Source organism: Macrotis lagotis, chromosome 8 (assembly GCF_037893015.1).
Source record: "Macrotis lagotis isolate mMagLag1 chromosome 8, bilby.v1.9.chrom.fasta, whole genome shotgun sequence".
NCBI lineage: Eukaryota > Metazoa > Chordata > Mammalia > Peramelemorphia > Peramelidae > Macrotis > Macrotis lagotis.
This window is the reverse complement of record NC_133665.1, coordinates 53,352,695-53,606,007: the sequence shown is the minus strand read 5'-3', so window position 1 is coordinate 53,606,007 and position 253,313 is coordinate 53,352,695. Positions and strand designations below refer to the sequence as shown.

At 42.1% G+C, this 253,313-nt stretch overlaps 9 protein-coding genes and 1 pseudogene across 21 annotated transcripts; 5 read left to right on the top strand and 5 right to left on the bottom strand.

The window, feature by feature from the left end:
* The first annotated feature begins 44,584 nt into the window (after positions 1-44,584).
* Positions 44,585-71,472, top strand: FBXL16 (F-box and leucine rich repeat protein 16). Its single transcript, XM_074197084.1, has 6 exons — positions 44,585-44,926; positions 62,248-62,948; positions 64,490-64,998; positions 65,731-65,815; positions 67,324-67,387; positions 67,810-71,472. Exons 2-6 carry the CDS (start codon positions 62,262-62,264, stop codon positions 67,956-67,958), a joined length of 1,494 nt encoding a protein of 497 aa, XP_074053185.1. The 5' UTR covers positions 44,585-44,926; positions 62,248-62,261; the 3' UTR covers positions 67,959-71,472.
* Positions 71,473-78,702: 7,230 nt separating this feature from the next.
* WDR24 (WD repeat domain 24) lies at positions 78,703-92,035 on the top strand. Its single transcript, XM_074197082.1, has 9 exons — positions 78,703-79,414; positions 83,245-83,422; positions 84,298-84,970; positions 89,339-89,454; positions 89,568-89,689; positions 89,854-89,958; positions 90,064-90,401; positions 91,344-91,528; positions 91,631-92,035. The coding sequence occupies exons 1-9, from the start codon at positions 78,778-78,780 to the stop codon at positions 91,797-91,799; spliced, it is 2,523 nt and encodes an 840-aa protein (XP_074053183.1). The 5' UTR covers positions 78,703-78,777; the 3' UTR covers positions 91,800-92,035.
* A 340-nt stretch (positions 92,036-92,375) lies between these two features.
* JMJD8 (jumonji domain containing 8) lies at positions 92,376-94,144 on the top strand. Of its 3 annotated transcripts, none has more exons than XM_074197079.1 (9): positions 92,376-92,507; positions 92,710-92,799; positions 92,880-92,928; positions 93,027-93,123; positions 93,236-93,304; positions 93,406-93,525; positions 93,591-93,658; positions 93,772-93,884; positions 93,957-94,144. In XM_074197079.1, exons 1-9 carry the CDS (start codon positions 92,389-92,391, stop codon positions 93,994-93,996), a joined length of 765 nt encoding a protein of 254 aa, XP_074053180.1. In that variant the 5' UTR covers positions 92,376-92,388; the 3' UTR covers positions 93,997-94,144. The 3 variants fall into 3 exon arrangements, with proteins under 3 accessions (XP_074053180.1, XP_074053179.1, XP_074053181.1); XM_074197078.1 differs by having other exon boundaries at positions 93,750-93,884; XM_074197080.1 differs by lacking the exon at positions 93,406-93,525 and having other exon boundaries at positions 93,750-93,884.
* Positions 93,495-100,361, bottom strand: STUB1 (STIP1 homology and U-box containing protein 1). The gene is made up of 7 exons (XM_074197077.1): positions 99,954-100,361; positions 97,100-97,298; positions 96,811-96,976; positions 95,738-95,828; positions 95,362-95,418; positions 95,066-95,182; positions 93,495-94,957 (listed from the first exon to the last, which is right to left on the bottom strand). Exons 1-7 carry the CDS (start codon positions 100,131-100,133, stop codon positions 94,832-94,834), a joined length of 936 nt encoding a protein of 311 aa, XP_074053178.1. The 5' UTR covers positions 100,134-100,361; the 3' UTR covers positions 93,495-94,831.
* A 211-nt stretch (positions 100,362-100,572) lies between these two features.
* Positions 100,573-103,242, top strand: LOC141495582 (uncharacterized). Its single transcript, XM_074197081.1, has 5 exons — positions 100,573-100,787; positions 100,910-101,003; positions 101,785-101,944; positions 102,418-102,570; positions 102,796-103,242. The coding sequence occupies exons 1-5, from the start codon at positions 100,660-100,662 to the stop codon at positions 102,969-102,971; spliced, it is 711 nt and encodes a 236-aa protein (XP_074053182.1). The 5' UTR covers positions 100,573-100,659; the 3' UTR covers positions 102,972-103,242.
* A 529-nt stretch (positions 103,243-103,771) lies between these two features.
* On the bottom strand, positions 103,772-108,272 carry RHBDL1 (rhomboid like 1). The gene is made up of 8 exons (XM_074197076.1): positions 108,173-108,272; positions 107,438-107,599; positions 106,363-106,587; positions 106,121-106,269; positions 105,483-105,595; positions 105,267-105,367; positions 105,062-105,122; positions 103,772-104,790 (listed from the first exon to the last, which is right to left on the bottom strand). The coding sequence occupies exons 1-8, from the start codon at positions 108,209-108,211 to the stop codon at positions 104,519-104,521; spliced, it is 1,122 nt and encodes a 373-aa protein (XP_074053177.1). The 5' UTR covers positions 108,212-108,272; the 3' UTR covers positions 103,772-104,518.
* Positions 108,273-112,964: 4,692 nt separating this feature from the next.
* RHOT2 (ras homolog family member T2) lies at positions 112,965-129,237 on the bottom strand. 5 transcript variants are annotated; one of them, XM_074197072.1, is made up of 20 exons: positions 129,188-129,237; positions 129,080-129,151; positions 128,939-128,997; positions 126,883-126,964; positions 126,666-126,709; positions 125,911-125,964; positions 124,238-124,290; positions 123,992-124,100; positions 122,867-122,968; positions 121,700-121,798; positions 121,299-121,407; positions 120,617-120,737; positions 119,404-119,488; positions 119,077-119,222; positions 118,870-118,970; positions 118,645-118,775; positions 118,352-118,432; positions 117,571-117,693; positions 117,095-117,297; positions 112,965-115,740 (listed from the first exon to the last, which is right to left on the bottom strand). In XM_074197072.1, exons 2-20 carry the CDS (start codon positions 129,114-129,116, stop codon positions 115,623-115,625), a joined length of 1,857 nt encoding a protein of 618 aa, XP_074053173.1. In that variant the 5' UTR covers positions 129,117-129,151; positions 129,188-129,237; the 3' UTR covers positions 112,965-115,622. The 5 variants fall into 5 exon arrangements, with proteins under 5 accessions (XP_074053173.1, XP_074053172.1, XP_074053174.1 ...); XM_074197071.1 differs by lacking the exon at positions 129,188-129,237 and having other exon boundaries at positions 129,080-129,155; XM_074197073.1 differs by lacking the exon at positions 129,188-129,237 and having other exon boundaries at positions 128,939-128,992; positions 129,080-129,098.
* Positions 129,238-129,535: 298 nt separating this feature from the next.
* On the bottom strand, positions 129,536-184,649 carry WDR90 (WD repeat domain 90). 7 transcript variants are annotated; one of them, XR_012470811.1, is made up of 44 exons: positions 184,594-184,649; positions 182,264-182,355; positions 181,893-182,069; positions 181,509-181,632; positions 180,455-180,625; positions 176,372-176,486; positions 175,659-175,723; positions 175,113-175,213; positions 174,179-174,403; positions 173,116-173,178; positions 172,478-172,546; positions 171,212-171,322; positions 170,868-171,013; positions 170,675-170,732; positions 170,206-170,324; positions 169,443-169,604; positions 168,979-169,109; positions 167,947-168,063; positions 167,124-167,359; positions 166,613-166,752; positions 165,505-165,635; positions 164,852-164,982; positions 164,241-164,402; positions 158,558-158,686; positions 157,691-157,836; positions 157,518-157,558; positions 156,727-156,858; positions 156,223-156,336; positions 155,346-155,443; positions 153,920-154,022; positions 152,081-152,202; positions 148,853-149,012; positions 148,234-148,424; positions 147,881-148,049; positions 146,641-146,752; positions 143,797-143,968; positions 143,068-143,190; positions 142,383-142,560; positions 133,655-133,785; positions 132,989-133,132; positions 132,781-132,900; positions 132,309-132,393; positions 129,797-130,804; positions 129,539-129,680 (listed from the first exon to the last, which is right to left on the bottom strand). XR_012470811.1 is itself a non-coding variant. In XM_074197063.1 (43 exons), exons 1-43 carry the CDS (start codon positions 184,601-184,603, stop codon positions 130,590-130,592), a joined length of 5,541 nt encoding a protein of 1,846 aa, XP_074053164.1. In that variant the 5' UTR covers positions 184,604-184,649; the 3' UTR covers positions 129,537-130,589. The 7 variants fall into 7 exon arrangements, 6 of the variants coding, with proteins under 6 accessions (XP_074053168.1, XP_074053164.1, XP_074053166.1 ...); XM_074197063.1 differs by having other exon boundaries at positions 129,537-130,804; XM_074197065.1 differs by lacking the exon at positions 184,594-184,649 and adding an exon at positions 184,200-184,421 and having other exon boundaries at positions 129,537-130,804.
* A 5,144-nt stretch (positions 184,650-189,793) lies between these two features.
* Positions 189,794-212,578, bottom strand: MCRIP2 (MAPK regulated corepressor interacting protein 2). Its single transcript, XM_074197062.1, has 5 exons — positions 212,373-212,578; positions 212,102-212,201; positions 192,034-192,161; positions 191,308-191,409; positions 189,794-190,204 (listed from the first exon to the last, which is right to left on the bottom strand). Exons 1-5 carry the CDS (start codon positions 212,422-212,424, stop codon positions 190,134-190,136), a joined length of 453 nt encoding a protein of 150 aa, XP_074053163.1. The 5' UTR covers positions 212,425-212,578; the 3' UTR covers positions 189,794-190,133.
* A 14,815-nt stretch (positions 212,579-227,393) lies between these two features.
* On the top strand, positions 227,394-227,883 carry LOC141494807 (midkine-like; annotated as a pseudogene).
* The last annotated feature ends 25,430 nt before the right edge of the window (positions 227,884-253,313 follow it).

Genomic DNA, 253,313 nt, shown 5'->3' with positions numbered 1-253,313 from the left:
ATCCCTTAGCACACTTGGCACCGGGGTCAGCCAGCTAGGATCATCTTCGGAACTGACCCACAGAGAAAAGTAATTGGAATTTTTGTTTCTTTTGCAGACTGAAGGGTGTGATGGAACTGAGGAACTGAGTTGAGTAAAGGAGCAAAGCTTTCTGGTGCCGGGCCACTTCCCACCCCTACCAATTTAATAACTCGAAGATTGCCCACACGTTGGAAGTTCCAAATGCTGTCTAGTTTGGAACTGATTCTTGATTGAATTAAAGCACTGGGTAGGGGGGCTTTAACCATTGGAGGGGCCTTAGAACAGTAGTTTAACCTGGGTCTTAATAATCACCATATCTTTCTACCTATATCTGTCTCACTGCTTTATCTATCCTCTCTATTGGAGTAAGAAAAGGGGAACTGTTTGTTGGTTTTATCTGACCAAATAGTATTTTGTTCTGAGTGAACAACCGAACATGGAAAAACCACCTGACAGAAAAACCTGTTCCATTAAGCTTACTCCAGATCTCTCCCAGTTCAAATCCAACAATCCTGCTTTTACTCCATTCTGTCACACAGACTTTCTGGTTTCAAATAGTCCTGATGTTTCAGCCAGGATGCGTTTTCCCAATTCATTTTTATTCAATTGGATCAGCAGAAGTTTGGAAAGTTGGAAAGAAACTATGATTCTGTGGTCATTTCTTCTCCTTTTTCTGCCTCAGTTTCCCCTTCTGAGAGACATCAAACACTCTACTCTGAGACACTATGACCTGAAAAGAAATATTGTACACTTTGAGGTCTTGTAAGGAGGGGGACTTGTATCATAAAAACTGACTTTTGAGAAACAGTTTACATGAAGATCATGGTATATGTAAAGGATATCAACACTAAACTTTCAGAATGCTGAGAAATGAAAGAAAAACAATCATATCTTCAGAGGACTATGGCTCTGGTCTCATCAGAGAGGTGGTAAATTATAGGTGCAACAGAAGGTGTGCATTTTCAGATCTGGTGTATTGCTTTTGTTTCAAAGGCAAATTCTTTGGATATGTATTTGGGGCTAGGAGAGTCATTGGAAAGTGACCATGAAGAACATCAATAAAACTTGGGGGGGGAAAAAGACTAGGCAAAGGAGGTGAGAATAGAAAAGGAAAACTCCCATGCTCCTTAATTCACCCTCCCAGACAAGTCTACCTCTTTTCTGGAGAAAACGGGAGTATACCCTATACCAAAATAAGGTCTAAATGGATACAGAATTTAGAAATAAAGGGATATGCCAATTAAGAGAAAAAGTAATAGTCTATGTGTCAGAACTATGAAATGGGGCATTTATGACCAAAGAAGAGATAGAGAACATTATAAAATTACAAAATGAATTTCACCTAATTTAATTTAAATTAAAAGGTTTTACACAAAAAACCCAATGCAACCAAGATTAGAAGGAATGCAGAAAAGCTGAAAAACATTTTCATAGCTAGTATTTCTGATGAAGGACTCATAGAGAACAGAGTCAAATTTATAAGAATACAAGTTATTCTCCAATTGATAAATGGTCAAAGGATATGAATAGGTAGTTTTCAGATGAAGAAATTAAAATTATCTATAGTCATATGAAAAATGTTCCAAATCACTATTGATTAGAGAAATGCAAATTAAGATAACTCTGAGGTACCACTTCACTTCTATCAGATTGACTAAAGTGACAGAAAAGGAAAATGATCAATGTTGGAAAAAATATGGAAAAGCTGGAACACTAATGCCCTGTTAGTGGAGTTGTGAACTGATCCAACCATTTTAGAGAACATCAGAACTCTGCCAAAAGGGCAATAAAACTGTACATTTCCTTTGATCCAGAAATTCCATACTAGGTCTATATAACAAAGAGATCATAAAAAAGGGGGAAAAGATCCACATGTACAAAAATATAGCAGTTCTTTTGTAGTGACTAAGAATTGAAAATTGAGGGAATGCCCATCAACTAGGGAATGGCTAAACAAGCTATGGTATATAAATGTGATGAAGAGCTATTATTCTGTAAGAAATCATGAGAGGCAGTCTTTAGAAAAACCCAAAAGACTTGCATGAACTAATGCTGAGTGAAATAAGAAGAACCTGGAGACAGTGGCAACATTGTGAAATGATCAACTATAATGGAAAAGATCCTCTCAGCAATTCAGTGATCAAGAACAATACTGAAAGAGCTGTTTTTGAAAATGCCATCCACATCCAGTGAAAAAACAGGGGCAGCTAGGTGGCATAGTGGATAAAGCACCAGCCTTGGAGTCAGGAGTACCTGGGTTCAAATCTGGTCTCAGACACTAAATAATTGCCTAGCTGTGTGGCCTTGGGCAAGCCACTTAACCCCATTTGCCTTGCAAAAAAAAAAAAAAAACTAAAAAAAAGAAAAAAGAAAAAACAATGGCATATGTATGCATAGCAAAGCATACTATACTTGCTTTTGGAGTCAAAAAATAAGTAAAATTAAATAAATTTTAAAAAAAAGAAAGAAAACTGCAGTACAGAGATGTAGAGAGGGAAGCATTTGAAAGGCCAGTCAGGGAGATCCTAAGACCTTGTCATACTATAAGGAAAACTAGAGGGAATACAGGTGGAAAGGGTCATCAAACTTGCTCTCTACATTCCTGAAGCAGCTTAGAGAATGCAGGGCCCTCCAAACTTCTTTATTTCTGTGGAAGGTCCCACCATCCTTCTGGTCATTCAACTTAGAGTCTTTCTTGATTTGCCCTTCTTACTCCTCACTCATATGCAATTAATTCCTCAGATCCCATCTCTCTATAGCATCTTGTATACATTCTCACTTACTACTCACATCTTTCCCCCTAGCTCAGGCCATCTTAACCTCTCACTTAAGAAGACTCCTTCTGGCTGATTGAAAAATCAGCCAGTCTACAAATATTTAAGAGCCCTCAGGGTCGGCTAGGTAGTGTAGTAGGGGCGGCTAGGTGGTGTAGTGGATAAAGCACCAGCCCTGGAGTCAGGAGTACCTGGGTTCAAATCTGGTCTCAGACACTTAATAATTACCTAGCTGTATGGCCTTGGGCAAGCCACTTAACCCCATTTGCCTTGCAAAACCCTTAAAAAAAATATTTAAGAGCCCTCCTATCTGTCAGGCTCTATGCTGAGTGCTGGTGGATACAAAGAAAAGCAAAAGATAGCCCCTGCCTTCAAGGAGTCCAGAGTCTAATAGAAAAGAAAAAAGGGTAAGTGTCCAGGTACATAGAAGACTTGTATACAGTACATCCAGGTAATCTGAAATGCCTTTGCAGCCATGGAACCAGAGGAAACCTCTGGCAGAAGGTGGGATTTGAAGGAAATCAGGGAAGTAAAATAGCTGAGGTGAGAGGGCTCTTGTTCTCCTGCTTCCGATTTATCCTACAAAAAAAAAAGAATCCATTTTTTAGTTGGGGAAGAGGAGAGAGCAAATCTAATCTTTCATCATCAGTGTAGGGAACTCTTAGCGGAAATTCCCTCTCCTAATGTAGACTCAGACTCATCAAATGGGAGAAGGTGAAGTGATTGATGAAGACAGGATCATGAAAATGAACCTTGAACTTTCCGACTCCAAGTTTTTCTTTTTCTCCATTATGTCAAGTTGCCAATTCAATTCAACTATTTACTAAGTGCCTAAGCGAGGCACTAGGTTTGGAATAGAAAATCAAAAAATAAAATAGTTCCTGACTTCAAGAAGCTTTCATTCTACTGGGTGGGGGAGAGAAGACAACTCATAGAAAAATAATTTGTGTGTTTAGGTGCAAATGTCTAAATATGTGCATATATACACATTCATTGGTTTAGAGAACTCTAGATTAGGAAATTCTTCCATTGCAGATCAACAACTCATCATTATTGAAAATTTCCAAGATCCCTGAGCCAAGAGAGTCTGAGGTAGAGATGTAGAGATTTAAATTGTAGAATGACTTCAAGACCAGTCTGCTATTCACTACATCACAATGCTTTTATGAAAGATAATTTTTCTCATATTTAACTTCTTACTTGATGTCAAATATCTGTGTATATTGTTGTCAACTTGATGAAGTCCATAATATATATGCAGAACACTCTAGAATAGAATTATGATAGTCTTCAATTTTATTGGATTTAACTGTTTGTATGGTTAAAACTAAGAACAAAACTGCATTTACTAAATTGATATTCCTAAACAGACCTGACCATATCACTCTACTACTTTGAATCTGTCAGTTAGTTCTTCATCATCCAAGATAAAGTTAAAAAATCTTTAATCTAGTATCAAAAGGGAAGAGAATAAGCATTTATTTTCCCCATTATACTTTTACAAATATTACTTCATTTGATCTTCACAACAACTTGTGAGGGAGGTGATTCTATTACCCCTCATATTACTGTTGAGGAAACTAAAGCTGAGAATGGTAAGTGATTTATCCAAGATTATTTGGACTCATAAGCTTTCAAGGCTAGGCTTGAACTCAAGTTGACTCCAGGTCTGATGTTCTACCCATTGCACTACCTGGCTGCCTCTTCAAATTCTCTACACTATGACTCTCATTTAACTTATTTCATCATAGGCACTGTTTTTTTTTCCAGCCTAACAGGTTTGATAGGATATGACAGCTACCAAATCTTCATTCCATGTCTTTGTACATGTAGCCCGCAATTTCTGAAACACAATGCCTCCTCACCTCCATCTCATCTGATTTTGTTTTTTTTAAGTACAATTCATCTATCCTAGCCTAAAGATCTTTCCTTTGTTTATTCTTTTGAATAGCTTTTACTGTATTTTCATGGAAGCATATATGACCAAAATTTCAGTTGTTAAGCACCTACTTAACAGCAAGTTTTGTGTTAAGAATTGGGGTACAAGGAAAGGCAAAAAACAGTACTTCTCAAGGAGTTCATTATCAAATAGGGGAGATGACATGCAAATGAATGTCCAAACAAGATATGTACAGAATAAATTGGAGATAACCCCAGAGGGGAGGCACTAACACTAAGAAAGATTGGGAAAGACTTCATTTAGAAGTTGGAATCTGAGCTGAAATCTGAAGCCAAGCTGAGGCAGAGTTGAAGAGAATTAGATGTGTCTTGGAGAAACAGCAAGGAGACCAGTGTCACTGGAAGCTAGATTCTGTAGAGAAGGTGGTAAGGCACAAAAAGACAGGAAAAGGTGGGAAGAGGCTAAGTTTAAAAAAGGTGAAAGGGAACTGCTGGAGTTTATTGAATAGGAGATTGACATAGTGACATGGACCAGAACTGTAAGATTTTTTTGAGAATTGACTGAAGGAGATCCACCAGCAATTATTCAGGAGTGAGGCATTGAGGGCCTGTACCAGGTTAGCAGCAGGGTTAGAGAAGGGGAGCAACAGAGAGATGTTAGAAGTCAACAGGATTTAGTAACTGATGGGACAGAAGCGAAGCATTTCTTTGTTTACTATTGACCAGATGGAAAGGAGAATTGACAAAGAGTTTTCAGAAGTTAAAAGTATTTTCTCTCTGGGACTACTGTTTGTTCTATCTAATAAATAAAAAATCCTAAACTTAAACTGTCTATCTTTGTTTTATTTGGATGAGGCATTTCACCTTTTGTTCCAAACTTACTCTGAAATGTAAATTAGAAGTCTCTTGGGTCAAAGGGTGTCCTGATGAGTAGCAGGAGTTATTCTGACCTTCTGAACCTCTTTCCAAGCAGGAAGGTTTGTGTATCTATTCATTCTCTCTGACAGAGAATTTTGGCTAAACTGCAAAGAAGCAATCTCTTCTTTCCACATTTTGTATTCACATGTTGCACTCCTGGCTCTGGCCCTATAATATAAGCTCATTAAGGGCAGGGACTGGTTCATTTTTGTTTTTGAATTTCCAGCACACAGCAGGTATAAAATGAATATTTAGACACTGAATTAAGATCCAACTCAAAAACTTCCTCCTCCATGAGGTCTTTCTTTATCTTTTCCCTAGCTGGAAGTGATCTTTCTCTTCTTATCCTTTGTATTTCTGCACTTATCACACTGTACTATGATCTATTTTATATAATTTATATATATGTAAATTATATATATATATATATATGTATATATATATATATATATATATATTGCTAAATCCACCTTATCTCCCTTTTGGACTATAAACTCCCTGGGGGCAAAAACCATATCTCATTCATCTTTGGTATGCCCCATTTTTTTTTTTAGGTTTTTGCAAGGCAAATGGGGTTAAGTGGCTTGCCCAAGGCCACACAGCTAGGTAATTATTAAGTGTTGAGATTGGATTTGAACCCAGGTCCTCCTGACTCCAAGATCAGTGCTTTATCCACTGCGCCACCTAGCTGCCCCTTGTATGTCCCATTTTTTAACACAAGTCAATAAATGTTTGTGGCGAGGCAGGCAGGTGGTGCAGTGACCCTGGAGTCAGGAGGACCTGAGTTCAAATCTGACCTCAGATAATTAATAATTACCTAGCTATGGGACCTTGGGCAAGTTACTTAACCCCATTGCCTTGCAAAATAAATAAATAAAAAAACAAACAAACAAACAAATAAATAAATAAGTGTTTGTTGTAAGGACAAGGGAAGGCCTGAACACAGTAAACGCTTTTCTCTTAGGTTAGATATTAGTTCCTAGATGAGAAAGTCTCAATTTGCTCCCTAGAATCTAAGGAAATATGAGACTGAGGAAACTTCTGGCAGCTAATCAACCTAGGAACAGCTAGGAATAGTACTTTGGTCTCCATCATTTCCACATCTATTCTCTTAGATGAATGTGACTTGTGTACCAATGTTGAGTTCTTAGGACCCTTTCCTAAGGGAAAATCTGCCAAAGGGACAGAGTGTAGAGGAATTAGAACTTAAAGATTCTCCTCCAGAGTTTGAGGTGACTGAGCCTGGAAGGAGAGGGTCCTTCCTCTGGATTCCAATCCATCTCCATGCCTGTCCAATCCTCTGTCCTGGCCTGGAATATTTACAGGGGACTAGTTAACAGGTCAAACTACTAATGTAGCATGTGGTTTATAAGGAAGAAGCAATAAAGTCAGAGATCTGTCTACCAAACAGATTTGTATACAGTGGGATCTTAGAAGCTGGGCTAGGAACCAGGACACCTGGAAGGATTCTTCCATAACTGATGTCTTGAAAGTCAGTTTTCTCTTATTGGGAAGGTGAGTCAAGTTACATACATGGGTAGGGGTGGTACAAAGTTGTATTGAATGAATGAATGAAAAAGTATCTATTAAGAACCTGAGATATAAATACAGCAGTGAGGCAGTCCCTACCCAAAAGAAGATAACTTTCTAACAGCACAGATGGGGAATGAAGGCCATTTTGGTTTGAGGTATATTTGGACTGGTGAGTAGAGCCATAGTGTAGTCAACTCTCACACCCTTTCCAGAAGCTCTGGTAATATTGATTTACTGTTCCCAGGGTTAGGGAATGGAAAGTGAGATACATATTTTTGGCAACTAGGGTAGAGTGGGAGGATTCAAACAATTCAGACCTAGGGAGGAGTTCCAAAGATGAATGGATTAACTCTCCACCCCTTGGAGGTCAGGTCCAGGTAGGGAAAAGGGGTCAGTCAGCAGCAAGAGAAGATGTGTTAAATAGAATGGAGTGGCAATTACACCATCCTTGCTACTCATCCCTAAGTGGTGAACTTTGATGCCTTTCAACGTAGTAAAGGTGAGAACTAACCTTAGGTTAGAACAATTGTCTCTCCTATCCTGAGGTGAGGTGATAATAGTAATATGATAATAGACTTATAATACGCTATACATATATTATCTCAATTTGACCTTACAATAATCAGAGAGAAATTTGTGCTGTTATTTGTGCTGTTATTATTCCCATTTTTTTTTCAGTTAAGAGACTTGGTTCTGAGGCAGAGATGGAGCTCAGGTCTTGACTCCAAGTTCAGCCTTCTACTCACTTCTCCACTTGTATTAGAAGGAAAAGGGGACTGAAAGCAGGGGGGGGTCTGTAATATTTGGAAATTATGGTAGGGAACTTAGTGAATGCAGAAAGAAAGGAATGGGAATTGAAACAGAAAAGAAAATTCCAACCACTTAGGCTGCCTAAAGGTCTGATAAAGTATTTGGGATTCAAGGCCACTTTCCTAGGGTAATCTCAGTGTTTCCAATACCACTAACCAAGGCCCAGGTCCTGACTCCCTTTATACACCCACTATCTCTTGAGGGACAGATTGAGGGGGACAAATTTTTCCTATTTCTCTTAATATTTCCTCTTCACCAGTATTGATGTCCTGGTAAAAGTGTGTCACACTAGGTCATAGGTCTTATTGATCCTTGGTCCACATGCAAGGATTCCCTTTCCTGTGTTTGGAGTGTTGAGTCATCTAAGGGACTTTTTCCTCCCATCTCAGAACTTTCTAGAGCATTACACCCTAATTTGAGACTCTGAGCTTCCTGAATCTTATATTCTCCACACATAATTCCATTTCTGCCATTGCCATTATCTCCTGATGTTGGTCCTGGCATCTATTTCCTACTTTTCATTCTCACATACTATTAACTATAGAAACTCCTTTTCTAGGGTTCCCAGTTAAAGGAAAAGAGAATATACAAATTCAGGGGAAAAAAAAAACACCCAGGGAAAGCAATTGAATATGAATGAAAGAATTTTTCCCAGTTCCAAACAGAGTGGCACTTTTGTTTTGTTCAGTCATGTCTGAGACTACAATTCTTATTTGGTTGTTGTTTTTTTTTGGGGGGCAGAGATAAATGGAGTACTTTGCTATTTCTTTCTCCAAATCATAAGGAAACTGAGGCAAATGGGACTAACAGGTGACTTGTCTAGGGTCACACAACTAATCTGAAGCTAGATTTGAATTCAAGAAGATGAGACTTCCTGACTTCAAGGCCAGGAATTCTATCCCCTGTACCACCTAGCTACCTTACCATCTATCCTACCTCTACATAAAGTCCTCAAGCTTTACTTGTCCATCTTGATTTACTCCAGACAGGGACTGCCATCTTCCAATGCTGCAGCAATTTTGGTTTTCTGATGTTTGCAGTATAGAATTCTCATCCATAACAACCTCAAACTGCTTTGGGATTTCCCCAACACTGGGGTGAGGGTTCACATTTGTCCTTTCTACAACCTCAGGTTCTCTCCGCCCCATTCTCTTTGAGCTAAATTAGGCTTCTCTGGGGTTAATAGAGGGCCTGACAGATTTCTTTCATATGTAGAAGCCAGGCCCAAGATTTAAGAGCCAGATGGATTTTTCTGCCTTGAAAGGAAAGAAAAACAAAAGGGAAAAAAGATCCAGTTGCCAGAAGATATTGATTCCCCACCTCATATTGACACCCACACATTTCCTTGGATGAATCCTGGTGATGAGAAGGTAACTCTGGGTCTTCTGAGACTATAACAGTGGACCCCTGGCAAATAATCCTACCAAGCTGAAAAGACTTAGAGTAGGGACCCAAAATAGGCCAGCCCAGTTAAGAGTAACCAGAAGGTTGGTACTCTTGGCCAGACCAGACTCAAACTGATCTGGTCTTTAGTTTAGGGATCAGAATGAAAAGAGACACTATTAGTCTACCATTTAATAGAAAGAAGTTGACTTAGCAATAAATAGCCTGGAAAGAACATTAGCAAAGATAGAGTGTTGATTCATATGGTCATAGCTCTCCTCATCTCCATATGGAGATGTGCTTAGGCAGGTGATTCATAAAAAATTAATCTAACCCTTTATTCTTCTGATGATGACACTGAGGGCCAAGGAGAATAAGTGGTTCAACCAGGCAGTAAATAGCAGAGGTGGCATTTGTTGCCAAGCCCTCCAGTTCCTTATTAAGGAATTTTCCTTTGTATCCCATTGACTCCCAAAACAACAGGAAGGACAGATGGCGATACCCATGCACAATGAGTACTGTCTTGACCACACCTTGGAGCGCTGCCCCTGTGACGTATGTATTGGAGAGTGCCTGAAGTCAGGTGCTAAACGCCTCCCCAGGTGCCACCCTAGTCCAACCCACTGTGGAAATGCATTTAAGTGAAGGGTCTAGAAAGAGAAGTCTCTTCTCCCTTCTTCCTCCCCCCCCCCCACCATTTGCAGGATGGTCACTTTCTCTCTCAACTCTGACCTGGGCAGTTGAAGAACGATGATCTTTATTCATTTATGACTGTCTTTTCCTTTCACTCTTTCCCTCAGGCAGCTCACCTAAAACTATGTTATTCACCCTGTCCTCAAATTGTCTCTTCAGATAAAAAGGTTTTATTTAATCCGTGAACTTTGCAGGCTTATGAAATAAATTCTGAACTACTTTAACTCCTGGGTTAGTAGTGAATTCTTTCACGTTCACAAGAGTTCTCAATCTTATTTGGTGATACCAGCAACAGTAGCTCCAGGATCAAATATAAAATCCTGGGTCTTCCCTACCTCACCAGTCTTTTTTACACCTAGTCCACTCACTCCTCCTTCTAACAAGTTGTTGCCTTTCTCCTCTTTGTACTTTCCCACAGTTCTTCTTTATGCTTGGGGAGTTAGATTCCTTCACTTCATTCTTTCCCTGGCTCCCTTCAAGGCTCAGCTCAACTCAACTTTCACTTTTTTTTTGCAGGAGGCCTTTTTTCCTGTTCCCCTAGCGCCTAGTGCTTTACCCTCTGACTTTACATTCCATCTCCTCCAGGTAGAGCTTGCTGGTACCTAGCTATTTACAAATTGTCTTTCCCAAACCATTGTAAGCTCCTGGGGGGTGGGGTAAAGACTGTTTATTTGCCTTTATATTCTTAGCATTTAGCCCAGGGCCTGGCTTGACCAATCATTCAATAAAAAGGAAAGAAAATGCTTAGACTAGTATAGTTGTGAAGGCCAAGGTGTGGCCTTTTCAAGTTATGATGGTTAATAAACCACAAAATATATAGAGGGAAGAACAATACATCTTTCCATAATTTAGGAGTATAATTATATGCCCAATTCTAAGGGGATCTGGTACCCAGAGTTGATCTGGAATTGCATTACTGTACTTACGGAAATGCAAATTAAAACATCTCTGAGGTACTACCTCACACCTCTCAGACTAGCCAATATGACCAGAAAGGACAATGATCATTGTTGGAAGGGATGTGGGAAATCTGGGACATTATTACATTGTTGGTAGAGCTGTGAACAGCCTACCTTTCTGGAGAGCAATTTGGAACTACACCCAAAGGGCAATAAAAATGTGCTTACCCTTTGATCCAGCAATACCAATACTGGGTCTATACCTTGAAGAGATGATGAAAAAGGGTAAAAATATCACTTGTACAAAAATATTCATAGCAGCTCTGTTTGTGGTGGCAAAGAATTGGAAATCAAGTAAATATCCTTCGATTGGGGAATGGCTTAGCAAACTGTGGTATATGTATGTCATGGAACACTATTGTTCTATTAGAAACCAGGAGGGACGGGAATTCAGGGAAGCCTGGAGGGATTTGCATGAACTGATGCTGAGCGAGATGAGCAGAACCAGAAAAACACTGTACACCCTAACAGCAACATGGGGGTGATGATCAACCTTGATGGACTTGCTCATTCCACCAGTGCAACAATCAGGCACAATTTTGGGGGTATCTGTGATGGAGAATACCATCTGTGTCCAAAGAGAGAATTGTGGAGTTTAAACAAAGGCCAAACACTATTGCCTTCAATTTAGAAAAATAACAAAACCGTTATCTTATTATGTAATTTTTGCTATCTCTTATGCTTTATTTTTCTTCCTTAAGGATATTTTCTCTTGCATTACATTCAACTGAGATCAGTGTATACCATGGAAACAATGTACAGACTAATAGGCTGGGTGCATCTAGGTGGCACAATGGATAGAGCACGGGCCCTGGAGTCAGGAATACCTGAGTTCAAATCTGGCCTCAGACACTTAATAATTACCTAGCTGTGTGGCCTTGGGCAAGCCACTTAACCCCATTTGCCTTGCCAAAAAAGAAAAAAAAAAAGAAAAAAACACAAAACAAACCTAAAAAAAAGACTAATAGACTGCCTTCTGTGGGGGGGTGGGGGGAGGGAAGCAAGTTTGGGTGGGGGAGAATTGTAACATTCTAAATAAATAAATAAATTTAATTTTTTAAAAAAGAATTGCATTAGTGTCTTTCCTTCGGGAGAGAATATCTCAACCCAAAGAGTACCTGAAGTGCCCAGGATTATAGATATCTTGGTAGGCCAGGAAAGACTCTGAAATCACATCACAAAACTTGTCATTTATTCAGCTTAGGGAAGACCAATTCTAGATAAGAGACAAACATGACTGTCATTTTTATTTTGCTTTTTTATTAAATTTTATTTTTTTCAATTGACAAATTATTTCTTTCCTCTTCCTTTCCCCTTTCCCCACCTCCACCATGGAAAAAAAAAAAGAGAAAAAAATCATAACAAATATGCAGTCAAGCAAAATATATTCCCACATTAGTTGTGCGCACAAATGTGTCTCATTCTGTGTATTTAATCCATCACCTCTGTCAGGAGATGGATAGCACTCTCCCTACTTGTCATTTTAGATTGTTCAACCTTCTGTTTAGTTTCACCTTCAAGTAATGAGCAGTTCTCTGCTCTACCCCCCCATCATTCTCAGAGCAGAGCCCATCCTTGCCATCTCCACCTCTAACTCAATCGGGAGTACCGTGGGAAGGCCCTTGCTCCAGCCTAATCTAACTTCATTCTCTATCCTCTATCCTCCCCCTTCTCTATCCTCATCACATCCCCGACCTTGGGAATGGGCTCAGTTGGCTCCATTGTGGTCACACATTACTGGGGAATGAGGTCAGAATGGGCAACAGGGGAGCCAAGGCCCAGGATGCTGGCAGTTGGCCACACTGCAATCTGATCCATCTTCTCCACCTCCTCATCCTGGCCCCCAACCTCAAAGATGGGGGAAGTGCTCTCTGAGCTATGGCCCAAAGCTCCAAGCATGGTAAAGCAGTAAAACAGACCACAAGTAATACTTCTCCAGGCCCAGAAACCTTCAGCAGGAGAAGGAGGAGAGTGTTAGAGTTTTTCAAAGATCCTCAGACAGTCTTTAAAGGTAAAATAGCCTGGGACATTGGGTCATCCTCTGGCTTAATCATATGATCATAGATTTAGGACTATGAAACACCTTAAAAATGATTTCATGCAACCCTCAGTTGGTTCAGACATCTCTCTCGTAAGTAAGAGATCTTGTGTTCAAATAGGAAACCAAATTTCAAACAGTTCAGAAAAATAATCCCTTACCTTGAGACTCTGAAAGAAAGGAAAGCTCTTGGGTGGCTAGGTGGCATAGTGGATAAAGCACCGGCCCTGGAGTCAGGAGTACCTGGGTTCAAATCTGGTCTCAGATACTTAATAATTACCTAGCTCTGTGGCCTTGGGCAAGCCACTTAACCCCATTTGCCCTGCAAAAACCTAAAAACAAAACAAAAGAAAGGAAAACTCTAAATAAGAAAATTTCATTATACAATTGTGAATAGACTGAATGAGGAAGAAAAAAGGAAAGTGGGAGATAGAATCTAATGGGATTTTCTCTGATGAATTCTGACTTAAAGAGGACCTATACAGATGGCAGTCAAAGGATAAAGGATGTACCTTTGGATTCCTAGGCACTAACTTCTCTTAGAACTGGTTGCAGGCAATCACTAGAAATATTGGCACCTGGGGCAAATACAGTTTGAAGTGGGTGATGGTCAGATACTGTCATTCTGAAAGAAGGTACAATCCATTCCCCAGAAAGTTCAGTCTGAAAGTACAGTCAGTGATCCCTATCTGCCAACAAACTCTTGGGATGAGACAGTGTGAAGGAAAAGAAAGGAGGCAGGTCCCAGGAGAGTTGCACCATAGTGATGGAATCCTAAGAACTAGTAGCCTGAAGCCAGACGAGGAAACAGGGACAAACAAGAAAGACAGTGCCACATAAAATAAGACCCTAAGATGATTGCGAGGTATGGATGGATGACTACTTCAGAGGGAGCATGCCCCCTCCCAGATCCTTAGCACCCTGGAACAAGTCCTTATTGCCCCACCCTGATTATAGTTCTGGCTTTGGCTCTTAGATTTGCAGCTTTATTACCACTTAAATCTGGACTCAATCCTTGATTAATTATTCCCCCTTTTCCCATAGCTGTCTATTCTCTTGACTTCTATTTTGAATACCAATTTCCCCCCTTTCCCTTTTGCCTCATATCTCCACATGTTCTTGGCATAGAAAAATGTTCTCTAGAATTTAATAGATAAAGAAAATAGAATATGATGATTCAAAAGTAATACAAAAGGGTAGGGTGATTACAAATATGTGTATATATAAAATGGATCTACCCAGAACCAGACTGAGTGGGACTTAAGTTCTCCAGGCCTTACTAAGCTCATGACCCTCTTCAGCTAGCAAGTTAGGCTCTTCGGCCCAGAAGACCCACCCCCCCCACCCCCCACCCCACCCCCGCCCATCAGTTTCCAACTTCATCCACCTTCTCTCTGTGAGTTGGATTTCTCCTTCTACAATCCCAAAATTAGTATTGATCATTTAGCCAATCAGAAACAAAGGCATCTAGGTGGCTTGGTAGATATAGTGTTGGGGTAGGAATCAGGGAGACTTGAGTTGAAATCCAGGCTCAGACACTTCCTAACCTGGTAATTAATTTTGCCTCGATTTTCTTAATTGTAAAGTTGTTATGATATCACCTATTTCTGTAGGGTGGTGAGAATTAAATGAGATAATGAAATGATATTTGTAAAAGTACTTAAGCCCAATGTGTCACACATAATAGACCTTGTATAAATGCAAATTTCCTTCCTCCTTTCCTTGCCAGCTTTCATATTAGGAAAGTTGGGCTGTAAATAGAATGCCGGTTTTGGGATCAGGAACAGAATTTCAAATCCAGACTGAGAAACTTCCTAGCAGTGAGACCTTGGGCAAGTCACTTGACCTCTGTTTACATTAGGAGAAGGAAATGGCAAGCCACCCCACTATCTTTGCTAAGAAAACACCATGGAAAGAGGTCCACGTGGTCAGGAAGTGTTGATTGAACAACACCTAAGATATTTTTTCCCAGTTCTCCAATGAAGGATTGAGAAAGAAACAAAAGTGGCCACTTCATTAAGCTAATAAGACAGTCACCTCCAAAAGTCACAAAAGGCTTTACAGGGACGTTCCTGGGAATGGGCAGTTAGGTGTCATAACAGACAGAATTCCCAGCCTGGAGTCAGGAAGTCAACTTCCTGAGTTTGACTCTGGGCTCAGATATTTCTTAGATGTGTGACTAATCACATCATTATATTTAACAGGGTATGACCTTGGGCAAGTCACTTAACCTTGTTTGTCTCAGTTTCTTCATCTGTAACATGGAGAAGAAAATAGCAGACCACTCCAGTAGCTTTGCCAAGAAAGTTCCAAAAAGGGTCACAAAGAGTAGTCTCAGAACTGAAATGACTGAGCAATAACACTAAGAGTGAATACTTAGGATGGGAAAGGTTTTGCCCTTATTCAAAACTGTGAACAAAATTCTACTTATAGTTGGAGATTACTTAAAAGGGGAAGTGGGGCAGCTAGGTGGATAGAGCAACATCCCTGGAGTCAGGAGGACCTAAGTTCAAATCTGGCCTCAGACACCTAATAAATACCTAGCTGTGTGACCTTGGACAAGTCACTTAACCCCATTGCCTAAAAAAATTTAAAAAAAAAGAAAGGAAAGCAAAAATCATAGTTTTCTTTCCCCTTTTTTACAGGCTTTCTATCTTGATCAAGGAAATTTTATAATATTAGCATTTCAGGAAAGAATATATATAGTATACCAGCACTTCAGCATAGCAGCGTGACAGTCTGTTAATATATACTATGCACAAATTGGAAAAGTCTGTTGATTCCTAGAATGAGATTAACTTGGAGTAATTTTTCTAGTGCAGTACTGGCTCAGTTTTCTAATATTCTGCTCAATGTAGAACATGAATGACATTCATTTATGATGACCCAAAACTAAGAGGGACTTATTACTTCATTAAATAACAATACAATGGAGTGATTGGTTGAATGTAAGGGACTGTTGTGTGTGAGTGAGTACTAAGTAAACTTTTAACACCTGTTGTCTGCAAGCACTAAGCACCTAAGCATTGTTTGACTTGTAATTAGAGTATGCCTCAGGATTGGGAGTGGAAAAGGGTATTTAAACGCTTGCTGGGGCTTGAATAAATGAACTTTCCATCTTTGTCTCCAGCCTCTTCAAGGTTCATTTGAGTAAAGGATAAACTAGCCAGCAGGACCATAACAGTTGAAAAAGGTAAAACTAAGAGAAACTGTATTTTCTGACTGATAAAAGAATTTGACCTTTGTCACACTGCCAGTAAGTGCTTCAGTCAGAATTTGAATCCAGATCTCACTCCAAGTATTCTTTTCATTTTATCTCTTGGCCCATCAAATTATGGCAGGAGCTTGTCCCTAGGAACTCTTCCCCCCTTCTTCCAACACCATGAAATGTTCTGGAATTTGTCCCACAGACTGGTCTTGCTCATACAGAAGGCTTAGTGGCATCTAGTAAGTAGGCTCATAATTGATGTTTATTGGCATGTTCACTGGATTTTCCTAGCCCTTGGGGGCTAAAATTCCATCCCTTCCTACCAAGTTCATTTCCAGAAGTCAAGAAGCATTCATTAACCATTCACTGTGGGTTAGGCACTGCAAAGAACTGGAAATACAAGATGAAAGAAAGGTACCCCTATCCACCTGGAACTTAAAGATAACACATAATAAAAGGGGGCTGAAAAATAGGAGAGACTGGGAATAGATGCAAGTAAGGAAGGGAGGGGGCATGATAGAGAAAGTCAGGACAAAAGAATGAAATTGAATTTGGTCTTCTGAAAAAGAGATGTTCTGGAAGGAATAATTCAATGAGAGAATCTGCAGGTGTGGAGGAAGTGGGCTTCCAAGAGAGAAGAGGTTTCTATGAGAGAGAGACTAGGCTCAGGAGTACAGCTGGAGAGGAATTATTTTAAAAAAAATTCAATCAAGCATTTGCTATTAGTTAGTGGGTCACTTGGAAAGTACCTGGTAAACCAATTCCCACCGACATTCCAGTGACTATTACTTTCACTCAGATATTTGCATTTTAGCATTAAACACAGAAAGAAAGAAAAAAGCCCTGTATTGGGGGAGTGGGAAGCAGGACAGAGTAGAGGTGAGGTTTAGATCAGAGGTTCATTGCCTTCATTGAGAATACAGAGAGTTGGAAAGCATACATAAATAACTATGAGGAAGATGGTTATTATGTTTGGGGTTTTGGGGGGGGGGTTTAGGTTTTTGCAAGGCAAATGGGGTTAAGTGGCTTGCCCAAGGCCATATAGCTGGTAATCATTAAGTGTCCGAGGCAGGATTTGAACTCAGGTCCTCCTGACTCCGGGGTCCGTGTTCTATCCACTGCACCGAGTAGCCACCCCGAAGATAGTTATTATGAACCAGGAAAGGATCAAGGAAGACTATATGAAGGGAGTGGCATTCGAGTTGGCTTCAAGGGATGAAAGGCCTGAAATAATGAATTAAGAATTGACCAGAGATGCAAAAAGAGTTGCAAATTCTCTCTCCAACACTTCCTAGTAATGTGACCCCAATCAAATCACTTTTTGAGCTCTAGGCAATGCTATAAACTGCAGAGGGGATATTGATCCTCTGCAAATTCCCAATGTCAATTCAATATCTAGGCACTGTTCCCAGGGAGAGCAAAGGGGGATAAGATGGGATTCAGGTTTAAGGGCTATTGTAAACCTAGGCAGAAAGGGACTGCTCTCTAAAAAGGGGTTTTGTCAGTGTTTTAGGAAGAGTAGACTGGAACAAGCTTTTATTGACCTTTTATAACATGGCTTACAACTGAACTTTCCTGGGAGGGGAGAGAGAGGGGGAGTGGGTCTGATAATAGAGAGTTTTGAATAATCAATAAATATTAGGCACCAGGGATTCAAAAGAGGCAAAAGCCACCTCCTGGCCTAAAGGAGCTTACCATCTAAAGGAGATGTGGTTAGCATTCTGAATAAGGAAAAATTAACATGAGAAAGATGAATTGGTGGGGAAGACTTGGGGAGAGGGCGGAGGGGTGGGAAGAGGCGACAATCAAAAGGATAGAATCTCAAACACTTGTGACAATCTTTAGGGGAATAGTTTGGAATTATAGGGAACCCTGTTGGGCTACGTCTGACCTACCTGGATACTATCAAAGAATTTGAGGGTGGGGGGAGTGGGATGGAGGGAGATACTGGCCAGAAATATGAGGAAGGGGTGAATCTGAAAGAAGTCAGCATCACTTATGAGCTCTAGGCGCCCTCTAGTGGCCTATGAAAAGAGCACATTGACCCAGGACTGCTTTCTCACCTAGAATAAAAGATGGGCTATGGAACAGTATGAGAAGGTTCCCCCCAGCCCCGACCTCGGCTGTTTTAAACAGATAACTCCAAACTTTCCTTTCTGGAGAGGTAATCCGGAAACAAGAAGGATCTCTTGCAATCCACAGTGTCTCAGCCCTAAGATGGAGTTTGATGGCTGTAAGGACTGTTAGAAGTACACTTCTCACTGACACACCACCACACACACACACACACACACACACAGTCCCAGGACTTGATGAAACTGCCCATGCTGACTAACCTTCCCTTCAGGGATCCAAAGTCCTGTTAGAATCAGTGAAACAGGCATAGAATCACAGGATTTCAGAAGGAACCTCAAGATTCTTCTAGTTTGGGGGGGGGGTCTTTTTATGTGTCTTTGGGCAGTCTAGTGGAGCCTATGCAGCCCTCTCTTCTCAGAATGTTTTTAAATGCCTAAATTAAGAATAGGTACCTAGGCTGTCTAAGGAAGTGGGTGGATAAAACCAATCCAGACTGGAAAAACAGAGCAGATTAAAGTTTCTGTACATGATCAGTATTATGATTGGACTGGGAATGCCCACTGTACTTCCAGTTTTGATTAGGAAGATTCTGTCTCAAAAATAAAAGAAAAAGAAAGGAGAAAGACTTAGTTTAAGATCTCACTCTTTTGTGTTCTGGATCCTGTTGGCAATTCTGGAGAAGACTACAACTCATTCTCAGAACAATGTTTTTAAATGCATAAGATGAAATACATATGCTCACAAAAGATGCTAATTAAAGTGAAATAAAGATGCAGACTTTTTTCTATACCCAAGGTCAGGGAGCTTTCAAGTCTATCCCTGCCTTGGAGGAGAGGTGTCTGAGAGTTCCTGGGTTAAGAACTCCTGACCTAGTCCTCCACTGTTGACCTTCCAAGAAAGCTTGTTATTCTTGGAGATGTGGATAGATTTTTAAATGTGTTCAATCTAGAAGGACCTTAGGGATCACATAATACAATCTCTTAATTTTAAATATGAGACTAAATTATCAAGAGGAGTCAGAGTCAAACAAGTCATAGGTAGCAGAAGAATGTTTTGAGGGGCGGCTAGGTGGCGCAGTGGATAGAGCACTGGCCCTGGAGTCAGGAGTACCTGAGTTCAAATCCGGTCTCAGACACTTAATAATTACCTAGCTGTGTGGCCTTGGGCAAGCCACTTAACCCCATTTGCCTTGCAAAAAAAAAAAAAACAACTTAAAAAAAAAGAATGATTTGAAAATGTCTTCTGACTTCAAATTCATAGTTCTCTGCTACACAGAAAAATCATGATTTTATCTGGGAACAAGAAGAGGGAATGGTTTCCTTGAATCTGAAAAGGGAAGGAAAGAGGTGTTGTGTTCAGGTGTGGATGGTTGTATCACCACGAGGGAGATAAATACAATTAGGGGAGAGAGGTGGCTTTGTTCTTGGCTGTAGCAGGTGGGACCAAGGAACTTTGACACTAGTGAACCAGGGTGCCTGAGGGGACTGAACCCCACCTCTACCCCAGGAATGGAGGCACTAGTAAGCAGAATCATGGTTTGCAAAGGAGGCAAAGTGACGTATGACACTTGCAGTATAAAGCACAGAGCAAGTCATAGCTAGAAAGAAACTAACCCTCTCATTTTAAAAAGTGAGGAAACTGAGGCCCAGGAAAGTAAAGTCCCATGTCAAAGAGTCAAAGTGGTCAGACTTGGAAAAAGGATCTTACTGAAAGGTAAGTAATCTAGGGCAAGAGATCAGAGACTCTCAAAAATAGAAGTTGACCTCCCTAATTCTCAAGTAGTCCAACCCCCATGGTTATTCCTTGATCCACAAATCCCTAGTACTAGAGGGGTATATTCTCTCAAGTTCCAGTAATTCTACCATAAATAGGCATGAAAATAGGTTTAATTTCTTTTCTTCTGCTTCAAAGTGTCTTTATAGCCCCTCCCCTATTTTATCCAGGTACACACACTTGTCCACCTTTGATCTCCTATAGGCATTTGGAATATCTTTTTTTTTTGCAAGGTAGTGGGGTTAAGTGACTTGCCCAAGATCACACAGCTAGGTAAGTATTGTGTCTAAGATTAGATTTGAACTCAGGTCCTCCTACTTCAGGGCCAGGTGCTCCCTTCACTGCACCACCTAGCTGCCCCTGCTATCGATAATTTTAAGGTCATATTGATTATCTCCTCCCACCCTTTCTTTGTACAAAGGAGACTGGGAGGGGGGAAGAGTTTGAAGAGACTAATAATACCTCACACTGAGGTAACACTTTCATACTCATTAGCACATTTGATCTTCATAGCACCTATTCCAGATAAGCAAGGTCAGGATGGAAAGGCTGCATGAAAAATTTTGGATTGGGGTCAGGAACACTTGGTTTCAAATCCCATCTCAGATACTTACTAGCTGGGTGAGCCTGGGTAGATAACATAAGTCTATGAGTCTCAGTGGCTCAGGGGAGAACAGACTAGATAGATCCTCAAGGTTTCTTCTGACTTTCAGATATATGATCCTTCCTCATAATCTCTGTTTTAGCTTAAGTGGACTAATAACTCTCTTCCATGGATATCTTTAGCCACCTTGTTTTGCTCATCCTATCCCTGGTAACTGGAATTTCTTCCTCCTGATTCAGTTCTACCCATTCATTAAAGTTCAGCTCAAGATCCTATGAATGTCATCTCTATTTGATGAGGAGGAAATTGAGGCCAAGGAAGGGGAGAAAACTTGCCCAGAGTTTATTAGTTGGCAAAGCAGGAATTGGAATCTCAGTCTTGAGGTTTCCTAGGCCAATATTCTATTCAACTAACTGATCTGCTTCTTTTATCAATAGCCCAAATACTAGGACATCCTGAAAGACCTTAAGAGTCACGAGTATTAGGAGACATGGGGAGGGAATTGAGGCTGGAGAATTCAGAATGAAGGTTCTATAAGCCCCATCCCCAACCCCCCCCCCCTTTCAGAACCTGTCCCTCCCGGCAGTATCTACATGTACAGGTTCTGTCCTCCTTCTTCTCCTCCTTCCCTTCCTCCTCCTCCTCCTCCTCATCTTGGTCAGGCCAGCAAGTGTGGTAGGTTTTTTCAGAAAGCGCTAATTATTTGGAGCTCAAAATAAACGGAGACGTCAGTGCTGCTGTTGCTGAGTTTACTGCTTTTCTCTCTGGCCCAGAGGGACCACAGGCTCCCCTTGGGTGAGATGGGTGGAGAGGGGGAAGGGTAGGAGCAACAAATGGAGCCTCTTCTTGTTTCTCAACTACTGGATATCCCAGAGAGGTGAGGGGGAGCCCATTCAAAGAGACAGGTTAGGGAAGTCCCTGGGGAGGGACAAGAGCATCAATATGTTCCCTTTCCCCATCCTCAACCCTCAACACACACACCTAGACAATCAAGTCTCATTATAGCCAGACATATCCCAGGAGAACTGAGGTGTTGATCCTAGGGCCCAGTGCCAGCAGTATGTACAATTTTAAGACATATATATACTGCATTTTTCCTCACAACAGTCCTGTGAACTATTATGCAAAATATTATTATCCCCACTTTCCATTTGAGGAAACTGAGGCTGAAGGAGATTGAACATCCAGTAAAGGGCAGAATCCAGATCCAAATCCTTCCTCCTAATTCTCTTAACAACTGAACAGCATAGTCACTGAGGCTGACCCCTTCTCTTCTCAGTACATATAATTCTCCTTGCTCTCATCTTTTCCCAAGACCTCTCTTTTCCTCCTTTCTTCGCCCACCCCTCTCTCCCAATCCCAGATAATCAGTGTCTATGCTGAGTATATCCCTCCCTAAAGGCAGGTTAGGTCCAGACACTGAAAGCAACCTAGTCAAGAGGTGCTACTAAGTGGCCACTCTAGCACTCAGTTGCACATAATAACAATAATTATAGTCTATTTGACTGCAATTGTACAGGTGATTCCTATCCATCATCTTACCTGAGGCTCACTGCAGGTAAGATCCCATTACTAGTAATTGCTTTAGGAAGAGGTCTGAGGCCCATCCCAGAATAAATTCTATCTCATTTCCTCCTTTCTGGAATTTGTCTCCTCTCCCATCTAACTTCTGGGATGGTGCCCCATTCACTACCCATCCAAAGGGCTTCTTGGGAAGGTGGTTAAAGTGGCTAAACTGAATGGAAAACTGGAGAATAAAGCAGGCCTTGCTTGCTTTCCTTCATGCTCAAAAAGGACCAAAATGATACCATTATGTCAAGGTCAAGTTACTCAAGAGACCCATGCAAGCTCTACCATAGGTTGGGCACAAATTGTCTATATGAATATTTAGAATAAAGATGTCTCTAAATTTGTACTTTTCTTTTGAATCAGTGCAGTTCTGCTTTATTCATAAAACACAGCACCTTCTTTGCAGGCCTATTGGTGAATTGGTTGAGGTCCAAGGACATGAAGGCTTATGACATACCTGGAGGTTTAAGGGACACTATGAGGGTCTTGTCCATTATCCCATTCCCCTCCCCTTCATGTTAGTACCAACCTTTCCCCCTTATACCGCACTATATTTTGCACATTTTTAACACACATCTTAGCCAACATTTCAAATTATAATTATCTATATTTATGTCTTTTCCTCTATGATAAGCTCTATTAAGGCAGAGACAATGTCTTAACAGAATTTTGCCTTACCTCCAGTACCTATTACAGGACTCTGAACAAAATGGGCACTTAAGTGTTTATTGAGTGAATGGATGGATGATTCTCCTATCATAGGATTCTGAATCCCTAGGCTGCAGTGTAAGGGGGCCAGGTTAGCTATTAGGACATAATAGCCTGAGATGTGTGTTTCTCAGACACTAAAGAAGGCTCTTGGGAGAGGTTGGGGCGTCTCCTTCTTCAGGACTCTTCAAAAGCAGACAATAAACTCCCTTGCCTGAGAAAGCTCAGGCTTGCTGAAAGGCAGGGGGATAGAGAAGATGACCTCTTGATGACTCTTTTCCAGGCTGAGCACTTTGGTTCTATAAATAAATGATCAGCTTCTGCTCCACATTTGTCACATCTGCTCTAGACGCTAACAGAAAACCCTCCCCTGCCCCAGCAAAATGTAGGACCAGAACAGTGGACATCCCACCCAGCAGTACCAACAGGAATTTCACATGTTGACAGTACTTAATGCACAAATGTACAAAACAAGACTAAAGGCTGTCATGGGTACCAATTGACTAGAGGTCAACATAATGAGGAGCAGAATGAAGAACTTACCTCTTCAGAGAGCTGTATCCTCATCCAAATAGGGGCAATGGGGAATATTTAGCATAAATGCATACTTTTTTATGGTTCAAATCCACTTTTAAAACTTTATTATTTTATTTTTTCAGTTACATGCAAAGGTAGTTTTCAACATTCATCCATTTACAAGTTGATGAGTTCCATAAGAAAATCTAGTAAAAGCTGTACATGTACAATGGTGTTTAACATATTTCCACATTAGTGATATTATGAAAGAGGATTTAGAAGAGGGGGAAAAATGATAAAGAAAGAAAAGCCATAAAAGAAGTTCTAGAATTCACTTCATTTTTTTAAAAAAATTATTTTTAACATTCACTTTTTGTATTGTGAGTTATGAATTCTTCCCTCCCTCCAGTCCCAATCCCACCCATTGAGAAGGCAACCAATATAATATCAATTATACCTGTGAAGTCATGCAAAACATTTCCATTTTAACCATGTTGTACTAAAATAGCAAGAAAAATAAAGAAAATGAAAAAAATTTGATCTGTTCTCAGAGTTCATTATTTTTCTATCTGGAGGAAACTATTTTTTCATCATCATCCACTTTCTAGGGCAGGCAGGTCTTTATTTTGTGGTAGAAAGCTCACAGGGTAAAGAGAAATAAAACTTGCATTTCAGTCTCAGCTTCAACTATAACTAGCTTTATGATCTTGGGCAAATAACCTTTCTGGGCCTGTGTGTTTTACAAGATAAAAGGATATGACTTAGATAAGTGGTGTTTAACTCTAATAGAACAGAACCACTAAAGCATATACAAAAAGATCCTGACAGTTGCATAGAAACTTAAAATCTACAAATTAACGTTATCTGTGTTCTTTTGCATTTTTACTTATTTTGTTAAATTTTATTTCCCATTTACAAATTAATCTGGTTTGGGTCACACCCAATAGGGATGGGGGTGCAATGTGACTGCAATGGTTGAAATGTTAACTTGCATGACCTTTGAGGAGCTTTCCAGCACTAACAATCCATGACTTCCAAGTATTAGAGCAGGATACCAACACACAGTGAGAAAGATTTTCAAATATCATGGGGAAGCAGGGAGCAGGGACAAAATGTCACTCATATTTTATGATTTCAGGTTTACAAAGTTCCTCTTCCCCCAGCAACCTTGTGAGGCAGGAAAGTGAGGTGCTTTTAGATCCATTTTATAGAGGAGGCAAAGAGAGGAAGTAATTGGCCCATTTTTCCTCTAAGCTGCAAGTAGCAGAAAGAAGATCTGACCTCATTACACCACTGGTCTGCCTAATCTAACACAAAGTCCATGAGCTAGACTGGCTCTGCCTTTGACTGTCTCAGACTGACCAGAAAATGTATGGAAAACAAAGGAACTTCCTAGGGCCTGGTGAACTGATATTCTCTCCCACCCAAGATTTTTCTTCTCTCCTCCTTCAGCCTCTTTCTCTACTACCTGCCCCCTCCCTCCCCACCTCCAGTGGTGAGTGTCACCCTCCTCTATCCTTCTCGTTCTTCTCTACTACCTGCCTTTCTGGGAAGGGACAGATCAAGATGAGATTTTTGATGATTCTTAAATACAATTTAAATATCCAACAATATTTATAAAGCATAGAGGGTTTCCAGCTAAACAAATTATTTCCTTTGCTTGAAGCAAGAAAATGTGGTACCCTTATGCCTATTTTCTCAATTTCAAGGGAGCCCTGATGCTTTGATCTGGTTCTACATTTCTATCTTGAGACAAAAGCAAGAATTTGATCTTGTCTTGATTATAGAGAACAATCAATGCAGAAGAACATGGGACATAGAATCATAAGAACTGCAGCTTTAATTCCATCCCTACCAAATACTACCAAATACCTAGGACAATTCCCTTACCCTTTGAGCCTCGTTTCTTCATCTGCAGAATGGGAATTATAATGATAATGCTTACACTTTCCTTTTCACCAAGTTGTTGTGAGTGGATCACTTTGAAACTGGAAGGTCTTAGAAAAATATTATTATTATTATTATTATTATTTCTATCTTGCTAGGAAAGTCCTTTTGCTGATATAAAGCATTATAAAAATGTCATGCAGCAGAAAGAGCACTGAATTTGAAGTCAGGATCTTTGATTCTAGTCTAATTCTACAGACTAACTTGCTATGCATTCTTAGGGAAGTTACTTAGCCTCTCTGAGCCTCAGTTTTCTCCTCTATAAAATGAGGTTGAAATAGATCCCTAATGCCTCTTATAGTTTTAAATCTTGCATTATTCTGTATGTCTCAAAGAAAATACTCCCAGAATATGTCCTCAGCAACTCTGAGGGGACAAAAGGAGTGTCGATATGGACCATACCAGATCTTGTAATAACTATGTTATATTTTTTATTTTTTTAGGTTTTTGCAATGCAGTGGGGTTAAGTGGCTTGCCCAAGGCCACACAGCTAGGTAATTATTAATGTCTGAGGCCAGATTTGAACTCAAGTACTCCTGACTCCAGGGACAGTGCTCTATCCACTGCATCGCCTAGCCACCCCTATATTTTTATAGTGCTTTACAGGTTTGTAAAAGGCTTTCCTTACAATAACCTATAACCTGTATAATATAGTTATCATTGTCTTTATACTGTGTTGAAGAGTCTGTGACTTACCCATATTGCTAGTAAAACATCAGAGACAGGATTCAAACTCAAGTCTCCTACTTTTTGATGTCTGGGACAATGGTCATTCCATGACACCAGGATGACTCTCTTGCAACTAGTTCACTTTATTTAAGACAGATTTTTGGGGGGGGGAGGGAGAGAGTATTAGTATCCCAAGGGATAGGGAAGATCAGCAGAAAATAACAGCCTAAATCTTGGCATTTAAATAGTTGAATAGTATCCCTTGGTTCTATCCACAGCCTCAATGCCAAGTTGCTCCATGACTCATTGCAGTGAAATGAGGAGAATGAGCAGTGAGCAAGGTGGGAGAGAAGGAGAAGTCTCTCCCAGAACCATCCTGCCACCATAAAACTCCCAAGATTCCAGCATTTTCCCAAGGGCACTGACTGACCCCACCTTGCTAGTGCGTCATATAACCTATTTGCTTTGTGAGTTATCTCAAGGACTCATACATCTGCCATAGAATGTCTTAGATTTTACAATATCCAAAACATGACCTTGCACAGTAAATGAGCTCAATTATAATTTTTTGCTGAATTGAATTAAATTGTACACTTCTTTCAGAGGATGGACCATATGTGTTTTCATTCACTCTGGATGGTGCCCAGCTGTGCTAGTAAGGTCTGAGATTTCAAGGAACAGAGACAAAACTTCACACTAGCTATGGGTTTGATTGCAAGTATACAAACAGATTTTGTGAATATATTCACTCATGCAAGAAGAGCATAAGAAGACACAAGCATCTTGATTCATTCCAATCTACTGGTTCCTTTTCTTTCTCTGACTTGGGGGTATAAAACTGCACAAGAACTGCTCTCAGGAAGCTTGGGGAAAGATACTTGGGGTGGTGTGATATAGGAGGAAGAATATTGAATATAGAGCCCCAGGATTTAGGAAGGTCTGTGTGTGTGTCAAATTTACCAATTTATCACCTGTGGGACAAATGACTTAATCTCTCTGAGCCTTAATTTCCTCACTTGAAAAAAATGAAAGGATTTGGCTAGATGCCCTCTAACATCACTTTCAGTTCTAAATCTGGGATCCTGTGATCCAGACTTTAGCCAGACTTCTGGATGGCTCACAGATGTCAGGGACTGTGAGATTTTTATCCTGAGATTGCCAAAGGAAGTCAGAGACTTCTGGGGATATGTCATCCAGAGTGAGCAAAAATCCAGGTAGTTTTGAACATACTCAACATGAGCATATAATAATAATAATAATAATAATAATAATAATAATAATAATAATAATAATAATAATAATTCATAGCTAGCATTTCTGGAGCAATTAGCATATGCTAGGTACATTGTGCTAAGGGTTTTATAATAATTATTTCAGTTGATCCTTACAGCAACCCTAGAAGGTACATGCTGTTATTATTCTCATTTTACAGATGAGGAAACTGAGGCAAACAGAAGTGAAGGGTTACACAACTAGTAAACATCTGAGGCTAGATTTGAAGTCAGATCTTCCAGGCCCAGCTCTCTCTAGCTAGTCACTCCACATGGGTCAAATGAAGCTACACTCAGGTGTGGGAAGAATTCCTTTAAGTCAAGGGCTGCCTTCATGGATATGAATTAGTGACTTTAGCTGTCTCCTCCTACATGATCCAAGTCCCTTTCCTGGTGATTAAGCATGGCTTCACTAGCACAGCACCACTTAAAGGTATTTCATAAATATTCTCCTGATAACACATGGAGCAGTGAAAAGAACTCTGGTAGAGGCAGTTAGATGACAAAAGGGATAGAGAACTGGAGCTGTAGTCAGGGAGACCAGAGTTTGAATCCTGTCTCAGTCACTTACTAGTTGTGTTTACCTGAGTAAGATACTTCATCTTGATCTGCCTCAGTTTCTTCATTTGTAAAACCAAGATAAGAAATAACAAACCTCCCTACCAGGTTGTTGAAAGGATCAAATGATATCATATTTGCTCAGTAGGAAGAAGGAAACGGTTATCAAGTGCTTATATGTACAAGGAAAATGGTCAATATAAATGTTGCCTTATAAATATTCCTATCACCATTCTATGAGCCAAAGAACCCAAATTTCATTCTATTTTACTGTGGGACTTTTCACCAGGGACATCAGCTAGAACTCAGTATAAGTGCCAGAAAGAGACCTGATAGATCATCTAGTCAGTGCCCAACAAAAGTGATGAAGACCAAGTCTTCTGATTAAGTACATACAGTATGTGTCTCATTGTATTTGGCCCATCAAAGAGCCTGTGCTGAGTAAGCAAAGACCTGTCAAGCTCCTGTGGATGGGGCCATACTAGAGGGGGCAGTGGAAAGGCACCAAGACTGGAAGTCAGATTATCTGGGTTTTAATCCTCACTCTATCATACACTAACTAATGGGCAATATTGGGCAAGTTGCTTCATTGTCTGGCCCTCAATTTCCTCTGTAAAATAAAAAATTTGCACTAGGTGATCTCTAAGGGCCTTTCTGGCTCTAAAATATTGTGTTAACAAAAATGACGATAAAAATCACAAAATTCTGGAATCTTGAGGGGCCACAAGAACATTTCATATTTTATTTTAATGCACATTGGAAATTTCATCTTTTATTCAGTTTTCTGATCTGAATTCTCCCTTCCCACAATCCCCTTTCCAGACTCATTGAGAAGAAAAACAAAACCAATTGCAAAGATGTATAGTCAAGCAAAACAACTTCCCAAATTAGCCATATATGTTTTAAAAAAGCAAAAAATATACTTCAAATTATACTCTGAATCTATTAGCTTTCTACTTGGAGTAGGGATAGCATGTTTCATCATGAAAAAGGGTTGTATGTTGTGGTGATCATCAAGCCAGTCTTTCCAAGTTGTCTTTACAATATTGTTGCTATTATGTAACTCATTTTGTATCTTTACAATATTGTTGTTACTGTATAAACTGTTCTGGTGTTGCTCACCTCATTTTGTGTCAGTTCATACAAGTCTTCCACACTGGAATTTTCAAAGCCTTTCTACATGCTTCATTTCATTAGATTTTCTTATAATAGGCCCATGAGGTAATTGGGGTGGCACTATTAGCTGTGTTACTCTGTGTAAGACACTTCATCTTGATTTGCCTCAGTTTCTTCATTTGTGAAACAGAGATAAGAAATAACAAACTTCCCTCCCAGGTTTTTTTTCCCCCCATTGTTGTGTGACCTTGTGCAAATCACCTTATCTTTTTACTCTGCAGTTTCCTCATTTATAAAATTAGGGTTTGGATTTGATATTCTCTAAGAACCTTTCCAGGTCTAAAACTATAACTCTGAGTCTTTTCTTTCCTTTATACCAAGCAACCTCATCAACTCACTGCTTTTTATCATGACACAATTAGGTCATCTTGATCTGATGGAACTCTTTTCTTTTCTTTCTTTAATTTATTTATTTTGAATTTTACAATTTTTCCCCTAAACTCACTTCCCTCCCCCACCCCCCACAGAAGGCAATCTGTTAGTCTTTACATTGTTTCCATGGTATATATTGATCTAAATTGAATGTGATGAGAGAGAAGTCATATCCTCAAGGAAAAAAATAAAGCATAAGAGCAAAATTACATAAGATAACGGGTTGTTTTTAAAATTAAAGGTAATAATCTTTAGTCTTTGTCCAAACTCCACAATTCTTTCTCTGGATACAGATGGTATTCTCCATCAAAGATACTCCCAAATTGTGCTTGATTGTTGCACTGATGGAATGAACAAGTCCATCAAGGTTGATCATCACCCCCATGTTGCTGTTAGGGTGTACAGTGTTTTTCTGGTTCTGCTCATCTCACTCAGCATCGGTTCTTACAAATCCTTCCAGGCTTCCCTGAATTCTCATCCCTCCTGGTTTCTAATAGAACAATAATGTGGAACTCTCTTCTGACCAGGGAGTGAGAAAAAAAAAGTAAGAAAACTGTTCTGGGAACCTCCAGGTTAACCCTAGAGTAGGCTCAGAGGTTGAAAGATGAAGCTGTCCCAAAGTCTATTTTCTAGAAGAAGCTCCTAATGGCCTCTCTTTCCCTGAAGTAATATTACAGAAAAAAGCATGGTAATACCACTCCCCAGTGTTTTTGTGTCTCCCATCTCCAAAGAATTCCAAGTTCTGTACTTCAGTCATTATATTTATTTTCACCTAACCTTCCAACTGGAGAAATTGAGAAATCAAGAAATTGGAGACCTCAGGCTGTGAGGTCTCCTGATTCCCATCCAGTTAACACTGTTGACAAGACCACACTACCTTCTAAAAGGAGTCCCAGAAGCAATTAATGAAGGAGGGACTTCCAAAGTTTTAAACTTTCTTACCAAGACTTCACAATAGCTGACCAGGTTGCCAGAGACTTGGAAACAATGCTAAAGATCAAAAAGAAGAGGGGGTGGGGGTGGGAAAGCTTACCTGTAACATGAGTGGTTGAAATTTCTAGATAGAGTTCTCCATCAGGAAGCACCTTTTCTTCTGAAGTCCTCCTATATAGTATAGGGTGAGGGCAAGAGCCAGTGGTCCAAGACCTAGTTTTGAGACCTGGAAACAGTCTCTAGGTGCTGAAGTAAGGGTCTAGTTAAAAGGTCAAACAGACTTGATTCTGCAGAGGATACAAAAAATAGGTCTTTTTAACTTGAAAATCTGACCTCACCCTATAGCACCCACAAGATTTCTCTTCCTTAATAGCAGAGACCTTATCTTGTTGGGGAGAGAAGTAAGGAGGAAAATCAGAATCTCTTGGGACAAAAAGAATCAAGAAAATCTTGATCTTCTCTCTTTGAATGAGTGAGAAGTAGAAAAAGTAAGATAGGGCAGCTCAAACTATCAGTTGGGGAGAAAGGCTATTTCACCTGGGGAGAAAAACACAGGTTTTTCTTTTATCCTAATCCTTGATGCCTAAACAATGAATAATGATGAAGCGCTCAGATGTGGGCCTGGCATTGCACTTAGAATACCCCCAAACCAGTGAAGCATGGATAACCAAGCTCTCCAAGCAAATGGGTCTCTGTTCTGAAAAACTCATGCCAGCCTTGGATGGACCTAGCCACTGAGTGGGGGAAGGGAAAAGAAAGTGAGCAGAAGGAAAAGAAAAGCCTGTGCTGACTCAGCAAATGAGCTCAAGGCTACATTGAGTGACTTGGTTACTCAGTATTTCCTCAGCTGTCCCTCAAGTCTCTTAATTTCTGTTTCCTATTCCTTTCATACCCAATTAAATCCCCTCTCCCCACTCCTCCCTGTTCTGAGTTATCAGTGCAGGAGGCCCATGGGGGAGCAGTCTGGATGAGGCTGATGGGCTCGTCAGATCTGTACCACCAGGACACTCATCCAAGATGTTTCTGTCTCCTGAAATGTTTTCCCCCTTTGATGAGAAATCCAGTCTCCACTCCCCTCCCCAAAGAGCATCTTCTCCAGTAGCCAAAAATGCAGCTGCCTATTGATCTGCAGCTGAGCTAAAAATAACTCCCAGATCTTCAGCCAGAGCCCAGAAAAATATCCCATTGCTAGGAGACCGCTGTTACCGGGAGACAGACATTGCTAGGCGACACAGGTTGCTGTGGTGACAGCTGGGGCCTGAGTCATCTGCCGTGTAGTCTGCCTTTGACAAGGGGGTTAACCAAAACCCCCTCAGCTTCAGGTTGAGCATAGAGGCCTAGGCTTCCAGGGTCAAACTAGAGGCTAGAGAGGATCTTGTCTTTTAAATACAAATGGAGACTTGGAGATGGGGGTGGGGGTGGGAGAGGGGATGAGGCATGAAGAGGAAGAAGAGTTCCCCGAGGCACTGAGGCCTAGAAGGCCCCCAGCTGTTAGCTCCTGGTTCTGCCAAAAGAGAACTTATGATATCTCCCACCCAGGCCAAGGGGAATGATCAAGGACAGTTACAAGACCTTTGACTGGAAAGAACACTGGATTTGGAATCTGAGGATCTGGATTTAAATCCAGTTAGCTGACCACTAAGTCTGTCTGAAGGATCCTTTAACAAGTCCCTTAATCGGTCATAAGACTCCCCTTCTTAGAAACCCTTCTCTGAACCCTTCCCCAAAGTAACACTTATGATCTATAAATAGAAAAGTGGAAGTTTTTATTTTTGATAGTTTCTTCTCTATGTGATTCTAAGAGAAACAATTAGATATACCAAGAACACTGAGTGTATAATTCATGTATCTTTAGTCAAGTCTTTTGTCTTTTCTGCCCTTCAGGCCCCTCATCTGTAAAATGAAGTTGAACTAGATTTTTAAGATATTTTCCAATTCTAAATAGTATGATCCCAAGTTGAAGGAGATGGTCTGTTTTTCTAAGGACTTCAGGGTCTTACCCTGAGTCTAATCTCCTGGCTTGGATATCCAGGCACCCCTTCCTTGGTGTTCTACAGTTTCTTCCAGGTCAGAAAATGCAGAAATTATCTGAAGGATGAAAATAGATATAGACTGAGGACTGAGACTGGGCTGTGTGTGCAAATATCAAAAGATCCGAAGTATCTATGAGCTCAGAAAAAAGTCAGTGGTTGAGAGAAATAGAGAGAGGAAGGGAGGGAAGGAGGGAGGGAGGAGGTATTGATTTTAAGGAATCTGTCCACTTCTTAAATATCTATTGGGATGGTCATTCCCTGGTCAAAATGCTATAATGTGGCAATGTCCACCGATGTCATATTTTACATTCCTGAGTTCAAAGATCACTTGTAGATCGAGACCACTTTCATGAAATTAAAAGTAAATGATAGGGACAACTAGGTTGCACAGTGGATAGAGCACTGGCCCTGGAGTCAGGAGTACCTGAGTTCAAATCCGGCCTCAGACACTTAATAATTACCTAGCTGTGTGGCCTTGGGCAAGCCACTTAACCCCCATTGCCTTGCAAAAACTAAAAAAAAAAGTCAATGATAAAGTTTTTTTCCAGTAGCTATATATGGCTGTGAGAGTTGGACTATTAAGAAAAGTAAGTACCACAGAATCGACACTTTTGAATTTGGTGCCAGGGAAGACTTTTGAGAGTCTCTTGGACAGCATGAAGGTCAAATCAGTCAATCCTTAAAGAAATTAATTCACTGGCTGAAGCTGAAATGCTTTGGCCAATAATGAGAAGACAGGACTCTTTGGAAAAGGCCCTGGTATTGAGAAAGATTGAAGGCAAAAGGAAAGGGATGGCAGAGGAGATGGATACATAGTCATGGAAACAACAAACAAGAACCTGGATAGCCTTTGAAAGTGGAGGCTAGAAGGGCCTGTCGTAGTGAGCAGTCCATAGGGTTACCACTGATTGACTAAACAAAAACTACCCTATATTCCTGAATTCGCTGTCCTGGATATGGATGTAACCTTCTCAAGCCTCTGGCTGTCCCACTCCCCATTCTCCCTGATAAGTATTTTTCTGACCTGTATTAGGTATAGAACAATCAGGTTGATTTCTAAGATGAGAAACACAGATATTTATTTTCTTGCCAAGCCTTTCTCCCCTCACCCACCCCAGCCTGGTATGTATTGGATTCAGCAGTCTGACCAGAGTCCCACCACTTCCTTAGTACTACTGTCAGACATCTGAGGGCCTTTGGATAGAAACAAAGAAACTGCACCCTCAGGGAGAAAGTAGGTTGTCCATAATAGTAGTAGTATCTTACTTCTGTGTTAAGCTCTGCTGTCATCATTTATGAGGAATGTCATCATTTCCCCAAGCTAGAAGTTCAAGTTGGGTCCTGAGAAATGAATGAGCAGGGAAAGCCTCCCTACTCAGGATATGGAAAACTAGAGGAAGTGAGTTACCTTGTCAAGAAGACTCCTACTGACTGTCTGAGGACACTCTTGGATAGTGGTCCTTTGGATGGGTACAAGTTCTTCTGTCTTCTGTCTCCTCTAGCCCCATCCTTCTTTCACAGAGTTTCACAGACCTTCTTCTCAAGCAGAGGAAAAATGCTTTTCTTGTCCTTTTAGTTTCTTCTCCAAGAGAAAAAAAATAAGACTCTTATACCAAGTCCCAAGAGCATCTCAGGATCAATGCAGTATTTAAATTCTGTGATCTTATGACTTCTCACTTTTCCTATCTCTACCTCTTTAAGAACTCTTTCAAAAAGTCATTTTCCTTTCCTTTCAGTGCAATTACATAGACAGTGATTAAGCATTTACTATTATTAATACAGCTTCTGAGGACACTGACATTAGAACTTAAGCACTCAGTAAGAAACAATGGTTTCATACCTTGAATTCATACACTCAGACTAGACACAATACTTGGAACACAGCAAGTACCTAATAAATGCTTATTGAATGATTGAGGTTAGTACAAAGAAACAACTCCTCTCCAGGTCTATGCAATCTATGTAACATAAATATAGGACAAATACTTGAAACCAACTTTATGCTTTATATCTGACAATAATAATGTCTAGAATTTATAGAGTATTTTAAGGATTATAAAGTGCTTTACAAATATCTCATTTTATAATCATAACCATGGGGAAATGAGTACTATTATTCCCATATAGAGATAAAGAAACTGAGGCCCAGAGAGGATAAATGATTTGACCAGGGTCAAATAAATATAGTAAACATTAGTAAAATATATATAAAATATAAAATATAAAATAAATATAGTAAATATCTGAAGACAGATTTGACCTCAGAATTTCAAGACTCCAAGTCCAATACTCTATTCACTATACTCCCTACCTGCCCCTATAAAAAAATAAAAAATGATGCAAAAACATCAGCAACTGTAGATTTAAGTTAAATCATTTTTTTTCCTGCTCTTTTTTGATTCTGTACTACCCTGCAAGTCCCTTAAACCTCTCTGGGCCTCAATTACTCTATCTATAAAGTGAAGAAGTTGGAATAGAAAGATAATCTCCCAGTTCCTTTTCAGTTCTAAATATATTGACTTATGAATAGAGAGCCTTTCACCTTCCTCCTATCTTGCATTCCTCTCGCTTTTTTACTTGTCATACTAACCTCCCTTAGAATGTAAACTCTCCTTAAAGGAGCAAGGAAAATGTTGCCTTTAAGATTTATGACTAGGGGGCAGCTAGGGGGTGCAGTGGATAGAGCACTGGCCCTGGAGTCAGGAGTACCTGAGTTCAAATTCGACCTCAGACACTTAATAACTACCTAGCTGTGTGGCCTTGGGGAAGCCACTTAACCCCATTGCCTTGCAAAAAAAAAAACCCTAAAAAAAAGATTTATGAATAGGAAAAGAGTACTTAAGGAAACAAGTGATAGAGAATTAAAGAAGATAAAATGGACAATTTTGATTATATAAAATTTTAAATTCTAATGCTGTTAAAATTAGAAAGGAAATGGACAATTGGAAAAGATTTTTGCAGATTTAATAGAGATCTCATCCTATACACAAATATATTTTACATATATTTTATATGGAATAGTGTATGGTAATGGATTCAAATTATAAGATTTAGAGTCATTCACCAACAGATAAATAGTAAGGACTATAAATAGGCAATTTTCAAAGGGAGAAATCTAAGCTACTAATAATTATATTTTAAAAATATTTAAATCATTAATAATTTGAGAAATGAACATTAAAGAAACTCTGAAGTTCTCCTGCTTACCCACCAGATTGACAAAAAAGCCAAAGAGGAAAATGACAAATGTTGAACAGACTTTGGGAAAATAGGCACATTAATGCATTGTTGAAGGAGTTGTGAATTGGTCTAGTCACTCTGGAAAGTAATTTGAACTATGGCAAAAAAAAAAAAATATTCAGTTGTGTATACTATTTGACCAGCCTATATCATGACTAGATTCAAGTTGTTTAGTCATTTCCAACTCTTTGTGACCCAATTTGGGGTTTTCTTGGCAAATGTACTGCAGGGTTTTCCCATTTTCTTTTTCAGCTCATTTTATATATAAGGAAACAGGCAAGCAAGGTTAGATGATTTGCCCAAGGTCACAAATTTTTTAATTATCTGAATCTAGATTCCAATTCAGGAAGATGGTTTTTCTCATTCTCAGTTCAGCATTCTATCCACTGTACCACCTAGCTGCCCAAACCCTAAGGAAATAAAAAGAGAAAACAGACTTCTAGATACAAAAATATTTATGGTAACTCTTCATAGAAGACAAATAATGAATACTAAGGGAATAACTTCTTGCAGGAGAATGACTAAACAAGTATGATTGGTTTGAGTTTTTGGTAAATATTTTATTTTTCCTAATTACATGTAAAGATAGTTTTCAATTTTCATATTTTATAAGATTTTGAGTACTAGATTTTTCTCCATTTTTTTCCTTTCCCTCCTCTAAGATTACAAACAGTCTCATATAGGTTATACATAGCATTTGATTGTAATGGAATGTTATTGTGCCATAGGAAATTATAAATGGACAATTCAGAGCAAACTGGAAAGATCTCTGTGAACAGATTCAGAGTGAAGAGAGCAGAAGTAGGGAAAAAAATATACAATGGCAACATTATAAAGAAAAAGCTTTGAAAGACTTTAGACCCTTGATCAATTCAGTGATGATCTGAGTCTAGAGGACTGAAGGTGAAACAGGGGCCCCATCTGCCATAAAGTTGATAGATTTTAAATATTGAATGAGATATTTTCGGACATGATGAATGTGGGAATTTGTTTTGCTGGACAAAACATTTAGTATCAGGATTTTCTCTCTCTCTTTTTTTTTTTAGGTTTTTAATGAGGATTTTCTTTCTCTTTTTTTTTTTTAGGTTTTTTTGCAAGGCAAATGGGGTTAAATGGCTTGCCCAAGGCCACACAGCTAGGTAATTATTAAGTGTCTGAAACCAAATTTGAACCCAGGTACTCCTGACTCCAGGGCCAGTGCTTTATCCACTAGACCACCTAGCCGCCCCTCTCTCTTTTTTTTTTTTTAAAGAATTGTTGAGGAGGGCAGTGAAAGGAAAAGATAATAAATCCTTATTTTATATATATTATATAAATATAATTTAAAAATTTAAGATCACTGAGGGCAGGGGACAGATCAGAGGAGGTAAGAATTTGGTACTAAAATTTTTTAATTTAAAGATTTACATGTAACTCAAAAATGTTGAATGAAAATATTAAAATATATTTTTTAAAAACACAAAAGATTCTTGAGGGCGGTAACTGTAATTTTTTAATCCTTTCTTTGATTCTCAGTATTTAGCAAAGTAAGTGCTTAATATATACTTGTTGGCTTCAGTTATTTTTTTTCAGTTTTGTTTCCTCACTTGTTGCAGGATCAGCCTATATCATGACTAAATTCAAGTTGTTTGTGACCTAATTTGGGGGTTTTCAAATTTCATTGATGTGGGTTCTACTTACACTGATAATCACATACTTTACTTTTTAGTCATTTTTTTTGCAAGGCAATGGGGTTAAGAGACTTGCCCAAGGTCACAGAGCTAGATAATTATCAAGTATCTGAGTTTGGATTTAAACTCAGGTCCTCCCGTCTCCAGGGCCAGTGCTCTATCCACTGTACCACCTAGCTGACCCAATTACTTGCTTTATTGAAGGTCTTCATGGGTTGTAGTAGTTAAAAATATTCATCTTCTGGTGATAATGCATTTAGTTAAGTAGTCCTTGGACCACAGATAAAGTGGTCTAAACTCAAAATATACCAGCCTATACTCAAGACCATCACAGGTCAGTTTTTGTGTTTATTCAGATATTTACATCTCTTCATTTGGGGGTTTTTTGTGGCAAAGATAATGGTGGTGAAGATGAAGAAACTGAGGCAAAGGATTAAGAGACTTGCCCTGCAAGTATCTGAGGCCATTTTTTTAACTGAAGAAGAGTTTTCCCAATTCCAGGTCAATCACTCTACATAGCATCATTCTTAACAGTCTAATAAGACCTTCCAAGCCCTAGACTCCTTAACAGAGCCATCAAGAAGTCAGAATCTCCTTCACACCATAACATTAATAGAACATTACTGTGTCACATATCCTGGAAGGTCTCTCCACCAACACTCCCAGTTCCACTTGTGTACAACCTGACATTCAAACCCCATTCAAATGTCAGACCCCTCTAGGAAACCTACCCTAATTCCCCCAGCTAAAGATGAGTTCTCTCTCATTTGACTCTGAGCATTCTATCTTTTCCTAAAATACTTATTTACTAATTTGCATTGTATTTATTTCTGTGTATATCTTATTTCCCCCTACTGGATTGCAAAGTTCCTTAAGGTCAAGGCATTATGCCTTATTCATCTTTGGCTCTCTCCTTAAGTGCTGAGCTCAAAGCTTTATGTAGAAAATAATTTATGCTTAATGAATGTTTTTGAATTGGATATAAATGCATCATATATATATATATAAATTCTGTGTTTATTTAATCATCTTTTAAAAATTTAAATATTTATTTTCCAACTACATGCAACGGTAGTTTTCCACAATCATATTTTTGGCAAGGTTTTGAGTTCTACATTTTTCTCCCTCCCCCTTCCCCTTGACAGAAAGCAATCTCATATAGATTTTACATGTATAACCATGATAAACATAGATCCATATTAATCATGTTGTGAAAGAAGATTCAAATCCAAAGAGAAGAAAAGAACATTAGAGAGAAAGAAAATGAGAATAAATGACTTTTTTTTAGGGTTTTTTTTTTGCAAGGCAATGGGGTTAAGTGGCTTGCCCAAGGTCACACAGCTAGGTAATTATTATTGTGTCTGAGGTTGGATTTGAACTCAGGTTCTTCTGACTCCAAGGCCAATGCTTTATACACTGTGCCACCTAGCCACTCCCATAAGACAACTTTTAAAAATTGAAGATGGTAAACTTTGGTCTGGACTTAAACTCCACAATTCCTTCTCTGGATGTCTTTTAGAATTGTCTTTGATTATTGTACTGCTGAAATGAACAAGTCTATCAATAGTTGATTATAACCCAATATTTCTGTTAGTGTATATAATATTCTTCTGGATCTGCTCACGTCATTTAGCATCAGTGCATGCAAATTTTTCCAGGCTATTTTGAAGTCCCATCCTTTAAGATTTCTTATAGAGCAATAGTGTTCTATCACATTCACACGCCACAAGTATGCAACCATTCCCTAATTGATGGGCAACCCCTCAATTTCCAATTCTTTGCCATTACAAAAAGAGTGGCTCTATTTTTGTACATGTGGATTTTTTACTCTTTTTTGTGCTCTCTTTGTATTGTTGTATTGTTGTATCAAAGGGTTTATGCCCTTTGGGCATAATTCCAAATTGCTCTCCAGAAAGGATGGATCACCAACAATGCAGTAATGTCCCAGCTTTCCCACATCCTCTCCAACATTGATCATTTTCCTTTTTAGTCATATTGACCAATCTGATGGGTGTGAGGTGATACATCAGTTGTTTTAATTTATATTTCTCTAATCAATAATGATTTAGAGCATTTTTTCATAGGACTAGAGACAGTTTTAATTTCTTCATCTGTGAATTTCGTTTTCATATCCTTTGACTATTTATCAACTTGGGTATTTATCATCTTTAAGCCTTATTTTCAGTGTCTTAAGAATTCTGATCAATGTAATGATTAGCCAGAGGACTGATAAAGAATGCTATTTACCTGCTGCTAGAATAGAAGTGATAGATTCTTTATGCAAAATGAAGCAGGAACTTTTTGACATGACCAAGATGGAAATTTGTTTTGTGTAACTATGAATATTTTTTACAAGAGTTTTGTTTTTCTTTTCCCCTTCTCAGTGGAGAGGGTAGAGTAAGAGGAAAAGAAAACAGACAATTAAAAAATAAGATTTAATTGTAAAAAAAAAATTACCTTCAGGTACAAAAGAAGAAATTATATAACATTGATCACTATTTTGTTATTCTCTATAGATTCACACCTAATGGCAATTTACCAACAATCAAAGAAGAGACAACAAATGATAAAAAAAAATCTGTAGTTTTGGCTCATCTTTGGACAATAATCAGTTGTCCTACTATAGACCATTGATATTTTTTGGTCACTTCCAATTCTAAGAAAATAATTATAAGGTTATAACTGACATTTATTTATATATAGAATGTTTTAAAGTTTGCAAAGCTCTCATGAGTGTTATTTAATTTAAGCTTCTGAGGTAAGAATTATCTCCTTTTCACAGATGAGGAAACATGTTTAGTAAGGGGAAGAATTTCCTCATGGTTACTTGTAAATATAGAAGTCAGGATTTGCATCCAGATCCTCCTAATCCCAAATCTGGCATCCAATCCAATATATCACACTGCCTTCCAGTGTTATGATCCATGTACCTTAGAATTATAAAACTGGAAAGGATTTCCTGAGGGAGATCTTATAATCTATCCCCCCAACCCCCCTTCAATTAAACTACTCCAGACAGATAAGCACTTAGCTTGGACTAAAAGATCTCTGAAACTCCCTCTGGTAATTCATTGAAATTTCTTCCTTATGTTTAATCTAAATCCTTTCTGGTACAATTTAAGCCTATTTCCTCTCCTTCTGTACTCAGAAGAATGCAGTCACGACTGTGATTTTTATTATTTCTGTTATATCTAAAGAGGTTTTATTTACCTCCATCTCAAGATAGATTTTACTCCTTGAGAAGGCACCCCCTTCCCCTGAAGCACACAGTGAAAGATGAATTTCCTGCTACAGCCAATGCACTAAGAGTCTGACTCTACCATGCACACACACACCCCACCACTGGCTCCATAGCCCAGGAGAGCCATACCTCTCAAGGCCACTCTCGGTTGTTTTTAATGCTGGCTGGTTCAATTTCTATTAAGAACATCTCATGGGACACAGTCTTCTGTTTCCTCACTTCTGATTCCCTTCTTCTATACTCATTCCTCTTCCTGTTGCCCTTGTGACCTATGCTTGTTTTTCCCTTTCTGCTCTTCCTTTTTTCCTCCATTATTTGTGGCCTAAAACAACAGATCTTAGCCTTTGTCAGGCATGGTTTTCCAAAGCTTTTTTTTTTTTTTTTGCAAGGCAAATGGGCTAAAGTGGCTTGCCCAAGGCCACACAGCTAGGTAATTATTAAGTGTCTGAGGTCATATTTGAACTCAGGTCCTCCTGACTCCAGGGCCAGTGCTCTATCCACTACACCACCTAGCTGCCCCCAAAGCTTTCTTAATCTGGAAACGGGCATTTACCCAGTACCTTGAAGGAAAGTCAACTCAGGACCAGGAGCAAGGGGTATCTGCTTCTGAAGAGAGCCCAACAAGTGATTCTGCCAGCTCTGAATCCTGATGCATTCCAATATTACCAACAAAACATCCTTCAGGATAAGCCTACAATAGCTCCTCCTACCTCTCAACTCTGCAACCAGAGGGCAAATCTGCCCAGAGTTACAGATCTTGGTTCTGAGATCTCTGAAGAGCCAAGGATACGGATTTTGGAAAGATAAAGAATACCTCTTCTTGAAAAGAGAACATGGGCAACACCCATTCCCAGGTCTAAACAGAGGCTAGGGCTAAGGAGAAGGAACCTATCAATCTCTGGAATAAGGGCCTACATAAGCCAACTCTTCCCCCACAGTTGACTTGAAGGGGGCAATGGAGGAATCAAGATGATTAATTCAAGGCAAATCATCAGGCTCACATGATAGGTTTACAATATAGTAGATCTCAGACATCAAGTCTAAGTCCTTTATTTTACAGATGAGAAAACTGAGGCCTAAGAAGTAAAGGCCACTTGTTCAAGGTTTTTAACAAAACCAAGAAATGACTGAGTCAAAATAGTATACTCTTTTTTAAAAAAAAATTTATAAGGCAATGGAATTAAGTGACTTTTCCAAGGTCACACAGCTAGGCAATTTTTCAGTGTCTGAGGTAGAATTTAAACTCAGGTCCTCCTGACTCCAGAACCAGTGCTCTATCCACTGTGCCACCTAGCTGCCCCAGAAATAGTATACTCTTTATTTTCATACTATGCCCTGCCTCCAACCCATAATATACCTTTATTTAGGATACAACTTTTCTGGCAAGAAGACCCTGGGGCTTTTCACAGACATTCCGACCCCTGTCTCCTCATAGACTATTGTGATACAGGGTTCTTTTGACCTCAAAACTCCTACTTCAGCCTGACATCTCACTGGATGGTATTAAAAGAAAAACAAGGGCTCTTTTTGCATCCCAAGGCCTAAAGAGAAAGCTGCCAGAAATCAAATGCAGCTCTACCAGACCTTGGTCTCAGAGCTCATTCTATCCCTACAGTCACTACTTCTAATCATATATACCATTCTCCCCACCATCCTTCCCCGGAACTAGGGCTCTAATGAGTGTCATTCAATTAAATTCAAAAAGCACCTATTAAGTTCCTACTATTAGTCCACTGTTACATATCAGGGATCCAAAGACAAAACTAAAAAAGTCCCTGACCTCAAGTAGCTTATATTCTACAGAGAGAAAACATCAAGTCTACAGATATGCAAATTCATAATAAAACCCCTTAATTTCAAGAGAGCAGGCTGCATTACATTGCGATGACTTTTGAAGTGGGCCTTCAGGAAAGCTGTGGATTCCAAGAGGCAGGATAAGTAGAGTTTTTCTTGTTGAGGAGGGTCACATAGCCTAGGAACAGAAGTGGCAAGGTGGGAGATGGTGTCCAGTGTGGGGAACATCAAATAGGCCAGTTGGGCTAGAAAGCAGAGTGCCTGAGAAGTAAGAGGAAATCAGTCTGGAAAAATAAACCGGAGTCAGATGGCGAAGCGCCTTAAAAATGCCCAACGTCAGTTTTTGTTTTAGCCTAGAGGCCATGGGGAGCCATGGAAACTTCTAGAGAGACCAGCTTAGACTATGGCTTTAGGAATAAACATTTGGCCGCTGTGTGGAGGATGGGCTGTGAGGAGAGAGTCTGCAGGAGGGGTAACCCTCAACCAGCTGGCAGACCCTGAGCCAAGTCAGCCCTCCCAGCCCATCCTCGAGGCTCCTAAGCTCCCAGGTGAGGGGGTGGACTGGCTGAGGTTATTTACGGACCCTCTCCAGCTCTAAGACCCAGACGGGGGTCGCGTCGCCCCCTCCAGCTCAAGCGCCTTTGACTAGGGGGCAGAAGGAGCGTTCGGGAGGAGTTGGGGAGCGGGGGCTGGGGCTGGGGGGCTGGGAGGGGCCTTCGTTAGGAGGCTACACGAGCGGAGGAGCGTGCGCGGGGGCAGCAGCGCAGGGAGAGCGAAGAGGCTGGGGGGCTGGGGGCTGGGGGAGGGGGCCGTGGGCTGGTCACGCACGTGCCCACGGGCTGCGCGAGGTCCGGGGCCGAGCGAGAAGAAGGCAAGCTTGCTATTTCGAGCTCGCAGTCCCAGTCCTCCCCCGCCTCCAGTCCCCCCACGGAGCGCACCATCCTGGAGACGGACCTGACCAGCCTGCTAAACTCGAGGGGGCGGGGTCTGGGCGGGGCCTGCGTGGGGCTGGGGGTGGGGAAGAGCAGGGGGTTGGGGGGCGCAGCCGCGGTTGCGGTGACCCCGGAGCCCGCCCCACTCTGTCCCCTCCTCTCCTCCCTCCCCTCGGAGCTCTGGGGGACTTGGGGCCCTGGTGGCACCTGGGGGGCTCCCTTCCTTCTGTCCGGGACCGGAGTTCAGGGCCTGGCTTCCTCTCCCCCCCTTTCCCAGACTGGACTCCAGTGAGCGGGGAGGCCGCGGGTCCCCCCAAATCCACAAAACAAATCCAGGGAGGATGCAGACCCTCCTCATTCTGGGGCCCACCCCAGTCCCGATGGACCCAGGGAAGGGGGGGCTGTCGGAATCCAGGAGAGGTGCCACCCCCCCGCCCCAAATAGTGAAGCCTTTCCCCCTCCAAACCCTGGGGCTCCCGGCTCAGCGGTCAACCCCAATTCTTCAGGGGCAAGCCCCACCCCTTTCCAACAGCAACACCCACATCCTACGGGGGGCCCGGCCCCTCCTCTCCTGCTAAGTGCATGTGTGTTTGTTATTGTTATGGCCTGTAGACGTGTCCCCTCGGGTGCTGAGTTTCCTGCAATCGCTACATACATACATACATGAGCATCTGTATGTGTTATATGGAATCTAGATCTGCAAGTAAGTCCGGCCGTCTCACGTCTGCTCAGTCCGACTTGTTAGAGTGTGAACACGCAAGTGTCAATACATTCCACGCCGGCCTGTGTGCTGCGCCCACGCGCAAGAACATGCACGCGTGAACCCACTCACATGTTTACAAACATACATATGTGTTCATGCGTCTGTCTACACAAGCGCGGCCGCCTCCCCCCCGACTTCTGGCCCTCGGAGGCCGAGAAGTTTCAGCACCCCATTGTCCGTCCCGGGTCGAGGCCGCTCCTGCGGGGACTCCGGCTGGGGGACCCGAGCCGGCTCGGGTGGCCTCATGCATTATTGATGATAATGGCTGTGTCTCTTTAACTGGGATTGGTTCACGACACCGTGTGTGCGTGTGTGAGTGTATGTATGTGTGTGTGTGCGTGCGAGGGAGCGAGTGTGTGTGTGAGTGTGTGTATGTGTGTGTGAGTGAGTGTGTGTGTGTGAGTGTGTGTGGTGGGGGGGGGGGGGGGGATAGAGACAGCTTGCATCTCTCATCCTGTGCTCTCCGGATCCCGGTTTGCTGTTTGCTGGGGAGGAGAGGGAGGAAACACATCTCGCTCCCTGCAAAACGGCTTTATTTATTTTTGGGACGAACCTCCAGCCTTTCCCCCAGGGTGGGGAGAGCTGGAAACAGCAAATTCGGATCCGAGCCGGGAAGCTCAGCTGCTGCCTCAGAAGCCAGGGAGGAGGGGGGTCGGCCTTCCTCGGGCTGGGACCGACCCCGGGACTGCCGGGGACGAGGGGGGCCCCCCGCCTGGCTCCAGCCCTCGCTCCTCTCCTCCTCCCCCCCCCCCATATTTTTCTCCTCCTCGCTTTCATGCTCATCCCCACATGAAGGGAGGACTCCCTGCGGACAGCATGGCATGAGCCCGGAGCCGGCGCCTGAGGTAAGTGAGGGCTGCTCTCGCCGGAGCCGCGGCCGCACAAAGCCCCCAGCGCGGGGTTGCTTTGCTGTCTAGAGGAGGCATCCCACCCAGTGGGGCCTAGGGCGGCCACAATGAGGAGGGGGGGAGGCGGCACGGGGGGGGGGGTACCGGGGCAGCAGCGAGATGGGCTTATGTAATGGCAAACACCCCTTCCTCGCCCCACTCGTCTCCAGTCTGCCCATGCAGACGGGCTCAGGCGATGAGACCCGGCAGGTTATCCCTCCCTTCCCGGCCCCGCTTTAAGGACTTGCTGCTCTTTGGCCCCTCGTTCCGCATAAAGGGGGGGGACCGGCAACCTAGTTAAGGCTTGTTTATTTCTTGACGTCTCACTCCTCCCTGCCCCCCCCCCCCCAAACCATCTCGAATCTTGATTTAGATTCCTCTCTTCTCTAATCTCTGGGGACTCACTTCCAGGAGCACTGTGGGGACTAGGAGCCCAGGAAATGGAGTTGCCAGCCAAGCCCACTGTAGCCAATTGATGGGAAATGGAGTGGGCCAGGATGGAGGTGCAGAATTTCAAAGGCCCGGCTCTTCCCTTTCCCACCATCCATACAGTGGGTGAAGACACTCCAGACTGCATTTCTCTACCCCATTCCTCCCCTTCCCTCCTGCCCCCCCCCCCCCACCGTCAATCTAGTTTTCAGAGGATACTAATATGATAGCTGGTGGATACAATTAAACTCAGAAATGGTGAAAAAGTGGATTTCATGTTTTAGGGCAATTGATTCCCTCAGAAAATTGGAGCTGCTGGTTTGGGGCATGGGTAGGGAACAATTTTCTAATTCATTAAAAAACAACAACAGAGTATGGAGTTTGAAAGGGAGGATCAATTGGGGTGATAGGCAATGAAGGTTGTATTAGAAAATGATGAGGCGGTGAGAGATTTAGGGAAAACTGAGTTTGACATCTCTGAGGCCTGCTCAGAGGGGCCTAAGGCCTGGTCTGTGCTTAACTGGAGGACAGAGATCAGGAAACTGGAGAGAGCTTTCATGGCTCTCTAAGAAACCTGTGCTGTGGACTCTTCAGGTTTGAGGACTGACTGACAAGACAGCCCTCACTAGAGTTCCCACCCCTTGTCCCACTTGCTGCCTCCTTATCTTCCCCTACCCCATTTCTTGCATGCCCCTTTGCCAGTTCTGTTCCCTGCCAGAAAGGGAAGATGGAGGCTTGCTTCTGCTGTGACAGCCTATAAGTCTCATCACAAACAACTCTAGCAGGGGAAAAAGCTTGCTCCTTCCCTAGCTTCTCTTTGGCTCCTCTCCCTTCCCTTTCTTTCCTGGGTCCTTCTAGATAATCTTTGCCCTCCATACTCCTATTGCCCCATATAAGTGAGTAGGGCAGCTAAGGCCACTCACTTTCTTCCATCCTAAGTATAAATCACCCCAAGTTTCCTGATTATACGGCCCTGTCATCTGGTCTTGCTCTTTCCCATAACCCGCCTGATGATGTGAGGTTGCCATAGATGCTCTCTGAGAGTACATACAACTCCAGCCATAGGTTCATTAAAAGAAGGTCAGCAGGACACTGAAAGGGGGGTTGTGTGATACATGACTAGGTTCAGAGGAAAGGTGAGAACCACACAAAAGTTCTGGATGCAAGACCAGAGTTCTGGGAGTAATAGAAAGGAAGAAAAAAAAAAGAATTGAGAAAGGGCAAAGAAAATGGGTATTCTCTTCCTAAAGACTGGGTGTTTGCACTTTCCTGGGGTAAATGGTTGCCCAGGCAATACCAGCCTTGCATGAGGAAGAAGAAAGGAAGGACTTGAAAAAAACAGAAATCAATTCTTGCATTTTTTTTGCAGGATTTTGCCCCTTGGTACCAAGAGCAGTTTGATCCAGGCCTCACACTGGACCTTCTTCTATTGCTCTCCTTGTCTTAGCTTCCTAGGATGTCTGTAACTTGAAAGAAAATGTGTTTCCTTAACAGCTGCCTAGCCCTCCCTAGGCACTATACCCCAGTTGAATTCTTTCCCAAACCCAACTAGGAAGATAGGAAACAAGCATTTTATTTAGCATCTAACTTGTGCTAGGTACTATGTTAAGCACATTTGATCCTCACAGTAACCCTGGGAGATAGGTGCCCTTATTATCCCCATTTTACAGTGGAGGAAACTGGAGTAGATTAAGTGACTGGTGCAGGATCACACAACTAATAAATATCTGAAGTTGAATTTTAATTCAGGACTCCCTCACTCCTTGCTGGTTCAGCACTGTCTACCCACTGATCCACTTAGCTAATTCTGCCTACTGAGCTACCTGCCTTCTCCAGGAATCCTTTGATAGACAGCATGATGTAGTGGATGAAGGGCTAGATTAAGAGACGGGGAGACCTGGATTCAAATCACACTTTTGACGTTTACAGGCTGTATGACTATGAACAAATGATCTCATCTCTCTGAACCTCAGTTTCTTCATCTGTAAAATGATGGGGTTGGATTAGATAACTTGTAGGTCCCTTCCAACCTCATATCTATGATTCTGTTTCCTTGCTTCCTCCTGCATCCCTTCAATAACAATACTTTCCTCTTTAGATCACACTTGTTTTGCACCTCCCTCATGCACCTATGATGTAGTATGACATATTATAGCTATCAGGTATGGTACAAATCCCCCTTGGCAGCTCCATAACAATAGGATCATATTTTTTAACTACCATAAATTTAGAACAATACTAGGCCCACAGTAGGTATTCAATAATTTTTAATTAAATTGAGCTGGAGTGGATTTCATCATAGATTTAGTTCCAATAAGCACTGGAACCCATTCCCCTACTTCAGCAGGTGCCCACTGCCCTTGGCTTAGGAAGAGGAATTTTCATGCCAAGATTCACATGTCAAAATGCCATAGTTAACTTGATCTCTGCCCAAATCTCTCCTATACTTAAGTCATCCATTCCATTCTTATTCCTCATAGAGAAACAAAGGGGTTGTGAAAAAATATTAACCTCAGGATCTACTGATCAATCCATCAACTAGCATTTATTAAATAGCTGCTATATGTCTGGCACTGTTAGGTGCTGAGGATGAAAATGCAAAAGCAAGTCAGTCCCTACCCTCCACAAGCTTGCAGTGTGCTAGGGGATGTGCTATAAGAAAAGAAGAATTTTATAAGAGTTGAGCAGAGTTTTGAGGAGACCAGTGGGCTAAAGCCTTGGAAGTCCAGATTGATTAGGATTTGTAGGTTCAGTACAATCCTCAGAAAAGGGAGGAGGGGACTGGGAGGGGGAATTCATCATCAGTCAAGAGAAAAAAGGCCAACAATTACTCAGGACAGCCCTAATCTATTCCATCCAAAAAATCTCTGTGTTAGAGTAGTGAATGGTCTATCTTCAGAGAGGGAGGAGCAATGGGCAGTGTTGGATGAGAGTTAAGCTTTAAGGGACCTTTAAAAGAGAGAAGCTTTCAGAATAGAAGACAATTGGAAGATAACTTTCTGAAAGAGAACTAAAGAACTCTTGTTTTCCTTTTCTTACTACCTTCTAGGGATTCTTAGGTCAGGGAAGTTTGTTTCTGTGGCCTTCATTCTGGTTGAATTGTCTTTGGCAGCAGCCAAGGCCCCTCTCTTCTGTCTTTCTTCCATGCCATTGCATGAGAAGCTATCAGAGGAATCCAGATATTCAGATTTCCCATTAGTGTGTAGGTAACAACCCTGGAAACTACCTAGGGCTGAAATACCCTGCTGAGTTAACAGAGAAACCAGTCCCCCACCTCACCCTCTCCCCACTTCCAAGACCAGACCCTGATCTTGGTTTCTTCCCACTTTCCAAATAGGCATATGTAGCAAGTCCTTCTCCTTACTGAAATGTATGATTTATTCTTTGTTATGGAGTTTTAATATAGGGTCTCAATCAATACTCAAGACATTATGGTAGAGCTTACTCTTTCCCAAGAGTCCTGGCATGCAGGTGGGGAGTCTATAGCCCCTTGAGAACACTTCTGAGCTGGGGGCGGGAAGAGAGCTCTGCTGTTATGACATCTGTAAAATGGAAGGAATTTTAATGTGCTTTAGTCATGGATTTTCAGTGAAAGTTTCTCAGCTGAGGAGGAAGTTGCCCCCACAATTTTTCTCTCAGCATCCTGGGTGCCCCTTTTTTTCATCCCCTGCCATCTTATTCCCACCATGTGGGAGTTGAAGATTGATGCAAGCTCCCCTAGTCACCCACACCCTCTCAACCCTACCCTATGAGGCAAGGTTCTGCCCAAGCTGCAGGGCCCTGTGGAGAGAGAAAAGATTTGTTGAAAGTAACCTCATCAAAGAAACTTTGGAGGAGAGCTGTAAATGAGAGTGGGCTGATAAAGAAGTCAGAAAAGAGAAGTTTGTCCCATCTTTATCAGCATTCCTCTGAAGGTATGCAAAGTACTTTACATATTTGGTCTAATTCAGGCAAATCTTTCTCAGAGACTGGAGAAAAGATGAAGTCAGAAAGGAGGAGAGAAAGGAATAAAGAGAAGTGGAAGGATTAGTAAGGTTTGGGAAGAAGTTGCAGAGGGAAGAGGGTTGAAGAAAAAGCCTATAGGTATTTGGAGAAAGATAACCTTCTGTCCAGAGCTCAGTAACCTCTCAGTGTGTGGGACAAAAGAAGGAAATCCCAAGGAAGTGAGCAGAGAGGCTGTGAAAGTAGTCAGAGCCCAGAGAAACCATTAATTTATAGAATGGTAATCCAGTACACATGGGAAAAGAATAGGACAAGAGAGGGTGGGAAGAAGTAGATGTTATGTCCTACCTGAATATTTTCTGTGTCCCAACAGAGAGAATTTAAATGATGTGAATGCCAAAGGAAAGACAATGGTCAGAATTTAGCATCTTCCTCTTAGGGGATTGTCTGTCTGAGAGAAAGGGTCTGGGTTCCAGGCTCCGCAGACTTCAGAGAAATAGTTAAGGCTCAACTCTTACTTTTCTCTCTGTGGGTCTTACTTGGGACTCCTCCGTGAGATCAGCCCTCACAACTCTTGTTGCAAGCATGTAGGTAGTTGGTGGTCAAGCCCCATCTTGAAAAAGGGGAATGGGGAAGTTAGTATTACATTTCCCAAGGGGGGAATCTCTTAGCAGGCAAAAAGGGCAAGTAACAATGGATGGTAGCATACTGGCAATTTCCAGCCCCAGGACTAAAGAACTCTTGGACCACTGATCGAAGAACTTTGACTATAATTTCTTACCTAAACATACTCTTAACAACTCACTTAGTCATCAACCTTCACATTGGTATACCAGCATCTCATTAGTATCCGTCATAATCTCTGACCATTGTACTATCACTCTAATGTCTAACATCTTTTTTCATTATGGGATCACCCCCTAAAGAAGCTCAAATAGTAGAGTGATCACTTAGTATGCATCTTCTAGTGGCTTTTTAGGTAAGTAGTTGATATAGTGGATAGGGCACTGAATTTGAAATCAGGAAGACCTGAATTCAAATCTTCTCTTAGCCACTTACTATCCGTATGACCCTGGACAAGTCACTTAACTTCTATTTGTTTCACTGTCACATTTATCTCCCAGGATTGTTGTGAGGATCTCACCATAATAATTGTGAAGCTCTTAACAGAGAGCCAGGTAGAGTAAATGCTATATAATTGTTAGCTATTATTATTTTTTTTATTAAAGTGCTTTGCACACTTTAAAGCACTATGTAAATGATAGCTCTCCTTCTTATCTTTATCTTTCTCATAGTTATACTATGACATTTGCAATGTCTTTATTGTCCTGGTGCCATCTCACTAACATGTGTAACATCCTTCTAACAGCTACTGCCTCCCTTACCTGAACTTGTTGTTCCTCAATTAGCTACCGCTTTCCCAGGCTCCTTCCACTGCCCCAGATTAGTTCAGTCATAGGGAAAGATTCCCCAACATGGGGACTTTCTTGTTGCATAAGACACCTTTCTGTATTTCCCTTTAGAGCCCTCTTCATTCTACCCAAAGACCCACAAATTCCCAGTTCATCAATGTTCCCTTTGTCAATGGGGAGATCAACAAGAATATGTAGGATGGTTCTGAGATTCGCAGAATTTAAAGAGTTGGGAGCAGCTTCAGGAGTATAATAAACGTCATTTACTGAGCTATCTCTTGGGCATTTGAGTGAAAAAAATTCATTGTTTCTCCAGGAAAGATCTTAAGAGCTAAATCTCTTCTCCCAACACACTTTATCCTAAATCACAATCAAAAGATAACATCTACCAAGGCAGAGGTGAGCATGACTCCATAAAAGAATCCATGAGTCAATTGGGAAATAAGATTTTTAGATATAGATATATTATATATGTGTACACATATACATACATGGACACAAACATACATCCATAGAATAAGGTCTGGGGAACTCAGCTCTTATTTTATTTCAGGAGCTCATATAGAGAACAGAAACTTTTTGAAGTTTGTACATTATTCCCCTCAATGCCTAATCCTGGGATATAGAGGAAACATAAGTTGCAATACTCCTACCCTCATGATTTGTAGGAGAAGTAGCAACAGAAAGTTAAGTGTATGTCCTTATATTTTGTAACCTATCCCTGTACCACTCTTAGACTCTTCCCTACAGTGTACAAAAAATTATCATTTACACATTGCCACCTGGGAAATAGAGGCAGAGCAGACTGAACAATGGAGAAAGAAACTGCCCAGGGTTTGACTGTCTTGAAAAATTTCTCTCTCATGATATAAGCTCCAGAGTTGAGACTTCTGTCCACATGCTGTGGATCTCAGCCCAATATGCTTAAGAGGCACAGAATGCTAAGAGCTATGATTTGCTTCCCCTGGTACTTTGACAGTACTTCTGTTCATGTCATGCTGTTTGAACATTGAATTTAGAATCAAGTGATTTGAGTTTGAGCCCTAGCTTGGCTACTTACTAGTTGTGTGACTTTTAACAAGTCAATTTTCTTTCAGCTTGAATTTCTTCACCTGTCAAATGGTGATCTTGCAGAACCTGTCTCTCAGAGTTTTGGTAAGGAAAAAAAAATTAGTAAGCTTTAACAGCATTACATAAATGGAAAGGGGGGGGATTTTTTTGAGGAGGAACTGACACTTTGGGTTTCCTCTCAGTTTATAATCTTTCCTAGAGATACATTGGATAGAGAGCTGGAGTTGAGATAGGAAGACTAGAGTACAAATCCTATCTCAGATACTTTTTAGTTATGTGACCCTGGCACTTTTTAAATCTTTCTGAGGTTCACTTTTCTCATCAGTAAAATGGGTATAATAAGAGTACCACCAATCTCACAGGATTGTTGTGAGGATTAAATAATTAATTTAAATGGGTTTTGTAAACCTTAAAACCCTCCACAAATTATCCTTCTGCCTTTGATTACAGGAGTCAAGAAAAATAAGCTGGGGGTGGAGGGGAGATATTAGAATGTGATAGCAATATCTTCCTTACAAAATCTAGTTAGTCCCTTATGGCAGCACCTACTTCAGTGCCAGAAATAGTTAGAAGCTTATTCATTCATTCATTCTTTATTAAGATGATCATAATCTTGATGACGGCCCATTATAACACCCAGCTGACTCTTCTTGGGGTCAAACCATGCTTACTAAGACACTGACTTACTGTGTGACCTTGGACAAGGCACTTTCCCTCTTCTAGACCTCTGAATAATAAGGAAGTGGACTCCACAGACCACCTCTGTCATCTTAGAAAGATTCTATTCTAAGCCTTCAAGCAGCAACTCTATTTTCCCTGTGCACCTAGACATTTATTTCAGCACTTTTCTTCCTAAAAGTTCATTTTATTCTAATAAATGGGAAGGGGGAAGGGATTGAAAGGTAGCAAATAGGCCAACTTAGATACAGAAGAAACAATCACTTATCTAGAATCTGACAGTAGAGCAGTTGCATAACCAGTATGTATCAAATACCTATGTGTAGGGGGATAACCTCTACAAATAGATACATAGGTACGAACACATTCCATACTATCACCACTCACTGTATTACCCTCCAGAATTGTTCTGTAGTCTTAGGGACTGTCCCTTTCTGCTTCCCATTGTCTGATGTAGTTGTTGAGAATCCATGGGCCCATGCCATTTAAAGAGCTGGTAGCATGTGGCGTAGCCAGACCCAGGCTGGCAGAATAAAATCAAGATGGGAAAACAGCACGGGGGAACTCAATAGTGAGGACAGGAGGACTCTCCACTATCATAGGCTCGGGAAGGAGGTTTAACACCCAGAGCAGGGGGTTAGAATGTCTCCTGGAAGAGGCAGCAAATGTGGGGGCAGCTTGAACCCCAGGACTCTGGCAAGAGGTTGCTCGGTATTCTTCCACAGTCAGTCTTAGCCAATGTCCTTCTCTGAGTTTTGGAATATTTGTCGTTGTTGTTTTCCCACAAAATGAAGCCATTTGTCTGACTAGATCAGTGAAGAGTGTGTATAGTGTGTGTGTGTGTGTGTGTGTGTGTGTGTATGTACAAATGTATGTTCATATGACATTTTGTGCTGTGTTTTAGACATAGGAGAGGTATGTACAAAAACATATATACATATGTAGAACTACATACATGATGAAGCAAAGAAAAAAAAAGACTGGCCTTTGACAAGTAATGTCAGCTGTCTGAGACTGAATTTTCTCATATATAAATCAGAGTCATTGGGCAATCTCTAGGGTCATCTCTAGCTTTAAAAAAGCTTATATTTATCAAGAGACTTCTGCACCGCAACTCATTCTAGTGTCATTTGTCCCCTCAGGAAACAGAAACAAAGAAATGAAGTGATTTACCGATGGTCACCCAGATAATAAATGAGACAATCAGAATCTGAACTGTTATCTCTGATTCCAAGTTCAGTACTCCTGTCACACCTCTGGAACTATGAGTATAAAAGTCCTTCTTATCCTCATTATTCAGAGTATTTAAAATTTTTGAAATCTTTAAGCTTCCAGGATTATTTCCATTTTGGTTCTTTTTTGGGGATCTTACTATTTACCCTTCCCAAGTTCTACTTGAACTGCTTTACCTCTGCTCCTAGAGTACCTAACCTGCTGAGATTGAATTTCAAATTGTTTTGGTCCTGCGGCTCCTGCAGCCCCCTCTCTGGGATGCTCTCCAAGGTGCTGGCCCTAGGCCCCGCGGCCTCCATGCACCACAATCCCTGTGTTGCTGTCCATGGTGCTATAAGCAATAAGACTTTTCAAGCTTTCTCTCAGTCATAGTGAACAGGCGTGGCAGTAGACATTTGGGAACCTAGAGAAATCCAGGAGTGGAGGAAAATAAAACTAGATTGGGAACACATATCAAGATCTGTGAATGTTAAAGACTAAGGGAAATATTTCCAGTAAGGAGGACCATTATAAAGGTTTGAAAAGGGTGATAAAAGATTAATAGAGCACACTGTTGAAGAGAAGAGTCAGAGATTCTGGTAAATCCACATGCTCATCAACACACAAGTCCTTCTAATATTTAGAAAGTATTTCTGTAAGATTGTTGTCCTGAAATTGTAATATGTCTGGATATTTGACTAATATCAATACTGAGTTCATAGGATCATAAATTTACTACTATGAAGTCTTTTAGAGGAAATCTAGTCTAAATTTCTCACTTCAAAGATGAGAAAGCTAAGACCCAAACAGGTTGTCATTTTTCCAAGATCACATAGTTAGTAAATAGCAGATCTGATATTTGAACTTGGGGTTGTCTCTAAATCTAGCATGGTTTTTACTGTACCATTTTATTTATCTGCACTTTTTTTGGAAAAGATAAAACAATATTTGAATATTCCAAGGAAAAAAATCTGAATCTAAAATTTTCAGCTTGACATGCCTGCAGTTATATATGGTTCAAAACAATGCAGAAAGAATCAGTTTGACCTCTGAGAGATAACCCTGGGGCATCATTTCATTTATTTCCCTGATCATAATTTTAAAATAATCCTAATAATATTTGCAAATATTATTATCCCCATTTGGAATTTTATGGGATAATGAGACTCAGAGGTTAAATAACATTCTCATGGCCACACAAGCATTAGGACCAGGATTTGAAGCCTGACACTAAATCTTGTGCTCTTTTTAACCATGCCATGCTTTTGAAAACTTAAATCCTGACTGCACATATTCTATCTACTGACTCTATGTTTACTACTATCTTTAACTGTTAAATGAGCATATAAAAATATTTAAAAGTAATTCATAGAATCATAGCATATTAGATTTGAAAGGGAATTTAGAGGTAATTTAATCCACCTCCCTCATTTTATAAATGAAGGAACTGAAATCATCTAGCTAAGTGGCAAAGCTTTTGAGCCCCAGTCCTTGGTTTAGTTGTTTTATCTAGTATGTTGTTATTAGGCATCATTAAATAATATGTCAATATGTCAAAATTTAGTAATTTGGTTCTGGTGTGGGAACTACATAGATTCAGATTGAAATCCATTTATAATGTATAGTCTTGGTTTCCTGAAGCTCAAGGAACTTAAGTGGGCTATGGTGACATGGTACCTATGGCCAAGGCACTATTTTAACCCAGATTTTACCAACTTTAAGTCCAGCATTCCATTTACTATACCATGATATCTTTCTCAAATAATAGTGGTAATATTAACAAGTCACATATCTGTATCACTTTATAGTTTACTAAATGTTTTCCTCACAACCCTGGGTCCATATTAATCAATCACCAAGCATTTATTAAGTGCCTACTATATACTGGGCAAAGTGCTTCACGCTGGGCTACAAGGACAAAAGCGAAATACTCCCTGCCCTTAATTTTATATATAATATATATGATATATACAAATACATATATGCATGGATATACATGGATATGGATAATTATATATGAATATATCAGTATGGGATGCAATATATGCATGCATGCATGAATACATGCAAAATGTTTAAACTTTTTTGACAATACTAGCAGCTGGGGTGATCAGGAAATATTTCTTGTAAAGTGGCAATTAACCTGAATATTGAAGGATGCTTGGGATTCTAAGAGGCAGAAGTGAAGAGAGAATGTTCCAGGCATGTGAGACAGCTAGCACAAAGACATGGAGATGGGACATAAAGTGCCATGTGAAGAAGAGTAAAAAAAGCTAGTTTGACTGTCTGAAACCATAGAATACATGAATGGGCTTAATGTTTAAAATATATTTTGAGCCCTGTTTGTGAAGGATTTTAAATGACAAAAAATTAATTTATGTTTGATTATAGAGGTAATATATAGTCACTGGAGTTTGAAAAAGGGTTTGCTATACTCAGATCCTAACTTTGAGAAAATCATTCTGTTAGCTAAGTGGAGGATGGATTGGGAGTTAAGGAAATACACGAAGAGTGGAGATCACTTAGCGTATGTTGCATTTGTCTAGGAGAGAGGTCATGAGGACCTGAATGAATGTAGTAGGAGAGAAGCATATAGATGCTAGAGATATTGTGGAGGTGTAAAGGTAGAAATAACAAGGGTTAGCCACTGATTGGGTATATGGGAATGAAGAAATATGAGGAGTTGAGGAATACAATGAGTTTTAAAAGCTGGGTGACTATTTTTGCTTTAACAGAAATGAGGATGTTCAGAAGATGATTGGTTTGGAGGGAAAGATAATGACTTTGTTATAAATATTTTCAGCTTGACATGTCTGCAGTTATATATATGGTTCAAAATGTCCAGGAATTGGATTGTTGTGTGGAAACTTCCTTCACATATTTGGCAACATGGGATAAATGAAAATGAGGAGTTGAGAATGACACTGAATTTTTTTGAAACTGGGTGACCAGAAAGATGGTAACATATTTGACAGAAATTTGACAGAAATATTCTGACAGAAATACAGAAGTTCAGAAGAGGGATGGGTTTTGGGGAAAACATAATGAGTTCTGTTGTGGACATGTTAAGTTTGAGGAAACCTTCTGAATATACAGTTCAAAATGTCCATTAGGCAGTTGATGATGTAGGAACAGGGCTCAGAAGAGAACTAGGACTAAATATCTCCATAGAGGTTATCTGATGAAGTCACTGATTGAGATTGTATAGAGCTAGAAAAGGAGGCCGGGCTAGAACAGAACTTTGGAGTATACCAATAGTTAGGGCATAAGAATGAGGATGATCAGTCAAAGAAACTAGGAAGGAGTGATCAGATGAAAAGAGAGATGCTCAAGAGAGTTTTAATATATATAAAAACTCAGAGAGAAGAGAAGATTCAGGAGAATAGGGTGGTCAATAGTGTTAAATTCTGAAAAGATTCATAGTACAAGTATTATTCTTCTACAATTTTACAGAGGAGAAAACTGAGACTCAGAAAGAAGTAGTTTATCCTAAATGGCAAAGTTAATGAGTATCAGAGTCAAGACTAGAATCCAAATCTGACTCCTAGGCTTAAACTTTTAAAATTTATTTTATTTTATTTTTTCCAATTACATATAAAGATAATTTCAAAATTCATTTTTTGGTGAGATTTTGAGTTCCACATTTTTCTGTCTTTCTCTCTTCCCTCTCCCTCCCCATGACAGTGAGTATAGATTATACATGTATAATCATGTTTAATGTATTTCCATATTATGGAAATAATTCCATAGTCATGTTGTGAAAAAAGAATCATAATAAAAGGGGGAAAACAAGAAAAACCATAGAATACATTTTAAAAAGTGAAAATAATATGCTTTGGTCTGCATTAAGACTTTGAGATGTAAGGAAAGAGGGGAGAAAGAGGGAGATGGCTATGGAATTCCTGTAAAGAGTCTTCCTAATTCTGGAGTGTAAAACTGGCATTTTTAGCAAGAGCCTCACATTCCTAGATTTGGCATGACTTCTAGTTACCTTCAAGTTATTAAAAAAAAGAATTGGTATGGCAAATGGTGAGTAGCCATAGAAGAAGAGAAAATCCAGGCTTTAAATTTTTAATTCTGTGTGTCCTCTAGCATTAGCATCTTTCCTGTTTATAGTCTTCTATTCCTGCTATCTATGACCTCCTTCTTGCTTCCGAAATGGTTTATAAAGATTTATAAAGTGCTTTTAGATCCTCAAATCTCAGCTGCTGTCTGTTGTCACAAGACCTTGCCAAAAAAGATGACACTGTGTTCCCAGCTAATTATTTCTGAGGAGAGGGATTCAGGGAAACCTTGTAGCAATTTAGTGATTATAACCAGCATATGGATATCTTTTTAATCCTTTGTTCTGTACATCCTTTCACTCCCATGTCTTAAGAACTAATAGAATGTTAAAGGAGGAAGGGATCTGAAAGGTCATTTAGTCCAAACTCTTCATTTGCCAATGAAGAGAGAGAGAGAGAGAGAGAGAGGTCCACACTGAGGAGATGACTGGGTTAAGACTACAGTCAATAAGTGACAAAATAGAGCCTTGAACTCAACTTGTTAGATTCTACGGTTTCTTCTACTTAGTATTTCTTGCTATTGGGGGCAGTAAGGGAAACTAGAAAATGCCAGCCTTCTTCCCCCAGAGAAGTGAGGAACTTACAACTTAGGGAAATTCTCCTTACCCACACATTAAAAAAACTATTAGAGAATAATAGCAATTTTCAATCAAGTGTCAAACAGGATCATATGGATTGAAGTCATAGGAGAGAGGGACCAGTATTGAACTGGATTTTTAGGCTCCTGAAAGAGCCTCTGACCCAAAAATAAACAGAAATTCTATGCCTATGTCTCTGCAGATGGGTTTGAAATCATTCCAAGCTATAGGTGTAACTGGCTATTTAAGGAGCCCAGGGAAAAGTTTCTTATTCTCAAGAAAGTCAGCAGGAGACCAGGATCTTGGTTACTAAGGCCATTCTCATCACCAGCTCTTTATTTCCCATTGAAAGGCCTAACTCTGCAAAGATGGCACAAAAGGTTGCTGGGAAAATGATTATGTGGCCCCAAAAGGGGTATTGGGCTTCTGGTCAAGGTTAAGCAATAGGAGTGAGTCACTGGCAGATTAGAGCTCTCCATCCCTAGGCAAATACTTCTCAGTTAGAGAATTCAAAGGCCAGAATGAGAGGCGGGAGCCAGGAGAGTCCTTCTCTTCAGAGTAGGAGTCAGAGAGGAATTTGCTATGGGACCACAGCAGGAATGGCAGTAATCATGCCAGCTAATTATCCAGCCCTTTTCATCCTCAGTTCACCAAGTGCCTAATCCCCACTACCCCCTCTGAGTTCAATAGCCAGGGAGGATTTATAGAGGAAGAAACAGAAGCATAGAAGAGCTAAATAAGTTACAAACTGGGCTTCAGCATGCCTAGTTTGGGAAGGAACAGAAAAAAAAGGTTTTAAACTCTGTCCTCCAACCCTACCAATTCCAATTCCGGCTCTTTGGACTGAAACTTTGCCCATCATCCTTTTTTTTTTTTTTAGGTTTTTGCAAGGCAATGGGGTTAAGTGGCTTGCCCAAGGCCACACGACTAGGTAATTATTAAGTGTCTGAGACTGGATTTGAACCCAGGTACTCCTGACTCCAGGGCTGGTGCTTTATGCACTGCTCCACCTAGCTGCCCCTTTGCCCATCATCTTAACTAAGGTCCATGTAAGAAAGAGAAAGATTATTTTTGATCAGTTCCTCTCTTGATTTACTCCTTTTATCTTCTTTTGGACTCTAGGTTATGTAACTACCAAATGGGAAGAATAACCTCCACTGCTCTCCAAGAAATTGTGAGAGTGAAGAGAGTGTTTCATTTCAGTCAGTCTATATTTATTTATATTCAGGACCAAGTGCTAAGTGATATGAAAGGCTACCAGTTCTCTTAGAATCTAGTCTAGCTGGGAAGATAAACAGAACATGCCTAGTAAGCCCCTAATAAAAGTTCGTTGAATTGAATAACACATAATACAATGTAGAATGTAATGCATATCCTAAAAGAGATAGAAAAAAATGCTATGAGAATTAAGAAGACAGAGAGATTACTCCCTCTTGGAAGGATCAGAAAAGACTTCTGGGAGAAGAAAATGTTTTGGCTTGGCCTTGAAATATTGGTAGAATTTGGGCAAACAGATTTTGATTGTCCTTAGGGCACTCCATGTGGAGGTAATAGTGCAAGTAAAAGCTTGGAGATAGGAAACTATGGAATGTGTTTAGAGAACAAAGAGGAGTCTATTTAAGATAGCTTTGTGCTAGGGAGCAGCACATAAGGAAAAGGAGGGTGGGGCTAGGTCATGGAAGGCTTTGGAGGCTAATGAGTTTGGCTTTCATTTAATGGGCAAAAGGGAACCACTGAAGAGTGATGTCTATAAAGGCAGGGAAGCAACTTAGTAGCAAAACCTCTAATAAATGTAATAAAGTTACTTTTGGATTATATTTAGAATGGTCAGAATTATTCTTAATCCATGGTACTCACAGCTTCTACACTGTGACTAGCCTTCGGAGAGGGAGAGAGAAGGGGTGATGCTTTCTGAGACAATGAGAAGATGTAAAGGACTCTGGTAACTGCTCAGGAGAGGATTCTCTTCCTGTTGTGGATGCTGTCTCACATCTCTGCTTGAGTCAGAAACCAGGGACTGCTAAGAAAGCTCAGATTGGCTTTTGTGCCCAAGAGCTTGAGGATGAAGTTGAGGGTGGGGGCGAAATCAGCTGTGGCAAAAGGAGGAGGTGGATCCCCAAGTCTGGCTCCAGTTTGACTCATCCTCTGTCATCACCCCCACCCCTAGGCAGGGAAATGGAGGCCCAGATCGAGGAGGGGTTTCCACCAATATTGCTTAGTCTTTTTGACCATACTGAGACAGCTTCCAGGTGGTCCTCCAGGGCTTAACAGATTTCTTAGCATATCAGTCTACTCTCCAGGGGCTTTTGTCACTACCCCTCCTTGGAAAAGTGCAGGAAAGAAACACTCCTTCTTGGCCTGCAGCCCTCTCCTAGTCTGACTTCTTCTCATCACGTTATCTCGGAGTAGGATTTGGTTACTGTTGTTTCTTGAAGCTTGACTAGGTACTGGGGTAGGATGGGTTGTTATCCCTGGGATTGGTTTTAGGGAACAGGAAAGGGGAACTTTGCTCCAGAAAGTAGTCACAGAATGCCCATGCCCATGGCTTGACATTCTTACTAGGCCAGGTTAGGACATTCAGCTGGGTCTGGGTTGAGATGGTATCCTGGGTGGGGGAAGTCTTTGATTCCTGGAAACCAGCTCTGATATAGGGCTGAGCTAGGCTGGAGGAGCCATGTGATAAGAAATCAATGGCAACAAAGGGAATCTGGAGCTCTAGTCACCCATCTCCTAGTCATCGAATTTTAGAGCAGGGGCCTGGACTTGCCACAGGATTCTTGTCTTCCAATCTTAAGCTCATATTTAGAATTTGAGAGAGACTTCTGGCAGAGGTAAAAGTGACTGGGGTGAGGGAAGCGGTGGGGAGGAAAGGGAATAGACTAAGGGACAGATGGGAAGAAACCTCTCTCAGTTTTCCTGTATCCAATTTCAGTCTCCAGGGACCAGGAGTCTGTCCATACCACACCAGGTGGGATAGCCCACCTGTCACCAGGACTAAGTGGGGGTTGGAGTACCTTGCGGAGGAGGAGGAGGCATAGGACTAAAGCAAGGTTCCTCTTGGAGGGGGGAGGGGAGCAGCATATGTAAATCATCTCTCTTGGCAGGATGGACTTTCTCACTTTGAAATGAAATCCTCTCATATCCCAGGATCAGCTCAGGTTCTTGTATACCCTCCTTCTGGGTCTCACCCTTGCCACCCACCTCCCCCACACCAAGGAAAGCTCAGGTGGGGTGAGGAATACAGGTCATTTGAAACATCTATTGGTCATCTTCATAGCAATTACAGGACTGATCTTGGTTGAACTGGGACAGGGATTTCTCTGGAATATTTTATGGTGGGATATCCCCCCCCCCACAACTGTGTCCCCCTACAGTATGTACATGCAATTCATTAATTTAGTCTGAGCGGTCCTAACTGGGGTTTGGTTGACCCCAAGGGATCTTTTCCCTCCATCATTTCTTATTCATTTCTGGAAGAGTTCACTGCTTTAGGGAGAACTGCAAAGGATCGCTTTTTCTACTGTTCTAGTTCCACCATTCAGAATCCATTAGCCACAGGACCCCAAGCATTTTCTGTCTCCTTGAGGATAAGTCTTCACTTGGGTGCCTTCCAGAGACTTGGAAATTTTAAATCAGTCTTCTGCAGATAACTACACCTTTTCTCTAGGCTCTATAACCTTTGTATTTTTCTCTTTCCTTCAAATGGAGTGAGAAGAGAGGATCCCAATCTGTTAAACAGTTCAAGATGCTGATGTTAGGTCCAGGTTTCCTCAGAGCTCTTAGATTCAACAGATGTTGAGTATCCCAACTGTCTCTAACCTACACCAAGATTCCCCTCCTTTTCCCTCCTTCACTAGACCCCTGCCTCTTCCAATTTCCTGTTCTATCTACAGAGTGAGTGTGGAAGATGTCGAACCAGAGCGACGGCAACACCAAGCCCCCATGCTTGCCCCGGAATGGCCTGGTAAAACTTGCCAGTCAGCCCAACGGCCTCAGCTCTGCCAGCATCACCAAAGGGACTCCAGCTGTGAAGAACCGACTCTGCCAGCTGCCCCCTGTGCCTGCCCTCACCAGCCCAGCCTTCCCAGTGCCCACCGAACGATCCCTGCCCAGCCTGGCGTCCCCCCTCTCCTTAGCTGCCTTGGCAGGCGGGCCATGCCCCTCCTCCGAGCCCCTTGCAGCTGGACTGTCCTCTGCTGAGAACCCTGGCCAGGCTCCTGCATCCCCCACAGAGAGGCAGCCCCTGGCTGTGGATGAGAAGATCCTCAATGGCCTCTTCTGCTACTTCTCAGCTTGTGAGAAGTGTGTGCTGGCTCAGGTGTGCAAAGCCTGGCGGAGGGTGCTCTACCAGCCCAAGTTCTGGGTAGGCCTCACTCCAGTCCTGCATGCCAAGGAGCTATACAATGTGCTTCCTGGTGGGGAGAAAGAATTTGTGAACTTGCAGGGTTTTGCCACTCGTGGCTTTGACGGCTTCTGCCTTGTCGGTGTCTCGGACCTGGACATTTGTGAATTCATTGACAACTACTCCCTGTCAAAGAAAGGTGTCAAGTCCATGAGCCTCAAGCGTTCTACTATCACCGATGCTGGACTAGAGGTAGGAGCTATAGGTTTATGGGTAAAGCAGGCTTCATGCCAAGCCTGCTGCTAGGCAGGGTAGAGTTCTCTGAGAGGCAGAGGAGAGGATAGGACAGGAGAAAGGACTGAGAATCAGGCATCACAAGGAGAAGCCTGGAGAAGGGTAGAGAAAGGAACTGAATGCTCCCCACACACAGCCAGTAGTAAAAATGGGCATAACTATAGAATTTTGGACATGAAGAATCACTACTGATGGATGAATTTAGGAAAGAAGTAGGTAGTGGGAAAGAAGAGCATTGGGATATAGTAGAATGATCTAGCTAGGAGGTGCTGGACTCTGGACTAGAGAAATTTATAGAATCAGAGAATTTAGAGTTTTAAGTGACCTTTAGGATCATATAGTCCAAATCCTTCATTTTTAATTGGATTTATGATTTCATAAACATACAATACTAACTAAAGGGAGTTTTCAGTGAGGGAATGTCAGTTACTATTTTGAAATTTCTCCTTTTAGAGACTTGCAGGGAGAATGAGAAGTTAGATGACTTGAACAGGGTCACATAACTGGTATGTGTCAGAGTAGGGACTGGGTATCTCTGATTCCAGGGCTGATTTTCCATCTATGCCATCCTGTCTAAATGTAGCCCTAGCTGTGTGGCCTTGGGCAAGCCACTTAACCCCATTTGCTTTGTAAAAACCTAAATAAAAAGTTAAGTAGTCACATCAGCAGATGATAGCCATTTATTCACTCGTTCTTTTTTTTTTTTTTTAGCAAGGCAGATGGGGTTAAGTGGCTTGCCCAAGGCCACACAGCTAGGTAATTATTAAGTGTCTGAGACTGGACTTGAACCCAGATACTCCTGACTCCAAGGCCGGTGCTTTATCCACTACGCCACCTAGCCGCCCCTTCACTCATTCTAACTAACAATAGTCTTCATGGAGCACCTAGTAAATGCTTAGTTCAGTAGTGGGGTGAGGCATGGCTAGTCAAAATTGTTGATCCAAAGAAGTATAAAACATGGTCTCTGTCCTTGGAGAAGGGAGATAAATCATATGCACATGGAAAGTTGAACATTGGTGCCATATACTATTGGTTAAGGGTCCTCAGTAAATACTTCAAAGAGGTGTCCAGAAAGAGAAATTACTGTCACCTGAAGTGATATTTGAAAGAAAGAGGAGGTAAAACTCAAGCTGGGATTTGAAGAAGGGGAAGGGAAGCGAGAGCTAAAGAGGGCTTTTCACATAGGAGTGTATGACTGAGCAAAGGATTAGAGCAAAAAATCAAGGAGTTTCCAGGGATAATGACAAGAACCTGACTAAAGCAGAGGGTACCTATACAAATTCGATTTGGAGACCCTAGCCATTTTTCTCCAAGTCCTACAATGGCATAGGGATCTAATCTAAAGATCAAGATGACTGAAGTCATCAGGCTATGGTTCTGTTGGCGCTAAGTCCTTTGAAGAGAGGTAGCAAAGGGGTTTGGGGATCCCAAATGAACCTGACATAGGGAGGCAGAACTGAGTTCCCTAACATTATGCTTCCTGCCATGCCCCTTCACAGGTAATGCTAGAGCAGATGCAAGGAGTAGTTCGCCTGGAACTGTCTGGTTGCAACGACTTCACAGAGGCAGGATTGTGGTCCAGCCTCAACGCCCGAATCACATCATTGAGCGTCAGCGACTGCATCAATGTGGCTGACGATGCCATTGCCGCAATTTCCCAGTTGCTGCCCAACCTGGCTGAGCTGAGCCTGCAAGCGTACCACGTCACGGACACAGCCCTGGCCTACTTCACGGCCAAGCAGGGCTATACCACCCACACCCTGCGGCTACACTCCTGCTGGGAGATCACCAACCATGGCGTGGTCAATATGGTGCACAGCCTGCCCAACCTGACTTCCCTCAGTCTCTCTGGTTGTTCCAAAGTCACGGATGACGGGGTGGAGCTTGTGGCAGAGAACTTACGAAAGCTTCGAAGTCTTGACCTATCCTGGTGCCCCCGGATTACTGACATGGCCCTGGAGTATATTGCTTGTGATCTACACAAACTTGAGGAGCTGGTGCTGGATAGGTATGCTCAGGTGGGGCAGGTGGGAGCCAAAAGAAAAGGCAAGAATAGTACAGGTGAATGAGCACAACCTTCGGCCCCAAACTCCAGTGCCTCTGTTATTCTGAGATGAACATTCCGATCTCTGGTACTTAGGGTCATTCCAGCCCAGGTTGTTGGTAATAAGATCCTGAAATCCCCTGACAGTCTTTGAAAGGAAAGCTGAGCAGAGGATGGGGTAAATCAGGAATCTCTGTAGTGAATAAAAAGATGTGGAAGTAATTTCTTTTTCAATTTATATTTCCAAATCCTTTTAAGTTACAAAGTGCATTTCTACCAGTAGCCCCTGTGAGGTAGGCAGTACAAACATAATCACCATTTTACAGATGAGGAAACTGAGGCTAAAAGAGGGTAAGTGATTCATGTAGGTACACTAGCTAATGAATGAAAGAGCCAAGAACTGAGTCTTCTGACTCCTAGATATTCTCTATCACATTGGGAAGGATAACAAACCTCCCTGAAAGTCCTCTGTTAATATAGGCAAGAAGCTGTATCCAAAGCTTTCCTTGTCAGAACGCTGCCTCCTAGGAAAAAGAAAAGTTGACATTTCCATGGGGCTCATCAAAACTTGAGAAATAAATAGTTCAAGTAATAGGATCCCCATTTAACAGCTGGGACTGAAGGTAGGTTGGAGAGAGAAGAGCCATCTATGTTAAACTTGAACCCAGGCAGATCCCCTTTGGTCTGATCCCACAGGTGTGTTCGAATCACAGATACTGGGCTCAGCTACCTGTCCACCATGTCTTCACTCCGAAGCCTCTACCTTCGATGGTGCTGTCAGGTAGGGATCCCCTTTCTATCATGCTACCTCACAGAAAGTTATGGAGCAAGAGAAGCTTGGATAGGGCCACTTGGACTTCCTTTATTACCTTCAAACTTGTCTCCCCAGAGTCAAGGGTCTTTCAAAGAAGCCTCATAAGAATCATTGGGGTAGTCTCCCTGGATCAAAATCTTTCCCTGGATTTTCTTGTAGTCCCTTATTCCCTCCCCACCCATTTACCCAATCTACGTTATTGCTAAAATAAATTTTTCACCTGGGGTCCTCAGACCTCAAGAATTCCATGGCTAAATTTCATAAACTTGGATAAGGGAAAAATGGATTCATTTCAACAGAATTTATCTCCTTTGTAATCCCGAGTTATTTATTTTATGCACTTAAAAACATTATTTTCAGAGAGTTCATAGGTTTCAGGTGTCTGGCAAAGAGGTCCAGGACACAGAAAGAGATTAAGAAGTCCTGCTTTGGAAGGTTTCTCCTCCACCTCCCTAATCTCTTCACCAAATACATAGAATTACAGAATTGGGAGGTACCTCAGTGATTACTGAGTTCAGCCTGTATCTGAACAAGAATTTTTGCTATCACCTTCCCAGAAAGTAGTCCTTCAACCCTCTTCTTAAAGACCTCCCATGATGGAGAACTCACTACTTATTGAGGCTGTCCACTGACATTTTTGAAGAGTTCTAATTGTTACTCTGGTTATTTCTGATATCATATTGTGGTCAGCTTCCCAATGTCTCCCACCCATTGCTTCTAGCTCTGCCCTCTGGTAGGATAGGTTGCAAGTGGAAAAAGCCCACACGTACTTTCACACATATAGCCTTTGATGTACTTGAAAACAACTGGCATGTCCTGACTGAGACTAGGTTAACTCTGCCCCTTTTCTTCAACCAATGCTCATGTGGCATGGTCTCCAGACCCCTTGCCATTTCCTGGATGTGTTTCCATTTGTAAGCATCCTTCTTCACTGGATACAACACTGCCAATGAGGTCTGACCAGGCAGAATACAAAGGAATATCACCTCCCTTGCTCCAGACATTTCATCTAAATTGATGGAGTTAAATTCTCATTTGTTTTTTGGTTTCCAGGTCATATTGTTTACTCACTGAGCTTGGAATTCACTAATAATTCCTTCCAGGTTTATTTTATATAAATTATTGTTCAGTCTCATCTATCCTACAATATTTATATAATTGAACTTTTAATTTTTAAAATCAATTTGATTGAGATTTTTCATTTTTATATCACCCAAATTTTCTCTTATATCTCCCCATTTCTCCCCCTCAAAGGTCCATCCCTAATAACAAAGGAAATAAAAGAGGAAGAAGAGAAAATATTCAACAAAACTGAGCAACACCTTGAAAGGCAGTTTGTTTTAACCCAAGTATAGAACTTTACAGAAGGAGGTAGTAGGGAGGGGTTATCAGTGGCTGAGTTCTCCTCTTTTTCTAAACACAGGGAGGGAAGGGGAATATGAGAAGGTATTAACCAAGGTCTATTAACTGCACAGGTACAAGACTTTGGGCTGAAACACCTCCTGGCCATGAGGAGTTTGCGCCTCCTCTCTCTTGCAGGTGAGATCCTTCCCCTACACTTTTTACCCTATCTCTCTGCCCCCTGACTACACTCCCTGGTGTGTGGGCATCCTCTAGAGAAGAGGGGCAGGGCTGGAGCTCTGCAGGAGCAGCTTAGTGGGAATGGAGAATAAGTGGCATGCCCCCATCTCCCACCAAAATGAAAAAGTCAGTTCGTCCCTACTTCCCCAGAGATGGGTCTGAGCCTCTCTCTCTTCCTCTAATCCAGAATCTGAGATGTCCCAAGGGACTCATCAAACCTTGGGCTGTACCCCTGCCCCACAGGGGTCAGGCCTAAAGACCTCCCAAGCAGTAGTCTTGAACCCTTCGATTTCCCCAGGCTCTGGGTTAGGGTGGGGGAACTAACTGAAGAGGGTTCTTGTTGCCCCATGCCTCTCATCTGCCCCTCCTCGTGCTTCCAGGCTGTCCCCTGCTGACCACCACGGGGCTCTCTGGCCTGGTGCAGTTGCAGGAACTGGAAGAGCTGGAACTGACCAACTGCCCTGGAGCCACCCCCGAGCTCTTCAAGTATTTCTCCCAGCACCTACCCCGATGCCTGGTCATAGAGTAGAGGCCAGGCTGGGTTTGGCCCATCCACCTTGGGACTTGACCCCTCTTGCCCCACTCAGCTTCCTCTTTTCTCCATTCAGTTTCATTGTCCCACAGGGACCTGGGTCATACTCCACACAGGACCTATGAGTCCTAGGGACCCAGCCTAGCTCTTCCCCTACTCCACCATTGCTCTGCCCTCACCATCCTCTGCGTCAATTTGCCAACAAACTCAAGCCAGGAATAGCTAAGGGAGGAAAGGGGGAGGGCAAGTGGTTTTACTGGCTCAAGCCAGTAGCTGGGGGAAGGAGTGATAGGAGATGGTATAGACATTGATCCTTCCTTTTGACTAGGCTAAGGAGGATGGGCAGCCATAGGAGCTGGGACTCTGCTTCCCACATTCACACATTGCTACTCAGATGCTCAGGAGCAATTTGATCATCCCTACTGCCTTCCTACCCCTAATGCTCTCAGTTACTGCTGTCCCTACAAAACTGGGGTAGGCCAGAGGCAGCTTGGGGATACTATCTTATATGGTAGTACAGCATCTCTCTTTGGTGGTCCTAGAGAAGCATAGGATCACAATTTTAGAGCAGGAAGGAGAAAGTTCCTGCTTTTGAATCCACACACATGGTTGAATGCATACACAAACATATACAGACACACAATACACATGTACAATCTAGGCTCAGACTGATCAGTTTTCTCTAAACCCAAATTCGACAGCAGCCTTGAGGCTCATCCACAGGGCCGCTTTCAACTGTTTGCCCACTTTTACACCCTCCTCTCCACACACATACACACACACACACACACACACACACACACACACACACACACACCCTGAAGCCTCAGGCCTTCCAGCTAAACCAACGGGTGCTGGGCATGGTACCATTTGTCATGGAGGGCTGGTAGACAGAGCCTATCCCCAGGACCCCTCAGGGGTTGATAAATGGCAGAAATTGGGGATAGTTTAGGACTGAGGCTCTGAGTCTCCAGAGCAGGAAAGGCAGAATACCCTGTGGGATGTCAGGAAGAGAAATGACCTCCCACTTTCTCTTTCATCTTGGTTCAGAAATGCTGTTTCCCCAGCAGCAGGTTTGTCCTGTTCTTCAGAGAGAAGGAACCCCTCCTTTTCCTCGACTATGAGCACACACACACATACATGGGTACATATGTGCATGCCCCTCTGCGCCCTGCTCTGCACGCCTGCCCACCATCATGTTCACCCATGCACAAGTCCTGTCCCCCCACCCCACCCCACCCCAGCTCAGGCAGCTCTACCCCATTTCCCCTTAGACCACTGGTCAGAGCAGCCCCTTTGGATCCCAGTCCTGGGTGAAGGTCAAGTGGAAATAGACCCTTAGTGAAGGCTAGCTTTGTTTCAAAAAGTACTGAAGAGAATCCTTAATCTAGGTCTCTGTTCCCTAGGGCAAGAATTAATGGCCTGAGAGTTCAAGGCAAAAGCCACATCTCTCATCTCTCCCCTATTTTTCCCCTTTAGCCTCCTGCCTCTTTCCCTCCCCCCCCCTTCCTTGTTCTCAGATTCAGCTGTCTTCTCTGGCTCCCTTGTTCCCCACTGGGCCCATTTTCAAAGTGAGGCCAAGGGCTTGGCACATCCAGTATGTGTTGCTGGGGGGAAGGGAAGGAACTCACCGAGGCTTTGTTTTTGAACAGAGGCATTTAATTTTTCTGTTCCCATCCCCCCAGTACCTTCCCAAAATCTTGGGGGGAAGGGGGGAGGGGGAGAAATATTGATTTCCCCTCATGGGGAAATTGAAGAATAGTACCACCAGGCAATTTGAATTATCCTGTGTTGAGCATAGAATGAAGCTAAGGGTCTCACTTTTACACCCAACCTAGTTGGTTTTGCTGTTCCATAACCACTGTAGGTCTGGGGTAAGCCAAGGATGTGGTAGGGAGAATGTTCAGGGTCTCCTCTTCAGGTCCTGATTGCTCACTCTCCTTGTTTCAGGGAGCCCCTATTGACTCAGGCCAAATTCCCCCTCCCTTACTCTGGGTTCAGAATTTAGAGCCATTGCCTGAGACAGGACAGCAAGACCACAGATAAATATTGACATTTCCTGCCATACTAGAGGAGAAAGTCTCCTAAAAATCTAAGGATTACCTCTGGGTTTTGCTAGAGGAGATGTGGAAGTGGAAGTTGTGGGTAGGGGTGGTTCTCAATGGATGACTTCCTGAGTATAGTAGCCCCAGATGGGTTCAGACATCTGTCCAGCTAAGGCTCTCTCTTCCTAGTCCATATCCACACCATTGTTGATATGGCTCCTTCCCTTCCCCTTACCTGGATCTCTCATCCACAAAGATGGGACAGGCATGTGCTGAGCATTGTCTCCCTCTTTCTCCACTCCCTGCCTCCTGGGACAGGAGTCACCAAACTGGGGACTGGGAACTGAAGACTGGAGCCTAGAGCTAGACCTCTCCCCTCCTAGGAAGAAGCTTCCATTGGGTTCTCCAATATAGCTATGGATACTGTAATAAGCTCTCTCTGTCCACCAAGCTTCCAAAAGTCCTCTCTGCTTTGAGGGCCAATGGGACAGGCATGGGTTTTTTCAGCACTGCAATTCAATCTTAATGTCTTCAAGCTTTGGGGTTTGGGAACCATTGACACACAACCCTGTCCAGGCTGGGATCCTGACCCTATAAGCTCCCAAGGACAACTCCAACCAGCAACTCTGATCTTCCACAGCATCATGGGGAAAAGGGCTTCTTTATTGGCCACCCCTGACCCAACTTCTTCCCCACCCCACTCCACCCACCCCAGATGGTCTCTGGTGATGGCCGCATAAGCTCCTAAACCATTTGGAAGTCCTGGATTCTGGAATCGAAAGCTGGCACCAGCCTAGCAAGAGAGCTGAGGAGGGGAAGTTGGGTTCCCTCCCGTTCCAAAGAGGAGATCCCCAGGAGACACTGCTCCTCCTCACCTCATCCTGGGACAGACATCATCCTGGGAGTGAAGAAATTATTTCTGATTGGAAGAGACGAACTTATCCCTAAAGCTTTACCCCTCCTCCCCCCAACTCCTCACCCCAGAGAGAGAGAGAGCATGAGAGAGCATGAAAGAGAGCAAGAAAGAGTGAGAGAGTGAGAGAGAGAGAGTGAGAGTAAGAGAGAGAGAGAGAGAGAGAGAGAGAGAGAGAGAGAGAGATACTGTTGAAGTGAAACAGAGAAATGATTTGACAGCCCAAAGATTTTTCCTGTATCCTCAGAGCCAGACCATCTGGCCTGGGGTTCCGGGCTGACTTGGTTCTAAGCCAGTTTTCTCAACCCCCCCTCCTCTGCTATGTGCCCCCTGGGGTCAGGGAGGGGAATGGGAGAGGTGTTCATTGGTCCAAAGTATTAAAGTAACTGAAGCTGTGATATTTCCAACTACTGTAGGAGGAAAATAAAAGGGAGATAGGAAAAAAAAAATCAACCCTGAAAACCATTTTCTTACTGTACATAACAACCTCATTCTCCTGTATATGCGGAAGATATAACCTTATATTTGGTAAGTGTTTCTTGTGCTATTTTATCACGTGATCTGTTTATAAAAATATATATTAAAAAAAGTTGTAAAAACACCTGTGTTTAGCCTTTTCTTGATCTTGATAGAGCTGCTGTTTGAGAACTCACGCTCTGAGAAGGGAACAATTCACTGCTCCTCCTCCTCATCTAAATGTTATTAGCCTAATAATTACTATTAACTACTTGTGTAGTACTCCAGGGAGATAAGGCAGATATTCTACACATTTTATAAATGAGCAAACAGATAAAATATTTTGTAAAATTATAATTACTCAATTATGTATTTATATAATATGCATTACATATACATACATGCGTACATATATATTAGTCATATAGCCTAGTCTCTGCTATCTGGATGTTAGGATGAAAAAAGGAACAGATTATGAATTAGAAGACAGGGTCAAATCTCATTTTCATTACTAACTCACTGTGTGACTTTGGACAAACTTATTTCGCCCCTTCGTGAAGTCCTTTGGGCTTCAGTTTCCTTATATGTAAAATAAAGTGCTTGAATTAGATGTTCTCCAAGCTCCTTTCCAGCTCTAACATTCTGTGAATTTGTATTGTGTTTATTCTGATTATCATATTTTAGGGAGAACCAGCTAGAATATTTCCAAAAGAGGGTGACTAAGGTGGAAATATTAATGGAAACTACATCATATGAGAACTGGTTGAAGAACCTAGAGATAGTAAGGAGGAAAAAAAAAGAATTTAGGAGCAATATGATAGTTGTCTTCAAGTATTTGAAAGACTTTCCTGTGGAAGAAGGCTCATACAGTTCTGTCTGAACCCAGATAGAATGGTTGTAAGTTAGAGAGGCTCAGGCATCAGGAGAAATTTCCTAGAAACTAGTTGTCCAAAACTGGAATTTACTCTGAGATAGAAGTGAGTCTTTCATCACTTTAAGATCTTCAAGAGATTGCAGAGAGAAATCCTGTGAGAGTACAGATTAGGTCATCCTTTGAGGTCCCTTGGGACTTACCTAATGTTTTATAATTCTAGTTAAATTATTTACTCAAAGTTATATAGTTAATCCAGCATATAGGTTTCCTAACTCCTGGTATATTGCTTTTTTCCACTATCGTATCACTCTAGGTTCATTCCAGGGATGTGCTGACTCCTGAGAGTCAATTATTAAATTTTCAGTGCAAGTGAACATTTACACTTCAGAAATCAGTAAACTCTATATATCTAGACTTGATTTATTATTTTGTTGATTGTCTTTACCAGGGATTAGCCTGAGAGCCAAATCTGGCCCACTTCGTGTTTTTAATATAATCTTTGAACCTGGAATGGTTTTTAGATTTTTAAATATAGTAAAACTTTAGAAATGTAAAAGTCCGGCCTCAGACACTTAATAATTACCTAGCCGTGTGGCCTTGGGCAAGCCATTTAACCCCATTGCCTTGCAAAATCTAAAAAAAAAAGAAATGTAAAAGTCATTCTTAACTCAGGCAGTACTAAAACAAGCAGTGGGATGAATTTGGTCAAAAAGTAATAGGGAAAATAATAAAAATGCATATTTAACTTAAAAGGGTATCCCATTTTTAGAGTCTTCTGTTAAATATTTGCCAGCATACCCCTGATCACTCCTCCAAAATTCACTGATATTGTCTGGGTCCCCATGGGGCAACTATTATTACTTCTAGATTTTTAGGAGTAATTCTTTGGTAGTTATCCTTGTACCATCAAGCTCACAAGTCTCCACTAGTATGATTCCTCATAACAATTATCCAAAAGACTTACTACTTTAGCAAAAGTATTTACCGAAATGCAACATCAAGAATAGTGTGTCACCCCAAATCTGGGGTGTACCCTCCTACAAATACACACAGAGTCCATGGGGAGAAGAGTGGGCACAAATTGACAATGATAAGGAGGTACTTGTGGAGAAAACACCTGTAGCCAAGCAATGCAGAACTGTAGAACTGCAGAGCCTCATCTTTTCTTCCTCCTAAAGGTTTTCATGGAGTTTGCTGAGAGACCTGACATCAATGACTCAGCTGAGCCTGTTTCTGTGGGGCATAGTATATCAGCTGAATGGGCTAGGCCACTGGGCCCTGAGCAGGCTCTTCAGGGAAGGGAAAGGGTTGACCTGCTGGGCTTCATTGGGCTCATTCTTGATGTACAGCTGTGATATATCACCACCTTCAGCTACTGGTACAGGTGGATGATACTCAAGCTGGAGTGTTACAATACTGTTTTTAGTTAGAGTTCTATTATGCTCTTTCAGCTGGGGCAACCACCCTTAGCCTACAATTGGTGGAAGACTCTCCTCTTTTACTACCTTGAGCCTCAGCTGTGTTCACCTCCAGGCAGGAAATGGGAAAGGGCAGACTGGCCTTCCCTGTTTGACAAACTTCCCTGATTCAAAGTCACTCAGTATGGTGCTTCATCTTAGCTTACAATGACCATTCCCAATTCAGTCAGTTATACTCCCCAGACTCCTTTGGATGTGGCTAAGAAAAAAGATATGAATGTAACTTGGGCCCTAGCTGGACCATTAATTGCTTTTTCTGGTCTCTTCAAAGATGATTTAGTTATTTAATCTCTGACCCTTCCTAAGGAATGTGATATTGATTTTGCATCAGAAGGTCTTCCCTTTTACATTTCAGTGTTCTGTTCCTTTGCTTCTTAGGACCTTTAACTTTTGCTAAAGTATCAAGGGTCAGCCTATCACTCCACAATGTTATGTCAAGAATTTACCATCTACTAGCTATGATAGACTTCTAATGTGGAATCCTTCATCCACACTGTGGGGAAAGGAGTTGCCCTAGTATTTCTCAAAGGTTGACAAGGAATGGAGGATTAAGAAAATAACTGTAATGGACAGAAGATTGCCTACAGTAGAGTGAATAGCTCCCCATGGAGTTCACAGAAGAACTGAGGGAGAAGCAGACTCAATACCAGGGAGAGAAAAAGAAATAAAAGCACTGAACTAAGAAGCAGGACCTCAGACTAGCCTGAGATCTGTCACTAACTAGTTATGGGACTTTGGTGAAATAATTTTCCATGCTTTGGCTGTGGTTCTTTTATTTGGAAAAAAGAGGAGACTGGACTAGATGATTTCAAAGTCCCTTCCCTAAGACTATGAGCATAGAGACAGAATTAAGCAGATACACAGTTACTGACAGGAAGAGGAAACATAGATACACAGAGAGAGTCATAGGCAGAGAAGCATTAAGAAAAACTGAGATAAAGTCATAGGGTAAGGGATTAATACAATGGAATTACAGAGACAGGTCAGGAGGGAAAGGATGATGGAAGAGAGAATGAATGAATTAAAGGAAAAGATAAAGGGACCAATACAAAGAAGAGTCAAGGGCAAGAAAGGTGAGAGAGGAACAGGTATAGAATGAGGAACAGGAAAGGCCAGGGGAAAATCAACCTGGGAAAGAAAGCAACCCAAATAGGGACCTTCATAAAAAAAATTCTGCCCCCTTCTTATAACCTAGGAGGGATCCAAAGAAAAACTTAAGGGGAGGAACTAGTCACAATAAAAGACTGAGTTATAAAGATCATCTAGCCCAACTTTAAATGAACAAATATCTCACTGAAAACATCTCTAGGAAGCGGTCATATAGTTGTCATTGGAAAAACATCTCTCAAGGCAACTGGTTTCATCTGGAAATAGTTTTTTTTCAAGGAAATGAGGTTAAGTGACTTGCCCAAGTTCACACAGCTAAGTAATTATTAAGTGTCTGAGGTCAAATTTGAACTCAAGTCCTCCTGACTCCAGAGCCAGTGCTCTATCCACTGGGCCACCTAGCTGCCCCCAGAAATAACTTTGTTATTTTTTTAAACTTTTTTATTTTTAATTTTTCTCTTTTTATTTAAGGCAATGGAGTAAAGTGAATTGCCCAAGGTCACACAGCTAGACAATTATTAAGTGTCTGAGACTGAATTTGAACTCAGCTATTCCTGACTCAAGAGCCTGGGCTCTATCTACTGCTCTACCTAGCTGGCCCTGATTGTTATTTTTAAAAAATATCATATGTAGAAAAGAAAACCTTTCTATAACTGAACTAAAATCTGCCTTCCTTGGTATAGGGAAACAGGCATCATGTGTGGTTAGAGCTCTGTATCATGTAAAGTTGGATCTAGAAGTCACTCTAGAAAGCAATTTGGAACTATTTGGAGTCCCCAAATACTAAACCTTTTGATCCATTGATATCATTACCAGGCCTATACCTAGAGATCAAAGAAAGAGGGAAAAATGATCTAGATGTACAAAAATAGTTATAACAGGTCTTTTGTTGCCAAAACAAAGAAACTGAAAGTGTGTTCACCAAATAGAGGTTAGTTGAACAAATTATGGTATGTAACTAAAATGGAACAATAATGTGTCATTGAGAATTGATGAGCGGAAGAGTTTCAGAGAAACTTCAAAAGTGGACTGATACAGAATGGAGAAAGCAGAACCAGAAGAATGTCTGGGTACTAGGGTACTAACAGTTGTATAGACAAACAATTTTGAAAAACTTAAGAACTCTGATCAATGTAACAACCAATAATAATTCCAGAGCACCGATGATGAAGTCTGTGAATGAGATCACCTTTATGAAATTGTGAGCATCTTGAGATTAGGGACTGTCTTTTATCTTTCTTTGAATACTCAATATTTTACTGATTGACATCCTGATAGAGATGTAACAGACTCATATTGCAAAATGAAATATGTTTTTTAGCAAACCAATATAGGAATCTCTTTTTTGCTTAATAATACTTATTTGTAACAACTTTTCCTTCTTTTTTCCTCAGTGTGGGGAGGAGGGAGAGTGAAGAAGAAAAGGGAAACTAAAAGGAGGTAGAGTTGCAAAGAAAAGAAAAAGAAAAAAAAGGTCATTGAAACATGCTTTTCCTATGTATAGAGAACAGAAGGAAAGCCAGAACGAATCATAGACAAGTAGGACAACTTTGAAAGTAGCGTTTTGATTTTCTTACACATTTAAAGAGATAAGAAAACTATGTAATAGAGATTCAGTTTCATGTACAACCCCTCTTTTGTGTTCATTTTAGTTGATGTTTTTGTTAAGAATTGAAAAGAAAAATTTTACCTTAAAAATCTGTCTCCTATAAATTTCTCCTTATTCTCCCTAGTTCTATCCTCTTAGGAAAAGTGGAGCAAGTTTAAGGGATAGCCTTCCAAATATTTAAGTTTTTTCCTCTGTTCTAGGCTAAACATCTATGCTTCCTTCAATCTTCATTTAGTGTGATATCTAGTTCCCTCATCTTCTTAGTCATTCTTATCTGGTCACATTCTAGCTTGTTGATTCCCCACATAAAAATATGTCTCCAGAAATGAACACAATTCTAACTGTAGTATAACAATGTGATATGTTTTCTAGAATGATAGAATCTAGAATTGGAAAGGTCCTGATAGGTCATCTATTTAAGCTCCCTCATTTTCAAGGCAGACACTGAGGTCAGGAGATATAAAGTGACTTGCTAAGGTGTCAGTGAATGGCCTTGGATTCAGAAGGACAGGAGTTTGAATGCGACCGCAGACACTTGACTCTTACTAGCTATGTGACCTTGGGCAAGTCACTTGCCTCATATCCAGGGCCATCTTTAGTTGTCCTGATTCATATCTAGCCACTAGACCCAGTTGGTTCTGGTGGAGAAAGTGAGGCTGGTGACTTAGCACAACCCTGCCTCACTCAAATCCAATTCATGTGCTTGTTATGGCATCACCTCCCTAATGTTGTGGTCTTCTTCAAAAATGAAGGACAAATATTATTCTAATTCCAAAATCTAGCCTTCTTGCCACTATATAATAACTCAAATCTCAAAACCCATTGATGGAGATCAATGTCCTGGTCCTATGTGAGAGACTGGGCAGAGTTAGTGAGAGAGAGAGAGGAGAAAGGTTTGTTCTTTTCAAACTTCTGCATGTCTTTTGATATCTTTGGGTTTTCAACTTAAACAGATAAAATGAACAAAACCAATCTCATTTTATGTTTCTGGCCGAAAAAAAATTTTTTAAACTCTTGGAAGAAGTTAACATGAGAAAAACTGACAGTCTCTATTATGTCTTTATCTCTAGCTTACTAAACTAGTCTTTCCCTCTGATTAGATCTAGGATACTCTTTCTTAGATGAGCTGGGTTATTTCACTCCCAATGGGACAGTTCCTTCACTCTGTATTACCCAATTCTTTTTACCTTCTCTGATTTCTATTTGGCTATAGAACTGGACAATTTAAAATTGTTTATTTATTTGCTAATTGTAATGGGAGTTCAGTGTGTAACTGGTATGAGGTGGCAAGAGGGCCAAGATGTGGATACAAAGCTTGAGGACTTACTGCATCTAAAGGAAAAGACCTGAAACTGAATGACTTATCTAGTAGATTAACATTATTTAAAGGAAGAGATAGATGTAATTCTAGCCTGGTACATTCCTCTCTAGGACTCTGTCTGCGATGCTTTACTTTTGGGTGGAGTATGAAAAAACATAACAGTCACAGTCCCTTCCCTCAAGAATACTGCAGTCTGAGGGGAGCTATATATAAGATTTATACTACATGGAAAAGAGAGCAGGGTGTCCGAGCTCCTGGCCTCCATCTCCTGCTTCAGTGAAGTCTCCCTTGAAGAAAGGGGTTGGAGGGAGAAGAGAGGCCAGATGTACCTGAGGCACACAAGGCCAAACCCCACTACAAATGGGGGCACGTTGCCTTCGGCTCGTCCACCCTTCCTTTACCCCGTTTATGTTACTGGACTGCACTGGCTCCTGTCCCATTGCCGACTCCTCAAAGCTTCTCATCGTCCTCTTTTTCCTCTATTTCAACTTCTCCTTGTCTGGCTGAGCTTCATCCTAGCATTTATGAAACGGCGCCCGCCCCAAAGGGCCCTCTGGGGACACAGGACCCAGTTAGAGCCTGGAGCAACCTGAAGGGGGAACTGGGCGGCGTCTAGGCCCTCCAGAACCGGAAGTGATCCTCAGAACGGAAAAACACCGGATGTCACGGGTGGGAGGGACCTTAGGGGCCGGGCCTTTGTCCAGAGGGGAAACTGAGGTCCACGATATATAAGATTGAATAGAAAAAAAAAATCAGCCTGGTGCCAAAGACCCCTCTGGAGGGGGCGGGGCTTGGTTGGTCAATTGGAATGTGGCTGGCACCACCGACTGCCGCCGCCCCGTGCCGCCCCGCCCCGGCGGAACGATCGTCGCCGGCTGCCTGCGGCGGCGACGGCGGCTCCTTGGAGACGGACCACTTCCGGTGGCTGGGGGCGCGCCAGGCGCGTCACTTCCGCCGCGGCTCTCCGCTCCCTGGTCCTCCCGGGCGCTCCCCGGCCGCGTCCCGCCCCCCGCATGCTCCGCGCGCCCCCTCCTCTCCCCGCCGCAGCCCAGCCCCGCTCCTCCTCCTCCTCCTCGGGCCCCTCGACCCTCCTGCCCTCCTCATGGCCCCGGAGGCTGCCAGGACCTGAGCGCCGCGGCCCGGGGCAGCCCGCGTGCCAGCAGGGCCCAATGGAGAAGATGGCCCGGGTCACCACGGCCCTGGGGGGCAACACCCTGACCGGCCGCACCATGTACTGCCACCTGGACGCCCCGGCCAACGCCATCAGCGTGTGCCGGGACGCGGCGCAGGTGGTGGTGGCCGGCAGGAACATCTTCAAGATCTACGCCATCGAGGAGGAGCAGTTCGTGGAGAAGCTGAACCTGCGGGTGGGCCGCAAGCCCTCGCTCAACTTCAGCTGCGCCGACGTGGTGTGGCACCAGATGGACGAGAACCTGCTGGCCACGGCGGCCACCAACGGCGTGGTGGTGACCTGGAACCTGGGCAAGCCTTCCCGCAACAAGCAGGACCAGCTCTTCACGGAGCACAAGCGCACGGTCAACAAGGTGTGCTTCCACCCCACCGAGGCCTACATGCTGCTCAGCGGCTCCCAGGACGGCTACATGAAGTGCTTTGACCTGCGCAAGAAGGACTCGGTCAGCACCTTCTCGGGTGAGAGCGGCTGGACCGGCCCCTCCACTCCCCGGGACTAATCTTGGGCAGGTTCTCCAAGCTTTGGCTGGCCCTCTGTGAGCAGCCCGCTCACCGGCCGTCTTCCTTTCTTTGCTCTCTCTTATCTCTGTAAAACAGTGGAATCTGCTAGGCACCGGGAGAAATACCAGAAGGGATGGTCCGGCTTGAACTCAGGAGCAGGGAGATAAACATAGACCGAATCCTGAGATTCAAATTAGAATGGTTCTCTTTTTTTTTTTAATAAAAACTTTACATTTCTACTTTAAAATTGACCAAGCCATCCCAGAAGGCGGTATAAGTATTATGTTCAAGTAGCGTTTGACGGATGACTGAGGTCCAAAGACAGACCAGGTGATTTCCTATCAACCCTGACTTCCTATAGGCTCTTCTGGCAGGTCTTGCTAAGCTAGGAGTGTGAGTACAGTTCCAACAATGAGCTCTTATTAATTAAAGGCCAGCTTAGTGCAAAAGGGGCCCATTACCAGGTGTTTTATCAGAGCAACTTTTGAAGGACTGAAGGAATCCCTTCTTACACACCTCATTCCCCAGTTCTGTATGTCTTCACTCATATGATCAATCATGGGCAAGTTCTCAAAAGAGAATATTTGCTTCTGAATAGAACAGGGAAGACTTCTCATGGAACACAGATTTGAGCTACTTTTTTTTTTTTTTAGTTTTTGCAAGGCAGTGGGGTTAAGTGGCTTGCCCAAGGCCACAGGGCTAGGTAATTAGTAAGTATCTGAGGTCGGATTTGAACCCAGGTACACCTGACTCCAAGGCCATTGCTCTATCCACTGTGCCACCTAGCCACCCCCTGAGCTACTTCTTGAAGGCCAGGCAAACTGAATTGTTAAGAGGTTAGAGAAGGGCAAAGGCCCATAGGTTAAAGTATTTACCTACTGTTGTTTACTAAGTCCCTTTTTGTCCTTTTAACTGAATCTTTCTTTTAAAACAAATGGGCAAATGGGGTTAATGGCTTGCCCAAGGCCACACAGCTAGGTAATAAGTGTCTGAGACCGGATTTGAACCCAGGTACTCCTGACTCCAGGGCCGGTGCTTTATCCATTACACCATCTAGCTACCCCTAACAGTAATATTCTTGAGGGAAGGACTGTCATACCCCACCCAAAAGGAAGGCAGTGTAGCTAGTGTACTAGGTGTGGAATTAAGAAGACCTAGGTTCAGATTCCGCCTCTGACATTTGAAATTTACATGGGTAAGTCACTCAGTCTCTCAGAACCTGCCTTTCTCATCTGAAAAACAAGGATAATAATAGTTGTCCTACTTGTTTACAGTCTTATTTAGAGGACCAAGCATTATAACGTATGGGAAGTACTTTGCAAACTTCAAAATGCTATTTAAATGTCAGTTATTAATAATAAAACTTAGAGAGTTTTCCATTTATAAAGGACTTTTGCATACATTTGCATTTGATCCTAATGTATTTGTTTAGTTTTGTGATTTTACTGAAAGTAATAATAATAATAATAATTATTATTATTATTATAGTAACTCATGTTTATTTGTATATGATTTTACAGTTTATAAAGTCCTTTTCCCACAACAATCTTTTAAGATGGTGAGACTCCTGAGACTCAGAAAAGGACAATGATTTGCTCAAGAACCCTTTGCTGGTCAGTGGCAGATTTGAGACTCTTAACTCTCAAGTCTGTTGAGGTCTATTCATAACCACACTATAAGAGTGAGGATGAAATGTGATCCCTGTCCTTGGAAAGCGCACCTTGAAATTCAAGGACCATATCCATTTGATTATGTGTATCCAAAACTAAGTACAGGTGGGTACAGAATAAATAAATATAGCATTACTCCAGAGCTTCCTCTCTGTGGCATTAGTCAGCTGTGTCCCTTAGCTGTGATTAGCAAGAGCAGATAGTGAGAGCCTTCCTTCTTCAATTATTGAACTCTGAAGGACCAAGGGGAAGCTAAATGCTATTTAATTTACTCTCTAGTGAAGAACTAGAGTAAGTTTTGTTGAAGCCCCAGTGACTTCAACAGATAGAACTTCCCTAAGAAAAAAAGAATATTTTAAATATTTGTGCTTTGATGAAGATTCTCAGAGGTAGCATAGAAACCACTCTGTGACTTTCTTTAGGTGCCAGATGGTAAAGATTCTTGGACCTGTCCTGGTAGCAGATGTAATTCATTCTTCATTCCATCTGGAGAGGAGAGTTTGAATGCTCAACCAGTAGCTTAATATTTGGAGACTGGGGTCTGCTCTGACTCCTGATCTTGTCTGACCTATGTTTGGAACCTATTTGCCTCCACTCCATTCTTCTGTACAGTGGGATCAGAACCTTGCTCATTTCCTCCTGTTCAGAAAGCATTTGGAGATCATAAGTGGGTAATGCTCTGAATGTTTTCTTCTAAAGGATATTTAAATATTTGAGGGTTGTTGGAGTATCCCTTAGCTCTGGAGTTTTTAGCTAAAGTGAAAACACATAGGAGGTCCTGGGGGGATAGAGGGGGGATAAAGGGGGGGGGGGGGAAGCTAGTGTCTGGTTGGGACTGCCTTACTGTAGTGGAAGGAAGAGGCCCCTTTTAAATGTAACTTTTATTTTTAATTAACAAGCATTTACTTTCCTCTCCCTTCTTTTCCCCCTCTTGGTTTCCCCTCCCTCCCTCCCCCCATGAAATTCTCATTACAAATATGCTTAGATGTTCAAAACAAATTTCCACATTGGCCATTATCCAAAAATATTTGTCTAACTCTGCATTTTGAGTCCATCACCTGTATCAGATGAAGAGAATGCTTCTTCATCATTCTTCTGGAATTGTGGTTGGTCTTTGTCTTTACAATGTTGTTAATGTAGACACTGGTTCTTCTCACTTCACTCTGAATTAGTTCATTTAGTTCTTAATGGGTTTCTCTGAAACCATTCTTTTCTCATTTGTATGGCAAGATGGTATTCCATTTATATTCATTTACTATAATTTGTTTAGCCATTTCCCAGTTCCTAGGTATCCCCTTAGTTTGAAGCTCCTTGCCATTCCAAAAAAGGTGCTAGAAATATTTTTTTACATATAGTCTCTTTTTGATCTCTTTGAAGTTTAATCTTACTAAGTTGTATCTCTGAATGAAAGAGTATAAGGAATTTAGTGCCATTTTGGGCATAGTTCCATATTGCTTTCCAGATGCCTGGACTAATTCACAGCTCTACCTATAAGAATTCATCAATGTTCCCATTTTCCTGCAGTCACTTCACATTTGTTATTTTCCCTTTTCTTTCATCCTTTCCATCTGATGGAAGAGAGGTAGAATTTCAGAGTTACTTTATTTTGCATTTCTGTAATGAGTGATTAGGAGAATTATGGCTGTTGATAACTTGAATTTAGAAAGGGCCCTTTAGGAGAGTTATTGGTTTATATAAGTCCTATAGTCTTCTTGCCCCTGTCCTCATACATCTAATGACATAATAAATATCACTGCTCTGGAAGGTCACCTCTGGGGCTTTGGTCTGGTTTAAGTCCAGTTTACCTGGGGACCACCAGGTGTACCCAGCCTCTTCATTTGCAGCTGCCCCAAAACTGCTGCTCTATGGGCCTAAAGAAGCTTTAGCACATATTTGACCCTGCTCCTCCATATCACACTGCTTTACCCATCTTCCACCCTTGAGACTGAGTGAAAAAACTACTTTCTCTATGTTTGGAGTATTGGGAAGTAAGGAAAGGAAGGGCATGGGAGAGGAAAACCAGCACAGGATGAGAACATGGATGGAGTTGGCTGGGTCAGATTAGTGGTTGAGCTGGTTTTACTAGAGCTGCCACTTTCTCCTCTTTTCTCCTGTCAGGTCAGTCAGAGAGTGTACGGGATGTCCAGTTCAGTATCCGTGACTACTTCACTTTTGCTGCCACCTTTGAGAATGGCAACGTGCAGCTCTGGGACATCCGGAGGCCAGACCGATATGAGAGGATGTTCACCGCTCACAATGGCCCTGTCTTCTGCTGTGACTGGCACCCTGAAGATAGGTATGGAGCAAAGGGCAGTCAAGGCTGTCCTGGGCAGAGGGAAGACCTATCAAACCCTTCAAAAAATAGGGCCACAGTGTTGAATGGTGGAAGGTACTTACTTGAGAGGTTAGATAGTCCACCCCAAAAGAGGAAACCAACCTGGAGAGAGGTGAAGGGATTTGTCCAACATGACACTTTATGTGGGACGGTGGGATTGGAATTTGGGACCCTTGATCCTAAAGCCTACGTTTACACCTCTACATTGTACAACTTCTCATTTCTAGAGTGCTTTATAAAGCACCTTCATTTCTTTTCTCTCATTTTATCTGACATAACAAGTAATATGAGAGTAGGGAATTTTATCCCAATTTTATTAGTGGAGGTATTAAGACATAGAGAAGAAAAATTTATTGCATGAAGTTGCAACCTTTAAGTCAGGGTGCTGGAAGTAGATAGTACCTGACCCTGGCTTGGTCTTATTTCTACTATGCCATAGTAGACCCTCAAATACCAGCTGTGCAGCCCTTGTGGAGAGGTGAGATCTGGAAAGAGAATGAGCTGGAGCTAGAGCAACTGTATGAACATGTTGAGAACTGGCTTTTGAAGAGTGATAGAAAATCCTCATTCTGGGGCACAATTGTAATTAAAATGCTCCTTCTGGTTTATTTGCCTTCCTATTCTCATCAGATGTCCAAAGAGGTAGCAAAGAACTGGTGCAGATAGCCCCTGACCTGAGCCCCAGCCTCACTCTTTGACCTCAGCCATATCAAGAACAGGGAGAGAGAGGATAACTGTAATGAGGAGAGTTAAGGTGAAGTGGAAAGAACACAAATAAGTGGCTATCTCAGAGAATCAGGGAAGCCCTCCATTCCCATACCTCCTTCATTTCACAGGGGCTGGTTGGCCACAGGGGGACGTGACAAGATGGTAAAAGTGTGGGACATGAATACAAACAGGGCCAAAGAAATCTACTGTGTGCAGAGCATTGCCTCAGTGGCTCGGGTCAAGTGGAGGCCAGAATGCAAACATCATCTGGCTACTTGCTCAATGATGGTAGACCATAATATCTACGTGTGGGATGTGCGAAGGCCTTATATTCCCTCAGCCATGTTCGAGGAGCATCGAGATGTCACAACTGGCATTGTGTGGCGCCATCTTCACGACCCCTACTTCCTGTTGTCAGGTTCCAAGGACAGTACCCTCTATCAGCACATTTTCAAAGATGCAAGCCAACCCATTGAGCGGGCCAACCCTGAAGGCCTGTGCTATGGGCTCTTCGGGGACTTGGCATTTGCAGCCAAGGAGAGTTTGGTGACAGCTGACTCAAACCGTAAGCCCTACCCAGGGGACCGGCGCCACCCCATCTTCTTCAAGCGCAAGCTGGACCCCACAGAGCAGTTTGAGTCGGTGTCATCCAGTGCTCTGAGTGTCTTTGAGACAGAGCCAGACAGCAGTAGTATGGGCTGGTTTGTGGACACAGCTCAGCGCTATGTTCTGGCTGGCAGGTCCTTGGCCGAGCTCTGTGATCACAATGCCAAAGTTGCCAAGGAGCTGAGCCGAAACCAGGTGAGTTCCAAGGCTGGTAGAAATGGCTGGTCCTGGACCCATTCAATTGGGGGGGTCAAGGGACTGTGACACAGTTAGCCTTCATTCACTATAATGCGGCAGCTCCTGAGCAATGGTAGAGCTTAAGCAGTATTGGGCACAACTTGTAATAATCACCAAATATTTATAAAGTGTTTACTATGGGGCAAAAAATTTGCTAAGCTCTGGGGACACAATGTAAGGCAAAAACAACAGTGCCCTCACAGAGCTTATGTCCTAGAGGGTGGACAACATATATATATAAAGAGATAAATACAAGGTAAATACAGAGTAGATGGACAAGACCAGGAAAGACCTCCTGCAGAAAGAGACCCAGGACAGAGGCTTGAAGGAATCCTGGGATTCTAAGAGGTGGTAATGAGGAGGAATAGCATTCCAGGCAGTGGCAAAGGCAGTGAGACAGGAGATGGAGTGATAACACTGGAAAAGTAGAAAGGGTCCAGCTTAAGAGCTTTAAATGCCAAATCAAAGGACTTTGTATTTGTTCCAAGGGGAATAAGCCATTGGAGTTTATTTAGTAGGAGGGGTATGTCCAAACTTAGGCTTTAGAAAACCACTGACAGCTCTCTGTTTATTTGATTGGAGTGGGGGGAAATGTGGCAAGGAGTCTGTGTGAGCAGAGATGGGATCCTGACCCTGGGTGGGGGAAATGTAAGTAAAGGGAATGTAAACATGACCTAGAGAAAGCAACATTAAATTGAAATAAAGAAACCAAGTAGCTACATCAGACAAATGATTTATTTAGCAAGGCTCTCAGTAGGCAAAGACCCAGAACCTTGGTTTCTCCAAAGCTTAATATACAGTTTGGAGGGAATAAAAAACAGGATTATAGGGATTGAGAAACCTGTTTTCTTATTAGTGTAGGGGATTGGAAAGTGTCGGGGTGAGAGGGGGAGGGATAGTTTTGTGACATTACTTAGATCGGTAACTGGGGAAGGGAAGTAATCTTGGGTCTTATCCAAAATCAGGTGACTTACAGCTGAAACTTAGCTTCACAAAATGTTGGATTAAGGTAAAATGTTATTTTTAATGTCATAGTAGAAATAAAAAGATTTAAGAATTTAGTGAATATGTGAGGTGAGTGAGAAGGATGATGTAAAGATGATCTTGAGGTTACAGAACTGGGTGGTGGAGGTTGGTGGTACTCTGCAATAAGAGAAGTCAAGAGGAGGGATTGAGAGATAAAGATGAGTTCCTTTTTATACAGTTGAGTTTGAGTTGCTTATAGGACATTCATTTCAAAATGCTGAGATAAGTCAGTTTGTACTGGAGCTCAGAAAAGAGACAAGGGATACAATTTGTTTATCAAGTGACATTTGAACCCATGGGAGCTGATGAGATTTCCTAAGTGAGATAGTATAGAGAGAAATGGGAAGGACCCAGGCTAGATCCTTGATGGCACCTACAGAGATAGGGCATGGCAAGGAGGAAGATTCAGGAAAGGAGACTGAGGAAGAGTGGTCACACATGGAGAGATCAGTGTCATGAAAACTCTTAGAGGAGAGAGTATCCAGAAAAAGCAGGTGCACAGCAGTGTTGTTCTAATTCCCAAATGAGAAAGTTCATCTTTGGAACATTTAGAAGGAAGTATAGGCAGATTAGACTTTCAGCCATTTCTTAAAAACCTAAAATATGCATTGTCCAACCTCAAAGTTCTCTGGTACCCATCAAGGTATGGAACTACCCCTGGCATCTCTAAGATGGTGCTTGGAAAGTACAAACTCTGGTCGGTTCCATCATGGTTGATGGACTTTGCACACACTCTTGGTGATGGGCACCAAATTAACCATGTTCACAGAGATTCACCCCTCCAGTCACATACCCCTTCCCCCAGATTGACTTGCAGGATAGTAATTTGTTAACTCTACCATGTGATCTCTTATTGGAGGAAGTGCTCATATGGAAGAAATCATAGCTTCTTGAAGTAAATGAGTGAAATTCCCTGAATTAAAGTATATAAGTGATAGTTGCCCTCCTGGGCAATTTAGTAGGTCTAGGGTTGTTTTTGAGCCTTTTTTCAGCAGAAGGCCATGACTTAGCTAATGACCCACCTCCTCCAGGAAACATTCCCTGACAGCTTCAGCCCTCGTGGCCTTGCTTCCTTCCAAACGTTTTATCTCAAATCATTAGTACTTAATCACTTCCTGTCCTGTAGTCCTTACTAGTGGATGAGATTTTTCTCTCTTGCTAGACTTCAAGTGCTTCAAAAGTGAAGACTCAGTTCAGTTTACTACCTGCTTATTTACACTTAGGGATAAGATACAGTGGTAGACCTCCCAAAAAAAGGTGCAAAGGTGCTATGAGATACTTTCACCGACAGGTATATGAGAGAGGCAAAGTCAAAGCATGTGAAGTAGGAACATTTCATTGTGGGGAAGACCAGGAAGAATTCATGAGAGAAATGGTGCTGGAGCTGAATCATCTCCACAGCACAGAGCCAAGCACATAGTATGGAGTTAATAAAGAGTGGCAAATGAAGTAAGCCTGTGGTGGAACCTCCATGCCTTCCAAGGCCTTGCTTTGGAGGCAGGAGTTCACAGGTACAGAGATGGATGGGAATGCTCATCACACTGACAGAAATCGTGATAGGCTAGAACACTGGGCTGAGAATACTAAGATTAAATTTAGAGTCTTAATACATGTTCAAAAAAAAAAGCAATTTTCCAAGTATAAGAGGTGTTGTGGATAAGTTTTATTTGAAAAAGATCTAGGGGGTTTAATGGACTACACACTCAATATAAATGAACAGTGTGATAGAGCTGCCTAAAAACCAGCTTGATCTTGGAGGTGACAATCCCACTGTCCTCTGTGCCTCTCTGGCCATATTGGGAACATCATGTTCAGTTTGGGATACCACATTTTAGGAAGGACATCAATAAACTAGAAAGAGTTCAAGGGGTGGCAACCAAGCATGATAAAGGTCTTGGAGTCAATGCAGCAAAGACACTGGCTGAAGGAAATGGGGAAGGTTAGCCTGGAGAATTGATAACACAGCAAAGACACATCTCTCTGCCTTCATTTATTTGAAGGGCTATCCTATGCAAAAGGGGAGAAACTTGTTTGGGTTTGCTTCTGAAAGTAGGAGCATAGGTGCAAGTTGCAAACAGGCAAATCTAGTGTTGATCCTAAAAATCAGAGGTGTCGAAAAGTAGAATGACCTTTGAAGATAGAGAGTCCTCAGGCAGAGCTAGAGGCCACTTATGTGTGTGGGAGTGGGGATTGGTTTCTTGACTGAGTTGGATGAGATAACCCCTAGAATTCCCTTTCAACTCTAGAATTCTGTAATTTTGTGATTCCCCAAATCAGCTGCATTCACAGGGATCTTATTCAAGGCTGGGGCATAGGTTAGCTTCCTGGTACTGGATGGATTAGATGGGTGTATAACCACTTCCTTGGCCATTCAAAGCCCTCCATGGTATCCAACTTGAATCTTCAGTCTCATCCTGTTCTCTAGTGTCTGGGTGACCAGACTGGACTTTGGATGGGCCATCTTTCTTGTTCCTCTGGGATCTCCTGCACCTTTCCCATGCCTGTAAGGGATGTTTCTCTTTTATAATTACCCTCCCTCATGGTCCCTTCAGGGCAACTGTGGTGTGACCTTGCCCATGAAACTTTACTTTCTTCCCTCCCTGAAGATGTAGGTAATCTCTGTCTCATATTATTTTTTTTATAAATACTTTTACATATTTTTCTATCACCTAAATTTCTCCCTGTATCTTTTTTCCTGCTTCCAGAGAACTATTACATATTTTTAAAAGAAAAAGAGGAAGAGAAAATGAATCAGCAAAACATCAAAAAAATCAATCTCAAAAAAAATCTAAAAATATTATCATGGTTGTTTGTGCATATTTTAACCTGTCACCATCACCTTCACCCAATTCCTTAATGGGAAGAACCGCTATTTTTCATCTCTCTATCTTTGACATTTATAATTGTCTCTTATATAAATGCTTGCTGAATTGATAACTTTGTACAGTAACTGCATTCCTGAGTTAGGTGATTGAGGGATCTAGACTGAGAGGATTCAGATGTGTGCCTGGAATTTTTCACTTTTACTAGAGTGAGAGAGGACTGTAAGGTAAAGGTTAGACTTTCCTTCCATTTAATGCAGCAGAGTCTAGCCAGCAGCAACTCCAGAAAGGTTCCTGGAGATCTGGGCCCTTCATTTAAATATGGGAATCTACCTCCTGAGGAAGGGAAGACATTTACTTACTGACTTCAGGCTTAGGTAGGTTGATTTTTTTTTTCCTCCTGTCCTGTTTTCCCCTCACCCCAGCCTCCTTCTTCAATGTATGATCGGGGCTGTTGCTTGTTCTTTCTTTGGAGTAGGTTGCTCAAACATGGACCATGCTGAGAATTATTTACTGCAGTCCTGGCACCATGCCCTCTGCCAACCTGAACCACAGCATTGGGAAGGGCAGCACCAGCCTTCCACTTATGAATAGGTAATCAAGGGGCGGGGGGAACCTGGTATAGGCAACACTACCTTCCACCTGCTTGGCTCATTTTCCCTCCTCTGAGTTTCACCGCTTTCCCCTCTTGCCCCCATTCCAAAAAGCTTCAGCTTGAAGGACATGGCCTCTGGGATGGGGAGTGAAGCCCGTCTGGATTGGAGCAAGGGAGAAAACCGAAGTGAGAACATCCTACTGGACTCCTCTACCACCCTCATCACTAATGATGGTACGGCGGCTTCTCCCTTGTAGGCCTCCTGGCAGTTATGTCTCCCTTGCCTAGGATAGAGAAACTTCAAACACTACCTGATGATATATATGAGTGAAGGGGCTGGGGGTGTATGGTTGTATTCAGTTCTTAGGGAACTCTGATTCCTCTTCCTCCCTTCACAGAGAATGAGGAGACAGAAGGCAGTGATGTACCTGCTGACTACCTCCTGGGTGATGTGGAGGGAGATGAAGATGAGCTGTACCTGATGGATCATGAGAATGCCCACAGTAAGTGGTAGCAGGGCCTGGGTGGGGTTGTCCCAATGGGGTCTGTCAGTGTGGGAAGTGTCAAACATTCCTCAACCTAATGATATGTCTGCCTCTGCACCGCAGCGGAGGAGCCAGAGTATGTGCTGCCCCAGGAAGCCTTCCCTCTCCGCCATGAGATTGTGGACAATCCCTCTGGTCCTGACCACTTGCAGGACAAAGCTGACTCACCCCACGTGAGCGGCAATGAGGCAGAGACAGTGTCCTTGACTCCCGTGGAGTCCTTCTCACTAATTTCCATCTCTCACACACTCTATGAGAGCCGCCTGCCTCCTGACTTCTTCAGTGCACTGGTTCGGGACATGCTGCGTTTCTATGCTGAGCAGGGTGACGTACAGATGGCCGTATCTGTGCTGATCGTGTTGGGCGAGCGCATCCGAAAGGAGATCGATGAACAGACTCAGGTGCCCTGATCATGTGTTCCGGGGGGACTGGTGTAGCAGAGCAAGAGCAGAGCTACCACTTTGGGGCCCCTGTGTGAGCTGGTCAATCTTTATGAACTCCCATTTTTTTTTTTTAGTTTGGAATTATATAGGGAAAGTGTTTTATAAATCTCAAAAACACTATAAATAATGGGAGTTGTTACTAGCCATGAGTGCTTTTCACCTTTACAGATGGGAGTTCATACTCCTCCTGCCCTACTCACTCTTGTCAATAAGGGTAAAGAGAGGAGAAAGAAAGAATAGAGAGATCAGAAATTGGGCTGAATAAATAGTTAAGCTGGAATAGCCAGATGACATTCATCAGAAGTGGTCAGTAAGTCCTAAGAGGAGGCAGCTAATTAGGAGTTTGGGTCAGTTCAAACCCTAGTGTAAGACTTGATCCTTAAGCTGTAGGGTGGTCTTCACATAGATTTCCAAGGCTTCTGTTTAGATTAAATTTAGCCTCACTACTCAGTAATGGATTATATGCACAACAACGCCAGACCTTATTGCAATGGGGTAGTTCTGGGTGCATTACTGTAACATGCATCCAGTATCTTGCACTTTACAAAGCAGATTCCCATCCATTCTTTCATCTGATTTTTACAACATCCCTACAAGGGGGCGCTTAGAATCCCCATTTGGTGAATGGGGAAAACAAAGGCCCAGAGAAGCAGTCTTGCTCAAGTGGAGTGGCTAATCAAGGGTCTGGGGTTCAGGTCTCTGACTCCTGACCCTAGACTCTTGATACTTTACCACTCAGTTGCCCCAGGTAGGGGAGTCCAAGGAATCTGCCACTTGTCACTCTTCAGCATGGGAGAAGTTGTACTCTCTACTGCCCTTGACCTATCCACCACAGAGGAGTGTCATAAGAGGGCAGACCAGGCAGGCTCCCTCTGCTTTAACTGAACTTCTGTCCCCCAGGAACACTGGTATACCTCCTATATTGACCTGCTGCAGCGATTCAGGCTCTGGAACATATCCAACCAGGTGATCAAGCTGAGCACCTGTCGAGCCATCACCTGCCTGAACCAGGCCTCCACCACCCTGCACGTCAACTGCAGCAACTGCAAGAGGCCCATGAGCAACAAGGGCTGGATCTGTGACAGGTTAGAGGGCGGGCTGGGCTGGGGAAGGGACTCGGGGAGGCCGCTGGAGCGAGGACAGCCTTCCCGGGCCATGCCGACGGCTTTCTTTTTTCCCCGTGACAGGTGTCGCCAGTGTGCCAGCACTTGTGCCGTGTGCCACCACGTCGTAAAGGGTCTGTTCGTGTGGTGCCAGGGCTGCAGTCACGGCGGTCATCTACAACACATCCTCAAGTGGCTAGAGAGCAGCACCCACTGCCCGGCGGGCTGCGGCCACCTCTGTGAATACACCTGAGCCCCCGGGAGGACCGAACCGTCCATCCTCCTGGCCTTTACAGTCCCACCTTGAGGTGCCCTGCCCCCGGCCCTCCTCCGAAGGGGGGAAGGAGGGGTGCGTCGTGCCATCTGCTGCTTGGACTGAGAGCCGGGAGGCTTCCATCAAGACTGAACTGCCAGCTAGTCAAGGCTTCCCTCCGGTCTCAGTTTCCCCATCTGTCAAAGTAGAAATCCGTAATTGTAGAACAGTGGCGAGAGAGGCACTTTGTAAACGAGTCGTTACTGGAGGCGTGGGGGTCGGTGTTACCGGGGCCGGTGGGGGCTGCTTTCGTGACAGCCCCCTCTGAGAGGGCGGCCCTGCCCGGGAGTCTGGGGCCGGGGCCGGGGCCGGGGCCGGGGCCGGGGCCGGGGCCGGGGCCGGGGCCGGGGCCGGGGCCGGGGCCGGCATGGCGGGGCGGGGCCCAGGCCCGGTTTGGAAGGACGGGAAAGGGTGGGGCCGGGCTGGGCGGGCGCCGGTGGGCGGGGCCGAGTGCGGGAGAGGATCACGGGAAAGGGGCGGGGCCTCCCGCGCGCGGAGCCTTCTGGGGGCTGTAGTCCTCGGGGCCGCGATGCCGCGCGGAGCTTTGCGGCGGGGCCGGGCCCCCGCAGTCCTCGGGATGCGGCTCCTGATCCTGGCGCTGGCGGCCCTGGCCCGGCCCGCGGGCGGGACCTCCGTGCGCGGAGGCTGGTGAGCACGCGGGCGGGCGGCCCGGGGGCCCCGGGGGCAGCGGGCGCCAGTTTGGAGGCGACTCTCCAGAGCGCACTGCGGGGTCCCCGCGGGCTGGGCTCGGGGAGGAAGCCGAGGGGCGGGCCGGCGGGCCGGGGCCGAGCGGGAGCCCGGCGACCCCCCACCCCCGGTCTAGAGACCCCCCTCGGCTGCGCCCCCGCAGGGACCCCAGCGGCCGGCCGGCCCCGGAGGAGGAGGAGCCGTGCACCGTGGACAGGAGAGCCGAGCTGACCTACGCGGACTTCATCCGCCAGTATGTGGGGGGCGGGCGCCCGGGGCCCGGGGCAGGGGCGGGGTGGCGCGGGCGCCCGTGACCTCCGGCCCTGCCCGCAGGTACGCCTTCTCCAGGCCCGTGATCCTCCAAAGACTCACCAACAACTCGGTAAGTAGGGCCCGGCCCCGCCCGGCCGCCTCGGGAGGGCGGGCACACCCGCGGGGGGCCGGGCACGCGCGTGGGCCCTGAGAGCCCTGCCCCCCCAGCTGTTCCGGGACCTGTGCTCCAGAGAGAAGCTGCTGGCGGAGTTCGGGGCCGCGAGGATCCGCCTGAGCACGGCCAACACGCACTCTTACCACAAAGGTGAGCCGGGCCGCCGCGCCCGCCCCGGCCCCGGCCCCGGCCCCGCCAGCCCGCCCAGCCCCAGCCCCGGCCCCGGCCCCGGCCGCCCTGACGCCCCTCCTCTGGCCCGCAGTGGACCTCCCGTTCCAAGACTACGTGGAGCAGCTGCTGCGGCCCCAAGACCCGCGCTCGCTGGGGAACGGTGAGTCCCGGCCCCCGGCCCCGGCCCCCCCCCGGCCCCCGGCCCCGGCCCCGGCCCCGGCCCGCCGCGCTGGCGCCCCTGCAGCTTCCTTTCCCCCGCAGACACGCTCTACTTCTTCGGGGACAACAACTTCACCGAGTGGGGCAGGCTGCTCCGGCACTACTCCCCGCCTCCCTTCCGGCTGCTGGGCACCACGGCGGCTTACAGCTTCGGGATCGCGGGTCAGTGTCCCCCCGGGGCGGGAGCTGCTGGGAGCGCACACCTGCTCATGAGCCCTTCCCCACAGGTATCGGCTCAGGAGTGCCCTTCCACTGGCACGGGCCAGGCTACTCGGAGGTGATCTTTGGACGGAAGGTGAGGCGGGAAAGTCTCCCAAAGAAATGGAAGTCTATTAACAGAGAAGTCACCCAGTTCTGACCAAATCCTCCTTCCCCATCTGCAACAGCGCTGGTTCTTGTATCCCCCAGAGAAGAGGCCCGATTTTCACCCCAACAAAACCACCTTGGCCTGGCTACGAGACACATACCCGACGCTCCCCGTCACGGAACGGCCTCTACAGTGTACTGTCCGGGCTGGCGAGGTCAGAGGGGATCACTTTATTGGGGGTGTAGGAAGAAGAAAAGGCCTGTGCTAAGTTTCATCCCATCTCCAGGTGCTGTACTTCCCTGACCGTTGGTGGCACGCCACCCTGAACCTGGACACCAGTGTCTTCATCTCCACGTTTTTGGGCTAGAGGCGGCAGCATTTTTCCAGTCTGAGGCTGACCCACTGCCACCCTCCATCTCCAAGTACTGTTACTTTATTGCCACAATTTCCCTATAATGAAGTAATGGTGCTGGCTCCGTTGCCTTGTGTCTCTGTGACAACCACTTTCTGCCCTCTTGATTAGGGCTGGAAGACAAATCGGCATGAAGTGAAGGGGGAAGAGGTAAGCACATGTCCCATGGGGTTTCAGACCAAGAAGAAGAAATCTGTTCAGAGGGTGTCAAGTGAGAGGAAAGAAGGCTGGCTGTAGGCCCTTGTCTCTTCTTTGCCTGGCCCAGCCCCTTCAGGGCTCACACCAGCTCAAAGGCATATTGCTCACAGATTTTATTACCCTCCACAGAGCTTCTTTCAGTCCATTCCTATTCCAGCCCCTTCAGACAGTGCAGAACAGGCTAAGAGGAGCCAGGGAGAGCCCTCCCCCAGGGCCATGGCTCAGAACAGGTAATGGCTGTTAAATGAGAAAGGAGGGAATAAACACCAATTAGATATATAGGGAAAAGGAAGTGGAAGGTAGGTGCTAGAACTCATGCTCTATCCATCCTCCACAACAGGAACCTGACCAGTGCCAGGTTAAAGTCTTGCCCTCTACAACTCCAGCAAGCCCCCAAAGCCCAGTCCAAGGTCCCCAGTCCACAGGCAGTACAGAGAAGGGAGGCTGGCTCAGTCCCCAGCAGGCAGGTCAGGGTAAGAGATAGACCAGATGGACAGTAAGGCATGTTGTTGGCCCTGGGGGACAGGGGCTCCAAGGAAGAGACCAATGCTTCAGTAATCTTCTACCCAGCCATTCTCAGAAATGAAGGCATCAATCACTTCTTTCATAGCCAGGTTGGGGATGAGTTGCTCCTGGGTCAGGGGACTTCTGGTCACAGGGTCAAAGTGGCCCACTCGCTGGAGACAGAGAAAAACACATGCAAGACGGTGGCTGTACTAAGGAGCCACCCATGACTAGGTTCTAAGCAGTGCCCAGGGAAGCCAGCCTTGCTGGCAGCTCCTTACCTGCAGATGCTCCTCAATATCTTTTCTGTCATATGTGATGCCACTGGGGGTGATGCATGGCTCCCGCATCAGTTCAAAACTGATCTTCCCACACAAATAGTCTGGGATGTCTCGCTTCTACCACAGGAAGAAAAGAGAAGAGCTCAGGGTGGGGGTCCTTCAGCTTGGGCTGTTGCCTCCTCGGGCAGTAATCCTGGTCTGGTCCGCCCCCCACCCCCCCAGTATCAGGAAGCTCAAGGAAGCAGAGCATATGGGAAGGCGACCAAAGTGACAAAGGGCTGGGAGTCTGTCTTTACCTTTCTCTTCTCATCCACCTGAGAGAAAAGCTCATCCATATCTGCCAAGTACTTGTCCTGAAAAGGAAAGCACCCGCTTCACTGGAAGTCCTGCCCATAGACACAAGTGCCCAGCCACCCATGCCTACAGCACTGGACCCACATACAAAGTAAACCTGGGTTTAATGACTAGGGAAGGGAAGGCACATGGGTCTTGAATTTCCTTCCCAGGGTCTGGGCTCTGTTCCATACCACAGAGCCTAGGCGTGCCTGTCATCCCAGCTGCTGTCAATAGCGGACCTCCACCTGGGCAGGACAGTTGTGCTATCTCGATCTCCCCTTCTTGCCATTAGGTCTAGATACACAGGGCAAGGATAGGCTGGCAGGACAGGCTCACGTGTTTGGCTTCGATGCTGGCCTGCTGGGCACGGTTCCGGTTTTCATCTCCATTCTCTTCCTCTTGGCTCCGCTGACACTCCTCCAGCTCCCTGGGGAGGCCAAGGAAGTAATCCATCAACAAGCCTTTACTGAGCACCTATTTTGTGTGTCCAGCCCTGTGCTCTGCTACGCTGCAGGAAATACAAGACAAAATGACAGGGTCCTCCAGTGGGTGAGCCAAAGTCGGCCCACACAGAATAACTACTCCCCCAGGCTATCTTCCCAGGTCACTTGGAGCCACAGGCCTCATCCACTTTCTCCAAACCCTTGAAGCATTTAGTTTCTGCCACACCCCTGAAGAGGGATCAGTCCAGAGCTCTGTCACCATAACTCCATCTTAAGCTTTACCCCGACAGTAGAAACAACCAGCCTGAAATTCAAACTATCCCAAGTGGCATCATGTCCAAGACTGATGCCAGAGTAGGGGGTAGTGGTACTCGCAAATATCTGAACCGATTCCACTTTGCCTCTATTTTCTCAGTTACTAACTTGTATGGTTCCCACCAGATCCATATCTGCTCCAGGCTCCCTCCATCTACTTGGGACACAACATTTCTCTGGGCCTTCCCTAATATTCTCCTCCTCAGACATGCCATTTTTTCTCAAACTCAGATCTCCCCTGACATAAAGCTGTCTAGATGCCATGCTCTATCCTCCTCTTAAGAGTGTATGCTCCTTGACCAAGAACCGTTTCTTATTTCATTTTTGTAATGCCAGTGCAGAGAACCAAGGAGACCTGCCTCACATACCCACTAGGGCCATGACCACAGTCACTCAACAAGGTAGGGGCCCCAGGTCACTCGGAGGCTCCAGTCACAGACCAGTCTCTGGAGGGAGTCTCTTATAGGGAGAACTCCTATCAGGCCCAGACCAATCCCCCTGTGCCCCCATAAAAGTGTTTTACACTCATACCTGGGCTGATTCAGCCTGGGGGAAAGTGAGGGTGGTCTGTCCTAAAACTTTGTTTTCCCCTGATCCCTGCTTGGAAGGCTTGGAGTCCTATTGTAGTCGGACCCTTCCTGACCCCCTCACCTCTCTCTCTCTGCCATGATGAGCTTGGTGAGATAGGCGTGAAGTTCATTTTCCTGGTGAATACGCCGTTCCTCGATGCTGTTCCAACGCTTCTTCTTGGCAATGCGCAGTGCACTTGGGATGTCGTCCCCAAAGTTCAGCCGCTGCTCCTTGGCAAGATTGTAGGCTGTGGGAGAGGGTGGATGCTACTGGGCACAAGACCTTGCTTGGACTCCAGGAGAGTGGGCCCTGGGGAGAGGGGCCTGGGGCTCTTGTCAAGAGTCCTTACAGCCCGGTGGGCCTGGCTCACCTCTCTGCAGGTTGGCAATGGCTTCGTCATAGTTCTCCATCTCCAGCTGGCACTGACCCAGAAAGAAATGGGCTTTCACTGACTGACCATCCAGCTCCAGAGCATGTTTGCAGTCGGCCAGCGCCTTGTCGTGCTGCTGCATCTTCAGATAGCACAGTGCCCGGTTGGTATAATAAACAGCCACAAGGGGATTTCGGGTCTGGGTAGGGGAAAGTGGGACAGCAGACCTTTAAAAGTTTTTTTAGAAATCTTAGCCTGGCTTCTCAATTCACTCAGGGCAGAAAAGAAGCGTCTTCCTCTTCCCCCTTAAAAACCACTATAAAAAATTTCATGGAAAGCTGAGATGTTACTGAGATTCAAGTCCATGTTTTCTGACTCCCTAGCTCATCAGCTGCCCTAATCCCAGGTTCTTGGGCATCACACCCTTTATCTTCTCAAGCTATGTCTGATCAGGAAAGGCAGGTGAGATGCACTCTGACAATACTGGAATGTCTGAGCCAATAACTGGACCTTAGTGGTGTCACACCCACCCACCAGTGGGGATCCATAATGAATGAGCTGAATGAAGTAAGCATGTCTCAGTAGCCATCAATTAGGGAAGCCTGAAGACAAGATCTGGGCAATGTAACTCTTCACTGGTTATTATTATGAAGAGGCAAAGAGCTCAAGCTACTGGCTCCTGGAACAAGGTCACAAGAACTAAACTGAGAAAATGGAGTTGATCGGGATGACTACTGTGTGAGCCTTGTGATACTGGAGGTGACAAGGGGAGGGGAGTGGAGGAAGTCTGTTCTCTTCCAAGGCTGTGCCCTATCTCTGTTCTCTGCCTTACAATTCTTCCAGCCAGCTTCTCTTAGCTGTACAGCTCAGAAACAGTGGGGCTCTTGAAACAGGGAAGAGCAAAATGGGATGGGAACCCCAAAAGCCCACAGAACCCTTCTATTGGTCAAGGACAATGGAAAGAAGACCCTATTCAAAGTGCAAGGGATGTGAAATTTGTTATCTGCCTGGCTCAGCCCTGCCTTCTAAACTCTTTCTTCCATCGAAGTCTGAATCAGACAAGATGAAAGACATGGAATTTACTTATTTTACAGGAAAGGAGATTTGGTTCTTAAGAGTTCACTGCAGGAAAAAAATGGGTATTATGGGGCTGTCAATTATGAAGCATTTAGAGAGTCACCTGAAACCCACCTTTCCTAGAAACCCACCTTTAGTCCTGGCTAGGTTTTCTAGATCTCCCTGGGTGATACCTGGCAGTCTGCTCTCAAGTGAAGTCTCTACTCCTCTCAGCTTTTCAGAGGCCTTGGTTTGTGAATGGGCCTCTTCCTAAACTCAAGTTCACCCATGAGTCAAGTAGGTCATTAAGCTACCTTCACAGTCCTGTAAAGCATGTTCAGGAAGCCAGGCAGGTGACAAGTACAGGTGCTACATTAAGGTAAATAGAGATAAATAGAAAGCCCCATCAGCTAAGTAGCTCAACAGCCTGAATCACCAAATGCCCCACCTCACACATTCCTTCTCTTTAAATTTAGAATCAGGAAGAACTTTAAAAGGTAATTTTGCATTCCTTTCTTTTACATAGGAAGAAACTGAGTCTCAGAGCTGGAAAGGGGATTTTAGATGAAGTGACAGGCTTGCCGATAGTCATACAGATAGTAAGTGGCAAAACATTCTTTCCAGGAAACCCTAAAGCCTCAACTACCTGTCAAAATCATAGAGATATTTTAGAAGTTATTCCTTTGCTGGAGCTTCAGAGAGCAGGCTTTCATTGGTGAGACTCAGCTGAGACTCCTGTGACCACTAGGCTACTCTTCCTGCAACCTCAAACAGTACAGAACCCTTGGGATTCTTTTTTCTCCCTAGAGAAAATCCTTTCTAGATTCCTCCTCCTGTTTTGTCCTTTTAGATCCTCCTTTGCCCTATTCTTTAACACCCTATTCCCCATTTTTCCCTCCTCTACTCAAAGACTGTTCTGACTCACTGAAACCAGCCACCTGAGCTGAAGGCTTGGGGGCCACTGGCTCTCCAAGCCTAAAGGATTCAGGGGAAGTGGCCAGCGAGACCCTGGAAAATATGAGCCGGCCCCTTTCTCCATCCCTTTATCACATGAATTCCAAAATGGCATATTCTGGAAGCAAACAAGTTCAGAATCCTTCAGGACTGGAACCCTGCCCTGATATTTACTCCTCCGCAGCACTAGAACAAAGTTCTGCGATTCAATAAATGCTTTTTTAGTTTTTTCCAGCGCATAAAACACTTGTTAAAAAGCAACTACACGGGGTGGCTAGGTGGCGCAGTGGATAGAGCACCAGCCCTGGAGTCAGGAGGACCTGAGTTCAAGTCCGGCCTCAGACACTTAGTAACTGCCTAGCTGCGTGGCCTTGGGCTGTCACTCGACCCCCTTGCCGTGCAAAAAAAGAAAAATTTTAAAAAAAAGGCCAACTCGGAAAACAACCCTCAGTTGCCCCACTTTGCGCCGAGGCTCCTCGGGCCTTGAGAAGCCGCAGCCGCAGCCCCAGAGGCGACTCGCGGGCGCTGCCAGGGCGCGGCTCCGGGGCTGCGAGGGGCACCGGCTCCCCCGGCTCCACCCGGCTCCCGCGACTCCCCCGGCTCCCGCGGCTCCCCGGTCCCCGGCTCCCCCGGCCCACCGGCACCCCCGGCTCCCGCGGTTCCCCCGGCTCCCCCGGCTCCCGCGGCTCCCCCGGCCCACCCGCTCCCGCGGCTCCCCCGGCTCCCCCGGCCCACCCGCTCCCCCGGCTCCCCGGCTCCCGCGGCTCCCCCGGCCCACCCGCTCCCCCGGCTCCCGCGGCCCCACCCCGGCCGCCCGGCCCGGGGCCCCGCCCGCCGCACTCACGATGGCTTTGCTGTAGCAGGCCGCGGCCTCCGGGTACTTGCGGCCCACGAACAGCCGGTTCCCCTGCTCCTTCAGCTCCTGGGCGCTGGGGCTCTTCTCGGGGCTGCCCGCGCCCCCGCCCCCCGAGCCCAGGCGGGCCCCGCCGCCGCCGCCGCCCTCCTTTTCTTCTTTCCCCTTCATGGCTCCGGCCCGGCCCCGGCCTCGGCCTCTACCCCGGCCCGGCCCCGTGATCCGATCGCGGCCCCCGGCCCCAGCCGCCCGACTCGGGTCCGAGCCCGGCCTGGCCCCGGGCGATGCCGTCGGCGGAGAGCCCGCGGCTCCGAGCTCCGGGCTCCAGATGCCCCGAATTCTTCCCTGCGGAGCCCCAGCGCCGTCACCCAACCGGAAGTTCCGGCCTGGGGAGCCCTCGGGGGTGGGACGGAAGAGGGGGGCGGAGCCGGAAGGGGAGGCGGGAGCCTGTGACGGCGGACGCCGGGAGAGGCCGGGCCTCCGGGGGAGGCGGCGCGCAGGCGCGAGGGGGCGGGGCCAGCGGGAGCAGGAAGGAGGCGGGAGAAAGCGCAGCCGCCGGGCTCCGGAGCGCGGGACCCGGGCTGGGGGCGGGGCCTCCGGGAGTGCCCGCCCCCCGGGACGCGAGTGGACAGAGCCGGAAGGGGCGGGGCCGCCCCGCGAGCTTCCGTTCCCGGGCTGGCGCTGCCCTCTCCCCGCCATGGGCCCGAGCCGGGGGCTGTACGACTGCCGCGACCCCCGCACCTGGAGGGCCGTCCTGGCCGGCTACCCGGAAGTGGTCCGGGCCAAGGCGGGCGAGGCCCGGAACCTCGGCGCCCTGGACGCGTGGTGAGCCCCGCCCGGCCCGCGTGCCCCGTGGGGGGGCGCGCGTGGAAGGGCCCCGGCGCCTGCCAGGGGAGGCCCGGGGGGCGGGCCCGGCGCCGCCCCCATGCCCGCCCTGCCTGTTCCAGGTACCAGCAGGAGCTCCCGGCTGCGCTGAGAGAGAGGAGGGAGAAGCACCTCACTCGGGACGAGCTGGTGAAGCTGATGGCGTGGAAGCTGGCGGTAAGCTCTCCCCGGCCGGGCGGGCGCAGAGCTGGAGCCGCGAGCCCCGAGCCCCGAGCCCCGAGGCCCGGCCCGGCCGCTCCGCAGACTCCGCGCAGCCCTTTCCTGCGATTAAACTGCCTTGTCCGTTCTGCGCCTGTCCTGCTCTGCCCTTCCCCACATACGTGTCCGTCCGGCTACACACATCACACACGTATGCGTGGCCTCCGAGGGCAGGAACGGCGCCCACCGAGCCTCCTAGCAGACGCTCCATTTGTAACTTGAATGATGTCCGTCCGGCGGCCGGCGGGTCACTCTTGGGGTCTAGAAACTAGCTCCTCCCCGAGAGTGCTGGAAATAATGTAGGTGCCAGAGGGGCCTCAGGGATGACGGGAGGAGAGGCAAACCTGTCCAAAGGCCCGCTGAGTGTCTGATTTATTACCAGGGCCCCACCCCAGCGAAATCAAACCCCCGAGACTTGTTTCCAGACTGTTTGGCTCGTTGCCTTAAGGTTTGTCAAACCTTTCCCGTTCACGTCCCCGTGTTGAAGTGGGGGTAGGGGTTGCATCCTGGAAACTGATGGAGAATAGAAAGTATTGCCACTGAAAGAAAACTTGGTTCTAAGAAGAAATTAGATTATATAAATTGAACTAGCACCTGCAGTCAGAAGACCCGGTCATGAATTCTAGTTCTGCCACTAAGTGTAACAGACCTGGACTAGTTTGTGAGGGGTAAACAGAGGTCATTAAGAATCCAATTGTTTGTTCTCACCTTGCCCCTGCCCTCCCCCACACGTACTTAGAGGGGCAAGTTCAGACCAAGACTGCAGCATTTGGTAGCCACCAACCCGGAGGAGCTGGTAACGCGGTGCACTGCAGCAGCCTTCTCCCTACTGCCCAATGTGGAAGCTGCCATCACGGAGCTGAGCAAGCTCAAGGCTGTGGGACCAGCCACTGCCTCTGGTGAGGGGGGAAACACAAGCGGGGGAAGCTGAGGGTGGGTCCCAGCAGCCAGCTGATGCTTGCAACTTCTGGACCCAAGCTGAACCATGGGTCTCCTGGTCTCTCAGTGGGATGCTCTGAGGGGAAGAGGGAAGTCCGGATGTGTCTGCCTCTCCAGCTTAAGCTCAGTGGATGAGAACAATAAGTGCAGCTTAAAATGGCTGATGCTGACAGACAAGTCTCATCCCTGAGACTTGCCGCCATGCAACACTAGAACTAGAACCAGTTTCATCAGCTAACCAATGGTCAAAATTGACCTTATGCTACTAAGAGATTTCTTCTTTTGGGGGCAGATCATCTCCAGCAAAAGTGCTGACTTAGATTTAGAGGAATGTACTTAAAAGGAGGTGGCATTCAGGTTCCATAGAAAGTATGAATGAGTCTGGACTGCAGGATCCCTTGTCTTCCCATAATCTAGTCACACTTTTCCTCAGCTATCCTGACAGCAGGTGCTCCAGAGATAACAGCATTCATGGCAGATGAGGCAGTGGCTGCTGTCCCTGGCCTCCCTGTGCTCCAGTATACACTCAAACACTATATCCTGTATCTGGACAAGATCCAGGCCTGTGCTAAGAGACTGAATCAAGGTAAGGGCTAACAACCAGAGGGTTACATAGATAGTAATCTCAGTCTCCGGTGGGCTGACTAGGCCCTTTGCTCCCAGAAGGGTTCGGGGAATGGCTAAGCCTAAAAAGCAGGTAAAGGAGTCTCAAGCCTCTGAGGTAATAGACCCCTGGAAGAAATGTTTGGGTGGTTTGAGTAGACCCAGAGTGGCATGTTCATTTTCCCTCCTCTTTGGGCTTTTCTCATAGTTGAAGCTTCATCAGAGTGGACTCCTCACCAGATAGAAATGTGCCTCTGGACCTGGACTTTGGCCCAAAAACTGTGTCCTACAGTCCTGCCCCCCTCTTGTTGGGAAGCCCCCAATGCCAAGGAAAGTGCTGAAGATGTTAGACCGTCCAAGAAACGAAAAGCTAGTATTCACTAATCCTGGGCATCTACAGACTCCACCCCAAGAGAAATATGTCAAGTCCCAATAACCTGACATCTACTTCTAGTCTTCTACTTCTATCCATGGAGGGCTCAGGACAGCGGGTCATCACCGTCATCCATCTCAACCTCATCTGGATCTCAGTTCCCCAGATCCCCTCTCCCAGGCTAGTGTGGAGCTGGGTGTTAGGAATGGAATGTGTAGCTCCAATTCCATCACTAAATTATCCTTGGGAAAATCACTTGAACAATGTTTGCAGTTCTGATCATTTCTGCCTATTGTATTCAGTTCTTACCTGGACCAAAAGCTTCATTTTCTCTCGTCCTCTTTGTGGTGTAGGGGAATCCCCACATCTCTCAGAGTTTAATAGTGTTAACTGAGTTGAGCAGTGATTCTCACAGAGCAAAGCCAGGAAGAGAGAAAATCAGAAGGAACGTAGTTTTCCAGAGATGTAGCACCTGCTACTAAAGCTATCCTAAATTCAGAAACCAGAGAAGTCTGTAGGTGCTTAAAAGCTGGTAGGGCCCTGCTTTGGCCGTGGGATGTCAGGGAAGGAATGGGGTGGGCCCTGGTGGTTCGGCAGCTCTTAGCTAACTGCTCTGGCAGGAGGTGTAAACGGCTTCCTAATTGCCTTCACACTTGAGTCTAAATTTGGAGGTGCGAGGAGGGAAATCTTAACAGGCCTGAAAAGTTGTTGGGAAAGACCAAAAGCTTGAAATAGCAGAAGGAGAACCCAGTGGAGTGTGCCTGGGCCTCTATCCCAACAACAGGGCCCCTGGAGAAAGGATGAAGGGAGAGAGGTCACTCGAGCAGCATTGAGGGGCAGTCAGGGGCTAAGGTTGTCGTTCTACTTTGAGATTGCTTCACAAGCTGCTGTGTAAAATATTTATTCATACTCCAAAAAAGGCTCAGACAGCAAATCCATTAAGCTGGCTCTTGACTCTTGAGGCCCAGGGGCCTCCGTCCTCCTCCCCTGGACGCTTTCCTCTGGTTACTACCCCTAACTGCCTTCAGGCACTTCCCCTCTTACCTCCCATGGGGCAGCCTCAAACCCTGGCTTCCCTGGTGGCAGGGATATGGGGAAGAGGGTGAGACTGGGACCAGCACAAGGTTTGTGAGGCCCTTGAGCTCAAGACCCTGCAGCAACTGGGAAGAGGTGGGAGAAAAGAGCCAGCTGAGGGAAATTGTTGGGGGGAGCAGTGGGCCCCTGCCCTTCCCAGGCAGGTGGGCACAGGGGGCAGGGGTGGGAAAAAGCAGCTTTAAAACATACATTCAGTAGAGGGTGGACATGCAGGCCCACACCTGGAGGTCCTGCCAAGGGGGGCCGTGCCCTGACTATCCTGCACACAGTCACATGCATGCACCTGCCTGCCCAGCCCAGCATCCAGGGGGTAGTTGGCACCTTATGTTCTTGTTACTGGAGAACCAGACTGGGCACTAGAGCCACCTCAGTCAGGTTCATGTTGACAGGGAGAAATAACCGCATCCTGGCTGCCTGGCAGATGGTGGCACCGGAGTGGCGGTGTTGGCACTTTCATAAGGTACTAGGGAGGAGGCAGGACCTGTGCCCCGAGCAGGTCGTAGGCGAAGATGTTCCAGAAGATGGCAAAAAGGAGGAAGGTGGCATAGGACAGCAACACCACCCACCAGCCACACTGGTCCTGCAGGTTCTCCTCATAGCTCCGAAGGATGGTCAGACCCATGCTGATGCCCACGACAGCACCAGCCAGATGGGCCATGAAGCTGGGCTGAGGACCCGAAGCGGGTAAGGGTGGGGAGAAACGGAGCCAAACGGCTCGGCCCACCTCGGAGCTCACTGCAGGAGGGGAAGGAAGATGTGAGGACAGGGAACCCCGGAGCAACCCCCAACCTGGCAGGGGCTGCTTATACCTCAGGACCGGGGGGAGTCATCTAGAGGAGAAATACCCCAGGGTGGTAGTCCTTTCTCCCTTCTAGTGCTGCTGCCCATAGGGGGAAGGAGAGGAGAACCTGGGAAGGGAAGTACTGTCCTGATCCAAATTCAGCCCTCCCTCAGCCCCTCCCCACCTCCCCCCACCCTTCTACCCTCTCAGCTGGCCAGTACTCACTGCACACCAGGGCCAGCACCATCCTCAGTAGTTTGTAGGGGCAACGCATCCCAGCCCAATTCTAAGGAGGAGGAGCATCTGGTGAGGGTTTGGATGGGCCCACCCTAATGGCTTGGGTCAACAAGTGAGCAGGCCTGTGACTAGCTCGATTTTTGTTCTGTCCCCATGCTTCTCCCCTCCAGCCCAGGACAGAGCCTCTCCTTACCATGACAACATTGGCCAGATGGGCAGAACAGAGGGCATAGACACCACCTGAACCCCCTACCACAGGGGCCCGCATGTCTGTGATGGAGACTGTCAGGGAACCTGGGGGGAGGAAATGAAAGGATAGTAGGTTTAGAGAGGGCTGTCCCAATAGATCTGGGTTCAAGGCATGCTCTCAGAAGCTCAGAAGAGGGTGGCTTCCCACTCCCCAGCTCACCTGCTAGCACACCTGCCAAGTAAAGGAAACCTATCCGAAGCACCCCATGCACCATCTCCAGGGGCACGCCGATCATGAGCTGCAGGAGCGCATTGAAGCCCAGCTGTTCCAACCTGAAAGGGGGGGGATGTGACCCCGGTCAGAGTAATATGGACATTGACCGATGTCCACCACAATCCTACAAACCAGCCCTGGAGCACAGGGGGTCAGGACGCTCCACTGAGTCTCACTGGGGTCCCAGCATTGCTACTGGCCCCCCGAAAACCTACATCTGCCTAAGTCCTCTGCTCTGCAGATGATTCAGGAGGGAAAGACCGTTCCCACTTGGAGAGAAGGAGTCAGGAGGAGACCTGCCAGTAACCAGTGAGTGAGACGGCCTGGACCAGGCCCTCCGCCTCTCTGGGCCTCAGTCTCTGTAAACAGGCTTCATCCTTACCTGGCCTACTTCACATGGCTTGGGAAAGAATAAAAGGAGGAATTTATTTCCTGGGTCCCAGGACTAAACAGCTCTACAAAAGAGAGCAATAATTTCACCTGATTCTCATTTACAGCCTGAACCCTTACGGAAAATCCACTGGGAGATGTCAGAGGGCCCCTACATTGACTTCCCTGAGAGACTGAAGCCAGTCCCCGCTTACCCGACATGCATGAACATGTAGGTGAGAAATCGCCAGGCTCGGGCCCGATGGCCAGGGTGGTACACCAGAGGACTCTTCATATACTCGGGATGATAGGTCTGCAGCACCCACTTATTCAGCCGAGCCCCGTAACACAAGAACACGATGATCTGGGGATGATAAGTGATCTTAGGGTCTGATCCTCAGAGGCTGCAAATGGGAAATGGTTTAGGGCCAGGAACGGGGTATGCAAGTCTAGTTACCTGTGTGAGTGTAACAGTAGCCATGAAGACTGGGGGTGGGCAGGTTCGGTGCTGGTAGAAGTACCATCGGCGGTCCATCTCGCAAGGTAGGATCTCATAGGCCACATAGCGCACAAAGCGCTTGTAGAACCCAAGGCCCGGCTCATCCAGGAGCCCATCCCGAGGCAGGGCACGCTGCCCATTGGTGATGGCCCGCTTGAAGCTACTGGAGCGCTTGCTGCTGATCTGCCGGGGAAGAGCAGAAAAGGGTCCGTGGTACCCAGCTGTAGAAACCAGGAGCACAATGGGCCAACTGGGAGACAGGCAGGGTAATGTGTTTTTGTTTTCTGCGGATCAGATTTCCAGTAGTCAATAAGGATTTATTTTTAGATATTGCCGCCACTTTTGTTTTCCATTCAAGATAACTAGTTACCAAGTATATGTACGTGCATCTACAACTTGGGCCCTCATGCTTACAGTCAAAGACACTGAGTATACACTTGGGCTGATGTCCCGGAGGGGGATGAGGGGAACCCATTGTCCTCAAGTAATAGTCCTATAGTCAGAGGGATGGAGGATTTAGACCCAGAGAGAATGTTACAGGCGATGAGGAAAGGAATGGCTAGGTGGTGCAGTGGATAGAGCACTGGATAGTCAGTGGATAGAGCCGTGGATAGAGTCAGGAGTGCCTGGGTTCAAATCCGGCCTCAGACACTTAATAGTTACCTAGCCGTGTGGCCTTTAGGCAAACTGCTTAACCCCATTTGGCCTTGCAAAAAACTAAAGGAAAACTTAAAAAAAAAAAAAAAAGATGAGGAAACCCCAAGCCACAGTCAAAAAGTAGCAGAAAGCTCTGAACCCATGTCCGATACACTTTTGCCTTCTGCTGCCTGTTTCCCAGAACAAACCCCTCCACCACCAAATCACCCCTTTCAAGGTTGACTCTTGGGCAGATCTCATCGGATTACTACCCAATCGGAGTAGTCATATAAACTACAATAAGGAGGTTTCTCTAAATGTTCAACTATCATGCCAGAAGCCAGATCCAGGGGACCGTGAGAGCTGAGATCACAGGCCTAGGAGCCCCGTCACTGACCAGATCTACCAACTCCTGGTAGCAGATCTGTCCTTGGTCATTGCTCTGGGCCAGTGCCACCAGCATGTCCAGTTTGGCGGGATCCAACGGCAGTTCATGGCTGTGCACCAGGCCCGTGAAGGTCTCGACGCCGATGAAGCCAGTATTTTCTGGGTCCAGCTGCTGGAGATGGGAAAGACCCAGGACGGGTGGGTGGGGGAGGAGGGGAAGGCCCAAAGCGCGGCGGGACGGCCGAGGGCATCTCGGGCTGGGCAGTGCCCCAGAAGTGCTGAGGCCTGCCCCCTACCTCCGGGGGCCTCCTGGCCCTGTTCCCGGGCTCCGTCTGAATTCTCAGGTCAGCGCTACCTGGGCTGCACGCCCCGCTCGGGGGGTCCCTCCTGCTTCTGCGGGTCTGCGCACCTACTCTGCCCGGCCCGCCCCACCGGCTTCCTGACCCTCCCGGGGGGCCCTGGGGCCGGGGCGGGGCGCGGGGTGGGAGGGAGCCCCGGCCCCGGGGGGGCGCAGGGCGTGGCCCGGCCGGGACCCTCCGCGGTCAGCGGGTGCGGGCACTGCGGGCACTGCGGGCACCTCTCCGCATGCGTGGGGCGGGGGAGGGGAGAGGGGTCCGCGCTCCGAGCGGGAAGCCCGGCCCGCCCGCTCCGCCCGGCCCGCCCGCTCCGCCCGGCCCGCCCGCTCCGCCCGGCCCGCCCGCTCCGCCCGCTCCGCCCGGCCCGCCCGCTCCGCCCGGCCCCGCACCTGCTCCTGGATGAGCTGCAGCAGGGAGCTCCTGTCCATAGAGCTGCCCGGGCGGGGGGCGGCTGCACGGCGGGCCCGGCCTCGGCCCCGGCCCCGGCCCCGGCCCCGGCCCCGGCCCCGGCCGCTCTCCGCTGCGCCCGCCGCCGCCCAGGGCCAGCGCCTCCCGGAGCCCCCGCGGCAGCGCTCCGGCGCCCCTGCCCGCCGCCGCCGCCGCCGCCGCCGCCGCCGCTCTCCCCCGGACGCCCGCGCGCGCCGAGCCCGGCCCCAGCCCGCGCCCCGCGGCTCCCGGACACGCGCGGCCGCGCCGGCGCCCCGCCCCTCCCCCTGCCGCGGCCGCCGCGCGTGCACACACACGCCGCCCCCCAGGCACACGCATGCACATGCACACGCACACACCCCCACACACACGCACACAACACACACGCATGCACACAACACACACGCATGCACATGCACACACATGCACACAACACGCACACGCGCGCGCGCGCGCTCGCCGGGGGCAGAGCCGCCCCAGGGACCCAGCCCCGGGGGAGGGGGTCACGGCAGAGGCCGGGGTACACTTGTGACTCGGGGACCATGAGACGGCAGGGTGGCGCAGTGGGCAGAGATCTGATCCGCCCACCAAGAGGACCTGAGTGCAAGTCCAGCCTCAGCCACTTACTAGCTGAGCGACCCCAGACAAGTCACGGAACCCTGTTTGCCCCAGTCTTCTCATCAGTGGAGTGACTGCAGAAAGGAATGGCAAACCACACACACAAAAAATCAAAAATCCCCAAAGGGATCTGTCTCAAAGAGTCAGACACGGCTGAAAACTCTCTGTGAAGCATAGAAAAGTAGAATCAACAATTAAGAGATCAAGAAATACTCCATCTGTTGGATCTATGGAAAGGGGAGAAATCTATGACTAAACAAGAAGAGAGAATATTATAATTGCAAAATGAATGGTTTTGACTATTACAAAGTTTTTGCACTAATGAAATCAATGCATCCAAAAATAAAAGGTGAGTAGAAAGCTGGGAAACAATTTTTCACAGCTAGTGTTTCTGATAAAGGACTTCTTTCTAAAACAGAGAACTGAATCAGGAGTTTTCAGATCAAGAAACTGAAATTACAGTCATATGAAAAAATGCCCCAAATCTTTATTGATTAGAGATATGCAAATAAAAACAACCATAAGACACCAGATGGGCTAAGATAAAAAAAAAAGAAAAATAATCAGTGCTCGAGAGGATGTAGAAAAATTGAGATATTGATGCACTATTGGTGGAGTTGTGAACTGAGTCAGCCATTCTGGAGAGCAATCTGAACCTTTGTTCAAAGAGCAATAAAACTGATCATACCTTTTGACACAGCAATTTCAATACTACGCCTATATATCCAAAAGAAAAATTAAAAATGTGAAAAGACTCACATGTTCAAAAATATTTATAGCATCTCTTTTTGTAGTGACAGAGTTAGAAATTGAGGGGATGCCCATTATTAGGGAGTGGCTGAACAAGTTATGGTATATGAATTTTATGGCATACTAATGGTTTTAGTAAGAACTCAGGAGGGTTAGACTTTAGAGAAGTATGGAAAGAATTACATGAACTGATGCTAAGTGAAGAGAGATGAACCAAGAGAACATTGTATACATCAACAATATTGTGAGTTCAACTACGGTGGATGTAGCTCCTCTTAGCAGTTCAGAGATCAAGGAGAACCCTGAGAGACCCGTTATGGAAAATGCCATCCACATCCAAAGAAAAAACAACATGGAGTCTGAATGCATACTACAGTCACTTTTGAAGATTTCTCTTAGATTTTTTCCTTCCTACCTCATGGTTTTCTTTCTTTCCTCTTAGTTCTAATTCCTCTCACACAAAAAGACTGATATGCAAATATGTTAAATGCAAATGTACACATACAACTTTTACTAGACTGTTCACCACCAGGGAGATGAGGGAGGGTGATAGAAAAATTGTAACTTATAAATTTGCAAATGGATGAATGCTGAAAAGCTGCCAAGGCATGTAATCAGAAAAACAAAACAAAATTTCAATTAAAAAAAAGTGGAGTCAAGGGAACCTAGATGTGAATGTTGTTTCTGACATTATGTATGAGCCTGGGCTTACTTCTCTATGCCTCAGTTCCCTCAATTGTCAAATGGAGAGAATAGCACCTTCCCCACAGGGTTACAATGAGGATCAAATGAGATAAATATATGCAAAGTAAAACACCTTAAAGAGTGTATTGTTGTCTGACACTATATTTTCCAATCAACATAACTACCTCTCCTGTCACATATGTGCACCAAATTTCATGTGTTTATAATCATAAATACAATATATAAAAGACCCAATATTCATTCAGCACACATTTAATAAATGTATTGGGTAAATTCTTTTAGGTGGAGGAAGATGATAGGGAGACAGCAAGAGGTCCCCTCGCTGCCATCTGACAAGTCCCCAGAATCAGTGTAGGAGGGGCATGCCCTGTGGGACATGGCCTTATGGCCAGTTCACTGAGGCACCACCCTTTATAACAAGCCAAGAGACAGATCTCTGTTCTCCTCTGGTCCACCTACCAATGCCCATTTATTACCAGCAGCAACTAATTGGGGAACATCTGCTATATGAGGGACTTGGTCCTAGAGAAGCCAGAGGAAGGGGTTTATTATGTCCTGCCTTAGGAAGATTTTGAGTGACTTATTGGAGAAGATGATAAACTGTGCCTCCCACCCCAAGACCTACATCCTATTCAGTTGTCAAAAAACCTTTCCCAAATATTACTGCCCAAACTGAAATTAATCCCTCCTCAAGACTTCCTGAAGCCCCTCTGGTCAGCTTAAGCAGAATCATTTGTATTAAGATTGCTCTCATCCTTGGGGGTGGCTAGTTGGCATAGTGGATAAAGCACCGGCCTTGGAGTCAGGAGTACCTGGGTTCAAATGCGATCTCAGACACTTAATAATGACCTAGCTGTGTGGCCTTGGGCAAGCCACTTAACCCCATTTGCCTTGCAAAAACCTAAAAAAAAAAAGATTGCTCTCCCCAAAGAGAGGTCAGAGTCCCTTCAAGAGGGATCGATCCTCTTTCTTCTGCCCCCCCTTCCCCCCTTTCCCATGTCCTAGCAAGTCTCTTGGAACAACAAAAGCTAGCTTCCCATCCTGGGAATCTATGCCCTGCTCACCAGGCTTGGTCTCCTTCCTCAGCCCAGAAAGCTTTTTGAAATAAATCCTTCCTCTCCTCTTTCTCCAGTCCACACTTAGGGCTCATGGACACACACTCTGGATGAATGTCACAGGTGGAGAACAGGGGAAGGCAGCAGCAGGTTACTTCACAGGAGACATAACAATTTTGCCAAAGAAAACAGCAGTGAGTTTTTCAGGTTTGAAGCTGCAGCTGTCACAGGAGCTGCTTAGAAATGAGACAGGCAAAGCCTAAGCTGGACTCAGTGTCTATGTCCCAGGACCCTGATCCTGATTCTGGGGTGGGGAGGTCTATTTTCATTTTTAGGGGACAGTGGGTAATTTCCTTGCAAAAAAAAAAAAACTGAACAAGTAACAGGTGGAGGCAGAGCGGGCCTGTCTAGAAGTGAGGTCTTACTCTGCTTAGTGTTAATCCCCAAGTACCTAAGGTGAGCCTCAAGGTAGCAGCCTTCTGGGCACCCCTTGGCTCACAAGCCCACAAGATTGCCCTCTTGCAGTTATCTTCCCCTAGAGAGCACAGCCTTTGAATCCCTACATGAGGAGGACCTGTTCCTAGCCAAGCAGAAGATAGGGATGGCAGAGACCACCCTTGTTGGTCAGTGGCAGAACAAGACTTGTCCTCAAGGAGTCAAACCCAAGCTCACATGCTAACTCATCAAAATCGGGAAGCCTGGTAGGAGACCGGGGGAGAGAAATGTGGTCCCAGGGGACTTGGCCTTATGATATTATGACAGAGGCAGTTGGGTTACCATAGTAACCCTCTCCAAGGACCATTCGGAAATCCATAACCTCCTGTTGGGGAGCTGAAAAGGAGCAATTATTCCTGGCAGTTAATGCCCCTAGAGGATGCTGGAAGGTTAGAAATAGCAAGCTGCCCTACTCAGAAATAGGCCTAAGGAAAGAGGCTGCTCAGGGCTGAGAAGAGGCCTTAGGACAGGAGCTTTTCTCCCTAAAGCTTCCCCTAGCAACACCCAAGGAGGAGAGGGGAAGCAGCAGACAGGTTGAAAGAGCTCACCAGGTCTGGGTCAAAAGGAGGAGCTGTTCCTTATGCTTGCTTGGGCAGGAGGAGGAAAATTGGCATAAACCTCTCTTCCATGCCCTTTATTTTCATATATAGTGCTTTTCTTCGAAAGAACTTCTTGAATTAAATAATTTAATAATTAAATAATTAAACATTATTGTCCATTTTCCAGATGGAGAAACTAACCCTTAGAGATGTTGTCACTTGTTAAATCACAGCAATCAGGCCTGGACACGGTGAGAAGCCAGGTGACCTGACTCAGAGATTGGTCTTCCTACAAGACTGCAGGAGTCTGGGTTGCTTCACAAGAAGGGGAGCTGACTGGCAAATCAGTTCATACTACATGGAAGTTCATCAGGGAGCAGTGGGGGCTCAGATGACAGTAGAGACCAGTGTTCTATGTTCTAACCAGTGTTAGGTGCCAAGATGCAAGAGAAACCAATGGGGCCCCAAAAGTCACACCTTACATTAGAGATGTGAAGCCCAGGAAAGAAAACACTGAGGAGAAATGTAAGTTTCTCTTCCTTTGGGGTTGTGGTCTTTACAACAGCTGATTAACATCAAACCCAGTCTTAGTGTGCACAAACACTTATTTTATTGAAAAGTGTTTATCCCATCACAAAATTATATGGCTTTGGGCAATGAACATGATACTCAAACAGAAGAACAGGTGAGAGATGACATTTCTTGGGGTCCCAGCCCAGACTTTTCCTCCCAGGCTGGACAGCAGCAAGACACTGGTCCAAATAATGTTAGAGCAGCATGGAGTACACAGGGATAACAAGAACTATCCCTGGTTGAGGCCTTTGTTGGGATTCTCCAAAGCCATGCTGGAGATGGGAAAATCCTGTCAACCAGACTCTACTAGTAAAGACTGGTGACCAGCAGGGCCTCCAAATAATAGCATAAATCAGAAACCTGAGGACCCTGACTACTATGAAAATGTCAACTCCATTATGTTTGTGCTAGAAATGCAAGGATAGCCCAAGACCTGGGAATGTAGAATGGCTGAGGCACTGGCTCTCAAGAGGAATTTCTTCCCAAACTGGGAATCAGAACACTAGGGAACCAGAAGTCCACTCCTCAAAGCCATGAAGTTAGCATCTTTTCCTGCTCCCCACAACACTGAAAACCAAATCCCAAAGAGACACTTGTCCCAAATTGGTTCTCTTCTAGGGCACTGCACCTTTTGCCCTGTATTTTCTTGGGTGGAATCAATACAATCCCTATCTGGAAATAGCCTGAGGACATACCCTCAAGAGCAAAAGTTCAGGAAATATTTATTTAGAAGATGAAGATGATCCAAAGTCCTCTCTCCCCCAGCCTTACTGACCACTAGGTTCTGTCTTATATGTCACATATCTCAGCAGAAGTCACTCCCAGTGACAGAGACCTCGTGACAATTCGAGGTAGAGATACACAGTGCCAAACCTAGGATCTTGGACAGTCTGGCAGAATCTGGTGCCTCTCCTGGTAATCTAAGGACTGGAGAAGTTTCAGAGATTGTGTTGGGAAATGCAGCACCCCCTTTCTTCTGATCATAAAGGAAAGTCACAGCTCAGTCACCCTCAAATTGGAAATCCCTAATTAAATACCTAGAGCCTCCCCTCTAAAGTAAACTAAACAAGTAATAACAGGCCCTTGATGTTAGCACACCAAGCACCCAACACTGTTCCACATAGACAGAACCAAGGCTGGAATATATCTAGGCTGTAGCTCGAAAATAGATCCTTTTTTAAAAATAGATTACTGCATAAAAAGGTAGTTTACATAACACTATTGCAACAGCACAAAGTAAACTGCCCTACCCTGAGTGTACTTGAAAGGTTCAAGTGCTCGCTCCCTGATTAACTGGCTGCTTCCGAGCCCTGACTCAGATGAGGCATTGAGGGTCAACAGGGAAGGGATGGACAAAGGTGCAATGGGAAGGGTTTTTCAAGAGATATGCCCTCGTGGAAAGGGGTAGAGGAAGAGAAAAAGGTAGAGAAGGGAAGAGAGGCATGAATTCCAGCCCATACTAAGACTAAGGATGAAGAGACAAGTTTTACGTTAACATTAAAAGACATCTTTCAAAGTGTGAGGTCTCAGCAAGAGAAAAGAGATGATTTCCAGTTTGAACAGGGAAACAAAATCACTTTTTCTTCATGCTCTAAAGTGAACACACAGTGGCAAACAAGGGATGATTATTTCATTAGTCCAAAATCTGGGTCACTCGTGGTGGAAAAATCTTTACCAGCCTCCCTCCCTTCAGGTGCTGTCTCTTGACTCTCTCCCCATTTGCAGACCCATGAGCTTCAGCATGCACGTCAGCTTAGGAAAGCAGAGAGCCCCACGCCTGGTGAGGAAGCAAAGGGGACGACCCTGAGTTGGAGATGACTGGCTAAGGAAGACTCCACGTGAGGCCCATAGCTCTTTTGGAATTCATCAGAATGCCGGCATGGTCCAAGCCCTCAGGGCAAAGTGTGCGGCACTTTGCGGCCAAGGAGAGAGGCTGAGGGCATGAGGCTGGGAGAAGGGAGATGGAGATTCAGAAACATCGACATGGGCCAGGGAAGGAGAGGAGATGTGGCCCACAACATTGCTAGAGAGACTCCTTTGGGACTCAGTGTGGCAGATGCAGAAGAGCAAGCACAGGCTGGGCCAAATTTGTGACTGAAGATAGGAGATCTGCAAGGCTGAGAACCCCACAGACTGTATTTCTGAAGTCTCCAGAGTGAATCTTCTCCCTGCTGCAAACCTTGGCTGAACATTGGGGTCAGGAGGAAACCTTCTGGTTGACCATTGGGGGCCTCCTCTCCGTGTTGCTGGTCCCCCTCCCCCACACACATGCTACCCTACAATCAAGAAGGGAAGGTAGAGAGAGATCCCACCTCCTGAAGCCAGCCCCAGGCCTCCTTTAACAGATAGACAGGTGGCTTCTTTAGGTATCTGAGCTGGAAAACTATAAAAACTCTCAAGATACAAGCTAGGATCTGAGGAAGTCCATCTGCTTCCTCAGCCCCTCCCAAGAGCCCTGAGATTGGGAACACTTGAATTTAGAGGAGACAGTAAGATGGGAAGAAGGGGCATCATGAAAGGCCAGTCAAGGTCGTATAACAGGCTCTGAAGCAGAGGCAGCAGGCAGAGCTCTGCTGGGAGTGTTCCTCCAGGATATGGGCAGCCTTGATCTGCCCTGGCAGGATGGGGAGGAGGAGCCAACTACAGTAAGAGTCTGGAGAGACCCAGACCGCCCCCCCTTACTTGTTCTTCACCATGGTCTTGTAAAGGGTGAACCCAAGGACTGCAGCCACAGTAGCCCCCAGGGTCATCCGGAGCCAAAAGGAAGCTGTGCGAAGATCTAAATCACTCAAGTGCCTGTAGGAAAGGAGGAGACATGAACATCTGGTGAAGAAGCCTAAACTCACTCCTCCAATGCTTTCCCTTGGGCACCATCATCCTCACCCCACAAGCAGGCTTTCTTCAGGCACTTTCATTTCTATTAAAAGGAAAAACGTCTGCTTCTAGCCAAATGAACATAGGAAAATCCCACAGTTCTTAATTCAAAGACTGATTAAAAACCTTGAAATAAAAATTCCTTAACGTGCCAAGAATGATTGCTCACATCCTTTACCCAGACCCCATGACAGTGTGGCAGATGAGGAAGCACCCAAGGAATTTTTAATTTCCCAGCAGTGTTCAGCTTTCATGAGGGACAACTTAGACCTACACTGGTAATGCCCAACTTATACATATTCAATTCTCCTCTTGATTTTCTGAGAGATGGTTATGGCATAATTCTAATCTGATACTAGTGTCTTAGAATAAGCAACCAAGTTCTACCCTAAATTCTCCTTAGGTGCCACTGTCAGTGAAAGATGACCAGAGGGCGGAATGTCTGGCCCAATGTAGTTTCTCTCATGTCTCCAAGCATGATGGGGAGGAAAACGAAAATGGACTCCACTCATGATTCATTCTAAAACACTTTGCTGGTGCTCCTGAAATACCAATACCTGTGCTCTTTGTTCAAAATTACTTTAAAAAAATGAGTAAGGGAAAAGATGATAAAAAGCCCTGGCCTGGGACCCCAGGTTTACTCTGAGGGGTGGCAGGTCACTTAAACTATTCTAGTGGGACAAGCACTAACTGAGGCATGAGAAGACCAGGAGTGGAGTCTCAGTCACTCCTTAAACTCTAGGCAAATCTCAGCCTCTGTTTTATCATCCATATGGGGTTACTAATGCCTGCCCAGATCATCTCATAGGGTTGTTACCTTCAAGTGTGCAAATGGATGGAAAAAGCCCTCTGAAAAGCAATGTGTAATTGTAAAATATTACTGTTTCCCTCTTGTAAACCACTTAGCACAACACCTGGCCCAGAGGATGTGCTTAAGAAAGGCTTGTTCCCTCCCTTCTCTCTCTCCCTTCTTCAAGGGGCAACCCTATCTGGTCCCTTGAGAAAGCCTTCCAAGGCTGATTCTCCCACTAGATCCCAAGGACATAGAAGTCTGGATTATTTTTGTTAAAAATAATAACTCTCAGGCAGCTAGGGGGCACAGTGGATAGAGCACCAGCCTTGGAGTTAGGAAGACCTGAATTCAAATTTGACATTAGACACTAAATAATTGCCTAGCTGTGTGACCTTGAGCAGAGTCACTTAACCCCATTGCCTTAAATAAATAAAATTAAAAAAATAATAACTCTCTGGTCAGAGTGCTGGCTATGGTACCCACGGGAAAGTGGCCAAAGTTGCCAGCCGGGTGAAAACAGTTGAGCTGGGAGCACCGGGGCCATTGCTGGTGAAGTAGCACGGCGGAGGGAGGTGGTGTCTGTAGCAGAACTCAGCTGGAGATGTCCCACGTTGGGAGACCACTTCTGGCAGATCAGCTTTAGAGGCAACAAAGAGGCAGGGGATCTGTCCATCCATATAGTATTGCTACAGAAAGGAAGAGAACTCGAGTCACAGCACAAAGACTAACGGAGGCATGAGAGCTGTGGGCCCATGAGGGAGCAGGATCCTGGCACGCCAAGGTTTTCAAGGGAAGTTCACTTCACTTCACTTGCCAGGTCACCAGACCTGCCTCCCAGAAGGAAGGGTAGGCATCCTGCCAAGTATAGACCCACACTCTCCCACAATGGGCTCAGGATTGGCCTCAACAGCAAGCCTTTCTTTTTTAAGAAAAGGATCTGGGGCAAATGGATGACTCACCTTATAAATATTGGTGCAGTAGGTGAAGGATTGAGGGTCATTCACAGCAAACATCAAGCAGGCGACATCACAGGCTGCACTGGACGTTGTGGTGAATTGTGTGTCTGCTTCTGCCTCAAACAGCTGAGGGATAGGGAGACAACAAAGGCAGGGAGTGCTGAGTCGGCTCTCTGTAGGCCCCAGTTTAATGAGCTGCAGATCATTTCCAGGCCTCCCACAGTTGCCTTAGCACTAATTGCCCCCATCCCAAAGGTTCCTCTGAGACAGGCCTGGAGCTACTAGTTTGAATTCTCACTCAGTCACTTTTGCCTTTGACCACCGTTGAGTCCTGGATTACCCCAACTTGGGTTCTTAAATCTAGACACAAGCAAAAGTGCTATCCAGATGCACAAGGGAGACCCAAAACACAGAAAAGTGTGCCAAACAATGCAAATCCAGACTTTCTAGAAAACTTCACTTCTTAGGCAGCACACAGTTCCCTGGCTATTAGGGAATTAGTTCCAGAGCAGTGATCTGTAGCCTTCCTCAGGAATACGTAAATGTGCTTTATATATTTTCAAGTGCAAACATCCCAAAGTGATGAAATTGTACTATAGTCATGGCGGGAAGGAATGGCACCTCAGTCCCAAAAGCAGGTATTAGGGGTAGTTTGTTGTCCTTTCAGGTTCAGACAAAACTTTTCAGCGGCCTTGCCTCCCCTTCTTAGCATCCTCCAGGGAAATTACAATCCCATCTCCTGGCAGATCTGGCTGCCACCACCTCTGAATGTCCCCAGACTTACTATTAAATATTTCTCCTGCCCATTGACTTGCACTGTGTTGATGACATGGAAGGACTGTTCTCCTGGGCGCTCCCTGAGAGTCTGCAACCAAGGCAGGCATAGGTGAACAAAAGAATATCAAAGTGATGAAACTCATATGTAAAAGGGTCCTCAACCTCCATCCAAACAGGGTCTGCCTCCCTCCCATGGGGATGAGAGAGCAAGACCCTGGCTTCACTAGCCATAAGCTACAGAACAAGACAGACAGAGAGATGATCTACACATACACATAGCGGGAAATAGGACAAACTCACCTCTAAGTTCTTCCCAAGGAAGGCCTGTAGGAATGCTGACTTGCCTACACCCCTTGAGCCAATCACTTTACAAAGGAAGACGTTCCTCTGTGTCTGTCCTTTTTCCAGGTCTATCTTCTTCTCTCGGGTGACTTTAGCAGGGAAAACACATGATATGGTCAAAGACCATGAAGGAGGTCTCTAAGTATCCCTCCCCTCCATGAAAACTGAAGAGAGGCCTCTGACCTGTGACGGCGTGTGTCTGGGAGTCTTGCTCACACAGGATAGGGTAACCCAGATAGCCAAGGTGCTCCAGGCAGTGGTGGACATTCAGGTAGGTTACTAAGCTGGGGAAGCAATGAAAGAGAACAGTCAGTTATGAGGAACAAAGGAAGGGTAAGTAAAGTCTAAAGTGAACATGTGTTAAGGGGGAAGGAAAGGGACTACGCTTACGTCCACTGGCAGAGGAATCCATGCAGGGAAAGCAGGCCTTTATCATTGGTGCATACCGTATTGTAGAGTTCAGGGCCCCAAGGCAGAGAAGGGAATGGGCTAAAGAAGCTCTGAAGCTCAGTAGGGGAGAGGGCTCCATCTTGGTCCTGGAAACACAGAAGTGTCTCAAGTGACCACTTTGAAAAGGTGTTGTGTCAGGGCTGGGGAGATAGACTATGATGGGCATAAAAAGAGGAATGTAGGGGAATGCAGAGAGGCATGCAAGACCTAGTGAGAAGAATAATGGTGGTTGTCCTGGGTGAACTTGAAGTGTGTGATTATTCTCACCCTGTCATGCTTTTCAAACATCTTTTGCAAAAATTGGTAACCAAAGTGATTGAGCTCAGTGGTACAGCCAGGAGGAACTCGGATCCTGGAGGTAGAGAAAGAAAATTGTTAAGGTAGGTGTGGGGTAGGGATATGGGACCTGAGCAGTTACTTACTTACTCAACCATGACTTAGACTTCCAAGTTGTAGCTTCCACTGGTAACAGTTCAACCCTAGCTGACTACTGTTAACATAGTTTAATCCAGAACACTATGCTGACCTAACCAGAGAAATTTCTTGTCCAAATATCCACATACAAATTATTCCTAACCAAGAGTCATTGAACTATAGGAATTATGTTTAATCTTTTTAAGAACATTTCTCTATAATAAAGACCTCTAGAAATAGGAATTCAATAAAAAGTGACCTGTCCAGGCATGGTACAAGCTTACTTTGGCCACTATTCAGGGACATTACTGCATTGATTGCCAGAATTGTATTCCCTACGGGGGGGGGGGGGGGGGGGGGGGGGGGAACTACCATCTGTCCAATTAGTAAATTTGAATTCAGTAGAAAGACTCTTAATTTTTTTAAATGTTCTATTGTATTTTTATTTATTTTGTTAAATATTTCCCAATTTTGGGGGGGAAATAGTATTTTATTTTTTCCAATTACATGTAAAGATAGTTTTCAGTATTCATTTTTTTTAGGTTTTTTTTTTTTGCAAGGCAAATGGGGTTAAGTGGCTTGCCCAAGGCCACACAGCTAGGTAATTATTAAGTGTCTGAGATCGGATTTGAACCCATGCACTCCTGACTCCAGGGCTGGTGCTTTATCCACTGCACCACCTAACCACCCCTCAGTATTCATTTTTTAATAAAATTTTGAGTTTCAAATTTTTTCTCTCTCTCATCCCCCCTCCCCAAGTTCTATCACCCCAACTACAACATGTCCTTTTGCTACAGAGTGGCTGAGATAGTCCCAGGTGAATCACCAGGCAGGGAACAATGTCTTCTCTGGTCTTCGCTAAGGCATTCCTGGTGAGAAGGGGTGACTAGGAATACCAGCTCCACTAATTGGAAGGAGAGTCTACCTCCTGGGTTTGAGTGTCTGGGTGGCTCCATAATACCCCATCAGGTTAACCAGGGAGGCACAGAGACTGGCTTCTTAGGGAAACCAAAGCTTAGCATGGTTCTCTAGCTCCTTCCCCTTCAGACCTCAGAGTGTCACATACAGTGGGTGAAGATAGTCATCAGTCAGCTCCAGCTCATCATCATAGCCAAAGCGGCGTAGGATGGTCCAGGTGGTCTCATGACGACCCCTCTGAATGAAGAGGGTGTTCAGAAAGAGGAAACCTATAGGAGAAGTGGAGGCATCAATCAGAAGAGCAAAGGGCTAAAGAGCTCTTTCAGATTCGAAATCAAACATCTAAAATTCAGGGATGAGATAAACCCCCTTGATCTGGCTGAATGGATCAAACAGTACAGTGGACATCAGAGGGAGTGGAATCCATTGCAGACTAATTTCTCACTCCTTTCCACCTTGAGCAAAATCTTTTGGAGACCTCATTAAAAGCATTATGAACTTAAGGAAGAAAAAAAGATGTGGGGAGGGGGCAGCTAGGTGGCATAGTGGATAGAGCCCTGAGTCCAGGAGGTCAAATCCAGCCTCAGAGAATTAATAATTGCCTAGCTGACCTTGGGCAAGTCACTTAACCCCACTGACTTAAATTAAAAAAAAAAAGATAATTCAAGGAATTTAAGATAGGAAAAGACTATGTATACAGCCTAAACTGAAGGCAGAATCTGGCACTAAAAGAAGGTAGCAAAGCCACCTCCCTTCTCCATCTGCCCGGGTTCCTGATGTGAACAACCCAACGGGAAACTCCCTCAACATATAGACAGGTCAGCAATTACCATCCAAGCTCAGCCCATCATCCTTTACGCCATCTGTTGTGTTCTTACACACCACCATCTTCACATCCTCTAGGGCTTGGGGAGCCAAAGGATTTCCAAAGCATGATTTCTGATCCCAAGAGAAATATAGATGTTAGATCAAGAAAAGTGGAGGAGGCAAGGCTCTTCTGTCCAATTGCTGCATAGAAAACCATGCACACAAACCTAGTTAGACACAACTCTGAGGTATTATGAGAGGGCCAGTTTTAACCCAGGAGAAAGGCAAACCGGTAAGATTTTTTTCCACTAAATGTGATAAGGCAGAAGCAGGAAGTGGAAAATGCCAAAATGTTAAAGGAGAACTGGCAGTAGTTCCTGCTATGGCTATCACTGCAGCCATAGCAGCAACTTTCAGCACTCACCTGAAAGTAATTAAGCTCATCATCACTCAACACCTGGTTGTTGTCCTGGTCAGAGAGTCGGAAGATGCGGGTAAGTGCTTGAGCACAAGCTGGCCTTAGCTGTGAGGAAACAAACTGAAACCTGTTCACCTAGAAAAGTCACAGGAAGCCAACCCCTAAACCAAAAAGAAACCTAACAACATCCCTGGAAATGAAAGGACTTGGGAAGTAGAATTAGGTAGGATTTTTTCCTTCTCTACTTCCCATTATCCACCTATTAAGCAAGTCAGTCAGTCAGTCAGTCAGTCAGTCAGTCAGTCAGTCAGTCAGTCAGTCAGTCAGAGCTTCTTCCCTCTGCTCCCATCATTTCATTCTTTGTTACTCTTAACGAAAGTAAATGGGGCAAAAAAAAAAAAGAATATATAATTATCAATTGTGTTCTGGAAGCAGCTTAGGCAAGAATTAGGAAAGGAAAGAAGTGGAACTTTAGGTTAAAATCAGGTCTGAGGAGTATGTACTTGCAATAACATATGGTTCTGTTGTTCCTCACTAGTACAAATGTTTTGGAATTGGCTGTGTTTCCCTGGATAGCATGTGTGACCTGGGCCACCCAAAGCACCATGGCAGCTAGAATACAAGTGAAATGTACAAAATATGCACCTCAAAAATATTCAATGTGAATCAATGGTGTGTACTGGGTGCCCAAAAAGTGGCACCATAAGGAGTCCTAGACACAAGGGGCCTGTTTCCTAGGCCTAGTGGCACCTTTAGCTTGTAGACTGTCTTGAACTTTTAGTCCATATTAATAAACCAATTAATAAACCAAGCGAAAATTGGCCAACAGATCAACTAGAAGAGGTACTGAACTTTATAATGGGCAGGTCTGAGTTTCAGTTCAGTTATGATACTAACTCACTATATGATCTTATGCATGTCTCTTCCCCTCTCTAGGTCTATTCTTTCATCTGTAAAATAAGCTGGTTAGACAAGGTGATCCCTAAGATCCTTTCTACTCTGCCATTCTATGATTCTTTGATCAAAGATTCTATAACAATATTAGCTGCCTTTCCTGAATAAGACTTGAAATCTAACAACAGAAAAAAGAAATATGAAAGAATATGGTAGGGGAATGTTCAGCAGTCAGATACTTCTGGCTTTCACCTTCACAAAGATACCCCACATTCTCACCTGCTTCTCTTCTGGATCGTACAAGGGGGCTGTAGGGTGTAAAACTGCCTTTTGAGCATAATAAAACAATTCTGAGATGTTTTTCAAGTTCTTGGCAGAACACTAGGAGAAACAAAAAAAATAGAACATGAGGGAAGAGACATCACTTTCTCAATATTCTAGAAGATGGATCTGGGGTAAGGAGGAATCATAACAGAGATAGCATTTTAATAACAAAATCATCAGTAATGTAAAGCTATTACCATTAATATTCTTGTTAGTGGCAAAACACAACATTCCTCTATAGAGTTCTTCCCTGACCTGCCCTGTCCTGAAAATTGGAACAGTCCCTCTGATTCCGAGTCATGGCAAGTCAAAAGCATGCTGAATACATCAAAGGATGACCTTGGATTACTCCCCACTGATAAGGAAAAATGTTTGAATTCTTTGGCTTGACATTTTAAATCTCTCCCTGAGCTGGTTCCAATCTCCTTTTCTATCCTTATTCCCCATTACTTCCCCACTTAGATTTTTTCTAATATTTCTTTAGAATATTTCTAGAATTTCTCTAAATGTCCTCTACTTCTTCTTTTTTCAACTGTTTTCCTTTCCACCACCACCATCACCTAGATATTGTTCTTGCTCCTTTCCACTTGCCTTTATCTTATCCATTCAGTTCAAATCTTACTTCTTTCATAATGTTTCCCTGACCACCAAGCTATGTGATTTTTCTCTCATTTTTATAATAGAATTGATATGAATTCCTGACTCCTACAGTTCTTCTTGGCTCTCTCCCTCATTTGTTATTTGCCTTACAGATTTTCTTTGTATGTATTATCCTTCAACTATACTACAAGCTTCCTAAAGGCAGACACCACGATTTGTCTGCATCGTCTATGGTCCTATAACAATGCTAACACATTATCAGGCACCACAGAGGAGACCTGGTAAGAAAAAAATCCTAGGCCTACCTTTAGCTCTCCAGATTCCTTCACAATAAGTCCTGGTTTAAGAGACAGTAATTAGAAGGAAATCATTCAAGAGACAGTAAATATTCCTCAGAAGGAAGGGGCTATGCTGAAGTAATCATTTTGTCATTTACTTCCTTTTTTCCTTTGTGGCCTCTGGTCCTGGCTTGTCACTCACCTCTACACATGTCTCTATCTCAGAAAATTGGTTCATGATGGGCAGAATGGTTTCCATGGAGCTCCCAGACCGTAGGTCTGACTTGTTCCCCACAAGAATGATAGGGATTCTGAGAAGATAATAAAAAATGGAATTTTTTCAGAGGGAAAGGATTGGGAACCAGTGGATAACAGTTAAGTCTGACCCAAGTATAAGTCATACCACAGGGTCACCTCCCACCCATTTTAAAGAAATCACACTTAGTACCTGGGCCCTTTTTCTGCTCTCCCATTCACCAATGGAATCCACTTTGTTCGGATCTGAAAAGTAACCCCCCCCCCCCCCCACAACATTCAACAAATGTTTGTTGAGCATACCATATATGAGATGGTATGGGGAAAACATAGAGATGAATAAGACAGCTCTTGTCATAATAAAGCTTTCCTTCTAGTACTAGAGATAAGGGACTGATACAAACTGAATCTATGATTTTACTGGAATAGGAAATTCTTGGATAAGGGAACTCCCTCTACCAATGCAGAGCAGTACCTCCTTCAAAACTTACAGTAGCTTAAGTTTGACACTACTTAAATAGAAACAGATTCCTGTGATGGCATAATGACTTAGAAAACCACACATTAACATAATCTATGTTAAAATGTAATTTTTTTTCCTAAATTTTATTAAATACTTTCCAATTACAATTTAATCTGGTTCTGGCAGCCCTCTGAAATTGTGCCCCTTGAATCCAGTTCCTCTAGCCTAGAAATTAAGTGGTTTGCCCACAGTCAAGGAGATAGTCCGAGTCAGAACCAGGATCTAAAACCAGGTTTCCAAGGTTTTGAGGCCAACTCTTTATCCACTATGCCATGCTGATTCTTAACTGGAGAGATGTGCACAAATAACTATGATAACAGGCAATATGTGGTAAGTACAATAAGTTTTATAGAAGTTAAATGGAGGGAGAAATTTACTTTCAGCAGGGATGATTCAGAAGAAATTGAATAATGAGGGTCTTATTTGAGCCAATATAAGGGGAGCTAAACAAAGCACTAAAACCCATCTAGCTCTATACTGGGCAAAGACACATTACCTCGGAGCAACCTGCAAAAATCTAAGCCGGGGCTGTAGGTCTTGTTAATAACATTTTCCCATGAGTACCTGGACCACATTCTTCTTACTACAGATGGTGACTTTGCCCTTTGACTAGGTAAGAGAATAGGATGGTCACTCAGATAGAAGCTCAAGTTTCACCAGGCAAGAGGGAAATCTTGAAAAACAGCCCTTATCTGTTCATTAGCCCCTCAAAGGTGAATAATGATTTATGCCAGATGGCAAAGAAAATAAAATTCACTGCCTGCATTTCTTCTAAAGATAGCAAGCACTATAAAAGATAAATTGGTAGTGCTCATGTCTTTATAACCAGCTCTAGAATATTCCTTGACTTTTATAGAAGGAGCTCTGCAGTGTGTGGATTAGAAGGGTTTTTCCCCCTTCCTCTTAGCTTATAAAATTTCACTGCTTTTTAACATCTTAAAGCTACAGGGAAAAACAGGAAAACCTTAGGCCTGTCTACTTTCAGTAGGTTTTAATAAAATACTCACGAGAAGAATTTAAAATTTCTGTTAAAAATGAGATTTAATGATTCTCTAGATTCCAACATCCCAAGTTTTCTTGGCCCCAATAATAAATGATTGTAATAAGGTAACCAAAGAACTTCCTTAATGCCTACTGGCTTCAATCACTCTTTCAACAGACTATATAACTCTAGTATGGGGTTTGTGTTTTGCTTCTTTTGGATTTCTCCTCCTCAACCCTGACCTTACAGCACCTGTTAGAGGTTTATGCACATAGTGGGAGCTAAGTATTATGGATTGATTTCTGAGAAAGCTCTCTCTAGGTCCTAGGCAGCAGTTTGAACATAAATGCTACTCTCTTACCTTTTCAATGGTGGAATCCTCAGAAACATCATATACCATGCATACCACATTTGCCTGCAAAAAGGATTCAAAGAGGAAATGGAGAGGTACTAGAAGCTGGACCTTTGAATGTTCCCCAAAGAACAGAGAGATCCTTCCTTCTTTTTCAGGTTTTTTTTCAAGGCAAATGGGGTTAAGTGGCTTGCCCAAGGACACACAGCTAGGTCATTATTAAGTGTCTGAGGCCGGATTTGAACTCAGGTACTCCTGACTCCAGGGCCGGTGCTCTATCCACTACGCCACCTAGCCGCCCTGAGATCCTTCCTTCTACCAAAATTTTCCCCTCATTCTTCTTCTCTGTTCAACCTCAGTTCATGACATCCCATGTCCTCCTGCTTAAGTGTTGTCAGGTTAAGTTCAGGAATTGAGACTATTTTAGCTTTTTTATTTGTAGACCTTAAATAGAGGAAGATGGTTCTAATAAGCAGGGTGACAGAGCATTAAGGTACCAAAGTCAGTACCTTTATGAAGAAAGCCCTTGTTTATCCAGAATCATACCCTAGAATCTTAAAATGTTAGGAACAGAAAGGGCTTCAGTGTTCATCTAAGTCTATTCCTGTTCACAATATGAATGAAAGCCTCAATGAAGACCTGAAAAAAGGTCATAGAAAAAGTAAGTTGCAGAGCCATAACAAGAACCTGTTTTGCTGTTTTTTTGTTTTTGACTGATTCTACCTCCTTGGCTCTTCATTTTACCCCATAGTTCATAATCTCACCTTATGGATCTCATCTTGCAGTTCTTCCTCCGTTTGCTCTGTTTCTGAAATGAAAAGATACTATTACCCAACGTTGAGTCATTCTACTGTACTTGATTCCTAGATAGTGTCAGGACAAAACAGTGGTATATAGGGTGATTTCCACTGAAGAAGCTGCTCCTGGGAGAGGATCTGGGCTGAGGTATTTGCTCAGGGATATGTAGGGGAAGGGACTTACCTGAGTAATCAACAATGTGAGTGGGCACCTTCTCAGGAGTAACATCAGCTGGAATTGTGATCTCTTCAGCTCGAGGGGGAACCTTAGGAAGAAACAAGTATTCACACAAGGGCAGAGATGATTTGTGGGAGAAGAGTAGGATTCTACCATGAGGATGAGCTATGCCAGTAACAAATGAAAAAAAGGTTTTTACAATTCTGCTAGTCATTAAGAGTGTGGCCAAAGTCCTAAAGTATGAAGACCCAACAGGTAGATAGTACAAAACCTTTCTCACATACCAATCATTGCCCACAGATCACTGCACCTACTGTTCCAGGAATCAGCTGGTACCTTTTCCCCTGTGATTCAGAGGAACCCTGATACCTCATGATATTTAGTAGCCTAGCCACTTACTTTCATCAATTACCTCAATAATGTCAGCACTGAGGTTAAAAAAAACTATGCCAAAAAATTGGTGACAGTCACCCAACCTGGCAACCTGCAAACCACCTGAAAACTGGGGAAGAGATGACACTGCTCTATAATAATGGCATGGCTTCACTACAAGAATCCCTTATAAGAGATGGAATCTAATGCCATTTTCATGTCCTATCATGATCCTCCGGCTAAAGGGGGAAAACTGACCTTACTTCATGGGCGTGAGTTCAAAGGATTATAGATATATCCTGAAAGGATTAGAAAAGTATCTAGTCCATCCCCAAACATTCTCCTCCCTCCCCTCTCCCCATTTTATAAATAAGGAAACAGTTTCAGAGGTGATATAATTACTTGCCCACGGTGGTACTGGCAGGAAATGGTAGAGCCATGATTCAAATGCAGACCCTTGGACTCCACTGTACCATACTGATTCTCCTCCCCACCACAAGATGGTATTCTCCAATTTAGTGACTGCCCTGCTCAAGAAGCTTCAGTGTCTCCCTATTGTATTTAGAATAAACATTTAAAACTCTTCACCATGTTGCTTCAGCTAACCTTTTTAAGATGATTACACTTCACTCCCCATTATGTTCTCTATGATACAACTAAAATAGCATGCTTACTGGTCCTGTGGACAAAATTCCAGCTTTGTAACATTTTCATCTTCCATCCTTGGAAGAGGCACTGTTTGATTTCCCCCTCTCAGAACATCTTTTGTCTGTTCAAGGCTCAAAAGTTCAAGATCCACTTTCTTTAAGAAACCTTAATTCCTCAATTGTTACATTCTTGGGTCCCAGCAAATAACTTTGTATTTATTTTGTACATGTTCCAAGGCTACAGCCTTGACAGAATGGAAGCTGAGGAAGAACTGTTTCACTTTTGTTTTTGTTATTTCTGGTGCCTACTATGTAGCACATGGAGGTGCTTAATAAAGGCTTATCGGTTAACTGGAATTTCTGTTGTCTTCATTACCTGCCTCAATTTCTTTTTCCCCCCATACACTTAAGGCTGAGTCATTTATGGTGAGTGACTGCAAAGAGGATGGCAGAAATACAAAATAAGAAAATTAAGAAATCAAAGCGTGAGGAGAGGGAGAGGTGGCACCGCTTCTGTGTTTTGATGCAAAGCATATGCAAATGAACGAAAAGGAGGCGTTCCTAACTAGTTCACCCTGCTAGGTGGCCCAAGGGAAAAAACCTGTTCAAGGAGAGTTATGGCCGATCCAGAGAGCTGCTGGTGACTAGAGGTCATGCCTTGCCCGGTAATCTGCCAGGAGGACAGAGGCTTAACTCCCAGCAAGGCAAAGGAGCTAATCCCAGACTCCCCACACAGAGCAGCTAATCTCAGAGGCCATCTGGGGCGCTCCTGCCCGGTCCGGGAGAGGAAGCCCAGGCTGATCCCTGGGAGGCGAGCTGGGCCGAGAGGGGCCGAGGGGAAGGTCCGAAGCAGAACGCAGGCCCCCGGCTGCAGGGCGGCCCGAGGCCCCGAGGTCGGGTCCCGGCGCGGCTGCTGCCCGGGGCTCTGGCCCAGTCGGGCCTCGGCGTCCTCTTCGGCTCCGGCACCTTCTTCGGGGGCCCCGCTCGGGCGGGTCGCCCCTGGCTCACCCCCCGCCAGGCCCCGTCCGCGGGGGCGCACTCACCTCCTCGGGGAACTCCTCGCCCACCAGGGCCATGATCAGGGAGGTCTTCCCCACCTGGGCTGCGGGGAGAGGAGGAGGCGCGGCGGTCAGCGCCCAAGGTCACGCCGCCGCCCCGGCCCGCCCGGCCCGGCCCCGGCTCACCCTCGCCCAGCAGCAGGATCCGCACGTCCCGCTTCATGGCCCGGCCCAGGCGGCGGCGCCGCTGCCCGCCGCTGCCCGCCGCTCCTGCCCGCCGCCGCTACCCGCCGCCGCCGCCGCCGCTGCTGCCCGCCGCTGGCTCCCTCAGCCCGCACTTCCGCCCCACTGGGCCCGGCCTGCCAACCCGCGCCGGGGCGGCGGCCTAGAGCGGCCTGGCAGCCGCCGCGCACGCGCAGCGCCCCCTCGTGCCCGCGCCGGGCGCTGCGCCCGCCGCCCATGCCGCCGCCGCCTTGTGCCAGCCCCCACCCCCAGGCCTTGGGCGTTTGCGCTCGCTCGGGGCGGCCGCAGCTGCGACGCGCGCTTGCAAGCAGGCCCTATGGCACGTCTGAAGGGGCAGCCGGGCTGGGTGGGAAATGGCATTTTTAAAGCATAGACTTTTTTTTTACCTTAGGGTAGGGGCCTTGGGCCTGGCACTGGCCGCTCCGCCACGGCGAAGGTCACGTCGGATCGATCCTGGTCCGCCCGGGGAGCTGAATGCGGGCCGAAGGGGACGATGGCTGGGCCCTGGGTCGGCAGAGAGCCTCCCCTCAGTCCGAGACTTCATCTGTGAGACAGGGATGGGGGGCAAGAGGCAGAGCTGCTGAAGAACTACAAACCCGACTTCTCCAGCCAAGCCATGGATCATCTCCCTAGGGCTCATGAAAAAATGTGCCTCCTTACCCCATTCCGAGGAGGGAAGTCTTCATGTGGGCAAGTGTTAATGCTGCTGAGAACTGAGAAAGAACAGTCACCTAAACACTCCAGCAAGGGGCTGACAACTGAGGCTCACAGCCAGACTGCACACACCCACTTTTATTTCAAAACTGTACAAGTGAAGAAGCATTAAAAAAAAACCCCTACAGATAAGAGGGCAGCAAGTATCTTACACATTTCTATAACATTTAAATCAACAGCTTTGGCCTGTTTGATTTGCAAAAATTGTTTCTTGGCTTGGTATCTAGTCTTGCAAGTTATTCCACAATTAAAGACCTGAAAATGGATCTATTTATTGAGATCCATCCACACACACACACAGACACACAAAGACACAAACATACCAGTCCATTTTACATAAGTCCTAAACAAAGGCACAAGGCAACAAGTTGGGCTGCCCTGTTATCAGAGCATATTTTCCTTTGAGGTGAGTTTTTCTGGGGAGCTAGATCACTGAAAATGATTGGGGAAGGAACTAGGACTACAGGTTCTGGAGCAGGAATGGGTCAATGCAACTGTGTACTTGTCTAGTAGGTATGGCTTTTGTCCTGGTGAGAAAAGTGGTCCAGCCTTCTCACCTTATACAATGTAAAGATTTATCAAATAGTTCTGTCAAGAGTCAGTTCTCAGTGCCTGACTGAAGCTGACTTCCTTCAGCCTGGATGGGTTTTTTAATTTGCGATGTGATTTATGGAACAAATTTTAACTGAGCCACTCAGTTCAGCAAGCTGGATGGAAGAGTCCCTTGAGGATCAAAAGTCTATTTAGCTATCCAAGGTCCAAAAGGGATATTCTTGGCCTCTCTGGATGCTGTTGCTCCTGGGCCCAGCACCTCCCACACAAGAATTTCATTGTAGGCTACTGTGAAGAGCAGTTTGCCAGATGGTGTGAATTTGCAGAGGTGGATAGCATCGTTGTGACCCACAAAGTCTTGCTCAGTCTTCGACATGCAGTCAATAAGCCTCAACAATCGCTCTGTGGGGACATAAGAGTAAACAGTAGGGTCTCAGAACTCTTCCCTTGGGACTTGTGCCACCTAATGGTAGAAAGCTGCAAAGGAGAGACATTCAAATCATATCACAATTCAGTGGTACGTTTTTCTAATCTCCAAGTCCATAGTTGATGAATGATTCAGCTAGTCGAGGCTAACAAACCAGTCCTAAGTATCAGAGGTAAAAATCCCTGATAAGTAGGATCTTTCCCTAAAACTCACTCAGTTCAGCTCCACTTAACCCAACCCTTGCCATTGATTCTGATGCTGAGGTCTGCAAAAGCAAGCATTTCATCATGGAAAGCAGGGCAGAGGATCTGTTAATCCTCCCACTCGTATTTCACTTAACAGCTCCCTATCCCCCTTTCTATAGAAACTATTCCAAATCTTTTCATCCCTTCTCAAACCTCCCATGGCTCCTGATCTCCCCATTCTCTCAGCTGAGAACTTTGCCTCATATTTTCTAGAAATAACTGAGGCCTTTTGCCATGAACTTTTTCTTCCTTCTTTCTTATCTTCTATCACTCAAGTTGCCAGCTGCCATTTTCTCTTTCTTCACCCCTAGTTCATGATGAAATAGCTTTAATCCTTACCAAGACTAACCCTTCTGTTTGTTCAAGAGATTCCATTCCATCCCTGTCTCTTCAAATTGTCCCCTCTGTCATATCTATTCTCTCATTTATTTTAATATCTCCCTCTCTACTGCCTCATTCCCTATTGCCTACAAAATATAACCAGGTAGCCAGGTGGTGTAGCGTATAAAACACTGGACCTGGAGTCAGAAGAAACTGTGTTTAAATCTAGCCTCAAACACTAGCTGTGATCCTGCACAAGTCACTTAACCCTATTTGCCTCAGTTTCTTTATCTATAAAATGAGTTGGGAGAAAGAAATGGCAAACCTCTCCAGTATTTCTGTGAAGAAAACCCCAAATGGGATCACAAAGAGCTGGACATGTCAGAAATGACTCAACAACATAACAAATGGGCCTGTGCTTTCCCTATCTTGAACTCCCTCCCTAGTCCTTTCATCTCTATTATCAATGATCCTGTATCTTTTTTGCTTTGTTGCTAAACTTTTCCAAAGGCTATCTACCATCTGTTTTTCCACTTTCTCTTCTCACTTTTCTTTATCTCTTAATCTGGCTTCCACCCTCATCATTCCAAAAAAACTAGTCTCTCCAAAGTATCCAATAATCTCTTAATGACCAAATCCAATGATATTTTCTCAATTATCATTCTCCTTGGCCTCTGCAACCTTTGACAAAGATGATCATTTTCTCCCCGATGACATTCTCTTCTCTCTGGGTTCTCAGAACACAACCTTCTCCTGCTTATTCTTCCCTCCTACATGTCCTTTGCTGGATCCTCCTCTGCATGATACTGAATAAGACATGGTAACATTTTTCCGGGAGTTTCCAGATTTCAAGTACAGGCCCAGGGCAAAGCCCTGGTGTCCTTTCCCTAACTTGTGGTTATGGGGAACTCACCACAGTGGCCAATAGCTATGAGGGATGATCCTGGGGATAGGCTGAGGGAAGTTGCAAAGTAAGTCAAAGGGATCTTCTCTACAACCTGCAGATAGAAAGAGAGAGTGACACTGAGTTAAGCCAACAGTCAGCAGAATAGTTATTGTACTGATGCCACCAAGAGGGAGGCTCAGGCTGCTGAGCAATGCTTTTTTGTTCAGTACTCCTGGCAAACACAGGGCTATGCCTGGGCATGTACCATGAAGGCTCAAATTCTAGAAACTTACAGTCTGAAGTAAGAAATGGTATCTCATCTAACCTCTGGTCCTGTTCCTGCTTAAATCCACCTACCCCAAGCCATAGTGCTATGGGGCACAGTGCCTATCTTTTGGTCTGAGCAAGGCTGTGACCTAAATGGTCTGTGGTTTTTTTAAACTAGGCATTCCTTATCTTGGTCTGCTTAGTCCTTTCTTGGGAGAAGAAGCACTAGTACCTGTTTCTGAGAGAGGCAGTAGATAAGGACCTCTTCCTTCAATCCAAAACCTACATAGACCAACATGCTGCTGTTCCAAGGGCAGAAGGCAGCTAGAGAAGGAGGTAAGTTGGTAGGAATCTAGAGGAAAAAGTCAAAAGTGAGTGAGGTCAGGAGAGAGATCATTGATGTCCCAGAGAAAACCACCACGCTGGATGAACATGCTTACCTTTGGGTCAGTGGGTCCTGGAAAGCTCAACCAATCAACAAGTTCACAATTGTCTTTGAGCCAATCTGAAGCCCAGACACTAACTCTCCGATCTGCACTGGCAGCCAACCATAGCTCTCCCCCTTCCAAACCAAATTCATAGTACTAAAGAGTGAAGGAAAGAAAGATCTTAGTTATAAGGCCTTAAGAGTCAGAAACTGACACAATGAGACTCTTTTTCAGGTCAAGCCTCCAAGTGCCTATCAGTTAAATTTTTTTTTTGTTTTAAGTTCTAAATTCTCTCCCTCCACTCTGTCCCTTCCCCCAACCATTGTCTTTTTTTTTTAGGTTTTTGCAAGGCAAATGGGGTTAAGTGGCTTGCCCAAGGCCACACAGCTAGGTAATTATTAAGTGTCTGAGACGGGATTTGAACCCAGGTACTCCTGACTCCAGTGCCAGTGTTCTATCCACTGGGCCACCTAGCTGCCCCACCCAACCATTGTCTTGAAAAAACACAATATCCATTATTCATATGACGTCATCTAAAACATATTTCCACATTGGTCATGTTTTCAGTTATGGTTCACTAAACTGAGCTGAGACTGTTTTTCAGGAGACTCTAAGTCAGGTATTATGTCAATGGCTAAAGTCCAACATTTATTGTTGGACTTTATTAAAAGACCTTACCTCTTTGCTTCTACTCTGGATTACAGTGATAGGTGAGCCTTTGTGGTCATCCAGTACCCGTATGGTAATTCCTGTCCTTGGGCTGCTCACAGCCACAATTCCATCTTTATCTCCAGAAATGATGGTTTGCCCTGTCAATCCAAAATGATGAGGGTGAGACTATCGCTCTCATGGGTAGAGGCCCTGGATAGAAGCAGGAGGAATGCCCAATTCAAAGCAGAAAACTAGGTTGCCAAAAGGCAGATATGACAGCCAGAGTCTTTTGTCAGGAATAGAAACAACTGAAAAGAGTGGATAGTTGAACTGAAACATCCTGGTTAGTGAAAACAATGGGCAATGGAGGCTTTAAAACTGGATGATCACTTACTGGTTTTATTCTAGTGTGTGTCCCTCACCGAACACTTGAATCAAATCATTAGCTCCCTTTCTTTCTACCTAAATCCTTTTCTTTCTGATTCTGCCTTGAATCTGGCATTACCATTGATAGGGCTCTAGTTCAAGGAAGGCTAGGCTTCTTAGAGCTCTGTCCATGGTCCTTAGAAGCCATCACTGAACAAAGAATTTTGAGCCAAAAGAAATCTGCACACATTCCAATACTGCACACAGTCTAGCACTAACTAACTGGACTGGACATATTGGGACTTCTATATGTACAGGAACTACATTGTTGTTTTACAATGTAGAGTACATTTCAAAAATCTTTTACATTTATCACACTTTTAATTATATGTATGTATCTCCATTATAGATTTATTCCACTTAACATTCTCTTTTCCTCTACCATTATGCACCAACTAGGACAAATAAAGAAATTGAGGCCTGGAAAGTATTAGAAGAGGATGCCTTAAGGGAAAAGACAAATGTGTATGAAACTTAGAGAAGAGTTAAGATAATGTGAGAGCCCAGAATACTAAAGTGGAGTTAGAGATAAGAAAATGAGATTTGAGTAGAAATTTAAAAGGCTGATGAAGGACTAAAATGCTCATATTGTATTACAAGGACTGCAGAGAAATGCACAACCCCAGAACAGGAAACTTGGAAAGAGTCATATATAATCTCATTTAAAATAAGTAGTAATTTGTAGAGTAGAAAGTTTGGGGTCTTTTTTAAACTGCTGAATTTGTAGCTGGAATGGGCTGATTTAATTTTTATTTAATCATTACTTACAAAAGTTTCATTTATCATTTTTAAAAGTAAATTTCTTATTTGATAAAATCACACTATGGTATATACCTCAGATAAGTGCGATGGTTGGGGAATATAATATTCTTTAAAATGAAAGTGCTTATTTAAATTACTCCCCTAGAATTCCAGTGACCTTTGACTTCAGTCTAAAATATCAACATATATTAGAAACCTTTTTTAACTTAGGGAGAAAACGTTTTCCATAACTTCCACTAAATTTTTTCCTAACAACTGAAATGGCTAGAAATCAAACTTTATCAACTCATGAGACATGATAGTTATTCACAAAATAGTTCAATGAAATATCAAGAAACTAGAGGTGTCTCTGCAAAAGAGTGGAGCCACTGTAAAAACCCTCTTAAATTAAATGAAAGAATAAGACAATCCCAAAAGGTGAATGATTGGACAAAAGTATATATGAAAGATCCTATAGCAGAAAATGTGCTGTATCTTAAGTCAGAGGACCTTGCTGGGGAGAAAATGATAGGAAACTTGGCAAGAAGTTACTATTCCATCTCAGAATTCATGGTAAGAGAAGAAAGGAGAAGAACTCAGGGCATATAGTATGACCTGCATCTTGGTTTTCCAAAGAGAAGATTTAACAAAGCTCTGAGAAGGGACAGGTGGAATCTCATGGTTTAAAATTCCTCACAGAAAGTTAGCTTAGGAAGGAAGGAAATCTCTCAAGAATGAAATTATGAAGACAGAGAAATGATTTCACTGAGGAGGAAAAAGGGAGGAGTTATCTGAGAACATTAAAGTAGACATTCATCCTGGGCTCAATCTTCCACAGACTTCTATCTGGTCTCTTTGTCCTCTTTCCCCTTCCAATTCATTGCTACTAAACTGACATGCCTATACCACAGGTTTGACCATTTACTCTCCTCAAGAATTTTCCACAGTTCCCTATCTCCTTTAAAAATAAGATACTAACTCTTCTGTTCACTCCTGACCCACAAATCTTTGTAGACTTAATTCCCTTCATACTCTTATCTTCTTGTTTTGTTTGTTCAGGTTTTTTTGCAAGGCAATGAGTTTAAGTGATTTGCCCAAGATCACAGAGTTAGATAATTTTTTTTTTAAGTTTTTTGGTAAGGCAAATGGGGTTAAGTGGCTTGCCGAAGACCACACAGCTAGGTAATTATCAAATGACAGAGGCCGGATTTGAACTCAGGTCCTTCTGATTCCAGGACTGGTGTTCTATCCACTCTGTCATCTAGCTGCCCCCATACACTATTTTCCAGTAAAATATGTCCATTTGATGTTCTCTGTTCCCCACATTATATACCTCCTACCTCCATCCCTTTCCACTGGCAACCCTCCTCCTCTCTTCCATGTATATTAGGCATCCTGCCTTGATTCTGTCTTCTATAAGGTTCAGCTCAAAAAGCCACTGACTACATGATTCTCCCAGGAGTTCCTATCTCTTCCTGGTCCCTCAAAGAACTTTGTCTATGCTTTACATTTACTTATTTGTGTAGGTGCTGTTTCCTACCTTTATAAGAAAACTCCTTGAGGGCAGAGAATGTTTCATCTTTCCTCATGCAGTATCCAGGACACTCTGAACACTTGACAAATTCTAGCTGAAATGGACTCAATGATCTGATCCCACCCCTCTGTTACAGTGGCCAAGGGGTTAAACTTCTGAGTGAGACAAACCAGAGTGAGAAGCAGCTTAGGTCAGACACAAAGCATGATCACACATGATGTGGCTTCAAATAAACTTGAAGGCTGATTTTCCATTCCTCCCCCAACCCCTGCTTGGGAGAGAATAGGGAAACATTCTGAGGAGAGGATTACCTGGGAAGTGGGATGGATGAGAGGACAAAAACAATAACCAAGAACTACAGCTTATGACTTATACAATCTCCTCAAAATCATCAGAACCAAGAAAACAGTATGCCCAACCACAACAAGGTAAATGGAAAAAAGCATTAACAGAACAAATGAAGCCAAACACTGAATTATAAAGGTTAGGTCTGGTAATAGAAGATGCCTTCTGACACTGTAGTTTCTTTCTTTGCAGAAATGGGAGACTATAAATATCAGCTATAGATCAGAGGCTGTCCAATTCTTTGTTTACTGTATACCCCCCTTTTAAAATTATTAATTATTAAAAAGGATGGATCTCTGAGAAGGAAGACCTATACACTGAAAATTATGAGGAAATATCAAAAGAGAATTAATTTTTTTAAAAAAGAAATTCTAGCTACTGCTAAGAGATAACGGGAAATGGAATACAAAAGGGAGTGAGGGGATGGAAACTGTATATTAATTTTGAGATTTAATAATGAAGGCAGAGATAAGAAGATGAAGTAGTACAAGCTCCTCAAAACAGAGCTAGAAAAAGAACCAGATCAAATTTTGGTGGAGAAATTCAGAAAAAAAAAATCATAGTGAGTTCCTTTGTTTAGCTTAGCCCAGGGAAACATACAGGAAGTTTCTGAACACTGATGACAGTGGTCAGACCAGAAGCACACAATACATGAAGCCCATGTACACTCCCAATATTCAGGAAGAAGCTAATTATCAAGGCAAAAAGACGTTCCAAACTGGTCAGCCAAACCCATAAAGAAGCACTACCATGGGAACAGGTATCAATAGCAGCCCTGTTGACCACCAGCCAGTTCTGGGTCACAAATCCAGGGCAGAGTGAGAAGGGGGACCTGTGCAAGGTAATATAGGGAGGCCCTCAGTGGTATAAGAAAGGAGAAAGCAAAGAAGCAAGCAGTAGTAGTTTGTTCAGAACCCAGATTTAGAAAAGGGTCTCACTTCCAACATCCAGCCCAACATGCAGGAAAAATAACCAAATTAGGATTCCCAGACTAAAAAGAAGCCTTATAATTCTATAATTCTGAAGAGACTTTTTCAGCAGCTGATAAGAGTAGAGTCTAACAGAAGTCTACTCTTGCAGAGCCCCAAACATATGTCAGGATTCTGTAGAACTCAGATCAGGGGGCTAGCAATCAGACTTTTGGAGCAGACCAGGAGCAATGAAATTTTGCAGATCCCCAATTGTCCCCGAAGTTCTAAAATAACAAAAAACTTAATATCCCAAGAAACAGCAACAGGACCAATCCAGACCTTTCTTGCAGAAATGTGGGAGGGGCGGCTAGGTGACACAATGGATAGAACACTGGCCCTAGAGTCAGGAGTACCTGAGTTCAAATCCGGCCTCAGACACTTAATAAATTACCTAGCTGTGTGGCCTTGGGCAAGCCACTTAACTCCATTTGCCTCACAAAAACCTAAAAAAAATAAAAATAAAAAAATAAAAGCAGAAATGTGGCAAAGTCCAGTCTTAAATATAAGGCAAACATGGACAGTAAATGATGAGCTATGTGATAGTTAACTCCATGGCTGGAACTAGATTGGCATTATTTCTAAGTAAAAACTGAAAAAATAAAAATAAAAAAGGCAAATAGAATTTGTTCATTTAGTCCACTTTCCTGTTTTTTTTTAAGTTTTTGCAAGGTAATGGTGACTTGTACTTAAGTGACTTGCCCAAGGTCACGCAGCTAGGTAATTTTTTTTGAACAGATTATAAATATTTTATTTGTTTTCCAACTATATGCAATAGTTTCTACCTATCATTTTTTGATAAGGTTTTGAATTTTACACATTTCCCCCCACCCTCCCTTCCCTTCCCCTTCCCCCCACATAAGGCAGTCTGATAATTTTTACATTATTTCCATGCTATGCATTGATCAAAAACTTAATGTGTTGAGAGAAAAACCATATCCTTGAGGAAAAGAAAATATTTGAGATAACAAAATTATGTAGAACATAAGAAAACTTTTTTTTTTTTTGAATTGAAGGTAATAGTCTTTGGTCTTTGTTTAAACTCCTCAGTACTTTCTCTGGATACAGATGGTATTCTCTGTCTCAGATACCTTAAAATTATCTCTGATTATTGTACTGATGGATTGAGCAAGTCCATTAAGGTTGATCATCAACCCCATGTTGATGTTAGAGTGGTTCTGCTCATCTTACTCAGCATCAGTTTATGTAAGTCTTTCCAGGCTTCTCTGAAATCCCATCCCTCCTTGGTTTCTAATAGAACAATAATGTTCCATAACATACATATGCCAGAATTTATTCAGCCATTCCCAAATTGATGGACATCCCCTAGATTTCCACTTCTTTGTTACCACAAACAGAATAGCTAGGTAATTCTTAAGTGTCGGAGGCCACATTTGAATTCAGGTCCTCCTGGCTCCAGGATCGGTGCTCTATCCAATACACTACCTAGCTGCCCTTCTAATGTCTTTTGAATGAATATATGCAAGTCATCATTCAATTTTTCCAATTACAATTGGATTTCTTATAGCCATTTTACCTTATGGAGAAATAAAATGTAAAGGCCTATTTTACTGAGTTTCTTCCAAAAGCAGAAAAACTTATGCTTTAGTTGTAAAGAAGGGAATACATGATAAATTGTTTGGTTTGATTTCCCTTTAATTGTACCCTAGCTTCTGAGTATCTAATTGCTTCCAGTTATTTAAAAAATGCTTCTATTAAAAAAAAAGAAAAAACAAATTCGAACTCAAGAAGCAAGATAAAGAATGGGCAAACAAAAAAGAATTCCATCAAAATGAAGTATAATGGTGGTAAGATAGCTCAAGAAGAGAAGAAAATAATGACCCCAAAACAATGAGCAATGCTCCAACTGTAGCCCCCCCCCCCCAAAAAAACACAAGATGGGCACAAACTCAACTAAAATTCCTGGAAGCTGACATAAAGATTTTGAAAAAAAGTAAAAAAAGTTTTTATAAATGGAATGAGAATGTTTGAGGAAGAAACTGGAAAAGAAATGAGAGTAATGGAAGAAAAGATTGGAAAGGGAATTAACAGCTTAGCTAGCACAAGAGGTACAAAATTTTGTTCAAGCAATAAACTCCCTAAAAATTAGAATGGACCAAATAAAAACCAAGGTTCCCATGAAAGAAAAAGAAATTTTAAACCATCTCAAAAATCAATAGAAATTACCTATGAAAAATAGAAGAGGGGTGGCTAGGTGGTACAGTGGATAGAGTACTGGCCCTGGAGTCAGGAGTACCTGAGTTCAAATCCAGCCTCAGACACTTAATAATTACCTAGCTGTGTGGCCTTGGGCAAGCCACTTAACCCCATTGCCTTGCAAAAACTAATTTAAAAAAATAGAAGAAAATGAAGTATATCTCATTAGCAAAAACAACTGATCTGGAAAATAGATAAAAAAGAAATTAAGAATCATTGAATTATCTAAATATCATGATTAATAAAATAGCCTAGTTTTAATATTTTTTAAAATCTTAAAAGAAAACTACCTAGATATATTAGAATCAGAGAGAAAAGTGCAAATAGAATCCATCAGTCACTTCCTGAAAATTCCAAATGAAAACTCTCAAAAACAGTATAGCTAAAATCCAGAGCTTCCAAGTCAAAGAAAAAATATTGCAAGAAGTCGTAAGAAAGAATTCAAGTAGTACCAGGGTGTCATTCTCAGACTTACACTATTTAGAAACTACCACTATAAAGGAGTGGAGAACTTGGAATACAGCATTCCAGAAGGCAAAGAATATAGATTTACAGCCAAGAATAACAACCAGTATAATCTTACTGGGGAAAAAATAGACCTTTAATGAAATAGAGTACTTCCAAGTTTTATTGATGAAAAGATCGGGATTAAATAAAAACTCTGAACAGGAATCAAGAGAAATATAAAAAAAAGTAAATCTGAATGAACACAACTATAAAGGACTAAACAAATATAAATTGCTTTCATTCTAATATGGAGAGATTATGCATGTGTCCCCACTGAACCCAATTTTCATCAAGAGTCAAAGAAGGAGTTTAAATGACAAAAGGACTGGGAGTGTTTCAGTTATGTCTGATGATCTAAAAAAAACAACAAAGAGAAGGAAGAGAAATACGGAGAAAGGAGAAAGAAGGTATGGGAAAATTATCTCATAATAATCAGGGTCCACAAGTAGATATCTATACAAACAAGGAGGATGAGGATATGGGGAAGCAAATGACATGTAAACTTCACCTCATCTGATCTGGTCAAAGAAGAAATACATACACACAGAAATACATTTCACTCAACAGGAAAATAAGAGAGAAAGAGAAGGGATGAGAATTATAGGGAGGACAGACTGAAGAATACTAAGCAAAAAACAAATGCTAAAGAGATTTAAAAAAATTCATAGATCTTTTTGAGGAAACAAAGAATGGGAATATAAGGGGTTGTCCATACATTAGGGAATAAACAAATAAATGATGATAAAATAAATGTGATGGAACTTTTTAACAGTGTTATAACTAACCAGGATCCCAGAGGACTAATGATGAAACATACTATCTACTTCCTGATACAGATGGAAGGATTCAGAATGTAGAATGAGACAATTTTTTTTTGGTTATGGTCAGTGTGCAAATTTGTTTTGATTACTGATTGATTTGATTGTTTTGATATATGTTTGTAATGGGAATTTCTTGAGTTCTCATTTATGAGTGGGGAGAGTTTCAAAAAGTACATCTTGGCAGATTAAAACAAATAAAATGTACTAAGAGGGATTTACCCCACTTGTAGTAGGGGTCCACGTAAAAAGAGGTTTGGAGGGAAGGGAGAGATGGTAGGATGGTGTGATGATTCAGGAAGAGAGTGAAACAATGGGTGAAACAATGTTGCATGTATCACAAGGAAGGAGGGAATAAGTGCTGTTTCCTGAGAAGTAGACAGGACTGTAAGTATCGGATACTCACTGATCCTATGATCATGTGAAATAATAAAGCTACCTGGATGTATTTTAAAATTCTGATCACAATGATACTTTGAAATTATGATGGTGGGTAGTTTGAAAGAGAATAGAATTAAACATAGGCTCAAAGATTAACATCTTCATTTCATTTTATAGATGGGCAAACAGATTCAAAGAAATCAAAGATTGAGGAGAGGTTTAAGTGTCAGTTACTTCCCTATACCCCATATTCCTTGTTTGTATAGATATCTACTTGTTAACCTTGATCATGTGCGACAATTTTCCCAAACTCAGGATTAGGTAACTAGAAAATATATATTTGTTAAAAATTCTCTGCAGTGAGGGAAAATAAGTATAGGCAGTCCTGGAAAAAAAAAAAGTGTTATTTATATATTAATAACTCACATTTTACATCGTGTTGCCTTAAGTGGTGTGTGACTCTTCATGACCCCATTTAGGGTTTTCTTGGCAAAGGTAATGGAGTGGTTTGCCATTTCCTTCTCTAGCTCATTTTCCAGATGAGAAAACTAAGGCAAACAGGATTAAGTCACTTGCCCAAGGCCACACTGTTAGTATGTATCTGAGGGTGAATTTGAAACCAGACTCTAGGCTTGGAACTCTACCAACTGAATCACCTACCTGCCCTAACTCACATGACCACCAGAGACACAGGGAAAAGTTACCATTCAGCTCCAGCAGACTGGAGGTTTTCTTAAATTTGCTGCCACCTGAGGAAAACAGAAATCCCACAGAAGTTGGTCCCTTATTCCCAGAGAAAACACTAGATTAACCCTCACCATCCACAGAGAAAGAGATGGCTGTCAGTGCTACAGGGTGAGGGTGCATCTTCAGTTCCATCTCCGTCCGGGAAATGCTGAAAACACGGATTGTACCGTCACTGTAACCTGCCACCACTTGCTGGTGGTCAGCTCGGCTGCTCCTACCTGGTGGACTCCAGGCCAGACACAAGCAACTCTTAAAAAAAAAAAGACACGCCATGGACAGGCTGCCCCCCAACTAATACTTCCTTTACTATGCCAACTCTGCTTCTATTAATGCCTTCTAATCTGCAATAGAAAATAAGCTCTTCAGATCACTGAATCACACAGGTTTCACCCCATGTCAATAAAGAAGGGAGGTGTAATTTGCCAAATGTTAAATCTACATAAACTACTTTCAAGGCACATTTCTCCCTTACAGTCCCTGTATAATCTTTTAGAAGTATATAATCTTGTATTTATCCCTGGTAAATTTCATTGTTACCTTCAACCTACTTCTCTTTCCCCCCTTTCAGGCCATTTAGAGTACTCATCTCCTTAGGCTTCCTAAGAGTAGAAAGAAATAGAGCCTCAGTTCACCCTTCAAAGGACAGGTGTGGGTTACAGAAAAGATTCCAAAAGCAACATCCAGCCCACTGTGTTTCCCAGCTCTAAGTCACTGTTCCATGTGACTGGACATCATTTAGCTCTGTCCCATGAGTACCTGATTTAGCACCTGGAACTGTACTACCAGCTCCATGCTGGTCAAGGACCAAACCCGCACACTGCCATCGTCACCACAAGTGGCACAGTGGGATTCAGTAGGGCTAAAGGTCACTTCATTCACCTGCAAGAATAGGGAGGGGAGATGCTGTCATGGCTTATATGAGCATTCTCCTTTCTCTCACACCACAGAGTAATTCAGCAAACAAAAGTCTGGACTGTCATCACTCCAACAGGTAACTCATTATGTTCTCCCCTGATTCCCTTTAACAGCTGCGAAGCCAATTAATCAACTGCATTGATGACATTATATTAGTAATCAATGTAATAAATCTATCTTTATAGTTATAGTAAGGACACTCACAAAATAAAAGATATTCTTTGATAATGAATGAGATCATGTTTTTAAAGATCTGAGGTGTCTCAAAGAAGTTAAGATAGGTAAGTGAATGCCTAATATTGGCAACCTTCCATTTACAAAGTTTTTCTCTGCAGTTCTAAAATGATATAAATCTCTAATCTTCCAAGTTTCAAGTCCCCTACATGAATACAGACAGCCCAGGAAAGAAGAAATCTGTTTGTAATAAGGCTATAGGAGAAAACAACTCATGCATTCTTGGCTGACATGTCAGGCAATAAATAATTTCCCTGCTGACCTGACATGCTGAGCCTGGCCAGAGCTCTCAGTCCCAGAATAGCTGCGAAGTCTAACTATACCTTCTGACACTACCTTATTTTTGTGGCCACTGATGAGGCGGATGTTGGTCCTCTCAGCCCAGTTGATATACCACAGTGTGCCTGCCGTTGTGCCCACAATGCCCATATCCATGTTATCATCGAAGCTGGCACAGACCACAGCACCATCCAGAGTCATCTCTTGCTCCATAAAGACAGAGCTGGACCTAAGAAATAATAAGAAGTCTGGAAATTTGAAATTAGCAGGAGAAAAAAAAAAGATTTGGGAAGATAATAAGGAGAAATAGAAGCAAGTGATCTGAAGGGACGAAAGGGTATTATACTGGTTACACCCATTTCAGAGGTCTTATCACTCAAAAATGTTTAGGATGAAGCTCAAGTTTCCTAGACTAGCATTCAAGGACCATGTCTTTTCCTACTTCCACCTCTTTCCCCCCACATACACACACACCAAGCTAGAAGCAATCTCTCCTTCAGTGATCCTTGATTCCTCAGCTGACCTAGATCCACTCCTCTTATGCACTTAGAATATTCTAGTTGTTTACTTTTATCTAGATTAAAGCGTCAGTTTCTCTCAGTCATAAGAACCATGTTTTATTTATCTTTATCTCTCTCAGCAACCAGTCTAGAACATTACACAAAGCAGGTGCTGACCATATATATGTTTGTGAATGATTGAATCACTCATTTAACAGACTTCATACAGTAAAATGGGACTTGTTTTTAAATGAGCCAACTGCTAGAAACACATCACAAAAACCAAATTATCGAGATAGCTCAATTCCTAAAACAACCCAATGGAATTCTACACCAAAGAGTGAGAATATAAAGCAGGAAAGACAACTATGTCAGCTCTTCAACCAACTAAGCAGGCTTTAGTGATTGCCCAGGAGGGATGGCCTTGGATCTGCTCTGGCTGCTGCCACTTTCTGTAAATAGATCTGTAGAATTTTTTGCGAGTGGGATTTGGAGAAATGGGTGTAAAGCAGTTATCTTTTTGAAATACAGATGGAATCTAAAAGTAAGAATCTCCTTCTAGGAAGTTTTAGTGAGAAGGCTGTCCTGAAGACGCTTTGAATTCCCAGATCTGTAGTTTATATGTGCACACTCTAGAATATAAGCTCCTTAGATGGCAAGGACTGTTTCATTCTTGTCTTTGTCTCCTAATATAGTTCCTGGAACATAGTAGACACTTTAATACATGCTTGGAGATTGATCTGTTCTTCAAAAACTGGACAATGAAAGGCTCAGCACTCCCCAAAACACCATCATTTTCTTTAAATTCATAATGCCAAATGGTCAAAAGATACGCAAAGGCAATTTACAGATGAGGAAATTAAAGCTATTCACAGTCATATGAAAAATTGCTCTAAATCATTAGTGATTAGAGAAATGCAAATTAAAGCAGCACTGAGGTACTACCTCACACCTCTCAGATTGGCCAATATGACCAGAAAGGACAATGATCAATGTTGGAAGGGATGTGGGAAATCTGGGACACTGATACATTGTTGGTGGAGCTCTCCAATATTTTTGGAGAGCAATTTGGAATTATGTCCAAAGGGCAATAAAAATGTGCCTATCCTTTGATCTAGCAATACCACTACTGGGTCTATACCCTGAAGAGACCATGCAAAAGGGTAAAAACATCACTTGTTGGGGCGGCCAGGTGGCGTAGTGGATAGAGCACCAGCCCTGGAGTCAGGAGTACCTGAGTTCAAATCCGGCCTCAGACACTTAATAATTACCTAGCTGTGTGGCCTTGGGCAAGCCACTTAACCCCATTTGCCTTGCAAAAAAAAAAAAAAATCCTAAAAATAAATAAATAAGTAAATAAATTCATAGTGCCTGTGACAAAGACAAAGAAACAGGCCAGTACTCTTCATTTTTCCCTTTTTTTTACCCACTTTGCTCCCAAAATGATCATTCATTTCCTTAACCTGAATCCTATCACTACAGTCTCCTGGACTGCCTGATCCCTACTCCCAACAATATCTCTCTACTTTGTTCATGGGTTTTGATAAAGAGGACCTATCTCCCCAGCTAAAGGAAAGGGATGGTGCAGGATGAGAAGGGAGCTCTGTTCTGACCCCTCTCTAGGGATCTGAAGAAGGAACTATATGCCTATGCTATCAAAAAAAAAGGTTACTATGTATATATTCTTATAAATGGGGCTTTTCTTCTTTCTTTGCTCTATTTGGGGTACGAGCCTTTAGTCAAAGGTTAAATCAAAGAGTATACACTATTAAAAAAAAAGATTATTTAAAGAGTATACACTATATACTGGGGGCATGATTCCAGATTGCTTTTCAGACCTGCTATACCAACTCATAGTTGCATTAGTAAACAAATGGCATTTTCCTTTTTTTGTCAATGTTGCCAGTCTGATAGATGTGAAATGGAAAAAGTTGCTTTAAGTTTCATTTCCTTCATTATTAGTGATTTGAAGTATTTTTCATTGATTCAAATTTCTAAGAATAAACATCATCCAAGATAGTCAAAGAATGTGAACAGCTAGTTTTCAAAGAAAAAATAGAAAGTTGTAAAAGGAGATCTGAGACTGGCTCTGATGATTTCAATAATGCTGGTTCAGAAACAGAGAATGACTTGGAAAGGAGACATGATTTCTATTACAGAAGTAACACCAGATACCCCAGGAGTCAAAGTGTCAGTACAGGATTTGAGCCAACCCTACATCATAATGGGTTGTCAACAACTGAGTTCCAAGCTATGGAATCCCCCAATAGACCCCTCTCCTCAGAAAGAGCAACTGCTAATGAGCATCTAGCACTTAGTATAATTCCTGGAAGACAGTTATTAGTAAATGTTTATTGAAAGTATATTTTTGATTGTCCAGTGGGCAGGACACCTGTCTCACCTTGCACCTGAACCCTTCAGCCTCAGCTCCTGTACGGCTCCCACTGCCCACAGGCGGATTCGTTTAGTGTTGCTGCCACTGACCAACCGGTTTCCAGAACATAGAAGCACACCTAGGACATCAGGAAAAACTACTATAACCATAATAATGTAAGAAAAACTTATTTTTTTTTTAAAATAGACAATATCGGGGCAGCTAGGTAATGCAGTGGATAGAGCACTGACCCTGGAGTCAGGAGTACCTGAGTTCAAATCCGGCCTCAGACACTTAATAATTACCTAGCTGTGTGGTCTTGGGCAAGCCACTTAACTCCAATTGCCTTGCAAAAAAAAAAAAAAACAAAAAACAAAACAAAACAAAAAAATAGACAATATCAGGGTATTATATATACTGTTTTTCACATTTGTCCCCCACAACTCTTGGACTATTTTTAATTTTGTCTTTGTATGTGCTCTTGTATGTAATAGGTGATTAATAAATGCTTGTTGAATAGAATTGAATCTGAGGGTTAAAAGGGACTTTAGGAGTAGTCTTTGGTAACTTTCTGCGTTGGATAATAATCCAAAAGTTCAAAACCTAAAACAGACTGACATAAGTCACAAATCTGGATCTCTTAGCTTATTCCCAGGCCATACCATCCTGACTACCATCTCTGTTCAGATCATAATGGAGACAGCCTAGGACCCAGAACTCAAGGACTTTGGGATCAATCATGGTTTCACAGTCCAATGGCTTCCTCTCAGCCACCATACTGTGAGATAACCTCTATGGAGATACAGCCTAGAAATTGTATCTGCATGAGCTGCAGCCACAATTATTGAAGACCCAGAAAAGAAAGTTCTTGTCATCAAAGTCCTTGGCACTGTTAAATGGCTCAGCATCAGAATTGGGTGTGATTCTATAAGTGGAAATGATACTAAAGAAGAGGCAACTGTTTTACCATCATACCCTATGGGCTATGGAACATTTCTGTTGCACTTGCAGCTGAAATCTTCCATAAACTCTGGAATTCATGAGAAGCAGGGATTGTCTGTCTTCTATTTGTATCCCCTGGGTTTAACAATTGCTCCTATCAGAGCATACTTTACCCACTGCTTGGCACTTAATAAATGATTCATTCATTTACTCAAAAAAAACTAGGTGGAAAATGAAATAATATGGTCTGTTCTCTATATCAGGGGAGCTTTTTCTGCCCCCTGGTTAAGAATAAGCAGGTTATGCAGCATTGGTACCTACTTACCAATCTCACCCTCATCAGCCTCCCAGGTCATAAAACAGCGGTTGGTGCCTATGTCCCAGACACAGATCTGTCCAGCATTGGTGCCACTGTAGAGTAAGGGGATGATGCTGTAGCAAATTGATGTCAGTTCTACTAGTCCTATTTCCTCAGGGACAGGAACTCTGTGGACCTAACCCAAAGATAGGAAACATTAACTTATGTTTTGGATTGTGATGAAATTTTATTGTGGGCATTTCATCAGAGAAGACAGGAGAAGACAGGACCAAACAATCCTCCAAACCACCTGTAGCCTCAGAGTAGCCTATGAATACCAGAAGTTACCCCAAGGTAGCAGTCCCTGACCTATAAGATACCTGGAGGTTGATATCAGCTCCCCACTGCTTCATGAGCCAGAAGGTGATACCTCCCTGGCCCACACAAGCAAGCTCATTAGCACTGAAAGGGTTAAATGCCACTTCATGAACTGGCTCTGTGAATCGAGTGGAGGACATCAATTCATAGGTTAAGGCATTCCAGAGGGCAATGGTGCGGTCGCTGTAATCCCCTGAAAGTCAGATATATGTTAGAATTCAAAGTCCCCAGTGTATATTAAACTCTCTGAAGGCAGATGATTTGTCTCTGTCTAGCACTTAACACAAAGACATGGTCAGATTGTACACATTAAGTATTTAGTGAATGTCTGTTGAATTGGACTGCAGAGCTAGATGCTATCTAGAAGCCTCTAGTTTAGCAAAGATGGCTTTGAAGCCCGACTACTTGGCATCAGAAGAAGCTATAACCCATAAGGAGGAAACACTGCAGCTAAGGCCCTCACAGACAAATATAACTTTTCCTCAGCCCACCCCTCTACCCAAAAGACAAATCAATGAATGAAATTGAACTTTTTTCTAAAATCATGATTTCATTTTAGCTTTGGTCAGTTGTTAAAAGACAAGAAGTTGGGTCTGAACACTGGATACCATTGCTACTAACCCAGAGTGATGAAAAATCGGTCGTTAAGTGAATATGCCATGGCTTGCACCTCAGTCTCATGATGAAATAGAACCTTGTGGCAAGTCCCCTCTGGCACATCCCAGATTCGGATCTGACACCGACATTTCTTGTCTCCCCAACCTGAGGCAGAGGCAAGGACCTGGGAGAGACCAAAAAATCACCCCCACAAAAAAAAAAAACCTTATTAAAGGAGTAAACCAATAGACCAGCTTCTTTTTCCAATAAATTATAGACCAAAGTCTCTACATATTTTACATATATAAGATATAATGCCAGACTACAAGCACACATCCCAGTTAGAATTCACACTATCATACATGTTCATGGATAGACAAGAAAAACCGAAAGGAACTTTAACCCACAGTTAATCTAAAAATGGAAATGGCACCAACTCCACTATCTCTGACAATAGGTAAACAAGAGGTCCAGAAACACTACCTACAATATAAAAAATTGCTAGTTAATGGTGAAATTCAGTGTTTTGAGATTTATTTCCCCATTTTCTCTCTAGTAATTAACTGTACCAATTAGGAGGGAAATAAATGTGGGGGATACGAAAGAAAAACAAAGGCCCTAGATAATAGCACTTACATAAATAAGAGTAGAAGATTTACAATGAAAAAGGTAAATATAGGGGCAGCTAGGTGGCGTAGTGGATAGAACACTGGCCCTGGAGTCAGGAGTATCTGAGTTCAAGTCTGACCTCAGACACTTAATAATTACCTAGCTGTGTGGCCATGGGCAAGTCACTTAACCCTATTGCCTTGCAAAAAAAAAAAGAGAGTATACAGTTTACTGACCTGAAAGAATTAACCCTAACTCTAATCCTATCTTTCCATGGTGCCCAATTAATTCTCCTAAAGTAGGTAGGGAGAAAGAAACAGAAGTTGTGTGTAATCCGAACCTCAAATCATTTCTGCAGGTTTTGTCTGTGGAAACTAGGTCTCTTAGGCTGGGCATGGGGTAGTAGTTTCCAAAGATATACACAATCTCTTGCAATACTTCAAACAACACTTCAATCAAAAAAATCAACATATATTTATCAAGGTCTTAATATGTTCCAAGCACTTCACTAAATGCTGGGGCTATAGGTAAAAAGAATGAAACAATCCCTTCATGAAATGAGTTTACATTTAAATGAGGGAGACATAGGCACACATGAAAATATATAAAACAAATACAGCAAATATATAAAAATGTAAGTGTGATGTTTGTCCTTCGTTCTCAAATCAGGGAGTTGCTATGCTAAGTCACCAGTCTCCTTTCTCCTCTAAGACATCCAGGTCAAGTGGTCAAATACAAATCAGGATGACTAGAGATGGCTCTGAACTGCTTCACAAAGAACAAAAGAGACTATGAGGCAGAGGTAAGGAGGGAGAACATTCCAGAAAGTTAGGATTCAGCATTGTCATGAATGAAGTACAGAAAGAAAGTCAGTTTGGCTGAGTTGAAAAGTATGAAAAACAACAAAACTGGAAAGATAGAGTGGGGCCAAGTTGTGTAAGGCTCTAAAAACTAAACAGAGGAGTTTCTATTTTATGCTGGAAGCAATATGGAGGCCCTGTAGTTAGCTGATTAGGGAAGTGACAGAATCAGATCTGCACTTAAGAAAAATGACTTTGACAGCAGTGTAAGAAGGGTATGAAGACTTTAGGAGAGAAAGAGACTTGAGGAAGACCAATTAGAAAGCTGTTATAGTAATCCAGGCAATGGTGAAGAGGGCCTTAACCAAGCAGTAGCTATAAAAGTGGAGAGAAGATATTGAATGTGAGAAACACTGGCAGCTGATTTGAAAGATAATGGGTAAGATGGGGTGAGGGACAGTGAGGAATCCTGAATAATGGCCAATTTACAAACCTGAGACACTGGAAGGATGGTGGTGCCTTTGGACAGAAATAGTAAAGTTTGGAAGAGTGGAAGGTTTAGAAAAAAAGATAATGAGTTGCTTTAAACATACTGAATTTAAGATATTCAGTTCAAAGTGATAAAACAGGGAATTACTGACCTGGGACTGAAGTTCCAGTGAGAGATAGGAACAAAATATATAGAAATGCTCTTGAAGGTTCCAAAGTACTTTACAAATATGATCTCATTCTGTCCTCACAATTCTGGGAGGTAGTAATTAGTATTATCCCCCTTTCATAAATGAGGAGTCACCTAACTTCGTGAGTGCCTAAGGTTGTATTTGAACTTTGATCTTCCTGATGCTAGGTCAGCTCTTTATCTACAAAACTATCTGCTGCCTGCTTGTTAGAGAAATTCTTCAATTGTACAGATTACTTTATCTTTTTGTTCTTGTATTCCCCAGTGAGGATATAGAATGTGTGGCTTATAGAAGGAGCTTAATAATTGTCTATAGCTTGATAAAAGTGTATATATCAAAGCCCCAAACCCCATCCCACCAGAGATTATCTTTATTATAAAATAACGTGACACATCTGTTTGTGTTATATCTACAAACCTCACCTTGGCCACCCTTACACCTAATAGAATGTAAGCTACTTAAAGCAGGATCCATGACACTTTAAAACCAATATAACCCTAATGAACTTAATGTTTGTCTGTTGAATTCACAAGCTTGACTTGGCCCTTGTTCCCAGCTAACTATCTAAAAGTGATGATAATTCACATGTATTAATCACTTTATAATTCACAAAACATAATCCCCACAATCATCCTGTCATATGGGCAGTGAAAATAGTTATCCCTATTTTACAGATGAGAAAACTGAAAATCAAAACAATAAATTAAATTAAAAAAAAAACCTGAAGATCAGAAAGGTTAAATAACCTGCCCATAGTTTTGTGGCTAGGAAGTGAGAAAGCTGGGAACCAAAACCTGATGCCTCCAAACCCAATGACCCTCAAGCTGGGCCCAGCCTCCTCCATCTAGTTGGCCATCATGCTTCCTCAGGAGAAAGCAGGGCCACCCCTGTGGTCTTTCTTCCCATGTAAAATGATTTCTAGATTTTCTGATGGTATAGAAGTAACAGTCATAGTCTAGATGAGCCTTCTCCAGAGGCAGTATACCAACTAGTATGTGAAGAATCAGGACTGAGATGGAAACAGGGGTCAAGCTTTCCCTGGGGAGTCATATTGGCTTATAGTAAAGAAAGAAAATCTCAGATAAGACTAAGTCAGTGACTTTGAGGAGTCCAGCTGAGGTGGCTTCATTAAAGACCATTTGCAGACTCTCAGACATAGGTACCCGGGCATCGTGCCTGACAGCTAAAGTTGAAATTTCCTCGGGGTGGCCCAGCCAGTGCTGCTGGGAGCCGGAGTGCAGGTCTTCCACTACAATTACACATCCACAGGTATAAGCAAAAAATCCTGCATGGAGGAACAGAAAAACGGAAAACCAGTACCAGTGAGCACAGTGACTAAGTTCAGAAGAAATGGCACCCTCTCTATCTCAAATTTAATTTTAAAAAGATTTCCTAAAGGTCCCCAACAACTACTCAGGCTTGTCATCAAATAATAATATTTTTGTAGTATCTTAAAGTGTGTAGATCTCTTTATCTATCTCATTTCAGCCTTGAAACATCAAGGTGAGGTTGGTCCTAATGCCCCTTGGCTTTTGACACTCAGTGAGTGAATATATGAGGCGGGATTTGTATCCTCTCTTACACCATCCTGCCTCTAACATACTGACTCCCTCAAAAATCTGGTGTACATTTTTATAACAATGGCTAAAAGGAGAGTTCTTTACCAAATAAGGGATAGAGGAGATCATAAAAGATAAAAAAAGATGATTTCAATTACATGGCATTGAAAAGCTTTTTAATGAGCTAAATCAATGCAACTAAGATAAGAAAGAAAGCTTTGGATTGTAGGAGTATCTTTGCTTCAAATTATCTCTGACAGAGTCTGATATGCAAGATAAAAAAATATCAAACTCATATGATCAAAAGATATATAAACAAACAATTCTCAAATGAAGAATTAAAAATAATTAACAACCACATGAAAGATTGCTTCAAATCATTAATAAGAGAAATACAATTCAAAACAACTCTGAGTTTAATTTCAGATTCAGAAAATTGGCAAAATTGAGAAAAATCCATCTTGGAAGTCCTGTGGAAAAAGAAGTAAAGATTCCCTAACAGTGCACACGAATACACTGCTAGCAGCATTGTGAATTGGTTAAGCTACTGTACAAAGCAATCTGTACTAATTTATGCTAAGAAAGTGACTAAAAGATCCATACCCTCTACAAGGCATATATACTCTAAGAAGGACAAAGGCTAAAGGTCTCTTAAAATATTCATAGCAACACTTTTTTGCAGGAATAAAGAAATGAAAACAAAATGGGTATCAATTAATTAGGGAATAGCTGAGTAAAGTGAAATATGGGAGCGTAATGGTATATTGCTGTGCCATAAGAAATGATGACCATGAATAGAATTCAGAGAAATATGCCAAGGTTTATATGAAGCAATGAAAAATAAGCAAAAACACTGACTTGAAACCAAATGGAAAAAGTCCCAAACTCTGAAACTGAATGCCACATAATTCTAATGGCCAAGCCTAGCCCTGGAGGATAATGAAAATGAACCTTCCCTTCCCTTTAGAGAGGTAGGGGCCTTAAGGCATGGGACATCAAATATACATACTGTCTATATATTGATTAATATCTGATAAAGTTTTCCTGGGCTGCTTTTTTTCCCTCTTTTTTTCCTCTTCATTACAAGAGATGGCTCACTTAGGAAGGGAGGAAGTGGATATACAGAAATGAAGATGATAGAAAAAGATAGCCATAAAAGGTTTCTTAAATTCAGAATACAATGTATTGAGGGGGAAACATTAGGGTCATACAATTTCAAAAAAAAATTTCACTTATTTAAGTCACAAAATATCCTGGGCATTAACAATCCTAGATTATATTGGGAAAGCTACTGCTAATGCATTAATTCATCAACAGGTACCAATTAGTGCTCCCTTAGCACCAAACTGAGTTCAGAAAAGAGTTTTAGATTAGATTTATATCTTTCTCTTACTTCCAGTTTCCCAGCACTAGGTCTATTTTGTTCCCCAGGCTGGTCCCTACCTGTATCAGGTCTCCAGACCATGTTTCCCCTTCCATTTCCATTATAACCCACAACAGCTTTCAGCCTCAAATGCTCACAGTTGTTTTTAGGGAAGGAGATTTTCTGAAAGAAAACAAATATATTTACAAGACAGTAAATTCAAAACCTATTGTATTTCAGGCAAATGCATGGGCTTGTGCACACACATACAATTCAACAAATATTCATTAAGCTCCATGTGGGCTTTATACCAGGGAGATGCAAAGATGAAACTAAGACACAATTCCTGCTTCCAACAAGTTTTTGATCTATAAGGGATGGTGAGACCGATACAAAGATCAAAATAAGTACAAACTAGAAAAAATGGCAATTAAAAGATTCAGAGAGAGAGATTGTGTCTAGCTGTGGAGAATAAGAAAAGACTTCAGAGAAATACTTTCAGAGTTAGGCCTTAATGGAAAGAAAGTAATTTTTAAAAGGATGGGAATCATGCCTTCTATATCTTTTGAATATCCCTTTGCAGCTAATACAATATAGTCCACAATTTAAACATTGAATTTATGTTTGCCAGATGGATTAACAGGCAGAGCTGGAAGGGTGAGTCCACATGGTAAAGTGAAGATCCAAGGCAAGAAAAGGCACAATATCAAAAACAATGAATGGACTTCCTCATGGTAGAACCGGCAGGAATCATAATGTGGAATCATGATCAGTGTTGTCCAGCATGGCTGATGCATCCACAAGTTTTGCTTAAGTGTTTTTGTTCATTACAAGGGAAGGATCTATTTGGGATAGGGGAAGGAATTATGTATCAGGAAATAACTAAAAAAAAAGGAATGCATAAAACTTTTTCAGAAGGCTAATAAAATAGCAAGTACTCCCGACTTGGCTAGCATTTGAAGTTTATAAAGAGAATTAAAGTAAAATAAAGCTGGAGAGGTAAGTTAGAAGTAGATGGTGAAAAAGTCTTGAAGGACAGGCTAAGGAGCACAGACTACTGAGTATGCAAAGGGAAATCCTTGAAAGCTTTTGAACAAAAAGCAATTCAACTAACCCTGATCATTAGGAAAATTAAAGGGAATAACTAGGAGGAAATCTGGATTGGAGAAGGGAAATAAATAAAGATAACTAGCTAGAAGTCTATGACAGTAGGCTAGAAAGAGAAGAAAAAGACATGACCTAAAGGAGTGATGGAGTGGGAAGGAAGGAAAAGAATCAGGAGATATTACAGAAGAATTAAAAAGACTTGGTGACAAAATGGATATGGGGTGAAGGAAATGGAAACACAACTGACCTGAATATGATTTAATAGGAACAGAACTAGATTAGGAATCCAGAAATTCAGTTCCATTAATAACTTAGTATATGACCCCAGAGAATCATTTAACTTCTCTGGACCTCTAACCCTTCACATGAGATTGCCCGCCACCCCCAAGCTATTCTTACCGTGGGAAGGGAAGATGTTCTGAATCGAGCAATAAAATGTTTATATGAATCAGGGCGAACATTATTCTGGGGTTCCATAATCCTGCCCTTGCCAGTATCTGCCAAAGGACAAATAGTAGATAAGGATCAAAGTTTGACCATTTTCTCTCAATCACCCTCCATTCCCCACCCTACTACCCACACAAAGGAAAACAACCTTTAACTGGAAAGTTTCTTTTTTTCCGAATCACTCATAAACCTGAGGATACATGAAATCACCATTGGTGATATTGGTGATTTATACCAGAGGTATCAAACTCAAATATAGAAACAGATCCCTTTGGACTATAGTCAAGAGACTTGGAAAACTATGAATTAACATTATCTGTACTGTGTTGTAGTTTTACTTATTTTGGTAAACATTTCTCAATGATTTTAATCCGATTCTAGTGGCACTTGGGAATTTTTCAGGGAAGAGTTTGATCCCTTCAATCTAAATGGTGGTAAATGTATACCAATGTGGTCAAAAGGAAAGCAAGAGAAGCAAAACACCAGGATTCTATTCACTGTGCCACCTAGCTGCCCCTCTATAGAATTTTTGATTGATAAACTGAAAATTGATTTTGATTGATAAATTGAAAATTATTTTCCTCATTTTATAGATAAGAAGCTCAGAGAATCTTGAATATAGGTCTTCTGACTCCAAATCCAGTACTCTTTCTATCATACTGTAATGTGACAGATACTTCATACTGTAATCAGATAATAAAGCCCAAAAATTGAGAACTGACAATAGTCAGCTTTGGAGCCTATCCATCACTTCCCCTAAAATAGAAATAATCAGGAATAAAAGTCCCCTACAGACTGCTAAACTTGCCTAAGTCTGAACACTACTGACCTGATTTGGTCTTCCCAGGGCAATTTACATTCTCATCTACTTTCTTCTCAACATGGACAGATGGGTCAGGGACTTTCTGAATCGTTCTTTCATCATCAGACAATGAGAAAACATCTGTAAAAGAAGAGGCCAGAGCAAGAGTCAGCTTTTTAAACACACACACACACACACAGAGACACACAGACACACAGACACACACACACACACACACACACACACACACACGTAGGAGAACCACAGATGGTCTAAGCCAGGCATGGAAATTACCATCATCACATTCACCACAAATATTTTAAAACAGAGATGGAAGAAACAACTACAACCAGATCATAAACTATTTTTAGATAAACATGTTTTTATTCTATCTATATTTTCTATAGCACTCATCAGAGTCCTAGGAACATAAGTTGCTCAGAATAAGCAATGCAGCTCCCACTGGATGAATTCATCTTTAAGTGGAAACTATCAGCCTTCTCCTCCCTAGAAGACCATAACTATCCTCACCATGATTTTTCCCAGGAGGTTTAGAGCTAATATCCAGATGAGGTGGGGAGGCCAAAGATGGTACAGGTATCATCTGACGAGGTATTCCATTGGTTCCAGAGGCTGCATTTCCAATCTTCTCAATATTTGGTCCTGGGAACAGAAAGGGTCATGGGTTATTTCTCAGGGAACATCAAAGGCATCAATAATAAATCCCTCTCCACCGACTCTCTGACACTGTTCCCTCCCTAACAATTGTGAAAATGAACACTTCTTTTTAAAATCTTTCTTGGAATGCTGGCAAATATAGTTAAATCATGAAAAGGTAGAATTCAGTCTATTTGGTTCTCTAGCTGAGAAGCCAAAGCTAATAAAGGACTGACCTGATTTGTATTATATGAATATGCCATTCTCTGTGTAGTCATCTCACTAGGACACAAAAGAGTCACTAATTTGAAAGATTTACCATTTTCCAAGTATAATAAGGAACTAGCATCTAACAACAGAATTGCATAAAGGATAAAGAACTGGTCTTGAAATCAAGATGACCTGAACCTAGACATGCCTCTGACATACACTGGCTACCTAACCCTGAGAAAGTCACTTAACTCTGTGCCTCAGTTTCTTTATTCACAAAATTAAAAGACAAGGAGTTGATAATCTCTAATGCCCCTTTCAGTTTTAATTCTATAATTCTATAATCTCTGGTCAAAGGAACAAATGCCATTGACACTTTTTATTCTCTTCTTTCAACAAGTTTTAGAAAAAAAAAATCTGCAGTCCTATCCTTAGGTAAAAGGAAAAAATCTCACCAGTATCAGGAGATGGAGAGGATTCTACAGACCAATGGACACTGAAAAGGTAATGAAAGAAAAGATGTTATTATAAAGTAATTCTATAGACAGGAAGGGCAAAAAAAAGTAAAAGTTAAAAAAGTTTTCCCCCATAAATTAGTCTATATAAAAAGAAGAGATATTTTTCTTACCTGCCCTTAGATGCCTTCTCATGAATAGCTAAGAAGTCCCAGATAAAGATAGCATCTCCAACACTAATGATGTGCTGCTGATCAGGAGTAAAAGCCACCGCTTGCACTGGCTCTGAATGGCCAATAAATACCTGGGAGACAGAACACTGGGTACACACACTCAACAGAGATGAAGAGAACTTATTGCTATACAGCCTAGATTCTAATCTCAATTTAGTTTTGCTGGGACCTTGGGCAAATTATTATCTTTTTGGCTTTTGAGTGTTCTATCTGTAAAAGGAAGAAAACTTTTTGTCCCTCTTTTCTATAGCTCATTGCAAGCTCAAAAGTGCTCTGGGCTCTTAGCCCCATGGCAGCTCTTGCTGTTAGGACTTCACCTTGATCAAGCCAAAGTGATAAAGTCCCAGCTGTTCCAAGGAAAGGTTTTATAAAGAAACTGGAGAGTCCCAGGCAGGCAGAGGGATCTCTCCTCTCTCCCTTTCTCACAATTCTCAGTCCGTCTGTTATAACCTCAGCTGAAGTTTTTAAAAGGCATTTCAGCCAGGACCCCAGCCATGGGTTGAGGTGCTGCAGACATTGTGACTTCTTGATAATTCTCCAATCCACCTAAAGAAGCACATTTGAAAATGTGTACAGTAGGCCTTGCCTCACACCCATCCACTTCAAACAACAAAGACACCTAGAAATAAGCTGTGTGGTCCAGATGTGACTCGTCCTAAGACAAAATATAAAATATGAGACTGGGAAGTCTCAAGGCTGAGGAAGGAGGAAAGGTTCTAAGATCAAAAATTGTGAAGATCCTTATAATTCTTTGCACATCGTTACCTCCTATCTGGAAGCAGTTTGGTGACCCCTCTCCTACCATACCTGGAAACTGGTATTGAATTTCATCTGAAAGTCCCACACTTTGATGGTCCGGTCACCGGCCGTCAGGAGGAATTGACCATTTTCATTCAAAGCCAAGGCAGAGCAAGCTACTTGGTGAACATTAGATAACTAGAATGAGAAAAGTATTCAGTGAACAGAAGCAAGGGAAATAAAAGTTATAGAAGTGAGATCATAAGGCTGTATTTTTGAAAGAAAAAACTTAATCAATCAATCAATATTTATAAAGCACCTACCAAGGGTAGCTGGTGGCACAGTGGATAGAGAGAATCAGCCCTGGAGTTAGGAAGACCTGAGGTCAAATATGACCTCAGACACTTACTAATTATATGATTCTGGGCAAGTCACTCTCTACTCCCAAAAGTTCTACTATGTGCTGTTTACTGTCCTAAACAGTCCTTGACCTCAAAGAGCTCACAATCTAATGGGAGACAACAAACAAACAACTATAGACAAACAAGCCATATACAGAATTAATAAGAAATAATGGGAAAGGAAGGTTTCCTGTAAAAAGCTGGATTTTAGCTGGGTCTTTAAAAGGAAGCCAGGGAGGTCAGTAGGCAGAAGTAAAGAACACTGCAGGCATGAGCAGAGAAAACACCCAGATCTGAGAAATGAAAGATTTGTTGGTGGAAAAGTCAAGGGAATAAACTATAGAGGGGAGACAGACCTACCCACCATCAGGTTATTACAATAATCCAGGTGTGAGTTGTTGAAGTACCTGCATCAGACTGCTGTCAATATCAGAGAAAAAGGGGCTTATTCCAGTGATACTGCAAACACCACACTGGGGTGGGAGGGGAACAGGGATGAGAGATTGTGAGGATGTGAGACTAGAGGTCTGGGAAGATACAGTAACAGGGAAGTTTGAAAGTGCAAGGAATTGGAGAAAAGATAATGTATTGGACATACTGGGTTTAAGTTATCTACTGGAACCTAGTTTGAGATGTCTGAAAGGCAGTTAGAGATGCAAGATTGAAGATTAGCAAAGAGGTCGGGGCAGGACAGGTAAATCTCAGAATCATTAGCACAGAGATGGTAATTAAATCCATGGAAGCTGATGAGATAGATCATCCAGGGTAGTAATATAGAGGGAGAAGAAAAGAAGGTCCAGATTTGGCTGTCAGTCATGACCAACTCTTCGGGACTCCTTGAGTGATAACACACCAAGACCTCCTAACCTCCACTATCTCCTGAAGTCTGTCCGAATTAATGTTTGTTGTTTTTTTGATACTATCTATCCACCTTATCCTTTGCTATTCCCTTTCCTTTTTGTCTTCAATCTTTCCCAACATCGGGGTCTTTTCCAAAAAGTCCCATCTTCTTATTATGTGATTATAGTATTTGAGTTTCAGCTTCAGTATTTGACTTTCCAGTAAATAGTCAGAATTAATTACTGTAAGTATTAATTGGACTTCCTTGCTGTCCAAGAGACTCACAAAAAGTCTTTTCTAGCACCACAATTTGAAAGCATTGCTTTCCTTATAGCCCAATTCTCATAGCCATCCATTGCTTTCCTTGGTCCAATTCTCTCAGGCATACACTGCTACTGGAAAAAATGCAGATTTGACTATAAGGACCTCTGCTGACAAGGCTATGTCTCTACTTTTTAATACGCATCCAGAAAGGTCCTATAATTAGAGGGTGTATTCTGAATGAGGATTCAGTAAAAATGATGGCGATAGGTATTAGATAGGTAGAAAAAAATCAGTGGAGAGTTGTTTCTCATAAACCTAGAGAAAAGAAAAGCATCAAGGAGAGAGTAAGCAACAGTGTCAAAGGCTGAAAAGAGATAAAAAAGAATGAGGATTAAGAAAAGGCTACTAGATTTGATAACTAAGAGACCATTGGTAATACTAGAGAGTAGTTTGATAGAATAAGATTAGAAACTGGGGGGGGGGGGGCACTTGGCCTTTCAAGGAGTTTAGACATAAAGAGTATTAGAAATAGAGGATGATACTTAGCAGGGATGGAAATGAGGGTTTTTAGAAGATGTAGTTGACATAGGAGGTAGGGAATGAGCCAGTATAAAGGAAGAAAATGAAGGTAATGATAGAGTGGGGATGACAAAGGAAATGTAGGAAGAGATGATAGAGAATGGAATGGGAATGTCTGAGCAGATAAGAGGGGAGTTAGCCTTGGTTAGGTGTAAGGCCACTTCATCACGTGAGATAGGGGTGGAGGAAAAAGTGGCAGGAAAGACACTGGAATGATATGAAATGAGGAAGGAGGAAGAAGAGGGAGCTCATAGTAAATGTCCTCAATGTTCTCTGTAAAATAGAGGGCAAGATTCTCTGCAGGAAGAGGGAGCCATGGAAGTTTGAGGAGAGAGAAAAAGGTTTGGAAGAAGCACTATGGAAAGTGGGACATGAATTGATAAGGGAGGTGCAAAAGGATTGCTTGGCAGCAGTGAGGACACAGTTGAGATTGTGTCATATAAATCTGTAAAGGATGAAGGCAGAATATGATGGGAATGATCCAAGGCTGAGGTTTGACAAGGCTAAATGAGCATCTTTCAAGCCATCAAGAATAAGCCAGGTCTTGTTCTAATTATAATTATACTCTAAAGAAGACACATCACAATATGATGATTTAAATTCTCCTTACAATTGCAATGAGAAATGAAATTTTCTTCTTATCTTAAAGCTTGTGTGTGGAATTTGTTGTTGAGTTTTTATCAAGTCATTTACATATCTACTTAGAAAATAATTATGTCAATTTATTAAAAGATACATGATAGAAGAGAAAGAGTTCTAGGACAAAGAGAAGACAGAGGTTCAAATCATGCTTCTATCATTTAACAGCTGAGTGATCTTATGCAAATCACTTCATCAATCTGATTTATTTATAAAACTAGGTTAATAATAATACTTGAACTTCCTATTTCATGGGATTGTTGTGGAACTGAAATGATATAGATCTTTTGAAAACTACAAAATGCTAAATAAATGGGAGCTAGCATTATTATGAACTCTAAAATTATAAACTATCTGTAGGATAAGCATACCACTTTGTATTACTCTAGATTGCTTTAGCCTCTAAGCACTTTATAGAACAAAGAATATGAATACTAGAGAGCATAAGAGGCTCATAAAAGCCTTAAGAAAACAAGGAAGAAGATATTATAGAAATTCTAATGCTAATTAATTGTATTGAAATTCATTTAATACCCTTATTTCTTAGGTTTAAGTCATTTTATAATTTACTGGTTTGCAAAAATCAAAATCAATAACAAATAAGGAAACATAAAGATGATAAGTCAATGACAACAGCTCTAACTCAAACTATTTAAACAGGTTGTTAACTCTAAAAATTGAGAAACAGACACCTTTTTTAGAGTTTAATCAATATAAAACAAGTAGTCACAGTTATGGAGCCCCCAAAATCCAGAAACCACATTAGTCTGTCATTACTTGATCTCCTTGCCAAGTGGAATTACAAAGGCAACAAAGGCCTATAAAATAACTTCATATGCAGAACATTTCATACAAGAGATGAAAATAAGATTATCTCAAAAGATAATGAAAAGCAATGGAGGAGAAAATTATTAGGTTCAACTAAGCCATCTAATCCCAAGAATAGTTCTAGATGAAACTGGAAAGAGAGCAAAACAGGCAAAATGAAATAAATTTGCCAATAAATTTCTATTTCTATTATGTTCTCATCATTGATGCCTATAAAATCACTGCCTTTAGACTCTAACACATTAATATGTGATGAGTGCCAGAAGTAACACATTTTTTTAAAAAAATAAGAGACTGATTTTCAAGATATTGAGGGAAAGGTAGATTTTTTAATAGAAAAAATACCAAACACAAGTAACTGAGAAGACATCAGCAAAACACCACTCTAAAATCTTTATGGGAGTGACTATCTGTATCAAGTATAGCTGATGAAAAAAAATTGCAAGTTTTTGTAAATGATTCTCCAAAGCAAAACACATGTCCTATAACTGACTAAAAATTGTTGATAACTAAGATGTTTATATTACTCTATTAATGACCAAACAGAGGATAAAATGAAATCTTAGAAATGCTTCTCTGACAAGTTATGTACCACAGGTATGTTAAGAATGTGCAAAATTTGTCAGCTCTGTTCAAAACTACTTAGCATATCAAACAAAAAAATCAAATAGGGAGACATGCTTGCTAAAAGTATTTGCCATGATTATGGATAATCTTCTGCACAGAGTACAAATGGAAGACAGTGACTTTATATGGTAAGATTCTCTGTTTGAAGATAACATTATGCTGATTGCTTCAAGCTCCCAAAACTTTACAGCCTCTCTAAAGGAGACCTATGGCCACTCAGAAATTAGACTCACAGCCCACACCAGTGAAACTAAGTGAATGAAGATTACCAAATTGCTCAGATGAGGAGGAAAATATGGATGGGTGACCTAGTGAGTTATCTCATTTGTTTATGTACCTTGAACAGGTACTTAAAAAATGGACAATGAACTGGGTTCTTAAGTGAAAAGGAAGAGAATAAGACATATAGGAAGCTGGATGCTATTTTCAATGATCTTAAGCTGCAACTCCCTGACTCAAAAATCCATTTTTTAATATCAGTATTTTCCCCTTTGAGGCCATGGGTCTATGAGTCATAGAATACCATCATCTATAAAAAAAAACACCACAATTTAAGATAACCTAAAGGGCCATGGAAATCAGCATGGGGAATTTAGGTGTAAGTGACCCATGACTTACTTGTAAGAAGTGACATGAAACATGTCAGGTACATACATAGTCAAGAAATGTGCCACTTTAGCCAGAGGAAAGACAGATAGCCTAACTGGCATGTATTAGATGTTAAAATGACAAAAAGGTTTCTAACATGTCAGTCAGATCATATTTTCAAAAATTAAAGCAATAAATGGAAAAGCATCATTTGTAGAAGAAAGTAAGTAGAACCAGTAGAACAATTCACATGCTAACCACAACAATATAAAGGAAAACACTAAAAGATTTTAGAGCTCTGACCAATGCAATGAACAATCATGACTTCAAAGACTGGTGGTAAAGAATGGCTCCTGCTTGGGAGCAGCTAAGTGGATAGAGTACCAGCCCTGGAGTCAGGAGGACCTGAATGCATATTCAGCCTCAGACACTTAATAATTACCTAGCTGTGTGACCTTGGGCAAGTCATTTAACACCATTTCCCTGCAAAAACAAACAAAAAAATTGGCTCCTGCTTCCTGACACAGAGCTGGAATAGGTGTAGAAGGAAAGATACATTTTCAGACTTGGTCAATGTGTTATTTGTTTTATTGATTATACTTGTTATAAGGAAAGGTTTCTATGAAGGGAAGGTGACAATGCTATGGAAGAAAAAAAGTACTGATAATTTTTTTTTTAAAGAAAGAAGAGGGAATATACACAGAGATGAGATCACAGAGCATATAAGTATAATCCATTGGTTCTAAAATGGAATTTAAGAGGGTGTATGTCTTCTTTAAAAGAAAGGCAGGTCTTTCTCTTTGTTATAAGGGATGCTCTATGGGATAGGTGGGTGGGAGTAATATTCAGAAATGAATGAAGATAAACAAAAAAAATGAAATAAAAGGTAATTTTCTTCTTTGGGAGAACCTACTAGGCACATACAAATATACTAACAGTAAATAAGTTTCAGGGTATACTTTGGGATAAAGAGATATAATCCTTACCTGTCGGATCAAGCGGCCAGTTTTGACATCAAGCACTAGGACTCTATTGGAAGAAGTGGATACTAGCAGATGGCCACTAGACACAGGGGCAAAACAAATGTCCAATGCAGAGTCTAGGTTGGTACTCTCCAAGTCCAGGATACTGATATCAATCCGAAGTAGCTTAGAAACAGAAAATGACACCACCTATTGTACAAAGTACCATAGATAACAAGGCCCCACAACTCCCCATGTACTTGGGAAGGAAAAGGAATAAACTTCCATTCCTTTGGAAAGCATCTTCCTTGTTCAGATTAGAAAAAGGACAGAAATGCTATAGACACTATATTTCCTTTGTAACATATCTTATGGATATTCACAAAAGAAACCCCAATAGAAAAAGGTCAACTGCCTCTCACACACCTTCTTCCCTTCACTGAGGCTTTGAAAATTACTGGAATTGATACAAATAGCTCAAGAAGGGTAAGAACCAAATAGCCAACCATTTACTGTGAGATTTAACCATTCCATCATTCTATTTCAGAAGCAAAGGAAGCATGTGCAGATTTCCCTCCCATATAAGAGAAATTCTTCTCTTCATACTGACCTAAGAGCTGCCCATTCCCAGGTACCTCATCTAAGGAGGAAGCATCCATAATAGTCACTGTATATTTGGAGGGGCCTACAAGGGCCAGGAGACTGCTATCCCCATTGACAACCAAGATATTCGTGCCCAACTCAGCATCTTGGCAGACCACATTACCTAGTCATGAAACAAAAAGAGAGATGAAGAGCAGTTGTCTGAGGGCATTTGTGTTCAAGTGCCTAACATTTTACTTTTTTTCCAGTTCTAAGACACCTAACCATGAAGAAGTATTAATTATCTACCTGGTCAATTATTTACCTTGCTAAAAGATGAGGGAGTATCCTTAGGCATTGTACAAGGAACCATCAAACACAATGCCAATGATTTTAATACTAAAAACCTAGGCATTACTAAATTCAGGTTTTAGCAAATTGCTTAAGGTAAGGAGATAAATTAAACTAGTGCCTAGATGATATGCTCCCTACAGATGTTTGTTTTATTGGGGATAAAAAGAGAAGGTCCAACAAAAAAGGTGACAAACCTAAAAAAAAAAGTTTCATATAAGCACCAAAGAAAAAGTTTCCTGGCCCTAGCTGAAAATCATCAATCATCACAGACACAAGTCTACAAAGAGTAACCTGGGCCACTGGGAAAAACTGAATCTGGAAAGAAGGGAGGGAGGTAAACAGCAAGGCTTACTCAGCATTCTGAGAACGTAGTACTGTTGAGTGGAACAGTTATAGAGAGTCAGGATCCCCTGAGAACAGGAACTGTACATGAAGTTGCCATCTGGTGATACTACTAAACCTGTGATTGCTCCTCGATGCCTCCTGCATACATACAAAACAAAGTCTATGACTTAGGTCACAGGAAATGCCGTGAGGCATAGTAGTTAATCAATACTGTGCTGACCCGTACCCATTTATTTGTACATGTCAGATACCAGGAACCCTCACCAGGTCTTGCCCTCAAGCTTCATGGGGGGATTCTGACCTGCCTTCAAGGTTACTAAAATGGAAGCCAGGATCAGAGCTGGTAGAAGGGCAATAACACACACACACACACACACACACACACACATAAAATCTCCTTTCCTTGGTAAATTATAACTCATAGGTACAGGAAGTAGGCATGAAGGTGGAGTAGAATCCAGAAAAAGGCTATTTTACACCTAGAACACTGACTGGATTGTACTCTCATTTAACTCCAATACCTTCTGCTAAAGGGCATTCCAAGTTCTTGCTACCTATCTTGGAGAAAGAAAAGCCCTAGCCAAATTCTACAGAAAAACGGCCCTGCAAACCTGATCTTAAATTTCTATAAAAAATAAATGAACAGGGGCGGCTAAGTGGCGTAGTGGATAAAGCCTTGGAGTCAGGAATACCTGGGTTCAAATCCAGTCTCAGACACTTAATAATTACCTAGCTGTGTGGCCTTGGGCAAGCCACTTAACTGCATTTGCCTTGCAAAAACCTAAAAAAATAAAATAAATGAACAGGGGCAGCTAGGTGGTATAGTGGATAAAGCACCGGCTTTGGAGTCAGGAGTACCTAGGTTTAACTCAGGTCTCAGACACTTAATAATTACCTAGCTGTGTGGCCTTGGGCAAGCCACTTAACCCCATTTGCCTTGCAAAAACCTAAAAAATAAAAATAAAAAAATAAATGAACAGAGGACCCAAGTCCAGAATAAATGTCTCCACCAGCAGCCTAGAACCTGACAACTCAGTCATTCATGCCATCAAGGCCTCCATCACCTCTATCACATTTGTACTACAAGAGTTCTAGTCTACGATTAGGCCACATACTTGTATTCCACCAGTAGATCCGAGACCACCAAGCTGAACGATCTCACTATTCCGTTGCTGAAACCACAGATAAAGACCTGCTGCGTAGGATGAAAGGTTATGGCACAGGGGGTCTCTTCAGTAGTGATGAAATCATAAAGCTGGAAAGGGCCAAGGCAGGATAATTAAGATAGGCGTCTAAACCCTGCCAATTAAGACATTTAAACAAACAATATCCTAGAACTGCATCTCAAGCCTTCACAAATCACAGATCAGAGACCCAGGTCCATAATTAAATAGGTAAAAAGATGAAAAAGTTGTCTGTCTTTTTTCTAGACAGACAACTAGATACAGATACAACTTGTAGATCTGAGACTACTAACAAAAATGAAGTATTACTATGCTAAATAAATCCAGTTGATTGAACATTCCAAATCAGATGTCATCTACATTGTCACAATAAAGCCTGTAGGTTTTATGTTCTTCCCATAAAGTGTTACTACATTAGCATTAGGCTAGAAACATTCTCTACCTGTTGCATGGTCACCAAGTCCCATATTCGTATGGTATTGTCCTGAGAAACAGTGGCCAGTTGTTTCAGGTGTCCTTCGACAGCAAATGCCAGGATCAGATCAGCATGGGAGCGCACTAGTGTGTTATACCTTCGGGATTGAATGTCCAAGAAACCCAGGTTCCCAGTGGAAGTGGTGGAGAGGACTCGAAGCCCATCTGGACTAATAGAAACTGAACAAACTGCGCCTTCATGTTCTGAGAGCAGGGAGGGGAGGGGGGAAGTAAAAACAAGACATGAAAACAGATGAAATCTTCCCTGTTTCTACTGACTAGGAAACTGATATTAGATTGTGAAATTTCACAATAAAGGATTGGATCTAATAAGTTCCTCTGCTAATATCATATTCAGTTTTGCTCTTGACTCTCAAGTTTCAATGTGACTTAAAAAAAGGCAATGCAATTTGGGCATGAGTCTAAGCATTGCCATATTTATTAGTTACATGAGCTCAAGCAGATTAATTTACCTCCTGAGTATCAACTCTTTTCTTTGTAAGACATGTCAGTAATTCTCTCATTGTCCATCAGATGACTAATAAAAATAGCTGACATTTAGAGTCCTTTTTAGCTATGAAGTGCATTATAAATTCTATTTCATTTAATCTTCATAGTCAAACATTATCTCAGATTTACAGAAGAGGTAATAAAGATTTAATAAAGATTAAATGATTTCAAGGGAACTCAACTAGAAAACAATGAGATTCAAACTTGACTCCAGGACTCTCTTAATGAAGGGTTATCCCTCTCACCTAATTGGGGATCTGAGATTAAAAGAAGTCACTCACCTGCTTCCAAAAAGACAGATGAAAAGTCCAGCGGCCAGAGCCGCAAATAGCCATCCTCAGAGCCCATGGCACAGAAGGTGGAAGAAATACTAATACTATTGATGGCAATCCCTGGGCCTGGAAGTGAAAATCAGACTGTATCAGCCACCATACATAGCCATGAGGTACTATGCTGTGTGTACCTTTCACAATCATGGTTTGAAAATAAGAGAAAAACATGAATTGTTCAGTTTTCTGTCTTTTCTCTGGGAGAGAAGCTCTTATTGTCAGAAACTATTAAGTTAAAGACCTGGTTGAAGGTAAGCCTCCTGGAGATGATTTCTCTCATAAAGGGACTAGAATGTTCCACAACTGAAGTAAACTTCACTCTCTGTTAAGATCACAGATTAAGGTGAGAAGCCATCTCAATCATCCAGTTCAACCCCTTTATTTTATAGATGAGGAAAATGAGACTCATGAGTCATCCAGTGAATGGCAATCAAGACTCAATGTCCAGCCCTTTTTCCACTTCATAAGAGCTGTTAACACCTGACATTACCTATTGTGGAGATGACTGGGAGACAACCTAGGATAAAGTATGACTCTGCAAATATCTCACAAGGCATTTTCCCAGTGGCATGATCCTAGAACTCTTATGATCACACACAGAGACACACACACACACACACACACACACACACACACACACCAGGATCTATAACTCATAGTTAAGAACAGAACAGAATAATATCTTTTAATCATCTCAGACTATAATGCAGAATGCAAAAGAAATAGAAAACCCCGGAATTCACCTGTTCCAAATGCTCATTTTCCATCTGACCCAGCAAATAACCACTAGATTTCATCAAATAAACTCCATTCTGCACCTTAATCACCACTTCCAACCTTACTATATGAACAGGCCTCAGCAGAGAAGTCTTGAGAACCTGATGGCAAGCACTCATTCTTAGTTTTGCAGACTGTTAGAAGCAGAAGAGGTCTTTCCATGTTATTACAGTAAACTACACTGTGACAAAGAATACTGGTGTGTACCTGAATTGAATGTCTGCTTCCCTTTCCGGTGTATAGGTTGAGTTTGTGAAGGGAGGAGTCGTCGAGCATTTTGGATAGTAACATTCTTGTAGTTGATTTCTAGGATGTGGCCACTTCGGCTACAGACAAAGCTGAAAGGCAAAGAAAATAAGCTAGAAGTGTTAAGAGTCTAGAGATTCCCACCCTCCAAATGGACAGGGACCAAATGCTGATGGCAGTTATGAAGGACTGAAATAATTTAAATCTCTTTGAAGTTTCAAGAGAGGAGAAGCTCAGCTAGTTGAGGTTTTAAATTTCTGTAAAACAGCTCTGTCCTAAAGCTCAGCAGGGATGGGGATGCTGTTGGTTTTCTTCCATCATCTCATATACCCCAGGACATTGTGTAGACGATAGATTCATTGCTTCCTATCAGAGTCTAAGAACCATACACCTCCCCCACCAGCAAGAGGGAGTTAGAACCTTACAGTGTCCGGTCCTCAGGTTCTCGATTAGCAGTGTGTCCCTCTTCAAAGGCAAGATCTGTGAACTCCAGAGCATGATACTCCCCCAGATTTACTGGACATGAGCGCAGGGTGCCCCCTCGAATCCGCCACAGCCTGATATTCTCTCGACCACATGAAACCATCCTGTTTCACATAATCCCAAGGAGGAAAGCAGCAGAGGGAATTCTCACTTCATTGCTTCCCAAGGCAATAACTAGGGTTATGCTATTGATAGAAGTGTCTAAATTTCAATTATGACTAGTAGCATAGGAGAAAGGAGCCTGTTCTTTGAGTCAAAGGCCTAGGTGCAAAGCCTAGCTCTGTCCAATTACTGCATAATTCTAAGTAAATCACTTCAGCTTTGAGTCTCAGTCTGCTCATTTGTAAAATGGAGATAATAATACCTACATATCATAGAATTATTGTAAGGTATTGTCAGTTTTAATATAGTATAGAACCAGGAAGGATTATAGTAGCTGATGATCCAGACTGTTCTCTGCTTCTCTATTAAAAGTTGAACAAATTCTGTAAGACGACGAATTCGACTCTAAACAATCTAACAGTTCTGGTAGAAAGCTGAAATGAAAGATTTAATTCTTCATACTCTCCTGACTTCCACAACTGGATAATTGAGATGGAGCTATAATGGAGGTAAAAGAAGCTAAGCTGAGATTCAGTACAGTTTCATGGATAAATGGTCCCACTGCCAGTTTCCCATCATTAATGTATCACTCTTCCTCTTTACCTGGTATCATCAAAAAATGCAATCTTCAAGGCCTGGATATCTACATCCATATGGGCCTTTGCAAGGACAGTCACCTCCCCTCCATGGTTTATGGAGGCTGTGTTCCACACCACCACCATCTGCAACAGATCATTAGCATAAGCATTCTCATAATGCTAACCTGACAGCAGGGCCATCAGAAAAAAAAAATCTTACTAGAATTCAGGAATATTAAACTCCACTTCTTAGATAAGCACTAAGGGAGCTGCGTTCCCCATTTCTGGATATTCTCTATCCAGAAAACGAGATATTTAGAAAGGTAGAAAAGTAATGGATTCATACTGTTTCTATTCTACAGGAAAATTACTTAGTCTTTGATTTACAAATTAATCTCTAGGATAATAATGGTCAAAAACCCTGAGATAATATTTGAATCACGAGGTCCTATTATACCTAAATAATTACAACGCTAAATAGAAAATTCTATTACCGTCTTCCGATGTCTGTCCTTTCCAACGCCACAGAGGACAGCCCCACTGTAAGAAAGGCTGAAAATGGAGAAAACATGCTGTTATCCCAGCAAGTCTGCCATCATGGGATTATTTAGAACTCACATACATCAGTGGAAATAACTAGAGAAAAAATTAAACAAATCCAGAAACTCTTCTTTCCAAGAAACCTACCTGAGGAAGCATATGGAATGAATGTGAGTTTTAAATATTGACAGACATTTTCCTGTCTCAAAATTCCAAAGTCGTACCATGCTCAGGGGACCCATCTGTGATGAAGCTAGCAGAGTACTGTTCCCATTAAATGTGAGGGAAGAAACCTACAAGAAACATCAGCCTTTGTCAAATGAAAACACACTTAAGGAAGAAAAGGGAATTCGTAGTGAGGTATCCATCCCAAGAATGGCATAACTGTCTCAAAACTCCACAGTCTAAGAAATGACAGGATGCAATTTAGTTATTCTGTCCTATCCCCTGGATCTTAAAAAGTCACTTTTTCAGAAAGGACCAGAGCTTACCTTATCTGTGTGGCCAATAAAGAAGCGCTGCTCTCCAGTCTCAATGATCAAGGCCACAATTACAGCATGACAAGGATAAACCAAATAAGAACTATCCTTAGACCACAGGGCCTACAGCATAAGGGTCAAGCCCAGGAGAGGAAAAGTAAGGTTGTAAAAAGAGTCAGAATTAGAGAATTTCATAATCGCCTATGTAGGTCAACCTGCTAAACTATGGACATTCCCCCAGAGTGCCAAGTTAAACAAGAGAATCAAATCAAACCAGCAGCCCCAGACATGATCTGGTCAGGGCACCCATTATCTCTTACCACATGCATTAAATCAATGGGTAAAGAGGAATAAAGACTGATCTATACTCCTTTTTCTTTTTGCTTTTTTCCTCCAAGGCAATGGGGTTAAGTGACTTGCCCAAGGTCACATTGCTAGGTAATTATTAAGTGTCTGAGGCTAGATTTGAACTCAGGTCCTCCTGACTTCAGGGATTGTGCTCTATCCACTGCACCACCTAGCTATCCCTTGGTCTATACTCTTTTTTTAATTAATTTTTTTTTTTTAGGTTTTTGCAAGGCAAATGGGATTAAGTGGCTTGCCCAAGGCCACATAGCTAGGTAATTATTAAGTGTCTGAGACCAGATTTGAACCCAGGAACTCCTGACTCCAAGGCTAGTGCTTTATCCACTATGCCACCTAGCCATCTTTGGTCTATACTCTTAAGAACATATACATAGTACAGGGCAATTTTTTTTTCTTTTCTCATTTTGTATTTAAGTGTAAAATAAAAAATTTACAGCCAAAAAACAAGGACATAAACACATGCACTTCTTTAAATAAAATAGGAATTCTTAGCCTAGAGGAAAATTCACTACAAATTTCAGTCAAAACACAGATAAGAGTCTCAAAGAATCAAGAAATAATATCAAAGGAGGTGCCAATTAATTTCCAAGGGAAAAATTTTTAACACAGTGGTACAGACAAGCTTTAGTTTAGGAGTTCTAATTCAGACTTTCTTTCTACTATAAAAGTACTTTTTCTAACATTCATTTATTTTATTTTGAGTTAAAAATTCTCTCCCTCCCTTCAAACCCTCCCACAGTCATTGAGAAGACAAAAAATATATTTTCTATAATACATGTGAAGTCATTCAAAACATGTTTACATAAAAAAGTATTTTTTCAAAATACTATGGATATTTAAAAACAAGGTTCATTTCATGCACAGACACTTTGTTCTAAAAAATATTTTAAAATTCAATCCCTGCTCACTGACCCATTTGGTGCTGCAGCCTCCAAAACCAATCACTCCCTTTAACTTCAGGATTGGATCGGGAAGGAGACACTGAAACAAATGAACACACACACTGAGATCTAAAACATTAAACCAATTTCATCTTTTTTTTTGTTTTTTTGCAAGGTAAATGGGGTTAAGTGGCTTGCCCAAGGCCACACAGCTAGGTGATTATTAAGCGTCTGAGACCAGATTTGAACCCAGGTACTCCTGACTTCAGGGCCAGTGCTTCATCCACTGCGCCACCTAGCCACCCCAACCAATTTCATCTTTACCCACTGCGAAGGTATTACAAATACCAGGACAACACTGGCCTTTTTTTAATTCATTTAAGTAAGTCCTTCAAGGGGTAATGTGTTATAATGCCCAATCAGTCAACAACTTGGTCTTGCGAAACTGCTGATAAAAAAAAAACCTTCCCTAATGAGGAGCTAATGAAAAGGTTTCCCATAGTCCAAGAAAAAACCAGAATGCTATTTCTTACTACTCGTCCTTAGATCAGAAGCTAATATTGGTACAGTTATATTCACATCTCTAAAGGTCATTTTCATTTCATAGAAGACCCAACTCAAAAATGCCAAAATTTGCTTCAGCATGAAGAGAAGGAGCTATTTCCTTACTCTGTGCCTAGATGAATTCTTGGTCAAAATGGTTTCTGATTTGGTCAGTCTTGGGCTTGTAATCTGGATAAGAAAGGAAAAATGAGAGAGAAAGGGAAACAACTAAGTAAAATAGACCAATTACATTCATTCTTTGGGGAACAGAGGGCAATTTTATGACAGTAGATGTTCAGACCTGAGAGGGTTTGCTAGGTGGCCCATAAATAAGCCAGACATCTCCCAACAAAAGTAGAGCGAGATGAGCAGAACCAGAAAAATATTGTACACCCTAACAGCAACATGGGGGTGATGATCAACCTTGATGGACTTGCTCATTCCATCAGTAACAATCAGGGATAATTTTGGGCTATCTGCAATGGAGAATACCATCTGTATCCAGAGAAAGAATTGTGGCATTTGAACAGAGACCAATTCAATTTAGGGGAAAAAAACACCCCATTATCTTATTGTGTAATTTTGCTATCTCTTATACTTTATTTTTCTTCCTTAAGGATATGATTTCTCTCTCATCACATTCAACTTAGATCAATGTATACCATGGAAACGATGTAAAGACTAACAGATTGCCTTTGGGGGGAGGGAAGGAAGAATAGGGGAAAATATTGTAAAATCCAAAATAAATAAAATCTTTTTTTTTTTAAAGTAATACAGAGATCCCTCCTGAGGCCTATGGACTCATCTTACTGGTCTACGAACCTTTCTGCATCTTGCCACCAAATATAAACCTTCAGAAGAAGAATTACTTATGTTAAACATAATTATAAATATACAACTTATACTATTACATTACTTGCTATCATGGAGAAGAAGGGAGGTAGGAAAAAAATGGAACTCAAAATCTTACAAAATGATGGATGTTGAAAATTATCTTTGCATGTAATTGAAAAAATAAAATAACATTCCAAAAAAGAATACTTGTTTTGGATGAGTCCTAGTAGTTACCATGGGATAGCTAATTCTTCCATGGAATATCTGAGCTCTCCTTTATAAAAAGCTTCAATGGGTTTCTAAACTCTTTCCAAAATGTGACAAGAGATCCAACATCACAGCACATCTTGCTTACCTCACCCAACTTAGGGTCTTCAAGGATGATGGGTTTCTTGCCCATGTTGTGAGCATACACATCAATGCCACCATCATTTGTCGCACATGTAATAGTAGCATCTCCACCAGCTAGAACTCCTTTTCTGCAGGCCTTCTGATCCCCAAGGAATGAGGTTTCCAGGAGCCCAGTGGTCAGATTTACCTCAGGGATAGAATTCTTAACTGAAAAAGCCCGATGTGACCACTGAGTTTAAAAAAAAAAAATCATTAGCCAATGACCTGACCCTATAGTTCTTTTTTGTTAAATTGTTAGTTTATTTTTCCAGATACATGTTATGAAAGTTCTTCAACATTCATCCATATACATATGCATATTTTTAAAATTACATAATTTCCTTCCACCTTCCCCACTTCCTGCCCTCCTTTCCTCAGTGGCAGTCAGGTGAATATTGTACATACACATTTGTGTTAAACATGTTTACAGATTAGTCATTTTTGGTAGGAGGAATTAGAATTAAGGGAAAAGAAAGAAAACCATGAGAGATAGGAAAGAAATAAGAGAATTTTTTTTATGGTTTTTTTTTAGGTTTTTTTTACAAGGCAAATGGGGTTAAGTGGCTTGCCCAAGGTCATACAGCTAGGTAATTATTAAGCATCTAAGGCCAGATTTGAATTCAGGTACTCCTGACTCCAGGGCCACTGCTCTATCCACTGTGCCATCTAGCTGCTCCAAGAAATTTTTTTAAAAAGTGAATGTAGTGTTCATCACATTCTGAAGGGTTTTTTTTTTTTGTTTTTATTTTTCTTCCTCTGGATGGGGATAGCACTGTCCACAGCCCTGACCTTATAGTTCTCACAAGTTCTTAGAACCAACAAAATCAGAAGGGAAAAATACAATAATTCTTTTGGAGTGCAAGTATGAGAAAAAAAGAGTAAAGAAAGCTGATACTCACAGCCATGGGACTGGTTATCTGTTGGATGAGTGATACTCTATCTTGGATGGCTCTGCTGTCGGTAACTGGTTGTGGAAGCTGCTGGACAGGCTTCTGAGATCCTAAAGCAGGAAAGCAAGGACTATCATAACTGGTTTCAGCATCAAAAGTTGGTTAGAGAAAACTGGGTTATCTGATAGTATAAGATACCACCAATACTACTGCTGGTTTGTCTAGAGAAAGATAATGTAGACCACTTCAAAATAAGAAAATGCACAAAAACTTACCAAGAATTAAAGTTATCTACCAGTTGAATCAATTACCTCAGAAGGTAGAGAATTCCCTATTCTAGCAGAGTCTGATAACTGCTTACTGAGGAGTTACACTGAGGATTTGAGTTCCAGGTGGAAGTCAAACTAGTTGATGACTTCCATGGTGCCTTGAAGTCTGAAATTCTACAGCTCTAAGAGCAAGAATAATCTCATTGCTCTAGGCTTCTCACACTAGGTTAGCCCATCCAATATGTCCTACCTACTCTCCCCAGCTTCTGTACTTCTGTCTACTTACCTGATATATGAGGAAGACAGCTCTGAACTGAATCATGGAGCACTTGGGAATCATCAGTAGGAAACCTTGATTAAGGGCATAAGGAAAGTCATTTGTCTAGTAGAGTAATTCTCAAAATGTAGTCCATAAGCCCCAGGGGGTCTCTGAGTCCCTTTCAGAGAATTCACAAGGTAAAAACTATTTTGACAAATACTAAAAATATAATTGGATTATTAAGATATTATTCCCTTTTCTAACTACTTATCTATATGAGGCGGGATATACTTCACATACTTCAACCAAAATGACATATTATAACAGATTAAATACAAAAGCAAATATGAGGGGTGGCTAGGTGGCGCAGTGGATAGAGCACTGGCCTTGGAGTCAGGAGTACCTGAGTAAAATAATGCCACTCTTCTCATTAATTTTGGTTTTGGAAAAGTTATTTTTCATCTAAAATATTTATGTTAACATGTAATGGGTTTATTATTATTTTTAAATATTTATATAATTCCTAACATAGTAAATATCTATAGATATAACCCACATGAAAAAAAAAGCTCTTTGGGGTCTGAGTGAATCCAAAAAGTTTGAGAGCTTATGTTCTAGTATACTACTCATGTGTTCATATGCTTCCAACAGAGGGAGAAGAATGTGTTGGACTAGGAAAGATGGCACTATTTCCCCAAAATATCATAACTTGTGGGGTTTGGAAGAAGTAAGATGCATACCTGATAAACACATAATGATCATGCCATTTCTCCCCCTTTGGAACAGGAAACGACATTTCTCGGGGCATGGGGTTGAGGGCTAGTCTGGCTTGTCGAACTTCTGAGATGGTGACACCTACCCATGGGCAGAAAAATTAGAATTTGTCTAGTTACCCAAACTGGCTGACAATTACACCCAGCCTGCTTTCTGAACCTGGAGCCAGCTGGGCATTTACCACTATCAAGAGTACGGAAATTTCTAGCTCTATCAAGGTAGGGATCTGGTAAATGTCAGTAAGTCTAAGAGTCTGCCTACAATTATCATCAGTACTGAGTACTACATATATATACACACATACACATGCATACATATATACACATATATTGATATGAAATATATTTATATGCATATGATACATGTCAATATAACTATATGTACATGATATAGACATACAAAGAAAGACATCCTATATCTATCTATCTATCTATATCTTTATCTATATATATAGATATAGATATAGATATATAGTATGAGCACCAGGAATAGGAGAGATAAGATATGGCTACCTTAGAGGAGTTTACAACTAATTAGGAAATCAGTATATATATATACACACACACACACACACACACACACACATATATAAAATCAGAAGCATTAGAGGATATTTGTGCTGTACCAAATATGTGGTTTACACAGTACAGTTCAGGTTGGAAAGTGATCATTGTGAACAGGAGTAGTTGGGAATTTTAAAAGGAGGAATGTTTAGAGAAACAGAGAAATAAGAAAGCATGTAGATAGATTCAGTTGGATGTAATTCTTGCAGTAGAGACACATGAGATACAGCCAAGCACACTTATGTGTGTGTGTGTGTGTGTGTGTGTGTGTGTGTGTGTCTGTCTGTGTGTGTTTGTGTGTGTGTCCCTCAAGGAAATTACTTGCCAGCTGAGATGGAGAAATAATGGATAGATAGATGGATAGACAGACAGATAAGTAAATACAAATCAACTTGGAGAGGAGAGAAAGAGTATTATCTAGAAGGAAGGATGTGGAATACTAGATTGAAGAATATGGATTCAATCTCATCAATAATAGAGAATCACTAAAGGTTTTGAGCAGGACAGATGTTGTATAGAAAATGCAACTTTAGGATGGAATAATTTCAAATAAGGTAAGTTCCAGTTAAGTTGGAAAAGTGAACAGGAAGAAGAACTCAGCTCCCACACAAGTATTCCAGTAATGATTTTTTTAAAGTGCTTGTATAAATGATGATTAAAAAAATGCAAAGATTACCATTACCCAATCCAAGCCTATAGGAGAGAATGGTTAGAGGCCTGCAGAACACTAAGAAAGGAGCATAATTAGTGAAGCAGGGAAATTTCAGTGTCTGGAGAACAAGAACATTCTCATTAAATGCCAGACACCTGATGCTAGCAATGCCTGGTTCCAGGAAGCAGGAAGATCAGAGCACTCTAACTAGGAATCTCTAGTGCAGTAGGATCGACATAGGAGTTGACAGTTTCAGGGGGGGCAATAGTCAGTTTATAATACTGGAAAACTCAAAGTTTGCAGCATGCTGACCTCAGTCATCATCTCCCAGGCCATTATAGAATGCAGCCCTCTGAACACAGAAGAGATTAGTGGTCTTTATTCCTTTCCCTTATTCTGAGCATAGAGACTATGGAAGAAGAAGCCAATAAGAAAAGCCTGACATAAAGTCCCAATTAAGGAAGTAAGGCTAAAAATATAAGTAAACAGAAGTCCCTAACAATAAAGAAATGCTGTGGATCGATCTAGGAACATCCAAAACACAAATCCAGAAGAAAAGATTAACTCCCTAATAACTGCAAAGATGAGAAGGGAGAATATTGCAGGTCTGGCTGCAGAGAGTGAGAACAGCTTGTGATAAAGTATCTTGTATAAGTCAAAGCAAGGAGGCCAGTGTCACTGGATTGAAGAGTATGTGGAGGGGAGGAAGGTCTAAGAAGACTGAAGTTTTCAAAGATTTTGAATGCCAAAAAAAGATTTTTATCTTAGATCAAGGAGATAATAGGGAGTTTACTAAATAGAGGAATAAAATGGGTCAGATATCAAAGGATATCATTTTGGCAGCTGAGTGGAAAAGGAACTGGATTGAGGAGCCTCGAGGCAAGAAAATCAACAAGACTAGCACAAGAAGCGATGGGGGATAAGAGGCTATACTAGGATGGTGGCGGTATTAGAGAAGTCTAAAAAGACAGAACCAACAAGATTTGGTATGGATTTGATATCAAGGGTTGAGAGAGAATGAGGATTAAGGATAATAACACAGATTGTGAGCCTGGGTGACTGAGAGGACCTTGGTACCCTTGACAGTAACAGGAAAATTGGGAATACAGATGGGGCTTTGGAGGAGATGAGTAGTTTAGTTTTGGAAGATCTCTATGGGATATCCAGTCCAAGATATCCAAAAAGAAATTAAGAGTTATCAGCCTGGAGGTCATAAAAGCCAATGATTATCAAGTGAAACAAGAAAGAAAGAGAAGGTCTGAGACAGTTGTTTTACTGAACTGGATGAAGATCTAGCAAAGGGAAGTAAGTAGTAGTAGCTAAATAGGTAGGATGAGAGAACCAGGAGAGTAGTAACACAAAAACCTAAAGAGAAAATAATATCAAGGTGATCTGACTGAAGAATAGTCAAGAAGGATGAGGACTGTGAAAAGTTCATTAGATTTGGCAATAAAGTGACCACTGGTAACTTTGCAGTTAATTTTGGAATAATTTTAGGTAATGATGAATTCAGAAGTCATACTGAAGAAAGTTAAGAGACAGAAGAAAAAGAGTAGGCACATCAGTTGTAGACAACTTACACAAAGGAGTTAAAATTCAAAAGAGGAGAGACATATAAGGATAGTAACAGAGATCAATGGATCAATGGATCAAGTGTGGGGTTTTTTGATGATGAGATAGACATTGGCATGACTGTAGGCAGGAAGGAAGCAGCCTATAAAAGACAAAGAGAGAAGAAAAAACAAGTGACAGAGAAGGGATATATTATATATTATGGGGGGCGGGGCAAGACACTGCTGGAGAATAAAAGGTGTAATGGAATCTCTTGTGCATATAGAAAGGAATGCCTTGACAAGAACTATCTTTTCATGTGAGATAAAGGTGAAGGAAGAGAAAGTAAAACAAAGCATATGGGAAATGTGAGATAAGGAGAGAAGCAGAAGCTCTCAGCAAATGGGTTCAATTTTTCAAAGAAACATGAGATAAGGTACTTAGCTGAGAGGGTGGGGGATAGGAGCTATGGGAGATTTGAAAGGGATGAATAGTTTTGGAAAAGCTACTATGGTAAATAGGAGTGAATCATTTGAGGAAGTATAAAAGGAATGTCTTCTTGCAGTGAGAGCCCAGCTGAAATTATGTAAAAGCTGTGATGTGTTCACAAAGAACTAGAAATGAAACTCAAGAGACTCTGACATCAAACCCAATTCCTTTCTAATACATCATTTGATGGTTAAAAGATCACTAATAGCCTTGAAGAAAGCAAGGCGGAACATAAAGGATGAAAATCAGATTACAAGGAGTTAAGTGGGTAGAAAAAAGGAAACCTGCAAATATAAATTACTCTTTTAAAAAATTTGACAGTTAAATGAAAGTGGAGGGCCAGAACATAAAAAAGCAGGGTTTAAGAAAGTTTTTAAGCTTTTTAAAACAGAACAGATTTTGGATCAATACAATGATCTACCACAGTTACAAAGGACTCATGATGAAAAATGCTATCCACCTTCAGAAAGAGAATGGATGAATTCTTCAGGGCAAACTGAAGCACCTTTTCGCTTTAGTTTTCTTGCTTTTTTCCCCCTGTAACATGGCTAACATGTTTGCTAGCATGTTACATGCTAACACGTAAAAATGTTTTACATGCCTTCATATGTCTAATTGGCATCATATTTCATCATTTGTAAAATGGTTATCATATTTCTTGCCTTCACAATGCAGAGGGGAAGATATGGAATTGAAAATGAAAACAAAGCAAAAATAAAGAAGAAAAGATAAAATAATTTTAGATATTCAACTTAAATTCCTTAAGAGTCACTCTCCTGGGTTTGAGCCTTCACCTGGATCAAAAGACAGGTCACTGGTATAGATATTTTTTACCAACTGATTGGCACAGAGCTTGATACTCTTTATATGGCTGTAACGTCGATTCAGATATATCATTAGAATGATCTGAAGATCTAGCTGAAGACAAGTCCATCGTACACAGTTGGGAGCTGCACCAATAAGTTCTGGAAATTAGAAATATCTAGAGTCAAATATGAAATTAATCATGACCAAAACCTCATAGGCATATAAACAATGAGCTTGCAATACCTTCCTAGAGGTCTATTAACACTATCCTTTTTTAAAAATTTATTTAAGACCCTAGGCTTAAAACTTGCCCAAGATCACATAGCTAGGCAATTATTAAGTGACTGAGACCAGATTTGAATTCAGGTCCTCCTGGCTCCAGGGCTGGTGCTCTATCCACTGTGCCACCTAGCTACCCCCCATCAAGACTATCCTTATAAGTCACTCCTTTCTCCAAACCAAGCCAGAACGAATGTATTAAAAAATTCAAAGAAAGACATATACTTCTTAATTTCACCTTAGTGCCACACAACACTATCTACTCTTTTGCCTTCAAACAGGTCCTTTCTTACCCCAATACACGTTCCTTCCCACTGCTTGTTCTTTCCTTAAGTCATCATTCAGAAACAACCATAAAACAGGCAGATTGGCAATAGACCTATTTTGCTCAAAAAATGCACTTAATTCATTTAAGTTCTGAGCATAAATTTCTCTTTAATAAGTTGGAAACATTTCAGAAGCTATTCTGTTCAACACTGCTAAAGAAATCTAGTTCCACCTTCTATATTGACCTCTCAAAGCTTTCTAGGCTATCAGTCTGCTGTGGAACAAAGAGCACTGCATCAAGAGACCTGGTATTGAATCCTAGCTCTCCTTCTTTCTAATCAGATGTCCCTGAACAAAGGATGACCTCTATAATCAGATGCAAGGTAAGCAAAGTGACATTTGTATTATCTATACAGAAAATCCAGGAGAAACCTTAAAGCAATATATAAATATTAACTAGTATAACATGAGTTTTCAGAGGGCTCTTCAATCAACCTGTCTTAGAAGTCTTCACAGGCCCTGTAGCTTCTTCATAAACGAAAGGGAATTGAAGCCAGGTAGAGGTGGACTTGAACTCCTTAAAGAGGTTGGAGAATGAGATGCGAATCACTTGGCTATCCTAAGAAGAGAGATATATGTAACCCATTCAGGAGATGAAAAGGCAAAGGCAGAAGAAACATTCAAGTGACCATAAAAAGAGAGGTAAAACTGTTTTGGGCACTGGGAGGCTTTATTCTTACCTTCTGTCTCTTCTTATTCTTCTGTACTCAAAATAATACCACTTTATATCTTGAGAGTGTGGTTATCTATTTCAAAATTCTTTCATATCTTTAACTCATCTGAATGAGAATCATATAACAAAATGTGTCTCACACTTACCTCAGTAGTCACATCCAAGTGAACAACGAAGTACTTCATGGGAATAGGTTTGAAAAGTAGATAGAAGTATCGCCCTGTCAGTCCCAGAGACTGGGTGCTAGTTTTAGGGAGCTGAATAAAATTGCCAGCAGGAATGGCACCACGAATACGATAAACTGTTCCTTTCAGTGTCTTATCCTGGAAAGAAATGTGAGCCAGATAAAAATTAAAGTTTAGACCTCAAACAGCCAAGTAGAGAAGAGCCAATTTGAGAAGTCCTGGATGATGGGTGGATATGAGTGATAAGACCCTAAAGAATTCCCAACAAAAGGGGAGGGTGGTTTTGAGTTTCCAGAACCCGAGGGTAACTAGCCATAATAGGAGTATATTACCATAACTGTAGTCACATCACCCTCTTTTGTAGATCGTTTCCATTCTTCTACTTTCAAGTGTTTGAAGACATTCAGAAATGGATGTTGCCACACTGACAAGAAAAGTCAACACAATGTCAAAAGATTGGAATGATTATCTTCTCTATAAATAAATGATGACTGATCCAATGAAATAAAGTGGTATAGTGGCAACAGTATGGCACATGGAGTGAGGAGGCCTATATGACTACAAGCAAATAAATCACTTTGATTTTCTAAGCCTGTCCTCTCACCTATAAAATTACCTACTTCAAGGACTGATTATTGAACAAACAGCATTTTGTGAACCTTTTAAGTACCATAGAAATAATGAATTATTCATCTATCTTTTTTTTTTGTAAGGCAATGGGGTTAAGTGGTTTGCCCAAGGCCACACAACTAGGTGCTTATTAAGTGTCTGAGGTCGGATTTGAACTCAGGTACTCCTGAATCCAGGGCCAGTGCTCTATCCACTGTGCCACCTAGCCATCCTGAAATAATGAATTATTACTATTAATTCCCAGAGAGTCCAGACATCCCTGAGTTTCACAAACTCAGTTGGAATGTTTGTTCAGAAATGTTCAACTATCACCAAAAATAAATATTGCTTAAATATTTACTGAGCTCAAGGACCTGTATGATGCTTTGGAGATATGAAGATAAAAAAGACATGGCTTCCAGAAGAACATTGTACACACTTAGTAATGTTGTGTGATGATCAATTATGATGGACTTAGTCATTTCAGCACTATAAAAATCAAAGCTAATTCTAGAAGACTTGTAATGGAAAATACCATCCATATCCAGAGACCTATGGAGTTTATATGCAGATCTTATATGCAGATTGAAGCTTACTATCTTTATTTATTAAGTTGTCCTACGTTTTTTCTCTTTTTCCCCCATTGCTTCTTCATTAATATGGATATAGTTAACATAGTACATTGTACATAGTGCATTAGATTGCTTTCTGTCAGGGGAGGGAGAATTGTAGAGAGAAAATTGTGAAACTCAAAACCATACAAAAGAGTGATTGTTGAAAACCGCCTTTGCATGTAGTTGGAAAAATGAATAAAAAATATTTTTAAAAAAAGACGTGATTCCTAGCATATAGTCTAATAATAAAACACTGGCATTAAAAAAAAGACTTGCAGTAGGAGACAATGTCTACTAAATACTGAATGAACAAAACAAACCTAGGACCCTTTATCCCAAATGAAAAATGCTTAGCTTCTTCCTCACATACACCTCACTAGTCATTTGAAGCTTCACTCATGATGTGATCGCTGGTCAGTCACTACCCCTCTGGGAGTCTCAATTTCTCCTTCTCTATATTGACTTAACAAGATTCCCTATGATCTCTGTTCTTTTCCAAAACTATACAAGCGACACTTCATATGTTCCCTCCTTTGGGGGGGGATGCAGGACACTTTTAAAACTTTGGTGCCCTCTGCCCCCGAGTTTGGAAAGTCTTCCCTTCACACACACCCTCTCCCCCACTTCTTGAAATTCCTACTCATCTTTTATGGATCAACTCAAATATCACCAACTCATCAAAGGGTCTTGCTCTACCTACCCCCTCCCTCCAGTCTTTTTTTGTTAGGTTTTTACAAGGCAACGGGGTTAAGTGGCTTGCCCAAGGCCACACAGCTGGGTCATTATTAAGTGTCTGAGGTCGGATTTGAACTCAGGTTCTCCTGACTCCAGGGTCAGTGCCCCCTCCCCCCACAGCACTTGGTCCGCAATCTCAAGTGAATTTATGTTTATTACTAAATACCTGGGAACATGGGCAACTAGGTGGCGCAGTGGGCAGAGCACTGGCCCTGCAGTCAGGAGGATTTGAGTTCAAATTTGGCCTCAGACACTTAATAATTAAGCCACTTAACCCCATTGCCTTGCAAAAGCCTAAAAAAAAAAATACCTGAGAACATGGTTAATCAAGGCCTTTAATTTTCTTAAATTTCCCAGCGACTAGAGCTGTGTTCGGGGCTTTAGAAGTCTCCAGCGCTCTCAGGGGGATCCAGCGCCATCCCAGCTATGACGTCACCCACAGGCCCGGAAGTCATCCCCTTCTTCGTAGGATGCAGGAGGCACCAGAGGCCCGGGGAGTCGGCAGAAGGCCCCACGGTCCACTCCAACCCCCGTCCCCTCACCAGGCTTGCCGAACAAGAAGGGGAGACGAGCCCCGGTGCCCTTGGAGGCGCACGCAGAGGCGGAACCGGCCGCGAGAGCGGCGCGGGGTCAGGTCCCACCGGCTCTGGGGACGCCAAAGCCCGGCCCTCCGGCCGCCCCGAGCCTCCCGCTCGCTCCACTACCTGGGGCCATGGCCGCTCCGGTTCCCGCCGGCTTCCAGCCGCTCAACCCTCCCGCCTCTGCGCGCGCCGCGGCGCCGACCCTGACGTCCGGCGGGCACGCAGCGCGGCTGCCCAGCAACCGGCGCTCTGCGCAGGCCCCGTCGTTCCGTTACGGCGGCGCAGCGCCCGGCGGGAGCGAGGGGGCGGGGCCAGGACGGGCACGTGGTCCGGCCGCCCCGCCCCCGGCCCCTGACCCCGCCCAAGTCCCCAGCCGGGGTCGGGGATGCCCGCTTCGTGCCCTGCGCCCCGAGTCCTGGGCCAAGGAGGGCCTGGCCTCGGACCACGGGCCTGGCCTCGGACCACGGGCCTGGCCTCGGACCACGGGCCTGGCCTCGGACCACGGGCCTGGCCTCGGACCACGGGCCTGGCGGAGCGCCATCCCGTGTCGGGGCTGGGAGGGAGGTTAGGAACCCTTTACGGGGTGACCCCCAGAGGGTGGAGGGCCCCCCGGGGCCTGATCGCCACCCGATTCATCAGACCCTCCTGGCGCGCTGCCGGCCCGGCCCAGCCTACAACTCGCCTCTTGCGCTGTGCCTGCTGCCCTCTTGGTTTGCCATTTCCTTCTTCAGCCCATTTTACAGATGAAGAAACTGAGGCAAGGTCTGAGTGGCTTTAGTTTGTAGTGACACAGACAGTGACTTTCCCAAGGTCACACAGCTAATCCGCGTCTGAAGCTGGATTTGAACTCATAAAGATGAGTCTTCCTGCTTCCAGTCCGGTGGTCCAACCGCCGCTCCCCTTCCCTGAGTCTAATGTTTGGTGATAGTTATTAACCTGGGGTCCCTGACTTGTGAGTTTTTAAAAATATATTGTAACAACTTTTTAAATATAATCTAGTTGCTTTTTTAATCTTACGCATTTTAATGTATGCATTTAAAAACATTATTCTGAGAAGGGGTCCCTAGTTTTTCCAAGATCTACAAAGGGGTCCATGGAGGTCAGTGTTGGAGCCAGCCTGTAGTTTCTTCTAAACAATTGTTAAATTATCAGTTCGTGAACATTTATGATTCTGAAATTGGCAAAGGTTATAATCAGAACTCTCTCTCTATATATATATGTATATTTTATTATCTAGCCTTAAGAATTTGATGGAGAGAATATTGGTAATGCAGACTAAATTTTAAAGTGTTCTGTTGACACTTTTTTGTTTGTTTTTATCAAAGAGTCTGTTAAGCATTGACTAGCATTCCCATGGTTCCATGACACACGCACAAAAAGTTGGAAACTCTTGATTTAGGAGCTTTTAAAAGTGTGGGCAAGGGGGATCCCTCTTAGTGTGTAGATACTTAGTTGAAAATTTCTAGACTCAGGGGCGCCTAGGTGGCACAGTGGATAGAGCACTGGCCCTGGAGTCAGGAGTACCTGGGTTCAAATCCGGTCTCAGACACTTAATAATTACCTAGCTGTGGGGCCTTGGCCAAGCCACTTAACCCCATTTGCCTTAAAAAAAAAAAACCTAAAAAAAATCTCTAGACTTGGAGTAAGAAAAGTTCGGTTTTAATAGACTGCTACTTATCTCTCAAACCATTTCCTCTTTTTTGAAAATAAGTTTATTTTTACCATCAGGGGAATTGAATTCAATCACCTCTAAATTATTTTCCATATGATTCAAAGTCATGGGGTGGACATGGGGAGGACTCAGAATTAAAAAGGAGGCTAGGGTTCAAGGATATCCTATGTTCTAGAAATTCTAATCCCTTCACTTCTTGTAATCCCATGAAATGAGAAGATTCAGTTTCTTCCAGAAAAATTAGAATAGGTAATGTTTAAAATACTAGTTAGACTTTAATCATTTATAAAGAAAATTTACAAAAAATATTCATAGCAGCCCTTTTTGTGGTGGCAAGGAACTGGAAATTAAGTGAATGTCCTTCAATTGGGGAATGGCTTAGCAGACTGTGGTATATGTATGTCATGGAAAACTATTTTTCTATTGGAAACCAGGAGAGATGGGAATTCAGAGAAACCTGGAGGGATTTGCATGAACTGATGCTGAGTGAGATGAGCAGAACCAGAAGAACTTTGTGCACCCTAACAGCAACATGGGGGTGATAATCTTGCTCGTTCCATCAGTGTAACAGACAGACACAATTTTGGGTTATCTGCCATGAAGAGTGCCATCTGTATCCAGAGAAAGAATTGTGGAGTTAGAACAAAAACAAAAGACTGTTACCTTTAATTCAAAAAAAAATTTATCTTATTATGTGATCTTGCTATCTCTTGTACTTTATGTTTTTTCCTTAAGGATATGATTTCTCTCTCATCACATTCAGTTTGGATCAATGTATACCATGGAAACAATGTAAAGACTAACAGACTGCCTTCTGTGGGGGGTGGGGAAGGGAAGCGAGATTAGGGGGGGAAATTGTAAAATTCAAAATAAATAAAAATCTTTCTTTTATTTAAAAAAAAGAAAATCAATTTAGAAAGTTTAGGATTTGGGTCCAAGTTTTCTTAATCTGTAAAATGGAAAAAATCAATAGCACCTACTTCCCAAGGTTGCTTGTTTTTGTTGTTGTAGGATCAGATGAGATAATTACAGTAGCGATCTTAGCAGAGTGCCTGATACATAATAAATGTTAACTTTTGTTTATAATTGTATTATTATTATATTGAAGGTCTCCTTTAATCTAGTTAGCTACTAGTGGAATAGACTATTTTGGAGATGCTATGGATTCCTGCTTAGCTAATCATTGGTTTAAACCAATCTTTCAGCACAAAGATTCTATAACTTCTTTAGGCAGGACCCCAAATGTTTCATACTTGATAGCCAGTACCTTCTCCCAGGGCATTTCCCAAGTTAGCCACTGGATGGCTCTACAGAGCTTTTGTGGGCTATCAGCCTGTTGTTCAATTGCCCAGTTCTAACTATCCTCTCCCGTTGTTGTCTAGCTCCTTCTCCCCAGGTGCTTAGTCACTAACAAAAGATTTTACTTGTAGAGCTGGAAGAACCACCATCCTTTCTTTTCTCATAGGCCAATGTTTTCCAATCCCTCTCTTCCAGCATACTCTCTCCTTTCCTTCTCCAGTGATCAGGTTCAGTCAAGATTTAAGAAATGAGTGATGAGAGGCATTCACTGTTCAAATCTTTCAAACTTCATTCTGGAAAGCCCATGTTACCTAGGCAGACTCCCAAGTCTGGGAGTCAGCCCTCTGTCATAAACATCTTAGCCACCATTAATATAGACTAAAATTACCTGTATGCTTGGAAAACGAAGACCTTAGTGGGAAATTTGCTTGGGAGAGGAAGGAGAGAGAGTGAACTTCCAGACTCCTGCTTTCCCAGTAAGGTCAGACCCAAGAAGAAAATAGTATAAATGTGAGGAATGAGGAGTGAAACAGAATGCTTATCAACTTTTATTGCTTCAGTTTTGCCTCCAGGTGCCTTGCAGGGAGTTGGATATACCTAAACCATAGACAAAAACTTGCCTTAACCATTCAATTCTCTGCCCTCTTTTCAAGTTCCCTCCAGGGTTAATGGAAACCCAGGTCAAATATATCTGATTTTAGAAAGGATTGTGATGTTCAGAAAGATGGCCCCAAAGAAGGTAGAAGGCCAATACAATCTCAGACTGAGGTAAGTTCTAGACCAACTTCTAGAAATCAAATGGAACCATGATTGAACCATAAAGTCAATTTTAGTACCTTCTGAAATCATCTCCAATTTATCTTGTCTATACTTGTTTGTAACTAGGTGTTTGTCTATTATCTCCCTCATTAGACTCTGAACTCCTAAAGAGAAAGGACTATTTTGGTTTTGGTTGCTTCTTTGTTCTTGCCTTTGCTCAGCAAAATGTCTGGCATGTATTGATTTGACTTTTGTTAGCAGATGGATGGAGAGGGTAGGCTTTGTTTATATCAAACCAAATAAAAGATGATGGGAGAAATCTTTGAAGACCTTAGTTAAAAATCTCTACTCTTTGGATTATGACTTTAGGCAAGTCAGTCTCAGTTTCAGTTTTTCCATCTGTTAAAAAGGGGATGGTAATACTTGAATACTCACATAACTAACAACCACTCTGTAAATGCTGAAGTATTATAGAAAAAGAAGCTACAAGCAGTTTCCTTCTAAAACTCCTAAAGAGAGAGAACATTCTGCAGTCTCTCTCTCTCAAAATCCAGTGTATGCCTGTCCATACAAAAACCTATACCAAATCACTTACTGTCTTGGAAAGGGGGGGAGGGAGAAAATTTTACAAAAATGAATGTTGAAAACTGTATATGTAATTGGGAAAAAATATTATTAAGATTTTAAAAACACAATACATAGGTTTTGTTAAGCAGGTAAAAGGGAACAAAGGGTCAGTGACCCAATGGATAATATATCTGACTATGCATCAGAAGAAAGTAAAAGGGAAATGCATATGGTAGTCATAGAATTGATGCCAACAGCCATTGTAGGAGAGACAAGTGAGTGATAAAGGCAATTGTTTCATTTCAGTCCATGTCTCTAGACCGACCACCCAAACTGTCCACAGACAGAAAGACATCTCTGGGTTTTGTCATTGCTCAGTGGCTATACTAGCCCAGACCTCCCTGTTCCCCAGCTCTGTGGGAAAGCATGTTTTAATGAAAGCATTGGGGGGGGGTAATGAGGTTGGGCCAGGAGAGCAGAATAAAGGCTGGCAATCAGCCCTGAGCAACTATTGTTCCTTCTCCATGATATTGAAGGAGGGCTGGGGGAAAGCACCTTCCTTGGAAGATGAAGAACCATTCTAGAGAAGGGAATTCTAGTAATCCTGCAACTGTTTTTCCTTCTCTATGATATTGAAGAGAAGTAAATCCTAGTAAGCCTTTCTCCAACCTGCCCTGTTCTACAACATACACACCATCATGGATACTCAGGTTAAAAGGAAACCACACTAAGGGGTTTGAGGAAGTAAGGAGTGCTGGAAAACCTTGAGATAGCAAAGTGGTCCTTACTTCCTGATTCCAAAGTAAGGGTTCTTAATATATCTCTTTATTTTCAATAACTTCTAGCTGAAATTTGGCATTTCTTCAATTATTTACAAACATTTTTCTGGGAAGGGGGTCCATAGTCTCTAAAGTGGTTCGTGACCTAAGAACACCTGGTGCTAAAAAACAAAACAATTTACCTCTCTCCCTACAGACACACACACACACACACACACACACACACCTGGGAGAGCATAAGGGCAGACAGGTTTAAATTCTTTATTGGTTTGAAGAGCTGTACCCCAGCTCTGCAAGGGCTTCCCACTGGGCTCAATTGGCAGGAGCAAAGACAAGGTGGGAGGAGCCAAACAGGCCCCTGCTCCCCCTCCCACTACATGTAGCACCCAGGTAGCCTGGCCAGAGGCTGCAGCAGTTCCAAATGTCCAAATGCTGGCACTTCTGGGATGGCAGGTGCCTGCCTCACCCCCCAGGCAAGGGGGCTGACTTAGGAGGCAGTGGTCCTCTTCTGTTGGTGTTGCCTGCTTTGGGTCAGCAGGTAGATGGCCCCTGACTATAGGCAACTCTCCTCCTCCCAGTGCAGCTTTTTAGGAACAATTGTTGATCCCAGCCAGAAACTGCTGGGCCCACCATTCGTCCAAGTCAATGGGTACAAAGTCTATGAAGAGAAAAAGGGAAAAAGTCTGATCTGGAGAATACACTCTGAAAACCAATACTCAGTCTAACTTATAGATTCTTGAATTTCAGCCCAATTTGGCTCCTGCCTCAGTAAGGGGATCTTGGGTATATCACTTTGGTACAAAGAGTACCAGTCTGTCATAAGAACATCTGATTTTTTAATTGAATTATCTGAAATTAAATTTAAATTAGGCAAATCAATTCATCTCTCTGTATCTGAGATTCCTCATCTTTAAAATGTGCATAATGATTCCTCATAGGTTATGATGAAGTAAGCCCTTTGTAAGCATGATAGAAATGGGCTAGTACTATTATTATTGTGACTATTCTAGGCAAGGTTTCATTTCCATTCGAATGAGGAGAAAAAAGTGGCACACCTACGCAAAAAGTTAGATAAAAGACTCTCCCAATGAACAAATTGCTCATAAATTCTAAGCTGAGACACACAACTAAGCATGACTAGAGGCCTCAAGCTGGAAAGAAAACAGAGCTGAAAAGAAATTTCACTTCAGGCATGTCCTTGACTAACAGGTGCATGGTGTTGAGTAATATCCTGCAAAGGGTTTGAAAGGGTTTGGATTCTGCTGCCAAGTGAATTGCTTGGGCAGAGGCAGTCCAGCCAAACTTTTTTTTTAGGTTTTTTTTTCCAAGGCAAATGGGGTGAAGTGGCTTGCCCAAGGCCACACAGCTAGGTAATTATAAAGTGTCTGAGGATTTAAACTCAGGTACTCCTGACTCTAGGGCCAGTGCTCTATCCACTGCCCACCTAGCCTCCCCTCAGCCAAACTCTTATATTTTCTCAGTTCATTCCTCCTCCTCCTAGAGGTATAAGAGGCCCAGGTGTCCTGACTTCTCATTCCCATTCAGTTATAGTCTATCCTGCCTACTCAGGCTAAGACCACAGCCATCCATGTGGAGAAAGTTGAGCCACATGATAAGAAGTTTGATGATGATACCCAACAATCCCCTTGTGGTCTAGAGCTTCACTAGACTATCTTGAAACCTAGGGTTGGCTTTGTCACCATGGGGGCCAAAGCGGGGAGAGCCAATGGATAGAGAATACTGAAAGAAGGGGCTACTTACTTTGCAACCCTGGATTAGGTGTCTTCTCCACGTACTGCACGGGCCTGGGTCCACTCTCACCTGCCTGGCTCCCCACCAGCTGCTGTTCTACTTGCTGCCAGGCTACAAGATACAAACATGAGGGCTGGAGATGCCACCCTGTCAAGGAACACTTCCAACCTTTGTCCAACCTGACCAAGTGTGGACAGAGAAAGGGACAGGGTAGAATGACCCACCATTTTCCCCATAGAGATCTGATTCCTTCATTGTGTGAACATGGCATGCTCCTTTAACATACCACCAGCAACACAGAGAAACTTTGGGTTGCATTCACATTGTACATGTATGTGATTAATCTTAGCCTAGCTTAGCTTTCCCTCTGCCTTCCCACATGCTTCAGGAGTACCAGTCTTTGTTAATAGAGTGAATTCAAAGAGGACAGGTTTATTTTTATCACTGATCTAAGATAAACCCAGTGAGAAATGTCAATATGGTAGAAGGGATAGCACATAGGTTGAGTAAACAGTGATTGGCCCTGCCCTCTTTACCCAGGCAAGCCATTTTCTCTCCCTAAGCCCCAGTTTTCTCTTCTGTGAAATGAAAGGGATGTTTTCTAAGGTCTCTTCCAGCTGTGATAGCCTATGTTTTATTTTCCTCTGTAGCTGTGACATTCTATGCCCAAGAATATGGAAGTAACTCTCACCTTCCTATCCCTATAGGTATCAAGGATAGTCTTGGGCTTCTTACCTTCGTAGACAAAGCGGACATTCTCCTCGTGAGCTAGTGTATAACTCTCCTCTGTGGCCGTGATGGACTGAGTTGTGGCCAGTGGCCTCCTGCCATTCACTCTGTTGAACACAAGCTTTGGGGCCAGGCTGTTAGGGTAAGGGGAAAAACAACTACTTGGTCAATATATTTAGCCTGTGCTTACTTATCACCTAAGTAACTAGACCACCAGAAATCCCATCAAGGATTTAAAGGAAAAGGGAATATAAGAAAACTGGTTGTCTGATACATACTGTGTTCAATTAAATAGTACTATCTATGATTAAGTAACATTAAAAGGCCTCTGATTAGTTCCCTTGGCTGCTGGATTCTATTTGATAAAGTATTAGGTAGCTCTTGCCACAATTTGCTCCACCTATAGGTCAGAGGCCCCCGGGGTAGCCACAAATGGCCTCCACCCTCCTGCTCTAATTGGCCTAGCAGCCCCAGAATATAGGCCCTTGCCAGAAATATCTTGGCCCACAGGCCCACATTACAAGACAGAGCAGTCAACATGTCCTGCTAGGTGCTTGGGGTCAATATTACTATTTTTTTTTAAGATTGAATTTCCCCATCTTGCCAAAGCATTAAGTACAGTATTGATCAGCACAGAAACAGCTTTAAAGTGCTGTTTCTAACATGGGCTGATCTGCCCTTCATTAAGCAACGAGATGGACCTGACTTCAGGGGCTCACCACTGTGGTACAGACCTAGGCAGCCCACTGCAGCTCTGAACTCCAGAGCTTAAAAAAAAAAATCTGCCATCCTTACACTCTCCAGGTAACAGAAGGGAATAAACATATTCAAATTATTATCTCATTTAATCCTCTACAAAAGTGGGTGCTGTCAGAACCTCCATTTTATAGTTGAGGAAAATGAGACAAATAGTTTGTCCAGGGTCATAGAGCTAAGAAGAGGCTGAATTTGAACTTGGGTCATCCAGACTCCAATGCTCTAATCACAGAACCACCTTGCTGACTCTAAAACAAACATGATGAAGCAAAGAAGCAAAAAAGAAGGCAACATATATTTGTTAAAGTATCTACTATGTGGCAGGCTAAACAAATGACAAATATTAACTTGTTTGATCCTACCAGCAACCTTGGTTTAGTTCAAGTATGTGCCACTGTGACCAGCTCATGAAGTCAATATTAAAGGTTAATCCAAACTAGACTTGGTTCAATCTTCACCCTTTCTAGGAGAAGACACAAAGACCCAGGAAGGTAAAATAATTAACAAAAGGTCATCCAGGTAATAAATAGCAAAAATGAATTGGAGCCTAGTTCCTCTTGATTATAAATCTAGTGACTGTTCCAAAGCATTTTGGCTATTGCCAAACAATCTGCAACTCACATAGATGAGTGAAGAACATCCCTAGTACCTTGGAATGGGGACTGAGAATGAAAAGTATTAGTCCCAAGAAGAATCTAGGAATCCAAAATAAAGAGGTAGAACCTCAATTCTCCCAGCTGAACCCTGACCTGGGCTCCCAAATGCTTTGGTCTATTGCCTATAGACCAAACAATCCTCAGTCTTGCATTTCAAGACCTCTATAATCTGGTTCTCCCCTACCATTGTGGCCTCATTTCCTATTACCTCTCTTAGCAGTTGTCTCTGTGACTTGATATGTCATCTCTCTCTTTTTTCATTTTGAGACAATTAGGGTTACATAACTTACCCATGGTCATACATCTGGTAAGTGGATGAAACAAGATTTGAACTAGGGTCCTCCTGATTCCAGGACCTTTGCTCTAGCCACTCTAGCTGCCCCATCCCCAAGTCCTGAATGTACTCCCTCCTCACCTCTATGTCCTCCAAAATACAGCTCCTCCTACATATTTTTCCTAATCTCTTACCTTCCCCCATCATCACACTTTCCCTCTTTAAATTTTTTTGTGGGTGCCCATCAATTGGAAAATGACTGGATAAAAATAAATTACTTTGTATTTATTTACACATATATTTCCAGTAAGATGAATGAAAACCAAGCCTTAGGACTTGTTGTTGCTATGCTCTCTAAACTCTTTCCTTCTCACAGGATAGCATTGCCTTTTGCCCTGCAGAAGCACCCTAAGAATCCCTTGATTTTGTTATTTGACCTTCCTCTGTGCCCTAAGGTCTTTCTCTTAATCCTGCAACTGAAGTCTTCTATATATGGTAAATTCTCCAATTGTAATGTGAGCCCCTTAAGAGTAGGGACAGTATCAGTTTTCCATTTGCATCCCTAGCAACTGGTACAAACTCTTAATAAATGCTTAATTATTCAATCAGTATGGATACCTTTTCCCTCAAATAAAATGTAAGCTTCTTAAGGACAGGACTGGGTTTTTTGGGGGAGGAAAGTTGTCTTTATATCCTCAGAATGACAAATCTTGAGTGCTGCAAGTGACTTCAGCAGTCAGCTTAGTCTAACTCAAAGTGTAAGACAAAAAGAATTCCCCGCTGGGGTGGCTAGGTGAATAGAGCACCAGCCCTAGAGTCAAGAGCACCTGAGTTCAAATGCAACCTCAGACACTTAGTGATTACCTAGCTGTGTGGCCTTGGGCAAGCATTTAACCCCATTACCTTGCAAAAAAAAAAAAAAATCCCCCCCCCACCCCAAACATGTGGGACAAGTAGCTCTCCAGTCTTTTCTTGCAGTCCTCTAAGGAGGAGAAATCAAGCACCTTCTGAAGCAGACCATCCTACCTTTGGACAGCTCTTAGATGTTTCTTGAAATCAAATCTAAATGCCCCTCTTTGAAACTTTGTTCCATTGCTCTTGGCTTTGTTTTCTGGGACCAAATAGAAATGTCTTAGCCCTCTTACACAAGGAACCACTTTTGATACTAAAAGAAAGTTATTGTGTCCTACTCAGTCTTCCCTTCTTCAAATTACACGTTTCATCATTCATTAATCCTTATATGACAAGAACTCAAGGCATTTCACCATTCTGGTTGCCTTCCTCTGCAATGCTCAAACTTATCAATGTCCTTTTTAAATTAAGAAGCTCAGAATTGAATAGGATACTTCAAATGAAGTCGAGTAAGGGCAGAACTATTGACTCTTCCTGGAAGCTGTGCCTCACTTAATGCAGCCAAATATCTAATTAGTAACAAGTTGGCTTATGTTGAACTGACAGTCCATTGAAATCCCTAGATCTTTTTCAAACGTCTAACCTTGCCTCTTCCATTGTAAACTTTTCTTATGTAAGACTTCACCCATGTGAGACTTTTTTTTTACATTTATCCCTCCTAAATTTCATCTCACTAGATTCATGCTAAAGCTCTAGCCTGTCAAGTCTTTTATAACCTAACCTTGCCCTCCAGTTCTTTAGCTATCCCTCTCAGCTTTGTCATCTACAAATCTGCTAAGTACGTCTGCCATCTATTCCTTCTTTATCTAAGCTACTGATTAAAAAAAAAAAAAGTTAAAAAACAAAAGAAAAAACGGGCCAGCTCTGCTTCCTAGGGTATTCCTTGTGTTCAGCCCAGTTGCCTTGCCCATGGTAGGAACTTGATAAGTATTTGATCAATTTTGATCTGGCACAAGAGGTAGGGTATAATATTTCTACCTCCTTCTCAAGAAGACCTGAGTTCAGACACTATGACCCCAGGCAAGTCACTTAACCTCTATTTAACCTCAGTTTTCTCACCTGTAAAATGGGGTAACAGTACCTATCTTGCAGGGTTGTTGTGAAGATTAAATGAGACAATATCTGTAAAAAGAACTTGGCACATATATAAATGTCTATTCCCTCCCTCCCTCTCCTTCTTTGCTCTGCCAAGAAATGTGCTGACTTTCTTCATAGTCGGGGAAGCTAAGGTGCAGAGAGAAAAGAGAGATTTGGTCAGGCCTTTCCCCACCTCATGGAGAACATAATACTAATGGGAGGGATTTGGCTTCAAGTTCCCCTACTGCTGAGTAACTAGTACAGACATACTTGACAACTTTCACCCAGTCCTTAGCAACTGTCTCGATTAGGTCAAATTCCTTAAACTAGCTGGGAAATTAATCCTTTTCCTCCCTCCTTCAACAGATTTTCACCCTAGGGAGGGCAGGTTTTGTGGCTCCAACTAGAAAAGAAAAATAAAGCAAGAAGAAAAGTCTTCAGAGTTTGTGGAAACCTTTCAGACAGGAGTCTTGTTTATGAATCCTCTGAAGTCCTGTATCTCACTAGAATGACCACCTAATGACCACTGGCTCTCTCTAACCCCTCACTGACTAGCAATATTGGCTTGGCTAAGCTTTTTTACCCTCCGAGGTCAATAGTAACCTTTCCAAGACTATGTAGAGGATGAAAGGATCTGCTCACAAAGTTTCTGGGGACTCAAGTTTCCCATCTGTTGATGTGTGCAAACTTCTCTGAGTGCCTCATATGAAAGGGGCACTATAAATAAAGCAGATTGTCTTGAGATCTGCATGTGTCCTGGCTAACATCCAAGCCCTAGCTGATGTGAAGTACAGAAGGCCTTTAAAAAGTCTGTATAACATTGATGAGTCAGTCATGTCCAACTCTCCAAAACCCCATTTGGGATTTTTGTGGAGTGGTTTGGGTTAAGAGACTCACCCAGGTCACACAGGTAGGCCAAATTTAAGCTCAAGTCCTCCTGACCTCAGGTCTGATGCTCTACCTACTGCACCACCTAGCTGTACCTGGCTAATATTAAGTCTTGCAGAGGTCAAAGGTAAAGATGGTAATGACCAGCACCAGAATCTGTTGAACCTGGAAGAGATCAACAAGACCATTGAGAATACCTGCTCATTTTTTACAGATGAGGAAACTGAGTCTCAGAAAAGGGAAAATTACTGACCTGTGATCATACAGGTAACAGGTAATAGCTAATAGGTAACAGAATCTGACTTCAAACCCATTTCTTCTGGCTCCAGATCAAGTGTTCTTTTCACTTTACCACATGATCCAATTTAGTGAAGTTAAAGGCCAGTAATTATTAACATAAAAGTATGTGGAAGCTATCTCTGGCTCTCAGGTTTCTTTACCCTTTTGAAGGATTTTAAGATTAATTATATAACTTTGGCATTGACTAGAGATAGCAATGTTGGGGGGAGAAGAGAGGATAGAAAGATCACTAGATTTAGAGAAAAGAAACATGACTGCAAATTCTGACTCTACTCATTTCTCAAATAGATAAAGAACTGAGCCAAAATTATAAGAGTCATTCACCAATGGTCAAAGGAAATGAATAGGCAGTTTTTAGATGAAAAAGGTTAAAGCTATCAATAGTCATGTGAAAAACTGCTCTAAATCACTATTTTTTAAAAAAATGCAAATTAAAAGAATTCTGAGATATCACCTCATACCTATCAGATTGGCTAACATGACAGAAAAATAAACTGACAACTGGTGGGACACCAATGCGCTAGTCCAACCACTCTGGACATAGAACTATGTCCAAAGGACTCTAAAGCTGTTGCATACCCTTTGATCCAACAATACCTCTACTAGGGCTGTATTCCAAAGAGATCAAAGGAAAAGGAAAAGACTCTATAAGGGCAAAAATGTTTGTTGTAGTACAATTGCAGTGAAATACTATTATTGTGCTATTAAGAAATGGAGAACAGAAAAACCTGGTAAGTGTTACATGAACTGATGCAAAGTGAGAAGGAAAGCATTGCATACAGTAATAGCAATATTACATAAGTGAATGACTTGGTTATTCTCAGCAATACAATGCTCCATGAAAATTCTAAAGAAGTCATGATAAAAAAAAAACTGCTTTCTACCTCCCAAGATAGTTGCTGAACTCTTGAGTTCAGATTGAAATATATTGATTTTTTTATTTCTTTTTTTTTTTTGCAGTATGGCTAATAAAGAAATGTTTTGCATGACTTCACAAATTAAAAACAAAACAAAACAAATTTTGGTTCTACTCTTTACTATCTGTGTGGCCTTGGATAAGTCATTTAAGCTTTAATGGGCCTCAGTTTACTCATTTCTAACATGAGAATATTAGACTAGATGAGGGTCCTTCCAGCTCTAAAATCATGTATTTTATGATACTGGCTAGACATTTTAGCTGGACCATGTATATATGAAGCTGGGTCCCAGACTCTCTGAACTTCCAGTTAAGTGACATTGTCAGAAAGACCTGATTTCAAATCCAGCCTCAGATACTTGTATGTTACATTGCTATATGACCCTGGCCAAGTCACTTAACCCTTGTTTTGTCTCAGTTTCCTCAACTATAAAATGGGGATAATAATAGCATCAATCTCCCCAGAATTATCATGAAGATCAAAATGAATTGGAGAAGGAAATTCCAAAACACTCCAGTATTTCTCCCAAGAAAACCTCAATTGAAATCACAGAGAATCAGATGCAACTGAAAAAAGGCTGAATAATAGCAATGTCACATATACAATGCTTATTATATGCCAGATATTATGCCAAGGACTTTACAATTATTATGTCATTTGATCCTCATGATAATTCTGGGGAGATTGATGCTATTATTATCCCCATTTTACAGTTGAGGAAACTGAGGCAAAAAAGGGTTAAGTGACTTGCTCAGGGTTATACAATTTCAAAGTGTCAAAAGTCACATTCAAATTCAGGCTCTCTTGACTCTAGGTCCAGCTCTCTATCTACTGAGCTCATCTAGCTTGCCATATACACATTATTATTATTATTATTATTATTATTATTATCATCATCATCATCATTATCATCACCACATCTATCTCCCAAGATGGTTGTGAGAATCGAATGAAAAGTCTGTAAAAACTTAGCAAATTATCAGCCACATATTAAGTGCAGCTTAGTTATCATTATTACCATTATAGAAGGAAAGAAAGAAGTGAAAGGGAAATCTTGGGTACTCCTAAGAGCACTAAACAGGACTCAAGAACCAAAACTGCCAGATCAACATGAATTCAAACTTTCTGACCCTGTAAACCAAAATATCTCTGGGATTTTTATCCTTTTCACTCAAGGTTGTTTTGTTCTGGGAAGGCCTTGAAGGCTGGGCAAGGTCAACTGCAAATAAAAGTCAAACAAGGTTTGTTTGAATGCTAACTAGAGGTTGTCTTCACCTCTCCTCCTTTTGCCCTGGAAGCTGAGGCCAGAAAGTTATATAAAAACCTCATCACTGGCTCTGCCCTATGGGGGAAAGGGAGTGTGTTTAAAGGCAGTAGCTCTTTTCCCTGAGCACAATCACACAAGAAATGCAAGCCAAAAGGACTAAAATTGGGACTTAGATAAGAGAGGAGAAAGTAGAGAAACAAACAGCAGTGCTAAATGAGATGTGAGAAGCTCAGAATCAACTATTCCCTGAGACCTAGGGAAGGCTAGAATAGAAGCTAACCATCTCCCTAAAACCAAGGGAAGGCCAGAGTAGAAGCTACCATCTCCCACTCCCAGAATACACATATTGTTTCTCTTCTGAAGCCAAGCTTATCTCTCAAGGTCTCCCCACCTTAAGCTTTCTCCACAGCTACCCAGGCCCCACTCTTCTTTCTCCTTTCAGGGAATTCTTATGATAACAGGGGTAGAACCATTAAATTTAGCACTAGTTCTATACTGTTTTGTAAACTCATGGGCTGTCTGAACTGGAAGGTGGCCTTGGGAACTTGGTAGTTTCATCCCTTAGTTATCAAGAGGGTGGGGATTGGGGTGGGAAAGAATGTGCCAAGGTTGCCCAGTCACAAAAGACCCATCAACCATTGGTATCCAAGTTTTCTGACTCATTCTTGTGCTTAGTCTTATTTTTCCAACTGATTATAAACTCCCCAAGGACAGGGATCTTACAACTAACAATGTCATCTAATTCAACTTTAGAGAGAGATGAGATCTTCAAGGCCATCTAGTCCAGACTTCATATCAGACACTGTGCTAAAATACTGGGATTACAAATGCAAGCAAAAACAGTGACAATTCCTATATTCAAGATCCTTCCTTATATTCTAATGAAGAACTGGGGGGGGGGGGGGGGGGAGAGGACCTGAAAAGCTGGCAGGCAGATAATAAGGTAGTTAGTTAAGGCTAGTCTGAGATTCTTCCCCAAAAGGGAAGTTCTGGGAACACAAGTATTATGCAACAGAGAAGATTCTATAATTCCTAGTTTAGAACTCTTTGCATTGTCCACACTGTAAAATTTTCTGCATTCTCTACAACAACCCTGTGATGCAAGTAGTGTTAGTAATATTCTCACTTTACAGATGATGAAATTACTGAGGCCCAGAGAGAGGTGAAAGAACTTGTCAGGATAACCCTGACAACCTGGGTTGCCTCAGTTTCCCCATTTGTAAAATGAGCTGGAGAAGGAAATGGTAAACCATTCACTTATCTTTGCCAAGAAAAACCTAAATGGGGTCAGGAAGAGTTGAACACAACTTAAAACACACTACAAAAAAAGGTTTTATGCTCCTGGTTATACTCCTAGTTTTATTACTTAAACTTGGATTATCCAAAACTGAACAGCAACAACACAACAAAAATCTTAGCTTGTTTCCCAGTCACAGGCCTAATCTAGACAGTAGAAAGGAGAAGCCAATTAATTCTAGAGCCTGCCTCTCACTCAAGGACAAAGAGGCTAAAATTTAAAAAACAAACAAAAAAACCTTGGGAGCTCAGACTAGTGCCTCCCAAATCAGGAACCCAGAAACCTGAATGACCAGGTCTGTAGTAGAATGGAAAGAACCGTTGACTTTCATTTTATTTTTTCAGTCTGAATATGAAACACTAAAGAAATGCAGGGCTGGAAGTGCCCCTGCTCCCCTGCAGTGAAAGGAAGGAGATTGAGGAGGGGCCTGGAATCATACATGGCTAGTTCTACTACTAGCTATTCCCCATTATCCACATAAACTGACAGAAAGTTTAAGCATCTTGCCTTCAGGGGAAGACTATAATCCTGAAGGGGCTGAGACTGAGAGAATGGAGGACGAGGGAAAGGAGGAACTAAGTCCCCAATTCAAAACCTGTTCAAACTGCTGAATCAGATCCAACTGGAAAGAATGGTCACTGGGCTACAGTGGCTGCTTGCTAAAGGGTGAGCATCGAGTCACTTTTAGGTCTCTAATATCACTCCACAGGGGCGGTTAGGTGGCACAGTGAATAGAGCACTGGCCCTGGAGTCAGGAGTACCTGGGTTCCAATCCAACCTCAGACACTTAGTAATTACCTAGCCGTGTGGCCTTGGGCAAGCCACTTAACCCCGTTGCCTTGAAAAATCTAAAAAAAAAAAAAATATATATATATATATATATATTATCACTCCACAGTCTTTCTTTAACCTTCCCTTCCTTTTGGCAGTCATTCCCAGTACAAAACCTTTTTTTTAGGCTTTTACAAGGCAAATGCGGTTAAGTGGTTTGCCCAAGGCCATACGGCCAGGTAATTACTAAGTGTCTGAGGTCAGATTGGAACCCAGGTACTCCTGACTTCAAGGCCAGTGCTTTATCCACTGTGGCACCTAGCCACCCCGTGATTAATGTGTTTCTAATGCTTCTACTGTTTAACGAGATTTTCTGAAATGTACTATTTTCTCTTCTACCAAGCAGGTCTCTCTCTCATCTTGCCACCCCCTCAACTCCATAATGATTCCCACACCTGAACCTGTCAAATAATCCTTCCTCAGGAGTCATTAGCAAACTAAAATTCATGTTTTCATCACAATCTTTTTTTGCTTTAGTCATACATGGACACAATCCAAACCATAATCATTATGGTGTGGTTCACCAAAATGGAAGCCATTGCCTGAGGGAGAAGCTAACTGAGGTTTTCTCTCAACCAGCTGCCCGGCCAAGAAGACCTATCAAACAAAGGGAGCCACTGTTTTGGGGAAGTATGGGCACTAGGCCTGGACCACGGTAGCCATCCACCCACAACTTCCCCTTTACTTGGCTGTGGTACTCACTGTTCTTAGGTGTTAAAGATAACCAAGCTTCCTTTGTCTTCAATAGGAAGCAGAGAACCACACTCAGGTCGTCCATGCTCAACCTTGAGGGGCCAAGAGAAGCTCCTAAGGTTCAGTTTATGAGATTCTCTCAAATGTACTTAAAATCTCTTAAATCAAGTAGAATTTCAAGTACTGAGAAGTACCTACCTAATCTTTGTCAGATGTGGAGTTCTATTCCAATGCCAGAAGCAAGCTTGGTAAAACTCTAAAGGAGGACTATATTACTAAATGTAAGCTAATATTATTAATCTCGTGTCTGTTGGTGCTTTCCTAGATCTAGAATGGAGCAAGAGAAAGAGTCCTCAGTTCCAGACCCAGTTTTATCCCTTAATTTATTGTAAGACTTTTGCCTCAGTCTCCTTATCTGTAAAATGGGGATACCACCAATGTTATTTAACTGAGAGGTATAGGGGATAGATCCCTGAACTTGAACTCAAGAGAACTAGGCTTAAAGCACATTGTGATCAAAGAGCAATTCCCTTACCCTTTAAAGCCTCAGTTTCCTTGTTTTCAAAATGAGGACAATAATGCTTACCTTTCTCACAGTACTGTTGAGGGGAACACTCGTCTTGTGAAGCTTGAAAAGGAATATAAATGTGAATTGCACAATATTAATGATTTTTATTATAGAACATGTCAGTGGAGCACAGATCCTGGGAGGTCCTATCAAGATGAAAAGAGGACATGTTCCTACTGATTGGGCAAGGGTATGCCTAGCTAAATTCAGGGGCTGAATTGTCCTTTTAATATTGTAAATCATTTGTAAATATTGAAAATTAAATTGTAAAAGCTGAAGTGCAATTCTCTTTTTTTTTCCAATTAGACAACTCTCAAAAATAAGCTTCTATTTTCCAGAAGTCTCTGTCAATGGCAGAAGTATCCACCATGAAAAAAATCAGATCCTTCCGTCAGTTTTCAAGTCCTATCTCAGTCGCTTACTGGTTATATTTGCTTACTATATATATTTGTCTCAGTTTCCTAATGTATAAAAATGGGAATTTTTATGCCTAATTTCATCGTGAGAGTACACATACATATGCATATACATAAACACATACACATATACATATGTCCTGGCTATTATTCTTATCACCATCTCCTTAGGTTTGTTAGGAGAAAAACCCTGGATAAATAAATAAATCTAAGCTGTTATTATTAGCCCCCAGCCAAGAACATAATGAGCCTGTTTATCAAGTTCTTCAATGAAATTTCTCAAGAGTGGTCCAGATTTCTTGTGGGCTTATGACCACACAGGCAGGTATGTACATGAACTTGGAATTCAAGGCTTCTTAGACTCCTAGTTTTCTTCCAGACTTAACTCAGAGGCCAATGCCTAGCTGAATTTCATGATTCCCCCCTCATTGTTAAGGATTCTAGTGTTCAGCTCTTTTGAAATTACCTTATATTTCCTTCATATATATGCTTTTCTATGTACAAACTGTTTCTCAAGACAAGGCCCCTTCTAAGGATCTAAGTTAATTTTCTATTTTTTCCTTGATATTCCTAAAACCTAGTACAATTTGCATAGATGGTAGATTTAATAAATACTTGAATTCTCAACCCAAGGATCTTTCCTAATACATCACACTAGATGTAAGGAAATCCAAAAAGCTATGAGATCATTAATCAATCAACAATCATTGACAAAGAAGGACTTAAGATGTGCTTTGGGTTGGGGCCGCTAGGTGGCGCAGTGGATAGAGCATTGGTCCTGGAATCAGGAGTACCTGAGTTCAAATCCAGCCTCAGGCACTTAATAATTACCTAGCTGTGTGGCCTTGGGCAAGCCACTTAACCCCATTTGCCTTGTAAAAACCTTAAAAAAAAAAATGTGCTTTGGCACAGAGCTCACCTACTTTCTTTTAAGATTGTACTTTAGCAGTACTTTAATAGTGATCAACTCTGATGGACTCACTCATTCCATCAGTGCAGCAATCAGGGTCAATTTGGGGCTGTCTGCAATGGAGAATACCATCTGTATCCAGAGAAACAACTGTGGAGCTTGAACGAAGACCAAGGACTATTACCTTTAATTTAGGGGGGAAAAAAACTGATATCTTATTGTCTGATCTTGCTCTCTCTTATACTTTATGTTTCTTCCATAAGGATATGATTTCTCTGTCATCACATTCAATTTAGATCAATGTATACCATGGAAACAATGTAAAGACTGACAAATTGCCTTCTGTGGGGGGGGGGGAGAAGTAAGATTAGGAGGGAAATTGTAAAACCCAAAATAAATAAAATCTTTTAAAAAAATAAATAAAGATCATACCTCAAATCTTGGGCTTTCATAGATTGACCAACAATAGGTTCCAGCCCAAACTATCACCAAATGAAGTGTGGGTTGGATGGATGATTCAAAGTGAGTGTAAATTGTTTCTGTTTTGGGTCTTCTTCAAGATTGATTTATTTTTTGACAAGGCTATTAAAGATCTTAGCTTAAAAAAAGCCAAGGTCTCCCATTGCATGTGGGTCATCTCCAGTCATCCTGAATATCTCTTGCCAGTGGTTCCAGTGAAGAGAAACAAGGCTGGTGACTATACAACCCTTTCTCCTCCTCACTTAAATCCAATTTGCTTGCCACTCGTGGTATCACCTCCCTGATATCATGATCCTCTTGGAGAATGGAGCACAAAATACAATCTAATCATTGAGGATACAAAGAAAAGGAAAAAAGAGCCCATTTATGTGGAGTTTTTAGTTTTCAAAATACTCTCTTCATAATACAATGGTGAAATAAGAAAGCATCTTACATATTTTTCAGGAAAAAACTAAGATTCAGAGCAATGGTTTCCCCACCATTAGCTAAGTGTTAGATTTAAGTGAATTCTCCTCTCTTCTAATGTCACTGTCATGAATAGGAATCATTGCTTTATCCCATAAAATTACTGATATTTCCTAGACACCAATAGGCATGATGTGAATTCCAGGACCTAGTTTAATATTCAGTGGTCAAGGCTGCCAGGTAGAGGAGACAAACCTAGGTGAGCAAAAATGAGGGCAAGCAGAGAACACATTTGGAGTTGAAAGCTCATATTTCTGTAGTTCTTTACATGTTATCTCAGGAGATCCTCACTCCTGTGATGTAGATGCTAGTATAAGTCCCCCCTTTAGTAGTTTTTGTTCAGTCATGTCCAACTCTTCATGACCAAATTTGGGATTTTCTTGGCAGAGATAATGGAGTGATTAACAATGTCCTTCTCAGGGGCGGCTAGGTGTTGTAGTGGATAAAGCACCAGCCCTGGAGTCAGGAGTACCTGGGTTCAAATCCGGTCTCAGACACTTAATAATTACCTAGCTGTGTGGCCTTGGGCAAGCCACTTAACCACATTTGCCTTGCAAAAAAACCTAAAAAAAAAAATAAAATAAAGAAACAGTGAGAAGGTTAGGGCATCTAAGGCACGATTTGATGACAGAACTGAGGCCCTCCTGCAGACTCTGGATAAGATCAGCAGATAACAACCAAAACAGTTTTCAGAAAAGTTAAGGGTACAATTATCTGAACTGCCACCTAGATAAATAGTGATTGATCAGAAATGGGCTGTATCTTCTGGTTATATCCAGGGAGATGCTTTCTTCAGGTGGAGAAGTATTTCACAATACACCAAATCTCAAAGTGGGATTGGGTTTCCAGAGGGTGGAGACACATGTTCAGAAGAAGCTGATAATTGCATGCTTAGCTGGAATATTTGTCAAGCTAAGAGGCAAGTGCTAATGATCTGGGAATACTGGGAACTAGAACTCTATTAATTATCTGCTATTTTCTCTAGGTTTGCTAACTGATTTGTTAGAGCTCTGGAAATCTTATCATTTCATCCATATACATAGACTTCATTCATCTACTAACATTCAAATTTCTCTTTAATCAAGTCCCACTTCCCAAAATTCAACCCTGTCCAGGATACAAACCAGCAAATAGAGATCTCTTTGTCCTGTCATACTTATCACTGAATTCTACATGTATATTATTATAAAATTATTATTATTATGAAATTATTTCCACACTTCTGATCTCCTAAATCAAATAAGTATCTAAGTACTCAGAAGTGCCTGCTTTCAAATCTGACTCAAATATAAAGTGAGAGAAAATATTTTAAAACCCTGTATCTCCTCTCTCTCTCTCTCTCTCTCTCACACACACACACACACACACACACACACACACACACACACACACACACACACAGACCTCTCTTATCTCCCTGAAGAGAACACTAGTTAAAATTCCATAGATCCCTTCCAGTTTTAAAAGTACCTATCCATGTGACTCCTGGGGCCCCAGTTAACATGTCATGTACTTCATTTAAAAAAAAAAAAAACAAAATCAAGCCATTGGACACTTCAGTTACAAACCAAAAAAGGTCCTAAAACATTCACACCTATGCTTGGGAGGATTTAGGTTTTTTAATACAAGCAGATGACCAGAATCCCTTGTGGCTCTCTGATTTCATGGATAACAAGATTGTGAATCTTTATACAGAAGGGACCTTAGAGATCACAGAGTCTAACTTCTTAAGATTACTATCTGGGCAAGAATGGTTTAGAGAACACAAATGGCTTCCCCTTAGTCACATAAGTATTTGAGAAGTGACTTGCCTAAGGTCACCCATTAGCAGTTCCTGGTACTTATGGAAAGGAAGGCTCTTTCCATTTCATATGATCTACAACTTTAAAAATCAGAATTTGGTTTATACTTGTTCTATTTATTCATTCATTTATCCAACAAACAGTTATTAAAGGCTTACTATACACAAATAACTTCTAAGAGATGAGAAAAGATAGCATTCCTGCCCTTATGGAGGAAGGGAGTAGATGCAGCCACAAGTGCTATATGAGATCTAAGGAAAAAGGATTACCATTGCTGGGGACAGAATCAGGAAAGTTATTATGAAAGAAATAACATCTGAATTAGGTTGATTGATTTACTCAATCTAGTCATCTCATTTAAAGGAAATGAGAAGATACCTTAAAGAGATGAGAATAAGTTTCAAGCTATCAATCAATCACAGACTACTTAATACTTAGAACTAGAGTCATGTTGCACAGGAAGAGTATTTGGATAGGCCAAGGAAATGTGGTCCTGTTGGAAGGGTCATTCATAAATTATCAAGCTATTTGAGAACCAAGGTCATTCCAGAGATTGGAACAAATGTAGCATTCCAGCTAAATGTCCTTCAAAAGAATTAAGAAGGGGGAGTGGAGGAGAGGAGAGACTTCATCAAAGTTTATCAGAGAAAGTTATCTCATTAAGGTGTCATTACTGATAGGATGACTTGATTGTGTAAATTAAGACACCCTAACTTTTTATAGAAAGGATGAGTTGAAGAGGATGAGGAGGATAGTCAAAGCATAAAGAAAAAAAGATTGAGTTCAAATCTGACCTCAGACACTTGATACTTACTTAGCTGGGTAACCTTGGGAAAGTGACACTACCCCCATTGTCTTGCAAAAATCCAAAAACAAACAATAAAAAGAACAGTGTGAACTTGACTGATATGAAATATATTGAACATAATTAATTGTACATGTATAAGTTATATCAGAATTTATTGTCGAAGGGAGGGAGAGAGAAAAAACTCAAAATCTGAAAAAACAAATATTGAAAACTACCTTTACATATAATTGGAAAAAATAAAAGAGGAAAAAAAAGAATAGTGTGAGCAAGAGCTCAAAGGTAGAAAAGTACAAAGTATGTGATGGGGATGGGGAGGTAAAGAGAGCATGCAGTTGTGTTTGCAGAATACAATTGAGGAGTAGAAACATGGCTGGAATCTCAGCCACATAATGCCTGGGCAGAGAAAACCATGGGAGTGGAGAGTAGGAAGAAGTGAAACCATTCTAGTATCTTTGCCAAGAAAATTCCAAATGGGGGTTGACCATTGTAGCTGTGTACCTTCTTTTCTTGGTTCTATCTGAATTATCTAGTCAGATTTTCAGCCCCCATAAAGAAATTTTCCATATGACACTCATCAATAAATGATAACTATGCTAAATACAGAGAAACATGGGAAGATTTACATGAACTGATACAAAGTGTGGCAACCAGCTAACAATAAGGTTCACAATGATTAAAAAAATGGAAATATAAAAAACAATTGAAACTGAAAGGTATGGAATTATGATGTCTAATCTTGGCTCCACAGGGAAAGGTGGAGATAAACATTTTTATTGCATCTACTAAATGCTAGACACTGTGTTAAAATACTTTATACAATTTATCTCCTTGGATCTTCACAACAATTCTGTGATATAAATAGCGAACATTTACACAGTGAATATAACACATATATTGGTGCTAACATTTAGAGGCACTGTGTTAAGGGCTTTACAATTGATCCTGACAACCACCCTGTAAGAAAGGTGCTCTTAAGTGTCCCCATTCTACAGTTGAGGAAACTGAGACTAGATTTTAACTCAGGTGTTCTTGACTCTAGACCCAGGTTCTACTCAGGGAACCACAATCTGACTACAAAGAAACACAATAGGGGAACTATTGGGTGTGAAATACTGCAGATGACAGACTTTTGATATATCCCTCAGCTTTGTTGATCAGTTTCCCCTGCTTTTTTATTCTTTGTTATAAGAGATGGTTCATTGAGAAGCTGTAGGGTTAGGGTTGCACTGGCAAATGTAGATGATATACAAATACAACAGTCAAACAATTCAGGCCTCGTATATGACCTGGCTAAATCTCCTGCTAACCATGTTCATTTAGTATCCCTATAGGTTCCATTCCCCAGCCTCCCTCTAATCAAATCGATGTTCTCCCCCCCCAAAAGTGGAAGGTAATACCCCAGACAAAAAGGGAGCAAGTACTCTTGGGAAGATTATTCTTATTCTTAATAGACACCCCAGACCCAAAGAAGCTGCAGTCCTTCTATCCCACTCTTAGGAGAAAAACTGGCAAGTCGGGAAACAAATGGATCAAATCCAGTTTGATCTGGGGGTTTTCTCTTCTAATTTATGACCTTAATTGGATTACCCCACTCCCTCTTCTACCACTCTACCACTAGTTGCCTCCTCCCTCTTCCCTTAGCTACTGAGTGGGTGTGTTAAGTATAAACACTTTGTAATATAAATATAAACCTGGGTTATCTCTAACATTTACTAGATATGTGACTCTGGGCAATTTACTTAATCCTGATTACCTCAGTTTCCTCATCCATAGCTGTGTACCTTCTTTTCTTGGTTCTATCTGAATTATCTAGTCAGATTTTCATTATTAATATTATTTAGTTAATATTTATTAAGCACCTACAATGTGCTAGGGACTATGCTAAAAACTGGGGGGTGGTACAAAGAAAGTTAAGAACACTTCTTGCCCTCAAGAAGCTAATATTCTAAGGAAGGAGACAACATGTAACTGTGTGCAAATAAGAAAGATCTTCTTTGGGGAAGATACCTTCATTTAGGAATAACAAAAAAGTCACTGTCACTGAATCCCAGAGTATGGAGAATAAAGAATAAGAAAATTGGAAAAATCGAAAATAATCAGGTTATAAAGGGCTTTGAAAGTCAGAGTTTTTTATTTGAACCTGAAGATGTTAGGAAGCTACTGAAATTTACTTAGTAGGGGGTGAAGTAATCAGATCTAAACCTTCTGAAGATCAATGTGACTACTGAATAAAGGAAAACCAACTAGAAGGTTATTGGAATAACATAGAAGGAAAGTAAATGAAGATGTTCACTCAGCTGGTGGCAATATCAGAGAAGGGGACATAGAGGAGAAATATCAAGAAAGTAACATTTTTAACAGATGATATGGGAGGTGAAAAATGAGTAGTTGGGGAAGGCACCAAGGTCAGGGAGCCTGCTTGCCTGGGAGAATCATTAGTAATAGGAAAATTAGGATAAGGGTAGGTTTAAGGAGAAAAGATAATGAGTCTGTTTTTAGACATTTTGAGTTGTATTTTTCAAATGCAAAAGAAATATCTTAAGGTCTCAGACCTCTCTGTGTGAAAATTTTTCCTAGATCTTACTAAGCCTGTATCTACTTAGATGTAAATTGGTCAGTGAAAATAGAAGATCATTAGGCAAGTTATTTCACCCCTCTCTTGGCCTCTCCATGCTCTCTCTTGTAGGAAGAGAGAATTAGATTGTGTGACCTCTGCCGCTTTTTCAGCTCTATGACACTCTCAGAGTCAGAAAGAACTGGATTCAAATATTGCCTCTGATACAGTTGGATTGAGACTCTCAACAAATCTATGAATCTTAACACCTCTCAATGAAGAAAGTAACTTTCTGAGACCTCAGTGGCAAAACAATCATTGATGTGCTTTAGTACAATCGGTTTCCTCCTCCAGGTGTCAAACACATGCACAAGGCCCACAATACTTCTAAGTTCCTGTGGCTCTTAAACTGTAGTTCCTCTCTGATTTAAATGCATTGATGTATTAAAAAAAATACTTAAACATGTATGGTTTTCCAAGTCAATATGCAGCCCAAAGGAATTCATAGATACAGTTTAGGGGTAACCATCTCTATTTGAGTTTGACACCACTGCCCCATACCAATGAAATAACAGAGTCCAACAAACCAAAAAAGCATTACACTTAACAAAACAGTTTACATCCATTATGTCATCATAGGATAAGCAAGGTACAGATAACTATTTCCAATTTTTAGATAAAGTGAGACAAAAAGAGTTCAGATAAATTTCCTAAGCTATATCCTAACTAGTGACCCTTTCTTGGTACCTCAGTTTTTCATCTGTGCAATAGGGAAGTTGAGGGCAGTGTCAAAATCAAGTTCTAGACTTTTCCTAGGCCTAATGTCCAAGATCCTACTAATTCCAGACATTTATTGTTCTTGTTTTGGAGAAAATATCTCCTTTCTCTTGAGAAAGAGTTGACTTTAAAAAAATTTAAGTTAAGAACTGTCTCCTTTTCTCATTTAAGAATATACAAAGTAGGGGCAGCTAGGTGGCGCAGTGCATAGAGCATGAACCGGCCCTGGAGTTAGGAGAACTTGAGCTCAAATCCGGCCTCGGACATTTCATAATGACCTAGCCGTGTGGCCTTGGGCAAGCCACTTAACCTTGCAAAAAAAAAAATTCCCTAGCTTCTTTCTCGAAGGCACATTTCAGGTGCTCCCTCTTATACAAACCATGCATAAAGATTCCGGTTGACTTAAAAGACCACATATGTTTACATTTTTGCTCTCCCCCTTTCTCACTCTTCCTCAAAGTTGTTCCCACAAATTGATCTTTTGGTCAGTATAAATACGTATTATAGCCTCCAGCAGAATGCCCATGAAAGCCTTATTTTGCTTCTGTAAAGGCATTCCCATCACCAACAGAGGGATATACATTCAAGAGGCAATTAATCAACGTCTGTTGAATTCATGAACTGCTCAAGTGCACACAGTTACCAGAATGATATCATGGGAGTCTATTCTGCCCGATAGAGGAAGACGCACTACCCAGAACTAGACCCAGTTTTCATTGCCTCTTATAAAGCTTAGTTGGTAGGCATAGAGACAGAAAAGGGGGGACACCCTGGCAGCTCCTATAATGTCTAGCATTTCTAAAGATGTTCTTTTTTTTTTGCTTATTGCAAGGCAAATGGGGTTAAAGTGGCTTGCCCAAGGTCGCACGGCTAGGTCATTATGAAGTGTCTGCGGCCGGATTTGAACTCCCGATTCCAGGGCCGGGGCTCTCTCCGCCGCGCCTAACCCTACCGACAGCGTGGGGGTGTCGGCAATGAGGGCCCTAAACACGTTCCGGGCGGACTTTGTAGCTCACGCTGATCAGAAGGGCTGGGGTAGGAGACCGCGCCCGGAGTCCCTGCTGGGGCCTCCGGGCGGGAAGCCGGGCCCGGACCCGGGCCTCCGCGGCCCAACGGGATCCCAAGGAAACAAAGTTGCAGGGCTCCGGGGAGCGGCTATTCCGGAGGCTCCGGCCTCTGCGCCCCGCCCTGCAGGCGGCCCCGTGGGGATCCCCGGGGACCGGACACGCGAGGGAGCCGGGTGTGAAGAACGCGCCCCGGGGGGCCCCCAAGCCCCGTCGCGGAAGCGGGGCTCCCCGGGGCCGGCCTCCGGGGCGCACCAGCGGGACTGGCCGGCCCCCTCCCCCCGCCACGCGGCCGCGGCGCTCCCCGGTCACCTTTGCACAAGGTCACCCCCGGCGCCCGCGGGCCCCGGGGAGGGGCTCACCTTGACAGAGGCCAGGGGCCGGGCGGCGGCTGCGGCGGCTGCGCCGGCCGGCGGCATTTCAGGTGCTCTCCCAGCTTGCTCTCCAGTTGCTGCGTGGGACCTGCGGGGACGAGGGCCGGGCGTCAGCGCGGGGCCGGGGCCGGGGCCGGGGGGCGCCTCCCGCCCCGCGGGCAGCCACGGCCCGGGGAGCCCCCCGCGGGCGCCGGGAGCACAAGCCCACCCTGCGGCCGGGCGGCCGGGGGGCCGGGGGCCGGGGCCCCTCCTCCCTCACCTGTCCTGCGCTGCGTGGCTAACTTGCTGGGTCCCTTGGTGATCGTGTACATTCTGCGCTCGCCGCGGCTCCCCGGCCAGGCGGGACGCGGGCGGGGCAGCGCGTGCCTCGGCCCCTCGCGCTCGGGACCACCCGGCCGCTCCGGCGGCGCCCAAACTCTGCGGGCCGCCTCCCGCCCCGCTCGGCTCTGCGGCCGCAGCCTGCGATTCCCCTTTAAAGCAGGCGGAGGGGAGCCGCGGGAGCGAGGCGCTGGCTACACGCCCCCGAGCCTCTTAAAGGGCCCGCCCAGCCGCGCGCCGCCCCAGGCCGGCCCGAGGCAGTGCGTGCAGGCCCGGGGGGCCCGCGGGGCCCGGGGGGCCCGGGGGGCAGGGGCCCACTGGCATCTCTCGCCCCTCGCAGTCCACCGAGATCGAGGTGGAACGCGGAACCGTGTAAGGACTAACACACTGCAGGGGGGGGGGAGCAAGAGTGGGGGGAAATAAATATAAATAAACAAAATTGAATAAATAAATGAAATATTTCTTTAAAAAAAAACAGAGTAAAGATACGGCCCTCGGGTGCCCTTAAGCCCCCACGCTAGGTTCCCTTTGGCCAAAAAAAGAAACCAGCCCAAGACCTTGGATGACGAACCTTCCTGTGGGGCTGTCTGCTCACTTGCATAGGACTGGAAAAAGAAAGGGGAAGAGAGCAGTGGGGGGGAGGGCACCTGCTAAATGTTGAATCAGCCCTTTTTTTAATAAGGGGAGGGGGATATGCCTGGAAATCTAGATTTTTCACATTTTTTCCAGCATTTTCCCAAGTCCAGACAATGCGCAAAAAAAAAGATAAATCAACCTCCTGGTGTGTAGGTCGGTGATTTCCAAGGTATCCCACTGAAGTGTAATGATCGGTTCTCTGGAGCCGAAACCATCTGGCTCCCACATGATCCTTGAATATAGCTAAATTAAATATATCTAAATTAAAATTACAGATATTAGAGGTAGAAAATAAAGATTAAAGTGCAGAAAACTTCCCTAGTTAATACATAGAAGCTAGGTGTGGATCTGCATTGCTAGAGGGCTTTTTCCTCTGCTGAAGTTCCCTCTGCCATTTAAAACACAGATCTGAGTAGGCTTTCCCTTTCCACTCTACTTTCCACTTGATTCCAGCTCTCCTTCAACTGGCAGATGCTTTGGGAATGCAAGTGTTTTTTTTTTGTCTTAAAGATTTTATTTGTCTTTAATAAAAATAAATTTAAAAAAAAAGATTTTATTTATTTTGAGTTTTACAATTTTACCCCTAATCTTACTTTCCACCCCACCCCCCACAGAAAGCAGTTTACCAGGCTTTGCATTGTTTCCGTGGTATACAATGATCCAATTTGAATATGATGAGAGAGAAATCATATCTTTAAGGAAGAAACATAAAGTATAAGAGATAGCAAGATCAGACAAGAAGATATCAGGGGTTTTTTTTAAACTAAAGGTAATAGGGGCAGCTAGGTGGCACAGTGGATAGAGCACGGGCCCTGGAGTCAGGAGGACCTGAGTTCAAATCCAATCTCAGACATTTAATAATTACCTAGCTGTGTGACCTTGGGCAAGCCACTTAACCCCATTGCCTTGCAAAAAAACCTAAAAATAAAAAAGTAGAACAAGACTTTGGAATGTTGGTCCTGGGCATCATCCCTCTCAGTGCATCCTAAAACCATAGTGGGCTATTTGACTGTTTTAACACACTAGCTTTTAAAAGACCAAGGGTTCCCACTGCATCCAAGGCCATCCCAGTTGTCCTGATTCATGTCTGGACCCTGGACTCAGATGATTCCAGAAGAGCAAGTGATGCTAGTGACTTTGCCCAGCATCCCCTTATTCAAATCCAATTCACTTGCATGTCATGGCATCACCTTCCTGAAGTAATGATCTTCTCAGGGAACAAAGGACAAGTATCAGTTCTTATATCACACTAATGACACATAGTTTTCAAAGGCCACTTAGATCCATAGTTCTTTTTGTAAAATAACACTTTAACATTCAATTTAAAAAACTTTTAATTTCAAAAAATAAAAGAAAAAAGCTAATTTCAATTTTCCCTTCCTCTCTCCCTCAACTTTCTCATAGATTGCTATCAAGCCATACCCTCTCCATCTTCATTTTGTTATTGTGAAATTTTCTTTCTGAACCCAAAAATAAGACTTTAAATTTATTCCTATAAAATGCTATACTCATAGATTTAGGCCAGTAAGAAACTTCAGACATCACCTAGTTTAGTCTCCTGCCTCATTTTACAGATGAGGAAACTGAGGCTCAAAGAGGTTAGATGTCTTGCCCAAATTCACACAGGTAAGTGGGCAGAGCTGATATTCCTTCCAATGCCCCACATTACTAGATTCAAGTCCATCTTCTAAGTGCTTCAAGATCTTTTTAGATACTAACACTATCTATCATTTGATAGTCTGATAAATGGTCCACTTCTGCTTTTATGCAAGTCATTGATAAACATGTTAAAGGAAACAGATCCAAACCCAGGTCCCTAGAGTAATTCACTAGAGACTTCCTAATTCTACATCAAGTCATCAGTACACTACTTTGGGGCCATTGCAAATAATAATGCATTTTGAAACTAAATCCAAAATATTTTTATTTTTATTCTTTTTATTTATTTATTTATTTTAATTTATTTTTAGGTTTTTGCAATGCAAACGGGGTTAAGTGGCTTGCCCAAGACCACACAGCTAAGTAATTATTAAGTGTCTGAGAACGGATTTGGACCCAGGTACTCCTGACTCCAGGGCCAGTGCTTTATCCACTACACCACCTAGCCGCCCCTTCTTTTTATATTTTTCTGGTTTATTTTATATTATTGCAATAATCTTGTTATGAGAGTAAACATAACACCCCCCCCCCAAGAAGATGTGAAACCTCAAGAATAGTGAGAGAGGAAAAAAAATGTACTTCAGTCTGTGTTCTGATTCCATTGGTTCAGTCTCTGGGATGAGTTGTCTTTTTTTTTTTTTATCAAAAGTCCACCAAAGAAGTGGCTTCATTATTTTTCCCACAGTTGCTATTACTAGCTATATTTCACTCCACTCTATTCCTTCCCACTCTTATTTATTCTACTCTCTCTCCTTTCACCCTGTCCCTGTTCAAAACTGTGTTGTAGGGGCAGCTAGGTGGCACACTGGATGGAACATGTGCCCTGGAGTCAGGAGGACCTGAGTTTAAATCCAGCTTCATACAATAATTACCTAGCTGTGTGACCTTGGGCAAGTCACTTAACCCCACTGCCTTGCAAAAATAAAATAAAAAAATTTTTAAAGTGTGTTGTATCTGAGTACCCTCTCCCACAATCTTCCCTCTCTTCTCTTATTCCCCCCTTCTTTCCTCCCATTCCCCCTTATCCCATCCTTCTCATTTTTCTCTAGGGTAAGATAGATTTCTATTTCCTATTAAGTGTGTATCTTATTTCCTCTCTGAGCCATTTCTGATGAGACTGAAGACTCACTCATTCCCCCTCGCCTTCTCCTGTTCCACTCCATTGCAAAAGCTTTTTCTTGACTCTTATGTGAAATATCTTAGCCCCAGGGGTGGCTAGGTGGTGCAGATAGAGCACCAGCCCTGGAGTCAGGAGTACCTGAGTTCAAATCTGACCTCAGACACTTAATAATTACCTTGCTGTGAGGCCTTGGGTAAGCCACTTAACTCCATTGCGTTGCAAAAAAAAGATCTACAAAAAATCTTAGCCCCTTCTTCCTCTCTTTTCTCTTCCTCCCAGTACTTTATCACCCACTGACTCCATTTTTTTACTATATTATACCATTATATTCAACTCCTTCCTGTGCCTTCTCTATATTAGTTCCTTCTAACTGCTCTTATAAATGAGAAAGTTCATACGAGTTATCAGTATCTTCTTCCCATGCAGGAACACAAACAGTTCAATATCATTAAGTTCCTCATAGTTAGTCCTTCTCATCCACCCCCTCTATGGTTCATCAGAGTCCTGTACTTTGAGATCAAACTTTGTGTTAAGCTCTGGTTGTTTCAGTAGCAAAGTTTGAAAGTCCCCTGTTTCATTGAAAGTCCATCTTTTCTCCTGAAAGAGAATGTTCAGTTTTGCTGGGTAGTTGACTCTTGGTTGTAAACCAAGATCTTTTGCCTTCTGGAATATCATATTCCAATCCCTATGAGCCCTTAATGTAGATGCTGCCAGATCCTGTGTAATCCAGACTATAGAGCCACAGTAGTTGAATTGTTTGTTTCTGGCAGCTTTTAGAATTTTCTCTTTGATTTGGGAGTTTTGGAATTTGGTTATAATATTCCTGGAAGTTTTTCCTTTGGGATCTCTTGCAGGAGGTGATTAGTGAATTCCCTCAATTTCTATTTTACCCTCTGCTTCTAGGATCTCAGGGCAATTTTACTGTATTATTTCTTGAAAAGTGAAGTCTAGGCTTTTTTCCTAGTCATGACTTTCAGGTAGCCCAATAATTTTTAAATTATCTCTCTGGATCAGTTTTCAAGGTCAGTTGTTTTTCCCATGAGATATTTCACATTTTCTTCTATTTTTTGGCTTTTTGGAATAGTTTTCTACTTTCCTGATTTCTCCCAAAGTCATCAGTTTCCTTTAGTTCCATTTTGCATTTGAAGGAGTTATTTTCTTTAGGGAGCTTTTCAATCCCTTTTTTTCCAGCTGGCCAATTCTGCTTTTAAAGGCATTCTCCTCATTTGCCTTTTGCATTGCTTTTTCTATTTGGCCAAAAACGATTTTTAACTTATTATCTTATTCAATATTTTTTTTTGTATTTCTTTCACCAAGCTGCTGATTTGGTTTTCATGATTTATCTGCATTACTTTCATTTCTCCTCCCAATTTTTCCTATACCTCCCTTAATTGCTTTTCAAAGTCTTTTGAGCTCATCCATAGCCTGAGCCCATTTTCTATTTCTCTTGGAGGTTTTGGATACAGAAGCTTCGAGTTTGTTATCTTCTGAATTTTCCCTGGGACCAAAGTAATTTTCTATGGTCAGATTCTTCTTTTTCTTTTGCTTTCTCATTTCCTCAGCCTATGACTGATTTACCGCACTTCCAAGGCTTTAGGGGATTTTTGGGACACTCCACTGGGACCTTAATTCCTCCAAGGTCTCATGAGAGGCTTTGACTGCTTTCTTGCCTGTGCTTTGATATGTAGATGACCATAGGTCCTACCCTCTGCCCTGGACTTATGAGGAGAGTCCATGCTTGGCTATCCTAGTATGGAAACCCAAACTGTAATCTGGATCTGAGTGTGTGCAAACAGCAGAGTCCTGCCCCAGGGAGAGCAGAGGGACCTCTGCAGTCTCCCCTGACCTCCTTACTGTTGGTGGGATGCACTTTGGATGTGCAGGCTGGCTTCCCTGACTCTTGCAGCAGGTTCTCACCACAGGGCTGCTCACTCTGGTGCAGCAAAGTTCTCTCACCACCCCTTCAAGCTGTTCTCGGTGATCCCTGGGCTTCGCTGCACTGTGGCTGTGGCTTTTTTCCAACCCCCAGTTCTACTGAAACAGACCTTTCCCATGTAACTTCTAAGTTGTCTTGGACTAGGAAATTATATCACTCAGTCTTTCTGTGGATTCTGCCCCTCTAAATTTTTACTAGAATGATAATTTGATGGCTTTTGGAATTTTGGGGAGGGGAATGAGTTTCCAGGAATTAATGCCTTCATGCCGCCATCTTGGCTCCCTATCTCCCCAAAATATTTAAATGATCTGATTCTATTAATGAGGCAGCTGGGTATAATGGAGAGATCAAGGGATCTAGATGTGCAGGTTGGAGGTCCAAGTTGGAGTCCCAGAAGTCCATTACTTCTCTGGGCCTCAGTTTCTTCTTCTATTTATGGGAACTTGGACTAGATGATCTTGAAAGTTTCTTCTAGAGCTAAATTCTATATTCTATGGCCTGAATGACTAATGAATCACCCCCTTTGAACCTCATTTTCCTCATCTGTAAAATGGGGATTATATCTCCATCACAAACAAGGTTGTTTGAGGATCAACTGGAATAGCTGTATTATTACAGTATATTCATTGTTTAGTCAAATATAAAACAAAATGGAAATGTTGATCATTATCCAAGTAATGCCTATCTTCATTTAACAACAATAATGTAGAATTCATGGTGCTTCTCATCAAACTGGGGGGTTTTTGCACCTATGGTCAAGGATAGCACCAGATTATTTAGTTTTAAAAAAGAGATGGCTGGGTTTTAGTGATAAAAATCACCAGATCTCTATTCTACTCTTCCTAGATAATAATAGCTAGCATGTATAGAGTGCTTTAAAGTTTGAAAAACACTTTACATGTCTTAACTCAATTGATCCTAACAACAACCCTTTGAAGTAGAGATTATTGTTATCCCCATTTTACAGATAAGTCAATTAAGACAAAGAAGGTATAAGTAACTTGTCCAAGGTCATACAGCAAATAACTTTCTGTAACTGGATTTGAACTCAAGTCATCTGGATACTTAAGTCCAGCATATTTTTTCTTTTGTTATTGTTTTTCTAATTCTGAATTTTAACAAATACTTTTTTTAGAATGAGCATTTTCTTATATAAAGGGGAACAGAGAAAGATGATTGTGTATAAAAAAACCAGGAATCTCAAATTGCACTGTGCTAAGCCTGGAAATACAAATATTAGGAAAAAAGACAGTCCCTACCCTCAAGAAATTTACTAATCCATTTAACTATATATAAAAGGGAGCTGAAATGCAGGGTATGGGGAAGTAGCCAGAGAGATGACATTTGTATAAGGGCAAGGTAGAAAGATAATCTGGAGAGTCATAGGCATGTCTTTTGTGGATACTTCTTCAAAGGGAGGAGAATAATATACATATGTTTATGTGTGTATATCTATATCCCTCTATCTATCACTATCTCTCTCCATATACAAAGGGAACATTTTTTCAGACATAGTCTTATGGCTAAGCCTGAAAAAAAATGTGTCTTATTCTGTACCTTAATTCTATCATCTCTTTTTTTCTGTTGATAACATGCTTTATCAGGCTCTCTAGACTTATGGTTGCTAACTACCTTGATCAGAGTTCATAAGTCTTTCAAAACTTTTTCTTAAGAATTTTTTTTTTAACTGGGGTGGCTAGTTGGTGCAGTGGATAGGAGCTCCAGCCCTGAAGTCAGGAGGACCTGAGTTCAAATTTGGCCTCAGACACTATTTCTTAGTATATTTTTTATTAAAGATTTTATTTGAGTTTTACCATTTTTTCCCCCAATCTTACTTCCCTCCCCCCCCACCCTACAGAAAGCAATCTGTTAGTCTTTACTTTGTTTCTATGTTGTACATTGATCCAAATTGAGTGGGATGAGAGAGAAATCATATCCTTAAGGAAGAAATAAAAAGTCTTAGAGATAACAAGATCAGACAATAAGATATCTGATTTTTTTTTCTAAATTAAAGGGAATAGTCCTTGAACTTTGTTCAAACTCCATGGCTCTTTATCTGGATACAGATGGTATTTTCCATTGCAGACAGCCCTAAATTGTGCCTGATTGTTGCACTGATGGAATGAGCAAGTCCATCAAGGTTGATCATCACCTCCATGTTGCTGTTAGGGTGTTCAGTGTTTTTCTGGTTCTGCTCATCTCACTCAGCATCAGTTCATGCAAATCCCTCCAGGCTTCCCTGAATCCCCTTCCCTCCTGGTTTCTAATAGAACAGTAGTGTTCCATGACATACATATACCACAGTTTGCTAAGCCATTCCCCAATTGAAGGACATTTACTTGATTTCCAGTTCTTTGCCACCACAAACAGGGCTGCTATGAATATTTTTGTACAAGTGATGTTTTTACCCTTTTTCATCATCTCTTCAGGGTATAGACCCAGTAGTGGTATTGCTGGGTCAAAAGGTATGCTCATTTTTGTTGCCCTTTGGGCGTAGTTCCAAATTTCTTTCCAGAAAGTTTGGATGAGTTCACAGCTCCACCAACAGTGTAATAGTGTCCCAGATTTCCCACAATCCTTCCAACAATGATCATTATCCTTTCTGGTCATATTGGCCAGTCTGGGCCTCAGACACTTAATTACCTAGCTGTGTGACCTTGGGTAAGTCATTTAACCCCATTGCCTAGCAAAAACCAAAAAAAAAATTTTTTTAAACTATGTAAATTGTTCTCCTGTTCTGTTCTTTTCATTCTATATTAGTTTGCAAGTCTTTCCAGGGTTTTCTGAAACTTTGAGTCAAAATATTTCATTACATTCATATTTCGTAATTTGTGAAGCCATTCCCCAATTTGGGGATACCTTTCAGTTTCCAGTTCTTTGCTAATTAACAAAAAGTGATGATTTGTGTGTTTATGCATATGTAAATATTTCGCTATAGAAATATCCTTTCCTTTGGAATACAGACCTAGTAGTTATATCACTGAATTAAAGAACAAGTACAGTTTAATGATTTTGGGGGCATAGTTTCAAAGTTTGCCACCTCTAAAGAAGCACTAGAATATGACTTTGACCCTAAAGAAAAGACAACCAAAGGTTAAGCTACAGCTTCCTAGAACTGGCAGCTCCCAAGGAGAGGATACAGAGTTATTGCTTTGTAGAGAACCCAGCATCAGTTCAGAGGATTGACCTGTGTTAATGAGAGGGGAAGACAGGAGCTCTGACCAAGGAGAGCAACTTTAAGACTAAAGTTCTCTAAAAGTGAACAAGGATTTCTTTCAAACTTTTATTTGTTTTTCTGAAGTTATTTTTGTGATGAACCAGAAAGGACCTTAGACATCTAGTTCAAATCCATTCATTTTTACAGAAGAGAAAACTGGGATCCAAAGAGAAGACATAATTGGTCATAGGTCACCAGTTAAGTGTGACCTTTAAAAAACTAATAAAGAATTAAAATTTGTACCACCCCTTACAGTCATAATCTGGCTACTAGTGTGTTCCTCTGAGTCCTCTCCTGAGAAAAGGAGATCTTATCCATCCTTTATTATCCTCAGGAGAGTAATTGGGAAACTAAGTTCACCATGTTGTTATTCAGTTGTTTTCAGTCAGTTCTGACTTTTTGTGAACTCATTTGGGATTTTTCTTGGCAAAGATACTGAAATGATTTGTCATTTCCTTCTCTGGCTCATTTTGCAAATGAGGAAACTGAGGTAAACAGGGTTAAGTGACTTGACCAGGGTCACATGACTAGTAAGTGTCTGGGTCCAGATTTGAACTCAGGAAGATGAGTTTTCCTGATTCCAATTTCTAATACTCTATTCATTGTACCACCTTAACTGCCCTCAGTTGTGTTCATGCTATTAGGAATTAGACAAGTCTCTTCTCCAGTTGTAGGGATATTAGGTAGTAAGTTTCAAGATTTTATTATAATATCATTTCAATAGTTAAAATCAAGCAAGTCTAAAAGGATCAAAATTATTTAGTCTAGTAAAGGAAGTATATTCCTTGTAAATAATAGTGCTAACTCACACTTCTCTAGCAGCAACATACAAAGCATTTTTTACTTATAAATTTGCTTAATTCAATCTTATTTTTACTGTAATCTTTTTTTTTTGTTTTTTAAATTTTTTTTCTTAGGTTTTTGCAAGACAGTGGGGTTAATTGGTTTGCCCAAGGCCACACAGCTAGGTAATTATTAAGTGTCTGAGGTCGAATTTGAACTCAGATATTCCTGATTCCAGGGCCCGTGCTCTATCCACTGCACCACCTAGCCACCCCAATTTTTTTAAATTTTTTTGCAAGGTAATGGGGTTAAGTGGCTTGCCCAAGGCCATACAGCTATGTAATTATCAATCTTATTTTTAGATCCTCTTTCTTTTTATTCCACTTCCCCCATCCCTAAATGAGTCAACATAAAAAACAAAACCCCTATTGAAAACATGTATATGTTTGCAAAGCAAATTTGCTTTGTCAAACAAAACAAATTCCTATACTGGCCATGTTCAACACACACACACACACCACACACACACACACACACACACACACACAGAGACATTTTCACCCTGAGTCTATCACCTGTTTTCTTTCCTTTTTTTTTTTTGAGGTAATCAAAGTTAAGTGACCTACCCAGTGCCACACAACAGATAAAAGTTTGAGGTTAGATTTGAATTCAGTTCCTTCTGACTTCAGGGCTTGTCCTCTAACCATTATGCTACCTAACTGCACCAGGGTCATCAACTCTGAAATTGTGGTTAGTCATTGTGCTGATCAGAGTTCTTAAGTCTTATAAAATGCTGTCTTCACAACACACCTCTGAATTATAGCCAATAAGCCTAGATAATAATAGTAATAATAAAATAACAATACCTATTATTTATATAAATTTTTCAGGTTTGCAAAGCACTTTATAAGTATTTATTTCATTCTCACATAACATTAGGGGGAAGGTGCTGTTATTTTGTTTCCATTTTAAAGATGAGAAAACTGAGGCAGACAGGATAAATGGTTTCCCAAGATCACAAAGCTTAGGAGTCTGTTCTTAAACTTAGGACTTCCAGATTCTGGATCCAGAACTGTCCATTGCATTACTAAGCTGTCTAGAGAGAGGCTTTTTATCCTTCTTTTACAGATCAGAAAACCAAGGTTTAGAAAAGCAAAATGACTTGTCCAAGGTGACATAGTTCGTTAGAAGTAAAGAGAGTTCTCAAATCCAGATCCTGTTTCCAACTTCACAAGTTCTTTTCTTATCCCATTCGACCTCAAAACTGGGATACTAGCAGATAGGTTCAGATAGTCCTCATGGAGTTTTTAGTCATCGTATTGGTTTTATCTCTTGAAATCAAACACTGAGGTTTCAATTGGACTGGAGAAAGAAGAGTGAAACTGTTCAAACAAGTATCATCATGAACCAGAAAACAGTAAACAGATACCACAAGACAGGTGGCATTTCTTCCCCATTTCAGTTCAAACTTCCTGAAAAGAGTCTATTTGATAAAGATAGACCTGACTGCTATTTTATATTTGTCTGTAATGGCCCCTGTATCTTCTTCTGTTCTCTACTTGACTGAGTTGAAATTTATCATTGCTCACATCTCGGGGTCTTGTCCATGGATCCTGGAATTTTGTCTACAGATTCTGGAATCTTGACCATGGTTACTATAAAAAAGAAGTTACTATAGAAAAGAAAATGGTAGAGGGGAAAGGACATGAAGAAATATGGGGGGGGATGAAGTTGTTTTTGTAATGGTTTGGTTTTTTTCAAAGACTTTTAATTCATGATTTTATGTTTCATTTTTCAGAAGAGAAGCTTCAAGTTGATCTACTCTATGGAATCAGGAAGGTGGGGGGAGAACAGAGGTAAAAGAAAATGGACCCACGAAGTATAGAATTCAATAATTCCATAACTAGAGATCACTGAGACCTACCTTCTTTCTTTGCACATGAGGAAACTGAGGTCCAAAGAGTGTCATGATATCACAGAATCATAGGTGTAGAGCTGGAAGGTTAGAAGTAACCTAGTTAGATGCCCAAGATAAACTGGTGAATTGGGGGGAAAGAGGGGAAAAAAAAGAAGAATAAAAGAGAGGGGAGTAGAAAAAAAGAGACTTTCATTCCTTTTAAGCACTTAAAAGGACAACCATCCTCATAGCCCCATTTTTTCAGTAAAAATTTGCAATACCCTGGCAAGGACTATAGTCATTAGGCTGCCCCAGGGGGTAATCAAAGGCATTCTCTGTATCATCCTATGATGGCTTATTCCTAGTCTATCTTGGACTCATGTAGATTTATAATTAGGATTGGGTGACAAAGGTTTTACATCAGGGCACCAAATTTTAGAGGATTGTACAATACTCACACTCCATCCACAGGTGGAAAGAGTGAGTTCAGAATTTAGCAAGTAAGAATAAGTAGCTAATACTAGATCTGTATCCCAAAGAGATCCTTCAGATCTAGGAAGCTGTTGACTTTATGAGAAGTCAAGACACAATACTTCAACACCAAAAGAATGAAAAATTAGAAGAAAGTGTGAAACATCTCATTGAAAAAAACAACTGATCTGAAAAAGATTCAGGAAAGATAATTTAAAAATTGTTGGGATACCTGAAAGTCATGATCAGGAAAAAAGACTTGACATCATTTTTTAAGAATTCCTATAGAAAATTGCTAAGATATCCTAGAAGCAGAGGGCAAAACAGAAATTGAGAGAATCCACCAATCTCCCCTGGAAAGAGATTCAAAAAAACCCCCCAAACCCAGGAATGATATAGCCAAGTTCCAGAACTCCCAAGTCAAAGAGAAAATATTGCAAGCATCCAGAACAGAACAATTCAAATACTGTGGAGCTGCAGTCAGGATCACACAGGTCTTAGCAGCAACTACATTAAGGACTTGTGGGGCTTGGAATAAAATATTTCGGGAGGCAAAAGAGCTTGGAATGCAACTGAGAATCAACTACCCAGCAAAACTGAACATCCTTTTCCAGGGGAAAAGATGGACTTTCAATGAACCAGGGGAATTTCAATTGTTCCTATTGAAACAACCAGAGCTGAACAGAAGGTTTGATCTTCAAATACAGGACTCAGGTGAAGCATAGAGAGTGAAGGAGAGGGGGGAAATATGAGGGACTTAATGATGATAAACTACATGTATTACTATATAGAAAAATGACACTGATAATACTCATATGAACCTTCTCACTTATTAGAGCAGGTAGAAGAAGATTTTATAGATAAAGCACAGGAGAGAGCTGAATTTGAAGCTATAATATATTTTTAAAATGGAGTCAATGGCTGTTAGGTGCCTGCCAGCTAAATTATACTTTATTCCTTACCTATCATTCTATTCAGGTGAACACTGAAGAGCCGAGAGACAAAGATGGCAAGTTCTCTCTTTATTTCACAGAAAACCAGTGTTTAAATATCCTTCTTTGTCCCTGGTTTTCCCCCAACTCTTTAAGTAGCCAATAAAGCAGGTGTTTACTCTCTCAGGCTAGTACTGCCATACAAGGTTACAAAAGTCTCTTACCAATGGCTAAAAGGGAAATGTAATGGGAGTAAAAGAAAGGAAAGGGGGAATAGGCTAAGATATTTCATATAATAAGATTTTTCTTTATTACAATGAGCTATTGCAATGATATGGAAGGGGGGAAGATGAGGGGGAATGAGGGAACCTTCACTCTCATCAGAGGTGGCTAGGAGAGGAAACAGCATATATACTCAATGGGGTATAGGCATCTGGAGTAAAAAGGAGAGAAGGGGAACAGGGGCGGGGGGGGGTGTGAGTGATGGAGGAGAGGGTGGACCATGGGGGAGAGTGGTCAGATATAACACATTTACTGTTTTACTTCTTGAAAGGGGCTGGGATTGGATGGCCTGTCCAGGACCACAGGGCCAGGTAGATGCTGGGCCTAAGGGGTGGTATGGGGGCTCGGGGCCTCTTGACCCTAGAGCTGGTGATCAATCTGCTGCACCACTCAGCTGCCCTACAGCACATTTAAGAAGAGGGACAGAGTGAAAGAAGAGAAAAAATATAGTATATGGTAGTTGGGGAGGTATGCATGGAGGCAGTTGCAATCAGCAATGGCAAAGGTGGAAAAATATGGAAGTAGCTTTTGTGATGGACTTATCATAAAGAATATGATCCGCCTGTGACAGAGCTGGTGGTGTTGGAGCACAGACTGAAGTACATTTTTAAAAAGTTTTTAATTTTAATTTTTTCTCTTTCCTTTACATTATTGCTCATGAGGGTCTGTGTTTGGGGGGCAGGAGGTATTATGTTTACTCTTTTTTTTTTTTAGATTTTGAAAGGCAATGGGGTTAAATGGTTTGCCCAAGGCCACACAGCTAGGTAATTATTAAGTGTCTTAGGTTGGATTTGAACCCAGGTACTCCTGACTCCAGGGCCGGTGCTTTATCCACTGCACCACCTAGCTGCCCCTGTTTGCTCTTAAGCAAGAACGTCTTAGTGGGGTGGAGCCAAGATGGCTACAAAAAAGGATCGAGTCTTAGGCGCTCTCTGTTAAAACTTATAAGCTAAGGACTCTAACTAAACTTTTGAGAGACAGAACCCACAAAGGGACCCAGGGAGGCAGTTCTCCTACTCAAGGTAACCTGGAAAAGAGCAGAAAGGCTCTGCTCCTTGGGGTAGGAAGGGCGGCCTGCCAGAGGGGTGGCCCGCCAGAGCCAAAGAACTTCAGCCTCCCGGAGGCAGCCCCAGGGTGCTGGGAGCCTCAGCTCACAGCAGCGGGGGAGTCTCCTGAGCTGCACCCCGAGGAGCAGTGGCACAAAGTGGGGGAACAGCAGGGGACCTCCGCCAGAGAGAGCACATGAAGCCCAGTCCTCAGGGCACACAGCAAGCAGCTTGGCCAGCACAGCCCAGACCTGGAAAACAGAAGCAGGCGGAGCCGGTAAGCAGGGGCCCCCAGGGCATGAGCCCATTGAACTGAGGGAGGGGAGTGAAGAGAGACTGTGGGAGCTCTGTCCTCTGCCCCTGGAACAGAACTTTGGGGTTCTGACCACATTCAGATCCTGATCGCAGTCTAGGACCCCCCATAGAACAGCAGGGCCACCCCACCTCAGCCCCGTGGCGGGGGGTGGGGTGCATATGGTCATTCACAGACCAAGAGGGAGGACAGAGCCTCACACACTGAGACCCTTGTGGGAGTGTCCCAAAAGCTCAGGAAGCACCCCAAAACCAGGCCTGGGAAAATGAGCAAGCAGAGAAATAAGAGGAAAACCACTGAGAAATATTTTGCAAATGAGCCCAAGAAGGATCAAAACACTCAGTCTGAAGATGAGGAAGCACAAGCTCCTGCATCTAAAGACTCCAAGAAAAACAGAAATTGGGCTCAGGCTATGACAAAGCTCAAAAAAGACTGAAAATCAAATGAGGGAGTTAGAAGAAAAACTGGGAAAAGAAATGAGAGAGATGCAGGAAAAACATGAAAATGAAGTCAGCAGTTTAGTCAAGGAAATCCAAAAAAATGCTGAAGAAAATAGCATGCTAGGGGGCTGGGGCGGGCCTGGGGCACGGCGGAGCCAGAGCAGCGACCACCCTGCAGCCAGGAGCCCCGGAGCCTCAGCGGAGCAGCAGCGGTGCCGGGCCGGGCCGAGATGCAGCTCCAAAGTTTCCTTGTGCTCACACTCCTGGCCCTCCTGGCCCTCGCCCCCGGGGCTGCAAAGAAAAAGAAAGACAAGGGCAAGAAGGGCAGCTTCGAGTACGAGGAGTGGTCCTGGGGCCCCTGCACCCCCAGCACCAAGGACTGCGGCCTGGGCTTCCGAGAGGGCAGCTGTGGTTGGGGAGACCCGGTGCCTCAAGTGTAAGGTCCCCTGCAACTGGAAAAAGGAGTTCAGTCGACTGTAAATACAAATTTGAGAGTTGGGGCGCCTGTGATAGCAATACTGGCACCAAAACCCACCAGGGAACCTTGAAGAAGGCCCTCTAAAATGCCCAGTGTCAGGAGCCCATCCAGGTGACCAAGCCCTGCACCCTCGAGGCCAAGGCCAAGCTCAGAGCCAAGAAAGGGAAGGGGAAGGACTAGACCCTGAAGCACCACATGACAAGGGAGGCTCTGCCTCTAGGGGACTCCTGGATGCCCTCCCTTACCCCCCGACCTCCCCTTCAGAGCCCCCCCCAGAATTTATTCTATACCAGGTGCCTTGTTTCTGATCATTAGCTTTATCAATCACGAAGCCCTCCTTCCCACTTCCCCCCATCATTTCCAGCCCTTCCCCAGCACCCTGGGGTGAAGGGGTGAAGAGAGGAGGGAGGGACCAGGTCTCCCCTTTCAGACCTGGCTCCCCCTCTCACCCCAGTGATATGAGCTCCAATTTCAGCCTAGCCCCAGGGCCTTATTCAAACCATCACCTTTATTAAAAAAGAAAAATAAAGTCCTTTTTTCAATTAAAAAAAAGAAAATAGCATGCTAAAAAACCAGCTTAGGTCAAATGGATAAAACAGTTCAAAAAGTTATGGAGGAGAAGAATGCTTTAAAAAGCAACATTGGCCAGATGGAAAAAGAGATAAGAAAACTCTCTGAGGAGAACAAATCCTTCAGACAAAGAATAGAATTCAGGGAGATTGATGAATTTACCAGAAATCAGGAATCAATACTTCAAAACCAAAAAAAGGAAAAATTAGAAGAAAATGTGAAATATCTCATTGAAAAAACAACTGATATGGAAAACAGACTTAGGAAAGATCATTAAAAAAATTATTGGAATACCTGAAAGTCATGATCAGGAAAAGAGCCTTGACATCATTTTCAAAGAATTACTACAGGAAAATTGCCCTGATAATAATTCTAGAAGCAGAGGGCAAAATAGAAATGGAGAGAATCCACCAACCCCCCCGAGAAAGAGATCCTAACAAACCAACCCCTAGGAATATTATAGCCAAGTTCCAGAACTCCCAAGTCAAAGAGAAAATATTACAAGCAGCCAGAAGGACACAGTTCAAATATCGTGGAGCTGCAGTCAGGATCACACAGGACTTAGCAGCAACTACATTGGAAGCTCATAGGGCTTGGAATATAATGTACCGGAAGGCAAAAGAGCTTAGAATGCAGCCAAGAATCAACTATCCAGCAAGGCTGAATGATCTCTTCCAGGGAAAAAAGATGGACTTACAATGAACCAGGGGAATTTCAAATGTTCCTGTTGGAATGGCCAGAGCTGAACAGAAGGTTTGATCTTCAGATACAGGACTCGGGTGAAGCATAGAGAGTGGAGGAGAAGGGAAAAATATGAAGGACTTAATGATGATGAACTGCATGTATTCCTGCATAGAAAAATGACACTGATAATACTCATATGAACCTTCTCAGTTAATAGAGCAGGTAGAGGGAGCTTTTATAGTTGAAGCACAGGAGAAAGCTGAATTCAAAGATAAAATATGGTGTAAAAATGGAGTCAATAGAAAAAAGGGGAAATGTAATGGGAGAAAGAAAAAGGAGAGGGGAAATAGGCCAAGATATCTCATATAATAAGATTGTTCTTTATTACAATGAGCTATTGCAATGATATGGAAGGGGGGAGGCAAGGGGGAATAAGGGAACCTTTGCTCTCATCAGAGGTGGCTAGGAGAGGAAACAGCAGATATACTCAATGGGGTATAGACATCTGGAATAAGAAGGAGGGGGGAGCAGGGGGAAGGGGTGGGGATGTGAATAAAGGAGGAGAGGATGGACCATGGGGGGAGAGTGGTCAGATATAACACATTTTCTTTTTTACTTCTTGCAAGGGGCTTGGATTGGAAGGCCTGTCTGGGACCATAGGGCCAGGTGGATGCTGGGCCTAAGGGGTGATATGGGGGCTCAGGGCCTCTTGGCCCCAGGACCAGGGATCTTTCTGCTGTGCCACTCAGCAATCCTACAGCAGAGTTGGAGTGAAAGAAGAGAGAAAATATAGTACATGGTGGTGGAGAAATATGAAAGGAGGGAGTTGTGATCAGCAATGGCAACATTGGAAAAATATGGAAGTAACTTTTGCGATGGACTTACCATAAAGAATGTGATCCACCCATGACAGAGTTGTTGGTGTTGGAACAAAGACTCAAGCACATTTTTTATTATTATTATTTGGGGGGGTTTGCAGGGCCAATGGGGCTGGGTGGCCTGCCTGGAGATGCATAGCAGGGTGATCGTTGGTTGTCTGAGGTAGGATTTGGACCTGGGTGCTCCTGGCTCAAGGGCCAATGCTCTGTCTACCACCCAGTCACCCCTAATATTATTACTATTTTATTTTATTTTGGGTCTTTTTTTTTCTTCTTTTTGGTTTTTGCAGGGCAGTGGGGCTGGGGTGGCTTGCATGTCACACAGATGGGTGACTGTTGGGTGTACAGGGCCAGCTGTGGGCTTGGGTGCTCATGGCTCCAGGGTTGGTGCTTCATCCATTGCGCCACCTGGCCATACCTACAATTATTACTATTATTTTTTTAATTTTAATTTTTTTTCTTTCTCTCCTTTACTTTATCGCTCAAGCAAGTCTATATTTATGAGGGAGAGGGGTATCTCGTTTACTCTTAAACAAGAATATTTTATTAATGTAAAAAAAACATTTGTACAAAATGAGAATAAAAAAATATAAAAAAAGAATATCTTAGTAATATATAAAAAACATCCTTTGTACAAAAATGATTACATATATGTTGTGAGGATACTTCAATATAATATAGAGAAATTAGACAGTATATTGTCAAATCACAGAGATTAGAGGAATGGTCCAAAAGACAGGGCTCCATCTGCTGTGTAACCATTCCAAACACTATTCCTGAACTACACACAATGCAATCAGCTACACTATGAATTATATATTCTTAACCAGCAATATATTGCCCATTAATATGTGGTAATGCAAAGTAATCATATAGCACAAAAGGAACAACATGAAAATTACACATGGTTATAGGAGTATTGACTTTGAAATGAGTAATAGTGCCTATACAGGAAGTATAAATACAATGAGGAGAGGTTACGGATGTTACGTTCCAATGACCTCTAGGGAGATAGTTCCTAAAAGCATTTTCCCACAATTCAGCATCTCCTTGTAGTAATCACTGTGTATTTTCTCTTTGCAACAGCATGTACATGTTTTCCAGAGAACATTGAGTCCAGTTGAATAGGGCAGAGATATTAGCATCAATAAGTAAGTTAGTGGCGGCGGCTAGGTGGCATAGTGGATAAAGCACCAACCGTGGAGTCAGGAGTACCTGGGTTCAAATCCGGTCTCAGACACTTAATCATTATCTAGCTGTGTGGCCTTGGGAAAGCCACTTAACCCTGTTTGCCTTGCAAAAACCTAAAAAAAAAAAGCAAGTTAGCTAAGGTAGAAGCATTAAAAATGGTTAAAAATTGCTTTTCATATCCTAGGGTTAGTTATTGGGGTAGGACTGCCATGGGCAACCATTGAGCATTAATTGTTAAAGCCTGAGCGACATCCTGTCCAGCACCACACAGTCTGCTGGCCAGGGCCTCAAGGTCTACTGAATTTACTAAGCCCAAACCAGTTCCAGACCCACCAAGTAGGGTATTATACCATGCATGTTTTTCCCTTTTGCTAGTTCAAGTCTTTGGTATGGGGAAAGTGAAATTATAATGCAACAAAAAATTTGGGGAACTTTGAAATACATTAACACAGCTACAAGGAATTTTAATAACTGAAGGAGGACTTTGTAATGGCTTTTGCCTACCATAATAATTTAGCATATTCTACATACAGATATTAATTTGTAATGTTGGTAGAATTAGCACACACAAGATATTTGTCCTGGTCCTTGTTATTGAATGACAAAGTAGTTTCATGGGTAATTACCCATCTAGGAACAGTTTTGTATGGTAGCATCAATGTGAGAAATCTAGTATATGGGGTAGTAAATGGAATGGCCTCAAGACAGCATGAGATATTACCCGAGAACATATAGTGATATTCACTATGGGGATATTGCTTATCAATACAGTTTGCACAGGAGAAGGAGCTTGCCAGAAAATAGCATTTACAGTAGTCCAATTACAGTTGTATGGTTGGTTGGAAGGTCAGGTGAAATTATCTTGTTGTCTGGAAGATGTGGAGTTCCTTCACCACAAATGGATATGGGTGTGACTGAATCTCAGGAAGGCACCAGGAGTCCATGAGGCTGACCCATGCAAAAGAAATCACAACAGGAGGCACCCTAATAAACACTTCATTCACATAAAAACACTTGAGTTAATGGAACAGTATACCATTTATCACTCCCTGAATAACAGATTACAATATTGCCTTCTGCAATAATTTACCTAGCCTTAGGTATGTCATGTAAATGTGTCCTTATTCAAACCTTAGCCCCCCATTTAATATTAGTGAAGCTAAAACCTCCACTGAGGGGGGTACTGGAGGGTTCCCACTCTACTTTTAAACATGGTAAAATTATTAATTGACACATTCTTGCTCCTTTAAAGGCTATGAATGTAATAGAGGGGCTAAAATTATGAAGATACACTTTGATTTCTCCTCTATAATCACTATCTATAGCCCCAACCACCACTTGTACATTTTGAATAGCAATATTTGATCTGGTGACTAACTGACCATAACATCCTTTACGAATTTCAACCCCTAGTCTGGTAGAAAATAGTCCAGACTTTCCCGGTCCTAATTCTACATTCTGAGTTAAGGACAAATCATAGCCTGCAGACTCAATGGTTCCATGAAAAGGGGCCAGGGCATATATTTTATCACTTGGCCACCATTTCAAGGTTCTGAATCTTGCCTGATTAAGTCTTATTTGTAGGTTATGAGTCATCATTCAGGATAAAGGGGTACCTTCACCCAATGGTTATTCAACTGTTGTAAGGCCTCAAATAAGTTTTCATTCCAATTTTGTAAGGAGTTATTTCCTAACTTCTTCAATTTTTCTTTTAACAACCCATTCATTCTTTCAAACCAACTGCCTGGGAGTAAAAGGGTAAGTGATAAATCCATTCTATATTGTGTGTCTTACAATATAGGTAAATTTCTTTGCCTTTAAAATGTGACCCATTATCACTCTGTATTTGCATAGGAGAACCATAATATAAAGTTATAACATCTATGTTTTACAGGTGTTCTTTTGAGTAGCTCTTCTGTAGGAGCAGGCTATGAGTACTCCAGAATAGGTGTTCACACAGGTGCAAGCATATCGACACCCTTGACTAAAAGTCAAAGGGCCAATATAATCAGTTTGCCAAACTTGGGAAGGCAGAGTGCCCCTTCCTATTTCTCCAATAATAGTGTTAGGAATTTGTCTTTCTTTAAATAATTGATATTATATACATTGATTAGTAACTTGTCTTAATAGTGAAAGGGGAATTGGTATGCCCTGAGCAAGGACCCACCTGTGAGAGTCTTGCGGTCCTAGATGTCCTGAAGTTATGTGGAGCCATCTGGCCAAAATCAATAAATCTTCAGGTTCCTCATTTTTTTAGGAGCAACTTGCATGATTCCAATCTTTGCAAACCCATATGGCTACATATGCATTGTACTCATGTTCTGGAGTGTCCATACTGGCATGGGCATCTACATGAAAGACGGAGACATTAGTATATATTGGACCCAAATACATATATCTTTCCACATTTCATGCCCTCAAACTTGTTTCCCATGATGATCCCAATTTTTTTGCATGCTATATGGGCATCCAAGTGGTTAGGGGCGTCTGTAAAAATAGGACATTATCTCCCTTTCTTCTGTTTCAATACTTTGATATACAGCCATCAGTTCTGCCCACTGACTGCTGCCTCCCTTGCCTATACTTTCTTCTTCTTCTTATTTTTAGATTTTTGCAAGGCAATGAAGTTAAGTGATTTGCCCAAGGCCACACAGCTAGGTAAATATTAAGTGTCTGAGGCTGGATTTGAACTCAGGGACTCCTGACTCCAGGGCTGGTGCTCTATTCACTGTGCCACCTAGTGACCCCTTGCCAATACTTTCTAAAGTATTATATGCTACAGCCTTCCAATGCCTAATTTGTCCTAAATATTTAGCAGAGCCATTCATGAACTTAGTGCATTTCTTCTGTTCAGGACTCAAGGCACCAAATCCTTGATTCCATTTGACTGGTGAAATGGAATTATGAGGGGGAATGGTCATTGGGGACTACACTGAGGTTAATTCAGACACTTGAGATGCCAGATTTTCCTTGCTTAGCCTTGTTCTGTATATACTATTTCCATTTACTTATACTGAACTACTGTGCATGTCCTATCTTATGAGAGGCTGGAGTCCCCATTTATCCAACTCATAATAGGTATTTGGGGCCTTAACAGAACTTCATGATTTAAAGGGAGCTGTTCAGTTTCTACTAATGCCCAATATGCAGCCAGCAATTGTTGTTCAAAAGGAGTATGGTTCTCCTACAGGTAGTAGTCTAATATTAACTTTTTAAAATTGCCCCAATCACTTTTTTCTTTTTCTTAGTTTTTGCAAGGCAATGGGGTTAAGTGGCTTGCCCAAGGCCACACAGCTAGGTAATGATTAAGTGTCTGAGGTCGGATTTGAACTCAGGTACTCCTGACTCCAGGGCTGATGCTCTATCTTCTGTGCCACCTAGCCTTTTAAGAACACATCTCAATTTAGTACTAAACTGGTTTGCACAATCCCAGAAGAAATTTCATAACATTAGTTGATTCATAGCTCTCTATATTCTTTTCTACTTTATATTGATTTTCAAATCAATTTTCAAAACAACTTGTTCTTTCTCCTCCTCCTATTTAACATATACTGTTGTTGACCAGATACAGTGACTTATTTAAAACCTTAATTTTACAGTTAAATAGGCATAGTTCTATTTACAAGTTCTATGTCCCTGATTCCATTGTATACTTAAAACTTTATAGATTATGATGGTTCTTATATTTTAGCAAGAATAATTTCTCATCGGGTAAATTTTGAGTCATCCCCTTAAAATGTCAATTCCTAATATGTACTCAGGGAGGGAAAGGGAACAATCATCACTGAGTACTCCTTTTTTGGGTAATTGGCCTATCTTCATCATTATTTTAACTTGTTTTACCTAAATTTCTTTTCCTCCCAAGTCTATAATTATAATGGACATTCCATTTCTAAATATACTAGGACTGCCATATATCAAAAAGGTCTTGCCCTAGTATCAAAAAAAACCAAAATACAAAAATAACTTTAGTAATAGTTGCATATCTGTTGTTCCAATTTATAATCAATTAACCTTATGAGAGACTGTTAATTCCTCTGTCTGATCTCCATTACTGGGGTTTGGTCCCTATCTACTATTCTCATTTAAGAAGGGTCAAATATGGGTAAAGGAAGGGTGCCGATGGAGTGGCCCTAATTTCCCTATTTCTATGTCCTTTCTTCTCCTTATTCATCCTGAACAAGTCAGGAGAAGGGAGTCCATCAATATTATTCCTATCCACTCCTGCTCATAGCATGGCAATAAACAAATCTTTTCGGGACATTCTATTTTTGTACTTATCTTGAGACTGATCAGTAGCATGTTCACCACTCCTATATTGAGATTTATAGCCATAAGTATACTCACAGTTGCCTCTAATTGGGAGATTTTATCCAAAACTTCTGCCAAAGGCTCCCCTGCTTCACTAAGCAGCAATGTTATTATCAAATTTTTGTATGGGGGAGGGGTGCCTGTCTGGACTAAGGTATTACAGCAGGCTGCTTCAAACAAAGCCAAATCATATGTGTCTGCACCCCCACCATAGTATGAACTTTCTTTTTATCAATATTCCCTTTTTTCTTCCTATATTGAAACTGTGGCATTCCAACAGCAGCCTTGCCTTTTTCCAGTTATTTGCTTCAAACATTCAGTTACTTGTTTGGAGACCTTTGTTTTATACAGCTTCCCCTGTCTTCACATGACCCAGTGCCATATGCCCATTTTCTTTTTTTTTTTTCTTTTTCTTTTAGGTTTTTGCAAGGCAAACAGGGTTAAGTGGCTTGCCCAAGGCCATACAGCTAGGTAATTATTAAGTGTCTGAGACCGGATTTGAACCCAGGTACTCCTGACTCCAGGGCCGGTGCTTTATCCACTATGCTACCTAGCCACCCCCTTATGCCCATTTTCTAGCAAGGGATGAATATCGTAAATCGTAAAGAGTATATACATACTCTTTATTTTTCTACATTTTTCTTTAAAAATGGCATTTTGTAGAGTGAATCATGTTTGGGATGCCAATTTTGTTTGATTAAGGAGTTTTGGTTTTGATTCACTCCTACAAAATGACACATTCACACCAACAAACTAAAGAGTATATTTAATAAAATGATTATAAAACAGGTATAAATAGATCAGTTTTATAGCAAAAGTAACCAATAAATCCTAATTAAAATAAAAAGAAGAGCAAAGCCTACATAAACATAAAGAGAAAACATCACCAAATTGAGGGAGCTTCAACATCTGAATCAACAGTAGCTGGGGAGTCCTGGGGTATAGCCTCCAGAGTCACAATCAGGAAGGTCCCAGGCAGAGTGTCCTTTCCATGGGTGAGACTCCAATTAGGCTAAAGTCTAATTAGATCTTATATAGCTTGAGAATAAAGAAGGCTTCTTGATAATTTTTTTTTGTGGAATAAACCCAAATTTTTCAGGTTGTCTGAGGAGGGAGCCACCCCTCCCTGAACCCCAAGAATAATGGTGTTTATATTCAGGAATGGCTAGTTCCTGAAGAGATAGGCAATGTTAATCAAATATGGCCTTGAGAGTCTGGCCAGGACCAGTCAAGGACTTTCAGTGGTTCCTTTAAATACTCAAGCTGTTTTAAATATATACATAAGATCAATCCAGCTCATCTCCCCTTCCTGTTCATTAGGGGTGAATTGGGGGTCAGTAATTCTCTGTAACTAAACTATAAGGCCTTACCATGGAAAATCTTATATCTTATGTATTAACCATACACAGAACCAGGAGAATATTGGACACAATAATATGCAACATTGTGTGATGATCAACTATGATAGATTTAGCTCTTCTCAACTAAGCAGTGATCCAAGACAATTCTAAAAGACATGATAGAAAATACCATCTACATCCAGAGAAAGAACTATGGAATCTGAATGCAGACAAGTAAACTATTTTCACTTAACTTTTTTTTTGTTTTTTTCTTTCTTGTGGTTTCCCTTTTAACATGATTGTACATGTATAACCTAAAAAAAAAAGTAGTTAAGATAAGAAGCTGTAAGTTGAATCACTTCATTTCCCTTTCTAGTTTCCTAGATGCCAAAATGAGATGCTCCCTGGTTCCACCCTTCCCTCTCTACTTGACAGTAGACTTCTCCCTTCTTGGCAGTAGACTTCTAAATGGTGAGTAGACTCTTGCTGATCTGGGGTAACTTCTCTCAATCATGTGATGGTATCCCAAAATAGAGGCATTCTCCCCTGAGGGTCTCAAGGTTGAGGCACTTTCTTTAAAGTCTGTCCCCTAGCCAACTCAATTGAATGTATTTCTAATTTGTTTTTATGACATCTTTCAGGAATATTTTAGTGTTTACCCCCTAGGGTAAATTTCTGGTTATAGCTCATGGCTCAGGCCTCTCCTGGGGCCTCCATATAAGATTTCCAATTAAGAAGAGAGATAAGGCACTGGAAACATGAAGTGGGTACTCTAAAGAACTCAATAATAGAAAACAGGAGATAAATTTGGAGTTTTATATAAAGAATACCAGTAACCAGTGATAATTCCCTTTTCTAAAATTTATTGATCCTATTTTTGATGCTTCCTTGACCTTGAGAATTAGGATGATTGTTATGCAAATAAGAAATCTAAAATAGAACCAAAGGAGACCAAAGAATTATCTATTCATACCCTCCTCATTTTAGAAACTGAATTTTAAAGAAAGGAAATGGCTTGTCCAAGATCACATAGTTGCAGAGCCTGCTACAAACCAGTTATTCTCACTCCTAGACCCAAATATGTTCTACTTAAACTATGATTATATTTCCATCCATTTAGCCTACTGGATGTATCGATACTACTGCAGGAAGAAGAATCTTCTGTTCATTTCTCTGCCTTTGACTCATACTATAATTTTAAGCCTTCATAAACACAATAGATTAGCATCTATAAAAGAAGCTAGCTAGCAAGATTTTATGAAGAACTTGCTAAGTGCCAAGTTCTGAACACCTCTTTCATTCAACAAACATTTATTAAATGCCTACTGGCTTCAAAGCACTGAGCATCTCTTTATAGTTCTATGAGAACAGAGGCCTTTGAGAGTCAACAATCAATATAGAACACCTTCAATTCCTTACTGCCTAAGTTTCTGATTTTCCAGTCTAAACCATACTTGGTAAATGCCATACTTGACTGTGGTCTCTGCCAGAAACCTCCCTCAAGTGCCTGGTAGGACCGCTTCACCTATGCCAGTTCCCTTCTTTCTTTGGTAAGTTTTTTTCAGGGTTGCCATTTTGGTTGGTCAACCTTCATTCCCCTCCGGCTTTCCAGATTTCAATACCATACCTCTGCTATGGATACCGTCCCTCTCCATTCCCCATCTTTTCAGTTCTTTTTTTGTGTGTTGTCTTCTCCCACAAGAATGTAAGCTCCTTAAGGCAGGGATTGTTGCTGTTTTTTTTTTAATTTTTGAACTTTCATTCCCATGGCTTTTGTAAAATGTTTTTTGTCTTGTTGCCTTGCTCAGGAATGGAGCCCAGCAGAGCTGATCAGCTACTCTGTCCTCTTTCACCTCTTCCATTTTATCAAGTTAAATATTTAACAAGACACTCTACACAATGACTATGAAAATGCTTTCGGCAGTAAACACCAAAGCCCAAAGAACTAAAAAATCTATAGGTTCCAAGGTGAGACTACAGTCAAGCATAGTGTTGAACTCTAGAAAGTAAGAAAATTTAAACCCTAAAATTCTTTGGCAAACCTTCCCCAATCATAATTCAGTATTTCAACATTATTCATTTATTTATTCAATAAATATTCTACTCTGTGCCAGTCATTTCCAATCAGCTAGAGGCAAAGCTATTTCAACAAGAATCCAGTAAGAGTTCATGCTTGGGCTCCTTTCTCAAAGGATCTTGCTAATTCTCTTCCTCAATCATTAGTAGCCTTTGTCCAACAAAGCAAAAGCATCCCTTCTGATGATAAAACCAAAAAGTTTCTACCTTCCTGGAAAAGAAAATATAATTCTCCATAAACAAAAAGGATGTCTAAATTAAATTAGTTTCAACAAATATGTACTAAGCACTTGTGTATCAAGCACCATCCTAGGACTTAATAATAATAATATTAATATATATCATAAGCAATATTTCTATAGTACTCTGTGGTTCAAACAAAGTATGAAGATATTTTTTTTATTTTACTCTCACAACAATCCTGGGGAGTAGGTAGCATTATTATCCCCATTTTATAGTTGAAGAAATTGAGAAGGGGAAAAAATTAAATGACTTTTCCAAGCTTATATAGTTGGTTAAATGGTACATCTAAAATTTTGTAAGCTCTAAGGCACTTTGGAAATTTGAGTCACTATTATTATTCACAGAAAGTCATTTTTCAGCACAGTACTCTGGGAAGTCATTCATAGGTTTTTTTGTATAAGGCTAATCACATGTCTTATACAAAACCAACTACCTTATTTAACATTCCATGAGGTAAGGGAAGGAGAATTATTCTCTGAGGAACCAGTTAGCTAACAAGCAGGAAAGTGTCAGGATCATGGCAAACATGAAAGGCAGAAACTAATCGTTCTGCCTGGCATGTTAAGAAGCTCCATTTTTTGAATCTGTGAACCCAACTTCAGTATTTTCAGTATATAGTAAGTATACCGTGAAACCATGGCATAGAGAAAAAGAGAGACTCCTATTGGGAGAGGAGGAACAAATAACTAGGTTTGAACTCAAGAGAAAAAAAAAACACTGGAAAACAAAATGTAAATTGCCAGGACATTCATCAAATGGTTCTTTTTTGTTCCTCACTAACTAAACATATTGGTCAACATATTTCTAGGTGTATAGGCTGAGAAGGGGTTTGATCCTTTTGACAGAACCAGAAATCAACCTTAAAAAATAAAACATCCCAGGGGTGGCTAGGTGGCGTAGTGGATAGAGCACTGGTCTTGGAGTCAGGAGTACCTGGGTTCAAATCTGGTCTCAGACACTTATTAATTACCTAGCTGTGTGGCCTTGGGCAAGCCACTTAACCCCGTTTGCCTTGCAAAAAAAAAATAAAACATCCCTATTTTATAGATGGGGAAAATTGAAGAACAGGAATGATAAGAAATATGCCAAAGGTCAGAGAGCTAGTTAGCAGTAAAATATGGTCTAGAAGTTAGATCTAGGAATATTACTATTAGACTCCCTTTTTGCCTTTGGCAAACTTTCCTTGGCAAGTTGGATGAAGAAAAAAAGAAAGGGAGGTTAAAAAAAAAAGAAGAAAGAAGGGCTTTACTTCAGCACAGACCCTTTTTCCACATGACTAAACTGACATTCTCATATGAGGGGTATTATCTCTGGGGGATGAATTCTATTTAAAAATTCTTTTTGAATCAGAAGCTGAAGTAGTTAAAAACTATACAATCGATCCAAGAACTCTATTAAGCAAGGTGAAGAATAAAGACAAAATGAAAAGGAATTTGCTCTCAAAGAAAAGACATGCTAAGAGGCAGAAATGAGGAGGGAATGTGTCCAAGCATGGGGAGTATGGAGTGCATGCTGGGCAAACGTACACAGGTGGCAGGTGGAAGGTCAAATTTGGGAAATAGCAACACAAGGTAAATCCCACCACATGTACCCAATCTGTTACAAAGATCTATTGTTTCTGGTAGCTAGGTGGAGCACTCTGTCTGAGATCAGGAATACTCATCTTGCTGAGTTTAAATCTGGCTTCAGACACTAGATGAGTGACTGGGGGTGAGTCACTTATTCTGTTTGCCTCAGTTTCTTCATCTGTAAAATGAGCTAGAGAAGGAAATTGCAAATCACTCTAGTATCTCTGCCAAGACAACTTCAAATAGAGTCATGAAAAGTTGGATATGACTGAAACGACTGAAAAATAAATTGTTTCTACTTGTTCTTGTTCTTTTATTTCATTTAAGATGGCCTTTTCTCTCCACTCAAACAGCCATCATCCTGGAGGAGCCAATCAGTGAATGAACATCCATTAAATATCTACTATGTGCCTGGTGATACAAAGAAAGGGGGAAAACAAAAGTCTCTGTTCACAGTCTAACAGTGCATGGTCTCATCACTTCATATTTAGAATTGTAAAAACCTGTTGATTGGTCTCCCTGCTTCAAGTGTCTCTCCCTTCAAATTCATCCTCCATTCAGCTGCCAAAGGGGTCATGCCATCCATCTATTCAATTCCTTATTTCTGCCAGGATCAAATATAAAATTTTCTCTTCAGTTTTTACAACTTTTATAATTATTGAATTATTCAATAAACATTTATTAAGTGATTACTATGTGTTGGGGGTACCAAAAGAGGAAAGGGCAGTCCAAGCCTGCTAGGAGCTTACAGTCTAATAATGGGAGGTGACAACATGTGAAAAGATATGTTCAAAGCAAGCTATATTCAGGATAAACAGGAAATAATTACAAGAAGGAAAATACTGAATGGGTTAGAGAAGACTTCCTGTAAAAGGTGGGATTTTCATTGGGATTTAAAGCTGAGGGGGTTCAGAGCAGAGGAGGGAGAATATGGGGAGAACCAGAGAGAATGTCTGGAGTCAAGAGATGGAGTGTCATTTGATCCTTAATTCAGATTTTCTCATAGCATATTATTTAAATCTTGTACTGTTAAACTATTTAAGGGATGGGGAAGTAGCACAATAAATAGAATTCTAGGCCTGTAGTTAGGAATATTCATATCTTCCTGAGTTCAAATCTGGCCTCAGACACTGACTAGTTGTGTGTTTCTGGGCAAGTCAATCAATCCTGTTAGCCTTAGTTTCCTCATCTATAGGTAACTGGAAATCACTCCAATATCTCTGCTAAGAAAATCCCAAATGGGGTCACTAAGAGTTCTTTCCCTCCTTAATTAAATTGGAAGCTCCTTGAGCACAGACATCCTATGTTATACTCTTCTTGTATTCCCCATAAGGCCTAATATAGGGTTGAAACCATAATAGATGTGCATTAAATGTCACTTGAATAAATGAAAACCTTGTCTCTGTAGTGGTGATTCGCCATCTACTGGTTAATCTGAGAATTATCAGTTCTTAAAGTTAAGTACCAAGGAGAGTGGCTAAAACTGCCTCTTAACCTGTCAGAGCCTCACATGGAAGGTTAGTGTAGAAGGAATAAAGCGCTTCTCTTCCAAATTCCTCACTTTTCAGATGAATAATATGAGGGCATCCAGTGAAAGAAATGCCTCTTCTACCTTCAAATACCTGAGGTGGAATTCTATTCTGGCTTCAGTTTATACTTATTCCATTTTCAATTTATTCTACAAATCATCCATTCATCCACCCATCTGCCCATTCACCTGTACACCCAATCAGTCCATTCACCCATCCATCCATTCATTCATTGTTTACCCTTGTCCTTGCTTAAATTTTTAAAATATTAGAAATGTAAGGCCAAGGATAACAATTCACACAGTTTACTCAATGTTCTAACAAAAAGGAGACTTTATGCTACACACATTCAAAAATATTCATGGAGGTGCTTTCTGGTCCTAACTAGTTTTATATAGAAGAAAATCATCTGTAAAATTAGGATAATAACACCTGCATTATTCTACATCTCAGAGTTGTTAAGATGTTAAATATCCATTATTAGTATTCTTGTTAATACTTATTAAGTCACACTGATTGGTATATAGGAGCTAAAAAGCTATCAGGAGTGTGTGAGCTAATAGGCAAAAAAGGGCATAAAAAGAAACTGAAAGGATTTATTAAGTTGTATTTGACTGGACAAAGGAAAAATGATGAAAAGAAAAAAATTAGGAATGACATTAGCAAAAGAAAAGAGATGAAGTTCTGAGGCATGGGCATAAAGGGACCTCAAAAGAAGAGCAACTTAAAAGTATCCAAGGTGATATTTTCCCAGGATATTACTTCCCACCTTCATTGAGAGAAATCAATTTATTTTGCTTAGGCAATTCTCAAACAAAGATGTCAAACTCACAGCCTGCTACCCTTGTGGCCCACAACTCTCCCTACTGTGGTCTGAATCAGAATGAAATGTAATCAGGAAATATTTAACAAAATAAATAAAAATAGATAATGTTAATATATGTTTTTCTATGTCATTATGTGGGCCACAGAGATCTTTATCTATGGTTTAGAAACCATTTCTATTGGGTCATTGAATTGATCAGTTTTAAGTCTTTCAAAGTTGTCTTTAAAATATTGTTTTTTATATAAATTGCTCTTGTTTTGCTCATTTTACTCTGCATCAAGTCATGCAAGTCTTCTCATGCTTCTCTGAAACTTTGCTTTTCATAATTTTTTATGGGAACAATATTCTATTTGAAGTCTCTCTATTTGAGATTTCTTATATTTTTTATTTTTCTTCCTTCTTTCCTCCTTCCCTCTTTCCCCAAGACAACAAGCAATCTGATATATATTATACATGCACAATCCTGTTAAATGTATTTCCATATCTGTCATGTCAAAGAAGAATCAGAACTAAGGGGGAAAATCATAAGAAAAAAAATTTTTTAAGTGGAAATAGTATGCTTTTAAGTACATTCAAACTCTATAGTTCTTTCTCTGGATGTGGATGGCATTTTCCATCACAAATCTTTTAGAATTGTTGAACACTGCATTGCTGACAAGAGTTAAGTCTATCATAGTTAAATATTCCACGATGTTGTTCTTACTGTATACAATGTTTTTCTGGTTCTGTTCACTTTAGTCAGGGTCAGCTCATGTAAGTCTTTATATGTTTTTCTGAAAACTGTTCAATGATTTTTTTATAGAACAATAGTATTTTTTTAAATTTATTTAAGTCAATGGGGTTTAAGTAACTTGCCCAAGGCCACACAGCTAGGGAATTATTAAGTGTCTGAGGCTGCATTTGAACTCAGGTCTTCCTGACTCCACAGCCTGAGCTCTATCCACTGTGCCACCTACCTGCCCCCAGAACTATAGTATTAGATCACATTCAAATACCACAACTTGTCCAGCCATTCCCTAATTGATGGGCACCACCCTTTGCCATAAAAAGAGCTACTATAACCATATTTGTACATGTGGGTCCTTTCCCATTTTTTTATGATCTCTTTAGATACAGACCTAGTGGTATTGCTGGATCAAAGGGTTAGCAATTTTATAGTACTTTGGGCATAGTTGCTCCCCAGAGTGGTTGGATCAGTTCATATAACTCTTTCAACAATGTGATAGCAATACCACTTTCTTAAAGGACAAGGTGGGGAAAGTCATTTCTTATAATCTCCTTTGTTCCTCTCTAGTCTGTTTGTTTTTTTTTCAGTCAAGTAAAAAACATCCCCAGAAAATTTCATGATAATATTTTAACTATGCAGATTTGGATTATAGGGAAATAATTTTCTTAGAACTGGAGGCCAGTTATCTGACTATGAGAATGACTTCCTTCTTTGAGAGGAAAATCATACAAATGACATCTTAATGACTTGAATGAACCTTCATGAACTAGCAAAAGTATAGACAAAGTCAAATAACAGGAATTCCTGAAAAAGGCAAAATGTCCTGTATGATCTCCAAGCCTTAATCTTAAAAAATAAATGTTATCTTATGTAATTTTGCTATCTCTTACACTTTATTTTTTTTTCTTAAGGATATGACTTCTCTCTCATCACATTCAACTTAGATCATTGTATACCATGGAAATAATGTAAACTAAGACTGCCTCCTGTGGGGGGGGTGAGGGGAGCGAATCGAAATTAGGGGAAAAATTGTAAAATTCAAAATAAAATTTTAATATATTTTTTTAATTTTTGTACAAATCATGTTTCTTTTATATATTACTAAAATATTCTTCTTTAAGAGTAAACATAATACCCCTCCCCCCAAAAATACAGATCCTCATGAGCAATAAAGAGAAAAAATAAAAATAATAAAATAAAATAAAATGTGCTTCAGTCTGTGTTCCAACACCATCAGCCCTGTTGCAGGTGGATCACATTCTTTATGATAAATCCATCACAAAAGCTATTTCCATATTTTTCCACCTTTGCCATTGCTGATCTCAACTGCCTCCATGCATACCTCCCTGCTACCATATACTATATTTTCTCTCTTCTTTCACTCTGTCCCTCTTCTTAAATGTACTGTAGGGTAGCTGAGTGGCACAGCAGACAGATCCCCAACTCTGGGGCCAAGAGAGCCCGAGCCCACATACCACCCCTAAGGCCCAGCAACCACCCCACCCTGTGGTCCTGGACAAGCCATCCAATCCCAGTCCCTTGCAAGAAGTAAAAAAGTAAATGTGTTATATCTGACCACTCTCCCCCATGGTCCACCCTCTCCTCTATCACTCATATCCCCCCCTTCCCCTGTCCCCCTTCTCTCCTTTTTACTCTAGATGTCTATACCCCGTTGAGTATATATGCTGTTTCCTCTCTGAGCCACCTCTGATGAGAGCGAAGGTTGTCTCATTCCACCTCACCTTCCCCCCCTTCCATGTCATTGTAATAGTTTATTGCAATAATAAAAATCTTATGTGAAATAGCTTAGCCTATTCCACCTCTCCTTTCTCTTACTCCCATTACATTTCCCTTTTAGTCATTGACTCCATTTTTACAATATATTATATCTTCAAATTTAACTCTCTCCTGTGCTTCATCTATAAAAGCTCCTTCTACCTGCTCTATTAAATGAGAAGTTTCATATGAGTCAAAATAAATTTTTAAAAAAGATGAATTGCCTGATGTAATGGGAAAACAGTTGGATTTGGATTTGGAAGGACCTGGATTCTGTGTGACCCTGGGCAAGTCACGACCCTCCTGGACTTCAGTTTCCTCAGCAACTTTCCTCTTCTGTGGCTTCATCACTCCATTCTCTTCCTCATTGAAACTTCTCATACTAGGCTCTATATTTGATGTTTGTTGATTTGAACTGATATTTGTTGAATCATCATTGAGGAAATTATGCTGGTGAAATAGTCTATGTGACATGGAGGAGTTCCAATTTCTGATTGTTGCTTTCTCTGAGGCATCAAAATCCTAGCCTGATCCCCAATACTAGTTGTGGTGTCAGAGTGTGACCACGAACAAGAATTATTTTGCAAATAATAAAGAGCCAGGTCAATTCTGGAGGCAACATATGGGAACTCAAGATACTGGTCTTTTTAGTGGCTTGCTAAAGTTCAATAAAGTCCTTTTTACAACTCCTGAATAAAACTGAGTAGCTAGCCCTATTATTCATCTTTTGCACAGATACAGAGAAATAACCTAAGGTCCAGGGTTCAAAGAGTCTATTTATGTTCCACAACTTGCTTCATCCAGAATTTACTTGGGTCAGTAGGGTCAAATGGCCTGGGAGGCACCACTGTGTAGGCATCTCTCTTGACTTCAGTGACTTAATCCTTCAAACCCATAGCCAGGCTACTTTCCTTCTTCCATGTTATTTCTAGTTTAGTTAGGTTTTTTCTTCTCCCCAGGCTAGGGGGAGCTTTGTTCCTGAAAAGAGCTATTAGACTCTGAAGGACATTTGAAAGAGGACACCAAAGAAGAGTTAACAAGGGGAAGGATCTAGAAGAGGTCAAAGACATGACAATAATAAAATGAGAGAACTTTAATGTCCTTGAAGCATCCAGCTAAAGGGAAAAGGTCAATGGACTTGGAGTCAGAAGACTTAGGTTCAGGGTCATTATTACTTATCAGTTGGGTGACCTTGGGCAAATCATTTCTCTGGCCCCATTTTGCTCTTCTGTCAAAAGAAGACATTGAACCTTCCAGTCCAATTATATTTTATGATTCAGTTGTAACTCAAACTCAAGAACTGTCTTCATATCCATTTAAATTATTATTTCTCCCCTGAGTTTTGAGATATAGTGGGGGGTTTTAGGTTTTTGTTTTTGCAAGGCAAATGGGGTTAAGTGGCTTGCCCAAGACCACTTATTAAGTGTAATTATTGTCTGAGGCCAGATTTGAACTCAGGTACCCCTGATTCCAGGGCGAATCTTAAGATATAGTGATACTATTTCCCCGACTATTACATTGAATTTATCTTCCAGCTAGATTAAATCAACTCTGAAAACTCTTCAGCATCCTCTGCCTTGGTGCCCTTCCTTCCTTCTGATTGGAAACATTGAAGATCTCTCACCAAATTTTCCATTTAAGTAGGAGGTCCAGGGCAAACACCTCATTACACATCTGGATGCAGTACTTCATTATGCCTTCATGCTAGGTGCTTACCCTTCTTTTCTTCTCTTCCTTAGTTTTTCAGCTTTTCCTCCTCTTCCTCCTTTTTCATTATATTTGTAAGCTCCTTAAAGGCAGGGACTATCATTAACCTTTCTTTGAATCTTCCAAGTTTTAGCCCAAAGTAGGTGCTTCATTAATGTTTTGTAACTTATTGAAACCTGAAGTCATGTTGGAACTGCTTAGCAATTAAAGCCAATACTGGAACACCTCACCTCTGCCTCTAATCATAGTACTCTTTCCAGTGGACTTCTCTTTTTGTTTAGACAATTCCTAAAACCCACATATCAGCAGGTCACAAAGGAACAAAGGATAGGAAATTAAAAATTCTTTTAGAGAGTTAATGAGGATGTTATACATGCAGCTTACTACAGATATTTAGCTGGCACATTTATAGTCCTCAACAGTATCAATAAATGTCCCAGGGTGGTCCACTGGCTAGAACATTGACTTTGGAGTTGGGAAGACCTGAGTTTTAATTGAATCTCTGAAAAGATATTGGCTGTGTGACACTGGGTTAGTCACTTAACTGCCTCAGTTTCCTTATTTTTGTAAAATAGGGATAATAGCCCCTCTCTTCCAGGGTTATTGTGATGGTAAAGTGAAATAACATAATAATAATTATTATTATTTTTAGCAACTGGAATAATTACCCTCAGGCAAAGTTAAGTCCTAGTATATTCATGGTCAAGGCCAATGATACGGTATTTTGGTTCCAAAGAGAGAGCTGGATGTAATACTATTCACTATGACTGTACTCTGATTTGAGTCTGATGGAGACTTAAATCTTCTAGAATGAGTTTGGGGACTATTTCAAATCAAAGCATTAAAGAGGTATGATGGTGACTCAGAGCATCAATCTTTGATTGAGATGCTTTGGTTCAAGTATAGGACACTTCACAGATATGCAACCATGGACTAGTCACTGTACTTCACTGACTTTCAATGTCTTCAACTGTTAAATGGACATGGTAATATCTGCATTGCTTATGTTCTGGTTGTAAGGCTGTTGTACCCCATTGAGTGTTCTTTTTTTTAGGTTTTTTTTTTGCAAGGCAATGGGGTTAAGTGGCTTGCCCAAGGCCACATAGCTATTATTAAGTGTCTGAGTCCGGATTTGAACTCAGGTACTCCTGACTCCAGGGCCAGTACTCTATCCACTGAGCCACCTAGTTGCCCCCTCATCGAGTGTTCTTAATTTGGGGTCAAGAGAATCCCAAGTATCACTGGATAGATTATAAAGTGTTCATCAGATTGTCTAAAGGGATCCATGACACACAAAAAGATTAAGAAGGTTCCCTGTTCTTTATAAATATGAATTATTAATTTAAAAAATTTTTGGCTAATTACATTAGCCCTGACTTCCATATCCCCTGGTAGCATAGAATGGCTATTGGAGTTTCCACATAGACTTTTTTTTTTTAGGTTTTTGCAAGGCAAACGGGGTTAAGTGGCTTGCCCAAGGTCACACACCTAGGTAATTATTAAGTGTCTGAGACCAGATTTGAACCCAGGTACTCCTGACTCCATGGCTGGTGCTTTATCCACTGCGCCACCTACCCGTCCCCTACACAGACTTTTTAAGGAGAGTCAACCATACTTTTGTCATTTGTCCCTCTACCTGACCCCATTTCTCTGAATTATTGGTTACCCTTGGTGTGTTTCAGAAAGAGAACTAGCAGCCCACTTTCCAGCAAACTAGAGGGTAATTGTGGCTTTCCCCTCACCAAGAGGTTTTAGGGAATGTTTGTCAGGAGTCACATGATAAGATGAGAATAAGATCTGTAAACTGTCATCCAAGGTTGGCTGCTTCCTGATGATGACCTTGAAATGCAGAATTTCATGCAAACAGGTGTGGCCTGGACACAGCTATAATAGTCTCAGTTTTGAGCATCTGGTGAATGAGACAACAATAAAACACCCCTATAGGACAAACCCTGATCTTGGAGAAGGCTCAGAAACAGAAGCTGCCCAGACAGATGCTAACTCATTGCCAAGACTGCCAGCTACAGTAAATTTCAGGGATCTATCAGGGTCAAGACAGACTAATTTCCATTGCTCTTCCCCCACCCACTTTCCAATTTAGAAACAATTCCATGATCCTGAGATGGTGAGTTGGTCCCCTCCTCCCCTTTTATTCCCTTCTATAAACTGTAAATATTAACTACAGATTAGTCTATCCATTGGAGGCTAAGTAAAAGGAAGAGGGGAGGCAAACTATGCAGCATATTGACTCCAACCCCCTGCCCCCCCACCACATGATTTCCTTTTTTAAAAATATTTTGTATTTTTTCCCAATTGCATTTTTTTTTGTAAGACAATGAGGTTAAGTGGTTTGCCCAAGGCTACACAGCTAGGTAATTATTAAGTGTCTGAGGTCAAATTTGAACTCAGGACTCCTGACTCCAGGGCAGGTGCTCTATCCACTGCACCACCTAGCCACCTCCCAATTGCATTTTAAAGCATTTTAAATACTTTTTCAAGTTTTGAGTTTCAAATTCTATGCTTTCCTCCCTTCCTTCCCTTCTATATCCCCAAAAAAGTAGGTATTGAAGTATAGGTTTTATATATATATATATATATAATACATATATATATGTATATATATATATATTTATATACAATCATGTAAAACAGGTTCATATTAATCACTTTGTACAAGGTGGCTCAAATAAAAGAAAAAGAATGAAAGAAACAAAATGAAAGATATAGCATGCTTCAGTCTGTATTTAAAACATTTCTCTGAAAGTGGATAGTACACTTCCTCATTAATTCTATGTAGTTGCCTTGGATCATTGTATTGCTAAGAATAGCTGAGAAGAACTAAGAACAGTTATTCATCCTATAATACTGTTCTTATTATGTACAATATTCTGTTTACTTCAGTTTGCATCAGTTCCTATAAGTTTTTCCAGGTTTTCTGAAATTAACCTGCTTGTCATTTCTTATAGCACAATAATATTCCATCACAATCCATATGACTTTTTTAAGTTATGTTTTTCATTTCTCCATCAACTCCCCCCATATATACTTTCCCTCTTCCTCTCCCTCTCCCAGAAAAACCATCCCTTCTAACAAAAAAAAGCTCAGCAAAATTAACACATTTAAAAACCCCACTAACATGAAATGTAATGATCACACCCCTACCTTTGCAAAGAAGTGCCTTCTCATATTTCTTCTTTAATTAAAATTATAATTTCATAGCATTTAGTTTCAATTGTTTTGCTGCTCTTCTCTTCATTTACATTTTGTTGATCAGATAGCTTCTTGTCCATTGCTATTGACCTTCTGAGAGGACAATCTTCCTCTTACTTCCCAGGAACTTATCTGCCATTCTCTCTCTCTCTCTCTCTCTCTTAGATTTTTTTCAAGGCAAATGGGGTTAAGTGGCTTGTCCAAGACCACACAGCTAGGTAATTATTAAGTGTCTGAGGCTGGATTTCAACTCAGGTACTCCTGATTCCAGGGTCGGTGCTCTATCCACTGCACCACCTAGTCGCCCCTGACCTTCTTACTTGATTATTATCCTTGTCCTAGAAGTAAACGAGATAGGGCCACGGGCTTCATTTTATGACATATTATATTCCATGAATACACTAGTTACAAATGAAGAACCATTACATCTCACATAATGGGATATATAAGTTTCAACAAATAATGCAGTAATGGAGTTGCTTACAACTCCAACATTCTGAAATAATGTTACATTTTTCTTATTTCTTAGGTGAGCATTTCCCTTATTAGAAAGCACAGTTTATTCCATCATCTTTCCACAAAGGAACGAAAGAAAGAAAGAAAGAAAGAAAGAAAGAAAGAAAGAAAGAAAGAAAGAAAGAAAGAAAGAAAGACAGACAGACTTTTCGGGACAGTTAGGTGTCAAAGTGGATAAAGCACCTGCCAGGAAGACCTGAGTTCAAATATGACTTCTGACACTTATTATCTAGCTGTGTGATCGAGGACAAGTCACTTAACTTCATTGCCTTTGCAAAAACCAAAGATATATACACACACACACACACACACACACACACACACACACACATATATATGTATATTCCAGCTAGAGATCCAGCTAGATTTTGTATTCACATCAAATATAATAGGATTAGAGTTCTGATGCCAATGGCTCTTGGCTGTAACTAAATTGACCTGTAAGGGAATGTAGTTAGCAGCCCTGTTTGTGGTGGCAAAGAATTGGAAATCAAATAAATGTACATCAAGTAGGGAATGGCTTAACAAACTGTGGTATATGTATGTCATGGAACAACACTATTGTTCTATTAGAAACCAGGAGGGATGGGAATTCAGGGAAGCCTGGAGGGATTTGCATGAACTGATGCTGAGCGAGATGAGCAGAACCAGAAAAACACTGTACACCCTAACAGTAACATGGGGGCGATGATCAACCTTGATGAATTTGATCATTCCATCAGTGCAACAATCAGGGACAGTCTTGGGCTATCTGCGATGGAGAATATCATCTGTATCCAGAGAAAGAATTGTGGAGTTTGAACAAAGACTAAAGACTATTACCTTTAATTTAGGGGAAAAAAACCCCATTATCTTATTATGTAATTTTGCTATCTCTTATACTTTATTTTTCTTCCTTAAGGATATGATTTCTCTCTCATCATATTCAATTTGGATCAATGTATACCATGGAAACAGTGTATAGACTGGCAAATTGCCTTCTGTGGGGGGTGGGAGGAAGGAAGCAAGATTAGGGAAAAAATTGTAAACTCAAAATAAATAAAATCTTTGGGAATGTAGTGTATAATTTGGTCATGAGATGGTGCTACTGTGCACTAAATTCAGTGCAACATGTATACTGGTTTTCCCAAAGATCTGGTATCCTCAGGGCTTACCAGAGGGCACCACAGAGTAGGGTAAGCCTAACTCAAACTGGTTTGGCATCTCAGGTTCAAGACTAGAATAAAATGAAACTTGAAGACATTTCTAATATGTTAACAATTAACAAAATAAAGTTTAACCCTGGCAAGAAAAGGATATTCAGAGCAGGAAAAGACCATTCAGCAAGGATATAGCATACCAACCTCCCCTCTCCATGGGGGAAATCCTCAAAAGTTAAAAGCCCTCAAATGTCAGCCACATCCAGGAAAAAAAACTATGTCATCTGAATGCAGACCAAAACACATTATTTTCACTCTTTAAAACTTGTTTTATGGGTTTTTTTTCTCAAGGATTCTTTTCCCTTTAATCCCGATTCTTCTTTCATTGTATAACTAATATGGAAATCTGTTATACATGATTGCATATGTATAACCTATATCAGATTATTCACTGTCATGAGGAGGGGGGAAGAGAAGGGAGGTAAAAACATGTAGATCTCAAAGTTTGAAAAAGAATGTTGAACATTATTTTTGCATGTAATTGAAAAAATAAAAGAAAATAATATTCAAAAAAGCACTCAATGTATAGTTATTTATATAGGCTAGCAACCCCCCCCCCATTTGCCATGCTCCAAAAATGTGTTTCTAAAATACATCTCCTGCATTCCAAATATCTATCAACTCTCTGTCAGGAGGTGAGTGATGTAATTCATGATCATTCTTTTGGGCTGGTGATTTATCATTGCATTGATAAGACTTTCAAGGTTTTTCTCTACAATGCTATCATTGTGAAATTTGCTATCTTAGTTTTGTTCTGCATCAGTTGGAGGAGGAGGAAAAGGAGAAGAAAGAGGAGGAAAAGAAGAGCTAGAATTTCATAGTGCTTTAAGTTTTGGCAATCTTGCTTGAGTCTCACAACAATGGTATTGTGTTGTCATTACTCCCATTTTATAGAAAAAGAAATGAAGACTTGAGAGAGATTATATGACTTGGTCAGGGGCACACAATTTAAGATAGGATTCATATTCAAATATTTCTGACATAAGTTCAGCAATTAATGCAACACAGTTCATAGGGGTCTCTTCCCAGATCCTTTATTTCATTCTTATCTTATGAAATAATGCAATTCCATACCACTCATTCCACAGTGTTTTACCATTCCTCAAGAGGAGAACATCACCTTAGTTTCCAGTTGTGTTTGTTCTTTGCTATGCTCAGTCTAAGCTAAAGTTCAGTGGTTTTCCACTTCTCATGGCTGCGTAAAGATACTGGAGTGATTTGCCATTTGCTTCTCCAGCTCACAGATAAGGAAACAGAGACAAACAGAGTTAAGAGACTTGTGTAACATAACACAGCTAAATGTCTGAGGACAAATTTGAAC

Excerpts from the sequence above, each read along its gene's own strand:
- FBXL16 (XM_074197084.1), top strand. The coding sequence starts at position 62,262 with ATGTCGAACCAGAGCGACGGCAACACCAAGCCCCCATGCTTGCCCCGG. Across the intron at positions 62,949-64,489 it reads TCACCGATGCTGGACTAGAG|GTAATGCTAGAGCAGATGCA; the intron begins GTAGGAGCTATA and ends GCCCCTTCACAG. Across the intron at positions 64,999-65,730 it reads GAGGAGCTGGTGCTGGATAG|GTGTGTTCGAATCACAGATA; the intron begins GTATGCTCAGGT and ends CTGATCCCACAG.
- WDR24 (XM_074197082.1), top strand. The coding sequence starts at position 78,778 with ATGCTCCGCGCGCCCCCTCCTCTCCCCGCCGCAGCCCAGCCCCGCTCC. Across the intron at positions 89,690-89,853 it reads CACCCTCATCACTAATGATG|AGAATGAGGAGACAGAAGGC; the intron begins GTACGGCGGCTT and ends CTCCCTTCACAG. Across the intron at positions 90,402-91,343 it reads AGATCGATGAACAGACTCAG|GAACACTGGTATACCTCCTA; the intron begins GTGCCCTGATCA and ends TCTGTCCCCCAG.
- JMJD8 (XM_074197078.1), top strand. The coding sequence starts at position 92,389 with ATGCCGCGCGGAGCTTTGCGGCGGGGCCGGGCCCCCGCAGTCCTCGGG. Across the intron at positions 92,508-92,709 it reads ACCTCCGTGCGCGGAGGCTG|GGACCCCAGCGGCCGGCCGG; the intron begins GTGAGCACGCGG and ends GCGCCCCCGCAG. Across the intron at positions 92,929-93,026 it reads AAAGACTCACCAACAACTCG|CTGTTCCGGGACCTGTGCTC; the intron begins GTAAGTAGGGCC and ends CTGCCCCCCCAG.
- STUB1 (XM_074197077.1), bottom strand. The coding sequence starts at position 100,133 with ATGAAGGGGAAAGAAGAAAAGGAGGGCGGCGGCGGCGGCGGGGCCCGC. Across the intron at positions 95,829-96,810 it reads ATCATGGCAGAGAGAGAGAG|GGAGCTGGAGGAGTGTCAGC; the intron begins GTGAGGGGGTCA and ends TGGCCTCCCCAG. Across the intron at positions 95,419-95,737 it reads CCAGCATCGAAGCCAAACAC|GACAAGTACTTGGCAGATAT; the intron begins GTGAGCCTGTCC and ends TTTCCTTTTCAG.
- LOC141495582 (XM_074197081.1), top strand. The coding sequence starts at position 100,660 with ATGGGCCCGAGCCGGGGGCTGTACGACTGCCGCGACCCCCGCACCTGG. Across the intron at positions 100,788-100,909 it reads CTCGGCGCCCTGGACGCGTG|GTACCAGCAGGAGCTCCCGG; the intron begins GTGAGCCCCGCC and ends TGCCTGTTCCAG. Across the intron at positions 102,571-102,795 it reads TGCTAAGAGACTGAATCAAG|TTGAAGCTTCATCAGAGTGG; the intron begins GTAAGGGCTAAC and ends CTTTTCTCATAG.
- RHBDL1 (XM_074197076.1), bottom strand. The coding sequence starts at position 108,211 with ATGGACAGGAGCTCCCTGCTGCAGCTCATCCAGGAGCAG. Across the intron at positions 106,270-106,362 it reads CTACTGTTACACTCACACAG|ATCATCGTGTTCTTGTGTTA; the intron begins GTAACTAGACTT and ends TATCATCCCCAG. Across the intron at positions 105,123-105,266 it reads ATCTGGCCAATGTTGTCATG|AATTGGGCTGGGATGCGTTG; the intron begins GTAAGGAGAGGC and ends CCTCCTCCTTAG.
- RHOT2 (XM_074197070.1), bottom strand. The coding sequence starts at position 127,090 with ATGACTAGCAGAATTGTAAAAACCTTTTTTTCATTTGTTACTGGCATA. Across the intron at positions 120,738-121,298 it reads TGATGGGCTGAGCTTGGATG|GTTTCCTCTTTCTGAACACC; the intron begins GTAATTGCTGAC and ends CTTCTCCTATAG. Across the intron at positions 117,298-117,570 it reads ACTGCACCAATATTTATAAG|CAATACTATATGGATGGACA; the intron begins GTGAGTCATCCA and ends TCCTTTCTGTAG.
- WDR90 (XM_074197063.1), bottom strand. Across the intron at positions 175,724-176,371 it reads GATCATTATGTGTTTATCAG|GTTTCCTACTGATGATTCCC; the intron begins GTATGCATCTTA and ends CCCTTAATCAAG. Across the intron at positions 148,050-148,233 it reads GAGCTGATATCAACCTCCAG|GTCCACAGAGTTCCTGTCCC; the intron begins GTATCTTATAGG and ends TCTTTGGGTTAG.
- MCRIP2 (XM_074197062.1), bottom strand. The coding sequence starts at position 212,424 with ATGTACACGATCACCAAGGGACCCAGCAAGTTAGCCACGCAGCGCAGG. Across the intron at positions 212,202-212,372 it reads AGCCACGCAGCGCAGGACAG|GTCCCACGCAGCAACTGGAG; the intron begins GTGAGGGAGGAG and ends TCGTCCCCGCAG. Across the intron at positions 190,205-191,307 it reads ACCTAATCCAGGGTTGCAAA|ACTTTGTACCCATTGACTTG; the intron begins GTAAGTAGCCCC and ends TTCTCTTCATAG.